The sequence below is a fragment of the Copadichromis virginalis genome, linkage group LG7 (assembly GCF_057382275.1).
Source record: "Copadichromis virginalis isolate Kocher_CV1m ecotype Utaka linkage group LG7, C_Virginalis_male_GT1.1, whole genome shotgun sequence".
Lineage (NCBI taxonomy): Eukaryota > Metazoa > Chordata > Actinopteri > Cichliformes > Cichlidae > Copadichromis > Copadichromis virginalis.
Genome location: NC_140624.1, coordinates 8,362,543 through 8,630,053, shown reverse-complemented (window position 1 = coordinate 8,630,053; position 267,511 = coordinate 8,362,543). Strand labels below are relative to the sequence as shown.

The following is a 267,511-nucleotide window of genomic DNA, read 5'->3' as shown; positions in this document are numbered from 1 at the left end:
TGTCTACATTGGAAGGAACTACTTAGTCTTCCACCTGTCATAGTCATGTGTGACGTACGTTTGTATAAATGTGTCCAGCCCCTTGTTGTGCACACTCACAACAATGGCTGAGCATAAATGGAGTCATGTGCAGACATATTTTACTTCCACAAACGGTTGAGACGTAGTTTGCAATACATGTGGCAAGAAAGGGAGGTGTTGTGGCAACACTACTAACCTCATCAAGCACTTCAGAGTAAATCATATCACAGAACATGACGAGCTTATGTTGAGGTGAACTGAAGAGGAGGAGTGGACAGGGACAGGTGCTGCAAGGGCGAGACAGACATCTCTCACGGAGTCCTTTAGTGCTGCAGGCAGGCAATGTGTTCAAATAGCGCACAACTTCAGGTTTTTTTTTATTTCTATATGATAACTGTGCATTATTAAGCGATAAGAACAAGTAATCCGATGTCCTGTAATCATTATGACCCTATAATTTGAGATACAATTACTGAAATACGTTTTTGTACAAAGTATCGGTATCGGATCAGTATTGTCGATACCACCCTGAATTTTACTTGGGATCGGAAAGGAAATCAGTGGTATCGCACATCACTACCAAAAAGCACGTACAAACTCCAAAACGCATGTATAAATTCTAAAATACCTACAAACTCCAAAGCACGTACAGACTCTAAAACACGTACAAATTCCAAACCACGTACAAACTCAAAAACACGTACAAACTCCTAAAAGCACGTACAAACGCCAAAACATCTACAAACTCAAAAGCATGTACAAATTCCAAAACACGTACAAACTCAAAAAACACGTACACACTCCAAAGTATTAGTGATGGGTTGGTCGCAAACGAAATGGCTCTTACGGTGTGTTCACACCGAACGCGATGGACGCGAACAAAACGCCCCAAACGCCCCTAATTTGACGCGTGCACATTCGCACCTCAACGCGTGTCCAAGAAAAATCCATAGTGCGTCAAAATATCATATTTTGATGCGCGTGAACCGGAAATGTGGGAGGAAGTTGTGCCAGACCGGTATCTTTGCAAGATGGCAGCTGTCGAGCTAGCGCTTGAAGAGAGAGTCTCCCTTCTCTATGTACTGTGGAGAGCAGAGCAGCGGCGTTAAAGACGTCTTCGCCATACCTGGGTCCATCAGGTCCTTCAGAGGCGTGAGCAGTTTGGTGAGTTTCACCATTTGCTCCAGGAGCTGCGCCTGGATGACGGCCGATTCCATTTCCTTTCACTCGGCCAGTTTGAGGACCTGCTTTCCCTCGTCGGTCCCAGCATCGCCCGCCTAGACACCAATTACGCTCAATCCCACCTGCAGAGCGCCTGTCCATCTGCCTGAGGTTAGTAAAAGTATCTAATACGGTAGTCCTTTATTGATACCTGTGCTAATATATGCTAAACCATCCATTTATACACTGCTAACATGGATGTGCTATGCTAACAGTGAATGCTCTCGGTGTTTACTGATAGCAAACTGTGGTACGGAGACGACTGTTTATAATATTTCTAGTGATACTCAGAAGGTCTCATCAAATCCCGATTTAATTCAATTTATGCTGTTATCAGTGTTTGCAATGATAGCATGGCTGTGGTGTCACATCAATGTATGCGCTCGGTGTTTGCTGATATCAAACTGTAGCATTAGGACCACTGAGTTAACCTTTGTAGTGATACTCACTCCTTTTTATTTAGACCTGGTTTAATTCGGGGGGTTAGGGGAATCTTACAATGTCACGTGACTGAACCGTTATACCGATTGAAAAAAAAATCAGATGAGGAGGGTATTATTGTTGTCTCAGACAGATTGCTGTGTCTGACTTTGAGTTACTGCAACGGCAGAGGGCAGCAATACTACTTGGAAGCGTGTAATCCACCAAACCAACAAAGAAGAAGATAGCGCCACTTCTAACCTTCCAGACTCAGCTCAGCAAGAGAGCGTCAAGAGCAACCGTCGCAGAACTGTCAACTTTCTATTTCATTGTAAGTGTACCATTAAACATGAAATTCAACTTTAACCATAGTTCGCATGGCCAGTTTTCTTGTTGCGTCGAAAGCATTCCTCAGTCACAGGCTTTGCCTTAAGTTGTATTTAGTTTTCTGGAAAGTTCGTGCTAATGCAGCATGTTTAAGATTTTAGCTAGCTTTACTGCGAAACACACACCAGCTTAATTGACGAGAAACAGCTAAAGACAATGCCACGTTGTGATTTTTGTGGCAAGTCCGTGAGGACACTGAAGGGTTATGTACTTCATTGCAAACTTCATCGAAATGAGCCGCGATGTACATTTAAATGTTTTGGAGCCGACTGCAGGCAGACATTTGTCCAGTATGGGGCTTTCAAGGTGCATTTTTATCGAAAGCACATTTCTCCCACTCCTGTTACCGACAAGATTACGCTTAGCACTTTTAAATGCGCAGTGGCATTGTGTGAATGTCAGTTTACAGACTTAAAAGTTCTAATAGCTCACTTGAAGGACCACATTGAGGAAGGACATGAGGTTACTTGTCCACTAAGAGGGCGCACACGTGTTTTCACAGTCAAATCATATTTTACTGCCCACGTGTCACGGAAACATAAAACCTTTGCAGATGGTCAAGTACAGGGAGGAATGGGAAAAGGAAAACACCTGTCTGGGAAAATGCACGATAACACCTTTAAAGCGCTGCACTGTGTGCCGGTGCACTTTTTCCATAGGCATGCTTCTAGTGGTGGGCACATGAAGAACATGAGGGGCGTGAAACCTCGGGGAACCCTTAACCAAGTTTTTGTCCACCAGGCCATGGCAGAAGCAGATATGGTATGTAAACACTGGTTTGTTTTTTAAACCCTCTGGTTAAGGTTAATATGGGCATGTGCAGTGAATATCAGCGCTATGTGGCCAAAAGTGTGATAATATAATTTATTTTGTGTAATAAACAACTGCAAGGATAGATGATTACAACAAATAGATCACTAATACATAAAAGTAATACATAGATTAATAATGACGATGAGTTATGATGCGTAATCATGGGAGCAAGTGGGTTTACAAACAGGAGCAGCTGATTAGCATTAGAAAAGCTGAAATAATACCTCAACTGAAGCCAATTGTACTAAATGCACTATATGTGCACTGTTACAAGAATATTTTTCATTCTATTGTTTTCTATTAATTTATATAATTTTAAGTTAAGCAGGACAGAGTTCTTTTAAAGAAAAATTTATTTATATTCTCAAAAGTTAAGCATGACAGGCTTCTGTTTAAGAAAGAGACCTGTTTTACTGTGTTAATGTTGTCATTTTAAGCTAAAAATAAATGGCTAAATGATCATTTCTTTCCCATATGGTCATATCACAAAGAATATGCATCTGCTTAAATCAAATTCAAGTCAAATGGTTAAAAAATAATTTCACACACAAAAAAAAGAGCTACAAAATTCACCACACTGGGAAGGGTGAACTGGGTTGCCACGAGGTGTCCCTTATTTATTTTTCAGGGAGTTGGCAACCCTAGTCCCAATAGAGGTTGATTCTGAATTATCCGAAGATTTTACAGATCTTTTCCTCAGAAATGTAAGTTTATTCTACTTGAAATTCCAAGGACAGTTTCTGCTACCTGCTTCTACCATTCAGACCATTGTAGAGGAAATACAAAACATACATGAATTGGGTCGGTCATATACATTGGATATCCAATCCAATTTTATTTATAAAGTACTTTAAATTACCCAGCACAGGAACAAAGTGCTGTACAGAAAATAAGTTAAAACAATAGAATAACAGAAAACAGCAAAATAAATAAATAAAACACATAAAACATAAAAATAAAACAGCCCTATATTAAAACAAAAACAAGATAAAACAGCATCGAATCACCTAAAAACAACTAAAATAAAAAGTATAAAACCAACATCTCATGTGGTCATCTCATTGTGGTCAATGGACCCTGCAGGTCCATTGACCACAATGCTCTGACTGACCTGCCTAGGTCGGCTAACACTCTCATCCAGTCCGGCAGTATTTCTGTCAACTTCGGCCTGCTTAACATCCGTTCGCTTACGAGCAAAGGACATCTCATCCAGGATCTCCTAACAGACCGTAAGTTTGACTTTTTCTGCTTGACTGAGACATGGCAACAGCCCAATGACTTTTCGCAACTCAACGACTCCACCCCCCCGGGGTTTGTTTACACCTGCCAACCTCGCGAGTCCGGTCGTGGTGGTGGCCTCGCGATAATCTATCGCGAGAACTGGAAAGTCTCGCCTCTGTCCGCCCCTACGTACAGCTCCTTTGAATCTGTTGTTTGTCAACTTTCAGGACCTACCCCAACTGTAATAGCTGTCCTCTACCGCCCCCCAAAATTTAATTCTGTTTTTATCAGTGACTTTGCCGATCTGCTGACCAATCTAGCTACTGTCTCCCCTAATATAATATTGCTGGGTGACTTTAACGTCCATGTGGATAACTGCGACCATCCTCTTACCAAGGACCTTCTATCCTGCCTTGATAGCTTCAGCCTTAAACAATACATAAACTTCCCTACCCACACTAAGGGCCACACTTTGGACCTAGTCTGCTGTTCTGGACTTACCCCCTCCATCTGTACAGCTGACGAACTGCTAATTTCGGACCATCTACTTCTCTCCTTTAATGTTCACATGACCCTCTCTGTAATTAACAATCCCCGTATTATCCCTTTCCGGAATATCAAGAATATAAATCTTGATATCCTTTCCTCTGCTCTCTCTAGCTGCTTGTCTTCTAACAACTTAGCTACTCAAGAGGACCTGGTACTTTTTTATAATCATAGCCTTAGCAGTATTTTAAATTCCCTGGCTCCACAAAAAACCAGAACTGTACTTTTTTCTCGCTCTGCACCCTGGTACACCCCTGAACTCCGACTACTGAAAGCTAAAGGCCGACAGCTTGAACGTCTCTATAAAAAAACTGGCCTTACTATTCATAAGGATATGTTTAATAACCACGTTCTGTTTTACCAGGAATGTATTAGTCAAACCAAATCTGCTTATTACTCTGCCATTGTCTGCTCAAGTGAGAACTCTACCAAGACCCTTTTCTCACTATTCAACTCTTTTAACAGGCCACCTGATTCTCTGCCTGCTCATCTCTATTCATCTAACTTCTGTGATGCTCTAATGCTATTCTTTATTGATAAAATTCATAAAATACACTTAGACCTGGACCCTAATGCTCAATGTAGCTTCTCTGTCCTAACTTCTCCCCCTTCTCACTTCCTCTCTGTTTTTCAACTTCCATCCTTAGCTGATATTGCTGATCTCATTCATAAATCAAAGCCTTCTACCTGCCAGCTTGATCCTATCCCCACTGTCCTCGTCAAAGCCTGCTTACTCCCTCTCCTTCCCCTCATATCTGCTATTATTCACTCTTCACTCACCACTGGAACTGTTCCTGCTTCCTTCAAAGTTGCTGCTATTACCCCAATTCTGAAAAAAACTGGTCTAGATCCCAACAACTTTAATAATTTTCGTCCTATCTCCAATCTACCATTTCTCTCAAAAATCCTTGAAAAAATAGTTGCTTCACAAGTCCATCTTCACCTAACTGATAATAACCTTTACGAACAGTTCCAGTCTGGCTTTCGTCCTCTACATAGCACTGAAACTGCTCTTATAAAAATAACAAACGACCTTCTTATGGCAGCTGATTCTGGTCTCCTCTCCATCCTTATTCTCCTTGATCTGAGTGCAGCTTTTGACACCATCTCTCATCCCATTCTCCTTAGCAGATTAGCTTCTATTGGTCTCTCTCACACTCCACTAGCCTGGTTTAAATCATACCTATCTGACCGCACTCAGTTCATTCAATTAAAATCCTTCACTTCTCAGCTTTCCCCTCTATCCACTGGGGTGCCCCAGGGATCTGTCCTCGGGCCCCTTCTTTTCATCATCTACCTTCTTCCACTCGGACATATTTTTCGTAAATATAATATTCAGTTCCACTGCTACGCCGATGACACCCAGCTCTATCTCTCTACCAAACCTGACTCTACTCTTCCTCCACCCTCCCTCATCCTCTGTCTAGCTGAACTTAATTCTTGGTTCTCCTCCAATTTCCTTAAACTCAACAGCAATAAATCGGAACTTCTTCTGGTTGGCACTAAACGACTGCTATCCAGAATTAACAACTTCTCTCTCACCATCAATAACTCGCTGGTCCCTATCTCTCCCTCTGTGAAAAGCTTGGGTGTCATTCTCGATAGCACATTATCCTTTAACTCACATATCAATAATATTACACGTGCAGCATATTTCCAACTCCGTAACATTAATCGCCTCCGCCCCTTCCTCACACCTCACGCCACTGCCATTCTCATCCATAATCTTGTTATCTCTAGAATTGACTACTGCAACTCATTATTATTTGGCCTTACACAAAAATCTATCAACAAGCTCCAACGTGTCCAGAACTCTGCTGCCCGTATTATTACTAGGACTTCTTCTACCCACCACATCTCCCCAATCCTGAAGCAACTTCACTGGCTCCCGGTTAAACTTCGCATCCATTTTAAAATAATTCTGTATACATTCAAGGCTATTCATTCTCTCTCTCCACCGTACCTCTCTGACTTATTACAGATGAAGCTCCCATCCCGCTGCCTCAGATCTTCATCTTCTCTTTCTCTCTCTGTTCCCTCTGCTCGTCTGATTACAATGGGAGGGAGGGCTTTTAGCTGCTCTGCCCCTCGACTTTGGAATTCCCTACCCCCGGACCTCAGAAATATTAGTTCATTCTCTCTTTTTAAGTCCACCCTCAAAACTCATCTGTTTAAAATTGCCTATCCTTAAATTTCTGTATGCTTTAACTTTTATCTTCTATTTTTATTATTGTGTATATTTCCAGTTTTTATCTGTTGTACAGTGTCCTTGGGTGCTTTGAAAGGCGCTATTTAAATAAAATGTATTATTATTGTTATTATTATTATTATTATGTGGTGTCAAAGGCCAGGGTAAAGAGGTGGGTTTTCAAGAGTGACTTAAAAACAGATAAAGAACTGGCCTGTCTAATCTCTAAAGGAAGCTCGTTCCACAGTTTTGGAGCTGCTACAGCAAAAGCACGATCTCCTCTAAGTTTACGCCCAGTCCTGGGTATCTTCAGGAGCAGCTGACCTGAGAGAGCAGGTGGGTGTATGAGGCTGTAGCAGCTCAGAGAGATAAGATGGAGCTAGGCCATGGAGAGCTTTAAAAGTAAAAAAAAGAATTTTAAAATGAATCCTAAAAGAAATGGGCAGCCAGTAAAGTGAAACTAAAACAGGGGAAATGTGCTCAAGCTTTCGAGTGCCAGTTAAAAGACAAGCTGCGGCATTTTGGACCCTCTGTAGATGACTAATATATGATGACCGTGATGACCCCAATATAAAGGGCATTACAGTAATCCAGCCGAGTGCTAACAAAGACGTGGATCACTGTCTCAAAGTGCTGCCGCGAAAGAATTGGCTTTATTTTTGCAGCTGCCTGAGGTGAAAGAAGCTAGATTTTACCACTGCCTTAATTTGATTATCAAACTTCAGATCACAGTCCACTTTGACCCCCAGGTTTGTGACAGTTGTTTTCCCTCACACTTCTGCTGTTTCAGTAGCAGCATTTTTCTTTTTGTGTCCTGACTCATGTATGTTTTTGGGTTTGTTTGATTATTTTATTTTGTTGGTTTGGAAACAAATTTGTGACCATACTTGTGGATCACAGTGACACAGTGATTAGGCATATGATTTACAAATGCCTAGTTTTAGAGCTGTAAGCTATGAACTGTGAGCAATGCAAAGTTTAATATATATATATATATATATATGTATATATATATATATATATATATATATATATATATATATATATATATATATAAACAAAACCCTAACTTCAAAGTTTGAAATATGTAAGATGTGTGAGATGTGTGAATTCTTTGAAAAACTACAAATTATCTAAAAATGCCTTAAGTGAAAATGTAATGTTGCATCTATAGAGAAGAAAAAAGAAGATACAGTTTTAGCATTGCCTGACTGTGATAAGCCTTTCTACTTATGTGTAGATAGAGGAGCAGGTTATATGAAAGCTGTGATGACACAGGCGTTTGGAGGAAAACAATGCTCATTAACATTCCTGGTGAAACTTAGACTCGTGTAAATGAGACTCTGTTGCGTCAGGCCTGCCTGCATGTGCAAGGCTGTGTAGCCGCAGCAGAGGCAGTAAAAAAGTCAGCTGCACGTATGCAGTCATATGTGCATATGAGTTGCACACAGGCCAAAATATAAATATATACACAGATAGCCAGTTTGTTCTTTCAGCAGTGCACCACTTTGCAAACATTTGGCATAACAGAGGTATGGTTACCTCTACGGGTGACCCAGTGAAAAACGGCAGCTTTTTAAAAAATCTTGCTGGAAGTGGTCACCTTGCCAAAACAATTGGCACTTTGCAAATGTGCAGCATATCAAAAAGACAATTTTATTGTCACAAAAGGAAATAATTTTGCAGATCAAGTAGCAAAACAGGCTGCACAAAAACCGGCAGAGCTATTAGTATCCGACTGCTGCCCACAAATACCACTTGATGTACTAAAAACCGAACAAAAAGCTGCAACAACCCCTGAACAAAACAAGTGGCTGAAATGTGGAGCACAACTGAAAGATGATTTAATGGTCTGTGATGGAAAACCAATATTACCAGAGTCGTTACACAGGACAGCGGCTGTAGTGACACATGAAGTAATACATGTGTCAACAGGAGGGAGATATATAGTATAGGTAAACATTACAATACACACTTTTACACTATAAGTTTGAAACTTTAATTTGTAAGAACATGCCTATTCTGTCAAAAACCCAACTCACAAGGAAACTTAAGACCTAAGAGAGGCCCGTTTTCCACACCATCCACATGGATTTTATTAAAATATGAAATTATTGTGTGAATGACGCTACATTTTAGATCAAAAGTTAGTAGAATTACAAAGGGTTTGTAGATTGTAAATGCAAAATGAGTTTGATTAGCCTGTAGAAACACAAGAGAGAGTAACAGGAAGTGTGTGTGTGACAGGACCTTTGCATGCCCATAGAAGGAGTGAGCACCCAGAGAGAAAAACAGAAGAGACAGACTCTAGCCAGATGAAGCAATGGAGGCTTTAAGAAAAGAAATGAAAATGATATTAATGGTATGGTTTAGTATGTTAATATATAGGCCACAAATAGATAAAGGTGGACTTTTCTCAACCTAGAATTTTGAGCATAGCAGCAAAACCATAGATTAACATAATTGGGGGAAAAACAAGCCAAAGTTTGGCTTAAAATTTTACAGCTTGACCTCCCACTTGTCCCGATCCTGAGAAGAAGCTCAAAGGACAGTCAATCTCCTGATGAAGACCAACAGAACATCGTGAACCTGAAGAATTAACAGCAGGCTGGTAAGAACAGTGTGACATAACTGTTTAAAGGCACTGAATGTGATATTTTGCCTGGCTGGGACTTAATCTAAAAGGAAAATACTGAAAGGAAACGGAGAAGAAGCAGATTGTGTTTGCTGGAGATTTAAGACAACAAAGGACACTTTGAGAAGGGTACAGGGGCCAGTGGGAAGGTGAAGCCCAGAGGAGTATAATTGGGTTGAAATTGAAGCCTGAACTCATGATGGTGTTTAGAGATGTCCACCAGAACACAACAAAGAGGTAAATAAAAAATAGAAAACACACATATATAAATTGTTACATGTGAAATTATTTTTGGAAAGAATCAGTAGTAAGATAGTTTGAATCAGACCTCAGTGAAAATGCAAGTGAACCAATAGATAAATCTGTTAGAGAGACAACTTTAGTAGAAAATAGGGATATTGTTTTGAACTGCTGTGCGACGCTTCTCAAGTCTCTTGCAGATTAAACCCAGGTGATAAGGTCCATGCCAAGTACTCTTAACAGCTTGCAAAATCGCTGAGAGGCCCTCTTGGATCCACCAGAGCCATTGCAAAAAAGTGGAAGTGAGTGACAGCACAACCTAAAGACACCACCACCCCGACTCTTTGGTGATCTACAGGTGAAGGGAGGGCTGATTGGGTATATCCCGCCTTCTACTTCTCGCCTGTAGTCTACTCACCAGAGTAAATCGGTGTGTCTGGTCATCATGAAGATTATTCTGTTTACCACCTTGGCCCTGCTGCTTACAGCATGGACTCTGATGCACTTAATGGATCAAGAAGCCAACTTGCATAGAAGGACATGGACATATGACAACTCACACCTGGTCGAAGTGACACAGGACCACATCCATCCCTGGATGAACAACACCTGATATAGATATATATATAATCGCACAGAAGGCAAAAATTGTTATATATGCTCACACATGCCTACTACAACAAGCTTTGCCAGTCCAGATTATCAATATTCAGGAATTGTCCTAAACCACAGCGACCCCCTGACTATTGGACTATCGTTTTGGGCTGTTTTTAAATGCATCGACCACCATCAACAACGAGCAAAATCAGGAAATTGATGCCATAAGAATGACTGTTATGCAACACCGAGTTGCCCTGGACATGATCTTGGCAGAAAAGGGCAGACTGTGTGTTTTGTTCAATACAACTTGTTGCACATATATTCCAGACAATGTGCATTCTGATAATATGACAAATGCTCTACAATTACTTAGAAATGTCCAACAGGCACAGGTAACCGATTGGGCAAATTCACAAAGTAATTGGTGGGATTGGTTTATGAGCGGCTCATGGAAAACATTGATGTTTAAGGTTTTGATGTTTTTTGGCCTAATACTTATCATGTTTTGTATCTTTACTACATGCATTATCCCCTGTGAAAGAGGAATGGTATCAAGAATGATATCCTAATCTCTCGTTGCATATGTCACTGTGCCAGACGAGGAGGAAGGAAAAGACGATGAGTATGAAACTAATGTAATGAATGATTGTGTTTGAATGATACACATTTTATGACGACCAGACCGAAAGCACTCAAAATGTAGGGTCTGTGTCTGAAACACATTGATGTATCTCTTTAATTTCAGCTACAAACAGGAGGGAATGATGAAAGATTTTTAATTTTGTTTTTATGCTTAGTTGTAGCTTTATTTAAGGAAGAAGAGGTTGTGAATTGGAGCCAACACAGGGAGAGAGGAATTGAAGCCATATGTGTAAAAGGAATGTGGTGACATCCGGTTTTAAACAGACAGACTGGCGCTCCCCCTCTCTTTCTCTCCTTTTATGGAGAATGTCTGCATTTCTATACATACAAAGTTATCTCCTGTTTCAGCTGACAAGCGAACAGTTTCTCCTTTTAAGGAAAATTATCAATTCCATACATGCCACTCCTACTTCCTTGGAAACTGTTTTGAGTATAAATAAAGAGAGCTCTGAAAGCCCTGGGCGGTCTTTCCTCTGTCTCATTCTGTCCTGCACACGTTGCTGCAGGATGGATCGGGGGATGAGGGGGGATCGTCCATGTGTGCACATGTAAAAGATATCTTGAGTCTGAGTTCCTTTGCCTTTCTCCTCACAAACTAAAAACAACCTCCAAAAACATTCAGCTTTGATATTAATGAGTTTTTTGGGTTCATTGAGAACATGGTTGTTGTTCAATAATAAAATTATTCCTCAAAAATACAACTTGCCTAATAATTCTGCACTCCCTGTATAAAGAGTAACACCATCACTAACATCAGAAATATATCAAATTATGACAAAAAATTAGAGTGGTCTTCTTTTGTTTTCAACTGTGGTATTTTCAACATGTCTAACAAAACAAATGTCATGGGGGGACCCTAAAGAAATGCTCCAAAATTACTGAAAAATTAGGAATATGAGAATAAAAAATTCCTAAACAAAACATAATGACACTGGAAAGTTGGTGTTCTACATGCGAACAGCTGCAGGAGAGAGAAACAAAACATGGCATTTTTGAGTGGGTGAAAATGATCAATTTACTAAAATATTTTCTTCACTCTATGAATTCCCCTGGTAATCACCACTTTGTGATATTTATCCATAAGCACTGCCCTCAATAAGGATAACATGCAAATTCTAGGACCACTCTTACTTACCCATTCCTTATATGCTGTCAGTACACGCAGGGTAATAATGGCATGGACACACTTCCTGTCCAAGCCTGCGGGGCAGTCAGCACACCTCACTAAGGGAATGCTACTTTCTTCTACTGCTGGTCCTGCCTTACCTGCAAGAGTGACAAGGGTAGGGATGTCGAGCATGCTACAGATCAGGACTGTAAGTTGACGTGTCAGATTTGAAGAAGGGAGCCTCTTATAATGCCTCCTCTGCATTTGGTTGTCACCTCTGTTCACTGCATTCTTATTGTGAATGATCCACGAGTTCACACCAACAATGATCATGCCATAGAAGACGCAAAGGGGCCATTTCTTGGTTTTTCTTCCACAGCCATATGAGTGCACATCTGGTCCACAGTTTCATTTAATTGATTCTAGTGATGGGATTTCCGGCTCTTTTTAGAGATCCGGCTCTTTCGGTTCGGCTCACTAAAAAGAGCCGGCTCTTTCGGCTCCGAACCGGCTCTTCAGGTTGTTTTGTTGCTTTAATTAATTTATTATTAACAATAATATAAAATTATGCACAAAAGGAATTACTAACATAAAAACAAGTGGTTTTATTTATATATGTTTATATATAAATATATGCGGTGGCCCCTAGAGACAAAACACGTACAAACTCCAAAACACATTTCTAGCATGAACTGAACTTCCAAAGCAGAGCTACTAGATCACTTAAATTACACAATTGAAAGCATGTGTGTATTGTTTGTGTATTTATACACAGGCACTCATATATATATTCAAATAATTTAAAAAAAAGTTCATTTACCTGTTATTACCACACACCAAATCCGGTCGTTGGTACTTGCTGGCTTGTGTAGCCACAAGATAACAAAGGCTCAACACTGCGCCCAGCATCCTGGAGCACTTCTGTTGTCTTTTGTACGTGTTTTGAATTTTTATGTGCTTCTGAGTTTTTATATGCTTCTGAGTTTTTACGTGCTTCGGAGTTTGTACGTGTTTTTACATGTTTTGGAGTTTGTACGTGTTTTTACGTGTTTTGGAGTTTGTACATGCTTCAGAGTTCGTGCGTGATTTGAAGTTTGTATGTGCTTTGTCTCTAGGAGCCACCGTAAATATACTTTTATTTATTCACTCCACATAAAATGTAATAAATAAATCATATAATACAAAAATCAACTATTCACATTTCAAGTTTTAACTATTTAAATTTTCAGCTTTTTCCTTTCACAAATTTAAAGTGAAAAGAACACAAAACACTGCAAACCACAACACAATTAAATATAAATTATAATATGAAAACTAAAAGAACATGCACATTCTCTGTCATATGGACCTGCATGAATAAACTTTCTCAATCCTTTATCATCTGCAACCGAAAATAGTTGTGGATGATTACTATACCTTTCTAATGTTGTTGTCCCTGCCTCTCTTTCTCTCTCTCTGGCTCTGTTCCTGTGCTACGGAGTGTAACTACCGCCCCTCCCCCCTCTGCCCAGCGTAAAGCACAAGGCTCGCGTGCAGAGTGAAGCGGAAAAAAAGTGCGAGAGAGAGGCTGAGAGAAAGAAAAAAAAAAAACCCACGTGACGGCTCGCGATAAGGAGCCGGCTCGCGTCGTTCACGTCAAAGAGCCGGCTCTAAGAGCCATTTCGTTCGCGAACAACCCATCACTAATTGATTCAACTGCAAGTATATCTGATGAATAGCCTCATCCTTGTGCTCCAGTTTTGACTGGTCCTTTTCCCTTTGAAACTTCAAGTCCTGAATTTCAAACTTGAGGTTGCTCAGTGTGAGCTTGTCCTGGTCTATCTCTTGCTGGAGGCTTTTGAGCTCTGCAGTTAGTTTCTCATATTTTTCCTTCATCACAGTGGATTCCTTCTCCTTTTATTGTTTATTTTATTTTCACTTGCTGAATACGGGACAGACTTGACTGGGGGAAAGAAAGGGAGAAAGAAAGAGGGAAAGAGAAACAGCTGAGAAGAGGGACGGGGGAAAAGGGCAAAAAACAAAAACCAACAGCATGGGCAGAAAAAAAAATGCATATATCGATCACCTGGATCACCTGTTGAGAAAGAAAAAAAGAGAACAAGCAGAAGAAAACAAGAGTAATATAATAAACAACATCACAATGATATATGGGAATATGACAGTAAATACTAAATATTAAACATTATTGTGCAGCACATAAGATCAACAGAACACAGTGTGCTTTGAGGTAGGAGCCAAAAAGGGTGTACGTGTTTTGGAGTTTGTACGTGTTTTTACGTGTTTTGGAGTTTGTACGTGCTTCAGAGTTCGTACGTGATTTGAAGTTTGTATGTGCTTTGTCTGTAGGGGTCACTGTACATATACTTTTATTTTTTCACTCCACATAAAATGTAATAAATAAATCATATAATATTCTCCTTTTAAGGAAAATTATCAATTCCATACATGCCACTCCTACTTCCTTGGAAACTGTTTTGAGTATAAATAAAGAGAGCTCTGAAAGCCCTGGGCGGTCTTTCCTCTGTCTCATTCTGTCCTGCACACGTTGCTGCAGGATGGATCGGGGGATGAGGGGGGATCGTCCATGTGTGCACATGTAAAAGATATCTTGAGTCTGAGTTCCTTTGCCTTTCTCCTCACAAACTAAAAACAACCTCCAAAAACATTCAGCTTTGATATTAATGAGTTTTTTGGGTTCATTGAGAACATGGTTGTTGTTCAATAATAAAATTATTCCTCAAAAATACAACTTGCCTAATAATTCTGCACTCCCTGTATAAAGAGTAACACCATCACTAACATCAGAAATATATCAAATTATGACAAAAAATTAGAGTGGTCTTCTTTTTTTTTCAACTGTGGTATTTTCAACATGTCTAACAAAACAAATGTCATGGGGGGACCCTAAAGAAATGCTCCAAAATTACTGAAAAATTAGGAATATGAGAATAAAAAATTCCTAAACAAAACATAATGACACTGGAAAGTTGGTGTTCTACATGCGAACAGCTGCAGGAGAGAGAAACAAAACATGGCATTTTTGAGTGGGTGAAAATGATCAATTTACTAAAATATTTTCTTCACTCTATGAATTCCCCTGGTAATCACCACTTTGTGATATTTATCCATAAGCACTGCCCTCAATAAGGATAACATGCAAATTCTAGGACCACTCTTACTTACCCATTCCTTATATGCTGTCAGTACACGCAGGGTAATAATGGCATGGACACACTTCCTGTCCAAGCCTGCAGGGCAGTCAGCACACCTCACTAAGGGAATGCTACTTTCTTCTACTGCTGGTCCTGCCTTACCTGCAAGAGTGACAAGGGTAGGGATGTCGAGCATGCTACAGATCAGGACTGTAAGTTGACGTGTCAGATTTGAAGAAGGGAGCCTCTTATAATGCCTCCGCTGCATTTGGTTGTCACCTCTGTTCACTGCATTCTTATTGTGAATGATCCACGAGTTCACACCAACAATGATCATGCCATAGAAGACGCAAAGGGGCCATTTCTTGGTTTTTCTTCCACAGCCATATGAGTGCACATCTGGTCCACAGTTTCATTTAATTGATTCTAGTGATGGGATTTCCGGCTCTTTTTAGAGATCCGGCTCTTTCGGTTCGGCTCACTAAAAAGAGCTGGCTCTTTCGGCTCCGAACCGGCTCTTCAGGTTGTTTTGTTGCTTTAATTAATTTATTATTAACAATAATATAAAATTATGCACAAAAGGAATTACTAACATAAAAACAAGTGGTTTTATTTATATATGTTTATATATAAATATATGCGGTGGCCCCTAGAGACAAAACACGTACAAACTCCAAAACACATTTCTAGCATGAACTGAACTTCCAAAGCAGAGCTACTAGATCACTTAAATTACACAATTGAAAGCATGTGTGTATTGTTTGTGTATTTATACACAGGCACTCGGATATATATTCAAATAATTTAAAAAAAAAGTTCATTTACCGGTTATTACCACACACCAAATCCGGTCGTTGGTACTTGCTGGCTTGTGTAGCCACAAGATAACAAAGGCTCAACACTGCGCCCAGCATCCTGGAGCACTTCTGTTGTCTTTTGTACGTGTTTTGAGTTTTTATGTGCTTCTGAGTTTTTATATGCTTCTGAGTTTTTACGTGCTTCGGAGTTTGTACGTGTTTTTACATGTTTTGGAGTTTGTACGTGTTTTTACGTGTTTTGGAGTTTGTACATGCTTCAGAGTTCGTGCGTGATTTGAAGTTTGTATGTGCTTTGTCTCTAGGAGCCACCGTAAATATACTTTTATTTATTCACTCCACATAAAATGTAATAAATAAATCATATAATACAAAAATCAACTATTCACATTTCAAGTTTTAACTATTTAAATTTTCAGCTTTTTCCTTTCACAAATTTAAAGTGAAAAGAACACAAAACACTGCAAACCACAACACAATTAAATATAAATTATAATATGAAAACTAAAAGAACATGCACATTCTCTGTCATATGGACCTGCATGAATAAACTTTCTCAATCCTTTATCATCTGCAACCGAAAATAGTTGTGGATGATTACTATACCTTTCTAATGTTGTTGTCCCTGCCTCTCTTTCTCTCTCTCTGGCTCTGTTCCTGTGCTACGGAGTGTAACTACCGCCCCTCCCCCCTCTGCCCAGCGTAAAGCACAAGGCTCGCGTGCAGAGTGAAGCGGAAAAAAAGTGCGAGAGAGAGGCTGAGAGAAAGAAAAAAAAAAAACCCCACGTGACGGCTCGCGATAAGGAGCCGGCTCGCGTCGTTCACGTCAAAGAGTCGGCTCTAAGAGCCATTTCGTTCGCGAACAACCCATCACTAATTGATTCAACTGCAAGTATATCTGATGAATAGCCTCATCCTTGTGCTCCAGTTTTGACTGGTCCTTTTCCCTTTGAAACTTCAAGTCCTGAATTTCAAACTTGAGGTTGCTCAGTGTGAGCTTGTCCTGGTCTATCTCTTGCTGGAGGCTTTTGAGCTCTGCAGTTAGTTTCTCATATTTTTCCTTCATCACAGTGGATTCCTTCTCCTTTTATTGTTTATTTTATTTTCACTTGCTGAATACGGGACAGACTTGACTGGGGGAAAGAAAGGGAGCAAGAAAGAGGGAAAGAGAAACAGCTGAGAAGAGGGACGGGGGAAAAGGGCAAAAAACAAAAACCAACAGCATGGGCAGAAAAAAAAATGCATATATCGATCACCTGGATCACCTGTTGAGAAAGAAAAAAAGAGAACAAGCAGAAGAAAACAAGAGTAATATAATAAACAACATCACAATGATATATGGGAATATGACAGTAAATACTAAATATTAAACATTATTGTGCAGCACATAAGATCAACAGAACACAGTGTGCTTTGAGGTAGGAGCCAAAAAGGGTGTACGTGTTTTGGAGTTTGTACGTGTTTTTACGTGTTTTGGAGTTTGTACGTGCTTCAGAGTTCGTACGTGATTTGAAGTTTGTATGTGCTTTGTCTGTAGGGGTCACTGTACATATACTTTTATTTTTTCACTCCACATAAAATGTAATAAATAAATCATATAATATTCTCCTTTTAAGGAAAATTATCAATTCCATACATGCCACTCCTACTTCCTTGGAAACTGTTTTGAGTATAAATAAAGAGAGCTCTGAAAGCCCTGGGCGGTCTTTCCTCTGTCTCATTCTGTCCTGCACACGTTGCTGCAGGATGGATCGGGGGATGAGGGGGGATCGTCCATGTGTGCACATGTAAAAGATATCTTGAGTCTGAGTTCCTTTGCCTTTCTCCTCACAAACTAAAAACAACTTCCAAAAACATTCAGCTTTGATATTAATGAGTTTTTTGGGTTCATTGAGAACATGGTTGTTGTTCAATAATAAAATTATTCCTCAAAAATACAACTTGCCTAATAATTCTGCACTCCCTGTATAAAGAGTAACACCATCACTAACATCAGAAATATATCAAATTATGACAAAAAATTAGAGTGGTCTTCTTTTGTCTTCAACTGTGGTATTTTCAACATGTCTAACAAAACAAATGTCATGGGGGGACCCTAAAGAAATGCTCCAAAATTACTGAAAAATTAGGAATATGAGAATAAAAAATTCCTAAACAAAATATAATGACACTGGAAAGTTGGTGTTCTACATGCGAACAGTTGCAGGAGAGAGAAACAAAATATCAAAGGCTCAAAGAGCGCTGACGTCAAATTCGCAGCCACGAAAGTCTATAAATAGCCCCTCTTCACCGTTGCAAACACAGTTTTACTTGGAACATTTTCAGAAACAGCGAGTTGTGTTTAGCAAACCAGAAACCTTTCAGAAAGGGACTATTTTAAAGTTAAATAATTAAGCACACGTATTTTTCTTTCGACACGTTGCATTAAGCTTTTAAAGAAATGTCACGAGAAATAGTCAATAATTCACAGTCTGACAGAGCGATTCCAGCGGAATCAATCGAACTATGTGGGTTAGTGGAGAGAGAAATATCGGAGCCTAGGGACCTTCAAATGAAAATACAAGAACTCCAGTTGGAGTTAAGCACCCTAAAGCGCAAAAAGAAATATTACAAAAAGAATTACTATCGCTTTAAAAATGAGCGTGAACAAATGAGTAGAGATGTGCATGACAGGAATGTCCACTTTAGGGAAAGCATGGTTGAGCTTGAAGAAGTGACTCAACAGTCAGATAACATCCAAGCTCTAATTGTTGCAGAGAATAAAAATTTGCAAGCAGAGGTTAGAACCTTTCGGATGATGCTCCATGAATTTCAGGAAAAGGAAGCATCTCTGCTTGAGCAGAACAGCAACATTGTTGCTGAGTTGTCTCAGATTGAAAGGGAGAGAAATGAACAGAAGAAAGAGAACGCACATCTCAAGGAAGCGTTAGTGAGACTTGAGCACCAAGTGGGAGAAGCTCACCATAAAATATCAAAAAAAGAAGAGATAATAGAAAAACAGAATAGAGAAATAGATCACAAGACTGAACAGATAGTTGAGCTGAAAAAAGAAATCTGTACTCTTCAGCGTCGGGTGAGACAGGCTCTGGATGACAAACAGTCACAGGTGGAATCTCTGGAGGCTAAATTGCAGGAACAGGTTAAAGCCGTTCAAATGATGCACTGTGACTTTCAGGAAAAGGAAGAATATCTCCTTAGACAGAACAGCAGCATTGCTGCTGAGATAAACAAATTAAAAACAGCGAACACAAATCTCAAGAAACGTTTACAAAATCTTGAGTATCAAGAAAAGACAACAGAAAGTCTGACACTGCAAATATTTTGGCTGAAAGAAAAAGTCAAAGAGCAAAATTTCAAGATTGTTCATAACGAAGATCTCATAGATGAACTTTATGAACATCTTAAAATGAAAAGAGAAATAATTAATAATCTTCAGGATGAGCTGAGAAGGGAGGAGGAAGAAGAAATATTAGCTGCTGTTCACAACATCACTGGTGAACCTCTGCAGCTGGAGAATCTTGCTCCTGAACCCGAGGAGCTTTTTTTTCCTGCCTTGGAACCACCTCCTGATGTGGTCCCGACACAGGAGAATCTTGGTCTTCAACCTGAAGAGCTTGATTGTCCTGTCTCAGAACCATCTCCTGACGTGGCTCCGACTAGTGGTTCATGGCGTCATGGTGCCAAACGCCTACTTAAAATAGGTTTAGGTGTTGCCGCAGTAGGCCTTATTATACCTGCAGCTTACTGGGGCTTTTCAATGCTTAACAGTGATTGCCTATTTAACTCTGTCTATGGCCTCCTTGAGCCATATTGCCACCTTGGTGATGGATTAGTTCCCTTTTAAAGACTAGTAATGATGGACTGCTTTTCATCCACAGTCCAGAAAACCATACGTTGTTCATGTTAGACAACGTGCGCAACATTTAGCTAACTTGTGCTCTCATTTTTCTTTTCTTTTGCCTCTCACCCCCCAACCAGTCGCGACAGATGGCTGCCCCTTCCTGAGCCTGGTTCTGTCAAAGGTTTCTTCCTGTTTAAAGGGAGTTTTTCCTTTCCACTGTGCCTAGTGCTTGCTCACAGGGGATCATTTGATTGTTGGGGTTTAATTTGTTAAAAAACATAACAAATTAGGTGAGGGGTTCACATAATAGAGAGCACAACAAAAACTACAAATTTTAAAAAAATTTGTTAGTTGCAAATCAAAATAAAGACAACAATTTCTGAAAAACATCTCTTACGGCTCTGTTTATTTGCTTAAATGAACACTTGTATTTTTTGTCATAGAAGAATATATACATTGTCTTAAATATCTAATAATTTTAAATTTAGCCCTGCACTCCATGAGATAAACTGAGATGAGATAAACTGTGGCACAGACGGCTGTCGGCCTGGCGAGGGAGAGTTCCTCTTCAACCTCCAGACGGAACCCAGTTTGTTACTTGCAGCATCGCAAAATTAGACACAGCAATTTCTTAGAGTCTGGTTTAAGTCCTGAAATGACATCTCCTTACCTGTCACGGTTCTGGGTCAGTTTGAGCCAGTATTTTGAGTTGTTATGTTTTGGTGTGTTTTTGCATTATGGATTGTTTTCTTATTCTCTTGTGGTGCTTTTGTTGGTCTCTCAATATTGCTCTCCCTGAGAACCCTGTGCAGCCCACAGCTAGGTTTAAGGTATTCCCAGGTATTAGAATACTACATATTTAAGTATAGTGACATAGGTAAGTTGATTAGGGTGACCAACCGTCCTCTTTTCCCCGGACATGTCCACTTTTCACGTTCCATCCAAAGCGTCTGGGGTGATTTTTGAGATTGATAAAAATGTCCGGGTTTTCCTATCCGGTCTTTAAGTCTGACGTCATTGCCCATGTCTGGGCCCAAACTCCGCTGCAAGTCCCTTAGTCAAATGATCACTGCAGCATTACTGAGAGTTAGAAACTGTCTAAATTCTCTCATCTGTAATAAAATGATCAGTGTGGCTGTTCTACCAGGTGTAACAATTAAGTTTAACATCCAGACATCCATGAAAACACAATTTATGATATTTAACGGAGTTAGAAGTTAGCAGGGAGTTAGCTCGCTAGCGGCCATCTAAATATAATATACCATGTTCTGACTGAGCAATTTATGAAACAAATTAAAACGTACAGCTCTGCTATCACTTCCAACATAAATGAAGACAGAAAACTAAACAGCAGCGACATTTGTAGGGCTACTGAGGTTGGGCTAGCTGGTATATAATGATGTGCTACGTTATCGCTAGCGCAACAAAGCTATATTAACATAACATAAACAGTAAAGCTGGAGGAGGAACGCTAACGAACGGAAACCTTTTTTCCCACTCGATAAAAGTTAATGTGAGGGTTCCCAATGATTAGGGGCAAATGCAATCCCATGGCAGGATGCTGTAAATGGACCAAACAGGAAAACCACTGAGATAATCCATCCACAATACGAGGTTAGTCATTAATATACTGCTGCATGGGCTGGGCTGTAGTTACATCTTAAGGGTTTAAAAACTGAGCTTTAAAATGATTAGTAGTAGCCTAATAAAAACTGAGAGAAGCCAACAGTGATCACTGACTGTTTTAGAGGCTTGTTGAGATTAAATAGAACAAGATAGAAAGCATTAAAACATGATAAAAACACATCAGCTTTATTAAATGCAGACCACTTTGGGCCCAGAAACAGGATTCATCACGTCATCACTCAAAGACTGGATAGTCCGACAGCAATTGCATTTATCTGCATCCCCTCATTTCAGTACACAGAAAAGGCAACAGCCAATGTACTAGACCACCTTGTGGCCTTGGGAATGTTGATCAGTTGAGAGAAGAGCTTCTTACATCCAGCGTAGCAGGCCAAGTACAACCCTCCAAAGTCAAAGGTTGTAATTTGTCACTATATAAAAAAAATGGAATTGAAAATTTCATCAAAGCAGTTCATTAAAGAAAACAGGAGAGCGATAGAGAGATAGAGTAAATATGAAGTTAGGTGAAATAAGATCTGGATTAGGCAGCTGGTTCAGAAATAACTCCAATAAGGAAGAAAGAAAACATTGTAAAGGTGTGCAGGCTGTTCGCTTACAGAGAGTTGCAGAGTGAAGGGGAACGTGCTGTCCCAGTTTGTCATTTCTGACATATTGTTTTTTCTAGTGTTCAATTTGGAGACCGTGCATAAACATGCACCCAGTGCAAATAGTTTTCCATGATTTATGAATAAAAACAAACTTGCTGTTTATTTGTTTGTTTTCCCTTTTTAACTGGAAAAATGGAAGTTGTTGCCCTCCTGAAGGTAACAGAACACACCAGCCCTTACACACTCTGATAAATTTTAATGCTTCTTGATTAAAATGTGTTTCAAGTATGGGAGAAACTAATGGGTATACAGTAACGGTGTGCTGAACTCACTGTCATGTTTAACCCTAGAACACTGTCACTATAAAGAGTAACACCATCACTAACATCAGAAATATATCAAATTATGACAAAAAATTAGAGTGGTCTTCTTTTGTTTTCAACTGTGGTATTTTCAACATGTCTAACAAAACAAATGTCATGGGGGGACCCTAAAGAAATGCTCCAAAGTTACTGAAAAATTAGGAATATGAGAATAAAAAATTCCTAAACAAAAAATAATGACACTGGAAAGTTGGGGTTTGACCTGCCCTTCCAGGGACATTTGAGACTTCCCTGGTGAAGGCACAGCTGTTCTACATGCGAACAGCTGCAGGAGAGAGAAACAAGAAATGGCATTTTTGAGTGGGTGAAAATGATCAATTGACTAAAATATTTTCTTCACCCTATGAATTCCCCTGGTAATCACCACTTTGTGATATTTATCCATAAGCACTGCCCTAAATAAGGATAACATGCAAATTCTAGGACCACTCTTACTTAGCCATTCCTTACATGCTGTCAGTACACGCAGGGTAATAATGGCATGGACACACTTCCTGTCCAAGCCTGCGGGGCAGTCAGCACACCTCACTAAGGGAATACTACTTTCTTCTACTGCTGGTCCTGCCTTACCTGCAAGAGTGACAAGGGTAGGGATGTCGAGGATGCTACAGATCAGGACTGTGAGTTGACGTGTCAGATTTGAAGAGGGAAGCCTCTATGGCGTTATTTTTGTGCCACTATTCTGAGCGCACGTAAAAAAAATTTGCAGGTGCAAGTGTTGCATTTTGAGGAGAAATTTATTTTGAGCGAAGAAAAGCTGAATTTGAGTGAACAAAATTCATTGCTGCGTGCAAAAAATGTATTTCAGTGTTTGCTATTATCCACACACACAATAGCAGCCCCTCTCGCTCAGTTTTTGCACTTGCGCTCGCTCGCAATGTGTCGCTCGCGCTCTCAACATTTCAGCCCGTGCGCGCTCAACTCGTTCTGTACACCGTTATATTTGTGCCACAAAACCAGCCAATCACAGACTTGGATGCAAAAAAAATCTGATTGGCTGTTTTCGTCTCCAACCAGCTCGAAATGACGAAATGCAATATCCCAGAATCCATTTCGTCCAAAACTCAAACGAGGCAGTGGCGGAGGAACACAGAGTGGCAGAGTTTGAAATATTACTCTTTGTGGGTCACAAAATAAACTTTTAAGATATTTTCATGCGAGAATGGTGCTGTGTAAACTTCTAATATCTGCTCGATTTATCAAGACATCACATATTTGCATAAGTGCTCTAACGTTTTTGGAGATGCCTGTTACCCACCAGCTGACCGAATACCTGGACTGGCCATTGGGCATTTACCCGGCATTTGCCCGGTGGGCCAATGGTGATTTTTCATTTTTATGTTAGTTTGTTTGTTTTTGTAATGGTATAAACAATGAAAGGTGGTGGATTAGCCAGCTGGTAATAATCAACTCTGGGCTGGACCAATTACAATACATCCGTATTGAGGGGAAAAGACTTCAGCGAGAATAAAAAAGACACAAAGCTGGAGTTATTCTGTGTCTTAGCTGCCTCTTCTCTCCTCATTCTCCCTCCCTCTCCTGTTGCTACTTCAATCATGAAACTGATCAATGATCAGCTGATCGTCTCTCTTGTTTGTTTATCTCCCACTTTGCGCCAGAAACAGGAAACCAGCGGATGTTGCGCTAAACAACAACAGCAGCACGTTCAAAATTGATCAGCTGTTGTTAGAATTTATTTAAAATTAAATTCTAGTATCAGCTGATGTTTGCTGGAGCCACAGCTGTAAAGCTGGAAACATGAAGGTGATACAAATCATACATATATACCAACAAAACAGTGTACATCACTGTCACAACAGCGTTTGTTTTCGTTCAAAGGCTTTATGGTTTTTCCAATAATACCTGGTGGTGTAGTCGGTGATTTTTTTGTCAGTTCAGCCTTATATATTATGTTTAACCCGAGTTCCCACCCGGTCAGCTGGTGGGTAACAGGCATCTCCGAAAACGTTGGAGCACTTATGCAAATATGTGATGTCTTGATAAATCGAGCAGATATTTGAAGTTCACACAGCTACATTCTAACATGAAAATATCTTAAAAGTTTATTTTGTGTCCCAGAAAGAGTAATATTTCAAACTCCGCCACTCTGTGTTCCTCCGCCACTGCCTCGTTTGAGCTTTGGACGAAATGGATTCTGGGATATTGCATTTCGTCCTTTCGAGCTGATTGGAGACAAAAACAGCCAATCAGATTTTTTTGCATCCAAGTCTGTGATTGGCTGGTTTTGTGGCACAAATATAACGGTGTACAGAAAGAGTTGAGCGTGCACGGGCAGAAATGTTGAGAGCGTGAGCGACACATTGCGAGCGCAAATACAAAAACTGAGCGAGAGGGGCTGCTATTGTGCGTGTGTATATGGATAATAGCAAACACGGATATACATTTTTTGCATGCAGCAATGAATTTTGTTCACTCAAATTCAGCTTTTCTTCGCTCAAAATAAATTTCTCCTCAAAATGCAACACTTGCACCTGCAAACCTTTTTTACGTGCGCTCAGAATAGTGGCACAAAAATAACGCCATAAGCCTCTGCCAATGGTTTGATAAGTGCCGGTGCCAAAGCCTGCATATAATGCCTCCTCTGCATTTGGTTGTCACCTCTGTTCACTGCATTCTTATTGTGAATGATCCACGAGTTCACACCAACAATGATCATGCCATAGAAGACGCAAAGGGGCCATTTCTTGTTTTTTCTTCCACAGCCATATGAGTGCACATCTGGTTAAAAGTATCAACACCACCTTTGCTTGGTTTTAAAATCCAATAATTTCAGGTTTTCAGTGGGTCCTATGCTTGGTTGTATGTGCATGGATGACAGGAGCAGGACAACCTTCTTTTTTGAAGCCTCATCAGGGAGGAAGGACACATGATTTTCTTTACTTTTCATCACTTGCGGGATCTCGCTTTTGTTCGCTTTTACTGTCCCCACAAGGGTCATGCCACAGTTCTATATATATTACATTGAATAAATGTAAATGCCTTGAAAGACTTGTTTTCTAAAAAAAAAAAAACCTGTGCAAAATAAAAATGTTGAACTCCAAAATAACATTTTATTTAAAGCTACTGAGGTCACAGTGATCTTGAAATACATGTAAATGTCCTTTGCAGTACATTAGGCAGGTCAGTTCCTTATCAATGAGGCCACGTATTGCTGAACAAAGATTAGTTTTTATCAGAAGTGAATAAAATGATGGATCACATCAGTGCGCGTGCTGCCTGACATGTCTGCTGTTGCTGCTGAGCAGTTTGGGGTACGCCGTCCCGAGTGAGCGCCCGTGTCTGATCACCACCAGCTCCATCTGACACTGGTCAATGTTGACTACAACTGTGGTGCTTCTCTCCGTGTTCATGAGGAAGACGGCCATCTCAAACTCGGGGCTGGTGCCGATGAAGGCGCTGCCAACGGGCTTCACCACACCGTGCCAGCTGAACTGGAGGTTGAGAACGTGGTCATCTTGATCAGGCTGTGACAAAAGCATGAATGTTTATGTTACCAGCGAAGGAAATGAATCTCTTCTGTCTGGTGAACTGTTATTCTTACCAAATCATGCTCCCTGGCTTTATATCCTTTGTAGTCCAAGTGTTGGTTTTTCTCTTGCAGGTAGAACTGGACCCAGTTGTGAAAACCAATGATTTCTGTTCCTGATTTTGTCTCGCCAACAAACACATGTTCAAATCCACTGGAGTCCAGGCTGGTGATGATCAATTTAAGAACAGAAACACACATACTTCTTACCAAAGAAATGCATATTAAATTATAGTGTTGCAGAATCTCACTTTAGCTGTGTTATTAAAGATTCTTTTTTTTGATTTCTCATTTAAACTTTGTGAAAAGAAATCCTCTAATATCTGACATCCTCCTCCATTTCCTTTCTGGCTTCTTCATGGTTGCAAACCTGAGTGTGCCCAGAGGAGAGGAGGAGATGCTGTGCTATTTCTGAAGAGAAAAGCACAGCATCTCCGCTGTTGGAGGGGTTATTGTGAGGAATTTGTCTCATGTCCCCCCGCTGAGATCACTGAAAAGCGTGGGGTTTCTTCCACCTACAAAAAGTACATCATGTCCACATTCCTGCAGTGATCCCCTTCTGGGAGACCGCTGAGGCCAGAGCGACATTCCACAGCTGCACACAGATGTTATTTTGCCTCTGTAATGTCTTGAAGTAATGTGTGCAGAGCAGCAGTGCAACAGGAAGAACATAAAACTCCTTCTAGAGTTCAGCTGCAGCCTCAAAACCATGAACTGTAGGAAACAATAGAAAGTTGTGCAATACCAAAAACAATTGTCTTGTTGCTGTGAGGAGACATTCAGACTGAAACTACCAGGTTTCTCCAACAGAATGGAGTAACTGAAGTGCTCAAATGTAAACTTTCTGCTCGACAGAGCTTGTTGTGACGCATACCTTCATGACTTTTGTCTCTAAGACGGCGTCCAAGAAGAGATCCATCTCTGTGAGCTCCTCTGTGGTGACTTGTTCCGTCACGCCAGTAGACCGCTCATAGTTGTCCAGCAGTGTCATAAAGCCTGTGAGCCCACAAATCCCATTTATTACAGTGATGACTGCAAACACGATCTGAATGTTTAAGCTCAGAGTGCTCACAACTACACACTTACTAGAGAAAGTGGTTATATTTCTCAGTTTGCTCTCATTAACGTTGGAGAAGAGCGGCTGCGAGGCTTGATCCTGCACCGTGTGGATGCCCTGACTTACAAAGCTTGCTCTACCCTAGGCAATTCAAACACAGAACACTTCTTTGTACAAACACAAGACATAGCAGTAGTGATGGGATTTCCGGCTCTTTTTAGAGATCCGGCTCTTTCGGATCGGCTCACTAAAAAGAGCCGGCTCTTTCGGCTCCGAACCGGCTCTTCAGGTTGTTTTGTTGCTTTAATTAATTTATTATTAACAATAATATAAAATTATGCACAAAAGGAATTACTAACGTAAAAACAAGTGGTTTTATTTATATATGTTTATATATAAATATATGCGGTGGCCCCTAGAGACAAAACACGTACAAACTCCAAAACACATTTCTAGCATTAACTGAACTTCCAAAGCAGAGCTACTAGATCACTTAAATTACACAATTGAAAGCATGTGTGTATTGTTTGTGTATTTATACACAGGCACTCATATATATATTCAAATAATTTAAAAAAAAGTTCATTTACCTGTTATTACCACACACCAAATCCGGTCGTTGGTACTTGCTGGCTTGTGTAGCCACAAGATAACAAAGGCTCAACACTGCGCCCAGCATCCTGGAGCACTTCTGTTGTCTTTTGTACGTGTTTTGAGTTTTTATGTGCTTCTGAGTTTTTATATGCTTCTGAGTTTTTACGTGCTTCGGAGTTTGTACGTGTTTTTACGTGTTTTGGAGTTTTTACGTGTTTTGGAGTTTGTACGTGTTTTTACGTGTTTTGGAGTTTGTACATGCTTCAGAGTTCGTACGTGATTTGAAGTTTGTATGTGCTTTGTCTCTAGGGGCCACCGTAAATATACTTTTATTTATTCACTCCACATAAAATGTAATAAATAAATCATATAATACAAAAATCAACTATTCACATTTCAAGTTTTAACTATTTAAATTTTCAGCTTTTTCCTTTCACAAATTTAAAGTGAAAAGAACACAAAACACTGCAAACCACAACACAATTAAATATAAATTATAATATGAAAACTAAAAGAACATGCATATTCTCTGTCATATGGACCTGCATGTATAAACTTTCTCAATCCTTTATCATCTGCAACCGAAAATAGTTGTGGATGATTACTATACCTTTCTAATGTTGTTGTCCCTGCCTCTCTTTCTCTCTCTCTGGCTCTGTTCCTGTGCTACTGAGTGTAACTACCGCCCCTCCCCCCTCTGCCCAGCGTAAAGCACAAGGCTCGCGTGCAGAGTGAAACGGAAAAAAAGTGCGAGAGAGAGGCTGAGAGAAAGAAAAAAAAAACCCACGTGACGGCTCGCGATAAGGAGCCGGCTCGCGTCGTTCACGTCAAAGAGTCGGCTCTAAGAGCCATTTCGTTCGCGAACGACCCATCACTACATAGCAGGCGCTAAATAAACTAGAAAAGATTTCTCACCTGAATAGAGATCGTGTAGTCTATCACAGGTGTCATGCGATTCACATCCAAACTCCACAGCTCATTGAAAATAGTGGAGAGCTCCTGGTTTACAGCTGGTCTGTTATAGAAAGTGTCAGACAGGCTATGCAAACATCTGGCAGATGCACACGCAAATAGAGGAAACATCAGCAGAGTTTGGTTTATACCACTGTACCTTGATCCATTCAGTCCACTGAGGAACACTGCAAGGAGCAGAAATCCACAGAACAACCTGCACATAACAGATGTGAAAACATATTTTATACATGGGAAAAGCAGCAAAGTTCTGACCTGTATTCAGCTGCCTGTGCAACAACGTAAACAAACAAATCTTCAGTCAGTAAATAAAAATACAAACCTCGCAGACATGACGCCAAATGAAAGTGTCCACTGTTTCAGCCTGGACTGCAGCAGAGGACTCACACACAGCCTGTCTGTCTAAAGGTCCAGCCTCCACCCAATCTTGCAGGGGCCTTTCTGAGACTGAGACCCACTTTTAACCACCAGATGGCGCCTCGTTTCAGGGCACAGCCTCTCTCTATAGTTTTGCATGAACTTTTACTAAAGAAGTGATACAGCGATGCAGCTTCAGGTGGTTTTAATTTTTATTTTTTATACAACTTAGCTTATAAACCATCACACACATGATTCAATTTCACAAAAGTCCTATCCAGAGTCTCAGTGAAAGGTTTTTCATGTATTGTTTCAGTGTAAAGGGGGATAAGAGAAGGGTAGACTCATTATTCAATGAGTAGGTAAAGTAGGCTGTGCAAATGTAAGGTGAAATGTAAATCTGGGGAAAGGCAGTGGTCTGTGACTTGAACACAAGGGGGGTGTACTGAGCTGTCAAACAGCAGAAAATGTTTTCTCAGAAATGAAAGCCTCTGTGCTTTAAAATTCACCAAGATGCTAATATTAAAAGTTAACGGCCTAGATTAAATTTAGCTTTATGGAAAAATGTAGCTGTCCTGGTTTACCTCAGAGCAGGAGCATGCATATTTGTTAACTATGTCAGCATGTCCTGTAGAGTGACCACATGTCAACAGCATTATTATAGTAGGTTACATTGTAGTGGTGTGATGTATATCACCAGTACAGAGGTGTCAGCAGGGGCCGATGGGTGCATCTCACCACTGAACACAGACTTTTGTCCAGAACTGTAGAAAGGCTGTACTGTGCATGTATGAACGTGTGGAGACATGACAGGAAGAAATGAGAGGAGAGCCAGACAGACTAGACAAAAGAAATAAATCTGAGAAAGACTGAAAAAAAGAAGCAGAAATAAAAGAGAGTTCGAGACTTCGAGTTCTCGATTACACACAGAAGACACATCTCATAAGTTTAGTGAGTGTTCTGTCATTTAGCGCCACAGCAGTTCACACATCTAAACTCAGCAGCATTCAGATTCTGTGCCACCTCACAGCGATAAACAATTAATATCAGGCCTGGATGCTGTAAAGGGTAAACTCCAGAACCGAGTGCTAAAGGGGAACAACCATTCTCCGTCTCTTTGTGACAATAGAATTGAGGCTCAATAAATAAAAGTCTTTGTGGAGGATTTAATTGTTGAACAAAACACAGAAATCCTGATTACAGAGCAGCAATTTCCTAATGTTGTAAACCTGCTCAACATTTGGCAATAAAACCCTTTCTGATTCTGAGTTGTGTAGAGCACATTTTGTCATCTCCAATTATCGGTCAACATTATCGACCAACATTAGAGAGTTCTTGCGTCCCCGACGCTTGAAAAAAATCTGACATTGTGACAGGTGTGGATTTAATTTCTTCAAAGAAAACAAACATATTTAAATTACTTTATTGATTTATTAATTGCATAAGTGTACAAAAAGGACATCTTTTCAGGGAAGGTGGAGAGCTGCAGAGGGCATTATCGCTTTGAGAAAACCAGACGTTTCCTTGCAGCACAACATTTCCCCAGAAATAACTGCAGGTTTCCATTAAAAATCCTTTTTTGGTAAAAACAATGATGAGTTCTTATATGACTGTGTTGCAGTTTCAAAACATGCAGCGAGATTCTTGCTTTATACTGTATATGCACATTTGTAAATGTATAAGTGACAGAATAATATTTAAAGACTGTTCTCATTTCTTTAGCAGGGTTCAGTTGTGTAGAAAACATAGCAGCTGTTTGAGGGTTTTTTTCTTTATAACTTCAAAATGGAAACAGTCTCAACACATCACTTCTAGTCCAACTCTTTCTTCTAGCATTGCCACAGTCAAAAGGCAATTTAAAAGTCATATATTAAATCTATATAGGCATTTTCTAGATGTTTTTTATTTTTTGCTGGTTTTCACTTCAGTTAAAACAGGAAGGTACCCGAATAGAACACAGAAATAATATCTCCAGAAACCAGCTGGCAGGCAAACAGTGGTGTTATCCTACATGTTCCCTCTGACATCAGTCGGGAGTAATGAAGACTAAGTTCAGGAGTGAAAGTGGCCTCTGGACCGAAGGCTTCAACATTTAAAAATCAACTAGAAAGACACGACGCTAATACTTTTGGCTCTTCTTTGAATGTAACACTAAAAATGAGGAAAATGTGGGAGCATTCTTGTTTTTTTGTTGAGACGTGTGTGTGCAAGTGGAGAGGGTTGGCACAGAGTTTCATTCACAGCAGGATCAGGTCTGATGCTGACAGCCTCATGCGTTGGAGTCGTCGTCGGTTACGCTGGGGTTCGGAGAATTGGAGATCTCTTTGAAGAGTTCGTCGTCTTTCAGCATGCTCTGGTAAATGAGAGAAAAGCATTAAGTTTACTATCAGAAGCCGTGGAAACAATAATCAGTGAGTAATTGTTCCTGGTTCTCACCGTCAGATTCTGAATGCCCTCAGAGAAAGCACCAATCTGTCTCACGGTTCCCTCAGAGTCCTCCATCTGTGAGCAGAAAGCAATAGAGCACAAATTTAATATGACTTTTTTTTTTTTTAAATTAAGCAAATCATTAATGAATGCTGAAGAATATGCTCACCTGTTCTAGCCGGTCGAGGTCATCTTCATAGATTTGGAGCTCGAAGCCTTTTTGGAAGCTCCGACCCTTTGGCATCTCCACGTCCATCGGACACACATACTCCTCGTTCTCTTCCTGCTTTTTCTTCCTCAGACTGCCAAAATTACCGAATGATAGTTTCTTTGGCTGGTGTGAACCAGAGAGAGAGGACAGGTAAGTACTACATACATTCGCACAGGAACGCACACATACCAACCTCTGATTTAGAAAAAACACAAAAAGGTCATCATATTTGATCAGTGAGTTTTTGAGACCTCTGCATCATCAGTGTCATTTTTCCTCCTGGAATAAATTGCACAATAAAATTTTAAGTAATATGTTGCACAAAAATGCCAGATGGAGCAAAAAGGATACGAACTAAAAATCATATGCAAACTGATATAAACTGATATCACAAGATTTAAACAAAACAAACAAAAACTTTGTTGAATTTTCTGGCAATGATTTTATGGTTACAAGGTTTTGATGCCAGTTTTAGTGACTTAAAATTCCTTTAAATTAATGTGTAGGCACATTTAATTTCCATGAGAAACTAAACTTTAATATCACTTTGTCAAATCAAATCTCTCAACTTGTTACCCATTTAAAGAGAATACACAGGAAAAAGCATTTCCAACATATTTTCCTTGTAAGTACTCTGAGAAGTAATTGTAGTACTTGTAGTAAGAGAGGACGGTCTGTCTGTGGGAACTCGTGCTTTACCTTGACCTTAGTGGTTGCAGTAAGCAAAGTGTAGTCTGGGTTTTCGAGACACTCCTGTTTGAGCTGCTGGGCCTCTGAACCAATGAGCAGGTTGAAATGTGTGGCAAGGTGGCGCCGCAGCAGAGTCTTGTTGGGGGGGATGTTCAGCAGCAAAGCCATCGTCTCCACATTGAACCGTGGCTCCAGAACCTGAGCGGGAATTTGGTGTATTAGGAGCGGACACAACCCAGGACAGCGTCTGCTCTTCCAGGGAAATTAGCAACTAACTCTCTCACCATCAGGCCCCCATGGACGCCGCTGCCTCTCAGGTTGGGAGCATATTCAGCGAGATCCACAGACCTCAGCCACTCCATCACCCTGTGGTTGGTCCACTGGGAAATCTCTGCCGGTGAAATGTTGTTCTACAGACACAAAGTACAAACCACAAGCACAGTGTGTTCACACATACTCATAGCTATGTAAAGTCAGTGGGCCGAGCAGCAGAACAGGCTGTTAAAGCGAGCACACCTCGTCTGACGGCCGGCGACGGAGGCAGTTAGGCTCATAGTTGTTGAGTCGGAGGACTTGAATAGCTCTCTTGATGCTGAGGTGATGCAGAACGCTGCCCACCTTCAGGGAAAGCAGGTCATCCTGTTGGACAAAAAAAGATATCAGTGATTTGCTCTAAGATTGACTAAACTGTGATTGTTATCCTTAAAAACACAAGACATCAGAGCTTAAAGAGGATCAGAGAGCCAGTGCTGAAATACAAATACCTGAGAGGGTGAATCTGGGATTAGAGAGGAAACTTTATTTTTATCATGCCAGGTCACTTCTGACTGATACATCAGAGCTAACTCATGCTGCACATCTTACCTGTTCCTGTGAAACATTGTTTGAAATAACAGATCAGAGCTTTCTAAGAGCAGAGCATACCAACCAATCAGTTCTCTGGGAGAATAATTAAAATAGATGCCATGAAGTTCAGTTAACACACTGTAAAGGGGGTCTTACTGCCTTTCCCAGAGCACTGAGGCGCTATTTGCTGTAAATGTTCTTTACTTAAGGCCAAGGTTATGGAAGCTCCTCAAACCTCTGAGAAAATAACTGAAAATTGAGAAACTAACTTGAAATTTGAAGTTGTTAACTTGAATTTTTGACTTACCAATGGCAAAGATTACGCTTTTTTCAACACCAGGATTAAAGAGTGAGACTAAAAATGTGCCATAAGAAGAGGGTACATTTAAGAATGAGTATTAAAGCTTACTTACCTTGAGGGAGCACCATGAGGGCCAAGTGAGAAAATGCACAAACCAAACATTTTTAGTTTGCGTCTGCACTGTTCTTTTCAGAAGTTGACTACATTTTGTATGGACATTTTTCCTTTTCAAGCTTTTAATTATTTGGCTGTTAAATGTTGTGAAACGAGCTGTTGTTTGTGAACGTAAGGAGGGTTTAGTCCGCTGTGAGGCAAAACAGAAGAGTTGGAAGAGAAATTCTCTTGGTCTTTTTTTCCATAACGTGATATGAAAAGAAATGTATGTATGCAAAGAAGTATTGTTGCTATTGACCTCTCCATCCACTGGTGTAAGTGCTCAGGGTCTATGTAAAATAAATTAGACTTCTTTAATCCTCCTAATAAAAACATATTCCTGGTTTATTAAACTTGCTTTGTAGTGAGGCTTCCATCACCACTGGAGCTCTGTGCAGTAACACTAACATGAGGTGACACTAGAGTCATCAGCCCAGCTTATCCACAGGGTCTGTGAGGGGAGTGAATGTCTCCTATCGGCACTCACCACAGTCATGTAGTGCAGCATGCGACCGTCCACTCTTCCCTCATCAAACTGGGTCTTATACTGAGGCAGGCCGATGTCATCCAGCCATCCTGAGAAGAGGCAGAGAGAATTACATCAATTATTAACTCGAGTAGAACATCAAGTAAAACATCACAAACATAAAAAACTGACCAACCGACTCATATCTTCAACTAGCAGCTGGTACTTACTTGTCACCCAGTTGTAGTCCAGCTTTCCCTTATTGTCCTCCTCCTCTGAGCCGAGGGCCTGAAGAGCCAGCTGGAGCTTCTTTCTGTGCAGCGGGTGTTTGATGCCCAGCTCCTAAACGTTCCACAAGTTTGGATTAAACATACAACATTCCCCAGTTACTACACAGGAAGTTGAGGGCAGGAATACTTTGCTTTTCTTCCAGTGTTGGTAAACTTATTAAATTCTTCTGCTTCATCGCACCCTCTCCAGGTCCAGCTGCGAGGCCTGTAGCAGCGTCTGTCCAGAGGAGATCCACGCGCGAGCCATGTTTACATAAAGACCAAGACCCTGCTCCTGCAGCCAGTCGCACACCTGATCCTTCGGCCAGCGTGCAAAGGGAGCGTCTACGTCACTACACAAGAAAAGAGAAGAGTCAACAATGAAATAGGCATGCAGACACGCCCCTGTGGACGTAGATCAGTTGTAGTACATGCACTTGTTACATCTTTATTATTCAAACAAACACTACATTCACTGTACAACACAGATTCAAAACAAGGAAACCACATTGTGACTTTCATTATTCATGCTGAATGCACTGACTCACTTGTTGACCCTTTGAAGATCACGAGACCAACCCAGTCTGGGTCCTGCTGTGGCACGCACTCCTCCTCGCTTGAACTCACCCTCTGGTAGATTGTCATCCAAGTTAAATGTGGTAGACTGGCTCCTTTTTAACCTGAACAATAAGACATTAAAGTTAAATACTTAAAAAAAGAACACTCAGAGGGAGGATGTTTACAGGTTTTCTACTCACTTCCCAAAGAGCTTTTTTATTCCTTTGGATTTTTTTCTGCTTTCTGGAGTAGTGGGGAGCGTGTGTGTGCTGTCACTGTTATTCGACCTCTGTGGCAGCCCTGCCAGATCGAGATGGTCCGTACCCTGTCGTTCTGTTTCAGCTGTGCAAACAAATGCCAGCAGATCAGCATCAGCATCATGAGGATAAGGCAGACAGAGCTGCTGCACAGGGTCAGTGCAAAGAGCCAGAATACACTGAGACAGGCACATGAGGACTCCGGAGAGGTCACTGTGAGCAAAGCGATACGCTCTCTAGAATGGCATGCATGCAGACACTGTTCACTGGCTGAGAAAAGGATTGTTACTTTGTTTTAGATTTAGTTGGAAGGTCTTTGAGAGCCGTTTAAATTATTTTATCGAATAATCTGGATCTCAGCACAGCTTTGTGCTCGGGGAAAGCTTTAAAAGAAACAAAGGAGTGTAGGCAAAAACATGCAGGAACATGGCAAAATCTACGTACACTACAGCACACTCAACATACACAGGTACAGAAGTTTGTGCAACAAAGAACAGAGACAAAGTACTGGAGCTATTAAACTAAAAAAAGATGTCAGTGAAGTGAATGGATGAGATCAGAAATTGCAGACAGAAATATTCAGCAGTTTGCTTTCTCTGGACAACTAGTGCAACTCTACCGTGACTTGTGATCTATACTGTACCTAGCATAGGCGCACTCGCACTCCTGCTGCGGTCTTCATGTGTTACAAAGAGCACAACACACAGGACAGGGTCCAACAGAAAAGAACAAGAGGCCAGAAATTATGAGTGAAATAATAATGGGATTGGGGAGATGGGATGCAGATATACAAGTGTACAACACACACACACACACACACACACACACATACACACACACACACACACAAAAAAAAATATATAAAAAGCACATAGACAGGACGAAGGACAAACACCAGCCCAGAAACACAGTTCCATAATTAAACTGGGACCACAGCCTGTGGGCTGTAAATTATGGTCTTGGTCCATAGTGTACTCCATGGGTGTGTCTTGGGGGGGAGAAAAAATGTGAAGAAACTCTCACCATGTAGTGGGTTAAAAGCTGAACAAAGTACATTTCCACTAACTCCATGATCTCAAATCATTCCGTTTGCACTCACCAAGGCTTGGACTACTGGTCGTCTTCTTGCCTCCGCGGATCTTGAAGAAACCTTTTCCAAAAGACGACCGAGCCTTTCTCGAGCCAAAGGGATCGTCCTCTACGGTGGCAGGTAAGGTGGCTGAAGGATTTATGGGTGGCTTTTCACTGATGCTACCGATCTCCTCACTTGTCTTCTGAGAGTACAAAAACATTGCTTGTATACAGATTCTGTACTTCCATATACTAAATGCCAGAAAAACTAAAATGAAAGACAATTCAAATGTGAAAGGAAAAAAATGGGTAAGGCTGGAAAAAGCAGTTTGAGGTAAATTAGTGGGGGAGAAAAAAAAAAAAAAAAAATCACAATAGACAGAATCAGTCTTCAGTTTTTAGCCAACGTCATTTCTGCCCATACCTGCTCAGTTTTGCTCCCATCCAGGTGATCCTGAGTCACAGTCTTTGTGTTCTCTTGACTGCTGAAAGCACAACGCAAATCACTTTAAACATTATACTTTACTTAGCAGTGCGAGTCTACAGGACATTATTAACCACACGTAGATACTTCCCGACACACCATCTGCAGGAAATGGACAAAACATGTGTCAGGACTACAGCAGCATCTGTCAAGTGAATGGTTTAGTCGATCCTAATATGTTATGTCTTTATACTTCTGTACTAACAAGCATGCAAACATGCATTCACAATAAAATAAATAATACTAAGGAGATGACCAATCCTTAACAATAATCACACTCCTTTCTCCTTCCTTGAATGCACAATACCATGTCTTATACTTATTAAATGCTCCATTGTGTTCATTTTGCAGTGGAGTGTGACAGGAAATTAGATGAGAACAAGCACTCAGTGACACGTCAAACACGTGGTGCAACGCCACATGGACTGCCCCGGATCATTTAAATATATACGCACATTAAACAGCATGCTTCACTGCTCTTACCACAATTTACAGTGTAAATTTACACTTTATTTATAGCGTAAATTGCAGTGAGAGCTTCCAATACTCTGAGATTTTAATGTGAAAATATGTCATTCCTGGCAAGTTACAGCATTGTAATATAAATACAAGACACATGCAGGCAGAATGAGCACCATTTCACTGTGTTTGTCAGTGAAGAATATGAAAGAGATTCCACTAGGATTGGTGGTTTTCCATGTTTGGATTTGCTGTTTGTTTGGTTCTTTGGTGTCTAGTGTTCTCCGGTTATTTGTTTTTTAATTTGTAAATTAAAAATATTGTTAAAATAAAAACAAAGTCATGTATAACACATAAAATCTTTACCTTTCTGCATCTGCCGGTTCAGATTCTGACACTCTCTCTGGATCAGACGGGCTGGGTGAAGGCGAGGGCTCTTCACTTAGTCTACTGGGGCTTTCCATCTGAGTCAGGGTCAGAAAGACAAAAGAAGATTTAAATGCAATAAAACTGTGACTTAAAAACTCTACAGAGTCCCTGAGAACAGTCTAAATCTGCATACAGAGATCTGACAAAAGATGTTATTCAACTAATTGGTTGTCCAGCTCTTCAACACTCATTTCCAAAGGAGTGAAATTAATGTGAAGTTTTTGTGAGAGTGAGTGTTTTACTGAGCACTTTAGAGTTTAATGATATGTGAAGTCGCTCCAGGGGAGGAAAAACAGTAAAAGTAAAATTAAAAATATCTCATGTTCTCTGCTATTTAAATAGTGATACCATGGGTGCCAGTTTAGCTTAGTGGGTGAACAGGCAACCGCATGCCACATGACTGAGACGCACCGACCAAGTTTGAGACCGACCCGTGGCCCTTTGCAGCATCTCCTCTCCCTCTCCACAAACCTCATCTGGGCTTTTCCCTCTCAGTTGTTCAGCATCTGTGCCTTCTTGTTTTTCTGACTCCACAGACGGAGAGCTAGCTGGGACTGTGGTGCATCCATCACCAGAACTCTCAATGTGCTCATTATCATTTGTCTTTGTTTCTGTAATGGACCAAAATATAAAATCAAATTATTTAACACATGATCCTGTTTACAAGATGTAGGAAGTAGGTCAAAAGTTTTCACACACAAGACTATACAAACAACAAGGGGAAAAGGCAAGCAACCCAGGGATAGATGAAGGGTCTGTGTGGCAGCTAAAGCTTAAAATGCATTATTTTAGCACATCATTAATGTCAGTTTTTAAATCCTGTGAATCAAATTTTATGTAAATTTGTCAAAATACTTAAATTTTTAGATTGTAAGTCTGAGTCTAACCTTTCTTTCCCTGCACGGACATCACCATGTCTTGAACTTTCTTGTACCGCAGCAGTGACTGTTTCAGTTCTTCAATTTTACGATCCTGCAAAGGAAAAGGTAAAGAAAAAGAAAAATGAGGTCAGTTTTTCCCCCCCGGAGCAGCTTTGGGTAGCTGGGATGTGATACAAGGTGAATCCTAGTTCATAGGTGTCAAACTCTGTGGGCCAAACCAAATTTGGCCCACATTTGGCCCACGAAGCCATACCAAATTACTATTAGAGCTGGCTTACTGGTATTATACAGCTAATATATATATTGTTTAGTATTAAGCTTTGCTTGTTCCATATTCAGTTTTTCAGCAAAACTTGTTTGAGTCCGTAAGAAAAGATTCATTCTTATATCTGGAGGAAGATTTTTTTTTTTTCAATAAATATTAATGTTAGCCCGCGACTTTGTTCCAGTTTTGAATTTTGGCCCACTGTGTATTTGAGTTTGACACCCCTGTCCTAGTTGGTCACATGTACCTTTTCTTCATTTGCTGCCATCAAAGACTCCACTGCCTTCTTCATCCTCTGGACTTCCACATCTAGAGAGGGAGAAAAAGATTACTGAAAGAGTTCCTGGTGTGAAGTCTGAGGGTGTTAAAATGTGAGGATATGTAAAATTTAACATACAGGATGCAACATTACAGGCTGTCAGTCCAGCAACATCACGGCCACACTGCTTTTTAGAAACCAAACGTACACACAGTGTTGGTGTGAGCGGGTGTTTCACATGTTAACCTTTGCTCAAACATTTCCACTTTTCAACACACTGATACACACTCTGTTAGCGGTCCCTTTCAGTGCTTGTGTATTTTGGCATACCTCAGCCTTTTCTACCAGTTTCCCTTCTTTCTTCACAGCCACCCTTTCACCTAGAACATTTCTGATACTTCAGAAAACAGATGGATGAACAGAACTTTTTTTGTCCTCCACTTGTTCAGTTTCCTCATTTTTCTTTTTAAGTTCACACTGCAAATTATGCTTATATCTCTCAAACTGTTATTGTTGGCAGTGAAACAAAAGGCCAAAACTTTGAAATAAATCTACTCAAGGATGACTACAAAGAAAATCCTTCTTCTGGAGTGAACCTAATAGAAAAGCTGCAGAATGACCTCAAGAAACTCATTCATACTGAAACATTTTGAGAATCTGGCTGAGCAGAAGCAGTCCTAAGGATAAACTGTCAAAAAAAACCCATGCCTGTTAAACATTACACTGGTCTGGTCTACAGCTACAAATGTTTATTCAAGGTTACTTCTACCCAAAAAAAGTTTGACTAGTTATTAAACTCGGGGCCCTCGCTTATTTTTCCTCACCTGCACTGTAAATGTTTAAAAGGTATGCTCAAGACATGAAGGTAGCTTGTGTTTTTGCTTTAGTCAATAGGATTCTTAAAATGGACACTTGTAATTTGTACTTCAATATAGAGAATCATGGAGAGTGTGTGCTGTGCATGAAAAATGAAACTGTTCTATACAGATGAATGTAGAGTATAGTATATATAACTGATGGGAAAGTGGACATTTATTAAGACAGCTGTACATGAAAGATACTGAAAAGCACAACAGCAGGACAGGTTAGCAGGGTGCGCACACACACACACACACACAGGTTGCTGGTGAAGAGAGGTAGGTGATTAACGTTGGAAGACATGAGTCAGAAGGTGGAGTAAGCAGTCTGAATGGTCACAACAAACAGTTCATTCTTCATTCCTGCTAAAAAACACAAGGCAAACTGTTCTCGTTGCTGTTGTAGCCGGGCATTAAAAATCAGTGACAAGATTCGTGCCATTAAAAAAAAAAAGTTGAGATGTGGCGCGCTGTGGTCGGGTACTAGCACTGGAACTGGTTATAATGGACAAGCAGAGTTCAGATGGCTCATGCTCGTTCATGCAAATAGGGGTGGAGGTGAGTGCAATAATAAAATCACAGACATAAAAACCCCCCTTACGTTTTTCTTTCAGCCTCTTTCTAAGAGTTTCATCTGGATGAGAGACTAAACAGGACAAGAAATTATAAAGTAAAAACTTGCTCCAAATAAACATCAGGAATGCTGATCTTCAGCGAGGCGTGTGATCTGTCTGGTTTCCCCACCTCTGTCTGTGGGCTCTGCACCGTTCAAGCCGATGGCCTTGAAGCCCGTCTCGTCCTGCAGTCTCCTCATCTCTCCGTCTTTGCCTTCCAGCTGCCGCCTCAGTATGGCTAGCTCCTCCTGTTCACCAGGGGACAACAGTGAGAAGATTTTACCACCTCCCCCACTCCCAGTCCAAACAAACCACAATACAGGGGTTCACAGAGGATGACATGGCACACAGGCTGCAGGAGGGTAACGAGTATGAGGAGGGTGATAAGCACTGATCTCTGGAAGTGTTTGGATATTATTAAATATGCAAGCCATTTCCAAAAAGAAAACACCAACATGTTTAAATGACCAAAGCAGGAGTCAAGCACAGAGATATATCTTGTACATGTTATAATAGAGTGGATTAAAAAAAAAAGGAAATGAGTGGGACAATTGTAGAGAGGGACAGGAAAGAAGAACTCTGCCAACTCAACAAAAGCCCAGAATTAAAGCATACTTGTGGTTTAAAAATTAGCATTTGCTAAAATTGGTGCCTAGTAAATGCAGACTTAAGGAAGTGGTGTTTCTGATTGCACTTGACTTAACCATGCATTATAGCAAAATGCAGTGATGCGTGGTTAAGTAAATTATTTGCAAAAATACATACATTTTTGAGCGTGAAAACAGAATCTAACCAGATTTAATCGTTTTATGCCTCAAAAATTAAAAAAGAAGAAGAAGAAGAAGAGGTGCCAAAGGGAGAGGTCAAAAAACCATAATCATACAGCAAGCACAACAGTCATCCTGGGAAAAGCCGACCTTCATCGCCTGGAGTTTGTGCTCTTTCCTCTGTTTCTCATACTGCATCTGGCCCATTTTGATTTTCAGGCTAGAAAGCTTGGCCATTAGTAACTAGCAGTAAAGAGACAAGCCACGGAAAGAAGAAGAAAACAGAAATGGGAAGGAGAGAAGATAAAAAGAGATCAAGAAATGTTGAATATCTAAATTTCCAGGAAAATGACCACTAAAGCAGATTAAAAGTAGGCGCCGCAACAAACAACAAAACCCCCAAACAACACGCAGTTACTACATGCAGTTCAAGAAGCATAAGATAGAAAACATCCAAAGCAATCATCTGGAAAATTCTAGTAAGCAGAGTCACTCCTTCACCTTTTCTAACTTCAGCATATAAAAGGGTGGTGGCAGTCTGATAGTCAGCTGGCCTTCACCTAGTTTAGTTTAGCTTTTTGTGTTCTTGGTTAACTTCTCTTTTCAAACTGTAAAACAAACAATTTTCTTGTCTGTGTTGTAACAATTAAGGGTCCATTTGATATTTGAACTTGTTTCATTTTGCAACCAAAACCTAAATTCACAGCCTTCAAACAGCCACGAGAATCTCTGAATGAGAAGGAAAAAAAATCCTAAAAAACATGAAGAAATCTCAGATGTTGTTAATGGAATTGGATTAAGAAGCAAAAGGGTGACAAACTCTTTGTGACCAGGAGAGAGGGGAAAAAAACCAAACAAAAAACAAAAACATGGTGGTTAGTAACCCCCCAGCCTCTGACTGACCACCTTCAAAGCAATTGCATCAGTTACCTGGCAGAAGGCAACTATACTCCAAATAACTGCAGTCCTTCTCAGACAATTTGGTAAAGGTTTGTCAATATGTCATCTAATTCATAACACCCCATTACACTGCAATCAATCAGAGTCACTGTTCCAGTGAGTGCAAATCATCTACGATGAGCCTTTTTGCAATAGAGGACTCAAGTCAATGGTTGCATTGTGGTTATATCCCACATAAAAAGGAAGGCTGCTGACCACCAATGTCATTTTGAAGAAGCTAAATCACCATCCTGCAGCAGTGTGGCACCATTTGTGGAGGAACTATGAAATTTCTGTTTCAAATTTATGATGTTCTGGCTGGACCCTGAATATAAATAAATTTTTTGATGTAAAATTCTGTGTACGTAGACAGCAACAGATTGGCCACATATGTCAACAGATTTGCAATTTTTGCAGATTAATCACAAACACATTGCAAGTACAAAACAATTTCAAAAAGTCAGAACTCCTATGGACAGAAAGTCCATAGGAGGTGTAGAAGTGGCAGAAGCTTTTCGCTTCAGTGGTCTCAGAATCTCCTCTCTGCTTTTCAAAGATGATGTGATTAAGCTGGCTTTATCAGATGATGGCCTCCAGCTCACACTAGAGCAGTTTGGAGCAGAGTGTGAAGCAGTGGGAATGAGAAGCAGCACTTCCAAATCTGAGGCCATTGTCCTCAGGCGGAAAAGGGTGGAATGCCCACTCCGGGTCAGGGATGAATTCCTGCCCCAAAGGGGGAGTTTAAGTATCTCGGGGTCTTGTTCACGAGGAAGGAGAGAATTGAGTGGGAGATCGACAGATAGATTGGTGCTCTGGGTGCAGTGACACGGATGCTGTGCGGGTCCATCGTGGTGAAGAGAGAGCTGAGCATGAATGTAAAGCTCTCAATTTACCTATGGTCACAAGCTTTGGGTAGTGACTGAAAGAACGAGATCGCAGATACAAGGGGCAGAAAAATTAGCTTTTACTGAGTGGCTGGCCTCTTCTTAGAGATAAGGTGAGGAGTTCAGCCATCCGGGAGACACTTAGATTAGAGCCGCTGCTCCTCCATGTTGAAAGGAGCCAGTTGAGGTGGCTTGGGCATCTTACTAGGATCTCTCTTGGGCGCCTCCTGGGTGAGCCATCCGCCACCTGGAGGAGGTCCCAGGGCAGATGCAGGACATGCTGGAGACATATCTCTCAGCTGGCCTGGCAACACCTTGGTATTTCCCTGAAAAGGCTGGAGGAGTTAGCCAGGGAGAGGGAGGTCTGGGCTTCTCTGCTTAGGCTGCTGCTCCAATAGTGTAACAGAGCCCCGGATAAACGAAAGAAAACATATAGATGGATGAATAGATTGCATTCAGTTTCCCCCCCTCCCCTTCAGATTTTACACAGCATCTGAACTTTTTAGGAATTGGGGTTGTAAATGCCAACTCAACCTCATTTCAATTTAAAACCGACACTGTATTATCACCATTTTGATCCATCAAAGCCGCTCTGCAAATGCCAACTGACTGTGACTGATTACAGTCCTCGTCCACATCTGCAAAGGAACCATTTCCAAGGCAACAAGATCCCAAGCTCATTGTATAGTTGCAAAAATTCTGGCTGTGCTGTGGTCTCAAACCACTGCTTTCCCTACTGTGACTACAGCATAATACTATACAAATAGCAGCTGAAATGGTTGCATGAATAACTTTATCCAGGTAACAAGAGATGTACAGATATTATATATTTTTTAAAGGGCATAAAAGAACAAAAGAACAGCCGTTAAGTATTGACTTTAAACAGAATGGTGGATTTTGGCTGTTTAAAAAAAAAAGAAAAAAGGGTAAAACTAGTCTTTAAGATACATAAACAGCCAGTAAAGTGCTCTGGGATGACTCACCTTAGTGGATTTAAGTTTCTTTTCATACTGTAGTTTTTCAGTCTCCAGTTCAGTCAGTCTGTACCGCAGCTCATTAATTTCAAGAATCAAATCCTGACAAAAGGGAAAAAAAAAAAAAAAAAAAAAAAGAACAGGTCACACCTTAAATACTGAAGGATAATTTTTGTCCTCTAGATAAAATTTTAACTCTAAGATTCCAAAATGAAATTTAAGTGAATAATTTTAACATCTCATTAACTGCTCCCATCTTGCAAATGTGACTTGTATCAGCACAAAGTTCTATAAAGTGACTACAAATGCATTTGAAAGCAGCAAATCAGTGCTTCCAAGCAGCAGCAGTGATAAAATGAGAGGAAGCTGCTTGTAGAAAAGAAGTGATTTATGTGCTGTGAGGCGGAACACAGACAGCAGCTTTTTGTTCCAGCGGGGTGGAAGAGATGGCCGCGCTGCTACAACAAGACCATGACGTGTTTGAAAGCTTTCCAGACATTCTGCTCAGTCTATCTGGGAAGCAGAGACCTTCCCATCTCTAGTAAACAAATGACTGACAACATCTTTATAAAAATCTTGTCTAATAAAGTAACAAAAAAAAAATCCAATTAATATTACAATAATGTGGGTATACCGTCAATGGCTAGTTTAGCAAACACTAACAACAAGAAATAAAAATGACTTTGAGACTGATAATAAGACGGGATCCTCTCTCCCCCAGGTTTAAGACAAAATAAATGAGTGTTTCATTATTGTTGAGTCTGTGTGTGTCTGTGTGCGTTAAGTGAGATAGAAAAGAAACATTCAGAAACAAAGAGGATTAGTTCACCTCACTGTCCCTAAATCCGTCATCAAAGTCAAGCCTCTCGTTTTTCATACTGTTGAGTTTCAGCTTAAGGTTGGACACTTCAGACATAAGCTCAAGCTTCTGAGTCTCCAGAGCAGTTCTACACAGAAGCTCCTGTAATAGCAAACAAACAATCTGTGTAAACAACACTGGTAGTACAGGCATTATTGTGTAAAAGTGGAGACACAAAAAAGTCATCTGCAAAACCTCAATGATTAACAGTTTTAACAAGACGCCCCTGTTACACCCACTTATAAACTTAGCACAGCAGTGCACACAGTAGATGTTTACTTGACAGGAGGGCGTGAACTCAGCTCTTCCAGTTGAGAGTCAGTACCACCCAAACACATCTGCACCATATGTCCATTTGCACCTTTCACTACTGGGGGGCTTTGGTTTGGGAATAGCCTTCCCGTCCTCAGAGTGTAAGACAAACACACAAACACACACAGACCTGTTGCAGCATCTCCTCTGTGGCGTTGAGCTTCTCCCTGTGCTCATCCAAACACAAGTCCAGATCACGAATCTTCTCCCCCTGAGCCTCAACCTGGTCTGTCAGTACACTCACCTGCATGAACACAAGGTAACACATTTTAGAAAGGACAGCAAAGCCTGATATTAAACAAACCAAGGGCCAAGTTATTAAAGAACATGATGAGCCAAAGTTATCCGTTCCACTCTTTGTACTATTATAGATTTTTAAGAGTTTTAAGTCAGAAGAGAAATCTCTCTTAGTGCGTCAGGGGTGGCGGCAGCTGTAGAATCATGCAATCAACATATACAGATACCCTGCTCCTAAAAACATTGAGGGCGAGAACTAAACAAATCTGATCACAGTTCAAGTGCAATAAAACTTTTGCATGTGGGGCACAAACACAAGCAAGCTTTGAAACCTCCAGTTAGGTTTTACAATGTTTCAGTTCCTTTCCAGATCCTGGAGAGTCCACCCGTAGCTGGATAAATTATACAAACACTGACTAATAATTACATTAGTAACCATTTGCCACCCCAGGGAAATTCATTAAAAATCAACAAACAAAAATGAATTCAATAATAAAACATTATGTGAACTATTATTCAGAAATTCACAGTTTCTTGAAGTTTTCAGAGCTGCAGCAGATTTATTGAGTTTGTTAAGGACGTCAGGCTGTGCTCCATTTTCACCTTTTAACTCTGTGTTGGTTTAAGTATTTTCTTAAGTAAAACAATATTTATCAGTAAGTGTTTTTTGTGTGTCAAACCCCTGACCTAATTTTTAGAGCTTCAAGCATTCTTTCAATGCTTGATGTTGCTAGGTTACAAAAATGATTTCTCCCCCGCCATTGTTTACAGTGTTGATAACACAAGTCCTGCCCCTTCTTGTTTTTGACTGGTCGATGAGAGGGACAAGTAACATTGATGAGCTTCACAGGAGTTTTACAGAAAATAGACGGTGGAGGAGATGGTAAAATTATGGAATTACTGCTAGGCAGGTACCTGAAGCACAAGAGACTCCTTATCACTCTCTAGTCGTGAAAGCCTCTCCTGGTAATGGTCACCTCCACCCAATGAAATGTGTCCGTTAGACTGGGGAGAGAAAAATAAATTATTAGAAGAACTCTACTGAGCCATTTGCAAGGGTATGATAATGTATTCCTACGCTTTAAAGACAAAACCTCAAGTCTTTGATGTCTACTAATGTTCTCAGCTGAAATTCAAAGTGCCTGAGCAGCTACACCACTTCACCCAGCACAAATAAAACCTTACATGGTTGAAATGGAGAGCTCACATTCAGACTGCTGTACACAGAGTGGGTTACAGCATTACATAAAAACTCTCACTGGCCTGCAGCCAGTCACTGCTCTGATTCCCAAGAAGTCTGTGCGTTTCTTGCTGCATGCACATCAACTGTGACACCAACACAGCTAATCCATCTTGGATTCCATGGGAACTCAGCAGAACAGGACAATTGTTCTGCGTTTTTTCGCTTAGCAAACAAGCCATTTGTGGACTTGGATACAAGACTGTTTGGCCACACTGTTCTGTATTAATACAGCTTTAATTTGGCACACGCAACAATCAGAATCAAACCAGCTGTGCTACAGTTTGTTTGAAGGACTTCATGCCCAGCCATCACAGGAGAAACTCCTTCCATGATTTTTTTTTATTATTAGTCCTTTATTTATCCAAGTAAAAAAATCTCATTGAGATTAAAAATCTCATTTCCAAGCGAGACCTGGCAAGATTACACAACTTGCACTGATTTCAAAAACAGAAAATGCAACACGAGCGCTACAACGGTTTACCCTGAGGCTACACTTTTCTGGATGGCAGAAGAGCAAAAAGTGGTCTGTTTGCTTCAATTTCTAAAGACCTGCTAATAAACTTTATCTCTTTCCATGAATCCAACTGATATTTCTAACATCCACAAGTAAGGGTCTTACCATGTGACCGTGGAGCCACTCAACAAGGCTGTCAGCTGTGGAGTCGGGGATCTGGCATCGTAGACTCTCCCTTTCCTCCGAGTCCATCAACTCTAGGACACTTCTTAGGTCTTCCAAAAGGTGAAGCGCTCGCAAACTACCCATAAAAGGTGACGTAGGCGACTGGCAGTCAAACAAACCATTGGAGTAGTCTATAGCTTTGGAACCTGAGACAAAAGAATCACAACAGGAATAAATATGAGGATAAAATTAGTCCAGAGACAGACTGCAGTGTCATCTTATGCTGCATGTGATGTTTGTTGACAAGCTTTAGTGAGTAAAAGTTCTCATCTGCTAGATTACAGAGGACATCAATCATTTTGTGGCTCAGGCACTAACAGTAATTGAAGAGCACAATATAATTTTCCAAAATGTTGGGATGCTGTGTAAAATGTAATCACATTATTTAAAGCCAACACTGAATACACAATTTATAAAAAATGCTGAAACGGAATAACTGTCAAAGTGTATGTTTAAAAAAAAAAAGTTATTTCATAAAGGTTGGAACAGGCATGTTTACCACTGTGTTGCATCACCTCTTTTTCTAGCAACATTTTAAGCCTTCTGATGAGGACAAAAGGCTGGCAAAGTCACAAATGTTCCATCCTTACAACAGGTTGGGCTCTCTTTGACAGATTTTCTGGACCCTCCTTATAGACCTTTGCTACTTTAATTAAAGTAGAATCTGGTTTGGCATAATCTTGCTAACATAATCAAAGATCTTAAAGACATTGTCTGGATGGCAGAATACATTACAATTAAGCTGCAGCATCAATAGCACCTTTACAGAATTGCATGTTACCCATGTCACAAGCACTAATACACCCCATCACATCAATACTGATTGATCAGACTAAAGAACTTTTTTTTTTCTCTCGACTTTTCACCAGTTCATGTCAAATGATGTCATGCCAAGTCATTTGTGTTAAATTAGTGATAACATGAATGACTTCCTGAGATTTGTTTTTATTCAGAATTTAGACAGTGACACCACCTTTTGGAAATACAGTTGTGCACACTATAGGTATCACATTTCTAAAAATTATAACACCGCACTATCTGGGCATAGACCCACTGCGGGGGGAAGGGATATGGAGAGAAATGTAATGCATATAGGTGACTGGATGAGATTTATATAGGTAAAAAATAAATAAATAAAAAAGGACCCCCCCCCCCAAAAAAAAAAAAAAGTTTAATGATGCTATCAGATTGACCTTTTTCACTTGGATTCTTTTATTGTTAAATACGTGGGGTGGGGCATTAACTTTTCCCAGCTTTTAAAAGGGGTAGAAAAAGTTTAAGAACCACTGGTTTAGAGTTACACAGACTCAAAGTGCAAAGAATAAAGGCTAGATAGAGCACAAGATATCACATGACAGCTTGAATGTCAGCTGTGCAACAAGCCATAACAAGACACCAGATAAGGGCTTATCAATGTTGACTCAACCTGGAAGACCCGCAGAGACTTTTGTTGCTTTAGGCTTTCACGAGTACTAAAAGTCATGGTAAAATATTGCGCTGATGCTTTTTAATGGGAGAGGTTTACCTGCTATAATTCCATCCATCTGCTCAAGAGCAGCAGCCAACATGTCGCTGGCATCAGACATCATCTTCAGTCACTGACAAACCTATAAAGACCAATAAAACCAGTTTAAAGGGTTAGCCCCAAAACACAGTAAATGTTTTAAAACTATTTTTTAAACTACAGTTCAGTTCACATTTCAACTTACAGGTTACAGATTTTTTTATTTTTTCAAACATGCCTGCTCATGAACATAAAAGAAACTTATTGTTATGCATTTCCAGTTCACTGTTGAACAGGATGATTTTTTTTAAATGTTACAGCTTTAACCAGGCATACATTTTTAAAAACTTGTTTAAGCCACAAAAAACAAAACGAAACAAAATAAAATTTCCTGATTAGCAGAGGCAAATCAAAATTGTGAGATACCCAGTTGGGATAATGATTACAAATTGTGACTTATGGATGGCAGCAAAGTGGCAGAAACTTAGCGCACTGTGGTGCTGGAAGATAAAAATTGTGTTTTGCTAAGAATTTTGATCTGATGTTATGCATATTTTGATATGCCAGTTGTTTCTGTCACAGCTAACCACATTCATTTTTCACAACTTAAAAAAAAAAAAATAAATGAAAATTTTTTATTTTTTTTAAACTGCAGCCAAATCACTTTTACACATGCGTTGTGTTATGAGGAGGCGGCTAAATCTGATAACACACTGCCTGCTTGGATCAAGGCCTTCTCTGGTTTTTTTAAGAAGTAATTTTGTGTATCATTAAACATTAATTCAGCTGCAATACTGTTGGGTTTCTTTGAGCCATGAGTTTCGAGTCTTTAACAGCTGGTAAAACAACATAATTCTGAGTAGGGTTTGACTGTATAAAAATAAGTCAGTTTTTGCATGGTTATATGATAGCAAGGCATCTCTGGCAGCTTAAAAAAACAAGACTAAAAACAAACAAAATCAGGTGATTTGTTGAGTTTCTTTAACTTCCTGTTGTTTAACTCTGTGCTGAAGAGTTCTCATGTATATTTTCTAAAACTAATGAATGCCACACATAATATTAAATTAAACCAATATCTAAAACACTGGTGTTCTGAATGTCCTATCAAGAGGACAGTGGGAACTTTGTTTGGATTGAAATAAAGATGCATTTTCGTGTCCCAGTCTTGGAGATTTGCCCAAATAACACAGCAGTCCCTTTCTCCTCTGATGTTCGAAAGACCCTGCTGTATATTTGTACATGTTTAAGCATGCAAATAGAGATGTTCATGTGCACACAAACATCCACTGACACCTCTTCCTTTATTCAGCTACCTTCAATCCTGGGAGTGCCCAGCACTGGGACGTTCCACCAGTTTCAGACTTTATGGAAACCACCCACAGACTGAGCACTGTTATTTAAGCATTTCTGTGGTCACAGTTTCCATTATGTGTAAAAGAAGCATGTACTAAAACACAAGACTCGACACAACACACAGCAGACTGAGAGGAGATGAGCACCCAGCATGCCACTGGTCCACAGTAAAGTGCTGGGTGGTTTCCAACAGTAAAATCCTGAGTGTGTAAAAATGCTTCTCTCAGTAACAACAGTAGCTGCTTACTACACATTTTGCAAAAGACCTGACATTTAGAAAAGGCAGGGCAGAATTCGAGCATTTTACAATGTTTCCATGGAAGGACGAGGGCTGGTATACAAATATTTCTGCACATATATCCATAAATATTTCATGCCTGTGTGTGTAGACACTCCTAAAAAGCAATTGCAACCCCTTTAGGAACCCTGCAAGGGATGACCTTTGAATGGTTGTCAGCTAAAATCTAAACTAAACTGACTAATTGATTAATTATACAAATCATGCTAGTTTATATAAGAATTTGGTTTGCTAATAAGCAGCACAAATTCAAAAGTCAATATAATTTAGAAGCTATAACTAAGAAACAGTTGCCATAATATCAGCTACAGTAGTGTGCAGGGGTACTAATGTACATTTATTTTAATTACACTCTCTTGTTAACACAATTATAACATCAGAGCCATCTTTGGATCCTTGGTTAACATCCTTGCAAGCTTTGTTTCGGCTGCTGTTCATAGCAGTGCATGGTTAAGCTGCTCAATTAACACTTTGACAAAGTTGGATTTCACTCACTTTGCTTTTGCAGGCAGAAAAGCAGTTTAGAAATTAATAAATTAGAACAGCTTTTCAATATTTTAGTCATTAAAAACAGAAAAGTAAAATCTCAGATGTTAAGAGTCTGCTGATAATGTGAATGCTGTTAGCATCATGATGTGAAACCGGAAACAATGGGACAACATCTGCCCATATCTACTGCCAGTGCCGAGTGCTCCCTTAACAGTTTCTGACGCTTGAATCCTCATCTCAGGGATATGATAACCAACAAAGGATTGAGTGGACTGATGAACATCTATCATTCAGCTGATGCCAGTTTACAAAGAGTTCTGCGAAGAGCCAATAAAAATTACCTGCAAACTGGTGGTAAAAAAATGAATAAAAAAATAAAGTTATTGTCTAATCTGACTGTTTGTGTACTGCAGCAGCTTGGCTCGCTCTTTGAGCTTGTTTTTATGAAGTTCTCTGGGCTAAAGCAAATATAGATGAAATTATTTTATTATACGGAAATGTTTACCTGGCTGCTGGTCTGCTGTTTGATTCCAGGCTCATTACAGTTTTATGGGCATGTGTGCTATTGGTGAGGTTTGTGCAACTTGAGAAAAGAAAAAGGACATCCTGCCAGCACTGCTTGAAATGCATAAACTACAAACAGATTGAGGGAAGGCTTTTATTGAGGCGATATCTCAGCATTTCACAGCAGCCAGCACAGAGTTTGGATCATGATGAGACAAAACTGGAATCCAGACCTGCAGGGCATCCCCTTCAAAAGCCTGAGTCAGCTTTTCTATCACAGCAGAAAAGCAAATATGGGTTAGCACATGGCCTTTAGCAAACATACTTCAAACAGCAGCTCAAGACCAGACATGCTGCTCTGAAACCTGCTAATAAGTGCAAACAGCCTTCTGAGCACTTCCACAGCTTCATCCTGGATGTAGGATGGACACAGCAAAAAGAATTCCTAATTACAGGGACATGCACTCTTTCCTCAAGTCCCAGGAAGCCTCCATGTTGCTTTAGTTATGTGTAAACATAAGATGGTTGTCTAGAAAGCAGCCAAGGTAACAGTCTGTCCCGTTTTTTTTTAAAGCTCTGGGACAAGTGATTGTTTTGAATTACAAAATAAGTGTTCATTAAATGTCATAATTTTCCACATTTGAAAGAGACAGGTACATATTATATATGACAAACTGTAACAAAGCCTTATAAACCTAGATTTATAAGGCACTTTTCCTTTATGATGCATGTTAAGCATCTGTCCAAGACTGCCATCAAAGGAGACATCTCAAAATTCCCAATGAGCAAGCATCGCTCTCAAACAGAGTCCCTCTGTCTGCCTGTCTATAAGCACCACTTACACCAGCCATAAGACAAAACAGAGAGCTCTATTGTTCATCATAGTGGTTTGTTTTGACTGAGCTGCATAAGCACACAAAGGCTGGGAGGGAGGGGAAAAAAAAAAAACGGCATTGCAATGCTACAGTTGACACCTGCCTGCATACTCTTTTCAGACTAAAAAGAGCCTCAAAAATAAACTGAAAGAACATGCAAAAGCAGCTTTGCCCCTTGGTGAAATCAGCCATGTAATTCACAGAGACATGCAGAGAACAATGAATACAGGAGGGAGAGTGGACCACTATAATTGCTTTTCAAATCCTGCAGCTCAGGTCCCTTTAGGCAACATAAACCTACTTCACTGGGTGCTCCCCTAAGAGCTCCAGTACTCGTGGTATAGAAAGAAAATAAAGAATATCTTAATTCCTGAGTTACACGTGACCAGCGAACTATGCTTCAGCACATGCAGCGGCAGCACACAACAAAACAGAAGCCTCTGGCTCATTTTCTTTCACAGATAGTTGCATGTGCCTGTAAAAACTGATAGCAGTCTGTACTGAGATGAATAGCTGTCATGTTAGAAAAGACTAGAAAAGACAAACCAGGCCAAAAATCACACCACAGTTTGTTTCACTTAGTCTGTTTTTATCCAAGTTACGTGGCAATTTCCGTGGACATGACAGCGTAGGCCCACATAATAACACTTTATATGTTTTGACTCATGCAGGCCTTGACTCATTCTTCACCTTTACACAGTTTTTCTATGACAAAAGCCAAACTCCTTTTCTACCACAGACAGAAAACAGTATATTTAGCACAAAATAAGGAATCAACTCACTGCTTTTAATTTAGAAATCAGAAGAGTATCTAAGATATTTATCATACACAAGAGGCAAAAGAAATTCCCAATGTTTTTCCTGAATAAAAGTGGGGTTTTATTGATGTTGCTTTACTTAGCCATAGGCAGTAAACTCCTGTGCATGCAGGGATTTGGTGTATGTGTGGACACATTTAGAGTATTCATCAGCTACCTGCAGGAATAACCTGCAGCTATTTCCAACATGGCTGAATACCTGGATGCCTGTCTTTACTTTTATACCTCCCGGCAAGAGGTTTGAAAAGGGGACAGGGAATTTTCCTCCATCTTTAGACTGGCTGGAAATAAAATCATGAAAAACCTTAATGGTATTCAAGCAATTAGTGATGTAGCAATGTAAACACAGCTTCCAAAAGGTGGAAATGTAGTTTTTAGGATAAAGTGTTTCATGTGAGAAGGGCTTCCAAGAGCGTTTCCTGCCTGCATGTATGTGCACAGTCGTGGCAGAAGTTCATTTGTGTTGGATGGAATCACACATTCTTTTCGTATTACTCACAAATGCACAACTTGTGTCTTAACTTGACTAAGAAGTCCTTCATCTTCATGCACATGCAATGAAATGCAACACTGAATAATATACATGCCATACAGAAGATTGGTTATGCTGCTGCGAACAACAGTAGGCTTGTTTTTTGGGGAATTTTCCTTAATATAAACTCCTTGCATTTCCTTTTTTGGCTGCAATGCGGTGAAGACAGGAAGATGCTGAAAAGTGACCCCTGGGAGTGTGTGAATAACAAAGAGCGAAGACCTAAACTGCTTTCAATTAGCATTAAAAAGGGGATTAAGTTAGTAAATCAATGAATTCAAGGAAAAGCACCCAAAATTACTGTTGGCAACATCTGGTTTCCAGACAAGTGTGCTGCTTTCAAGAGCTTTTTTAAAGAAACAAAAAGGCCAAACTATAACACAACAACTGATTAAGTTTTACGTCTCTTAGAGGAACTCCAGAAAGTCTACTTCACATTCGGGGGCAGTTCACGATCACTACTAAAGCTAAATCCCACTAATTCAGCACCTAGGGCAAGGCAAATGAAGCCAAATGAATGTTACTTTAGATACAGATAAAAACACAGAGGGGGAACGAGGGTAAGAGCAGCCTCAGGCGATGGAAAACAATGGCACAGTGCAGAGATTAGATATGTGGCAGGTCATAAACAGACTTCTTCCAGTTAGCTTCTGTTACATATTTAACGTAAAGCTGAAACATTAACGTTTTGTCTACAGTCGGGTATTTAGGACACTTTGCGTCATTCGTTTCTTACAGTGTTAACGAGTCAGATTTCACTAACACGAGTCAGATTTCACTAACCAGACAAAACCTAACAGCTCGGGGACCTGCTGGTTATAAAAAGTTAGAAAAGTGACCATAAAACAGTAGCTTTGTGAGCCATGCGCGCGCATCTGCGCGAGCCTCAACGGCGGCAGCTTGTTCGGACTAAACGGTAACTTTAGCAGACTACAACAATAAATCACAGCTGTAGCCTCAAGAAGGACGCGTACCCAAACTCTTCTCGAAGAATTTCAGCGCTTCCGTAGTTTCGTCTTCTCGTTTTTTCTGAGAAAAATCCACAAAAGTTGTGTTCTGAACTTCTCCGTGCCCACCAGTACGACCCTGCCGTCCGTGCACATCGCTACGCCATGATGTCGAAGTGACAGGGTCGCTGAAAAACTTTGCATGTCATGGCTGAAAAATCCCACCCCTGCTACAGGCTTGGATTGGCCTGGAATTTAAATGGGAGTCCTGGTGCGTTCACTGTAACGTGCCTAACATAGGAGCTGTGAGTTTTCTGCGGGAGATTCAGTCATCTCCGGTACGGGAAATGATTCAGAGAAACCAGAAACTGTTTGAAAAAAACAAAACAAACATTTTTATTGTCATCTTGATGTAGGAATAGTCACAACCAACAGCAGCTTTCACACACAGCGGTCCGTCGAGCTAAGTAACGCAAAAGTGAAATTCCCCATGTTTTCCTGGATCGGGGAAGAGACGTATTCCTTAAATTCTTGGAAGCCTTACTTTTGTGGCTAGTGAGCTTTAAAGAAGTACAGGCGACACCAAGTGGTGTTAAAGCGTCAGTGACGAAAAAATAAATAAATACATAAATAAAATAGAATAAAATAAAATAATAATAGCATGATTCTCCGAGCGTAAATTTTAAGAAATAGATGTGTAAAAATTACATTTTTTAAAAATCACATTGGTCATTTACTGTCCTGTAATTTCAAAAATACATGTTTAAAATGGTGGTTTTTTTCCACAGAAAACGTTTTAACACTATATATCTACTGTAAAAATAAATAAATAATGTAGTAGTAAAAAAATAGTAACTTTTCTTTAATTTTTATTAGTCTATTACCCAATTACTTTGATGTAGCATGAATACCCATTGGTGAGGCCTCATTAGTGGAGATGTCTTCTTTCTGTTTTGTTTTTGTGCATAACTTCTGTGTCTGGGCACTCCTCTGGATATTCTTACACCAGAGAAGAGCTTCTTAACTTTGATCACCACCTGCACTCATGTATATATCTATCTACTTAGCACTTTTAATTCTTATTCTTATTTTTATTTTTATATCTATTTAAGCGTTTATGACAGTATGTTTGCACTAAGCACCGCAGCAATTTCCTAATGTTGTAAACCTGCTCAACATTTGGCAATAAAACCCTTTCTGATTCTGATTCTGATAATGTTATTAGGGTCCATTACTTTGTGCAAGTTAATCTGTCCACAAGTGCAGAATTTATAATAACAGTTCTTTTTTTTCTTTTTTCACTCACATGTGTCATGTGTACATTATGGATTTACATATGTAAATTCATACTTTTTCTAAAATCTGGTATGTTTGAGTAACATTAATAACCCAGAACAGAGCAATACATAAAAACACAAACACGGCATTTCAGCTTGTGGAAGCTTGATAAAATAAGCTCCAAATGTTACAGCACTCTAAAGCAGCTACGACAAAGTTATCCAATAGATGAAGATTGAATTTAATTCATTGAATTTTTAGCCCAAACACTGGCTGGTCCAGTGTGCCTAAATAGTGAACCACTTCAAATTAACCGTGGGTTTTCCAAAGCGGTGTCCCTCTTCAGCGGCCTCCCCACCTTCACGGTGCTCGGGTCACATTCCAGCATCTCTCTGATCCAATTGTCATCCAGCGCTCCCTCTATGAACTCTTCCAGACTGATGATTGCTGCAAGGACGGGCACCGATTAGACAAACACCACTGGACTGACTGTTAATAATCTGTCTGTGAGGGTTGATACTAGTGAATGGAAAGTTTTGGGGCTAAATTTGGGGAACCACCGTCAGTAAAATATGCCTCTGTATATTATCCAGAGTATTGGTTGTCTTTAATTATATCAAAATGGAAAAGAGCAAATCATATCTTTTAGATTAACATTTTTGCCTCTTACTTATTTTGTGGGTTGAGCAATCCATTTGCATTTTGTTATTTTTAATCAGCATCAAACATGCTACAGTTTTGTCTTCAATTAGCCTTATTAGGCTTCAAGGATGTTTTTATTGTTTAAAGTTGTTACTAAAGATACTTTTAAAAACAAACCACATTTTAGTGGTGGATTTATTTATTTTTTTAAATTGGATTGTTTACCTTTTCTATAGAAACATATATAATCAACTTTGATACACATAGAAATAACATTGCAGTATGATTACACGCAAAAAGGAGGGAAAAGTCGCCACCTTTCCTCACCGTTATTGTCTTTATCTAATCTCACAAATATCCTGCTGGTGCATTCTTCAGCTGTAAGTGGGTTCGGTTTGGTTAAACCAGCAGCCACGTTCATCTTATAAACAGCCTGTCCGAACAAAGAAACGCACATCAGTCGAACTGCAACATCTGGCACATCTTCTGTTTTATATACCACGACACAGAGCCTGTACACCTGCATGATCTCCAGCATTTCCTCCTTTGTGATGGCTCCGTCTCGGTCTTTGTCATAGAGCTTGAATGACCAGCGCAGTTTCTCAACAGCTGAACCTTCAATAAGCATGCTGATGGCCATGACATACTCTCTGAAGTCAACCACCCCATCCTGAAAAAAAAAAAAAAAAAAAGCACCACACAGTTAATGTTTTGTTTCAGTTTTGTGATGCATGACTATGAAAGCATGTCCTTTCTTTTAGTTGTCTTCAATATGCCTGGAGAACTATTTCTGAAGGATATTCAAAGATTTTTGGATGTTTGCTGCCTTTTGTTCAGTTCTGTCAAGATGATCTCACAGATACGCCTTTAATTCACTGGCAGTGTGTTTGGGATCACCATCATGCTGAGAAATGAAGCTGTTGCTAATTAGTGTCTTTCCAGATGGTATTGTATGATGGATCAAAATTTGATTGTAATTTTTGCACTCTTAATTTAATCAATTTTGACAAGATCCCCACCACCACTGGCCGCCCCCTACAGAGCCTCCATTGCGTTTTAGAAAATGGCTCTACACACTCACTGTTGTACCCATCCCCTGACATGACCCCTACATTCTGACAATCATTTAAACATTTCACATTTGGATTCATCTCGCCACCAGACCTGTTTTAGCTGATTTTCAGTCCAGATCTTGTGTAATTTTCATTCCTCAGCCTTTTCTTCCTGTTTCCATTCTATATGAATGGTTTCTTCACAGACACCCTTCCACGAGACCATTTCTCTTTAACCTCCAAAGACCTGAACTCTTCCACGGCATGCGCTTTTAGTTTCTCTTTGATATTTGGGCTGATTGGGACCTGATGAATGTAAAAACAAAGAATTACCAGATTTTTTTTTTTTTTACCTAATTTTTGTTTCTAAGAAAAATGAGAGCCACATATGAGGATATTCGTTTCGATAGAACAGTAGCAGTATAATGTCCTCGTAAGTGGATATCAGGCGCTTGTAGAGCAAAATTGAGTATTTATGTCTAAATAACCCAAAATGTGATGTCCACATTTGTGGACACCAGGTCCTAGGAGGTTAAGCTTCAGCATGATAATCTAATACATGGATCAACTGAAGGCCCAGATGCATCTCTGAGCAAAACTACCACAAATTTATGCCTGTCAAAATATCTAATTTTTGGCACTTTTCATAGATTAAATGACAATAAATGCTTTGAATCTTGAATCTCTTTGAATCCAAAGATATTGGAACAAATTATGTACTCTTGAGACTGGCTCCCAGGCTTCCTACAGATACAATTTTAAATGGGCTATTCGTTAAACTTATGTGAAGACAACACTGGTTCATCCCTTGAATTAGGTGCCCTTTTATTGCCTGAATGATTCAGTGTTAAGTGAAAAAAATAATTCCTCTAAAATATTTCAGGCACAAAGAGTGAAAAAAAAGTGTGTTTTTCTATGAATACTTTTTTGGAAGACCTGGATAATTATTACTCAGGTTTACTTTAACCTCCTAGGACCTGGCGTCCACATATGTGGATATCACATTTTGGGTTGTTTTAGACCAGAATACTACATTTTGCTCTACAAGGGCCTGATATCCACTTACAGGGATATTATACTGCCACTGTTCTATTGAAATTTAAAGCCAATGTCCTCATATGTGGATCTCATTTTTCTTAGAAACAAAAATTAGGTTAAAAAAAAAAATCACATAATTCACTGTTTTTACATTCATCAGGTCCCAATCAGCCCAAATAGCAAAGAGAAATTAAAAATGCATGCCATGAAAGAGTTAAGGTCTTAGGAGGTTAAAACTTTGCAATTCTGGATTTCATGGAGGCAAAAATATAAAGAAGTGAGTGGTGACTCAATACTTTTTCAAGACTCCTGTACTGTATAGACCTACTCTATAGAGTCATGCTTACCCCATTGCTGTCGAGCGTGCGGAAAATCTGTTCTGCATACTCTGCTGACTCACTGCCCACAGTTCCATCACAGAAATGCCTTTGAAACTCGTGAAGAGCGATTAGCCCACTTGGACACTCGATAACAAACTTTCTGCCACAGATAAAAACAACAGTTTGTGTTTTAATACACCAAAGGATTTGGAAAACAAGGGGAGTTTGAGAGAGGGGTCTGATTTGAGAGAAAATGTGTCTTAAATTGAGAATCAGTGGAATTAAGGTCAACCCATCCCCAACCTGTGTGGATTACATGTGTTTGAAAGCTTATTTACAGAGTGCGGCACAAGTGCCAAGATAATTAGGCCAAATGACATCATGGCAGAGTGAAGCTGATCAGTCCACAGGAGATAATACTTTACTTTGTTGCTGATGCTGTTAGTTTTGCAGATTTGCCTGCAAAAACAACAAATTCTAATCTGGCTAAATACACTGGAAAGTCCTACAATGCTAAAATCAATAAGAGTAAAAATAAATGTATTGATCCCAAATTCAAGTACACTCTCGCGCTGATGGATGCTTATTTTAAATATGCTCAAACATTATTTAACCATGAAATTAGCACATGCGCAAGTAATTACAATGAGCGCCAGATTGCTCTAAAAACTACATTTCAGATTTTTGTAATACTCTTGTCTCTGGATGATGTCAGTGAGAGCAGATTTCCTAATGTGGTCAAAAGTTCCCATTCAGCTGCTGTTTATACCTGTTGTTTGGAGGGGCAGCCAATCAAAGCAAAGTTGGCCCAGGAGGCAAAACTGCTTGTTTCAGTCAGAGAATGAATTGAAGTCCAGGATAATAGATGTGCAAGGATTGTTTTGAACAAAAAATCTCTTTAAGTTGTTCTATAAATTTCATTCATTTTCACCCCTGTGTTGAGCAGCTGGATAAAACATGGACAGGTCACCCAGTCTAACTCAGGGCAACGCAGAGGCAATCACTCAGCTTATATTTACGCCCATGGTCAATCTGGTTTCAGGACTTCACCTAACAAGGACATCTTGGGACTGTGAGAGAAAGCTGGATTACCTAAAAAGAACCCACGCAGGAACAGGGAAACCATGCAACCTCCACACAGAAAGGCTCCACCCAGCTAGCAGGTTCAAACAAAGAACCAACTTGCTTTGAGTCTTCAGTACTAACCACTGCACCACCATGCCATGTCTGTTCCGTTCTGGGCATGAACGTAATAATCAATTTAAGGCTAAAGAAAATCTGCATCTGTTTTCAACTTCCTGTAAAAATTTAAGACAAATTCAAAAGCTTACCTGAACCATTCATACAGCTCTGTAACATATGACTTGCTTCTTCCACAAGTCCGGACAGCGGCTTGGCCCATACTGTAAAGACAAAGCAGCTCCGCACTCACCACTGACTTTACTTTGCAGAAATCCCAGCTTACGCTATGCTTTCTTAGTTGCTCCAAGCACTGCCTTATCACATCTGACAAATTACTCTGAGCTAATCTCCTCACATGAGGGGAGGTGGGGGGACAAAGAGAACAATGTAATTACTCAAGACAGTGCACATCACCAAGGGCCATGCAGACTGAAGGGTGTTTCTATCAGAGCCAAGAAATCATTTAAAAATAAATAATCAACCAAAGTTTCAGCTGAAGTTTCAGTAAACTAATATTTATTCACAACCTGGGAAGACGGCCCAGACATGTTGATAATAGCAGCAATAATCCATCAGACAACATCGTCTGGAGCCTGAATATCGAACATGACTAAACTTGTGGCAGAAACCAGTATGGACAGCGGCAGTAGCAAACTGGCAAATAGCCTGGAAAATATAACCCCAAGAGTTCAGGTCCTGCCTCTGGTGGAGCAACTGGCGCTCAAGTCTTGGCTTTCCATTTCAAATAATGCAATTGTTTTTAAAAATTAAATCAGTAAAACCAAAGCAACATGCAGCTACACACAGACACGGACATGAAATAAAACATTCCCTACCTTACAAAAACTATTTTATTCTGAACAGACAGAAGCAAAACATACACCTCTTTAAAAAGGTTCATCACTAATAAACCACATAAGCTGATGCGAGCCGATTCCTTAGTTTTCTGGGAAAGTGGCGTTCACAAGAATGCAATGACATCCACAATACACAGGATGAAAAAAAATACTGACTTTTTGCCTTTCAAAAGGACCAGTCTGCATCTATGGCACAGCTTCATAGCTCTACATGTTCGGTTACAAAGAGAGCACTGATGCAACTACGTGCAGCTCCAGTTTCATCTCTGATGTGCACAGCATGCCACGTTTCATCAAGCTTATTCAGTGATACGTTTCAGCCCTCCTTTTAAAGTCTGCAGAGGCGCCACGTCGGAGACCGTTTCCAAAAAGCAGTAGAGGTTCATTTTGTGTCCAAAGGCACTTCAGACCGGACACAAGTAAGGAGGAGTCCTCTTGAGAGTTCAGCTGCTCCATCAACCGGCTCCTTAAAAATTCAAGCATTAGATATAACAGACAATTTTCTGCATGATCCACAACAAGCTTTTCCAGCCTCGAAATACGAGTTCTTGTTGAAAAATCTTGACGTGGCCTTCAAGAAATGAGGGGGAAAAAAGTATTCCCAAGAAGCAAACAGGAACTTTTTTTTTTTTAAGACTGCACCGTTTCATTATAACGATTATGTGAAGATAACACATAGACGTGCAGCCTTTTTGACCCCGAAAGCTCAGTGGACAACACTGGTATATGTGGACAACTGGTATATCTCACACGCACGCACGCACGCACGCACACACACACACACGCACGGTATAAAAATCCATGTGCCACAAACCAAATGATTTTGCTGGATTTCAGTAGTTCATGTTTTAATTTTAAAAAAATCTCCTTAAAGTTAAAGATTTCAGTTAAAAGAATGTGTAATCACTAAACGTTTAGACATAGAGGATTTATTTTTAAGTAACTTATAACAGGGGATGTATATACTCAAGTTGTTAAATTTCTTATAAAAACAAAGAACAAAAAAAACAAAAACAAAAAAACAGCCAAATGCAATAACTTTACTTTAATGGACCTATAAAGTAAATAGCCACTCATGGCCACGCTCAGCAGTGGATCACTAACAAATAGATCGTCAAATCATGGCTATCAGAGGTTTCATTACTTTAGTAAAAAGCTAGAATGTGCAACTGAAAGCATGGCCAATCCTAAACTCTACATGAGGTAAATGGCAATGGGATCCATACTGCTCCGTGGACCATTCAAGTTCTCACAAATGTCACACCACAGCTCTGCAAATGTTCTACACTCAGGAGTCATGCACGTGGCTATTACACAAGAGGAAATAAAGGGGAGGGGGGAAAAAAAGTTTGGAATGACACTTCTGCATAGCACAATCCCTTAACAAACATATCCATTTCAACCCTGTGTGCCACATAACAAGCACATAAACATGTTCTCAGACTGTCAGTGCATAAAAAGAAGAAACGATAGAAGGTATGGCTTACCTGCACGACTATAGAGACAACAATAAGAACAAAGATTCAGAGGTGAACAAGTACTGATACTACTTGTACAGTATGCAGGGAAGTGTGTAAAATCTTAAAAGTTGATAACTCCCTGACTCGCATCAGTCTCAAACACGTACTGAGAAGATGTGAAATGGGTTCGCTCTTCAGCCATCACTACCAACCCTTAATATCAGCACTTCTAAAGTGCCCTTCTGATTTGCATGAAGTTGTACTGTAGTGCTCATAAATGACCAGCCATCAAAACTGGCAGCTCATCAACTAAAATTTTTTGAAGGTGGAACTAGTAAATTCTGAGGCTTTTTATGCAACCTATCCCTTTAAGACACATGTGGCCTGAAGACATGGTGTTTGATATCATATCGACCCCACATATAAACAGCGACATATGTTAGCATACAAGAGAAGAGGTTACTACACCGTTTGTGAGAAAAATGTTCAGATACTGACAAGAGAAAATCTCAGAGCGCCACGTCTTTAGGTGACTCTCAAAGAGAGTAGAGGTTATGGAAGTGTGGTCTGCCGCGGTAAGCTTTAAACCCACGGTTTTGGATCCTGAGGGAAGGGTTGCAAAGCTTGGCCAGTTTTTTAGGGTGTCCTCTTGCATTTTAGTCAAGCATACAGTACCTAATGAAATTACAACTTTAAAAACAAAAGAAAAAAGAAATCAATTCAGTGCAATTGTTTTTTGCGTCACCACTCCCAACCTTTGTTTAAATGTAGGTGGAGAGAAATAGAAGCAAGGATCCAGAGCCATCATGATGTACATCATATCACTCTTCTGTGCGTTCACGGCTTCTTCAACCTTTCTGAGGCTGACGGCAGATTTAAGAAAGCAGGGAGGAGAGGAACAGGGTTTCAAGGTGAGTGGGTGGGCAGCTGCAACGTTTAAGAGGCACATCCTCTTTCTGAAGAGGGAAAGCAGGTGTCCCTTAATGTCGCCGATTCTGCTCCTGTTTGAGCAGCCACCAAAAACTAGACAGCTTATGTGGAGAAGAGTAACTAATATATTAAATTTTAACAAAACAAAACAAAACAAAACAAAAAACAAAAACAGAATGCTGCTCCTTTGAGTAAGCTTCAAGCAGTTTCTGCCATCATCAAAATGAGGATCCGGGTGTTTTCCAGCGTGCCGTTTCACACTGTAATGCAGATTCTATAAGGACCAGTGCATCTCTTCAAAGTCCACAGCTTCTCCCAAGTTTGTGTCCGTCTCCAAAAGGCTCCAGATCACTGCCATAGCTGCTTCATCACTGCTGAGGCTATTCAGGCCTGGTCCAACCACGCTCTCCAAATCCAACTGGGAATTTTCTCCTGGGGTAAGGTGGAGTGAAAACAAAAAGGAAACGTTACCAGGTTGCAATAGGGAAGAAATAAATACAGCAAGTGACTCAGTTTATTATAACAAAGTTTATAGACACGATGAGTGGAAGTACCCATAAGAGTCTCTCCTCCTGAGAATGCAGCACCTTGAGGCTCACTCTCCGAGCTGGACTTTCCTGGTATTTCCATGTCTGATGTTTCTCCATTTGGGACCTGAAGACCAAAAGGGAGCACACTATAACCCTCACATCACATCTTAGACATAGTTCAGCTTCTAAAAATGTTTTATGCGAGCCAGAATAGAATAGAATAATCCTTTAATTGTCCCACAAGGGGAAATCTGGGTGTAACGGCAGCAAGAAAGACACATATACAAACAAACAGTACACAAGACACAGAACTGAAACATACACAGTTTTTACATATTTACATCAAGGACAATGGTTACCAAAAACAGAGTACTGTACCGTTATTAAATTAAATAAAATTAAATACAGATAAGAGGCAAACCCTGGTTATAGTGTGAATCGGTTGATAAAATAGTGCAAGTTACAGCGCTGATGTAAACCTCTATGTTTGTTGGGAGCAGTTTTGATTGTACAGTCTGACAGCTGCAGGGAAGAAGGACCTGTGGAAATGCTCCTTCATGCATTAAGGATGCATGAAGTTGATTGGATTGATTGGATAAACAGCCGGCATGACTCACGCTGTTGCTGATTTGATTGTGAATTTGTGGGGACTTGTCCTGTGGCAGACTGAAGGGACTGACATTACCACTGGAAGGTGATGAGTTCGTCCTAAAGGAAACCCACACAGAACAACTTAAAACAGCAGTATCCTTCATCTACAACAACACCAAGTAACCAGAGCATAGATGCCGATGCTGGACTTGTGTGTTTTTAAAGTAATTATATCCAGTACATACCTGTTGAAATCCAGCAGCTCATTGGCAATCTGGGTTCCTATGCTTCCGGCATATATCATAGTCCCAGGTGTGCTGGAAATGCCCGGTATAATAGGAGGGGACTTTTTACAGTCTGACAGGGAAAAAATAAGACAGAGCAGAAGAGTTAAATAAGTGAAGGGGGGAGGCCCCCTACAACCAAATAATGTGTTGATAGAATAATTTTATAAAGACCTTCAGAAGCCTTGGGATTGCTCGACTGTTCAGATTTATTTCCTGACCGACCTGCTCGACTGGGATCATATCTGGTCATAGGATGAGCAAAGAGAAAAATTCAAACTAACACACATATATACAGACGCACTCACAGATACATAAGCAAATGTACAAATCCACTGAACCATATACTCACGAGATGACTGTGTTAGTTGACACAATATATTCTAGTTCTTTGGTCCACGGATTTACAAAACTAAACCACTGACTTTGCAGAGTGACAAAAGAGCCGTATTTTGTTTTGAATTTGTAGCAGTTTGTCTCTATTTTTTCTTTACTCCGCAGCACTGTGGAAGAAAAACAGCAAGAGGACAAGTCAGAGAAACACTAGAAAACAGAATCTTTAGATAACACTGTAACCTAAAAGTACATCAGTGATCACAAAATACAGACATTTAACACTAGAACCGCCAACAGGGACATATTGATCCCCTTGCTTTTAAAATCAGATAACTTAAACCAGTGGTGTCCAAAATCAGGCCTCAAGGGCCAGTGTCCTGCAGGTTTTAGATGTGTCCTTGATCCATCACAGCTCATTTAAAATGGCTAAATTACCTCTTCAACATGTCTTGAACTTCTCCAGAGGCCTGGTAATGAACAAATCATCTGATTCAGGTGTGTAGACCCAGGGTGAGATCTAGAACCTGCAGGGCACCGACCCTCGAGGCCTAAAGTTGGTCAAGCCTGACTTATACTAAAACCATCAGCTAATTTCATGGCATTTTGTAAAATGGATTTATATATAGTTGCATAAAGGATTGATGCGTTCTGCATCAATGGAATGTAATACTGGGGTACAACAGGTCGGAGTGAACACATGGACAACAGAGTAAAAACTAGAGTAGAAATTCAGAGCAGAGCTGCCATGTCAAATGGGTTTCATGCTTGAGGAGATGAAGCGCTGCAGCCTGAGGTGGAGCAGTGTGGATGGTGTGCTAAACTGTCAGTTTTACTTTTACAGTAATTAATTTAATATAATGTGTTTGACCCCCCACCCCTCCCCCCATAACCATGAATTGGATAAGTGGAAGAGAATGGATGAATGGAGATATACTACTTAGTATTTGTTTGTTAATTAATTGTAATAATTTTGATTTAAAATCATTTGTAAATTTAAAAAACTTAAAATTTTACTGCAGTTTCTGCAGGATGGAGTTAAAAATAAAACAAACAAACAAACACCCACATTCCTGGCAGTTCTGTGTTAATTAGGTATCTATCTGACCTATATTAAACCTAAGAATGAAGCCATTTGTTAAACATGGAAATGGCTTTAAACATATCCAAAATAGAGGAAAAAAAAACCCATACATAAATAAAAACTGCACCTTTTCGATGTCTGTCTGCTAAATGGGGTAAGTCATCTTGATGGAAGTATTCGTAGCACGATGTCCCGAGCAATTCTTGGGGAAGATAACCTAGAATGGTCGTCGCTCTGTCAAAGAAAATTGAAATATAATTAAGAGAGATCCAAATATCCTATTACATCAACTAAGATTTCCTTTAAAATGGAAAAATTCATACAACATAAACATTTCAGACAGAGCAAGAACAGAAACATTTTTAATCTGTTAACTGAATGTTTTACCTACCACTTTTCTTATGTTGCTATAGATACACAAGCTAGTTGTTGATGAACACTATTATTTATGACATGAACTACAAATGAGGAAAGAAAAAACCAATAAGCTAACCAATTAGCTTTATAACAAATGCTAACCAGTTGTACATTAATAATGTGCGCTGGACTCTCTGGGACTTTTAAACATTAGGTCAGATTGAAAATCAATAGTTATTTTAAAAGTAAAAATCACCACAACTGCCACACTTTGACAATAAACCCCAGTTTTACCTTTGATCAACAAAGGTGAACTTGCCATCCATGGCATAGCGCGTGATGAACTCTGTGGGTTTAACTCTGACTTCTCCATTAACCTGGGGAGATGAGTGGTTGTGGACGCGTCCCACCGCCACTAGACAGCTGAAGTGGGAGCTTTCCTGCTTGTCCACTTCACCCTCCCCTTCTGCTCCCAGCTGACTGGTCGGCCAGCTGCGCATGTAGCCTGTACAGTGGACTGTGCAGTACTTCTGCGACTCTAAAAGCAGATGCAGATACAAATCAAAAGCAGAACACAATTAACATACTCATTAAAAAGCTTTTTTTGAATTTAGACCTAATAAAACCTGCTGTGTAACATCTCCACCTTTCTTTTTGGAGACATTTCCCTGGGATTCCTTCTCTTCCACTTTGATAGAAATTTTGTTATACTTCATGCGACAGAAGAATGAACGACGAGCACCCGAACACAACCGTGCTGCACCGATTGGAAGGTCAGCCTGAACCTGCAGACCGGCTAAAGACACGAGAGAAACGTTAACCGTAATCTCTTACACACAAAAACAGAGACAAGAATATTTGCTTTACTTTTAGCATCTATTAGCCGTTCACGAGGATATAATTCAGAAGCGGACAGCTGCTCCTTCACTTTTCCCATGTCCTTTGGGTGTATGTAATCAAACAGGCTCTGCCCAATCAGCTCCGCCTAGAGGAAAACAAACAGCTCATCAAACTGACCTAAGCAAGGCTCCTATGGCGTATATAAAAAAAAAGACCTAAGGCAATTACTCCTTATGATGAAACCCCCCCCAAAAAAACCCAAAACACTGATGGTTAACTGTGACCCTTGGAGCACACCAGACACTGTGTGGAGCACAGATGGCTTAAATGACAGCTTAGGACTATAGTGTTATTTTGATCATTATTTTATAGTCTATCAACAAGCACACGAATACACTCAAAAGCCACTTTGTTAAGTACAGCTGTTCAATTGGTCATTAAAAACTCATCAGCTAATCAATCAGCAGCAACTTGATGCATTTAGGTGGTCAAGAAAGCATGCTGAAGTTCAAACTGAGCATCACAATGGAAGAAAGGGTGATTTAAGAAACTGAATGTTGGAAGGTTGTTGGTGCCAGATGGGCTCACCAGAAACTGCCATTTCTATGGTTTACAAAGCTATGGTCCGAAAGAGAGAAAATATCCAGTGCCCTGAGGAGTCTATTTCTCCTGCAACATTTGGATGGTAGGATTAGAAACTGGCATAAACAACGTGAAAACATGGATCCATCCTGCCTTGTGTCAACAGCTGAGGCTGCAACTGGTGCTGTAATGGTGTGAGGGACATTTTCTTGGATACATGAGAACACTGTGTCACAAATCTCAAATCATGACAATAATTTCACTCAGTGGCCTCAACAATCACCAGATCTCAATCCAATAAGAGCACCACTGGGATGTGGTCCAACAGGGGATTGGCATCATGGATATGCAGCCAGTAAAGCTGCAAAAACTGTGTGATTATGTTGTATCAATATGGATCAAAACCTCTGAGGAATGTTTCCAGCACCTTGTTGAATCAGTGCCATATAGAATTAAGTCAGTTGTAAATGCACAAAGAGATCCATCTGAGGTACTAGCATGGTGTACCCAATGAAGTGGCTGGTGAGTGTATGGCATCTTTCCAGTAATCACTTGTCCTGCAACAGACTATTGTGCACTAACTATTAGGACCAACATAACGATAGATTTAGATGACATTTCCATTTCTATTGAGTACTACAATACATAACAAATGCTGTGCACTCAAACATCTCACTACAGAGTCACCTGATGGTTGTGGATTCAAATCTATTTACATTAGTTACAAGATAACAAAAGCCATCTGGTGTGTCCCAGGTTTTCATAACAAAAGACACTGCAGAAACAGTAACAAATGTAAAAGTTTTACCCGGCTATAATTTAATATCTTCGTGACAGACTCTGAGACAAAAACTATTTTCCCACGATCACAGCCCACTACAAACAGGAACCCATCTGCAGCCTGCACGATAAGGAAACAAAGGGGAGAAAAGGGGAGCCAAAGTGATGAAATGTTCTAGAAAAAAATAGCAAGAGTTTGTTATTTAAAAAAATATTTTTTTTTACAGTAGTAATGTAGTTTATTGGCAACATTTTAACTACTTTGTTACACTGTTGTGTGTCTGCAAAGACAGAAACTTTGAGCCATGTTCAGACTTTTCTTTATAATAAAATTACATGAATAAAAAAAAAAAAAAAAAAAAAAAAAAGATGAGAAGCTTGGCATTGTTATTTGAAAAAATAACAAAATAATAATCTGCAGCATATGTGGACTCTACAGAGTGTTGTTCTGCTTTTTAAGGAAAGGTTAAAACATCTCCAAAGGGACTTGCAGGTTACACTTCATACCAGAGAAACCGTTAGATTTGTCACTTCTGCATTTACCTTGAGAACAAGGTGTTTGAGCTCCTCATCAGGAAGGAATGACGGTTTATAGTTGGCTTCAGAAAAAGAACTTGCTGAACCTGAAAATATACAGATATTACACAAAGTTACACAAATAAAAAATAATGATAATTAAAAAGAATACCGACGACTGCCAGTTCTGCTCAGCTTCCTAGTCGATGCACCTATGGTATGAATTTGAAAATCCTTGACAACATCCTTCTTCAGTTATTGTGTTGACAATCCCCCATCAGCCTTTCACAGCTCAGGGATATAAGTAACACTCCAGCACAATGCCAATAATCTAAATAACTGGCAGTTACCACCAGTAACAACAGAGTCAGAGTAGATTAATTGAACAAATTAAAAAAAAACAAAAAAAACATTGAGTTGGTACCTTTGAGAGACTTGAGGTGCTGTACTGCCATTCGAAGCACAGTGAGTTTGTCCAGCTTACGAGACATGGGGTTACAGGTGGGGATCATGGCTGAGAGCTTGTCAATCAGATTGTTCATTTTGTCCCGTCTCCTCTTCTCAATTTGGCTATGTGGCTCCCTGCAGACACATGAATTCAGAAATAATGCCACAAAAATAGAAACAACTTTTCTGCTTTGCCTTTACAGACTTGCAGTATATTGCAAAACTTGCTGGCCTTTTAAGATTCCCATGATCTTTTAACATTTCTGGTAAAGTTTTATCAGTTAAGTCATACTCTACCTGAAGCATTTAACTTTGACATGTTGGTCCTCTCCATCTGACCTGCAAGTAAAACAAATCTGAAATGGTTTAATGCTGATTAAAAGCATACAAAAAAGGTATAAAGAGGTGTTAGCACCTGAAGAAAATCCTTTAGGACTTCAGAAAATTTCTTCTCAACAAATTCCATGAAAAGCAATACACCAGCAAGTAACATACTAAGGCCTCAGTTACACAGGCTTAGAAACCAGCCAGTGACCCCCAGGCAACCTCTGATCACTAGCAGATTGCTGCAGAGTATTTCCTCACCAGGTGGCGAGTGGCTGCTTGAGTCTGTTGGTCAGTGAAGAGTGAAAACAGTCAACTGCAAATGCTCACTACCCAACCACCCATCTGTACTGAAACTTTGAAGGCAAACTATCTCCATTTCCAGTTTGGATTTTCACACTTTCAGTACCGTATTGAGTAATGAGTAGTCAGCAAGTGTTTGCAGACAAGTCAGCGTCTTCCATGCAAAGTCCTGGTGACTGCAGCAATTTGCAAGCGATCAAAGCAATCACAAGGAGGTCCTTGGTACAGAATGGTATACCTCTTTGAGACCAATTTCTTCTAGCGACAGCCAACCACTTGCCATCCAGCTGGGGAATACACACTTTTCCCAAAGCGACCTGTGGTTACCAGAGGTCACTGACCAGGGCTCATCAACACAATTTCATAGCGACTGCCAACAAATGCTCACAACTAGTTGGGGAATGCTAATTTTCTAGGCTTGAAACTGAGGTTTAAATACTACCATCTCTAAAAAGTAGGTCTAAAGCTTCATGTAGCATTCCTCTGCATCACATTGTGTCATTTATCAGTTAAACTGTACCTGTTTTGGTCATCTTCCATATCTACATCAGGGACTGAAACACATTTTGAATCCCTAGAAAGAAAAACAGCGGTGCCTGTATTAACAACAAATATTAGTGTGGGTCTTAAGATTTAGATTTTCCTGAAGCAAGCAGTCCCATACGTACTGGTTGTCCACGCTGCCCTTGCGCTTTCGGGTTAACTCCACGCTCAGGGACATACCAGCAGCTGAGGGTGGGGTCATCAGGCTGGGCAGAGACACAGAAGTACTTTGTTCTTCCTCAACCAGCACATCATCTGAAATGCAACAGAAGTGTACCTGGTCATAAAACATGAGGAATTGATATAATTTTCCAATACAATATAAGAGACCATGCACTACTGCAACAGATTGCTCCACCTGTTTATGCTGAGCTAATATATAATAAAGATGCCAAATATATGCATATGCAATGGCGCTGGCACGGCTGGCAGCCTTAACTCAATTTCCCTCGGAATGAATAAAGTATGATCAATCAATCAATACTACCTTCTGGCTTTAAAAACAATTTTAAATACTTGATACAGAAGTTACACATACAGATACATTGTGTGATTTAATAGGGACGTAATAACTGGTTCTCAAACTGTCAGGTAGGCCCAGTGCTATGGAAGTGGGTTAGTGGACAACCAGGGGCAAAATATAAAGGCAGTTTAAAAGAATGTGTGAATGAATGATACATTACTATTGAATACAATGCAAATAACAATTCTATGTCATGTCGTAACTGAAGGATGCACTTAGCCAGGTGCCCCCACAACAATGGACAACACCACAGAAAAAGGGTTGTTCAAGTGTAGCTGCTCTAACTTGACTTGTGGTAATCTTTGTTATCTCGAACATAAGAAGTTGCATTTTTATTTGAGAGGATTTATTTTTAGAGCCACTTTTATTAAGCCAAAAGCTTGTGTTTTAGACTATGCAAAACACTCAATTGCAGCCATTTTCCCTGCTACTGATGGCTTTAAATGATGCCAGTAAAAGCAGATATTCAAAAAAAAAAAAAAGAGCCAGACCCACCCACCTGCTGTTCAAAAGTTACATTTACAAGAGGCAGAGAATCAGCAGACGGTTGTCTTTAAAGTAGAATAATGGAGCTAAAAAAACTAGCTTCAGGTGGTCACTGCATCAAATGTCTGAGAATAATTTTGAACTGTGAATCATGCAAAGCTATTCTAGTGAAGTGCAGGAATACAAATACGGAGCTGGAAATTAACACAAGCACCTTGAACATTAGCCCAAAATAACAAAAATGAAGCTTTTTAAAAAAAAAAAAAAAAAAAAGCCTCACAGTTTTCATATTACTGGATCCTATTGGTAAGGTCATCTCCCTAAAGGTGAAGTGGGTTTCCAATAATATTTGCCAGTGAACCTTCAGATGTTAATGAATCCAGCTCATTATGTTCCTACAGCTCAAAGACTTGGCCATTAACCAGCCTTCAGAGAGAAAACAGCATGCTGTTAATGCCTGATCATAGCTCCCACAGGGATGTATTTGAACTGAGGCCAACGTGTGCTAACAGAGACTTATAATGCACAAACTGCTTTAGTAGAGCTGTTCAGACACCACTAACTAATAGCTCTACATCTCTACACTGTATAATCTATTGTGGTATAACATGAGCTGCCATGACTGATGTACACATGGCCTCCGAGGCACTCAAGTTTGTACGCGTGTGAGAAATTGATACAATGGCAAGAAATAGCCAAAATGTGGCTGATATCCATGGCACCTAGTTTTAACAGTTTCACACTGTCTGTGACCCAAAGAGTTGTTAACAGATTGACTGAAGCTTAACTTTTAATCCAGCTCTCCTCATCAGATTCTGTTGGATTACAGAGAAGGCGAGTACTTGAATGGACATCAGGCCATACAAGCATCCCCCTGTCAACTCCCACAATCCCTCTCTTAAGGTCACGTGCCCATTAATTTGCTCATTCACTCAACACCTGAATGAGCATCTGCTGCACCCAACTCACCCTACACCCTGTGCTCACACAATGGCAACAACATGAGAAATGACTTGTTTCTCATTAACTTTAAGTTATACTTTCAACAATGTTGCAACAGCTGCCACTGAACATTAAATGGTGAGTGTTTTCATTTATAGAACAACAACAAAAACAGAGAAATGGGAACAGATGTGCAAGAGTGGAACATAAAGGCAAACAGTCTGATCAAAATAGGTCATAGGATACTCTGTTCCACCCTGCTCACACATACACCCAGGGTCTGCCCAGTAAGTTTGCATTCTTCAGTCATTACCAGCTCAATAGCTTAAATGATAAGGCCCAACTTCTGGTCAAACATTTATAAGGCACGCAGTTAACTGCATGATGACTGTGCAAAGGAAAGCATAGATATACATGTTCCATAGAGAAGAAACTTATAAAACAATAAGGTGATATTTATTTCAATATAGGATTATTGGATTTTGCTTTATTTGCCCAGCAGATAAAGTTTAGTTAGTAAACTGTGGCATTTTGAGCTACTCCCAATAACAGCACAGAAACTGTGAATCATACCCGAGTAACAACTTGAGATGTGTCCCTGTTTGTATCATTTTTACAGACTAGAGATGGCACGATACCACTTTTTTATGTCCGATACCGATATCATAAATTTGGATATCTGCCGATACCGATATGAATCCGATATAGTGTGTTTGTTAAACAGTAAAGCTGTTTTTTTAATATCTTGCTGCATTTTGTATAAGTTCATACTCAAGTTAAAAAACCAAAAAAAAAACCACTGAAGCTATTCTGTTATACCTGTATGTAAAAAATACACTGCACCCAAAATATTTCATAGTTCAGCAATACTGATCAATCTAATAAACTTAAACCTACTCAAGCCTTCCCATTCTGGTATTTTAAAGAGTACTTAGAAATATTAAGCAACCCAACTAATAGGGTTGCAAACTCCCAGCAAAAAAACAATAGGGAAGCACCCCCCACCTCATGATGCTTAATCGACGTAATCAACTTTAATTTGATGCAGTGTGAAAAATAAAATGCACAGAAATAAATTATTTTTCAAGAATAATTAAATAGATTCAACATCTTTTTTCAACAGAATTGCAGACTGCACAGATGGTACCTTCCCAAAGGAAAAAGTAGTATAGCTCTAGAAAGTAATATTAAATAAATTCTAACAACAGCTTATCAAGCTTAAATGTGCTGCTGTTGTTCAGCCGCTGGTTTCCTCTTTCTGGTGCAAAGTGGGCCAAAAACAAAGAAGAGAGACGGACTCGCGACAGAAAAGCCGATCAGCTGATCACTGATCAGTTTCACGATTGAAGTAGCAACAGGAGAGAGAAGAGGCAGTCACTCCATATATCGGTTGTTAAGCTTAACGCTGGAAGGCTTTACAAACATTCAGAGATGAACTTACACTCTTGATTTACTTCTCTCTGGGATCACTTCCTCGGAGATGAAATGCTGGTTTGGTAGCGAGGCTACAAATACACACAGCCGCTCTATCACGTGAGCACACTGCTCCGAGGTGCTACAGTTATGAGCCGAGTTACAGCATGTTGCAAGTTTTGTGAGGTGCTTTTTTGATATTTAATGGATCGGATTACATTTTTTATTTCTATCCGATATCTGATCCAGTAATTTACATCAGTATCGGACCGATACCGATACGTAATATCGGATCGGTCCATCTCTAATACAGACCCTGGCGACCTTATAGGATTAAATAAAAGCACCAGTCAAACAGACCTAGAGAGTGGTTGTCAGAAGCCTCCAGGGACCACTGTCAACTAGTCGGTGAATACACACTTCCCTACCAACCACTAACTCGATCACATCCAACATGGTGGACAATTCTTGATGCAGAAGATGATCTCCAATATTTGATTATTTTTAATATAAAATATTGTATGGAATTTAACATTTTCTTTTACATGTTGGTTTGATGGGTTGTCCCAAAAGACAGGAGCAGACGTAATGGCATTGTTAAAAGCTTCACCAAGATTGGTGAGTCCAGACCTGATTTTAATTCTGAAGAAACACATGGTTAAGAAAGTAAATGGTATGAGCATGTTTTCTTCAGCCAATTTATTTTACTGTTCTCAGGTCAGCGCTATATTGCACTTAATAAAAAATAAATTGCTACTCATATTCCTTCATGCCTTCTTTTATTAAGATGCTAAATGTAGACTAGTAAACGTTCTTATTTACACTTGCTTATATGCAATGCTGTGATAAAAGTATTTTCCCTATTCTTAATTTTTGTTTTTGCATATATGCCACAAACTAATTTAATGCTACATAAAAATACCCAGAGTCAAAATGCAGTTTTTAAATGATGATTTTACTTATTAAAATGGAAAAAGAGTTATCCAAACTTACCTCGCCCTGTGTAAATTGCTCCCTAAACCAAAAAACTGGTTGTGCCACCTTTGGCAGCAATAACTGCATTCAAACGACTGTGATGACTGACAATGAGACATTTGACAATCAGGAATTTTGGGCCATTCTTTCTTGCAGAACCGTTTTAATTCAGCCAGATTGTTCATGCTAGGAAAATCCTCCACACTGTTTAAAGACATGCCAAAGCATGATACGACTACTCCAAAACCTTCACTTTGCTTGTTTGAGCGATTAAGAGGCGGACTGGCAGGTTTGTTTCTGTTCACAGTCTCGCCCAGCCCCTTTTTTATTGTTGAATTGTGAACGCTGACCTTAACTGAGATGAGTGAGTTATGCAGTTCTTTAGGTGCTACTCTGGATGAGTTGTCGATTTGCTCTTGGGAGTAATTTTCGTAGGCCAGCCACTTCTGGAACGGTTCACCAATGTTCCAAATTACAAAATGAATAAACTGTTGTTGGACTCCCAAAGTCTTGCAAAACTGCTTGATGTCAGTAACTTTGCATCTCAGACATTTCTTTAGATTCCGGCATGATTTGTTGCTTTTGAGATCTTTTAGCCTACTTCACTTTGTTAGACAGGTTCTGTTCTGTTTTTTGACTTTTCTACTATGTTGAATATTAAAAATGCAATCAGCCTAAGAAATCAGGAAGTAGGCACACACTTTTTCACAGCACTTTATAAGTCCTAATGTTTCATGTTGAATGTTAGACTGGCTATAGTTGAGGCGGTAGACCAGGTCTACTAATTGGAAGGCTAGTAGCTAGATCCCTGCATAACAAAGTATCCTTGGGCAAGATACTGAACTGCAAGTGGCTCTCCAGTGCATTCACCAGAGTGTGTAGAAATGTTTCACTTATAAAGAAAAACCATAGAAATAAAGTGCTTGTATGAAAGATTGTGAATTGGTGAATGAGTCCTGTTGTGTAAAGTGCTTTGAGTGCTCAAGCTGAGTAAAAAGTGCTATATAAGAACTAGTCCATTTACATTTATAAGATTACTTTGAAGGTGTTCTTCTAATTAGACTGCCAAACAGAATTACAATTGCATGGCAGGATACTGTAAACGGACAAAGCTTCAGTCAGGAGAACAACTGAGATAACACAAGTCTGCAACCAAAAAACTGCATACGATTTTTTTGATTGTGTCTTATAGATTTTTACTCACTGAAACCAAGAAAAATATTTTAAAAACTGCATCTTGTCAGGTTTTCTTGCAAAACTCACATTTTTAGTTGAATTAAGCATACAATTTCCCTTTTTAAACTGAAAAAAAAAAAAAAAAAAAAAACAAAAAACACGTTTTCAAACCCCCCCCCCCCCCCCCCCCCCCAAAAAAAGAACAACAGCAAACAAACAAAAAACTGTACATGATGGGGGGAAATGGAGATCATTTTTGCAGACCTGTGTAATCCATCCACAATACAAGGTTAGTCATTAATATACTGCTGCATGGTCTGGGCAGTAGTTACATCGTAAGGTTTTAAAAACTGAGCTTTAAAACGTGCTTATAGTGGCAATAAAAACCAAGAGAGGTCGGCAATGATCACTGACTTTTTTTTTTCTGGGGGGGGGGGGGGACGACACACACCTTGTTCAGATTAAATATAGCAAGGTACAAAGCATTAAATCATGTTTAAAACACAACAGCCTTAATAAATGCAGATTATTAAGGTTCTATGACATCCCATTCCATTCAGTGCTCAACTGAACTGTTAAATGTAAAAATATATACAATTGTGGGATTTGTATACGCACTATAGATTATGGCACTCACAGTGACCTAGGCAATGTTGATATAAAGCTTTATCAACATTGGTCCACTTGTCCAGAAGAAGATGATAGGTAACATACAGACACACACACACACACACACACACACACACACACACAAAGCTACAATCATTATAGTATGATAATGAGTGTCAAATATTTGCAAAAGGCACATGTAAATAAATGTAACTGCTGCGTTTCAGGCCACCTTTTGCAAAGTATTTACAGTAAAAAAACAAAAACAAAAAACACATTGGCTCAATATTATTTTGTATATGTATTACTACAAAATAATATTGGTTATGGGCGACCGTGGCGACCGGAAGGTTGCCGGTTCGATCCCTGGGCTCTCTGTCCTGGTCGTTGTGTCCTTGGGCAAGACACTTTACCCTACTTGCCTACTGGTGTTGGCCAGAGGGGCCGATGGCGCGATATGGCAGCCTCGCTTCTGTCAGTCTGACCCAGGGCAGCTGTGGCTACAACTGTAGCTGCCTCCACCAGTGTATGAATGTGAGAGTGAATGAATAGTGGTATTGTAAAGCGCTTTGGGTGCCTTGAAAAGCGCTATATAAATCCAATCCATTATTATTACTACAACCTGAACACCAGTACAGTTTACATCCTAAAAGTTGTCTCAAATTGCAAATTGAGCAGTGTGAACAAAAATTTAACCTAGGCCAGTAGCAACAAGTTCAGTTTGAGCTCACTCACTCTTGCTGGATAAGGGCCCCATGGGCAGTTTTCAATTTGATATTATGCCTTTACTGGACAGTTAACTGTTTATATTGCGCATGTCATGGATTCAAAATGGCAGTAGTTATGTGGCAAGCAGTACTCAGTTACTGGGAGCTTTCAATACAGCAGAGCAGAGGAGGCTATTATCTCTTTTATTACACACACACACTTTCTACCACTATATAATCAATAGCTTTAGTTTCAGAGTATGAATCTTTGAATATGAGACCCTCACTTAATGGAAAATGAATTTGAAAGAGTGTTATTTATAGTAAAAAGGTGTCCAATTCTTAAATCATCTCGAGCACCCTTTTCTTTTATGGTTCCAGCTGCTTTACTAACTACTCATTTCCTATATACTATTCCTTACTTTACCATAACATTAAAGATTGTGTGTTTAAGTGTATTCTTTAATGCAAGATTTTTATCCCAATGAAGCATATTTGAGGGAATATAACAATAAGCAATAGCTGAAGGTGATCATGCTATTTGACCTAGATTACGCTCACATGACATGTTGCACATACATATACACACACATGTATGTATGTACATACATATACACACACATGTATGTATGTACATACATATTTATACACACATGCATGTATGTACATACATATTTATACACACATGCATGTATGTACATACATATATACATACATGTACATACATATGTATACATGTATGTACTTACATACACGTATATACATATATATATACACGTATGTATATATATATACACGTATGTATATATATATATATATATATATATATATATATATATATATATATATATATATATACATACACACACACACACACACACACACGTATGTACGTACATATATGTACATACATACATGACTTCAGTTCTTATTATCGGAATTTATAAACTACCATTTACGAATGATATTCTTTACAAATGTTGGCTTTGACTCACCAAATTACACTATATACAGTTATGTTTATTTTTATGGGCACTGGTCTTTAGTTTGTACTAAAATTAACTAACTAAAGGGTTCCGAGTATATTTTACACTGTGTAAAGAGACCGCGGAGCATTAAAATGAACTTACAGAAATGTCTGCTTCATCCAAGCTAATGTAAGACAAATGGCCGAGCTGAGTCAACGGATAGAGGCACCGACCTTAGTTGGGCCAAAATAGCAGCAAGCACTGACGCTGATTAAACACCACTTTCATCAGAAAACAGAACATAAGCGTCAGAAATATCGGCAAGAACGATCTGTCCTTGGCTATGACAGCACCTCCTCTAACAGACTCATCTTAGCCGAGTGTGTAGCCCCGGCCTCGCCTCGGTGCCGCTGCTAAGCTAACATTTACGTGGTTTAATCTTTCGAGTTAGCATTAACAGGCATTAAAACACACAATTTACATATAAAAACCCTTATCCTTAACTGATAAACACGCAAGGCGGATATTTAGCGCAATTCGCAGAGTGGTATCGCTTAACAGCGTCGTGTTGTCTTACATAAATGGCATAGCGTTAGAGGGCGAGCTTGGTCTACTGATCTACTGACCTAGTTTTTGGAATAGCGCAAAGTTACAGTCAACGAGCAACAAAAGAACTGCCGGAAAAACATCGCTTCTCTTTTCTATTTCTCCTAAATGTCAGTGCCGCGGAGACATTTGAATTTCACCCCTATTATTCAAAGTGATAATAGCTTTAACATGTTTGAATTACCTGCCGGTTCGCCTACCGCTCTGTCACCGCCGGTAGCCGTTGCATTCCTGGCCGACATGGCTGGAGCCGGAGCCGGTACGCTGGGGCCCGGGACTCCAATGCATGGATGAAGCAGTCGACTCCTACCAGATAGTGTTTGTTAGTGAAGACGCTGCGAGAGGGGGGCACAAAACGAGCAAAAATATTCTAAAACCCGCTTGTTTATCGCTAATGAAGATTTAAAAGCAGAGGGAGGGCATCGAAACGTGCACAAAGGTACTAGAGCGAAGTGCAATTAGGACATAGTAGGGAAACACGGAAGACAGAGCACAGTCTCCTCCTACCGGTTCACAACCAGAATCACCGCTGTAGCTTCACCGACCTCCCGTCAAAATGGCTGATTGGTTATCCCAATAACCATATAATAATAAAATAATAATAAAAATAATAATTAAAAGCACTTATTTATCCTGACAAATCCTGGGACAGTTAATTAGTTAAAATTCCAAGTTTAAGGGAGGGGGTTCGGAAAAGAAATCTTAATAGAAAATGAGCATAAAGAAAAGATTATTAATAAAGTGTCTGATAGAGCCCCCAAAAGAGATCAAAAGTCTCAAAGCAGCCGTGCATGCCTGTCAGAGTGACACAGAAAAACAAAAGGAACAAGTTTTTGAGACAATACTCGAGGATCCTAACAATATCAAAATCTCAAACTTTTCTCAAAGTTGGTTTTAAAGTATGTTTAGTTACCTAATTTAATGAGATAATGAGATTTAGCCATTACCCCGATAGTTCCTCTTATTAATAATACTTCATATTTATTATTACAATAATTATTATTATTGCATTCAAAGTGCTTTAAACAACATGCCACATTTACCCATTCACACAAGCACTTTCTTCTATGCTTTAAGTGCTTTCTATCTTTCTATCTAGGCATTCACACTCATATGGGTGCATCAGAGATAAATGTGGGGTTAGTATCTTGCACAAGGATACCTGGCATGCAGACTGGGATAGCCAGGGACCAACCTTCTGATTAGTGAGTGACCTGCTCTACCTCCTGCGCTACATCCACCACATCCTTTCCTTTGTCTTTACATTAGTTCAGAAAACAATTAACAAATAAAATAAAATATAACATACTTGGATCAATTGATCAATACTCTTGTTATTTATTGGACCCATTCTGGCTGTAAACATAGACCTAAGACTTTATTAGGTCTATGTATAATATGTATAATAGAAATGCATATACTATTATATATTGTACATATATTTATTAGTTTTAGATGTAGCCATTCTTGTATTTTGCTTGTTTACATTATTGTATTTGCACAACTCTGTTGCTTGTGAAGCTCGCACACAAGAATTTCACTCACATGTGCTGTACCAATGTACCTGCACATGTGATGTGACAATAAAAGTGATTTGATTTGATTATTACTCCCACATCAGGGAAATTCACTTGTTACATCAGCACATGGGACAGGAAAAGAAAGTGAATTAGAGATAAACATTGGGAAAAAAGGGAAAAAATAGTGTATAAATCGTCCAAAATACTATACTGTGTACAAATGATTACATAGATTTTTTTTTTTTATGTGTCCATAAATTGCAGTGGGAGCGATGATGCATAAACCAGTGGTTTTACAGAAAGGCAAGCAGAGACAGTTTCCGCACCCCCAATTAAATATACAAAAAAACCATTTTCCTCCACAATTTACATTAATATAGATTGGAGCAGATTATGAAATACCAGAGAATTTTGCTTCAATCGTTATCAGAAACAGCCAGCTATTATGTCAGTTATATGTCTGTAACTTAGGTTCCCTGAAGAAAAGAAACAAGGTACAACACGTATAGCATGGTATATTACACCCTATGTGTCTTGGCTGAAGATCCTTGGTGCTATATGCCAGTGAGTAAGCTTCTATAATCCAGTGAGACAGCAGGTGTTTGGACAAAGGTCTACCTCTGGTTGGATTAGCAAAGCAATCAAAGAACTGTTCACACGATGCCTGGGGCTGCATTGTGGTCGATTTTGGAGAAGAACAGGAGGTAAACAGTCACTGCTCATTTTGGTATCAATCCAATACCAAATAAATACAGGGGGGCTAGGGGCTTGGGAGAGCCAATTCAGCCACCTGCGACCTCCACACCAGCTTCTGAGACCAAGCCAGTGGGTCCCGTTTCCCCTGAAGGACATCCATTCTCTGAGCCTGCTGTGAGACCTCTGCAGCCCCAGCTAGTCACATCTCAGCCACAGGTCTGCGCACCATCAGGACCTGCTTAGCACGAGCTGGAGGTTGTCGCTCCTGCATGTCCTGCGCAGCCACTGCATAGATACAGTTGGGTGTCATCTACTTAGCAGTGAAAATGTATGCTATACCTTCTAATGATACTGTCTAAGGGAAGCAAGCAGAATTGGTCCTAGCACAGAACCCTATGGAACTGCATAATGAGACTTAATGTTTGAGGAGGACTCTCCATTTACATAAACATGTCTGGCGTGTAAGTCTACAACTCTGCTTCCGGGTAGTCTGGATATCTGGGGGTGCTCGCCCGCTGCTGTTGCGGCAACGTGGACATGCTGGAGGACATTAGTCCAGTTCCTGGGCCTTTATCTCTGGTCATGATTTTAAGAAATGACTGCTGCGTCATCTAAAGTGGGATGGATGCTGTGTCTCTTAACAAGACCAGGTTTCCTCCAGAAAGTTTCCCAATTATCTATAAAGCCCAGATCATTTTATTGGACACCACTCAGACAGCAATTTAAGGAGAATATGGGCCTAAACATGTCACCCCTGGTCAGTTTTGGGGAGGGGACCAGAGAAAACTACAGAGTATGACATTGTTTTTGGCAAAGTTACACACCGATTCAATTAATTTTAGTGACCTCTGGGTATCATTGCTGCCAATGTGAATTATTATTTTACAGAAATTATGTTTATCCTTAGCCAGCAGTTTTACATTTCCCTCTGTGTCACCTGTACTGGCCTCTGAAGACATTTCAATATGGTTGCTGGTGTCTCTAGCTTCACATTTGTCAAAACATTTAAAATCCATAAAAACAAGATTGAGGTAGAAGCTTGCTTATTATTCTTTGAAATGATGATGACATGGCAAAAGATTTCCAAGCATATTGACAGGTGATCCAGGTGTGGAGGAGTCATCAGTAAATGAGATGTCACTTCTAGGCTCAGGTGTTTCTCTCACTTAACTGTAAACCATCCTGAACCACATCCTGTCCATTGGCTTTATGTTGGTTCATGGCAAAAAACAATCCACAATTGAAATAAAATTTGAGATTAAAGACTTGGATTAGATAGTGGTGAAGTAATACAATTATGACACTCCATTGTCAATCTTCTTGTTCTTCTTGTTACTTATTGGCACTGTGCTGGCTGTAGACATAAACTTTATTACTCCCTCAGTGGGAATTCACTTGTTGGAGCAGCACAAGGGACAGGGAGAAAAGTCAATTAGAGATATATTGGAAATTAAAAAACAAAAAAACAAAAAAAATAGTTTACTGCCAAAACACTGTACTTGGTCATTCAGTGATGACCCTCCTGTTCTCTACATTGTTACCCTGAGATACAAATCCAACAATGGCTGTATCATCGAACTTTAGGTGGACTTATACATACATGGTCCAGTGTAAAGAGCGTAAAGAGGAAGGAAGAGAGCACCATCACCTGAGGACCCCCCGTGCTACATACCACCACTTCAGACACACAATTCGGAAGCCTCACATACTGTGGTCTCTTGATGATGTAGTCAATTGCTCATGCAGTAACATCAACATCAACTCCTGCTCCTTCCAGCTTGTCCCTCAGCAGTGCCAGCTGAATTTTGCTGAAGAAATTGAAAAAGTCAAAAAATACCACCTTTACAGTGCTTCCAGGATTCTGGAATCCGTACAGGAGGTAAATGAATGCATCATCCTTCCTAATTTCAGGACAGTAAGTGAACTGCAGGAGGTCCAGCTGCATGCCTGCAAGAGGTCAGATGTGACAAATGGAATTTAATCATCAGCCACTGACTAGTAGTTTGTTTCTGACAAGTAATGGACTTGTCAGATTTACAACTTTGGACTAAAATCAGTTGCAAGCTTCCGGGAATCTGCGATGTTTTTCAGTGTTGCAGGGGCAGGACTAAAAAGTTTTTTTCCCTTTTATGTGAACATAAGCATATTGGGATGTAAATTCAGCAATCCCTGAAGAAAATTACGTATAACATTGATCTCACATTCAACTCATCGGTGTAAACATATACGTTACTTTTGTCTCACGTCAGTTCCCCATTCTGGCCACTAGGTGGCAGGAATTACTTGTTTAGAAATGAAGAGAAGCCTTCATATTCAGAAATTTCTTTCTTACTTCCAAGATGAATCTACAGTATCCAGTTTAATCTGAGAGTTTAGATATTTTTACAGATATTATGTTTGGAATATTCTGTTGTAGTCACCCCATCTATTATGCATATCTTATTTCTTTATTATTATTATTTCTTTAGATTGAGTTGTAACAAAAAAAATGTAGTGAGACTAATAAAGATTATTATATCATCAATCAACCTAAAATTGCATCATAAAATGTTAATAAAAACATAAGAAATCTGAAACTAGGAGCTGCGACATTTCTAGTAAAAGGAACATTATTTGTTGAAAGAATTTCACTGGGGGCTGAGCTCTTACTCTGTGTATGCAGTAAATAAATGGCACGAGTGCCAGAATTACCCTGTTCAGTCACTTTTCAAGAGTTATGACAGACTCTCTGGGTTCAGGCCAACACCCACCAGTCTGCTGTTTAAATTTTAAAATCTCAATGTATTTGTTTTTAAAATGCTGCATATTTAATGACGGGCAAAGAAGAAAATTCACTCTCACACAGTAAGTATTTCACAGAAATGCCCATTAGTGTCCAATGGGTTAGAAATATGGTACTGTTGCTGGCACCAGCCTTGTTGCAGCAGTTCTTATTTCCTTTCCTTTCCTACTAAATTTAGGCACAAAACCGGCAGAGAACAGGATATAAAACCTGATCCTCGATGGCTCTGTCTTAGGTTTCAGCTGCTCCCACTTTACACCACACACGTCCAGTTACTCCTGTCTCTCCTCAGTGCAACATGTCAAGCTCATTCATATTTAATAGTTTGTCCACTGGCCTACTATCAGATGAACCCAAGTAGCTTCAAGGGGTGGCACAGGGAGGTGATGTTGAAGATGATGATGTGTAAAAGCGAGGGGCTGGGTTTTGAAAACCAGCTGCACCTGCCCCTCCTCATCAGGAATGGATAGGTTATGAGATGGAGAGGAGATCTAAGCAGCTCATTCAGTTCAGCTGCAGACAAAAAAGAGACCACAATGCCTAGAAACTAAAAACTGGATTCTACCCTTTCATTTGCTTCCTGCCTCTCTGGTCAGTCCTGGATGGATCTCTCAGAGATGAAACAAGTTCCAGATGCTCTGACCAAACGGTGCTTTGGTAACTGATGAATACTTTAGTATCCCATACCAAAACTCCTTCTTACCTCTGAGGGACTCCTGGTACCACTGAAAGGTGGAGCCAATCCTCAGTGCCACAAACTCAAGGAATGAGGAACAGCTTTTAGTGGATTTTTGTGTCCCTGCTCAGAACAAAGGGTACCTCTTGAGGTATCAAGACTCTATTTTGGGATAAAAGGTGAGGAGAAAACCCCCCGGAGAACAACAATGCCTTTTGGTTTAGCAGGGTTGAAGGAGCAGGTGTTTAAACCAGGGAAGGAAGAGGTGAAAAACACAGTGGGAGACTCTCTGGGAAAACTGCAAAGGTGAGTGGAGTTTGAATGGCGAGTGGTGGGAAGAAGGCATGAAGTGTCTGTGCATGCTTTATAAGCTGCAATCTGCACTGCATGCATAAAGAAACTGTGGAGACTTTGTGAAAATGCTCAAATAAGAAGAATAAAGCATCTGCAGTAAAAGGGATGCAACACTGTGAGCGAGCACATTAAGCCCGGCGTGTTCTCCCCAGATTCTGACGATAAATAAATATTTTATTCTTTTGCTTCCCAAGCAATGTTGATGATGTAATCACAGATTTTATTTTAAGATATTAATGCATATTTCATATCTGATACATATTTCACAGAGGACTCTGTGTGTCTGTGTATGATGAAGGAATCTTCATGAATAAGGAAGATTAAAGGCATTTTAGGAAAATTTAAATACATTTCCTTTAAAGTCTTTTTTTTCTTGTGTCAAAGTGACAGATATTATGAACTTGTGGAAAAGGGACATTCTTCACTTTTTAAAAAAAAGATTCTAAATTTCTAGACAATACACACAACAATACACAGAATTATCTAAGTCTGTGACAATGAGATAAACATCTGAATTAGTTTCAGTAATGTCTTAATTTAAAAAAAACAAAACAAGCAAAAAACCACAAAAGATATACATGACAGGCTCCACACAATTTTAAAAAGTGGAAGTCCATATATGGCAGTAATGTTTGGTGAATAATATAGAACATATTAATCCATATTATAAAACAGATAATAAGAATTAGTTTTAGTTGGTCATATAATTGAGCTCTACCCAAAACCACCTGCAACACCAAAATTCAGTTGTGAAATAAATGCATGGTTACAATAACGTGCTCATATAATATTTATAAGTAGAATGAGTCAGGGGGACATTTTTTGAGTACTTTCATGTTTTCCTGACAATGACTTCCTTTTGCTTTTGCAACATTTTCATTTCAGGACTTCAAATGCAATTTTGCAGTGTCGCAAACAACACATCTAATTCATTATATTTCAATATGGCAAAACTTAGAACACTTTAAAAAATGTTATTCCTTGAGATATTCCTCAGTGACTGTACACACCAGCTGTCATCACTGTAGCTCCTCAATCACAAACACAGACAGCAGTGAGGATAGATAGATTGTATCTATTTAAATTTATTAATAAATAATAGTCATTTATTATCAATGATCTCAACGGACTTCTCTAAATCTCTAAATACCCAAATGGCATATTCCTTATATTCAGTTACTCAGCAGTCTCTATTAGTGCATGTTGTAGTTCTGTTAGGTCTAAATTAATATTGTCATTGTTATTTGTGATAAATTTATATAATCCTTTAAGATTTTTTTTAATGTATCTTAGAGCATTGCGCGAGTGGTGAAATAGGCCTATAGTTTGTGAGTACATGTAGATCTCCAGCCTCATACATTCGTACAGTCTTGGTTGTTTCTCGCTGGAGGAGAACTGCACTAAATAATAAATCTTCTGCAGGCAGATGAGAGGAGGGGGCACTGAAACGGTGGATCCTGGGTGGCGGAACAAGCAGAGGGGATGCATTTGAAAAAAGCAGTTTGCTGGCTTTCTTCTCCTTTTTCCTCTGCAGGATGTGGCTTTGTTACTGATCTACTTTTGTCATCACACGAGTTACCAAGAAAGTCCACACACAAAGCCGCATTCTGTGTAATCTCGTCTCAAACAAATTAAACTTTAAAAGATTCCCATCGTGTCGAGTCCACGAGACACTAAAATTATAAGAAGAATGTGGAGATAAAGAAATATATTTTTGAAGATGATATTTTGAACACACAACTTCTGACTGATTTTTGCTCTGCAGGAAAATAGATGGCAGTAATGTGGAAGAAGAGGGGAATATTGAGCTGACAGAGGATGGGAGACCGGTGGCATCAACGCCACGCCCCGCGCCGCTGCTGGACTGCAGCTGTGGCGGCCTGCCTAAGCGTTATATCATCGCCATCCTCAGCGGCCTGGGCTTCTGCATCTCCTTCGGCATTCGATGCAATCTTGGTGTGGCCATCGTGGAGATGGTTAACAACAACACCGTCTATATAAATGGGACCCCGGTGCTTCAGGTAGAAGATCTCCGTATCTCTCCATTCCACCCCTGACAACATTGACAAAACTGCTGTTTACCAGTTTGATTCACGCCTTTATGGGCTTGTCTGTGATATTGCCAGTGTCTTGAGACACTGTTAGATCTTGCTTCAGAACTGAAGCAATAATAATTGAAAAAAATTCAAAGCACCAAACTGAAACATATCTGAAAATTGATCAAGACCGCAGAGAAACCCTTTATCTCTTGAATGGAGTACGGGTGCATTATTGTTTATGAGTTCACCACTGAATTTTAAGAAAATGATAGTGATGTGTCTTTCATAAAAAGATTAATTTATAAAACCTCCCTGTTGCATTTTCCCCTCTTTGCAGAAAGCTCAGTTTAACTGGGACCCAGAGACGGTGGGGCTGATCCACGGCTCCTTCTTCTGGGGCTACATCGTCACTCAAATCCCCGGTGGTTTCATCTCCAACAAGCTGTCCGCCAACAGGTCGAATACACTTCATGACTAGTCTCTAGTTTCACAGCAACATTGCAGTCCCTGCTTCACATCATTACTCGATTTTACACTTTTGGTCATTTTAGAGAACAAGCAGTTTCATTATACTACTTTGGAGCACTTGTGAATTAAAGAGTACCAAAAATAACTTTGGGTTGTTGACCACAGTGCATTATGGGGAAAAACTATGCTGTTTATAATGAAGATGAACTTGCTGCAGCCCTAATTGTTAAAGGTATTTATTATACCTTTATTGTGTATAGAAGAAATCCTTTTGAATGAAAAACTACTTAGACTGCTCTAAATGCTCCTTTTTAGGTTGTTTTTCTATTGTTTGGCACTCTATGATGTCAGGGACAGAGGATGTGCCTAATACAGTCCTCTCAGGTGCACTGCTGTTTATGAAGGACAGCCAATCAGAAGAAATGTGGCTTTAAGTGACGAGTAAGCGAAATAAAACAGCTTATTTAATAGACTGGATGCACTTAGGAACTGCCCCAGGCCGATAAAGTAAATACGTATTATTGTAAACAATCACAAATCATACAAAATTATGCTAGAAGAGTCCAAGAATAAAAATATAGAATTCCAAGTGAGCATAACAGGTCCCCTTTAAGACAGGATCACAAAGAAAAAATCCCAAAAATCCAGTATTTTTATTCAGGATCCTCCTCAGTCCGTGTGGATAAAGGGTTAACACTGTACGGTGTGGTGAGCGGTGTTGATGGAGCAGATAGCAGTCCTGTAATAAAAGCTTCACAGGAAAAGAGGACACGCCACTGACAGAGTTAATAATGAAAGATCCTGCCTCTGATTTCTTTCTGAAACACCAGCCGCTGGAATATTACAAGTGTCACTTACACACTGTTTTGGAAACAGAGAAGGGGGGGCGAAGGAGAAAAGAGAGGGGGAGCTATAAGCGGCACTGTGGCGATAAAGCAGAAACTTGTGGATTGAATGGGATGTCTTTATCTGAGGCAGTGAAAGACAGAGGTGCGAGATATGTCTCATTATAAAGCCGACTGAGATGCTTTGACCGCCAGTTAGTGTGGAGACATACTGCCTGCCAATATCAGGCATCTGCAGCAGCTTTGCAAACACTGGGTTGCAAGTCTTTGTTTTGTTTTTATGCTTCACAGACCTTGTGGACCTTAATTGGATCCACGGTTTTCTCTTATATATTAAAAACAGACTGTATGAAAATACAGGGTTAAAGTTTGGAAACTTGTCTGTGAAATGTATTTCTCATTTTAAACTGATTTTCCAAGCAACCTGGCTCATTCTCTGCTTCACATCTTTATTTTAAACTTATCCAAAGCTTTGCTGGTTGTATCGAAAAAGTACAATTCCTGGAAAGTGTGTTTGATTATTACGAAGATTAAGTTATCCAGACTTACTCCTTTTCACCAATGGTACAAAATGATGACATTCCAGTTTTTCTGCAGGGTGTTCGGAGCTGCCATTTTCCTGACATCACTGCTCAATATGTTCATCCCATCTGCAGCCAGAACGCACTACGGCTGCGTCATGTTTGTTCGCATCCTTCAGGGCTTAGTGGAGGTAAGAAGAGGGGGGGACCAAATGTGAGGGAAAACAATGAGTAGTTTGACATTTGTAAAAATCTGAATATTTGTTTTGTCGCAGCTTGCCTGTTTTGGTATGGGGAAAACAAAATGTACCAGATGCTTATGTGAGGTGCAGACTCTTTGCATTTTTATTCGTCAGCATTGAGGCTGAACTATCTCGCGTTGCTGGCACTAGAAGTAGGCATGTTTAAATTGGGGGGGTGCAACCATAAGCAACCACTAGCAAAATAGGGGAGCATTGGTCTAGCCATAGGCTCTAATGGGTATATCACATAGATATACGGTGCTCAGTAAAATTACATTAAATGCTGTAATTTAACATCTGGACTTTTTGGCTATGTTAGCAAAATGCACTCCAAATGACTCAGTTAGAAATGCTCCAACTGGCACCAACACAAAAATAGAATTGAGAGGTCCAGTTAAACGACTAAATGACAACTGTGAGCTTTTCATATGTGAGTGTGTGGGTAGAGTTTTCTACCTTGGGTTTATTTTCAACTGTGGAGCTTTCTGTTGTATACAGAAGAAGATTTGAGCCAATGGGGTAAAAAAAGAAAATAACTTATGACCTTTTTTTTTGCAAAAAACGTCAGAAATCTGACTTTTATCACAGTTATCGGACAAAAGTAAAAATTCTGAGAAAAAATAACCCCAAAGTATTACTTCAACGACCCTAATACTCTTGGTTTTTGCACTAACCCAAGTTAAAATCTATCATCTGTCATCTTTAGAGGAATTACACTAAGCATTTAACCAGTTTCTGGCTTTTTATTTACCGTACATATTTAAAGAAGATTATCAATGAAATGATCAAACTCACTGCAAGAAAACAGAGAATGTTACCCAAAATGTCAAACTATTGCTCTGAAGCATTTCCACCTTATCAGTCTTTGATCTTTCCCAACTCCCACACCATGTCCCTGCTAGGGTGTTACCTACCCAGCATGTCATGGGATGTGGTCCAAATGGGCGCCTCCTCTTGAACGAAGTCGACTGGCAACAACTTCATTCTGTGGTGGGTGATGCCTGTGATTCTTCTTGTGAAAATTGTCTGCGGATTCTATTTGTGCTACACGTGTCACACAATCGGCCAGCAAATGGACGTGAGAGAGCTCATTTTTTTGTTTCGCAGATCCGGTCCCCTTGTTGTGTCTGCTGAAATTAAATCACCATGTTGCACTTTAAATTGGTACCATGACAACCCATGCATCAAAACACTCTTGACATTGTCTGCAAATGAGCACAGCTCATCTGCGTAATCTGAAGGAGCTTCTCCCTCTATTCACCTAAATGAAGTGTCACCTTGCTCACTGTCCAAAAGCACTCTCACGCTCCTGGCTCTATTCAAAACAACAGCGTTCATGAATCTGTCAGATAATAGAAAATGCACTAAAACACCCTCTCTGTAATGGCAGTGTTAATGACTGATTTTGACAGCATTTATTCAATGAAACTAATGTGTTTCTTTGATGTTTTTGTTGACACATCTTCACTGTGCAGGGTAGTTTTGTTGTGTTAGAGTCATTGCAGCAACATAACAATTTAGGTTAGGCCTTGTTTAAGATTGCGTAAGGGAAAAAATGTGCAAGAAGCAACATCAAACATCATATTTGAATATCACAGCTGGAATGATAATACACTGGCAATGACATCTGACATCCATTGTTCCCAGGATCCTATGCAGGAGCAGTGATTGCCATGCCTTTAGCCGGAGTGCTCGTTCAGTACGTCGGCTGGTCTTCGGTCTTCTATGTTTATGGTAAGGCTGATGTTTGATCAATGTAAGAGTAAGTAAAAAATAAGAAATGCTTCAGAAATGCTTGAAGAAAAAGAAAGTACCTCCTCTGTCAGTTCTAAGGTTTAAGGTTTTTACACATAAAAACCCCATCATGTAGCACTACAGAAACGGTGTGTGAAAAACAAAAAACTAATCAGTGGGTAAGTAGCTGCCAGCGCTCGATTAACTGATGCTTTGGCACTGTGCTGGTCTGGAGCATTCAGGTGTGTGTTTTCACACAACGCCAAGGAGGAAAGCAATCAGCAGTGATCTGAAAGAACTGCTCACCCTTTCTAAAAGTTGTAAAAATCAGACTTTGGAGCTGCCAGATTGTTACTTTATATCGAACAGAATCTAAAATCTAAAAATCTATTAATTAATGTTAATGTATGAACATGATTCACTGCAAACTCAAATGAAAATGAGAAAGTCTTCATTATTAAATGGTTACCAATATTCATAGGTAGATTATTAGAGCAGATGAAAGGTGTGACAATAGTAATATGCTGTTAGTTAGACATTATTAGGTCTATATGAATTAAATGAATGGCTGGATAGACTGTAAATGAAATGTTGAAAGCACAACTTAATGTCACGAAAAGTGGCTTTAAACATCCTCGACTGTCACGCTGTTCTCTGGCGTTTTTATGCATTGCACAATAAGCCTTATCTGCTCTGCTTTTGAGTTTGATTGGAATGATTAGCACTCACATTAAATTCACACTTTGGCAAACGTGTTTTAATAAAAGAGCTACTCTGGTTCTGATGTGATACCATCTCATGATTTATTGATGTAAATTAACATTTTCCTGTCTGGGCTGTATGTCTCACACTTGTTTCATTTTTTAATAATGAGAAATTCTTGTGGTCCAAATGAGGTCTGGACTTGGAGTAATTAATCTGTCCTGCCCTCAAGCTACTCTTTCATACTTTACAAAGTCTTTGACTGCCAAGATAAGCTTCTCTAAGGGTACATGTGTACGAATGCGTGAATTCACCTGTTGCCACTGTTGTTTTGTGAAAAGGTGTTTTTGGGATATTATGGTACACGCTGTGGCTCCTGCTAGCTTATGGAAGTCCTGCTGACCATCCTACAATCACAGACGAAGAGAGGACGTACATAGAGTCCACCATCGGTGAAACAATGCACAAACTGAGTGTAACCGAGGTGTGTCTACTGCATCTATACTGACACACACATCCACACACAACAGAATGGCTGAACCCTATTAATTAAAGCTGAAACTCTGAATTTTGATCACATCTTGTTTGATTTAAAATCCAACGTGGTGGTGCACAGAGGAGAAACTACAAAAGCTGTATCAGTGTCCAAAAATTTAGTGAGCTGACCGTCTATATGCAGTACACACTGACTCCTTATCTCCGGTTATAGAAATTCAAAACTCCGTGGCGTCGCTTTTTCACCTCCATGCCTGTCTATGCGATCATTGTGGCCAACTTCTGCCGGAGCTGGACCTTCTACCTGCTTCTCATCAGCCAGCCAGCGTATTTTGAGGAAGTATTTGGATTCCCCATCAGCAAGGTTGGCCTTACAATAACAACCACAGTTACAGAAAATGTCCACAAAGATCCATTCAATATTTCTTAGGTTCAAAATATTCTAACCTTAATTACGTACAGGTGGGGATCCTGTCTGCTGTCCCCCACATGGTGATGACAATTGTTGTTCCTATTGGAGGACAGCTGGCTGACTACTTACGCAGCAACAAAATCATGTCTACCACTAACGTGAGGAAACTCATGAACTGTGGAGGTACATCAGTGTAAACACATCGTTTTTCTGTTAATCCCAACGATCAGATTTTGGCATTTTGTACTAAACACAAAAATAACATAGAAGAAAGTCATTTTCTGTAATGATTTACTGTTTGGTCATTCCTACATTTTTGAACCTTGTAAAGCCTGAAATATTTTTTTTTGAAAATGCCAGAAAATTCACTTTAAAGAAAAAGAAAAAGAAAAAAAGTGAATTTAAACAAATATTTAAACATATTTGTTTAAAAATAAATTTTCATACATGACTTTTAATTTGCACCATATTTGCTGGCATTTAAAAACAAAACAAAACATTGCTTAAAAATGTATTATTGTTTAGGTTTTTTTCAGGGGCAAAAAAGCCAACACGTATAAAACACGTATGGTGGTCTTGTTAAGCACTGTGAATAATATTAATATAAAATAATTATATTACAAATAAAACATTGTGCACGCTAGATCCAGGACTGATCCAACTTTTAAAATTGTTAGCCTATAACACTGCAACAATGTGAGTAAATTACTGGAAAAAAAATAGTATGAAAAATCATTTAATTACTAGTTCCTTTCATTTTGATTTAGGAAAGCAACTAACATACCCTTTAGACCACCGTATGCCGAACATGTTTCTATGTTTTCCAGTATATCTACTTGAATGGTGTCACTGGCATTCCCTCTAGCATTCCCATTTTTTCCATTAGGTCAGTAGGTTGGGAAGCTGGGGATACATTTCTTACAAAGACCTGGTGTTGTCTAGTACATAATGTGATTAATTAATAAAGAACTTTTTCTCACAGGGTTCGGTATGGAGGCTACGCTACTGTTGGTGGTCGGGTTTTCTCACACTCGAGGTGTCGCCATCTCCTTCCTTGTGTTGGCTGTAGGCTTTAGTGGATTTGCCATCTCAGGTATTTGACGTTTAGTGTTTTGCTTTTAATTTAAGACTTTGAGCTTGACTGCATAAATGATAAAGGTGCACAAAGGTGTGCAGGATGTTGCAGATCTTTATTTGTCTTGTGTTTTATATTGCTTTTTCTAGATTCTGAAAGACCTTTCAAAAAGTTATTACATCTTTACCAGCCACAGCAGGAAAGCTGGTATTGTTTTTACCTTGTGATCATATCTGTTAACAGATATGGTCAATTTCATAGCAGTAAAACAAAACAAGCATGCACGATAAACCTTAGAGATTTATGGCTGGGGTCAAAATAAAGCTCTAAAGATTTGTGTTTTTTGACCAATAATGTGAGTCTGAAGGAGGTTTAGGCACACAAAGTATTCAAATGCCGTAAAAATGAAAATTTGTGTTATAAGTATGTTTACACTGTGTGCACTGTCTTGTCAGGTTTCAATGTCAATCATCTGGATATTGCTCCTCGCTACGCCAGCATCCTGATGGGTATTTCCAATGGGGTGGGAACGCTGTCTGGAATGGTGTGCCCGCTAATTGTTGGCGCTATGACTAAACACAAGGTATTTTTCCCTCCTATAACAATATAGTTTTTGTTTTTCTTTGTCCCCTATTCTAAAATATATACACAGAACATTACAAGACGCACTGACATGTTTCTTCCCATTTCGTATATAAATGATATGAGGAATGAGTGTTTTGTGGCTCATTGAATTGCTGTATGTAATCTTGCACCTATCAAAGGATGTTAAAAATTTATGGCAATGTTAAATTTATTATACACATTGCAACTGTAGGACTTTCAGTGCCATGAGTAAGGGAGCTGATTTACAGCATTACCTCAGTGGTACATCAGTGAAATATCAGTAATTCTTCCTCTGACAGAAAATTCATTGACTCTCTTCATCTCCCTACAGACTCGTCTGGAGTGGCAGAATGTCTTTATTATTGCAGCCATGGTGCATTACTCAGGGGTCATCTTTTACGCTATCTTCGCTTCAGGAGAGGAGCAGGAATGGGCCAACCCTGAGAGCACAAGTGAGGATAAATGTGGCATTATTGATGAGGACGAGCTGGCTGAGGAGTCAGAGCTCACTTGCGAGAACATGGTGGCTCCCAAAAAGACTTACGGAACAACAGACAATTCGTCCGGTCGAAAACAGGGCTGGAAAAAGAAGAGAGGAGTTACCATGCAAGAGGAGGAGGAGCATTATGAGAACGGGGACTACCAGGAGCGGTACCAGTGAGACGGCACGAGGGACAAAGGACTTAAATTTTACAAAACTGATCTGTGTCAGAAGCAGCAGCATCATATGTACCTCAAGACACCATCCTCTTTTTTTTTCATCCTTGGTCAGCACATCCATTCAACTGTGATATATGAAGATTCATTTAAAAAGAAATTTGCAAACTGCTAAACTAAAACTTTTTAGATTTTTAAATCTCAAACCAGCTGACACAAAATGAACCATCAATAAATATCTGCTGATAAAGTGACTCTGTCATGACATGTATTATAAAGTAATAAGCTTAGTAAACCATAGAAACCACAGATCAAAACCAATGGCTCAACTAGTGCTGTGTTAAAGGAACATTAAATACACATATCAGCTTCTATCCCTCCTGCACCCTGTCCCGATCCTTTCCTTGCAAATCCATCTGTGCAAACCATGACTCAGCTTATGTAGTTTACTTTGATATGTGAAGGGTTTTGTGTCAGCTATGCAATGCGAAAAGAGGTGCACTGCCAGAATGTATCGATGGGTTTGACAGAAGATCATAGTTAATGTACCGAGTCTCACTGTTTTTGTTGCTTGTATGTATTTGCTGTTGCTGAATGACTGCACCGTGTCACCGCTTTACTCGCTCTCTTTGTCTGAAACAGTCTTAGTTCACCATCTGTTTGTGATGCACTAATATATCAGCTTCATTATTTATGAAGCTCTGAGCTCATAATGGGACAAAATAGGTGGTGAGTTCAGTTTCGTGACTTTGTTCTTCTGATGTTTTGGCATTTTGCAGTTTCTCAGTGTTTGATAAATGGAGACCCAAGTTTGTTTCTAACAATGTGCAGTAAGAATTCACTTTAATCCTAAAACTATATGGAAAATTTGCACTTGCTGTTCATCATTATTACTCCTAAAAGAGAATGAAAAACCCTGTTTTGTATAGTAAATGATTATCTTATTGTTTGAGAGAATACACGTCATTCACACACAAACAGACCTGACATGCAATAAACTACATTTCTATTCAGTGTTGAGATTACTGTATATGCAAAAATAGCATGAATTTCTTTAACATTTCATGATACTTGCATGCATTCATGCTAAACATAAAAATGTTGAACAACCTAGCCAACATACTGGTAATACAGTCTATAAGGATGATTAGCCAAGCTAGCTAAATGTTGACAGTGCATTGTATATATAAAAAGAAATGGGCATAGCTAATATGAGATCACCCATTGGCCTGTAGACAACTTTTCAAACCTTTAGCTTGGCTGTGACAAAACCAGAAGTATGTGTTTACACAAAAGGGTGGAGAGCTAAGTTAACAGTTAATGCTACCTAGCTGTAGTGGTACCTGCTAATTACTACAAGCTAACCTTTCGTACACGCTGGAAGCTGGCAGTCATTCCAGGTTCCCTAGGTAACTCTCTAATTTATTTACTATCAGGTCAATTTAATTCAGTTAAATTTAGTCCAATTTATATAGTGTCAACTCACAACAACAGACATTCCAAGGTGCTAAATATAGTAGGTAAATCAACAATATTCATCATTATGATAAGATAGTTATAAGAATGAAGGCAGTTTCAATTGCTTGCCTGGAAATGCCAGCTGTTTTTCTACCCTTAGTCACTTGATGTCATGGAAAGTCTTTCCCTTTCTCAGATAATTGCATTAAAACACAATAACACTGCAAACACAGACAAGGAATCAAATTTAGCTACTTGAATTTGCTGAAGTTTAATTTCAGATTAAATTAAAACAAAACAAAGCATACTGTCAGTATGTTTGTTTTTAATAAATCTAGGCATTTTAACATTGTTTGTTTGTTTGTTTTTTCTTTTTACTAAAACCTAAAACACTTTAAAAATGTAATGAATCACAAATTAACCAGAGAGGGACTTGAAACTAAAAATATTTTACATTTTAATCACAACACAACTGGTAGTGGCACTCGAGGGAAAGTGATGTAATCACCAAAGTCAACAGACTACTTGGAAGTGCTGATAGTAGATAATACCCAAACATATTTTCGCCTCTTTTAACTTCATGTTAACTCTATATCGTTAGGTTTAGTTCAATTTGTGTCTACCCAGCTCCTTGACTAATTATTCTTTAATTATTATCATTAGCAAAGTGTGCTGTCTCTGTATTTTGATTCTCATTTTTTGACAGAATATGCTGTTCCTTATGGTGCTCGTTTATGTCAGCTTGCTCAAATGAGACATTTTTGAGTATCCCTAAGATGGGTCTGCGTTCCATCTCACTGTAAACATCCTTTGTCTTATCTCTCCGCTTGCTTTATTTACACCCCCAAACATAATTGCTGGACAGGATGTTCATTGCCAGCATGTTAGCCTCTCTTGTACGAGCTATTCCCTCTTTTATAAGACTTAATTAATGCTATGTGTGATTTGCCTTCAAAAAGTCCAATGATTATTACCTTTCACATGGTGATAAGACATTTCAAGGACTGTGGACTTTGTTGCTGGTCAGCTGTACAGGAATCCAAAGCGCTGGTGAATATGCGGCCTGTTATGTCACGTATGACACCAAGGTGTGCCTCTGTTACATTATTGCATGCCAGCCATAATGACACAGTCCATCTGGAATAAAGAACAAAACACCATAAGGAATGACAAAGCCTAATATCTGTTGGCATATTATAAACTTTAATCATTTTAAAGTAACATTGCCCATACTTATGAGAGCTCTGAATATTACAGACATATGCAACTTATGTTTAGTGGAGTTGTTTCCAGCCATTTACAGTCATAGCTGCTGGCTCATTCTTCACATGCTCTTAAACACAGAGCAGATAGTCCACAAACAGTCAGCAGCCAATGGCAAAGGTTCTGTTTATTTCAAAGAGACTGTCTGTTGACTCAGAAGGGCCTCTTTGGATGGAGCAACAACCCATCAATGATTAAACTTGTTTTGGGGAAAACTAAGAATTATAAAGAGAAGAACATTTTCCAGTGTGCATGCTCGTCTTAGAATGTACACAGACAATAGGGCAGGTACCCTGGGGTCTGCGGAGTGCCAGAACAAACAAATCTGGTGTAGACTGGTACTGCATACTCCAATGACATGATAAAATGGGTAGAATCAGTTCAAGGACAGATAGGAGCTATTGCCACACATTTGCTTTCAGAAGCTTTCCATTATACCTCAATTTTTTTTGCACTCATGAAAATATTGTAAAGGAAAACAAACATATTGCTCAAAATCCACAGCTCTCCCCGGCTTTCATTATTACAAGTGAACTGTTAGATGATTTTAACAGACATGGCTTATACTCGGCGGGCTCCCACTCATACCAGTTTTTGTGTCATGCTAATGACTGGATATGGCTCCATGTGTGTGATGTTTGTGTATGTGGGTGGGAATTCATGCGGTAGCCTGTTGTCTTATTCAGATAAAGAGGGATTTGGCTTGGATAGGGAGGAGGGTTAATTAATAACCACCCTCCATTTCTCCCTGACCCCAACTTAGTCACACATGGTCTCAATGATGTCCAGGCACCAGCAGCTTAATGTTCATTAGAAAGTATTGATGGAGTTGTAGCTCACAGCGTGGATATTCCCCCCTCCCAAACCAAAAAAAGAAAAAGAAAAGAAAAAGTCACAGGAAGGAAAAATTCAGCAAGAAGGAACTCAACCTCAGCTGCCAAAGAGAAGGTAAGAATTGTGAGCTTGAGAACGAACATAAATCTAATTTACTGGTGACTTATTATTAAGGCTGTGGTGTGGCATTGTTTGAAGATTTGGTTGAAGTGTGGGCAGCGGGTTTCTGAATTCTTGTGGGTAGCTTTAGACTCAAGGGAAATTACACCTAGTTAATTAAAAATGTGGCTGGTGAGGTCTATAAAAGTCATGTCTCACATGGGAACATATTTTGTCCCTAGCAGCAGAAAGCCCTCTGACACATTTGAGAACTGGTATTAAGATATTGTACGCGATGCTTTCAATCTCCTCAGCTGTCCAGATTTTAATATAAGATTTAATAAGCAGTGCTGTTTGCTAACAGGTGAGGCCTCCATATATGTTCAGTGAAATCAAATTAACAGAGACAATGATCTTGTCATACTAATGACACAGTCTTACATGAATCTGTAACGGGACAGGCAATAACAGAAAGAAAGAACAGACCTCTTTCCATGACTTGGTCTTTCTGCGGCAGTCTGGTCATCTGACCTTCATCCTCCACCTCTCTGTAGGGAAGCACCGAACATCTCTTCCCAGCGTGGGAGAGACTTGTCAGGTGCAATGATGTGGAGACTCCCAAGATGATTTTTAATTCCAGCGGGGCGCAGACGTCTAAGGGACTTGCGTTGCTTCATCTCGGTTGACAAATCACTTTTTCATGCTTGTTACAGAGCTCCCCAAATTCAAAGCGTGTGACTGCTTTCCAGCCCAGTCCAACCTGTGTTTTCTGAGGCGGTGACAGACAACGCTCCTGAATGAATGAGTGGATGGGCCCCGACATCAATGTGGTGGGACCACTGCAGCTCCCACCCAACGATGAATTCTCCATCTTAGAGAGTTCCCACTTTTATGGTAAGTTTACAGAAAGACAAAATCAAAACTGAGCAAGTGACAACATTCTTTGCAATTATAATCAGTACAAGCATGGGGAAATCATCGCTGCATTTAACTTGTACTAGTGTTTAGAACAATAAAACAAGAAACCATATATAAAAGATGGTTGTAGCCACCCTGGCATCACCCATGCATGGGTCTGTGAACTATTTTGAAGCTTGAAATTGTTGCAGGTTTGATTTTAGGAGCTACAAGTGATCAAGTTTGTATGAGAGGAGGGCAGTGCTGAATTCCAGTTCTAACAGTAGAAAGATTAATTGGCAGGCTGCATTGACAGAATCATTGAGTGCAGTTCAAAGACGGGGATCCCTGCTAATTAGTGCTAAGTAACAAGAGAAATAGTAGGATATCACTCAAGCTAAGTTCTAGTAAAGACAACGTTGGAATAAATACACATTAATAGATGAGTCATGCATGCACCATAAAAACCCAGTCTTAGCCTTAACCTTCACCCTACTCTTTAGCACATTTTTAGAACAGAAGTTTCTGTACAGGTTTTTATGTACAGATGAAGGAGCCATGAGCGCAGACAGTACAAACACAACCATGAGTATCAGTGAACTGATTTAACCAAAGCGAAGCTCTCAGCCACTAGTCAGGGTTTCAGCAAGAACTGAATATTAGACCATTTGCAAAGATATAATTTATTGATGATTTATTACTAATTCACAGTGACCTGTAAACAAACAGATACGTTTAATAGTTTGAGGCTACTTTGTGGCATTTTTCTGTCACAATAGTCAGTTATCTGCCAGTGACTAAGGGTCTGTAACAACTCTGAGTGAGTGGCAGCAGAACGCCAATCTTCCACTAACAAGCTGAACAAAATTATTTTTTAAAGTAAAAAGTACACTCTGCACATCTGCTATCGCCTACTTTAGAAATCAGATCTTAATTTTGAATGAAAATATCAACTAACAATAGGTGACTCTCATCCAGCACCTGTAAAGCATTTATGGATGCTCAAATTCCTCCGAACAATTGCATGACCATCTGACCTGTCCACAAATTCAAGCTCACTGAACAGTAGCAGTCAGCTTGTACCTGTATCCACATCTGGAAATGACTTCTGATATCAGCTGGCTACTTGCAGTGTGAAGAAATGTGACTATGTGGTTAATAAGTAGCTGTGACAACCTTTGCTCTTTCTGGGATTACTCAAGCAAGTGCCAAGTTGCTACAGTAGGTACTGTACTCAGATCTTTTGGGAAAAGCACGCCGATCGAAAGGAAGAAATTGAAGATGACTGTTTTGGTTAATAAAAGGAAAGATAGACTTGAACAGAGCACAGCTGGACAGTGTGGATCAGAGAGCAAAGTTTCAAAATAATCTGTGTGTTTGGGCTCACGGAAATGGCCATGGTCCAGACTAAGTCTTCAAGAGGTCAGTGTTACATTATACTATACTGATATTCTGCTAGTATTAGGTGGTCTGATGGCTTTAAAAGCAAAATTTAACATTTCACAGTCACTTTAGTCAAGAGATGATTGCATTGTGTTGTCTTGTCAATAGTCATCCCTGATAAGTTGTATATGAAGGTTATAAAATTCATCAGTATGTAATAATGAACCAAAAGTACGATCCTGTTAACATTCTTCGACTGGATATCACTTGCAAATGTGTAATTTTGTTCGTTGTGCTGTTAAATCTAATTCTAAAGGCCACAATGTCCTCCGTGTAAGCAGGTTGTTAATCATTTATGGGTTTATAGTTTATAGTTATAAGAAAGTAGTTAAACCTTCAACTTTGTTTAACCGTCACGGTTTACAATTCTTGGAAGCAGAGTTTTGATTTTTGGATTTCTATACGACGGTTTATTTGATATTCTTTTCTTGGATTTTAGCTTGTAGCTTTATCTTGATGTATATACTTTTGTATTTTGAGCCTTCAGTTCTTCATCCGCTCCCTAACTTATTTAGTTACGTTGTTGCCTCAGTATTTTCTGTTTACTCTCCCGTGCCAGTTCCTCTGTGTCAAATTTATTTATGGTAAATGGCCTTATGTGTCTGTGTTTCTCTCCTTAGGTGTTGTTCCTACTTCCTGTTTTATTGTATTGTATTTTTTTTTTTTTTACAATAGTTGCCTCTTGTATCATGTGTCTGCTTCTACTTCCCTCTCCTGGCTGATTATCTCAATCTGTTCACGTCCCCTGATTGTCCTCCGTGTCTGTGCTTATCTTTTGTTACTGGTCCCCTCACTCGTATGCCTAGACCCCTTCGGGGGGGACGTAACACATGTAATCTGTTGGTCGTCCCGGTGTTACTGTCATGTAAGAGTCTACTAATTCTCTATGGTTGGAATTTTTTTTTACCTTGCCTTTAGTAAAGCTAGTTTAAAGGCAGGAGTCAACCGTTGCAAAGCTTTTCTTTTAATATTTTAACACTTTGACACTTTAGCTTTTCAAGGAACTTTATTATTCAAGTAACTTGTTCATATTAAAACTGCAACAACTGTACTGCGTCTCTGATTACATTTGACTAAGATGAAGCCACATGTCATTTCTCTTCTTCTCTTAGATATCCTCACAGATCAAGGCAGCCCTCTCCTGCAGGATCCTGACATCTTACCCTTCACCAGCTATCCCAGCATGCAGTATCAATTCATGGAGCCAACAGTGTCTTCCACTCCATACTATTCCACTCAGAACTACTACCCACAGTATAATGGAGACGAATGGTATTCACACACAGGGATATATGAACTGAGGAAAGGACCCCTCGAGGGCAGCTATGAGGCGGAGATGGAGGAGGGCTCCTCTGTTGTGCCGGCTGTGTGCAAGAGAAGCCGGCACCTGTCACAAGCTGGAAGGGTTAAAGGGGAGGAACTGTGTGTTGTATGTGGAGACAAGGCCTCTGGATACCACTATAATGCTCTCACTTGTGAGGGATGTAAAGGTGAGACGTAGAACAGGAAACAGCAGTGTGATCCTTAACTGTAACTGTTACTCTAAATAGCCTGTCTTCTTTACAGTGTAATGATAAGAGCAATTGGTGGAGCTGAAAGACACTAGCAATTTAGGGATTTTCTAAATGTGGTGACTTATCAAGGATGACATGGGTGGGCCTCGTGGGAAATGAAAAACTTTGATAGAATAAAAACAGGGTTGAATACAGTGGAGAATAAAGCAATAAAATCCTTTACTTTAGTGAAAGCACAGACATCCTAAAAAATAATACGTAACCAGGGTGACATCATCAGTTGGTAAATGGTAAAATGGTAAATGGCCTGTATTTGTATAGGGCTTTACTAGTCCCCAAGGACCCCAAAGCGCTTTACACATCCAGTCATCCACCCATTCACACACACATTCACACACTGGTGATGGCAAGCTACATTGTAGCCACAGCCACCCTGGGTCGCACTGACAGAGGCGTTGGTCCGCGATGTCCTGTTACAAAGGCCTAAGCAGAGCAATTTCAATGTCATGGCCTCGGTGACTCAAACCGGATGTCATGAGTAAGGGGTGGGAACTGATGGAATCTGCATACTCATATGGGAGCGACCTGGTAATGAAAAGGTTGGCTTATCCTAAAGCATATTGTGGTTGATTAATCTTCTATTGAAATTGAGACCATAAACTAATGATAAAATTACCAGCTTTTCAATACAGTCATGTTTCTTATTGTACCTGGAGGAGTTGCCCCTGCTAGCCATTAGAAAGAAGTAAAGGTACTTCTGCAGTGGCTTCACAATGCTTTAGTGCAGGGGTGTCAAACATAAGAACAGCAACACGAACAAGAATATCTCCACTTTAAAAAAATCTTTTACAATGTTTTCATCTAAGACTGACTGTGTCTAGGATGCAACTGCATAATAACGAGCTGAATGACATTTGCCCCAAATTCCAACATCATGTTATTGTGTTTAGCTGTTGACTTTAAGGGGTCTAACCATGATGACGATGTGTTTAAATCTACAGTTCAAACAAATGGAGAAGAGAAAACATGCTTTTACAATCTTGTTAATTCCAGATGTCTTCAACAGTTTGAAATGCCTGTGTAAGCGGCTCCAATGCTGGACCTGATACCTTACTCAGTTCCTGTAAAAACTGTTTTTTAAATCTGTTATCCTTTACAGCTGCTGTACACTGAGAACAAAATACCATTTATTTCGTATTTAATAACCCTTCAGGGACAGGAGGTTAACTACGCAATCATACACTGAAGGGTTTGAAGCTGATTTTAAGGTAACAAAAAACAATAAAATTAGGCAATCTTACAGTAAGAGCAAGGACTTTACAACTCTTTTTGTCCCTTTTACAAATCATTAACTTGGGGATGAACTGCTGAAGGCCACCACTCTGCTGTCACCATGTCTTTATGACGCTGTTGATTTGGTGTGGATCCTGCCAAACAACAGGGTGAAACGATATAAGTGTAATTCCACACTGTGAAGTGGGACAATGCCAGGAGTGTGGCTGCTGACCTGTCCTGCCATTTGACTGAGAATAGGCTCAGGTCTACCTGGTACTGCCACCAGATTGGGTTCCTTCTCAGCTTTCGGCTGTACAATGCACGAGCAACCTGAGCTCAGTTACTCTACTGCATGCCATTGTGCTTAATGATGTCAGAATGTCTGCTAACTGTTCCACGGTTATTCTGAGCGTGTGTGTGAGTGTGTGTGAGTGCATGTCAGTACTCCGGGTATAACTTATTAGTGTGGTGTTTGGATTAAACCCAGTTGGGTTCAATATACAACTAAATTAGAACAGTTAGTGAAGCAGTAACTCGAGTTTTTTCCGAGTATAGTAACACTATCATTTATAGAAAGCTGGAATCTGGAGCTGATCCTTTATTTACTTTCTAAGTACCAATACCACAAAAAAACAAAACAAAAGTATTCAGCATAAGCAAAAGTAATGACACACACATTATGACATTGACATTTATGTTTAAAATAACATAACTTATGTCACGACCTGATACAGAAGCTGTAACATAACTTTTATTTTTTTCATTTTTGCCAGTCAGAGTAACAAACACCACAGCATTCGTCTCTCCATTCACTTCAGTTCATCTCAGTTCAGTTGCGTTCTACTTGTATAGCGCCAAATCACTACAACAATAAAGTGCTTTAAATTGCAATACAGAGAAAACTCTGACAATCAGAAGACCTCCTCTGAGCAAGAGCTTGGTGACAGTGGGAAGGAAAATTTTCCTTTTAACAGTAAGAAACTTCCGGGAGAACCAAGCTCAGCGAGGGACAGCCATCTGACAAGACTGGTTGGGGATAAGGGGAGGGAGACAGGACAAAAGACGCACTGTGGAAGAGAGCCAGAGATTAATAACTCACACAATTTATCGATGCAGATTATGGAAGCTTTGTTTCTGCCAGTGGAAAAAAAATGCCAGTCAGAACTTGTTGGGTTAATCAAGAATCTGAGTTAGGTATGTCAAAATTCTGAACAAACTCTAAGTTATGAGATAATTACCTGAAATTTTCAGTCATGGATGATTTTTTTCTCCTGTAATTTAAACGAGCTTCCAAGATTTCTAATAGCTCTTAGTTAAAATACATTTTTTGCCTTTATCTAGCCTCTCCTTTCTTTCCGTGAGTTGCTAAATGTTCACAGTCTAAATGACACTGTAAAGGATTAAGATAACACAAAAATAACTTTAAGGAATGATAATTGTTTAATCAGCTCTTTTTTAGGCTTATGTAGTATAAAGGTAGATTCTGAACATTCAGTTCAACTGATATAGTGCAAATTTACAACATCCATCACCTCAAGGAGCTTTATATTACAATGATGATAACGATATTAAAAAAAAACCCCAACAATTACATGACGCCCTATGAGCAAGCACTTGGTGACAGTAGGAAGGAAAAACTTCCTTTTTAACAGGAAAAAAAAAGCTCTCCAGCACAACCAGGCTTAGACAGGTGCATTGATCCACCACGACCTTTCAGGGTGAGGTTGGGGGTTTAGGAACGTTGTGTCAAATTCCCTAAAAATCCAGTAATTAACTGGCAAACACTCATGTGCGCATTAAAGATCATAACATATCGGCGTCCCTTGTTGTTAATACATTTTTATTTCTACCACGTTCAGGTTTCTTCAGACGGAGCATCACCAAAAACGCTGTGTACAAATGCAAGAGTGGCGGAAACTGTGAGATGGACATGTACATGCGCCGGAAATGCCAGGAGTGCCGGCTGAGAAAGTGCAAGGAGATGGGCATGCTGGCAGAATGTGAGTATCGCTGCATTCGAGGATGCTGAAACAGGGATTATTTTTTTAAAGAGCGTTAACGTGTTCCCACAGTAACATCTACTTATTATGATTAAGAGAGACTGCTAAATATAAGTGTACATTTTCCATTCTGACATGGGCTGTTGGATTTTAATGGGGGATTACATGTCAGTACATATCACACAGTACAAACATCTGTTTATCTGTTTAAGCTGCATTAAAAAAAATAAGAACATGACACATTTGCTAAAGTGATTTTTGCCTTAAGTTGATGTTTCTCAGTTGTCTCTATAGTTTCAAATGCTGAGCTTACCTCAAACTGAAGGCAAAATCTGTAAATAGGAGCACCCACTTTTCTGAAACTGGGTATTGGAGGATTATTGGGGTCTATTATAGAGCTGTCAGCTGAAAAGAGAAGAATGAGAGGCTGGACTCCTGTTGCTCATAAATAGTACAGAGAAGATGTGATGAATAATGCAGGGTGAAAGTCATTCACGACTCTCTATCTGCTGCCTCAACAAGAGACTAGTGAGTTAGATTTTTGATCAAAATGTGAGAAGACAGATGGTTACTGAGAACGCTTCTCTTCTCAGCACTATCTTAAGTGTAAACTTATTATGCAATTGATCAGAGAAATCTAAAGTAGAGGCAGTTGCAGTGTTTTGGGGAAGGAATAAGGTAGAAAAGGAATCACATTTAGTAGAGTGCAGTTCACATTATGATGTGATGTTAAAATAGTAAACAGCAAGAGTTGCAGTAATCTGCCTGCTTGTTGCACATAGATAGTAATTAGTTTGACCAAAGCCATCATAGATGAAAATAAACATTCAGCACTGCCGCTGCATTAAAAACCTGCAAGGTATTTAACACGCAAAGTGAATCCTTCGTCGCTACTGACAGGCCTGCTGACAGAGATCCAGTGTAAATCTAAAAGGCTGCGGAAGAACACCAAGGCCTCCCCAGGACAGTCGACTGGGGATGAGACGGAGGGGCCAGAGAATGTCGACAACAAGCAGGTCACCTCCACCACCAGACTGTCAAAGGTAACCTCAACATCTGCAGATGTCCTCAGAGCTCGCTGATGCTCTCAAACAGGCACAGAAGACGTCAATGATGGGCTGTTTTTGATTTTCTCTTTAAATCCAGGAAAAAGTTGAACTCACCAAAGAGCAGCAGGCACTCATGAAACTCATCGTGGATGCTTATAACAAACATCAGATTCCTCAAGATTTTGCTAAAAAGCTGGTACGAAACAGAAATATTGATATTAAATAACCAGGCGAACAGTGCTGATAAAAACTGGCTGCTGGGAATGCAGCTAAAAAAATAAAACCTGTATGCACAGACATCAGACAAGCAGCACCAGCTTGTTGGGTGAAATAATGTTTGCATGACTACATGCCGCCGAGACTGTTTTATTCGTTTGCTTTGTGGAGTTTTTGCTGTTTGCTCCCTCTTCCCTCTGATCTGTTTTTCCCGCTGTTTTTTCCTCAAGCTACAAGAACAGTACAGCGCAGATGAAAACTTTCTTCTACTGACAGAAGTGGCAACAAGTCAAGTTCAAGTTTTGGTGGAGTTTACAAAAAGTATTCCAGGTAATTCTTTTTTCTTTTTACCAATCCTGTGGAGCACACTGCAGTGTTATCTTAAGGTCATGGACAGAGGCATGACAGATGCTGGGAGAGTACGTAAAGTAAAAACACAGTATCTTGCCTGTTGTAATGACAAGTGTTATGACTGTCATAGGGTTTCTGTCTCTGGATCACGAAGATCAGATTGCTCTGCTGAAGGGTTCAGCTGTGGAAGCCACATATCTGCGCTCAGCTCAGGTTTTCAGCAAAAAGATGCCCACTGGATACGCGCAACTTTTAGAGGAGAGGATACGGAAGAGTGGTGAGTCTACAGCAGCACCTATAAATGTGTCGGTGCAGATATTCAGCAGTTATAGCAGATGCAGGTTTTTATGTGTGCAGCTCTTGCTTCATGACCTTCAGCAGTCTTGGTCTTCTGCAGCCAAGCAGCTAAGTCTTTCAGGTCCTTGATTAATATTTGATCTGTGTCGGTTACATATGCTGACCTGTTGATCTCTGGCTGGGTATAGATTACGCATGAGCACACACCTTCACTGGCTATTGTTTCACTCCGTTCGGCGCTACATGTGCATCCATGCTTGCAGATTAAAGGAGAGGGGCTTTTCTGGGATTGATTTATTACAGCGCATGAGTTTCTTCTGCTGTTTTAATCCAAACCTATAGATTTTTGCTCACGTCCCCTGTGTTGTCCCCTTTAAAAGAAAAAATCATTTATATTAATGTGGGGTGTCATTATGTCAACCAGGTTGGACAGTTAGACAGACAGCAGCGGTGATGGCAGGCGTGTGTGCGCATCACTGGGTCCCTCAGTGCTGCTGTGGTGTGAATAGTGCCTATAAGAGATATTCACAGTAAAGGCCAGTCTGGGAGAATAAGTGGTCAAAGCTGTCTGAGGAGGCCATTGTTTCTTATCAAAACATCAGAAGTGCTATTGTCCACTTCTCTCCCTCTGAGCCCCGCTGGCATTTCTGAAAGCTCGATAATGTGCCCGAGCAGACAGGCACCCTCTGCTAGCTGAAGAGCTTTAATATCAGGAAATGCTGCCAACGTGCAAGAGCATACTAAACAAAAACTTTTAAATAATATAGAGAGTAGTTTGAAATATGTATATGAAATATGTTTATTCATATAGGCTGGAGCCTATCCCAGCTACCATAGGGCAAGAGGCGGGGCACACTGTGGACAGGTCACCAAGCTGACACAGGGCTAGGATAAGGATAAGATCTATGATTAACTGCAAATAATTGTGTCGTAATTTCTGATGGCTTCACATACTGAATACAATTCACTCATAAAAAACTCTTTCTTCGCTCTCTCCTTTGCCTCGCTTCTCTCACACCTTCATCCACCTCCTCCCCACTCTTCTCACCACAATGCAGCAGAGCACATCCACCTCATACCCTGTATATGTGATTTTGATTTAACTTTGAGAGACTCCAGTCTTTGATCATATTAGCTGTAAAAGCTTAAAACTGAATGTATTTTACATGAAAAACTTTACAGCATCTTTTAAATAAATAAAATGAATAGTATAATACAACGTTATAGATTATCCTGGTCAAAGTACAGGCTGTTACATAAAACAGGCCGTCTCTGTGCATCTTAAAACTATAAAACCTCGCCAGCTTTCAGCAGCATCGACAATCCTTTATTATCCATCAAGTTAGTGCACAGACTAACATTGTCTGCATAGAGCTGCAGATCAAAGACTTTTTATTATTAATTTGGGAAGGTCAGTTTACTGTGTTTAGAGCACTTCCAGTCAGTATAAACATGTTTATTGGCTCTTCCACAACATGAACAACAACAACAACAGAAATTGAATTACTCTAAGTAATTAAACCAAAGCTTAAGAGATGGCTTCTTACTTTGAGGACTTGTTTATTTACTATTCATTGACTTTATATATAAAACTTTCTATTTTATTAGAAAAAAATATGTTGCTTTCTTTTTCTGCAGGTATATCACAAGACTTCATTACACCCATGTTCAACTTTTACAAAAGCATCAGCGAACTCCACATGGCACAGGAGGAACAAGCTCTCCTTACTGCCGTAACCATCCTGACACCAGGTGAGCCCCCCCAAAAATAGTGTTAACGGCATTGACGGCATTGTTTCCTAAAGTAATATTTGATTCAAATTTTGATTTCTGTGAAGATGATGATCACTATCCACTCTATTCCTCTCCAGATCGGCCTTATGTCAAAGATCAGCAGGCTGTTGAGAGACTTCAGGAGCCCATGCTGGATGTGCTGAGGAAGCTGTGCGCCCTGCAGCATCCGCAGGAGCCGCAGTACTTCGCTCGTCTCCTGGGCCGTCTGACAGAGCTGAGAACGCTCAACCACTTCCACGCGGAGATGCTCACATCCTGGAGAACGGATGACCACAAATTTACCCCGCTGCTCTGTGAGATCTGGGATGTGCAGTGACGGGCCAGGACGAGAGAAGAAGGCGGTAACACAGGGGTGATAATGTGGACATTAACTTACAAGACAACATCATAGCTCAAACATACAGTCCTTTCCCAGCCTCTGTTGTGAAGCCATGACATTGGCATTAGTCATGTAGTGATTGGTTTAGAGTGCTGCTTGTGCCTTTCTCATGGATTACTCTATTATTTTTAACCATTCACAGACAAAGAGGCTCCTGTTCAAATATTGTGATTTGGCCAACCTTTTTTTTTTTTTACTGTGTATATCATGCAAAACTTTGATTAGTCAAACAAGTACAAACACTGGAAAGCCACGGTGTGCTCCTAAGAAGTGGAAGGCTTAGATTAAGTGTGATAATGGGTGAATCCTACGATCTGCCTGAATAAATATTTTCAAGAAAAAAAGGGTTTACCTGGAAATAGTTTTTATAATAGTTAGTCACAACATCTGGGATGCAGTTATTCAATAAAGAGTAAGCAAAACCAAAAAACAAACAAACATTGTCACCTTTTCTGCTTGATCATATTTGTATAATCTTTCACTTTTACATCTTCCAGAAACATTGACTTTTTATTCCTTATTTATGCCTGTAGGTAGCCACCTGGCCAAACAAAGGCGTCTCAATTAGAGGGCCGTGACTGAGGGATTTTTTTTTTTTTTTGCATGTTTTAACCAATTTTCTAATTGCCAATAAAGATTATTTAAGATAAATGTTTGGCTCTTTTTCTCTTTCTGGTGGTAATGGTGCTGTGAATTAGAAGCTTTAAGAGCTTAAGTAGAAATGGCAACATTTAGGGATTCATGTTTGGAAAGAGATTTATCAGATGTTGAGTCCCGTGTTATAATATGTTATAAAAATCCTTAATTAAATGGTAAATGGCCTGTATTTGTATAGGGCTTAATCCCTAAGGACCCAAAAGCACTATACACTACATTCAGTCATCCACACACTGGTGATGGCAAGCTACATTGTAGCCACAGCTGCCCTGGGGCACAATGACAGAGGCGAGGCTGCCGGACACTGGTGCCACCGGGCCCTCTGACCACCACCACAAGTGTCTTGGTGAAGGACACGACGATGGAAACTGTCGGAGCCGGGTCTCGAACCGGCAACCTTCCGATTACAAGACGAAATGCCAACTCTTGAGCCAATATCGCCCCGTGTCTAATCTCTAGGTTTATCTTAGGTTTATTTTCATCCACAAACCAGCATTTGTTTGATTTAGAAGAAAAAAAAAAGAACATATGTAAAACTCATTTAAGGAAATTTATTTATCATTTTCCCAAAATGCACACAAATCATTTAATCAGATCTTTCTACAAATAAAAGTTAAATAACTTTAACATGGTGCAACTCTAAGTCTACATTTTGTAGTACATAAATTCGAATAAACTTTACATCATTTACAACGTTTTTTTTGTCATGCAATGTTCACTTTTTTAAAATGAAAATTCTCAGATAGTTGTATCTGTGCACCTAAACCCAAACTGTATCACAGATTTTCTAAGAGAACATTGCACTTAGCTGTATCATAGCACCATCTGGTGGCAACAAATGTTACCTTTTGGAATAACACTGTTTAATAAAAACAAACAAAATGTTACAAAAAGAAAGAGCGAGAGGAATCTGTTAAACTATGCTGACCACAGTTTAAATATTCTACCTGACTCATTGACGTGGAGATAAACTGCAGGCTGGGAACAAAAAACAGCTACAACCTTAAGACATTTATAGGTGACCTCTGTCCTCCTGGCTGGTGGCAGGTGTTTCTGTATCTGGATAAACCATGAAGCCTGAGAACGTGGTGTACCTGCCCTGGTTGCTGTAAACAGCAAAGCGCTCATCCTGTTGACTGTACAGCCACACGCTGTCGCCCCTGCTGAGAGACAGCAACAAACTCTGACTCTGCATTTCCCTTCTCTTTGATGTGTCATCATCAAACACCATCGCCTGCACCTCACCCTTCCCGGTCATCAGCTTCACTGAAACAGCCCTACGAGGGTGTTTCCCCACAGTGAAGGCGAAGAAGTAGACCCCTGGGAAGTGGCAGGTGAAGCGGCCAGAGGTTTTGTTGAAATGGCCCCCTATGTTGACATATTCTACATCAAAGGTGATTGGTGGCTTTTCTTGTGTCCAGCTGCTGTGACCCATGAGGGTTGATGTCCGTGCTACTGAGAAGGCAGACCGCGGCTGCTCTCTCTGGCCTCTGACCTGAGGTGGACAGTTTGGGTAGGGTAGAGCAGGTGTAGACAAGTGGTTGCTGATGTAGCTGGTTGCCATGGCATCAGGATAGACCAGGTAACCTGAGAAGGTGATGTAAGGCCCAGCGTTGCTGTACAAAGCATACTGGGGGCTAGGCTGCAAGCGCAACCACACTATGTCCATTTTCTTCAAACCGATCATAAGACTTTGGCTCTGAACTTTTCTCCCTTTCTTGCGGAAGTCGTCATAAGCTATAGCCTGCACCTCCTCTCCGTTCTTCACCAGGATGACAGAAAGCATTTTTTTGGGAAATTTCCCCACAGAGAAGGAGAAATAGTAAGCCCCGGGGATGCGACAGCGGAAGTGGCCAGTGTCTGGATTGAAATCCCGTCCGATGTTGACCACGAGCCTGTTGAAGGTCACTGCCTTCTGCTTGCCTCCCACCACGCTACTGGTTTGCGTGGCAGAGAAAGCAGAGAGGAGACCTGTTGGCGCGGGAGGAGCATAAAGGGGAGAAGCTGCTCCAAAGCAGTTGATGAGGAGGAACAAACATAGCACGTAGCAGTGTGTGCTCCACTGATCTGAAAACAAGACAGAAATACCTGTGAAATTACATAATGAGATATCAGTCACTCAAAGCACAGGTACGTATATACCTGTGGTGTATATATTGTTTCTGTTGGAGGGAACCAATGAATTTCACCTTTAAGATATCATGCTAACCAAGTTATAGCTTCATATTACATATTATTATAAATTTTGGTTACATTTTAAATCCAAATCACTTTCTTTAAGTTTTCTAAGGGCTCTATGAGTGCTTCTCTAAGATACCTAGACTAAAAATCAGTGTTTAACTGAACTGCTCACAGCACATATCTATATCCATCAGGTAAAGCTTTAAAGGTCACTTAAAACCAAAAGGCTGGCAGCAAAGTGAAGTACACTTCATTTAGGCCTGGGAAGTATGGCTGCTCTCTGTTAACATAAATCTTTCTACTTGAATTAAGCCCTCGGTGTGAGCAACAGCCCCTGTAATATGGCTGGTATTGTCTGTTCTCTCTGTGCACTGACGGAAGGGCTGCATTAGGTGCTGGTTCATCTGTTCCTCTGTGCCTTGAACAATGGAAAATTTCAAATGGCTGTGGAGGTGAAGCAGAACAAAATGCTAAAAGATATGAGAGCAAAACAATTTAGGAAACGTCATTTTATAAGTGCACAGGTTGACATAAATCAGCTATTATTATTACCATATTATCATGAATATAAAAAAAATGTTTTTTACAAGCATAACTTATTAAATTTTACCGTCACACACATTTGTGAGCACAAACCTACACAGACAGAAATTTATGATCCTAAAATTTCTAATCCTTCACAAAATCTAATACTGTGTACGTACATGCATAAAAAATACATTTTAAATACTACAAGGTCAGATCTGTCTGATGATAGTTAAATATGTAACTCTGAGCACGAGCTGTCTTAACCAAATCCAAAAACTCTTGCTATCTAGTTGAAATTAAGTTTTCAAAACCTAATTTAACCATTTAAAACAATCTTGCATTTGTTGCATTATTTAAAGTAAGTACTTACATTTATATAGCAGTAACACAGAGTGTAAATACATACAAAATACATAAACTAAGTCACAGAAATACATTTATGACAAACGGCATAATAAAAAAAAGAACTCACACTCATTCAAACACAGTGCTTGCATTAAAACGTAATCTATCCATAAGAGACATAAAAACGCACCTGTGGAGCTACAATGGGGCAGAAACCGCATGGTGAAAGTTGTCGCACTGCTAATGTCCACATTATAGGCCTGACACCCAAAGGGGAAAAGCTTTTGTCCATTCGGATATGAGAGGAGGAGGAGGAGCTCCAAACCCCCTCCAATATATTCTTCTTATTCATCCATGAGACAAAAAATATCCCAAAATTCAACAGGACTCTGCAGGTTTATTGGACCTTGGAGATGTTCAGTCTAAGAAATGCGCTGAGTTGTCTAACACTGGGAAAGACAACATCAGGCACTGTGGTAACCTCTGAACAACTTCTGCTTCAGGAACAAGCACAGCTGGGAAGCACATGTAGACACACACCCAGGACACCGGGTGTTTAAGCTGCTGCCGTCTGGCAGGAGGTTCAGGCTGCTGAGGTCCCGAACAAATAGACTCAAGGACAGCTTTTACAACAGGGCAATAGCCCTGATCAATGTAAATAGCTGACCTGACTGGATACCTCCCTGGACTTTTTAGGGGGAGGTAACAATGTTTAAAACGATAACAATAATATTTATATTTATAACAAGGTGCAATAATAATTAATGTGCAATAATAACAGTGTGCAATACACATACACTTATTCTTCTTTTTTATACTAAGTTAATATACTGTGTTGTGTTGTTTGTTACGTTGTGATGTGTCATATCGTGTCGTGTTGTGTTATATGTAGTGCCGACGTAGGACAGTTTTTCCAATTTCATTGTACTACTGTACTATGTATGACTGTGCAATGACAATAAAGAGTTATCTTATCTTATCTTATCTTATCTTATGTAGAAAAAAAGGTGTTGCCAAATGACAAAAAAACAGCCATGTTGATTTTAATAGTAACTATTCTACTACAGCTTCTGCAGTGCAAAAAATACTGATGCTGCCAGTGCTACCCCTCAGCCTCCTAGTAGATGCACATGGTATACATTTGAAAATCCAGGTGACTTCCTTCTTGAGACACACACACTAATCTGCTTCTGTCCCCTCCAATATGAACATGCATGCTGACTTTTGAACTGTGGTGCTGATAACAAGGCAGTTGGTCACTGCTCACTTTATTACATGATGATTATTGTTTATGAGTTTGATAAAGTAATTTTTATTTCTCATTTTTATTAGCCCGAACTGATTTCTGGGTCAAAGTAAGATGTCAACCATCCAAAGACATGCAGCTTGTGGAGATAGGTTAATTGGATAATCCAAATTGGTGTGAAGGTGCGAGTGAATGTGAGTGCGAATGGTTCAGAATCAGAATAAATAATTTCCCCCAGGGATCAATAAAGTATTCTGATTCTGATTCTGATATATATTAACAGCTTTAATCTCTACTCCTCTTATGAAATTAAGTTGATGCTATACTATTGCACTGTATGTTAGGTGTACAAAGTAGAAAACATATGCATACAAGCGCAGTGATACTGGGTTAAATGCCATGATAACAGGGTTCTTGCTGATCGGAGCTGGCTTGGCCCTGGCTTATCGAAGAATTAAGGAAGCGGAACCGGCTGTTCAAACCCCACAAGGCTGCCCGCTGGGATTGAAATGATGGGACGAGGCGTGAGTTTCTCAAAATGGGCTCATTGAGTGCAGCACGGATAAGATCTTGGAGAATGCACGGCTGCCGTGAATACTCAGAACAAGACCTCTGAGTGAAAAACTGGATTACATCTGGAGGGGCTATCTTGAATAACACCTTTGAGCGCAAATTGGATCACATCTTGGGAAGTGCACTGCGGTCGTGAGTTCTCAGAACCTGCTCTTTGAGCAAAAAGAACGACAACATCACGGAACGTAAGTTTGGATAACATCATAGAAAGCTCGCGGCTCTCCAACGGGAGATTGAGAGACCAGTGTTGGACTGTTAGAACAGCTCTGAAATTCATATGAGTTGTTTGCACTAAAGTAAAAACCACCATCACTTCATGCGGAGACCCCTTCGGCGCCAGCTGCGGTCTCAAGGCTGGAGCTGAACAAAACACCCTGATAACGACTGTGTTTAGACTGTTCCCCCCATTCCATGCAAGGCCACCTGGGTTGGCTGGAAGACTGTTTACTTAGCCTGGCGGGGCGAAGGACACCGTCTCAGCTGAACTCTGGACACACACACACACACACACACACACACACACACACACACACACACACTGATATGCACACACTGATCCCCCCTCCCTTTCCAAACGGCTTCGATGCTTGTGCCCTACCAGGGAAGATGGCAGTCGACTGAACCAGTGCAGACATGCTGCAGGACCGGATGCGCTGTCTACACCGGCTCTCTCTTACCCTTTACCCGCCCCTGTTGCTTGTCTTGTGTTTCTATGGTGTATTGATAGTCATGTGCTTTTTGTGCTGAGGTGTTTTTTCTGTTATCAAACTGTTCTCCCACTAGGAGCTCAGTCTGAGTGGAGTTTTTTTTCTCCTCCTCTTACCTCATGTTATGTATTTTCGTTGTTTTTTTCCTATCAGCCTACCTTTCTGACATGTCTCCCCAATGTGATGTTTGTGTAAAGTTGGTCAGAAGGTTCCTTTGTAAGTGCGCATGCGCTATTAGCGTGCTGCCTGCTGTAACCCTAATTTCCTTCGGGATTAATAAAGTATTCTGATTCTGATTCTGATAAATGTTGGTGCAACATTTACTGGATGGAACTGGATGAATATCTGAACACTCTTCTTGGCAGAATTGGTAGAGTTCATTTAAATTGGTTGGTTTCCTTGAATGGACACAGCTTTTAAATGCAGCCCACAAATTTTTAAGTAGGATTAAGCTTGGGGATTTGGGATGGCCATTTGAGAAGTTTAATGTTAGTATGCGTTATCCATTCCAAAACCGCTTTTGATGTGGATATCAGATCACTGTCAAGAATCACTGAAGAATTTGAAGTTAATCCCCCCTTTTTATTATCACATCTATTTTGTGCAATGTACCAGAACTAATGACAGCGGAACAGCCTTAGGAAATGGTGCTACCACCACCATGCTAGATAGTTAGTACAGTCTCCTTCAGCTTAAAGGCATTACCTTGTGTCATTGTGGCCAAATAGCTAATTGTTTATTTTGTCTGAACATAAAACTTTTCTCTGGAAGCCATTTGGCTTGTCCATATGAGCCACTGCAGATATTGGTCAAGCTCAATTTTGGATGCATAAATATATATCACTATAAATATCACTCATGTCACATAAATCTCATAAATCTGTTTTTTCTTAGTTGAATTTTTTTTAAACTTGCCAGTAACTGTTCGCTTCTTTTTTTTTCATGTTATGCTATTAAAAATTAAACGTACAGGCCAGTCCACGTTACCCATATTTATTGTTTTCCATTAGGGCTTACCTTAAGAAGACGTTACCTTTACTTGGAATAATATTTTTTAACCATTCGAGAAACATGTTTGCATCGTGAGTGTGTTAGACAAGCAGCTGCTGTGTAAGTCACGTTCACGTCCCTCCATTCACTATCACCGTGACGCAGAGAACCCGGAAGACGTGTGTTTGCTGTCAATGCCAACGACAGAAAGAAGGCACTGAGAGCTAAAAAGCCCGCATTTAAGACAAGATGGCAGGACTGCCCCGCAGGATCATTAAGGTAAAAAGAAAAAAAATCAGGCCTCAAGCAACAGCATGCCTTTCGTAGTAACGGCAAAAATGCCACAATCACAGCCACAAACTCCTAAACGCTCTGGTGGTGCGCCCGGCGAGCAGTTTTGTGTGCTAACATTAGCATCTCGCTGGCTAACGGGTTGTTTGTTAAAGTAACTTCCGCTTCGTTTCTGCACCCACATACGCCGAGACACGGCGGGTTAAAAATACACCACCGTGCTGTAACGATGGCGGATAAAAGTCCTTACCTTTTCTAAATATACTTGTCTAAATATATTTTTCTGGTGTTCTCAAGTTGCTTGTAGTGCTGTCAGAAAGGCTGGCTAGCTAAAAATGCTAACGCCGGCTAGTTGTTTAGCATTGCTTGTATTTTAATAAAGCCCGACACTGCAAGCCTCGTGCCTTTACTGTATACTGCAATAACTTAAAATCACACACCCGTTTTATTTATTTTTTTCGTTATTTATTTTTATTTTTGGCAACCATTGGGAGTTACTGTTAATGATAACATTATGACTTGCTAATTTACTTAACGAGCTTAATGATTTGTAAAACTGTTGTTAAGTTGACATATTTAAGGCCTTTAGAGTTTCCTTTTCTGTACGCCACCCCAAATCAAAAATCCACACCTGCGTTACACTCAACCTGACGATTTTTTTTTTTGGGCGAGGGGTCCATGTTTTTAGAACGAGTGTGACTGCTTGTTGTATTTGTTATGTTACGTTTAGGGTCACCGTTCAATGATTAAAATACATTTTCACTCGTTTGCCTTCTTAGCAGGGTAATGTGTCATTTTCCCATTTTTCTGTGTTTTCCTGAGTGTGCATTTTCTCAACCAAGCTTTCCAAATGTAGTTGATTCCTCACTTTTGTTTCCTTCTAGATCTGTTGTTGCAGACACAAGCTTTTTATTAGCACACACATCAATAAAAAGGGGACTTTTTGTGGTTGACTATCCACTACACTGGACACTACACCTGGACACGTGTAGTGTCCAGGTGTGTGAGGAAGCAGGCCACAGCACAGACTTGGTGGGAAAAGGTGGAAGGGCTGGGAACAGTACTTGATGGGACGAGCCCTTGAGCCCTGAGAGCGTGTGACTGGGACTGGGAGCCCCTCTACTGTCTGTGTTTTCACTGCATGGTTTTGTCTGTGGGTTATCTGAAACATTTCAGGAATCTCATTCGCAGTTGCATGGAGGAAACGAGTGTAAAAGACGAGTGTGGTGGTTGTTGGAACATTTATTCAATTATATTTTGAATACTGTAAAGTTTGTTTTGTTGGAGTCAGTTGTGCATTTCAAACAGCAAAAGAAGAGACTATCATTTTTAAAACTGAGAAAATAACGAAACAGTTTTGTTCAACTTATTCAACAGTAAATACTTGAGTCCTGTGAAAACCAAGTTTATCCTTACTGCTTCATTGGGAATCAAGAATGCAGATAGCAGCCAGGTGCTGCTAATCAAATGCACATGATTAATTGATTGGCAGGTTTTGCCACTTTGGGGCATTTAGGCACAATCTCACAGGAGTGGGCATCCCAGCAAATTTCCCTCAAGTTCGGATTGTGCAATGCTCAAAGAAACTGCAAAAAAAAACCCAAGAGCTAAATCTCCAACTCTGCAGGCCGCTGTTGGAATTTTAAAGTTCTTTAAAACACAGTTAGAAAGAGATTGAACTAGTATGTGTTGTTTGAAAGTGTTTCCAGGAGAAAGTCTCCTCCTAAAAAGAACAAGGCAGCGCCACTTAGGTTTGCAAAGTTGCATGTAAGCCAAACCTTTAAAGATAAATCATGATAACTCAAGGAAATTGAGATGTATTTTGTGTTGAGCTTGCTAACCAGCTGCTTAAAAACGTGCCTTCGTATTATGCAATCAGATCGCAAATTTGCGTTTGCGCTTCCTGTCATATTGAGTGCTTCAGCTGTGTTTGGTTGTGTCATTTAAGTAGGGGTCACACATCACGAGCTGCTGGTATCTTATCTTTTGGAGCCTGTTTACACCTTCTGTAAGAACAGTTTTCTTGCACATTTTGCAGAGTGCTTTGTTAGGAGCTGTTAAATTGCCCCCCCCTCCCCTTTTTTTTTGACTAAGACTTGTGGGTTGGGGGATCCTTTGGACAGAGGAGACCTAAGTGAACACAACATATCAGCACAAACACCTCATGCCAAATGTCAAGCACAGTGGTGGTAGGGTGATGATTTTGCCTTGTTTTGAAGCCACAGGACTTGGGTACCTTGCTGTCATTGAGTGGACCATGCACTCCTCTGTATATCAATGTATTCTAGAGTCAAATATGAGGCCATCTGTTCAAAAGTAAAAGCTTGGTGAAAATTAGGTCATGCAACAGGCCAATGATCACAGCAGCAAATCTACAGCAGAATGTTTGAGGAAAAAACATAAAGTCAAAGTCCAGACCTTAGCCTGACTGAAATGCTGTGGTGGGATTTTAAGAGAGCTGTGGATAAGTGAAAGTCTGGAAACCCCAATGAACTGAAGCAATGTATTAAAGAAGAGTGGGCCAGAATTCCTCTAAAATAATGTGAGAGACTGATGAATGAAGTCATACAGAAAAGAACATTAAATTACTTTAAGTAATAGCTAAAGGGTCCCCCTCCAAAAAGTTGATTCTGTTCATCTGGACGTAGCGTTTTGTGGGAGAAACGTTTCGTCACTCATCCAAGTGACTTCTTCTGTCTCAGCTGACTGCAGGTTTCGCCAATCTTATAAACAGTACATTTGCATAATGACTGAAACCAGCCCACTGAAGGAACAATGGGCTGGGAGGTCAGTTCCTTAATCTTAATTATGCAAATTCTCATGGCCATTGATCAACAACCACTGACCACTGATCAAATTCCACTGATGAATGGCCATGTGCCAACCAAGGAAAACCCATTGTAAACTGTGCATTTCATTGTCACAAGAATTTGTTTTCACTTGGTGGCTTGGTGAAGCAGAAAATGCGTGAATGTTTTGATACTTATTTCTAACCTGTGGCCAAGTTTGTTTTACACTGCTGTAAATAGAACACAGATTAGAAATTTGAGCAGGACTTGATTGTTCAGTTTTATATGGAAGAAAAATGAAATAATGTGCCAGACAACATCTTTTATGCAAGTATGCATAGACTAAAGCAGTCTGACCTAACACAGAAAGTTGAACACCACTGCTGTGATAGTCATTATCTCTGATGGAGATTTAGGCTCTCTGATGTTTAAGGACCCTGATTGTGATCACCATGAAACACTTTAACTCAAGTGCATAAAACACACAGCGCCCATTATTGCACTGTTTCTCACATGTCTGGGTTTTTTGTGAAGATCTTTGGAAAGATTTCATGCTTTAAGGATATCTGTTGCCTTCAACCTTCTTTTGGATGTGTTTAGAAACTGCAGGGCTGCGTATGGTGCAACTCTGCACCCACAGTGGATAACAGGAGAGGACAGGGGGATTTATTTCTCACTGCAACAACTAAACACATCCTGATTTATGATCTATGAATATCAGCAAAACTTTTTAAAGTTTACTATTCTTTTGCTAATTAGATGCATTTATTGGTGTAGCTCTACGAGATATCACCGGAAACGCCGTTAATGACCCAGAATCAATATATCAGCTGATATGAAAAGATAAATTATTAGTGTCACTTATTCTTAAGAATATTGAAATATATATTACTATTATCGACTTCCAGTGATGTATTTTATAAACTACTTTGCACCTGTATATGAAGACTGCACATTGCCTTTATTCAGCTACAAATGCTGCAGACTGTAGAAGCACAATAAATGGACTTCCAGTCACTCTACTGGCCAGACCATGTAAGGAATGTGTAACGTCTTATTTTATGTTATATTTAGGTTTTTAGAAAATTTCCTGTTGGCACAAATCTGGAACCATATTATCTGAAACCATCATACCTGTGATTGCCCGGTATTATCAGATGTCTTTAATACAACATTCAAAAGCAGTTCCCCAAAATGACCTTTATGGACTTGGTATTCTAATTTATCTAATTCCTTCTCCTTCCTTTGTTTCCGCTTTCTTTATTTTTCCAGGAAACTCAGCGCTTGCTTGCAGAGCCTGTCCCAGGCATCAAGGCAGAGCCAGATGAAGCCAATGCCCGCTACTTTCACGTGGTCATCGCTGGACCTCAGGACTCACCTTTCGAAGGAGGCACATTTAGACTTGAACTCTTTTTACCAGAGGAATATCCCATGGCAGCTCCTAAAGTACGTTTTATGACCAAAATTTATCATCCAAACGTTGACAAGTTGGGAAGAATATGTCTTGACATTTTGAAAGGTAAGCCAGTATTGTAGCTTAAAAATCTATGAGAATATTAATCATGCCTTTCACCATCATATCAGAGACAAAGAATATATTGTCTCTTATTAAAAGTCTCTTCCTAAACAGGATCATTGGTCACTTTTCATGTGTTTTGCCTGTATGCATTTTTTTATTTGACTACACTTGTCTTTGTTTTTATTTTTTAATAGATAAATGGTCACCAGCTCTGCAGATTCGTACAGTGCTGCTCTCAATCCAGGCTTTACTAAGTGCACCCAACCCTGACGATCCCCTAGCAAATGATGTTGCAGAGAAGTGGAAGAGCAGTGAAGCTGAAGCCATAGAAACCGGTGAGAGCCATGATCTGGCGTGGTGTAAAGATAAGATTTACCTCATTATTCATGATGTTGTTAGCCAGTTTGATGCTCCTACGTTGTTATGATAATCTTGGTCCACAATCAACATTGCAGTTATGAAGAAGTTAGCAAATGCTTTTTAAAAACTATCACAGGCAAACCACCATGACTAACCAAATTTAGGTAACAGCAATCCTGATTTGATAATAAAGTTATTATAGTCTCGAAATTAAAGATTATTAAAGAGAACACTTGAAATGCTTACCATTCGTTATCAAAGAGAGTTTTATATAAGCTGTGACCTTTTTTTTTCTTTCCCCCCTCCCCACATTGCAATGTTATGACATCACAACAATGTGATTGGGCAGTTGTGATGTTGATCCTTGACTAAAATTATGGCATGATGATGATAATGCAGGAGCATTACCCATAATCGTGCCACTTCATCTCTGTATATAAACAAGTCACTTATATCACACACAATTAATATGGAATATTTTTCTTTTAAGTTATGTTTTCCTTTAAAATTGATGTATTTTTTATTTTACTTTGCAGCCAAGACATGGACCAGGCTTTATGCTGGAAACAAAAATGAAGTGTAAAGCAGCCTCTTGGAGACAGAAGTGGAAGCAAATTGTATGAACACAACTCATGTGCTGCCAAGACCACCTCCTGCTTTATTTGCATTTAAAGGACACCATCTTTTAGTGTATATACATGTCAGATTTTCTTATATATGTATACACACTAAAAGTACACACACAAAATATATATATATACTGCTGACATTTGGTGATTTAAATGCACACTAGAAATTACGAGCTGTCTTTGTCCTGACTCACTACTATTCAAATGCATGGGCAGAGGTTTTAGATCTACTCATCTAGCTTTCTTTGTCCACTGAGGGGAAAAGGTGTCTTGCATCACACGTTTTTTTTTTTTTCAGGGGGGAGGGGGCACAATTTTGGAGCAGGGGAATAAGCTGAGTTAGAGACTGGCTTAGATGTGGATAACATGATATGCTTTTTATGTTTCTTTTAACTTTGTTTTATCGTGTTGCTGTTCATTAAAAGCAGCTAACTCTACTAGCCCACTGTTTTTGTAGGCGCTCGCCTGGAGAAGGTTTAGTCCTGTGTAGGTTTGCCCAGTAGGACGCATAAACAATCATCGCTGTGCTGCTTCTTCGAGTCAATCTGGATTTGTTAAATATAAACTGAGATGACTGAGAACCAAACTGAGCCTGCCACTGTCACATTAACTTTTCCAGCCACTCTCAGTGTGGACTTGGATGTACAGTACTTTTGTGGATGGCATGAGAGTGTGTGTGGTGGGTTCAGTGGACATTGTGGACCTTTCTTTAGTTTTAGCACATACAGTATGTGTTGTTACCATATCTTGTCTTTTACATGTGAATCTTTTCTTGCTGTTAGCATACTAACTGCTCTTGCTTTTCGGCCCCTTACGTCATCAGTTTAATTCTGCAAAACTCTGTGGTTTACCTGCTCTCACTGGCATTTATTTCAAAAAGCAGTGCGGTTACATTTGAACAGTCAGTTGATGAAAGCGGGAACTGGGGTGTTGTGATTGGTGTGTGAGAAGAGATGCTGCATTGTGGAGGAGATCACACCAAAAGTACAATGAAGGCTTTGACTCTTGACTGTTGTGACTGGGCTTTGGCTGTAAAGTCTGTATTCATTTCACTTTGTGTAAATTCATTCTTTGTTAATCTGAAGGTGAAATGTTTTCCTGCTCTCAGAATGATATGAAACAGTCCAACTACAAACTTTTATGTTCTGTAAATAAATTCTGTTGATTAATAAATACCTGACTGTGATTCTTAATAGGACATGTGGTACATTGTGTCCAAGTTGGTTTGTAATTTGTACACACACAGTTACGGACAGTTCACCGTTCAAGGGGGACGGGGGTGGAGTCTAACCCTATATATCTATCATAAGGCGAAAAGCCATTACAGGGCAAACGGGGAGAGACAGATTATAGACCCAACTTCCTCTTTACATTTTAGGAAAATGGAAAAACAATGCAGTGATTTATAGAAATGTGCAAACACAAATGGAGGCAGGCATACCAGCAATGTGCTGACTAACACAAAGACAGTAACTGCTTTATATATCTGCAAAATGCAGCCTTTCATTATCTTTAGCGGCATGTTGCGTACTTCTTAGGTCAACAAAAACAATCCAGGGTGTTTTTATACTTCTTCCAATCTGTAATAAAAGGACTGGAACCATAGTAACACTTTGGGGTGTTAAATATTTATACGACAAAAAAGGTAACTGGAATCCAAGTGAAATGAAAAATTGCAAACTTAAGAGCGAGTTTTATCAGCCACCACTTTTTTGTTTTTTTTGAGCTGGTATTAGATATTTGTCACTAGAATGGCATTCATACTTACCAGATAATACTTAGTATTGGAACTGCTTTCAATGCATGATGGCAATCTTTTTTTCAGTACTCTACAGTACTGGGCAAATGTCTTGGGCCTTCTCTCATTTCTTTTTAGTTTTCTAGGAAAGTGGGAAATTTATTGGATAATGCAAACGTACATGTAAATACAGTACATAAGGCAAAAACTGAGTTTGTACAATTCTAAAAAGCTCGACTGAATATTTGATCTGACCACCTTTATTCTTCAACACAGCCTGAACTCTCTCAGGAACCTTTCTTGTATTTTCTTTAAGTAGTCTTCAGGAATAGTTCTCCAGGCTTCTTAAAGGACACGCAGAGCTTTGCTTTGAATGCTGGTTGTTTTTTGTTCTTGTCTCTGTTAAGATGATTCCACGCAGTAATGTTGAAGTCTGGCAAACCAAACCGTGACCGAAGATGTTCAATGTAGGTTTTTTTTGTCATGTATGCTTTTAATGTATTGGCAGTATGTTTTGGATCATTGTCATGGCAAAAATGAAGCTCCTGACAATCATGGCAGATCTTTCCAGATGGTATTGCATGGATAAAAATCTGCATTCACGATTCCATCATTTTGACAAGATCCTGAACACCACTAAACTGAAATGGAGCCCCAAACCATGACAGAACCTCTGTCGTGTTTTGCAGAAAGCTGTAAGCACTGTTGTACCTCTCTCATCACCACCTCTGAAGACAGTTTGAACCCAAAATTTCACATTAGGATTCATCCCTCCGTCAAACCTGTTGCCACTGCTTTACGGTCCTGTGTAATTTGGGATGCCTCAGCCTTTTCTCCCTCTTTCTCTTCCTTAAAGATTTGTTGACAGCCACCTCTCCACTAAGACCATTTCAGTGAACATTAATGGATCAACGAAAAGTCAAATTGGATCTGTCCAGTTCTATTTCAGGTCTTTGCTGGATTTTTTTTCCCTAAATCTTAAAATGCTTGAATAATGATCGCTTAGTGTTATGTGGCTCAAGAAACAAAAACATTCTTCTGAAAGTGGCCAGGTACAAGAACTGGACTGAAAAGGAGTTACATAGCAGCCAATGTCCAAAGAAAATCAGAAGGAATTGTATGCTCATCTTGCAGTTGTGGCAAAATATATTGCACAATAAGACCTTAAAATGCATTATTATTGATTTTTAAAACCATGCAGAAACCCTGCTACTCAAGTTCACTACAAGAAGATCTTAATATTAACATTTATTTGCTAGTTTAGTCCACACAAAATCAAATTCATGACGTTCTTATAGCTGTTACTGGCATTATTCAGAATTCCAGTCAGGGTTAAAAGCAGTAATTTCAAACTACAGAAAATCATGGTGCCTAAAATCTTCAGTGATTGCCACTTGCCACATGGATGTGGCTTGGATCTCTGTATTGCGAGTTGTTTCATCTGACCTGGAAAACTTCAGCTGCCACACTGTACTCCTGATTTTTAATACCTGTGTTTGCAAAACATGGTTCAGTTCTTAACTTTTCACAAACCCTTTTAATCCTTGTGTGAGTCAGTGCAACTTTGGATGTATGTTAGGCTCATTCATAATAATCAAGACTATTTGTTTAGCTTAAGCGCTTTCAAACAGAAACGGCTGCCAGTTATCATTGGTTCTGATTTGGACAGTCACTAATAATACAAACACCCCAACCTTTTTTTTTCCTCTTTTTTCTTTAAACACATTGCTTCCTCAAGTGAATACAGGTAAATAAGGACTGCCTACTTCCACTAGAGGGCACCCCAAGCTTTGAAAGTTTTACGCAAGCCTGCATTTTTTAGTTTTGTTCGTTTAAAGGGAAAATTTGACTATCTCAAGAATCAAGACGCAACAGGTAAGCGTTTTACTCACGTGCTCGTGCAATAAATAAATAAATCACAATGAATAAAATCATCTGTGTGCCATTAAGCCTTTAAAAAATAATTGACCTTTTCTGTGTTATTTGTGACATGAAATGTTTGGATCTGTTCGGTTTTCTGCATTAAAAATGAGTCAGTGCACTTATTATCGTGGGCATTAACACGCTCTTCAAGTCCATCCTGGCTGGATTTGGAGAGTTTTAACAGCAACTCCATCTCGCAGCTCAGTCACCTTTTCTCTTCCATAAAGGAGACTCGTTTCTGTTCGGCCTGTGCGTCGCAGTGATAAACACGGATGTAAGGTGGGGACTGACGGGCTTGTTGCTGCGCAGCTCTCAGGTCAGCTGGTCGCAGCTCAGCCACCACAGCGTGATGTGAGCCAGTCTGCGTGTTGACAGCGGCACTAAAGCAGCAGAGCACAACACCAGATGCAGCCTGACGCGCGCTCGGAGCGCAGGAATGAATGGACCAGCTGCATGGTTTGTCTGGAAGTGTCTGAAGAAGCCAAGCTGCGATATTGTTGGATATTACTGAAAGCACTTTAATCAGCGACTGGTTGAAGCCCGATTTCCCAACACTTCCCTGCCTCCGGAAAAAAAGGCCTCTATATGATGAAGTTTAAGCCCAACCAGACCAGGACGTACGACGTCGAAGGGTTCAAGAGGAGAGCGGCGTGTCTGTGTTTCAAAAACGAAACAGAGGACGAGGTAAGCTGTGAAGTTAAACCATTTGTAGGAGGAGAGGGCTTTTATTAACACGCTCTATTTTTGACACAGTCCCAAATTAACCGCTGTGCCTGACAGTACAGCAGCCTGCTTTATCGCGCGTCTGGCTGACTTTCAGTGTGTGGGGAGCGCGTTCACGTGGCTCGTCTTTAATTGAGGTGCTGGGCAGAGGTGAAGGTTGGAGGGGGGCAAATATTTGACCTGTTACAGGGTGTGTGGCTGCAGCTGGCACTCAACAGGAGATCATCGTTTTTCACGTTCTTGCCAAGAAGGACATCCAGATTGCTCATAAAATCGTCCCAGTTATCTCTAACGCAGAGCAGTCTCTGCATATATTTCACAGCTATGGGCCCATAAACACCTCCTGTCATAAATAAAGTAGTGCAGAGTTTGTTTTCCAACACATCAGCTGATGCGGTTTTACTAAATCTAATTTTGCTGAGATACCTGCTACTCCTGAGGCCAGTTGGTTCTACTTTTTGATTCAAATGATGACGCAACCATAAAGCAAATGTTCTCAGCCATTTTACTCACGTGAAAGAAATGTTTGTCTTTAAATTAGAGAGCTGAATATGAGGTTTTAACGTGTTACGTGTAATCAGTCGCCTATTATTTTGTCATTCGTGGAAATGTGTAAGTATACAGCACGTGTACGTAGTGATGTATGTCATATAACAAGCACAGACATTGACTGAAACACAAATTATTATTCAGTGATGCGCCAGTTTGGATAAGAAACTTTTAAGTTTGTTAATATTACCGTTGTTTTGTGCTGGGTCTAAATGTGTCTGCCTAGTGACGCAGACTAACTCTGGGCCACATGTGATATGATGAGTAGGGGGCTGAGTGGCTGTTACAGTGTGCTAAACTCCAAGTGACCCATGAGTTGCAATTTATAGAAACAAGGTACAGCCACTTGCTACTCCCTGACAGATTTCCTTTCCTGCTCCTTGTGCCTGGGCCCCTACCAGGGGCGCCTCCAGAATTTTTTCATAGGGGTAGCCGTATGGAGGTCACCAAAAATATTGGGGTGGCACACTACAGAATTTCCAGTTTTATTTTGCTGTTTTCAAATATAGGTTACTTGAAAAATATGGCTGGCAAAGAGAGAAAGAAAAGAATTATATGCCTAGTTAGTTTCCTGCTTTTATAGTTGAGATAACTGAAAATGGGTACATATAAAAACCAAACAAGAGTTGGAAATCCATAATAATCTGTTTTAAGTGACTGACTTAAAGCCCCAACCATCGCTTTAGTGAAACAGCAGAGCTGAGCAGAAGCAGCTTATCACTTATCAGAATGGAGTTGACTTTTAAATTGAAATTTGTATATACATTTTTATTGGATAGAGGTACAGTGGGGAGATGCACCAGTTATCTGTCCGGGGACATCCCCCCACCCCCACTCAGTGGCACCTGATGTATGGTTTCACAACATATTGATACGTCATATATTTATTCATTTACTTATTTTTACATGTCCACAGCTATGTAACCACACATTTCTGTGGAAAAGTCTTGATCCGTAACTGATTTCCTTATATTATATTCCACAAAGCCTGCCTTGTCTTGAGAAAAAGTTCTCCAGGCTTTCTGAAGGTCTGTCAAAGTTTTTATTTTGACCGGTTGCATCTGGTATTGATTATTGTAATCGTATCCACACAGGCTTCCCTCTAGAGTTCAGCTGGTCCAAAATACTGCTCCTCTTGTCATTACCTGAACCCTTTCCACAGAACATATCACTCCTGTCTTTCAACAGTTTCACTGGTTTCCCTTTAATCACATTAATTTTAAGTTTCTGCTTCCTACTTGAAAAGGTGCCTATAGATAAAATGTATTCTTATTATTATTTGCTGATAAATTGTTATTTTTAGACACCAATGTAAGTATTTTACAAGCAGTGAATCCTTAATTAAGGCATTTACTGAGACAAAGGTTGCCTTTTAAATTTAGCTTCTTTTGAAAGGCATTAACACATCGTTCAGCCCGTAGAGTTTGGCCGGACTGGGATCAGACTGTAAAGATGTCGGGGTTCTGCCCACTTCAAACGCTTCCTCACTTTCCCCCGATCGTGTTTGGTGCCTGTCGGGGTCATTAACCTCCTCTCCTAAGCTCTTTGTTTTGATACAGAGAGGTAACTGCTGATCTGGTGGTTTTTGGAAAGCCTGTTGTCTGTGTGCGAGTAGCTGTGTCTGTACAAGTGCCTACGTGCTTCACATGCCGTTTGTGTGAAATTGCGCATGCATGTGTACGTTGTGTGGATTTGTGTCACTGAGGCAACTTGCGGTGTTTCTACAGTCCCCTGGACCCTGCGCGGATTCGTTTAAGATGAGATGTGTCACCTGGAATACAAAACCAGTTAAAATAATTGGCCTTCCTCTTTGTGGCTTAATGTGAGTAGCCATAGAAAGTAGAAGCCATGATGTGGAGTAAACACATACATTTGATTTTAACTAAGATTTTGGCAATGCCATGGCTAAATAAATTAGCTCACTGAGCAGAGTAAATGCGTAGAGAGATGTGTCTGCTGTGGAAGAGTATGAACTTGGACATTGAAGTGACTTTTACCTTAATAACTTAGTATTTTATTCACTCATAGATATGGACAGAGTTGCACTGTTAAAAATAAATCACATGGTTTCTAGAGAGTTTGTAAATAAAGGAGCAGAGTGAGAAAGTGTTACACTCATATACACTGGGTATATATCACCCATATATATTGGGTGATAAATGACATTAAGCATTTATTACCCAAAGAGATCAGCTTTGATGATATGAAGATGTTACCATTAGGCGCTTCACAAAGTTGCTTCCATTTTGGAGCGTGAGCAGAAAGATCTTACAGAAGGGAAACCTCTGCTGTGACAGCTGTGTTTAATGTGGAAAGGGTTTATTCGACTGGCGTTTTTAACACAGGTGAGTGTTAGCCTGACTGGAGAGTGAGTTGGTTGCCCAGTGTTAAGGTTTCAGAAGGCAGTCCTACATGAACTCAATGTGGGTCAGTGATGCCGGACTGGGTTTAAGGTCAAGTAACTTCGTCATCAAAACATCAAACTGCATTGGCTGGACGGCAGTTAAAAATAGTGTGCAGCTTTAGGATATTTCTTTGGGTTAGAACGTTGATTTGTACTTCTTCAAACGCAGTGGGATTAAATATAACATTTGATGTTGGTACTACTCAAAACGCTAAAGCTGGCCGTACTGTTAATAGATTCCAGATTATGAATTATCTTTCATTAAATCCACTGACAACTAAAAACAGGCCGATACATGAATCATTACATTAGTTGTTCTCATTCGTCTATTTAAATTATGTGCCAAAGACTGTGACACGCAGAGCAGCATCATTCGCACAGCGCTCATGTTGCATTAAGTAAATGAAGTGAATGACTGGAATGATATGCGAGATGTTCGACATGCGTCTGCTGAATGACGAGCAGTTCGTTTGGCCACCGCGTCCGTGCTGACGGACGCTGAACTCGGGCATGCTGTTGCTGTGCTTTTTGCACCCCAACCTCAGTAGCAGAGGCCTGACGGAGGGCTCTCTCTCCTTGGCAGGTGCTGTTGGTGAGCAGCAGTCGCCATCCAGACCAGTGGATCGTGCCAGGAGGGGGAATGGAGCCTGATGAGGAGCCCTGTGGAGCTGCTGTCAGGGAGGTGTATGAAGAGGTGAATTGATTGTTCATTAATTAAACCCATAAAGACGTTTCTATTGTTTGCATGCATTGTTGGTTAAAGCCTAGGATCTATACAGTACTGCGCAAAGTGATGAACGACACCCCATTTCTTTGTATTTTGCAATGAAAATAGGAAATAGGTGCAGTGACTTATTGAAACGTATGTGGGAATACGTGTTTTTGTTGAAGGACATTTAAAGCTCATCTTGGATGTTGACTGCCGTTCATACCGTTCTCTGTCAAGATGATCTTACACTGCTTTAATAATGTTGAAGTCCGGGCTCTGAGGGGGCAAATCCATGACTGATGGAATTTCATTGTTTGTTTTCATATCCAGGTATGATTTTACTGCACTGGCAGTATGTTTGGGTTCATTTTCATGTCATGTATTACATGGTGAATCTACCATGTTAAACAGATTGCCACTAACTGCTGTAGATACATTTTTTAGGTGTAAAAAAGGCTGTTTTGCATTTTTCAAGCTGTGCTATCATTTTCCATAAACTAAAGAAATGCATACAAATGATTTTGTTTTTGCAAAAGGACACGAAGTGGCTAAAGATACAATTAAAAATGGGATCTTTGCTAAGTTGCCTGCTATTTGCCTTTTCTATGCTTGAATTATTCACAGGTTTGCCTTAACAAAACCAAAAACTTTCATATGAAAATTATGAGGTACAAGAAGCTGACTTAAAATGAGTAAAAAAGCAACTAATGTCCAAACAAACAAACAAAGAATCCTTTGAATAAAGCCTGGAGAACTATTGGTCAAAACCACTTTTTAGTACTTGGGAATCAAAATGTAAAGAAATGAGAGGTGGCTCCAGACTTTTCCATAATCACCTATCACGGAGACAGTGTTATTTTTCATGCAGAGCACAATATAAAAAGCAGCATTCCGAAGTTTCCTTGAGATTAGTAACCATTTTTGGCTCCATTAATACTGGAAGTGACACAAAGTTACCATAGTGTTAAAAAGTAATAAGTATAGGGAATTTTATCAGTTGTCAGCTGATAATGTTTATTGGTTTTCCAAGGAATTATCTCATTATTTAAGTGGAAGATAAATAAAAAAAATCATGACATTTCATGACTTTGAACACTGGGGGGCTAATTTCCATCTCAGTATCATATATTCTGATTGCAATGTATGCATCATGGGCTCAAAGGACAGACACATTAAACTGAAAGTGAAATCAGTAAATCTTTGTCAGAAGTGTCATCGCTGTTCACAGTACAAGTCGCTCCTGTTGTTCTACCAGCCAAAAATCCAGAACAGAAGTAGAAATATGTGGCAAGGATGCATGGATAGCCAGCTTATCATGCTGTGGTTTAAGAAAGGAGGCTGCTGGTGGCTGGCCAGATTGTTCACAGCAAAGTGAGCTGTGAGCTTCTGACATGGATAGCAGTGTGCTGACAGCTTTGAAGTATGGCAGTGACATTTAGGAAGGGGTTCCAGTTGCCCACATCCTGCGCCTCACGGAGCTGACGCAGATCAGGATAAAGGCGATTCAAAGCGGATTGAGCCTCATTTGTTAATTTTTATTTGTGCATAAATTTGTAAAGCCTTGTAGGCCGTTGTGTGCATTTTAGTGTGCTTTTTTAAAGAAGTCTGGAAGACATTACAGCAATGACCGGGATGTCTGTTATGGTTTGATACTGTAAATGATAGCTGTGTCCTAACTGTGTACTATACTTGAGCTAAGCCCCCTGTCTCGTGTTTCTGTCATTTAGACTATGTTTATGTCTACCTGGGATCATATATGACGCGAATCCAAGTGATCTCGCTGCACAGTGTGTTGAAAGGACAGTTTCACCTGAATATTTTAGATTATGACTTGTGGACAATCACTTTTAATAATGACTCTGATTTATGTGTGCAGGCTGGTGTAAAGGGAAAGCTCGGCAGACTGCTTGGGATATTCGAGGTATGTTATGAAAAATTGTAATTTGTAATCATGTCGCGATACATAGTGCTGTATAAAATCATCCTACTGCCGCACCTAGCGTTTTTGTATGTCTGTGGTCAGACAATCAACTTGTTTAGTTCATGGAGTTTCTATAAAAGAAATGGTACGGCTAATCACAGTTTTTGCCTTTTTTAATGAAGGCTTTGCACGCACTGCGTTGGTGGTTTGTCAGAAAAACATAAATTCATTTTCTCTTCATGTAAACCTTTGCAGCACAATCAAGACAGAAAGCACAGGACTTATGTCTACACCCTCGTGGTGACGGAGATGCTGGAAGACTGGGAAGACTCTGTGAACATTGGTATGCCTCTGTGTCCCTCTTTGTCTTATTATAGTATCTTATTCTAGCAGCCAAGGGGAAAAGAGTGAAAAATATTCCTGTGGTAACAAGATTTTTGAGGGGTTTTTTTGTGTTCTCCTTTTTACGGGCATCCCTCATATGCATGTTTTTTGAGATCCTGTGGTTTATTAAAAAAAACAAAAAAACAAAAGCAAGCAAAAGGTTTTAGCAACTTTTTGCATTACATGTTCTGTTTCAGGGTTGAGTTTCAGGGTTTTCAGTCTCTTAGTTCAAGATCTTGGCTTAAGATCATGCATTGGCAAGGTTTTTTTTTTTTTTTTTTTTTTTTTGTTTTTTACCAGAATCACTTGCTCACATTAAACATGCCTCAACTAAGTGCTTAGGTTACACATTTTGATTCGCATAAATGTGAAAGGGATTATAAACTCATACATAGCATTAGTCTTCAGATAATCTACTGCCTTTGAAGGTGGCACACATAAGATGACTCCATAAGCAGAATGAAGAGGAACAAAACACAACGAGGAATGTGTAACAGCTCCACTGATTCATTTGATCTAAATCAGGGATGGCAAACTCATTTTACACCGAGGGCCACATACAGCTTTGATCTGGAATGGGGCGGAAGACTGAAACCCCTACTTCCAATCCACTTAAGGAAGTTTAACTACACATTAAATCCCTCAGATGTCTTAATACTAAAAAAGAAGTGCAATTTCAAAAGTTTGTCGTTTAGAAAGAACTGAGATGAAGAAATGTTTCTGTTACTGTGGACCCATTGTAAAAAAACAAAACAGAAATTTCTATTGTAGATAAAAACAGGTACTTTTCGATTAATTATCTTTTACTTTGGTGTAATATGAATGGCATGGGAGCAGGTCTTTTTCAGTAGGAAATAAAGTAAAGCAGATAATAGTCCACAGTTGAAGCCATCCTTCACATTTTCCAAAACCATCAAGTGGGCTGGATTGAAATCCTTACCCGGCCGATTCTGGCTCCCGGGCATTAGGTTTGACACCCCTGATCTAAAATTCTTAACAGAACAATTGGACAATTGAACATGTCTGCCCATGTGTCTGTTTTATGGAAAACATGAATAACAGATTCATGAACTGAGTAGCAGTTTCCCAGATTATGTCTTTCACAATGGCTGTATTGTCTTTTTGCCTCTTCCTTCATCCTGTGTTGGCTGATTGTCAAAATAAAATGACATGCAACTGTGCTCATAACTTTCCGCAGTGCAGTTCAACACTTCATTTAGCTGTAGATTTTATTTTTATTTTTTCACAAATTCAGCCTGAATTGTAAATAAACTGGTTTAAATTGATTTATATTAGCATACCTGTTCAACTGCTCATTAATGCTCATCTAATCAACCAATCAGATGGCAGCAACCAAGTGCATTTAGGCACGTGGGCATGGTCAGGATGACCTGCTGAAGTTCAAACCGAGCATCAGAATAGGGAGCTAACGTGATTTTTTTTTTGAATGTATCGTGGTTGTTGGTGTCAGGTGGATCTGAGTATTTCAGAAGCTGCTGATCTGCTGGGATTGTTCCACACAGCCATCTCTAGACTTTACAGCTAAAAAGTGGCACTCAGCCAGTCAGCTAAGAACAGAAAAGGCTACAATTCACTCAGGTTCACCAAAAGTAGACAACATGAGATTGGAAAAACATCTGGTCTGATGAGTCTTAATTTCTGCGGGCAGCAGGGTCAAAATTTGACATGAACGCCTTGAAAGCACTGATCCATTCTACCTTGTGTCAGCAGTTCAAGCTGCTGCTGGTGGTGTAAATGTGTGGGAGCTATTTCCTCATCACGTTTACCCCTTGATACCAACTGAGCATCGTTTGAATCAATGCCACAAAGGGTTTAGGCAGTTCTGAAGACAAAGGGGGTCCAGCCTGGTACTAGCCTGGTGTGACTGATAAAGTTGCTGGTGGGTGTATGTTGTGATTACATGTAGGTCAGACATTAAGTATGCTCGAATGGAGATCTCTAATATAGCAAGCGGTTCGTTACACGTCGCCAATATCTATGTTGACTTTAAGTTAACATAGAATGTTTTTCTAAACTGTAACGCATATAAGGTGGATGTACATGTTTAGATATGTTTTCATGGATGTTTTCACTGTCTGATATTTTAAATGGAATACCCTTTCCCGGGATTGAGTAACTTGTAAACTATTTCTAACTGGACTGGAAAATGTGGTTGTGGCCGTTTACTCCCTTCACCCACAGAAGTAAGAGTTCAGCCTGTTCATAAGGGGGAGGAGTGTTTGCTGTGCCCAGCTGTTTTCCAGTTATCATCACTGACCACAGCAGCCCCCCTTACTTGTCCTCTTTTGCCCTACACGAGGGTTGCGACTGAACAGACAGGGTTTACTACTACAGGTTGAATTGACTCCCTCGCCTCCTTAAATGCTGGTAGTGGTGGCACTCTTCAGGGTGCCAACATGAAGTGAAGGCATCCTCCTCCTCATTATCACACCAGGCTCCAGTTATCACAGAGCATGGCAAATCCCTTTAGCAAAGTGCTAGAATTGAATGGGAGGAGATGAGTTTGAATAAAGTATAAATAACTTCCAGCTGTCGCTTTGCTGGACAGATCATTTTTATGGAAGATACTTTTTTTAGGGTTTAGGGCTGTCTGAAGTATGCCCATGTCCACACCGACACCCACTGGTGCCATGACATGCACAGTTTATTTTTGTGTGTGGTGAATAAAATGATCCTTTTGTCATCCTTTCATTCAGCAGTCTCACTCAGCGCTTATTCAGGCTCTCTGTGACAAATTATACAATGTTTGCTTAATGGTGGCATGCCCTTTGGAGCATTTTAAATACAATTAACACACAGTGTGGTTTGCTTTGTGGATATTAGTATCCAAAATTTGTTCAAGAAGTCTTTGCTAAGTTTAAAAATACTATTATATTTCTATGTTTGCACCTATGGACTGGGTCCAGTCTGAGTCTCCTTCATTTTCAATCTCATGCATTTTGAGCACTACCTGACCCTAATCATCTAAACACTGAGTCTTTGCAGTACGCACACTCCTTTCCTTAATCTTTGCCACAGCTAGTTCCTGCTAACTCTGCCTTGTTTGTATGTTGGATACTTTGCCCTTTCCTGTTTTCTGCCTTGTGCCTTTTTTGGATTTGTTTGTTACGCTTATTTCCTGTGTACGACCCATAGTGCTCAAATCAAGAGCTTCATTATGGGCCTTTTATCTTTTTTTTTCTTTCTGATTTGCACCTCATCTTCTCCACTGTGCAAGTTATTTTCACTGTATTGCCCTAAGAAATGTTTTAGTTGCTTAAATGCATTTGAAGGACACGGAAGAGAGGAGGTTTGTCTGAGGAGCAATTATCTAGGATTCACCGGTGTATCATTGTGTATCTTTCTCTGAAGAGTTTTTACCTGCTACCAGTTAAACTTCTGGGGTATTGATCTGGTCAGTTAAGTAAATGGATTCTTCAAAGCGCTCTATACAACATGCCACATTCACCCATACACATCCATTCTCACAAGCACTTTCTCTATACTTAGTGCTTTCTAACTACATTCACACTTCGATGGATGCATCGGAGAGCAACTTGAGGTTAGTATCTTGCCCAAGGATACTTGGCATGCAGACTTGGAGGAGCCAGGGATCGAACCACCAACCTTCCGATCAGTAGGTGCTCTACCTCCTGAGCTACAGCCACTCTGCTGCTTTGGTGTTATTGAAATTAATAACTAGAGGTAAACTAGAGGGGCAACAATGAGACAACTAACAAAACAGGAATGATCCACATTCTTTCCCTCCATTGGCTAGGGTCAGTATCACTACCGGCAGCATGCGGTGATGCCTGGACTCGGACTCTACAGAAGTTTCCCATGTAGTCCAAATCTCCTAGAGGGAGATCCCATCAGCAGGACCAGTATCTGTTCCTTTATGAACAGGATGGAGCTTTACCTGACTTCCAGCAGGTGACTGGTGTAAATACCTTTGACTAAACAATCAGAAACAGACTTCAACATTGTCTAGTGGACCCTGCGCTCACTGCCTGCCATTGTGGAGCCCAACTGGCATTTACAAGAATTGGCTGGTCCACCAGGTCTGCAGAAGCTGTGGAGAGCGTTATGCTACCTTTAACATTGTTTAACATGATTGATTTAGTGGTGGGTTAGTGAAAGTGTGGAGAGGCTTATCCATGGAGGGACACACAGAGCTCTATGGGGTAGGCAACAGCACCCTGACCATTAGATATCGGGATTATATTCATTGTCAAACCCAATGCTGGTGCAGCGGGTCAGGGTTCCTCATGGTGTAATAGTAAGAGTATGCAGGCAGTTCCTGGTGGACGAAGGAACTGATACATGTTACTGGGCCCCATGCTTGTCTGACCTAAATCCACTCGAACACTTGTGGGACATTATGTTTCGGTCCATCCGATGCTGCCAGGTTGCATCTCAGACTGTGCAGGAGCTCAGTGATGTGCTGGTCCAACTTGTGAGAAGATCCCCCTGGACACCATCTGTTGTGCACACATTATCAGGCATGCATACAAGCATGTGGGGGCCATACAAATTACGGAGTTCTATTTTGAGGTGCTGCAGTGACATTTCGGGAAAATAGACTAGCATGCTGTAGAATCTTTTCACTTTGATGTGGGGGTGTCTTGAATTGAGCCCTCTGTACGTTGATAATTTTCATTTCCATCAAACGATATGGCATGCTTTCGTTCCTAACACATTACCCAGTCCATATCAGTATAGATGTGCGGCATGATTTTTTTTTTTTTCTCTGATGTGTTTTCAGAGTGTTCTTTAATATTTTTTAAAAGTATATAGCTCACCAAGATCATAACATGATATCAACTGCCTTAAAATGACAGTTGTGAAACAAAGATGTGTCATTTTGCTAACAGCCTGTTGCCTCATCTCTCTCCTCATCTTTCTTCCTCTCCTCCTGTGATCACATTTCTGATGGGAGGGACCAAGATGCAAGGAGATGAGGAAAGGAATCGAGGATGTGCCAACTGAGAAATGAGCAGAAGGGATGGACGAGCTTATGGTTTCCTGTGACCTAATATCTGAAATGTTGTAATCATATGCTGAGAAATGTTTTGTTTCTTGTTCCTTGTTTAGATTACCTTAATCAAGACCTTATTGTGATCTTTTACGAATATTTATCAATATCATATTAGCAGTTATGCATCTATCAGGATGGACGTGTTACGGACTTAAAACAATTTCCCACACATTGTATTGAAGTGTCATTAAGCACAACACTGATTGTGTGAGCCACATGCAAACAATTCAACTTTACTTGAATCTCTTCACAGGAAGGAAGAGGAAGTGGTTCAAGGTCGATGAAGCCATAAGGGTGCTGCAGAGCCACAAGCCTGTCCATGCAGAGTACCTACACAGACTTAAGGGCACCTGTAATCCCACCTGCACTCCCATGTGTGGCCCAGCTAACGGCAATGGCCTGAGCTCCCACATGACAGATGATGACGCACCCCACTATGTTGTTTGCTCCACACACTGCTCAGACCTAGTCAGCAGATAGGAGCCATAATGGCAGAGAGCAGGTCTTCTGAGAGGAAATGAATTTTCAGCTGAACTTCTTGAGACTGATTTGAAGTGACACTGAAAAAGTTTTTCAAATGTATTTAAGACTTTTTTTAATGTATTATTTTTTTTTAAATTCCTGTAAAGCATTTCCTTTTCAACTTTAGGCAGACTGCAGTGCACTGATTATGCAATATAAAGGCCTGTTTAGTCTTAGATGTTGTATATTTGACTGGCGGCACACACTGTGTGCTGGTGATTTCCTGGAGGCGGTATGGGGAAGTGTTGGCTCCTGGAGGAAGCCTTATTCCCACAGTGACTCAGTGCCAAACAATGTGCAATGTTCGGGAATGTTTGAAAAAGAGTAGCTGCAAGTCTATGGATGGACTTTACAAACTGCTACCTTGGGAAGTTTGTAAGGAATTCTGCTAAAAGAGATGAGGTAAAGTCTGCAGCAAGCGTGGACAGCATTGTTATTACTTCCTCAGCGCACACAGTATCATCTCTAAGCACTAGTGACACTGAACAAGCCTTAAATCATGTGTGTATATATTTGAATGCTGTCAATGTGAGTGAAAACTGAGTAAATTAGAGAAAAACTTCTATATAGTGAACTGAATCAAACATGAAATGGCACATATCCTCAGAAAAACTATAATCTAGTGCATTATAGCAAATGTTTTATATAGTGTATCTGCAGAGATGCCTTAGAAGAGTCTGACAAATGCTGCACAAAGTCTCCCATTAAGTGCCTTCATAAACACAAAGTAAATGAACAGAACAAATCAAGCCTTATACATGCTGTCAAAACAACCCAGTTTTTGGAAGCTGGGCTCCATAGGACATTAAGAAAAATGTGGGTTTGCTTTTACGACAGAGGGTGCACAGTGACTGAATTTATGTTCCGCTGGGAAACATGGACCGAAAAGTATGACAGGAATTATGGTCGCCTGATTCTATTTGATGCTTTGCTTTAAACTTTAATCCAGTTTCTTCACAAGTTAATATTATTGTTTTTATTTATTGTTAGTCTTAGTGTTTGGACTATACCATTAATACCAGGCTGTAGACTACTCCCCCTGGTGGCAATGGTACAGTCCAACCACAAGCACAAAGCATAGAAATGGAAAATTAAGTATGCAAAGAAGGAAAAAAACTGAAGCAAACCCCCAAACGTGCACAGTTAAAAATCAAACTGAGAGTCGTTTATTTTTGGAGAAATAAACTGTGGATCGTGGAAATCCGTTTCTTTATGTGATTATTTTTTGATGGTGCTTGCTTCAAAGCGTTGTATTGTGCATGGAAGTCCTTTAACACCTAGGGGAAAAAAAGCTCAAATATGGTCATAATTCAACTTCCTAGGCTACCATTGGCAGGAAAGCCCATCTAACATCTTTCCTCATTGTCCATGTGTGACTGGGGTATTCTATTGTGTGCAAAATATTTAAATAAACACCGTTTAAAGATAATTACTATTGTGACAGATTTTTATTGAGTGCTGCAGAGCACGACGGCTCTTGTATGTAATCCTGAATATCACCAGGTTGTGTATCCTCCTGGTGCTGAGCCATCCTCTCCATGACCCGCCCATCCGTCGCTGCTGTTCCCTGAGTCCGGTCAGGTGTTCGCCGTTCACAGACGTAAACTTGGCATTTTGAAAACTGTCAGGATTTCTTGACGGGACAAAACACAATCGAGGCTATGCTCAGACGGATACTGCAAATGGTAAGCTATCCGGGGGACAAAGCAATCATCGGGATCGATTTTTGTTTAGGCAACTGGAGATGTTTTCCTCAGAAGACACAGGCCTGTCTATGTCTGGTTTCGTGGTGGAGACGAATGTTTTGATACAAAACGTATCGCTGATGGGCGGGTTTACGTTTAGCTAGTGAGAACTGGTAGGCTGAAAAAGTTCCTGCAGGTCGGAGTGAATACATCGAGCGCTCCTTGCGTTGGGCTGACACAGCTAACCATTAAATGCTAACTTGGATAAAACGAGCATGCTAAAGTGGACAGGAATGAAACTAGTCTGTGGATTATAATATACTTAAATTTTATACCTCTTAAGGGTTATTCCATTATGGGAGAGCTTTAAAATCTGATATATTTAGTCATTGACACAGTTTCTATTCGTACTTTCCGTTAGCTAGCTATGTTACAGGAGTAGGTAGGTTAATTCATCGTCTTCTCGTCACATGCTAACAGTGACGTTAGCTACCTACTAGTGTTGGGAAGTGTTGTCATCTGGCTCACCACAACGTAGAAACACGCGTTTTAACCAAGTAAACACAAAACTGTTCATGCTGGCAGGGTTAATTAAACTGGCTGCTTGTCTTTAAAGTTAATTGTGAGAGTAAAGAGCAGAGGTCAGCTACTTGGCTAGCTTCTTAGAAGACTACATTTACCACAAGGCATCGCTCCTCGCGTTAGTTTGTATACATTAGTTAGATCACAATACCCATTCCGTTTTTATTTAGGTCGGTACATTTTTAAAGCGCTTAGTACTGTTTTGTTCTGTGTTTTTACACATTATCTGTAGCCTTGTAATTATTAACAGCGAAGCTGCAAGGACGGGAAATTGTGAAGGCAGAAGAGGTTAAACATACCTGGAGATCGTGAACAGAGAGGTCTAGATAAGTGTCAGGGCTGATTTGAGACAGAAGCATGGCAGGAAGACTGAAAAGTCCTATTATAAGATGGTAATAAGAGACAGTGGGACTGACAAAAAGGCCAGGTTGAGTGGTTTGGAGACAAAGTTAGAGAGGAAAGGCTGATATAGTTTGGATATGTTGAATACATGCAGGGGGTTGGTGCAACAGAGGGGATAGTATGGATAGGGTAAGATGAAGGTAGATGATCCCCTATGGCAAGTCCTAAAGGGAGCAGCCAAAATAAGAAGTAGCAGCTTTGTAACCGTCACCACCTTTTGGCTATTATTATGGGTTAATAGGACTAAAGGGAGACATGCTCTGTTTAGAGAAGACAGCTCACATCTCACCCCTTTTTATATAAGAGAAGTTGCTTTTGAACCACCTTATTTACAGAGTGATTAGACACTCAGGTAATTTGATAGGTTCAAATACTTATCAGGCCACAAGATACTGATTGCAGTTCATTTTATACCTTTGCCATATCACAGTTGCAACACCACCCTTGACCTTAAAGGGATTTCAACAGGTTTTAACAGCAGTTTAAAAGATGACAAATATTGCATTTCCAGTCCATTTCAAAACAATGTACAATAATAATCCCACTGGTAATGCAGTTGCTATTATTGAAGAAGGCCTGTAGTATAATACAGTTTTGTATATTTTTAATGTATGTATATTTATTTTTGAGGCTAGTAATATTACATAACACACACACACACACACACACACACACACACACACACACACACACACACTATTTGTTGAACTAGGGTTAAAGGTTGCTCCGTAATGCAACCCAACCCTTAAGTGTTTTGTCAGCCTTTAAACAAACTTAGGTCAGTCTTTGCTGAATGCCCAACTTGCACAAACACTAATTTTGACCTCTTTCATTCATGTCACCTGCATCAATAAATCCTTTTTGTGAATGGAAAACCTGCGGAACATCTAGCTAATGTGTTTGTTTTTCAGGCCAGTGGGCTAAAGCCTTGCACATTTCATGAAGTCACAGAAAATTTGTAAACACATATGTTAAATAGTTATTGATATGCAATAACACAGGAAAGGCAGATAGTCTAGGTAAATCATTGCTGCTTTTAAAACTGAATCTGTGACCGAAGCATAGCCACACTAGCACCACAGCGTCATATATGTGAAATGCTGGAAGCACTGATAGGAACTGTACAAGGAAAGTCAGTCTTGGGGAAATTTTAAAAATATTTCCTAGCCAGATTACAAAGTGTGCTCCTGACATGACACTTAGCATTGAGATCAAATAGTTCCTGCTTGGTTAGTGGATGTTGTTTCTCACAGTCGAGGTCCTTTCTTTTCGTAACTCCAGGCAGCTTTCATGTGCCTCTTGCTAGAAAGGCCTCTGCCTTGCCTCTTTATCATGAAGCCCAGGTGCCCGATAGCTTAGTTTGGCCTTAGCAGTTAGGGCTATAATGACTCTTGGCGTTCTAAAAATCTTCCCTTGAAGAAGTGTCGAAGCTCCAGATCTGTGCCTTAACACAATCCTAGATCCAGGCTCTGTAGGGTGTTTTAGTTCCACATGGTCAGGTTATGCACTGGTAAGCACTGTTACACAGTAAGAAAATTCAGGGTTTGAATCTCCTGGTTGGCTGGGACCTTCCTATGTGGAGTTTGCATGTTCCTCCTACACTCAAAAGACATGAATGTTAGCTTGGCTGTGGAACTGATGAAGATAATTCGCTTAGAAGTGCATAGAAGAACTTACTGAATGAATGTATGGGTAAATGTGACTTTAGGTTCTTTAATATGTCAGACTTTACATAGACAGATATGTGCCTTTGCCAGAGATTATTAACTACTATAAATATTACAGATGAAGAGAAACACGAGTCATCTCAGTTATATTTTAAATCTTAAAACAAATGGTGTTGTTAATGCTTATAACAATGTGATTTCAATAGATCACAATGTTATAAGTTATGGACTTTTAATTTTGTCGCGTTGAGGTATTGAGCTTCAACATAAAAGTCTTATTTTCTGTTCACCAGACTCCCGGGAAGGGAGGGTCTCAGAATGCAGAGTCAGAGCAGCCCAGCACCGACCTTAACCACGATCAGACATCTGAGGTAATGTGGATGCACTTTGCTTTTAACTGAGAACTTCTACTTTTGTTTTTTCTTTTAGTTTTTGCTGTTTTTATGTTTTTTTTAACTGAAGCAGTTTTCATTAATGGCATACTTCTGTGTGCAGGGCTTCATCTGTCCTCAGTGCATGAAGTCTCACAACTCTGCAGAGGAGCTGTTCAAGCACTATGAGCTGTTCCATGATACCGGAGACCTCCCTGCTCACGTGGCCCCCACTAGGTGAGATTAGCGTTTCTGATCAAAGCATAGAGACTGACCTCAGTACGTTTGTGGCAGTGTTTAATTTAGTGTTTGTTTTTTTTAATCAACATGGTATTTTTTTTCTCTTTTAGGGAAGACCTCACAATGCTGCGGCAGGAGGTCCAGGACCTGCACACTTCTCTCAAGGTATAGCTGCGTTTAAACTGTACCTGTTAGCGAGCGGTGTAAATGATTCTGCAAACTTGATTTATGAGTGTGTTTTTCATGGTTAGGAGGAAAGATGGTTCTCTGGTGAGCTAAAAAAGGAGTTAGACAAAGTCCAAGGACACCTGAAGCAGGTAAATGCTTCAAGATAAAAAAAAAACATGTTTTAATGAAGAGGTGACTTTGTGAATATAAAACATGATGCTAATGCAGTGTTTCTCTCATTCGCTCACATCCGCAGAACGATGGGCAGATGAGCGCGGATGATTCAGGTAGGGGACCCTTAAAGTGCACGTGTAACTACACAGCAGATCATCAGTCGCTAATATGTCATGCTGTTTTTCAGTACTTGAAAGGAAGCTGAATGAAGCTGAGACAGAGAAGTTCAACATCAAACAGATGAAAGACCTGTTTGAGCAGAAGGCTGCCCAGCTGGCCACAGAGATAGTAGGTTAGTGTTCGGCCGGACAACTGGGAGGCCTGTGTCTGTGGGTCTGCATCATCATTTATTTATTTTCCTTTTACAAATCCATTTGACCTTATTCAGAATTTTTTCGTTTTTCAACCCAGCCTCAAGGAATGAGTATTTTCCGGGATAAATCTGATTAAATTTTTTCTTTTTTTTCTCATTTTTTCCATCACTGAATCCAACAGATTTGAAGTCCCGTTACGATGAGGAGAAAAGCCTCAGGGAGGCTGCTGACCAGAGATTAGCCAAGTTGAACGAACAACTGCAGGAAGCGAAGGAGGAGAACGAGCGACTCCAAACAGAGCTGGTACAAGAACACGCTCCAAGTGTCTTTTGTTATTTATTCTGTTCTCTCGAGTAAATGTTTTCTTTAGAGTTTGACCTCCACAGTGATTTCAGTTTGACTCTGAGCTGTGTTCCTGAAGGATCAACACAGGCCCTGTCCACACATTTGTCAAAGACATGTTGAGAAAAATGGAATCTTAAAAAACTTTTATCACCAAAAAAAGTGAACTGGCCTCAGCAATAGAGTCGTGTGGTTCAAACGTACAATTATGCTCATATTCCTGTGCCGTCTGGCCTGAACAGGTGTTAACTGTTCCAACTGGTTTATGGAAGCTTCACCCAAAAATGCAGCTAGGTCCTTTTTTTTGCGTCTCTACATCATTTCGTTGGATTTTAAATCAAACTATCAATATGTGATATAAGTGAGACTTACAGCTTTAATTTAAAGGGCTTAATGAAAAATTTGCATTACCTGTTTAGCAATGACGGCCATTTTTATTCATATTCCCCCATTTTCATAAGATCAGAACAATTGGAAAATTGATAACCAGCTTCATGGTTCTCTGATTATTCCACGACAAACTAAGCAAGTAAAGAATCTCGAGTTGATTTCAGGCATTGATCTTAGCTTTGATAGCTTTTCATTCGAACTCTCAATATCAGGTCCATAGAGATTTTGGCGCAAGTGAGGGAGGCTATAATTAGGTTTAAAAACCCAGATAAAAACATTAGAGCGAGAGTAAAACTTTTAAAAGTGACCAAATCAACAATCTGGTACATTCTTAAGAAGAAAAGAAGAAACACACTAGCCAGCTCAAAGTGCCTGAAAGACCACAGAAGATAGCTAAAGCTGATGATCGCAAATTCATTCTTAGTTTAAAAAAAAACAAAACTTGGCAACATCTAACCAAGTCAAAACATTCTCGAGGAGGTAGGAGTATCATTGTCAGAGTCTACAATCAAGTGATGCCTTCAGGAGTATAAACGCAGAATGTTTACAACAAGGTGCAAACCACTGGTTACGCTCAGGACCAGGAAGACCGGAGTAGACTGCTCTTAAAAAAATCCAAACAAATCTTCGGCCTGATGAAAACTGAATGATGGGAAGAGAAAAGTTTGGAGATGGGCGATACAGGTCACGATGTGAAGCAAACAATTGCTCTCAAACATGGTGGGCACAGTGGTATGGCATGTGCATGTATGGCTGCACTTCAGTCACATATTGACAATTTAAAATCAGCTATCCACTAATGGAACTAACAGTAAATTTAATCCTAAAACCACTGAGCTGTAGACTCTTGGATTTACTGAAGTCAGAACATGGTACTGGTGCTGTTCAAAAGCATTTTAAAGTGTGCACGCCTGGTGAATTTCACATAGCTTTTGTCTCTTGCTGGACTTGTTGTGACCCGGTCCTTTTTTCTTTTTTTTAAAACATAGTGTTTTTTTTCTCTGCCCCCTAGCTGCAGCGACCGGGCGTTGAGGATGTCGAGGTCCTGCAGAAGGAGCTGGTCCAGGTGCAAACACTGATGGACAACATGACCCGTGAGAGGGAGGAAGAGTCAGAGCGCCTCAAAAACCATTATGAGCAACTGCAGGCTAATTACACTACCTCAGAGGTTAGAACGCCGAAACACCTGTTGTGTTTGACGCTCTTGACTGTCACAGTCACATAAAAACGATTGTTTTCATTGTCTGTGTAAATATTTGAAAAAGTTTAATTTGACTTACTTTTCACAGTTCACCAAAGACAAGAAACAGTTTTGTAATAAGTTCTGAAAAAGTTCAGATGTTCTTTGGGCTTTGTGCCTAATTCAGCCTTTAATTAATGCATGGTGAATAATTCAGCCCTATTTCCTGCATTTTTCTCCCAGAAGGAGAGGACTATCTTTAGAGCTCTATCAGGCAGCCGCGGGCCCTGAACCTCTCCTTCTGCAAATGATCTTAAAGACCTACTCATATTTTTTTACACACTGAAAAAAGCAGATTTTGAGAATATTTAGAGGTCTGGGTTTTAATTATATAATAGCTGTCAGATATAGTTGACGAGGAGCGCTGTTAGGAATTTGCCAGCTGTCTCCAACTCGCTGTCGTTTTAGTATATTAAACACATGTTTGTGTGAAATATTCAGATTTTTATTCTCTCAGCTCAGCAGCTCTGTGCTGCTGCTTGCTGTTGTTTCGTGACTCACTTTTGTCCCTCTGTCTTTTTCCCTTTCTTCCTTCTGCTTCTCACACACTGCACCCCTCCGCGACACTCACAATACTCAAGATTCGTAAACTGGAGGTAAACAAGTTGGCCCCCAAATTTAGTTTCATTTCTTTGGAGCTTTGTTTCGTTTTTGTCTGAGGTTTCTTTACTTTTATTAGTCTGTGAATTTATTTTATTTACTTATTAGCTTTTGTGGAAGTGAAGCCTGTTCATTACTAGTCTGTGTTTTATTTTATGCCAGTCCTTTACAGTGCTGCGTCTGTTTCGTCAATATACATTTGTCTTTGAGAAAGAGTCTAACGTGTCCTTTTTACTGGACTGCAGATGACCATATCCCAACTGAAGGCAGAGCTGGAGAAGGGTCCTCAGGAAGCAGCCGTCTACACGCAACAGATTCATGAGTTGCAGAGCAATTTGAATAACTTGCAGCAGCAAAGTCAGGTAACACACGCTCACCACACCAGAACCAAACAGCTACAGCTGTTGTAGCTATTCTGGACGAATAAGCACAGGTGCAAACGTGTCTACTTTTACATCTGTTGCACTGCAAGAATGTGTAGGATTTACTTTTTCCCACAGTAACATTACTCAGTCTCAGCAGCTGCTGTAAACCTTCCTCTGTTGCTCAGCATCAGGTCTCATCACAATACCCTGCTGTCACCAACTGTCTTTGACAACCCAGATATGTTGGCAAAACTTACACGCGGCACTATAATTAAACCAGCGCTGCACTGCAGGGGTGAAATGCAGTCACAGGTAACAGCACTGCTGCAACGGGAACTGGGGAAACGTAGCCAGAGATTAAATTCTCAACAGCAGTCCTCCAGCCTTCTGGTAAGAAGGGGATTAGAGAAGTGGATCTCCAGCACGTTGCCACTGCCCTGTGCTTCTCCTAACAACAGGACACCTGATACAGATATTTGTCTCATGAGAATAAAAAGGGGCAAAAAAAAGGTTGAGCAGATGGTGAGAGACAGGAAGTGGGGAGCAAGAGGAGAAAAGCAAAAACACGGAGAAGGAAGGAAATGCATAAATGCAGAGTGGGGGTCAAAAATCTAACGAGGGTTCTTGGATGTCTGTGAAATCCAGATCCCCTGTCACTCTTCCTAGTTAGCGGCATGCTTCACTATTAACAACATTATTTTTCTTTGTCGCCCTGTTGCCAAGTTTGCAGCCGGAGCAAGTGCTGTGCAGCTCTGTGTTGTAAACCATCCTCTAGAAATGGCATACCTCACTTTATTCTTGACTCTTGACAGGCCACTGTTCTTTTCCATTGCTCGTAGCACATGAGGTCGTGCGGGGCGGGGTGTGTTCATGACGTGGTGCAACTCCTATCACGCTAACGGTTTTAATTTAGAAAAGACAAATGGTTCATGTTCCGCTGTGACTTAATTAGCGGCTGTAACATTATCAGTCTTTTTCAATAAGACCCTGCTCACTGCCAAGAAGTAACACAAGGCAGTCATTTTTGCTTGCTCTTGTTTTGTCATTCACAAGTTTTGTTCAATTTATGGAAAAACGTCACCACCATAAAGGCCAAATGTCTTGGCATAGATCGCATAACTGACTGATGTTGTCTTCTGTTATACTTGCAGAGCCTGTCTGAAAAGCTTGCACGCAAGGAGAAGGAGTATCAAGATCTGGAGGAGCATCTAGGGGCTGAGAAAGCTTCCAAGAAGGAAGTCCAAGAAAGCCTGAGGGAAAGGGAATTAGAAGTGCAAGAGCTGCAGGCTCGGGCCACAGGGGCTGAGGCGTCCCTGCACAAAGCCCAGATGGAGGTCTCAGAGAGGGCTGAGGAGGTGGCAAAGTTGAAGAGTGAGATTACAGAGCTAGAGGTGAAGCATGCAGAGTTAAAGGTTGAGAGGAAACAGCTGGAACAGCAGCGGGAAGAAAAGGAAAGCCAAGGTGCTCAGCAGCAGACTGAGATCAGTCAGGTGAGTCAGGCAGGCAAAGAAGTCACAAATGCTTCTGTTGTTAGAAAGAGTTGGAGAACAAAACATCAGAGGCTCTTGAAAATGTGCTTTTGCATACATTGTCTAAAACGTCTCTTCAAAACATGAAGTGCTTTTAGATGAACGTTGTTGCAAATTAGTATAAAAAAATACACTGAATATAATTTGCTACTTACATTTCAGTTACACACATAATATCGTGTCAAATATTTTGGCTGGGAGGGTGAAAAAAACAGACTTAAACCATAATATTGGTTTAAAGTGCAGCAAAAAACATGAATAAAAAAACGAACACAGTAGAGTTGATTTTCCACATCTAAATATCTGGTATTTCTTGCTCTTGGACTTTGTCATCCTTTGTTATCTACTTTACTCTTTACTATCGTCTCTGCGCTTTTCTAGCTGCATGCCAAACTGTTGGAGGCAGAGAGGCAGCTGGGTGAGGTGCAAGGTCGATTGAAAGAACAGAGGCAGCTGTCGGGGGAGAAACTCAAGGACCGCGAGCAACAAGCAGCCGACCTGCAGCTCAAACTCTCCCGTGCAGAGGAACAGGTGGGCATCTGCTGGAGCTTTAATGATTCTTGTAGGGAAATTGGGAATTGGAAAGAGCGAACATCAGAATATCTGCAGATAGAGTTTTGTGCACTGAAAAATAGTCAAATATACTTTTGATTTGTTTATTTGACTAAAATTCAGGAAGGAATCAGTGATGGACAGGACAAAATACCCCCCCAAAAAACAAAAGAAAAAAGCCCACACACAAATCTTGATGAAAGAGTTAGAAAGGTGGTGTATAATTTAGAGGATTGGTTAACAAATGGTTAACAAATTTACCTGATGTTAGGTGTATAGGCAAAAAACAGTGTGAAAGCAATAAAGTTAGTAATGATGCTCATTTGTTTTTGCCTCAGTTGAAGGAGAGTGCCAGTAAGAGCACAGACCTGCAGCACCAGCTGGAGAAAGCCAAGCAGCAGCACCAGGAGCTGCAGGCACTGCAGCAAAACACCAACGGCAAACTCCGCGAGGCGCAGGTAAGGCTCCTATGATGGAATAAGATTTTATTTACGGAAAGATTCAGCTCAAGTCAACATTTTTCCATGTGTATCACATCACAACCCCAATGAAATAAAGGATTTACAGTTTTAAAAAAATGAACGAAATATCAAAAGTCTTGTTTGTCTTGTCATTTAGAATGACCTGGAGCAGGTGTTGCGTCAAATCGGAGATAAAGACCAGAAGATACAGAACCTGGAAGCTCTGCTTCAGAAGAGTAAAGACACAGTGAGCCAGCTGGAAGCTGAGAGAGAGGACCTGTGTGCCAAAATCCAGGCCGGGGAAGGAGAGACAGCTGTCCTTAACCAGCTTAAAGAGAAAAACCATGCACTACAAGAACAAGTGGGCACACACACACACACACACACACACACACACACACACACACACACACACACTCTTCTAGATTGCCTCACCTCATGTCCTTTACTGTTGTATAGAAGGAAAAAAAACATTGCATCATATAGAAAGACCAGCATTGAGCTCTTAGTCATTCCCCGAGTTTATAACTTTTTTTCATGTGTGGGATTTAAAGGTAACGCAGTTGACAGACAAGCTCAAGAACCAATCAGAGAGCAACAAGCAAGCACAAGATAATCTACACAAGCAGGTCCAGGAGCAGAAGACTCTGCTCCGCTCGGCCCAGGACCGAGCTCATACCCTGGAGACTTCAGTCACTGAACTCACCACCCAGCTCACGGAGAGCAAGGAGAAAGTGGCCCAGTTGGATACTCAGGTAAGCCTCTGATAAACGTGTCTGACTGTAATGTGTTGATATTGATATAGGTGTGTTGCACACGTGCTGCTTAACTGATCCAAGCACACTACGTTGTGTCTTTAGTTTAAATAGTGAGAATAACAGATTGTTTTTCTGCAGCTGAAGGCAAAGACAGAGTTGTTGCTCTCTGCAGAGGCAGCTAAGGCTGCACAGAAAGCAAACCTCGAGAACAGCCTGGAGTCTGCCCAACATGCACTACAGGACAAGCAGCAGGTTAGCTTCCTCTCTGTACCACTGGTGTTAAAATTTGGCTAAAGCGCCCCACTGCTTCCTTTGTAATGTGTCATATTTCTTTCCTTTGAAGACCGAAACAGTGAAACACAGTTTTCACAGTTTCATTTGACTTTGTGCTTTTTTTTTTTGTCTGTTCCACCTCTGCTCAACTTTTTATTGCTGCTGTCCTTCACTCTGCCTTGCTGTCCCTTTTAGGAGCTGAATAAGGTTCAGAAGAACCTGGAGGATCATGGCCAAAGGCTCAAAGAGAGACAAGAGCAGTGCACACAACTAGAAAGCAGTCTGAAGGAATGCAAAGACAAGCTACTGGCCTCAGAGCAGCGGATAGAGCAGCTGGAGGGACTCGGCAAGGTCTGCGTTGAGTTCTCGGTTTAAGAGATTTATTTTTGATCTGAATGATGTAACACCTAGAAAGTGCATCCATGTATTGCTTTTATAAGTTAACGTGGTTTTTTATTCTAATAGAAATTGGAGTCACAGGTAGGGGAGATGCAGGCTGCACGGGATCAGGCGCAGCAGGAACTGCAGCAGCTGCAGAAGGAAAGTTCGGAAGTTAAAAAGAAAGCCAAGGAGCTACAACGCTCGCTGGAGACTGAGAAAGCAGGGTGAGAGATTGTGCTTTTTAGTTTTCAGAGTAACTGTATTTTACTGATTTTTCTGTGTTTTATTGAATAACCTCCTGTCTTTCCTCTGCCAAGTGCTACAAGTCTGCAGGAGGAATTAAAGAAAAAGGCAGGTACCTTGAGTGATGTCCAACAGAAGCTAGCACAATCCGAGCAGGGGATTGCTACTTTGAAGGCAAACCTGGAAAAGGTGACCCAGGAGGGAAAGTCTCAGCATGCAGAGCTGGATAAAAAAGCTCAGAGTCTGGCAGCAGAGTTACAAAAGGCCCAAGAGGGAAAAAAGGCTCAACAAAAGGAGCTTGCAGCTACTCAGGAGAGTCTCGGAAAGGCTAACAAGGCACTGAAAGAGAGTCAGAGTCAACTGGACACTGAGAGGAAGAACCATAAATCAGCTATAGAGGAGAAGGTAGGTTTGGTTAATCTGCAGCCTGTGAGAAATTCTAGGAAACAATTACTCACATGATTCCATCTCTCCCCAGGATAAGTCTAATGAAAAAGCAAGACAGGAGCTTCTGAAAAATAATGAGTCCATCACAAAGGCAATGAAGGAATCCAAAGAACAGCTGGAGCAGATGAGAGAGGTAAGCGTCTAAAAAGAAAATGCAATATCAAATGTTATAGACTTTAAAATCCAACACATAAACATCTGTTGTTTCTGAAACTGTCAGTCAGAGAAGCAGCTGAAAGTGCAGCTGACCTCATTAGAACAGCAGCACACAAAGACTCGGGAGACACTGAGGGAAAAGGAGAACGAGCTGGAAAAACTGCGGACGCAACTGAAGATGACCCAGGGATCTTTGGAAGAAGAGATTAAGAAACTGAATGGCCAAGTGACAGAGCTAAAGGAAGCTGGTGTCAAGAAAGTAAGTACTGTCTTTAAACTAAGAAAAGAGACAAGCGTTGTACATCTCCTCATTAACATTGTGGTCAGTGTTTCTATACTGAAACAAGTCATTCTCAATGAGTTGAGCTTTGTAACAGTGGACAATCCATCACAGTCTGTTACTTTAACTGTTATCTCCAGGCACAAGAAGAAAATAAGCTGAGGGCACAGGTGTCAGGGCTCGGCCAGGAGCTGACCTCCGAGAAGAGCCGGACAGCAGAGCTGCAGAAGGCCTTGGAGCAAAGCAAGGAAAACATCAGTAAGCTTCAGTCTGACGTGTACGGAAAAGACTCTGAGGTTTCTGCCCTCCGTCAGGATCTCAAGGTACATTAATGCAAGCGAGACGAGGCTGTTATAGTGCAGCTTCAGGTGATTCTCAGTCTCAGATTGAAATGTATTAAATTATACTCACGGATTTTGCAGTGAGTGATTCTAAGTGACTTTCAAACTTCTTCTGTGTGCAGGCGTCTGAGCAGAAACTGAGCGTGGCTCAGGAGGAGCTGGCTGCTAATCAAACCCATCAGTCAGGCTTAGAGTCCCAGATCCAGGACTTGAAATCAGCCCGTAGCTCGCTGGAGCAGGAGCTTGCCAAACGGGACGAGAAGCTCCAACAGAAGGAGCAAACCCTGAAGGAGTTGCAGAAGCAAAAGGTCTGGGAAACTATTAACACCTAAATGTTCACAGTTATCAATTCATTTAATCTAAACCGTGCCAACTGATTCAGGGTCAAGTTAAGGAGGAGCTGGACAAGGAGAAGAGCAATGTGGAGGAGCTGAACAAAGCAAAGAGTGTCCTGGAGAAGAACAACAGCAGGCTGACTTCAGAGTTAAAAACGCTAACAGAGAAGAGCGAGAAGGTCAGTCACGCTGCTTAACAAGCAGCAGTGTTTGTCTTAAGATTTAAGATATTAGATACTGATATATCTCATACTGATATTTCTCATGTTGGTGTGTCAGGGATGCCGCAAGGCAGCATTCTAGCCAGCAATTTGACATCATAGCTGTGAAGAGATCACAGATGACTTATTGCTTCTTTTGTCACTGAAACTTGACCAATTCGATGCCCATAACTGTGTCTTCTCAGGAGCTCGGCGAATTGCAGGAAGCCAAACAGCTGTTGATCCAGCAGAAACTTGAGCTGCAGGCTCAGGTGGAGGCAGCACAGGGTGCTCTCAAGCAGGAGCAGAAGGAGCACCAGACCACCAAGGACGGCAGGAGTGAGAGGGAGGAGCAGCTCCTAGCTCAAATCAGGGACGCTCAGGATCAGCTGGTAGGCTCCCAAATCCCAAGAAATACAGTATTAGGCGCTTCCCTTCTTATTCCTTTCTCTGACACGGTCAATTCTTCCATCAAAAGGCAGCAGAGAAGAAGAGATGGCAAGAGCAGGTGAAACGTGGGGAGGAGGCAGAAGCTAAGATGGGTTTGCAGGTGACAGCCCTGAATGAAAACGTGGCCACGTTGAAGAGGGAATGGCAGGGCAGCCAGCGGAGAGTCGGCGAACTCGAGAAACAGACGGATGAGCTGAGAGGAGAAATCGCTGTGCTGGAGGCCACCGTGCAGAACAACCAGGACGAGCGACGGGCTCTTTTGGAAAGGTGAATTGATATTACTTCTCTTTGACCTTTGACACTTTGCTTAGCAGAGATGCTATAAACCCTGAAAAGGTATGAAATATCCTTGACCGCCTTGAAAATTCACTGCTTTTAGAACCATTCACAGTATTTTATTGGTCATATATTCAGTTCCAAGAAAAAAGAAATAATACTGTATATGTTACCATCCTCAGTGCTTTATAAACTCTTTAAACTCCATAAGTTTAAATTGGCTCAATGTTTTTTTTATGCACAGCAAATCAAAAATAAGTGGGAAATTCTCTAAAAGGAAAAAAATAATGAACAAAATAAATATCAGCCAGCAGGTGCAAGTCGAAATATATCCACTTTCTATAATGTTTTTTTTTTTTAATACACCGAGAGCTTGTCTTTGTTAAATTGCCTACAGATCAGTTTCAGGGTGAAAATGCAGTTATAACAACAGAAAGATTGTTGAGCTGGACTGAATAAAACTCCACACTATGAAAAGCTGATACGCCTCATTTCCAAGTAAAATTCAGTAGCTGTCAGGAGCCAAACAACCAAGGATGTACAGGCACAGGCACACTTTCTAAAATGCAGGTTTTATTATGCCCCCAAAAAGATGCAGATAATATCCAAGAAACATAACCATGAAAATAGGCTATTTTAAGAAAAAGTGTAAATAAAAAAACAATCCTTCTCATGGCGTCACAGCAGATGGTTAATTCGATTTGGTTGGTCTCTGCACTTAAACCATTTCCACTCCCAAGCCACCCACAGGCTGGAGCAGCAGACAGGTAGCAGATCAGCTGCGTGGCTGTGGATGTGACCATCACGAGCTTCAGTCATGCCTTACAAATGAAAACATGTAATTGGGCCCATCAGGAACTGAATGCTAAACTTAGCTTATAGTAGAAAACTTTAAATGATGTTTAAAAGCGTTTTATATTCATGTGATGATGTAGTTATAAAAAACTGTCACACCTCCTAACAAATGAAATCATCTTACCCATTTAGGAAATGCATTTTGAAGCTTAAACCATTAAATAAGATGACGTCACTCTACGGTTGTGTTTCAGGTGCGTGAAGGGTGAAGGTGAGATCGAGAAGCTCCAGGCCAAAGTGGTGGAGCTAAGGAGGAAACTGGATGACACGACGGCTGCCATGCAGGAGCTCGGCAGAGAGAACCAGTCGCTTCAGGTCAGCACCAAAACTCAGAAATTCTAAAATAATGAGATGATGAAAAAGGAGGCTCTTTATCATAGCGATAAAGTTAGACGTTGTCTGATTGTGCCAGCTTCTGTTGATCCTTTTAGATCAAACAGTCACAGAGTCTGACCAGAAAGTGGGCTGAGGATCATGAAGTGCAGAACTGCATGGCCTGTGGGAAAGGCTTCACCGTCACAGTCAGGAAGGTGGGTATTATTTTTGTTTTTAACCCATAAGAGAGCACGTTTGAGTCGTTCCTTACCCTGAGCCTCTCTTCTTCTCTCTGAATGTCCAGCACCACTGCAGACATTGTGGAAACATCTTCTGTGCCGAGTGTTCGTCAAGGAACGCCCTCACTCCATCCTCTAAAAAGCCAGTACGCGTGTGTGAGACATGCTTCGAGGAGCTCCAAGGCTGATTTTCTTTTGTTTTCCCCCCTCTCATTTCTTTAACCCTACTTACCCGCCCACTCCTACCTCCCCCCATCCCTACCCTACCCTTCCCTTCATCCCTACCCTACCCTTTCTATTCCAATGGGCAGAAGAAGGCATGTCTTTGTCATTTTTAATGTGCACTATAAAGGACAGACGCTGTGCAAAGACTCCCACCTGAATGTGACCTCTGACTCTGGTGTGGAGGGTAACGAGGAAAGGATTTTTGCTGAGGAAACACCGGAGCCGTGCGATGGGTCGGGGTAGGACTGGTTGGGATTGTCTGTATCTGTTTTTGTGCCTTTGCTACTCCTGTGGACTGCCAGAGAGCGGAGACAGTGAAAATCAAAACACCTACCATTTCTTTTAAGTTCGTATCCCACTAGTAAGTTATAAGGCATACGTTGTGAAATGTTTGGCATCATATTTGTTAAGACACTGCAAAAGTGAGTATTGTAAAAGTGATGTTGTAATCTGCCCTGCAAAGGTAAATGCAGTTAACTAGTATTTGCTTTTTATCGCTACAAAGCTCTGCAGCAGGCCCATCACAAAGATATGTGAGTTCTAATTTTGTTGCAAGAAAACTCTTAAAAACTTAAGCGATCTTGCATTTTTTTATACGTCACCTCTCAAAGTGTAAAAAAAAACACGCACACACTTAGTTGCTGGCAAAACGAGGCTGTGAAACCCTGTTGGGTTCAGGATTTCAGCAATCTATAAAAAAAAAGTTGTCTGCAACACTGTGCAGTGGAAATGATTAAACATCCTTCTAGGGATTTTTAATCTTAAAAATCAGAAAAACCCTCCGTCAAAAGACTCGTGCACCAGCGTGTTTCTGTACAGACCTTCGGATCAGTTACTGCGCGTTTCCTTTGTGCGGCAGAGCGTTTGTGAGTCTGTTGGATTTAATGTATTCATGACCAAAGAATGTGTGCAGCAGGAATACAGCCGAGGTCTAAGCCCTGACTTTGTTTCATTTATCAGTATTTTTCGACGTGTCGTCATTTTTAAGTCACGGGGTTGCATATTTTTATCTTGAAAACGGCATATGTGGCAATCTGAGAGGCTTTTTTTTTTACGTGAAGTCGTGTTTTTGTTTTGTTGTGTCCTGTGCCACATTACTCTTAACGTGTTATTTTCTTCAAATCGTGGTGCTTTCTGCAGACTTAAAGGTGCCTGCATGTTAACTGTTTTTTGTTCCTTGCTGCTTGTCTCCACTCAGCAGCACTGACCTACTGGCTGGAGTTGTGTGTTTTTGTATGCGTGTTCTGCTTTCAAGCAATAACTGTGGAGGCGCGTGTGTGTGTGTGAAGTTGCTGTAACAGAGTGTGTATTTTAGTGTTAGGCCTGCTGTGTATGCTGAAATGCACTGTATGAATGTCGGCTGCTCAGAATCTCAGCTTCTCTCCGGCATGTTGCTCTTGGGGGCTTCGGTGCTGCTTTCAGGAGCAGCGGTTGCTGACGGCTCTCTGTCCAACGTGTCTGCTGCTGAGGACAATGTCAAAGTTGATTCCTGCTTTGTTTAATTTATAATTGTTGATCGCTCCTGGTAAGATCTTTTGTGCAGTTGTCAGTAGACTGGAGAAGGTCACGATGTAACAAGCAGCTTGCTTCAGACTTACTACGTTAGCTCTTATGCTTGTATGCTCATTACAAAAGAATGTCTGTCTCAGTTGCCATCTTTCAAAAACACCAGTCTTTTTGCTTCAGTGGTTTTGTTATGTCTACCTCAGATTGGCCCAGGAAAAGCACTATTTCTAAATGATAGACATCACAAATGTTGTATCTCTGCCTGCATTCGATGAGGGATTTTGTGACTGATCTATTATAGTGTACAGACCCGAAACTCTACAGAGATGATTTGCACCTTATCGTATTCTGGGCTTGTTCGTATGAGAGCTCAGCTACAAACATAGGACCACCGACTTTATACAGGCTTCGGCATTTCTATCACCGCTGTACTCAACTGCTCATTAATACTAAGGCTGTCATCTTTGTAAATGTTTGTAATGAAAGAGAAAAATAAAATCTATATAACACTCGTGGGTGTAGAAACATGATAACGGTGAAACTGTGTGGATTCATCGGCGTCTTACTCATTTTTACCAAACGGCACCACAAACGTGAAGACACTGAATTGTGGCTTGCTTTGTGTTGCTCTCACTTATCATGCATGATGACTTTACTGGCCTGTGGCTCACACGTTTCTCCATTGTTTAGTCATCATATTTGGCGGTTGTGAAAGTGTGTTTTCACGCAAACATCCTGCACATCACCGCTCGCCTTTAGCAGCGTCGACGTGACTTTGGCTCACTGAAGCTGGATGAGGGAAGTGATTTATGTTCACATGCACCAGATGATTTTTCTAATTGTCATGGCAAACGTAAAATAAAACCTGCAGTATGTTTGTATCTTACCGTGTCATGTTTTTGTCGCTTTGCAGGAATGATTCTCGAAGCCTCTAAAAGCGCTGAAGTTTGAGAAATGCACACAGCACCAACAAACAGCAAATGACTGAAAGAGCAAATCACATCTGAACCCGATGTTCATTCAGTGAACATTTCCCACTACACTGATTAATCAAGTAGTTTTTTAAATGAATTCTGGATGTTCTTCCATGCTGTCTCAAATATCGAATCCATGCTGTGATAAAATACAGAAAGTCTGAAACCACCCCTCATTTCTTTATATTTTGCTAATATAATTAATATTCTTCCTCTTCCAGGCTTTCTGGAGGTCTTTCAAAGTTTTCCTAATTTTCAGTCCTATCCTTGAACCTGACAATTCAGACAATTTTTTTTTTTGTTAAGGAACTTAAGAGTGTGCTATGAATCATTCAACCATAAAAAGGGCTGAACCAGTGTAGTATCTACAGCTAGCAGACTACTTGGAACTTGGCATATCTTGGATGCTGTGCAGTATGTCCTTAAAAAGATGAGTGGATGACAAAAGAAGAACAGATGGAAAATCCAGCAAATACTGGATCTGGCACTGGTGAAGGGTGGCTGTCAAGAAGCCATTATTAAGGAAGGCAAACAGATAGAAAATGAGTGGTAACGGGTCTTGAATCCAAATTTTCTTTTAGTTTATACGTATTGATGACAATTTGAAAGGAGCTCAGGAGAGAGGAGCGGCAGTGAAGGTCCACAGCCATCTGTAAACCACGGTGGAGGCTGCATTTCAGCCAGTGGTGTCTGAGATCTTGTCAGAATTAATCGTACATGTATTATAAATGCAGGAAAATACCATCACCACCATCTGCTATGCAATAACACCTGGAAAGCATCTAATTGGCAACGGCTTCATTTTTCAGCATGACAATGATACATACTGTCAGTGCAGTAAAACCATACCTGGATATAAAAACAAACCTGGACCTCAACATTACTAAAGCAGTGTGGGATCGTCTGCACAGAAAATGAAACAAAAGTGAGAAACATCAAAAGAAGAGCCTTGAATGTCTTTCAAGAAGCCTGGAGAACTGTTCCTGAAGGACTGTAAGAAGTTACAAAAAGCGTGCCTAAGAGATCAAGCTGCAGTGGTCATACTAAACTTTCAAGCTCTTTAGAATGCACCTATATCCTATTTTTAAAATATTAAATAATTAGGGGTGGCTGAAGACTTTTGCACAGTACTGTATGAAGCACTATAAAACATCAGAAGTGATCAATAGCTCACAGACAATTTAAAAACTGCATGAAATGATGTGTGGAACGCTAAACCCAACGTTTTACTACATGATGAGATGTTTATTTCACACTACTGTAGCAGCTGCCTTCACAGTCAAACCGTTTACAAAATCATCCTAGTGCTAGTGCAGTCATTTACAAGACATCAGGGGCACATTAACAGTAGAAACTTTTTCACATGGCTTCTAGTTCTGCTTGATGGGTCATATCTGCGAAGACTCCAGCCACAGCGAGGAGCTCTTTACTCGTGCCTGCTGAGAGTCCTGCTTCAGCAGCGCCGTCACTGCGCCCTCTATCTTTGACATCCATACTCTCTGGTGGGGAAAAAATGTTTAGAAAGAGAAATATCAGATTTACCAGTTTGATTAACTGATAATATTATAAATTGTATAGTTTATTATTTCTTTGTAATGTTTGTTGCTGTAAGCTGTCCTAAACAGCTTCACACAAGTAAGATTAAACAATACAGCAATTTATTTTTATTTTCCTATACATTGTTCATCTAAACCAAAATAACAGAAACCTTTAAAAAGATTAAATGTATAGCTATGAATTTTTTACTATAAATAAATCTGAACAGACATGCATACAAACTGAATTTAGAAATCATTTAAAATATTTTAGCTTCACTTTCAGGCCTCTGAAGAGTTCACATCTTGCAATGATGTTTTGCACAAGGCAGAAATGTTTGGATAAACTTATGACACATTGTTCTTCTGAACATAATGTGATCTATGTCCTGCATGCTCTCTTTGGAAACATTTCAGGTATTCACAGTTGAATTGATCTACCTTGACAGCCTCTGACGCAGCTTGCAGGATGAATGCACCAATACACTGTTGGTAGCGGTTCTGGTGCATTACTATGAAAGAATGAGGCAACCCCGATGCTGTCAAGAAAGTACAAATGCTTTCATTTAATAACACCAATGCACCACATGGCATGCAAACATAAACAGAGAGACGTGACCCTGAAGGATATTTTGATTCTGTTGACTGCTTTGCTACGATGTGCTACAAACATGTATTTTATAAAAAATGGGTTTAGAGCTAGAAAACTCAATTAGTTGAATCTTAAAAATTTTACTTACAGGAGGCATTAAGTTGATCGATGTTTCTAAGTTGGAGTCGATCTAGAGAGATTGGCTGGTCGAGAACCGTGAAGGTGCATCCCTCCTTCAGCATCTGATCCAGCTCCAGGTTTTTCAGAGGATTCTGCTCTGGACCTATGGACCTCTGCACAGGATGTCAGGACATATATATGAAGTTATGAGGGATATGTAGTTAAGGCATCCTTGCACTAAATATCTATCACTAGCCTAGGTTAGAGTGAGCAAAGGTTAATGAGTGACCCACCTTCTTGTTTCTCTTCATCTTTGTAATCAGCAAGAATTCATCAAAGAGGAACATATAGACGTCTATGAGCTTTGCGTTCTCTGGGAATTAACCACAGAAAGACGACGTAAAGTTTTTAGTCAATTCGAAGCAGGAAGCGTGTGAAATGTGTTGGATTTATGCCAGCTGACACACCTGTGAGGACGAGTTTCCCTTCGTGCAGCAGACTCCTGTGAGAAATCAGATTATCCAATGTGACAGCCTTCAGAAGATGTTTCAGATTCTAAAAGAAAGAAAGTCACATTAGAAAACATTTTCACCTTTTAGCGCTTTTCAGACACATCGGTCTTTCCATTAATCTGACAGCAACTCAGCATGTTGGCTTCTGAATGAGCACCCTGGCCCTCTACTAGTAACATGTACATATCACTTTAAGCATAGCACGTCTTAACTGCATACTATTGGATTAATAAATAGGTATGCGCATGATAGCGAAAGAGCAAGTCACTCGTGTCTAATTTAAGATGCATCTTTGGTATTTCAAATGCAGATGAGCTGTCTGTGTGAGGGCTACAGGTAGCTGCTGCAAACAGGTAGCACACAAAAACAAACACGTTCACATAAACAGATGACAATGGCGGAAAGAACTAAATGTTCAAAACTGTGGTCACATTTAACTACGGTTACATGCTGACACTATAAAATTTGCTACGCCCTTGTTGATGCCTGGAATCCAAAATCCATTCACTCTGATCTCATTGATTGTAAAACCTTTCCCTTGGTGCTGCACCTTACTGTGGAAATGATCTATTATTAGTTGAGTGACATGGTGACCTTTTGGAACTATCACTGGGTGTTTCAGTATTGAGGAGAATGAAGCATCTTTAAGTCTTCCTCCCACCTTAAGGAGTCCATCAGTATCAAGAAAAGTGTCCATCTGAAACAGTTTACTTTTGTGTGGAAGTGGTTTCCCGTTCTTTAGCAACCTTATCTCCTCTGCATATTCACTTGCTTGTGTGTCTCTTAGAATAACACATTGTGCATTTTGTCTTTCTTGTACTGTACTGTGGCCTGTTGTTTTGTCTCCCTTGGCACAGCGAATGAGTTGAGCTATGGCTTGGGTGGCTTTGTACCATGAGGAAAACTTTGTTAACTTGTCTGATAAACCTTTTTTCTCTGTTTTGAGCGTGTTCAGTGCCTGCACCTTCTTAACCTCTGGGTCTCCAAGCGGTATGTTCATGTCGATGTCAGCAGGTGGAGGTATTTCCTTAAATGGAAGTGGCATTTCATAATGGCCTTCAGTGTTTTTGTAAATTCCTTCCTTTAACATGTTCAGAAAGAGAATGTCATCTTGAGACACTGACTTGTTATCCTTGTCGTTATCCTTAAAGTCAGAGTCAAGGACCTTGATTACATCAGCTGGAGTCACTAGGGGAAGCTCTTTAACTGCAACTCTGTGACACACAGTAGACATGCTAGAAGAGTCACCATAAGATGATGTCGGGCCTACAATACTCCAGCCCAATGCTGTGCGAACTGCATAGGGTTCGTTCTCGCCTCCTAAGATTACCTGCTTTGGAGCTAGTGCCTTAGAGCAACTGTAGCCAATTAAAAGGCCGACTTCACATTCTAGCTGTGGAGGAATCTCGTTCCTTATTTCCTTGAGATGATTCCACCGCCTTGCCGTTTCACAGGTAGGAATGTGAGAGCGGTTAACTGGTATACATTCTTTAGTGTAAGCAGGAGGGAGTTCAATCATTTCTGAGGAGTTATAGCCTCTTACCTTGAGACCTGAGATGCGTTCGCTTGGCACAACAACATCCTTACCAAGCAGTGTAGTGAGCTTCAACCTTATTGGGGTAGCCTTAGCTTGGAGGTTATTAGACACATCTTGGTCAATGAACACGGTGTCACTTTGCGTGTCTAGGAGGGCATAAACAAGCCTTTCTGTACCTGGATGTTGCTCTGAAGAAACCCATACTGGTAGAATCATGGAGGTGCTCACGCACTGTTCACTGGCTTCTGCATTCAGAGACAGGGTGGTTGCAGCCTGTTCTGTGCTGATCTGAGTTTGTGGCTGGTTTGAGGCTGATTTATCATTGTTATAGTTGAAGTCGTGCAGACAGGTAGGATGTTTTTTCTTACACATTTCACATACAAGTCTGTAATTACAGTTCTTTGCGCTGTGTCCGGGTTTAAGACAACCATAACAGAGTTTTTTCTCCTTTATATATTTCCTTCGTTCCTCAAGCAATATTCCATTGAACTGTGGACAACTGTGAAGTTTATGTCCGTTGTTTTGACAGAACATGCATGGGGCCTTAACATTTGGACCTTTATTTTCAGTCTCAGTTATCGCCTGGGTATGGAGAACACTAGAGGTGGGCCTTTTGTCCTTTTGGCAGCCCTTACCAGTGTCTGTGGTGAAGTTTACAGAGTGGAGAGCCTGAAATGATGTAATCGGGTTGCACATGATCTCTGCTTCAGAAGACATGAACTTGGCAAAGTCCTTTAAACCTGGAAACTTCCCACTTTCTTTCATAAACTGAGTGGCCTGACGATTCCAACTTGCAGCCGCCCAGTTTGGTAACTTTTGAACGAGTTTTTGGTTCTCCTCACAATCGTTGAGAATGCTTAAGCCTTCAATGTGGGGCATGGCCTCGTGACATGTTTGAATGAAATCAGCAAATGCCCTGAATCCTGTGGAGTCATTTGTTTGGATCTTTGGCCATTTTGCCAGTCTTTCTCTGAAAGCCCTCTGTACCACAAATGGATGTCCATACCTGTGGTTGAGACGCTCCCATGCATCTCTGTATGCTTCACTGTCGTTTCTATAGAAGATGCCATCAAGCGTTTGTCGAACTGGACCTCCTATGTATTTCTTTAAGTAGTGCAGTTTGTCAGCAGGTGAGATGTTCCTTTTATCAATGAGAGCAGTAAAGGAAGCTTTCCACTCTATGAATTGTATTGGGTCACCTGTGAACGTGGAGGGCTCTGGCACTGGCAGTCTGTTCAATGCAACACTATCCAGTACTGCTTGTGCTAAGTAGAGGACATCTGTTTGTGGAAGTGAGGCAGACACTACATTGTTGTCAGGGACTTTACTGAGATTAGAAACTGTGGGGGCTTTCTGAGCAGTGTTACTATAGTCAACATCAGAGGCACTGATTTCACTCTTTATCTCAGTGTCATAGGTCCTTAGTCTAGCTCGTGCAGCCTTTAACTCCTTTTCAGCCTTCAGTTTCTCTAGCTCACGCCTTTGAGATTCGAGCTCCTTTCTTTGCCTTTCTTCTAAAAGCTGAATCTTTTCCTTTTGTTTTTCCTCCTCTAATAACACCTCATACTCTGCTTCTTTGGCTGCTAACTCTGCTGCAGCCTCTGCTCTTTTAACAGCTACTACTGACATTGCAGAGTATGACTTACTGGCAGAAGAGTTTTTACTTGAGTGCGTGACTGAGGAACTGTAAATGGACTGAGCATAGTCTGGCTCAAGAAGCTCACGGAGACGTATCTTTACCTTGTCCCTATCATAGTCATCTATGCCTGAGAGTCTTTCATGAGCAATCTTGATAATGTCTCTGGTGACTGCTTCACATGCGTCTATGAGTCGCCTTGTGCCACTCGAGGGAGTAATGTTTTCTCTAATTTCCATATACAACTTTATGACATTCTCCTTTTCATTCTCTAACATGTCCATGAGTGAAGCAATTTGATTGTTTGTTAAGTCTCCTTTTAATTGCTCTCGTGTTTTACGTACTTGTTTTTTCCATTCATCATAAACTTTGAGAAGCCGTTTTTCTTTCTTGTGGGCCTCCTCCTCCTGATACGCTTGCATTTTTTCAGTAGGCCTCCTTCGACGAACAGAGTGTGGAGGCTCCTCTTCCTCATTGGCCTTGGGATCCTCCGCAAACTCTGTCTCTTCTTCAGATGCTTCCATGCTGAGGACGGGGCAATTTAGTTGACCATCAGATCCCAGAAGACTTTGTGTGGAGCTGTGGAACTGGGACCTCGATGCTGAGCGTGGGATGGAGCTCTTCTCAGCTGGGGTCAAGCTCTTACTGTAGCATCCCCGGTTGAAACTGCTTTCGACTCAGTGTTGCACCTTAATAGCCGTTCTTTTTCCCATTCCCGTCCATTAACCATAGAGCACACCTTCTCTCTGTGCATTAAAACTCGCGCTTCTGCCATATGGTTTACGCCACTTGATTTACGGCACCTTGTCGCTCTGTGACTTTCAAAATAAAAGCATTCACTCCAACAATATAATAGCCACTCATAAGTTTACAAAACACTTTACCAAATATTAATGAGGTCATTTACAGCAACAAGTCATTTACATGTAAGACTTACACATCGCAACTCTCTACCACTGCTATCTGTGTTCACTTCAGTTCAGGTTTGTTTATATAGCACCATATCACAATAGTCCTCCTCAAGGCAATTTATGCTTTACTATATAACTTGCAATGTAAAAGCAAAGACTACAACAATTATACAGTCCCCCTATGAGCAGGCACTTGGGAAAAGCTTTCTTTTAACAAGAAGAAACCTCCGGATCAGAACCAGGCTCACTGAGGGGCAGCTTTCAAGGAACTGGTTCATGGTGAGGAGAAAGAGAAGAGAAAAAAAAATCTGACAGGACAAAACACAAATTTCGGAAGAGAATGTGTGTCACAGTGTATGACAGGAAATCTCCCAGAAGCCTGTAGCAGCAAAACTATAGCAGCAACTATAAGTTAACTTTTCAAAAAGGAATGTTTTAATCAGTTTAGAAGGTATCTGTCTTCCAAATACAAACTGGGAGGTGGTTTCACAGTAGAAGCTCTTTCCCCATACAACTGTTGGGTGGGCTGGTCCCATTAAAACAAAAGGGAAAAAAATAAGTGCATTTACACACATGCAAGTTTCTCTCCTCTGGTGTCTGAGTCTTTCTGTTTCACAGCGTGCTCTGCACCTGGATGACAGACTTATTACCTTAGTATAAGTGCTATGAAATCAAGCTATTCATTAACTGTCTTCCTTTCACTGCTCTCACTTACACCAAGTGTTTGCTGCTCTTTCTATTTCGCTCTGTATGCAAAGCCCATTCCCTTGCCACATGTACGGCAGAGAGAAAGTGAAGATAAAATAACTACAGATGAAGAGAATACAAACAGAAGTGTTAATCCACCTACAATGACAGGGAAGAAAGACTCTCTTGGAAAAAAGAAGACGAAGAAGAATAGTGCCGCTGTCATCCTCCCATTCAAATTGAAGCTAATATTTAAAGATGTGAAACTGAACTATTATCAAATGACACTGTAAAACTCTAAATACTGCTATTCATTGCTTTCAGATCTGATTTTCTGATAATTTGATCAGTTTATCTGATGATCATCAGGCACTGGAGGATAAAGTGTTGGCACATCTGTGTGACACGTTGCTCTTTCAACACAGTTCCTGAAGACACAAACACACCCAAATAGCAATATATACACAAACACAGGACAGACCTCAGGGATGAAAGCACGCTTGTCCCTCTCCCATACAGGCAGCCAAACCAGGGCATCTCTCAACTGTTTCACTTTCTGGTAGTTATCCAGCCATTTGACCTTTCCTTCTAAATCACCTGTAAACAGAGAGGACAGGAGACTGAATGTCATTAAGGACAAAAACAGGTCCTCAGACTCAAATTGGTCACTGACAACTTCATTCATGTCTGACACGTCACACAAAACTCCTGCTACATTTCCTATGCCTTTTATTTTACGTAACATATACCTATGTAAAATATGCATTTTATAATGTACCAAAGTGCATAATGATTACATTCATTTATAATGCTACACAGTGATGCCATACATGGGCGTGACCATATCGCGAGAGATTTCAGCTGTCTCTGCTTTTACAGTAAATATCCCCCACACCCACAGAGGACTTTGGTCTACACATCCTAGCTGTGATTACAATACTCATTGTCACCTACGCTTTACACAATCATAACCTTTTAAAAGGTGTGGTAAAACACACCTTTTTAATGGTTATGGGACAAGGTTTAATTAAAGATTTCTGAACCCTGAGCAGTTTCGTTTGGTACGGTTATTTGTTCAACGCGGCAACATGACATTGAGTTGAACGGCTGTAGAACATTTCCCACAGCCTGTCCTTCCAGTTATATAATAAACCGCCAAAACAGGTCTGCAAGCAGAGGCTTGCAGTGAAAAATAAATGGTCAAGGCCTCCTGGCTGATATCCAAAGCATGCAACCTGTGTGCTGACAGGCACTGATACTAGCTGGCCTGTTTATGTTGACAGACTTACGTCCACTTAAAAAGCCCTTCTATCTAGATATGTTTGTAAACCACCAGGAGGCAAACACGTCGTGCTGAAGAAACACCTGAGTCATGATCAGCTGATTAACATTACTCAGACGCCTGACTCAAAACATTCATTTTGCAAGGTGACGAGACCTGTGCAGGCGCTTTAATTTAGCAGGACTGAAACAGTAAAAGCAAATTTAGCCAAGCAGAGTCTCCTAATGAGGTCAGCCGAAATCAAAAGGAGAGCATTTTGATAACAGAAGGGAATTTTCGAATTCAGTGCTCACATATCGATTTATCCACTTGTTCTGCTATAAGTTCCAGCCCTCGGGCTTCGTCCTCCTTCTGGCATCTCTTTGCGATATTCCGCAACAGCAGCGGGTATCGAGTTAGCCTCTGCAGCGGTGCCACCAGCAGGTCACGCAGGTGAAGCCTTCGGCACTGCTTGCTCCTCTCACACCACTGAGGAGAAAAAAGGAGGGACAAAGAATGGGTACAGTGACAGAACGAGTGAGGTCAAATGTTTGAAAGGACTTGACTTTGTAGGGAAGGAGGGAGAGGATGGGCAGTGAAATGCCTGTGAGAAGAAATTATATGTAAGACCAAACACAGTGACAGTTCCAGCAAACACGCCAGCATGATGACAGGGAAAGTTACACAAGGTACAAACGGTGACATTCCTCCCATTGGCAGGCTGCTGTGACACTGAACTGATTGTTTGCTATTTGGGCACCAATGCTCCTGTGAGTCCTCTCTCACATTGGCACACAACACCTGCTGCATTGTCATGGTACACAGCGTCCTTCCCACTGTGCTGACTGGCACGCTCACACACACACACAGACACACACCAGTAAGACCTCTCCTGTACCTTCACGTAAGTCCCAAAGTCCTCTCTGGGCTTCAGACTGTCCAGATACAGAAGAGCCGTGGAGTAGTTGAGGCAATACGTCTGCAGGCAGTGGCATATGCTCTCCTGGAAAGCCTGCCAGCAGACAGTAGTGTTAGACAAACACTGGGATACAGGCTGCTGGGTCGCATCAGCTGTTAAGCTGCAGATAAACATATCGTAAAAAAGCACAAAGAGGATGCCGCATGCACACATGCATGCACAAAAATGTCCAGTGTGTGTTTGTAATGGCATACATGCGTCTAAGATTGTCCTGTGATGTTTCTGTTAAACTTTTAATAATTTTATGTAATTGTAACTAGAGTTAGGTAACCTTTTCCCTTCTCAGCGAGCTTTGAAGATGCCATATTTTCAACACGCTCTTGTCATGAGAGAAAGGAAGATGGAACAGATAATAACAAAGCACATACGTAGATTTCAAAGTACAGTTTAAATGCAAGCATGCTAAATTTGGTCAGTGAGAGCATCGTGAAAGAAAGAAAGTAAATTCAGCTGTGTATTTGTGTTCTCATAAAAAACATCTGCATTAAGGGGACACTTTCCCGGGCACTAGTTATCACACTTGATTATTGGGCTATAAGACTCTGTGGAATGTGTTTTGTCCATGTGGGCAGCTAGAAATCTAGTCCAGCTTGAAGCTGTCGATTTTAGAGCAGGAGCTTCTCTCAGTCCATGGTGATGTAAAACGCTTGTGCAGTTACCAGTTCATAGCAGGCTGGAGCCTCGGTGGTTCCTAAGTTGTTCTTGAACATCCTAAACAAATTCCTCTCATGTGGCTATGCTTAAAGGCCAGGTATGTGCCAACAAACCAAGCAATTTAAATGAACTCAAATTCCACCCTAACGAGCGATTAAATACCTGTATGTGCATTTTTAATCCCGTGTGGATTAGAGAAAATCCAAAATAAAGTCCAACTTGTGTACCCAGTTCTTGTTTTTTGAAGTCATTAAAGATATATGCTATACAATCAGCCTACCCTGGAAAATGAACAGTCCAAAGAAATCATAAAAAATTACCAAAAAATGATCAGTGTACTTAAATGTTTGACCTCAACTGTACGAGAATATTACATTTTGGCTTTTCTGCACATTATATCAAGTCCAGCTGATCCTTAATAGCTAGAAGAAAATAAGAATGCTTCCCAAATAAGAGCTTAAGGTTAATAAATTCAAACTATGCAGCTATTTTTCAAGTCTTTGAAAAAAAAAGCTGTTTATGAAAATACTTTAAGGATTATATAATAATTAATCCAGATGAGCATATCATTCATACTTTTTCTATCTATTTTGATTGTCTTATCAGCGGGCTAGTGAACACTGCTGTCACAGAGTCCAAATGTGAATCAAACTTGCCTTCCCCAGCAGATCCAGCAGGGTGGGACTGCCACCCTCAGTAATCTCCAACATGTTCTTGATAACGCGGAGGAGGCTGTTTAGGAAACCTGAGCTCACCTGGAGCAGAAAACAGTGTCAAATGTCACCACAGGGCCATGTGACATTTTTATAATATCACCGAGGTATTATGTTAAGATAATTGTTAACAAAGGTTTTTTACACCACATTATTTTTTGCTGACCATTAAATAAGCTTTAAATAAAAAGCTAGCATTTTAAAATAATACAGCTGTAACGACTCATCATTAGCCCTTTCATAGTAACTTTATGTTGATGTGACACCAAACCATGTTGTTTTAAGGATATGAAAGCAACTGTTGTTAAAAATGATTTACACAAACTCCTCATGCAAATGATTTGCATCATTTCTCACCAGGCAAAGCTCATTGAGATTCGCAAACAGCCTCCATGAGTCAATATCAGTCAGGCAGTTGGTCACCTGCAGGTTTGTGAGCGTAGCCGAAAACACCTGAGAGGCACAAATAAAGCAGAAAGAGAATAGGTTCAAGGTCTCTCTCATGCCAGCATTAAATTTCAAATCCACTGGTGGAAAGACGGGGAAAATCCAAAGAGACTTTTACACGAACTCCAAAGGCGGGAATTCAGTGAGAAGAATACAAAGAAGCAGGTGTTCAGTTGCATTTGGGTTTGGTCTATTTATTTGTGATCCTGTGTGTGTTTTTGTGATTGTGTGTATGTGTGCATTGTGAGGCTCTGTAGGGAAAGAGTCACCTCTTTGAGAACCATGAGTTGATCCATGAAGTAAACACACTCGCTGGTGAAGAGCTCCCAGATGGTCTCTTGTCTCTTGAAGCCCTGCGGGTCAGAGGAAGCACTGACCTGGGAAGACTGGTCTTGCAGGAACTCAGCCAGAGAGTAGTCCTGCTCACAGATACACAAAAAGACAAGAAGCTATAACTCAAAGTAAAGGCTGCATCCTCCACAGAAATCTCAGCAAACGTGTTTATTTTATGGCTGTAAATTTCCATCTGCCACTATTATAGATTCAGGAGTACATCAGTGTTTGTTTGTGTACATATACAGGTCGACTTGTGTAGTCACTGCCTAGAAATTCTGGTTCTTACACAGTCTGTGTCATTCAAACATTGTAGGAGCTTCCATGTAACTGTCAGCTTCTCATTTCTGAGTCATCTGGCAAACACTGAGTTGTATTTGACTTGGGAATCTGGATGGCTAAGCCTGGATCACAAAGTCAGTGAACGTACAGAACCAACACGATGATTTACAAAACAAACAGCAGCTAATAGCGCTCATTTCTTGCCTTATATCTCTGAAGCTCCAAGTTTCTCCAGTCTTGAATCTGTGCAGTTGAGAGATATTTCTCAATATCTGACACCGTGCATGTCTGCGGCTTGCCTTTACTCTGAAAGGGAAAAAAAAATTAGGCAACACATTAGGCAGATTTTTAGGGCTGTTGCACTACCCAAGAAAAAAGGGTGTGTGCCTAATTGTTGTTAATATCTGTTCACATAACAACCCAGCAGTTTCAAAACTAAATTAACAAGTTTGGCTCAAGTTCTGCATTTCAAGTGTTGACCAATTACAAAAAGCTGTGTGGGCCAAAAGGGATAAGAGGAAACACACTAATCTGCTTTGGGAAGTGGGTCAGAGAACAATGTCCAAGCCAATTGCTCACTCCTAAAACAAAGTACATCAAAACAAATTACAAGCATGCCACTGGCACCAGTCACACACATCGATGACTAGCAGAAATACAAATGCACTTACCGTACTACGCCTCGAAAAAGGCCACTTTGACTTCTTGGTATCTGTAAAAGTTGTGACAGTGAAAAGAAGCGTGAGCATTTTAAGTTATACGCACATGACAGTGCCAATCACAGCTTGCTGAAAATGTCAAAAAAATCTTTTGTTTTTTGTAAAGTGACCACCACAAGTTCTGTCCTTTTGCTTTTTTTAAATTCTAGAAATACAAATAATGCTCCCTTTACGACACAACAACACTAGACTGATGTCTACTCATAACTCTATATAGCACTTTCTACAGATTATCTCTAGTCTGTCTGTTTTATAGGTGTGTAGATAAAGTTATAAACCACACTTTTAGTAAAGATGTAATAATAAAATAAGATGTAACTTACAATAATCTTGACTTTGAATAAATTTAATGCTATAAAACCATTACCTTCATTATAAAAAAGTAATTATAATCATTAATGAACTTAGTTTGAGGTTTGAAATTCAGCTAAAAAAACAAACTTTTATTAAAGTACTAAATTAAACATTTAGTCAAAGTAGCTTTCAAGTATTTCAATAATCAATAATGGTGGGGAAAAAACATTTTGCAGTATTTTTGTAGTATTTTTACTTGCATCTAAACAGGAATACCAAATAAATATAATTTAGTCATAAATTTAAATAGTCTGAGAATACTATAAACAGGAAGGCTCATCTCATGCACCATCATCTGACATAACGTTAGCCGAGCAAACTTAATTGATATCAAAGTGATTAGCAGATTGACTCTGCATTAGGGTAACATTTATGGGAGGTTTTATTGATGGTGTTGGTATGCTTAGCAACCTCATTTTGCAGCCAAAAAACATAAGTGAAGTGAGATAACTTTATCTTTGTGTTACTGGATAAAACAGGTACGGATGTAATTAGCAGATACTCAGGATATCGCATGCCTAAAAATTGCGATGATATTGTATGGTGGCGTGCCTGGTGAGTCCCACGTCTAAAAATAAAAAGTTCATGGAAATTCATAAAGTAAACTGAAAAAAAAAATCTAGCTGTTGTGCACACATTTGAGTCGATCACCATAACAACAAGAAAGGACACGATACAACCAAGCAGGAAGCAGGAAGTTCATTTTGCTGTGAAGCATTACAACAATAGACATATTGACTCAATAACAGACCCATACTAGTTCATGAGCAAGCATCACCTAAACAGAGGGCAGACTGCAATCTGCTGGGACTGACAGAGGTACCTGCGAAGTTTGAGTCATTTAGTAAGTCAGCTGCTCCATTGGACACGAAAAGATCTCCTGGAGAAACATCCAAGCCGGGCAAACTCACGACGACGGAGCTCCGTCTCCTCTGATAAAGCCTGAGGACACAAAAGCGGACAGGTGGACAATTTAAGATGGAAAAAAATCCAAATACGCAAACAAAGAAAAGACAAAACAACCAAAAAAACCAAAAACGAGTTCTTCATACTAAGAAGAAAAGCTCATCAGACATCAGAAATGTACAGTTCAATGATTATTACTCCATTGTAAGTGTATTATATTCTAAAAGAATGGAAATCATACAAGCAACAGGAAATTACAGAATTCCTATTTGTGGTTTTACATTGTTGGGATACCACTGAAACACCATCCGCATTGTGCAGCAACCCGGCGATTAACATAGGATAAGTGTTATGTGTCTGGTTATCCGTGGATAGATGCTTGTTAATGGATCGCCCTATTTGTGTGGAAGGAGGCAAGCTGTCAGTGTGTGCCAGTTATAATCCGCTTGGTCTGCTTTTCATAGCTAGTAACTGAGGCATGGCTGTGGCTGGAAAAACACAGGCCTGCCTCTCAGCCTCAGGCAGGGCTTAAACGGCCACTGTTCTCAAGTGTTTTGACTTATCCTCTGCTGCTGCTGCACTTCTGGGATTATTGCTGAAAGCAAAAATGGACGTTCACATGTTGAAATTAAAAATTAAAAGCCCAGTGATAAATCTTCATAAGCAATGGAAGCTGACCCTGGAATATGCAGGCTAAATATCCAGAAAGGGCACGGCCATGGAAATGTTTTCATTTGTTGTAAAAGCCCAAAAGGAGGAACTTGATTGGTGACAGCATGACATTAAACCGTCCCAATGCTAAATAGACAACTGCAGTCGTTAAACATGACTGCATACAGCCATAAAAAAGGACACAAGGTTCTGCTAAAGCTAAGGCTCACTTTGAACACGCTGACACTGATCGACAAGCGGTCAGTGACCCACGTCAACACTCTGCGGTTTGGCTTTTAAATATTTTAGTGCCTTTGACTTCAAAAAGGAGAATTTAAGCAGGAATCAGTAGTGATGAAAGTAACAGATTAAGGGCAGATAACAGCAACACACAATGTGGCTAAAAACCATAAGGAAGTGTGACTGACAGATGAGGGCTAATGCCCCTGTTTAGATTGACAATACAATACAGTGGAGCAGAAGTAAAAGCAAGGGGAAGAAAATGCAGGAACAATTTATGTAAAACTTCTTCATTAGATTGAAGGAGGAAGTGTTCTTCCCCTCACGGTGCAACACATCCCCTCACACAGGACCTGCATTCTTGCTGCTGTGGCTGCACAGTTGCAAAAGTACCCTACGAGACTAATTCGAGTGCACATGTAGGCCACATAGCTGCAGGGCCAACTCATACACTTGGAGGATAAGTCAGTCTACAACTGAGCGGGGGTAACCTGGTACGTTTTTCCTCTAGGACACTTTTGTTCAACTGTGAAAGCACCAACTGTTCTTCGCTCTCACTGGATGGGCCGTTTTCTTCCTGGTAAACTGATACGACACCCACGTCCAGATCAATGTAAAGATGCTGAACAGAGAGACAGATAACAGTCGGCAGTAGCACCTGAGGGGACATGTGGCACGAAAGGTACGATTACCTCTTCATACCAGGCCAGTGTCGCCTTGCAGTTCATTCCACAGCATCCTCACAATGACATCCTGTTGGTTTGTGGCAGCTCAGAAAGCTTTCTCTTTGTCCGCCTCTCTGCTACAGAGAGCACTTGTAAAAATGGCCGCTTTGTTCATGCATAACAAGAGAAATAATGATGCTCCCAAACAAGACTGTCCCAACCAAGGCTCGCAAAGGCCCGGTCACTGTAAGAGGCACAGTGCCAGGGTGTAATTACAGGGACAATAGCTGCCTAATTATCCGGTGAGGGGAAGAGCCTGGACGCCTATTAGGAGGGGTGTGGGCGGCAGTAAGGGAAAACAGCCTTAATGAGCCCATACATAACCACAGGACTCTCAAAACTTAACCCACCAAGCTTATGAAGCATTAACAAAGACACGAGTGACAATGAGTGCACAACAGGGATCCTCAAAGCAAAGGTCCAATCATCCTCGCTTGCTCTCAAGCACCAAGAGAGCACACAACTCAGAGGCACTCTGACATGTTGTAGCTCGGATTTTGGGTTGTTTTTGTGAGCAGGTGAAACAGAAGGACAAAAATAAAAAAAGAAACCATATGTGACAGCTGTATCCGTTCCAGGAAGAGTTTTACGATAGGGTAACACAGACAACATGCAAAACAGTCCAAGGTACACTTACCTATCATGGCAGGATTCCTTCTCCTGTAAGAAAAAAGAACTTTGTTAGTGACCTCATCTTTCCAAATCAGCAGTTATACTACACGCCACATCGACACTGTCTCGCTCCACAGTCAGGACCAAGCAGAGGGTTCACAGACCTCCTGCCGCTAACAACACCACTATATCACTTTCAAAGACATTCAAATTTGAATCTGTATTTTAAGTGGTCGCTTGCATTCAAAAGCCTCTGATATTGGAGGAGAATGCCGGTGCTCTATTGAGGATCGGCTCACTTGAATACCGTGAGCTGATGAATAGATCTCCCCATTATCTTTTTCCATCGCTCACTGACCCCTCCATTATTAGGTGACTGCTGACTGCGGTGAATAGGGGCCCGAGGAGAGCACTTCCCAGGGCTCTCCAGGCAGTGGGCTTGGTCAGAGCTGTCAGTGCATGTAACTGCTGATTCATTTGCTGTCAAAAGCTTGCATTGTGAGTGACCACTGCGGGAGGCAAGGCCAATTGAGGGAATGAAGGTTTTCCTCAAGGAAGGAATGTGCAACCATTTAATTTTTAGACTTTGCCAAAAAAGAAAAAAAAATCTGCAGTAGATTACAGGAAATTTATGTGTGGTGATGGGGAAGAGGTTGGTGTGAAGGTTATGAAAAATCGTCTTTTTCCTGAGTAAATATGCAAACACTAAATTTACAAATACGTGGTAAAAGCTCACCTGAACTTCATCCTCAGGAAATCCATTGTCTTTAATAAGAAAAGGATGAGCACTGTGACATTCTTGTTCCACAGAAGTGATACTGTTGTCAAAAGTCTTTGATCTATGCGATCTGCTTCGCTGTTGGCCTGAGGATGACACTGGCTGATGATCGGCCTCCCCGTCAGAGAGTGGGCTCGCTGCAAGAGGTGAATCTACTCGGTGTCCTGGTGACAGGGGACTTATGGGGGATCCCGTGCTTGCAGATGATTGCTCTTCCTGAGTGCTCCCCATCCTGTGAGGCTCTCTAAAATCTATCTGAGGACGTCGGGTGCTCCTCATCCTCCTCAAGGTGGGAGATGTGGAGATACGTCCAGGAGCCTGGCGGTCAAACTGAAAGAAAGGTGGAGCCGAGTTGTCTGGGTTTACCAAAGACAAATGTCTCATTTTGGAGTGTGTCCGTTTGAGATCTATGTGCATTATGACTGGGTTACTGGTCTGGCTCTCTTTGTGCTCAAAAGATGGCGAGTCCGTTTGCGTCTCAGCATCCGCCACACCTGTTGTGACAACTTCATTTTCAGCCCATTCGATGTAGCTCCAGTCCAGCTTCTTTTCGTTGTCCGTGTCCTTATCCTGCAGAATAACATGCTGTAGAGAAGACATTGCAACCTCAAAGGCATTGTAGGGCTGCATAGATCAGGAAATGTGTAATCTTATAGTCTGATTTTTTTTCTCCTTCCACTCGAGCTCAGATGATAATCCTACATTCCAGTCACCGTTCACATCGCTTTACTTCTCCTGATTCTGCTGGGAAAAGATGAGAGTTAGCCATCAGAAAAAAGCAAATGAAACCAGGCACAAGCCTATATCCAAAAAATGAGTTTTAAAAGGTCAGCTGGCACTAAAGAAGCCCTGAAAATACATCGTGTGTTTATATAGTTTACGATACAGATGGAGTAGCTCACATATCCAACAGCAGAGTCACAGCACAGTGTGGCAATAGAGGTCTTGGCAATGTGGCGCTAAAGAGGCCATGCACCTTGCACTACCTCTACTGACTCAGGTTACCATCTGCTCCTGCTTTTGCATATTGATGTAGCCTTTTCTCCTTTTTACTATTTCGTTGTCCTAATGTACTACAACACTGCCTTTCACTGTTTACTCAAAGCCGAAAGAGCAGTTAACTCGGCACATCCACGAGCGGACAAAGGTTAAGGGAATAAAGACAAAAAAAGTATCGATTTAACCACATCAACGATTTGTCTTAATAATAAATAAACGCGTTAAAGTGAAGAGAGAGACTGCACATGCGCCGAAAGAGGGAAAAAATTAACAAGCCTAGTTTACTTTCATCCTCCGGTGCCTCGCGACCACTCGGACCGACAGCTCGCGGTGAAGGCTGACCGAGGGGAGTCCTGCTGGATGTCTGGATACAAGGCCGAATATTAAGTTATTTCTTATTTGTTCCTCCAGAGTGGAGCTCCTACTGCTGGTCCGTGTAGAGAGAAGTGAAGGAAGGAGTGGAGCGTTTCATTGTTCAGAGCTGTGAAAGGTGCGACTGCTCTGCTCTGCTCTGCTCTCTCTCTCTCTCTCCAGCCCAGTATGTCACACACAAGTTACACGAAGCCACCCGGTCAGTGTTTGCCTCACTAGTACACCTCATGTTAAATTATTGCCACCTACCTCTGTAACATGCGCAGTTCATTCAGATGCCTCAACTTTTTGGTAAGTGTAAGGATATAGACCACAACTGTGGATGTATTATTGTGAGCAAGTATCAGAAATTAATATCATATTAATTTCCATTAGAGACACTAGTTTTAGGTCTATGTATATTTAAAATAGTGTAATATTTAAAATATAATTTAGTTTGTTTTTTTCTGATGCTACATTTTTTAAAACCACTGCTTTTGATAAAAAAAAGTCCAGGATTTTTTTCCCCAGTCGGTGGAATAAAAATTTGTCAGCATAAAGTGCTGCTCCCAATTATGTTTATTCAGTTTAGGCTGTTAGCCTGTCACTGTCTGTGTGCCAGCATCAAATTAAGGAAAGCCTAACATTATGCAACCCACTCATTTCTTCTAGTTTCAGAAATAATCTTCATAATTTTTTTGTGTTATTACCATTATTATTTTAGTTATTAGTTAGCTTTGTATTGCACTGAATCACCATGAGGAACCAGTTATTGAAACCAGTATGAAACAGCAGTCGGTGGTGTTTATGTTTAACACAGAGAAAGTGGAACAGCTGAATCACCTGTTGGTTCAATGAAGTGAACACTACGGGGCGATGTAGGGTGAATCATCTGAGCTGCATGAGCGACGTTTCCGGAGGAACTCTTTAAGATTGGGTCTTGCGCGCCCCCTGGTGTAAAAGAATGGGTAGTACATGAAACCGCCACAACTTTTCTTCCTCGTGAGCTCCTGCCACTCTTCCACTGCAGCTGATTTCCTGCTGCTGATTTAACTTTCCCAATAAAATGGGCAAATGACACTTTCATTTTAAGCCATTTCACATTCATGTGCCATAATGATCGTACATTCAGTATTGATTAAATTTAATTTAACACTATGGTCATAATAATTTTAGTCATTGTAAGAAGTTACTCTCAATAAAATAAAAGCACGGATTATTTCTAACTCTAACTCTAGGACAGCTGGATGGATCGAGTGTAATGTATCCTTTTTGAGTTGTGAATGACATAATTGTGTATGTTATTACGTTATTAGTACTGATACATAACTATGTTTTAACAGCACCATGGTGGTTTAGTTCAGTGGTTCTTAACCAAATGTAAATAGTTATGGCATAAGAAAGGGTGAACAAAAAGGAACAACAAGCACAAGTTTATATGATTCTTTAAAATATATGTCTTTTTTTGGTTAAATATTTTGTAATTTTACATTTTTATCCTCAAAGTTTGGAGGAGAAACATCTAATTAATGGAACTGCTAACAAGTAAAAAGACACAAGCCAGAAAGTTTTTATTATTTTTTTTAAATTTGGGAACAACTGCTTTAAAGGTGTACTTTACCCCATAATTACATGCCTATATCTTCTCTCATCTACAGTGCAGTTGATCCATCTAAATCAGTTTAGTGACAGTTGGGTTGTTTTAGAGAGAACAGCTGCAGAAATGTCTGAAATCTTCTGAATGTGATCTTTTAGATGGCTCTGACCTTGTGAAGCTCGCAGTCACAAGGAAGAAACAAATGAGCAAGTTTCATACCAGGTTCTCAAAATATCTGCAGAGCTTTTTTTCCTTTCTTCTGTTTTAGTGAACATAAAAGCTCAATTAGGATAAACTATTATTATAATTTTTTTTACCATCTGTCACTCTGGATGGTTTTTCTGCTGACTGATACCAGTGTAGCTCGATAGAAAAAAAATAGCTCACAGTAGCATTTTTTGGAGTAGCTGGGTCGTAATTTCTACTCCCCCACTCGTTTTATAAATGCAGTTTTTGCTGCTTTTAGTTGTTGTTTTTTGTGTTATTACCATCACCAAAAGTTATACGTAACCACAATTTTGTTGTACATGTACAATGACAATAAAGGACATTGTCGTTTGGCTTTTATAAGCTCATTTGAAAAAAAAAAATGTGTAAAAACAAGAAGCTGCTGAAGATGCGAGTCTTTATGAGTGAAGGAGCAGATACTTCAACACAAATGAGTCAAACTGTGAAGTTTTGTGAAATCACACAAAAATTGTATAGGTTACAAAAGAGTGCAGTACCATGTTTGTCCATTACAGTGCTGAGCAGTCAGAAGTTTGCACTGTGTTGAGACCAATATGAATATTTACACGGAAATGAATAGTTTTGATCAAGATAACAGAGATGACGGGTAGATCCGACAGTCTGATAGTTTGTGATTTATAATGAGGGATCTTTGTCCAGCTGCACAAACATACTCATGGCTTGTGCCCAGTTTATAATTTTAATATATTTGAATTACTTTCCCCCGTGTCTGCTATGATACATGTTTACAGGTGTCTTTCCTTGTAAAACGCCATTTAATGACTTGTGTTTTCAGTGCGCCTGCTCTGAGCAAAAACCAAAAAACTTGTCATTGAACGGAATTTGCTCACAGCCGTGACAGCGGCAGTCTCCTCCCCCCGAAGAGTGGATGTGAAGACTGCGGGTCTCTCTGACATACAGGAAGAAGTTGATTAAGTGCAAAAACACAGCGCTTTTCTCAAACTCGCCTGCTTGTTTTTCCTCTTGCGCTTTCACCTTACTCGATCGACTTTGCCGAGCGGCAGATCTGGAAGAATGACGGCGAATCTGATGGCTGATGCCAAACTGGAGGCGCTGTAACGTGTGGATTTGTTCATAAATGGAAAAGCAAGAACGAGTGTGAAACATATCTTCGGTGAAAATGCCAGAGCACAGATCCAGTTTTCTTCACATTGGAGACATTGTGTCTCTGTACGCGGAAGGCTCGGTGAATGGCTTCATCAGTACTTTGGGGTACGTTCCTCCTTTCTATCTCAATTTCTAATCACTCAAGAGTCCATGGCTTAACCCTCCCGTATGCACGCTTAAAAACTGCTTTCACTTTACATCAGGCATGAACTTCTTCAAATGTATGTTTTATGCAAATCCAACAAGTGAAAACCTAAAGTGCGACCTGCGGTCAAGGCCCATCGGCGCGTAAACTGCTCCTTCTCAGGAAATTCTTCACGTTTACGCAAATCTAACAGGAATGCAAACCAGCGTGTTGCCCAGGTACGCTTCGCGAGAGGCTGCGAGCGGATTCTTGTTACTGTGGTCACCAACATATGGTTCAGGGGCCCAGAGAGAGGCACGAGGAGGTGTCAGGGTGACCAGATTGAGGGAAGAGTAGTTGTTCATTCATTTGACGTTAAGATAAGAAATGTCCAATGACCCTGAATGCCACTCCTCCTGTTAAATAGACCACGTCTAACAAAATAAATTGACACCGAGTGAAGCTCTAGGCTACCTCTTATTTGGATGATGTTCAAATATTTATAGTGTTCACTTAAATAAAGGACTAGACTCTTCCTGTTTAGGTGAAGGAATGAGTGTGCTCTATATGTTGCACATGCTTTGAAGTCATCTCTTTGCAGTCCATGTACAGATTGAAAACGAATCTGGTGGATTGCAAGATAAACATGAGAGGGTGCAAGGTGAATGTGGGGGCTAAAAAGAAGAAAAACGTTCTAAAGTCATATTAGATATTTAAAACCTTTTCACTGATTCCCGTTTGCTCTTGTCATTTATTGTTAATTTATTGGTGTTTATTGTGTCATTATAATGATATTCAGGATAATTTTTTTTAAATGAGGAAACCATTGGTTTTGACTCCTTCCTATGTTGTAGCACTTGCACTCAGTAGATTACTTATCAGTTTTACTTGGTGAAAATAAAACAGCTTTTCTTTGGAAAGCAGTGCAGAAAAAGAAGAAGCTGCACACACAGTTTGTTTGGTTGTCGCCCCTCATGAGCTGAGAGCTTCAGTGCAAGGTGAAATGCCTCGGTGGTTCCGGGTTACACTCTGGCCTCTGAGCCTGCTGAACGAGTGTGGAAACACTGATTGGCCCTGAGGAATGGCTCTGCCCCACCCATGTTCTCTCCTTTTCCCCAACTCTTGTTCTCTCTCCTTTGTCCTGCTTTAAGTCATTCCTGCCAACAGGTACCTCACATCAGATGCTCAAATAATCTGTAGAGTTTTGGAGCAAATAGAAGCCGAACTGTGTGTAACCCTTGAATGCAATGCTGTTTCCTGACTTATCTGCTGGTGTGAACTAAGCTGGGATATTTTACTTTTAAATGAAAAGCTCCCATAACTGTTAAGGCGTGTGGTAATGCAAATCGAAGTGACGGCACCCTACATGGTACACAGAGGCTGTAAGTTTCAAAAAAGCAAAAGTGCACAGCAACGATTGTTCACGCCTGCTATTGTTGCAAAGGGAAAATAATTAAATTCTTATCAGCCTTTCTTAGAGACTTAGAGACTTAGAGCTTTATATTGTCATTGTGCAGTTTCTTGCACAGCGAAATTGGGTAGCTGAACCACCAAGGTGCTTTCAATAGCTCACGTAGTTTGACTGGTGCCCTGAGAATTTTATCAAGGACGCTGCTGTGCCAGAGCTCACTCAGGCCCAAAGAGAAGCAGCAAGTAAAGCAAAGAGCCTTCAAGATCCTCCCAGAGCTGCAACCCCTGTCAATGCAATTAAACCTGATCTACCCAACCGTGTCCATGTTTGCATAAAATAACATCAAATCTGTTAGTTCCACACCTGTCATTGCAAATTCTCAAAAGCTGGCTAACCTCCAAGTGACATCACCAACCTGACCTTTTAAGTCTTGCAGTTTAACTGGCAGATTTCCCATATTTTAATGTGTCGTAACAATCAGTCCAGTTTGTTGCAACTAACAGTAGAAACTGATGCATAGATGCAACACCAAAAAACCCAAACATTTTCACATTCATACCTTTTTACCAAAAGTGAATTCATTGGAAGAGTCTGTTTAATCAGTATGTGTGTGACTCATTTAGAGTACCGTGGTATCAGCAAGTTGAAACATGCATTCGTGTTGAAATTGTTCACATGCATCCACTTTTCTTGCAGATGAGTCATTGTTCTGTTTCCCGTCGCTGTTCTTTAAAACATTTAACAGCAGTTACATAGACTTGCTGCTTTGCATTACATGCTCTCTATTTCGTTTTTTTGTCTGTGTTATTTTCTCAGTCGACTAAACATAGGCAATAGCTATAATTAGCTCCCCTGTGTCCAGCCTGCTAGATTTATCTTTGGTTCATGTTTAACTTGGTTACAGAGTGTCAGGCACTGTCAGAGTCTTTCTGTTTGTACTAACGCCCAGCTCTCTGCGGCCCTCCTTATTTATGAGCTTTCCCAGAGAGCCCTTCTCTTTAGCCAGTTAGCCTTGTGATAATTCTTCCTGTTGGGCTCTATTGTTTCTCATTTAGATGTAACTTGTTGAACAGTGTTGAAGGAAGCAATACACAGCCTGTAGATTGACTGATTGACTGCCGTGACTTAAAAAGGGAAATGGCTCAGCTCTCTTTAGCAAAGCTGCCAGCTTTGTATGAATTGGAGGAATTGTGCATTGCATTATGTTTCTCCCCACCGGACAGAATGAATGGATGCACTTGTGCAACTCAAAATGTGGTGCAGAGGAGATAAATGGAATGGGATGATTATGGAGTCTTTAGAAATTCATTAGCTGGTGTCATTGCCTGCAGAAAAAATGCTAGCATTTCTCTTCGGGGAAAGTGAAAGCTGTATGCATGCTACAAATACTGCAAAAAAACCATCTTTGGTAGTGTGATAATTTCCCTTACAGGCTTACTTTACATGAATTCTTCTTGCCTCAAAAGGGCCTTTTTCTCCACATGTCTCAGTTTTGCTTCTGCAGAATGTTCTGGTGCCTTTGCCCAGCAAGAAATGGAATTTCACTTTATAGTTTTAAGGCACTATATATAAAAACAAACAATGGGCAGGATACGGATTTAGATAAAGTAACTAGTTCAGTAGTTTGGTAAGATCAAATATCAGAGTCTTCTTCCTTATGTACACAACAAGAGGCAAAGAAATTCACAGCTGGAACTTAAAGTTGCATTTTAGTCATAAAAGAAAAACCTGTAACTCCACAATCACTGAAATGTTATAAGCCTTCATTATTTAATGATGCTCTTTTTCTGTCGCTGCTTGCTTTTTTCCCACCGATTCAATAATGGGCTCTTAGCCATTAAGGTTTTTACAAGCACCTTCAGCCTCAGCTCTCTCTGTGCTGGCTGCTAACAAAGGTTGCCCAAGTTTTGCAGTTTAAAGACGATGTGTGCAGAAGGACACTTTTAATAAAAGGGATCACTGCTTTTGCCTGCCAAAGATCTGCTTCTGGACCAATTTAAACCAGTTTAGGACACCATAGTACATAATGAATACACTTCATGGCATCAGATAACTTTAAATGGCTGTTGATGAATGTGCATTCTTATAATTGTTCTTTCCTTAATACTTTTTTTTCAATCTGAACTGGGTTCTGTTTCCTTAGTTATCAGCCATCATCAACTTCATAGCTTTAACTCTGTGCTCGTCAGATGTGTCAGAAAGGCGAGTTTTGCTGACCTGCTGTGTCCCTTAACCCTTTCAGTGAAACGTGTCTAGTGTGTGGCAAATAAAAGGCGAGGATATGGGGGAACAAGACAGTTAACTGGATGACACCTATTGAAAGCCCCCTCATCCACTCTGAACAGAAACCACATGGTTTCCCCAGGTGGAGGTGGCTCAGTGTGCACTTTATGAGCTACAAAAGACTTCACAGAGAGGCCTGATCTTCCGTGACCAATTCAGTGTGCAGTCTCACAGCTTTATTTTAAATTATCCTGACACTATTTATTTTACAGTTTTAATCGGACCCATGTAAAAGTCATAGAAACTTTGACGTCAGTTTATTCTAGTTCTTTTATCTCAGCACAACACCACATTACCTATGTTGGTCAGGAAAGCAGAGATCAAAGCACTGCCAACGTGGATGAACCCCACCCAGAAACACATCCAGATACTGGGACTGCCTTGGATTAAATGGATGTGATGGAGAAGAGAGACAGTAAAGCTTTTCTTCCCATGGAGTGCTATAAACTGTCTATTCGAATCATGGTATTATTTGTAGTTTGAGATTCTGCCTTATGTATTTGCATGTGAGTGTGATATACCTTATAGTATATCACACTCACAATAATAGAGTGGTTTACTGCTTATTAAAATGCTCTCAAAGGAGTTTAAGTCCGTAATAACACACCTATAGTAATCATGTTGATGCAATTTCATGTTTGTCCTTCTCTGCAGGCTTGTCGATGATAGGTGTGTTGTCCAGCCTGAAGCTGGAGACCTGAACAACCCACCCAAAAAGTTCAGAGGTGTGTAGGATTTTACTGGTCACACTGGTTTCTGGTCATACACACACACATGGGCGGGCACACACGTGAACTTGGACTTTTCTGAGACTGCATTATGGGTTACAAATAAGCTTTGATGTGTTGAAATGACTTCAAGGCTTCAAGCTCTACATGTAGACGCTAGAGTGTCATTTTATCTGGCTCAGGTGAGTCCTGTGAGCCTCACTGCTTTTTCTTTTTTTCTCTTCTGCAGATTGCCTCTTCAAGGTATGTCCCATGAACAGATACTCGGCCCAGAAACAGTTCTGGAAGGCAAAACAAGGGAAACAAGGAAACAACAACACACAAGGAGAACTCTTTAAAAAGTTACAGGTATGAGGATTTTTAATTTTATGAGCATTTCAAAGCCTTAAAAGTTCTACAGAACTTTTTAACTTGTATGCAGTTGTTTTCTTTCTGCTTGTAATGGGGCTATTAGCAGAGAACAGACAGAAGAAACATGGCCACAGATGTAATGATATGATTACAAAACCTGACCAGAGTGTGACCTAGGATGTCCTTGTACCAAGTGCGCTTATAAACCCTGTTGTTCTTGAACATGGAGTTTGCTGTGGACAGACTGTTTGTAGCAGAAAACACTAATTGGGTTTATAGTGGACAGGCCGCCCCTCCCAGTCACAGCCCTCTAGGTCACACTGTTGTTGCCCATGTAAGCAATGAAGTCCCTCAGCAGGGGTACTTTCAAGAACTCAAACCAGGGACGCCGAGAAGACCGGGTACTCTGAACCGCCGTTGGGCACATGAGCTCAAATGACAATCGGGAAGCAATTATGCATGAATTTATGCCTAATTACAGTTTAAATCAGGGATGCACCAATCCAGTTTTTCCATCTAGTACAGATATCTGGACTCCGAGTGTTAAATTATTAAGCTTTATTTGTCAACGTGAGGATAAGACGCAATGTGTTATGAGTAAGCCAACATCATTATTGAGTTTAACATCACTTTGCTAATTTAACTGTAAAATACAATTTTTCTTTAGACCTCAGCGTGAGAGCCTCTACTGTGTTTTGCTGTCAGTTGAACTATTTTCTTTCCGTTGCTCTCTGATTCACCGCGGGGGTCTCCTCTGCTTGACCAGTGACACACGAAGCAGAGCAGAGAGGTTAAGAGAGCATACTTCAGTTTATTATGACCATCCAGCATATTTTTTTAAAAATGGTAGCGTAGGGTTGGTCGTTGATCTTGTGTGGACAACCTTTCCGTTTGTAAACAAAATGTGGAATGAGGAAGGATGTGTATGTAATACCTTTTTAACAATCGTCTGCTTCGTTACGCAGCATGCAGCAGAACTGGAGCAGAAGCAGAACGATTCAGAGAACAAGAAACTTCTTGGAGAAGTTGTCAAGTACAGCAGTGTTATCCAGGTAGAGATAATCTCTTAAACTATGGTGTTACACTCTGTTGTGTGCTGAGCCTACCTTTTGTTTTATTGTTTACCCAGCTTCTGTTACTGTCATCTAACCCCTGACACCTCAGGCAGGTTTCTAAAAAACAATGCTGGTATTTGATTTCACTCATTGCTGAACTCTTGCCTGCATGGTTGGATTGGGAAACCACACATTTAACTGCTGTTGTGAAAGGTACCGGCCATTGTTCCCTTACCTTAGTTAACTCGCCTTATGGATAAGCAATTTGTCTGTATTGACTCAAAGCACGGGCTAATTTAGAACCTCGTTTGTTCAGTGAATTCAGGAAATGTCTCCAAATGAAGTCAAATTAAATAACATAGTGGAGTAGCTCGTGTATCCTACAAATGAGCGGATGGCTCATTCAGTCCAGTCCTTGTACCTGAGCATTTTCAGAGGAATGTTTTTGCTTATTGTTAACACACACAGACCTATGAAGGCACCTTGTTACTTGCAGGCTCTCAAAAACACATCATTTGTCCACTTTTCTTTAGTTGAATCTAATATCAGCGTGGTGTGCAGGGTGGAGGACAAAAAGACGAGATGGCAGACCTAAAGCAGCACTGTTCTCTGAAGCATCATCAGAAATTGCACCTGCAGTATACACATTTTGCCAGATGATTATTCAGATTATAACTTAGATTTGTTGAGCAAAAATGTTAAATATTTCATGGTTTTAGCATTTTCTGGGTTTTTCTTTCTTCTGAATCATATGAATAATTTTTACATACATTTTTTATGTTGTGTTTATGTTGTTTTAGTCACCTGCTGGTTGAACATAAGAAGCATTTTCTCTGTGTAACTATGATGCAAACCTTGAGACCATTTCACTGCATATCCCTGCCTACGTTTACTTGGGAACATTTTCAAAGCAGGACTTTTTTCTTCACACTCATTCCCCCCCCCCCCTAACAATGATAGATAAATGGTCTGAATACATCCTCCTCCACTGCTCTCCCAGTGTCTAAACTGCCTAATTTTTCTGTCTCAGCTCCTGCACATAAAGAGTAATAAGTACCTGACGGTGAATAAGCGACTCCCTGCTTTGCTTGAGAAGAATGCCATGCGGGTTTCTTTGGACCCGGCTGGAAATGAGGGCTCCTGGTTCTATATTCAGCCCTTCTGGAAGCTCCGCAGCGAAGGAGACAATGTAGGTTTCTGTCTCCTTGGCATCAGCTCTTTGTAGACATGAAGTACTGTACAAAACCTTGACATTCCCTCTGTCTAGACTGTCAGTTCATTGTTTGTCCTGTTCAAGTAACATTTCTGATTTTGTCCTTCTCCTTTGGCTTTAGCATCCTATGGTTAAAGGTATTGCTTCTGATTGTGCATGATGTGTGTACATGTGTTAGGTCTGACACAAAATACTGTGGAAAAGCATGGATGCAACACCATTTCGAATGCACGTAGACTGTCAGGTTGAGGTTAAAAATCTAGTCAGCTGGTTTGCTTTTTATCTGCTGTTTGCCACTGCTGAAATATTGTCAAATACTCCAGAACAGCACAGGCCACCTGTTTCTGATACCACAGCGTGCTTGTGTGTGGATGCTTAAGAGGAGAAACAGTTGACCGTGTAGAGTCTGTTACAGCTTTCTATTTTATGGACTAGAAAGCATGTGTTAAGTAAGCAAAGGGAAGTGCACTTTTAAGTCCTCGTGTCTTTTGAATGCTGCATTCACATCCTCTGGCCAATAAATCTGTTTGCTGTGAACGGCTCGACCACTCTCTCAAGTGAAGCCCAGCCTGTTTTGCTGCTGCACCCTTGACCAGAAAAAAAAATGGGGATGTTTGAAAAACCCTTTGCATGGATGCATTCTTACTTTCCTGTTAAGCTATTGGAAAACTGCAAGAAATTAACAAAACAGGGTCTCTTTTTGTAATTTGACTGTTCTATTGGTTTCAAGGTGGTGGTTGGAGACAAAGTGGTGCTGATGCCAGTGAACGCCGGACAGCCGCTTCACGCCAGTAACATTGAGCTTTTGGATAACCTTGGCTGCAAAGAGGTGAGACTAGTGCACTTGGATTGTTTTTCATCAGCACCGGGGTATTAAAAGGAGGATGTCACATTATTACTATATCATCATAGTGATTTCGGCAGATGACTCTTATTTATCCGATTGTCTTCTACTTGTGTGCATGCCCTAGGTCAATGCTGTTAACTGCAACACCAGCTGGAAAGTCACCTTGTTCATGAAGTTTAGTGACTACAGGGACGATGTCCTAAAAGGAGTATGCTTTTTTTTTTCTCCCCCGTCTCCTCCCCTCTTTCTTTATATTCTTGTTAGCCATTATTTTTAATGGAACCACATTCATTATATGCGTCTTAAAATGTGTAACATGCAGTTTTCTGCTATGTAGCACTCATGTTTTTGTTTGCTGTCCTCTGTCAGGGAGACGTTGTGAGGTTGTTTCATGCTGAGCAGGAGAAGTTTCTAACCTGTGACGAGTACAAGGATCATCAGTACGTTTTTCTCAGGACCACACTGCGGCAGTCTGCCACCTCTGCTACCAGCTCCAAGGCTCTGTGGGAGATTGAGGTAAAGCATAGAACAGACTGAAGATGTGACCGTAGTATGTTTGGTGAATTCAGCCCCGGGGTAACTTGGCGTTCAGGGGGCAGTTTCTCCTTCTAAGTAACTGCCAGGCACGGCTTTAACAGAGTAAAATCCTGACTTGTAAACTGTGCTCAGCACAATTTGGATAAGCAGATATTAAAATTGCCATGAAAAAAGATCATTCAATCATGACTTTATGACATTATTTCCCCTTTATGTAAGACATGTGCTCGTCTTTAGTTCTGTATAAACCCGTCTGTTGTGCTGCATGTTCCTCTTTATCAGCTTGCAGTTAGTTGAAGTTCCTGTTGTCCCTCTGTTTGTGCCAGGATGTACTTCTCTTACTGTATCAGTGTCTGACATGTTGTTACAACAGTCTGCGGAAAACAAAATATTCTTGTGTTCTTGCCAGTGTGTAAGAGATGACGCTGACTCATTCTGATACTGCGGTGCAAAATGATGTTGGCGTACCAAAAGCTTTAAAATCAAGGCATTTATGCCAGTGTGACTTTTAGTTCATAATCTTCCAGGTCATGTAACCGCACGGTGTTACATTCAGCGAATTAATCTCAATGCTTTTACACCAGCTGTCTTTTTTTTTTTTTTTTTTTTTTTTTAAATGTGCAGATATATGTCTAAATATATGTGCAGTACTCTAATTCACATACAAGCTGTGAGCAAGATAATTAAAGCTCCTCTCAACTGCTGGACACTGAAATACATTCTTTGGAGTGATACTGTTGAAAACATGCTAATCTCTGATAAAAAAAAAACCTAAAGCTTCTTATTTTGTGTCCTTATGTCAGGTTGTGCACTATGACCCCTGTCGGAGCGGAGCTGGACAGTGGAACAGTCTCTTCCGCTTCAAACACCTGGCGACTGGAAATTACCTGGCAGCTGAGGTTTTTTTTTATGTTACCTGCTTTTAAAAATCAGCTGACATTAATAATCATATGGTGTTTATTGTTCAAGCTGAGTGCACCTGCTTTTCAGTTTTGAGTGAGCACAGCTGAAGAGGATTTTAGATGATGTGCTGTAGGTGGCAGTGTTCCCATTGTTATGCCCACTATCACCCGTGCGTTGCTGTTGAATAGATTGTTTTAGGTGTTGATGATGATAATGACTCTGTCATCAGAGCTTTCTAGATCTGAGGCCACTGACGGGTCATCGTCTCTCTGCAGGTAAACCCTGAATTCATACCCAAAACTGTGGAGACCAAAGGAGATGTGAATCAGGTAAACAAGCTGATTTACATGTATTATCACACCCCCTTGACATCAGACTGTGGCTTACTTTAATTTTGCTTGTATATTCTTAATACTAAGGCACTGTCAGTATTAATGAATTTTAGAGCACGTTTAATTCTTGTTCTTTTTTCTAAATTCAACTGAAATAAGACGAGTTAATTAACACGAGAGAAACTTCAAACTGTGTTTTTAAGGTAAATGCGTTGCAACTTCAAACTTCTCTGTCTCCCCATTATTTGGTTATGCAATACCACCAGCTCCTTTCTCTCTTTCTCTCTCGCACACACACAAACTCTGCCAAACTCCAAATCTATATCTAGACATTTCTTTCAGCTCTTAGCGAGCTTGCACATTTGTATTCTGGCAATGCAAGGAGCATGCACACCAACTCTCTCAGTCTCGCACACTTTCTCATGCACATGCTGAATTTCAGACACACGGGGGGCTCCTTACATAACGTCTGGGTGTGTGGGGGTGCCCTGCGAGAGGGGATGGAGGGGAGGCAGACGTGCTGTCTGCTCTGCTCCACTCGGCTATGCTAAGCTGGTGGGGTGAGTCACTAGCAGAGCGGAGGGGGAGGTGGAGGAGGGGAGGAGGAGAGTGGGAGGATGGAGAAGCTGAGGCATGGAGGCAGCTCCGGGGAGCTTCCCATTGACATGCAGAGAACAGTGGGAGAAATTAACCCTCACCATTATCTGCAGTATCTGCGCTCTTTAGGAGCCTAAGTACTGCAGTGTCTGACACAACACACGGAGAAGTCCCGGCTCTTTGTGTTTTCGGTGTAATTTGTACTCAATTAATCAACATTAGGTCTTATTTAGGTGTATGCATGGAAAAACACAACAACTTGACACTAGGTATGTCAGTGCAGAGCCAATACTTACAATTTTATTTCAGCGTGGCTGAATATTTACTGTGCAGCCGGATGTACTGGATCTTTTTTCCATTGGGTATGCGAGTACAATTTGAATTATTGCCTTGGGATGTTGGTAGATTTGCTAGATTGCACATGAGGAGAACAACAAAAAGTTTTTTACTGCCTTCAGTGCTAAACTGTTTATCAGATCAATCAAAAGTTTTTACATGGGTGGAAAAATTGTAGAGTCAACGAAACGCTTGAATCAAACTTTCTGTTTAATCTTGTAATCCGAAGTTTTTTTGAGTGCAGCTACAGAAAAGAAGATTTTTTTTATTGAAATAATCTGAATTACTGTCATTGATTTGTTTTTTCTCATCGCTATTTTCACAAAACCAGACTACCTTTTTTGCACTCGCACTTTAGGTTTTCGTTTAATTTAGGTTCCCAGTGAACTATGTTTGCAGAGGACGTGAGCTGCAGTCGGAGTATGTAGCAGGTGGAGGAATGCACTGGCGAGAAGAGGAATGAAACACATGGGTGTGAATGAGATGGGGGGAGATAAGGGAATGATAAAGATTTGAGGAGTGGAAGTAGTGAAGGTGGATTAGTTTAAATTCCTGAAATTACAGCGAACAAGAGAGGTGAAGAAGAGGGTGCGGAGGAGGGTGAAAAGGTGGAAATAAGTGTACAGGGAGATTTGTGACAGAAGGATAGTGAAAGGGAAGGTTTTCAACATATAGTGAGACCTGCTATGATGTATGACTTAGAGATGTGACACTAACAAAAAAACAGGAGGCTGAGCATGAGGTAGTAGACTTAAAAATGCTAAGATTTTTTCCTTTGGTGATGAACGGGAGTAAGAGGATTAGAAATTAGTATTTTGGAGGGGCGGGTCTGGTTACAGAGGTGACGCTGAGATGAATATGGAGCTGCCAGGCAAGAGGAAAAGAGGAGGTTCATGGATGTAGTGAAGCAAGACATGCAAAGGGTTGGTGTAACAGAGGAGGATGCTAGAGATGTTGTGATATGGAGGCAAATGATCCACTGTGGCGACCCCTAAAAAAGGAGCAACTGAAAGAAGTAGTAGTTAAAGATAATGACTTTGAATGGTAGTGAAGTGTAGAAAAAATAGGAAAGTGCAGGAAAGCAGGATAAAAATAACATTGTGATTTGATGCATGCTCAATCATCCAGGTAGGTAAATCTCCAAAAGTTGATTCAGTTCATCCGGACGTAGCGTTTTGTGGGAGAAACGTTTCGTCACTCATCCAAGTGACTTCTTCAGATTAAGGAACTGACCTCCCAGCCCATTGTTCCTTCAGTGGGCTGGTTTCAGTCATTGTGCAAATGTACTGTTTATAAGATTTGGGGAAACCTGCAGTCAGCTGAGACTGAAGAAGTCACTTGGATGAGTGACGAAACGTTTCTCCCACAAAACGCTACGTCCAGATGAACAAAATCAACTTTTGGAGAACATCGTGATTTACATACATGAAGTCACTCAATACACTTGAGAGTTACCAGTCCGATCCAGAGCCTGTTAGCCTGTTAATTACTTTGTGTATAATGTCATAAAAAAACAGTTTTTCTTTCCTGTGCAACTCCACTGTATGTATGCAATATTACATGCTGTATTTAAAAGCAATCATGAGTAGCTGGAACTAGCATTAACCCAAAAAACAAGCAAACCAAAAAAACTTGAACAATTTGAGTCACTAAAAGTTTAAAACTTTTCAGTCAATTTTCTTTTGACTTTTAGACGTTTGAGCAACAAAAATAAGCATTTTGATGCAATGGTTCAGGAGGATAATTTGCACAATAACCCCGTTAACCTGTGTATTAATGAGTTGCACTCTGTACGACTTTCTTCAATTGACCCATTTGCGTAGCCGAGCTCTGCAGAGAGATTCTTTTTTTTCTCAAGTTAAACCAGCATCGACTCTGCGCTTGCTGTGCTGTGTTGAGTCTGATAGTTGAAACAGACTCTGACTGACGAGTAACTTGCCTGTGCCATATAAGCTTTTAAACTGCACACACAAATGTTTACTTCCTTTGTTTTTGTGGGTGTGTATGTGCGTGTGTACGCTTCAGAATGAGACCGATATTGTGTACTCGAAGAAGAAGAATCAAGCAGCAGAAAGGATTGCTTTCACCTTGGTTTCTGTTCCTCATGGGAATGACATTTCATCTCTGTTTGAGCTGGATGCCACCACTCTGCAGCGTGCCGACTGTCTCGTGCCCAGGTCAGTTATTCCCACGCGAGGCAACGCTAAAGAAAATAGGTCACAGCTTTAACTTCCACAGGAGGCTCACAGTAGCTCATGTCAGAAAATCTTCCATTTCTAATTCTAACTTCTGACCCTTTTTCTTGAGATTACTTAAATTTTGTTGTTAGTAATAATTATAGTGACTCATGGGGGATGGAGTAAAACAGCGTTATTAAAGGTTATTCCAGTTCACAATAAGTGGAACACATTCTAGGTTAATGTCTGTAAATTGTAAAAAAAAAAAAATCAATCACAAACCATTGGAGTAAAAGTTGGAATAGCTGTTAAAAAACAGAAATTTTAGCTTTGTAATGGGAATTTGTGACTTTCAGTATCCCAAAGTCTTGCTGCTGCTAAAAATAACAATTTAAGAATGGATGTAGGTTAATTGAATTTACTGGATGGATCACTTTTAATTATTTTACCGCAGATAAATAATTAACTGACATTCATGCTGTGAATAAATTGTCCTTCCTCAGAAACTCCTATGTAAGACTTAGACACCTGTGCACCAACACCTGGGTGACCAGCACCAACGTCCCCATTGATGCAGATGAGGAGCGTCCAGTTATGCTCAAGGTCTGAATATGGCCACACTCACACACTCGCACTAACCCTGGATAGATTACTTAACATATTTTTTTTGGCTGTCACAATAGATTGGCACCTGTTCTACTAAAGAGGACAAAGAAGCATTCGCCATTGTGTCTGTTCCCCTATCAGAGGTCAGAGACTTGGACTTTGCTAATGATGCAAACAAAGTCTTGGAGTCCACTGTGAAGAAGTGTTTCAACGCCAGTATTACTCAAAATGAGAGGAGGTATAGAAAAGCAAGCACCGCGACACACGTAACACCAGATGATGTGCGTACTTCATGTTCTGATGTAATATTTCATTCGTGCATATTTCAGGTTTGTGACTAAGCTTTTGGAGGACCTGGTTTACTTTGTGTGTGTGGTGCCCAACAACGGAGAGGACGTTCTGTCTGTGGTCACATCCACGCCCAACCGGGAGCGGCAGAAACTCATGCGAGAACAAAACATCCTTGCCCAGGTCAGGAATATGTAAACACAGGTGCTGATTGGTACTAAGTATTAAAAAAGGCCCCGGTGCAAAAGTCTACTGCAACGAATGATACAGCTAAATTACAATAAAAACATTTTGTGTTCCGTTCTTTATCAGTGCATTGTGGTTTTTGCTTGTCTAGATATTTGGCATCCTGAAGGCTTCATTTACAGATAGTGGCGACGGGCCAATGCTAAGGTTGGAGGAACTGGGAGACCAGCGCTATGCTCACTACAAGTATATGTTCAGCCTGTGCTACAGGATCCTACGCCACTCCCAACAGGACTATCGCAAGAACCAGGTATGTTGTCATGCTGTATATAAGTTGCTGTTTTTGGGTTTGATCAGCTAACCAGTGCGGGGAAAATAATAAAATAATAAAATCATGTAGCAACAAAGTCTTTGGCACTTTGTTGATTTATTTATTTTTATTTTTTTTTCAGGCCAGGAAAGTTGTCCCTGGCCTCCATACAAGCTGATATTGAGTTTTCATTGAGTTGTCATCAGGGTCATTAACAGTGTCAATAAGATGTGAGGTAGCTAAGGATAGAGGTGGCTTTTGACTGAAACCAGTATAGATTCTGCCAGATGGTCTGAAAAAATCTATTGGGGACCCCAACTGATGTGTTAATGGTCGCAATCGAAGTAGTAGGTCTCAAAAAAAAAAAATAATACATGGCAACATTCAGTCAACAATTGTGCTATGATGATCAAAACAGCAAAATGTATGAAAACATTCCCTTCTTTAATTTTATTGCAAATCCAGTTTTTTATTTATTATTATTTATTTTAATAAAACAAAAGTCCTTTGGTGAGTCTCACCCACACACATATATATACACACACACTTTTATTTCACCACGTTCTGCATTACGAGTGCTGATAAACGCATGTTTGTTTCCTCATGCAGGAATATATAGCCAAAAAATTCACAATCATGCAGTCTCAGATCGGGTATGAGATTCTGGCTGAAGACACGATCACTGCACTGGTGCACAACAACCGCAAGCTGCTGGAAAAACACATTACAGCCAGAGAGATTGAGACCTTTGTCAACCTGCTGAGGCGCAACAGAGAACCCAGGTCAGTCAAGCAGACCTCCCAAATATTAGACAACCCCAGGGAACAATTACATGGAGGGAAAAAATGCTGGAAAAGTGTTAAATTAGTTCAAATCTTTCTTCCAGCTGCTGCTTACTTACTTGATATCTTTTATTTCTTCTATTTTTATATATACTGGTTAATCTTAAATGTAAATATATATTTGAACAAACCTCGGCATTTCATGTCTGCTCTGCTTTGCACAGATTTCTGGACTATTTGTCTGATCTTTGTGTGTCCAACAAGACGGCCATCCCCATCACACAAGAGCTTATCTGTAAATTCATGCTGAATCCTTCCAATGCAGATATCCTCATCCAGACCAAGTGAGTCACACCTGGTGATTGTTATATTTTAAAATGTCCCGAACCATTAAAAAAAAATAAAAAAATTCCAATATGTGATGCCTTTGCACAGCGTGCGAGACTGCCGTTTCCTCCAGAGCATCTACCTCTTGTGAAATGTATATTTTCAGCAGCAGCAGCTCTACGTCAGTGTGTAAAGTGAGCAGTTTTTCTAGCTACTACTTAATGTCTCACTCGCTCCTTTATCCTTCCAAGACTAATCTCAAACATAGAGTCCAGCAACCTGGAGTCCTCTCTGATACAAGAAGAGGGGGAGGAGGAGGAGGTTTGGCTCTATTGGATCGACAGCAACAAGGAGCCTCATGGCAAATCCATCCGCCACATGGCCCAGGATGCTAAGGCCAGCCACAAGTGTGATGCCGAGATCATTACCTACTACAGGTCTCTTTAACATTCAGTTCCACAAATGCGTGCACAGAAACCATTTTCCCCTTTTTCTGACAATTTCTTCTTCTACTCCACAGATACCAGTTAAACCTGTTTGCTAAAATGTGTCTGGACCGACAGTACCTAGCCATCAACCAGATCTCCAGTCAGCTATCTGTGGATCTGCTCCTGCGGTGCATGTATGACGACTGCCTGCCCTACAACCTCAGAGCCTCCTTTTGCCGCCTCATGTTGCATATGCATGTGGATCGTGACCCACAGGAGTCCGTGGTTCCTGTGCGCTATGCCCGCCTCTGGACCGAGATCCCCTCCAAGATCAACATTAATGAGTGAGCATCTACGTGTTGGGTTATATGTGTTTACAAGTACAATTTGTGAGTGACTACATGTAGATTTTAATGGCTTCAACAGGTTTGAGTATGAGTCAACTGACAGCTCAACGGAGGAAATGAAGAAGAAGTTTGCTCCAACTATGGAGTTTGTGGAAGAATATCTTAAGGATGTGCTAAACCAGGCTCATCCTTTTGAGGAAAAAGCTAAGAATGAACTCACATTGGAGGTAGGATAAACAAAACTTCAGATATAACTTTGGCATGTTTTTTTTTTTCATTTACTGGTTTTATTGGGTTGTTTTAATGATGGATCATGTTTGATTTCTCTTTCAGGTGGTGAACCTGGCTCGAAATCTGGTTTACTTTGGTTTTTATAGCTTTAGTGAGTTGCTGCGCCTCACGCGCACTCTGCTGTCCATCTTGGATTTTGTCCAGTACCCGGCCAGCCCCTTGAACAAGCTCAGCAAAGGCCCAGAGGCTGGCGGTTAGTGCAGTTATGTGTTTAAATTACTGTATGTGTGTCTTTGAATTTTTTTTTTTAATCTAAATTTAAAAAATGCAGAGAACAGAGGAAATGACAGATCTGCTCATGCAATGCAGATAGAATTTAAACAAAAATTAAAACTTTTAAGATTGGTGAACAGACTGGTAGATACAAATGGTGTTGAGGTTTAATGACATGAAAACACTAACTATATATTAACTTTTCTTCAGCTGGAGAAACATCTGGGTCATCTACGATGCTGTGAAAAAGTTTTTGCCCCTTTCCTTTTTTCATAGGTTTTCAGAATATCTGTCACCCCTTATATTTTAAACAACTTGTAAAATCAAACAAAGATAACCAGTTTAAATAGAAAATGCAGTTTTTAAATTATGATTTTAATTAACTGAGGGGAGAAAAAGATATCCAAACCCACCTGCCCTGTGTGAAAAAGCAATTGCCACCTAAGCCTAATAACTGGTTTTGCCACTCTTTGCAACAAGAGCTGCAATCAAGTGTTTGCGATACCTGCCAAAAAAAAAAGGGGTTTATCACAGTTAATTCATGATTCATGATTTGTCATTAATGTGACTATATGTGAAAAAGTAATTCATTTATTATTCATTACTTTTTCACATGGGGCAGGTAGGTTTGGATAGCTTAAAGTTTTATGATGTGAAATGTGACAAATATGCTGAAAACACTAAGAAATCAAGAAGAGGCAAATACTTTTTCATAGCTGTGTAGCATTTTGTTTCTCTTGACTTTCCTAGCTTTTAATGAACGTAATCTAACTTCAATTGACTTGACACACACAAACACATAATGAGACATGTATAAATCTTATTTTCTTTAGGCAACAATGTCCTGCGAACGATCCACGGTGTTGGTGAAATGATGACTCAGATGGTGATGAGTCGAGGTGTGCCACACATCCTCCCTGACTCTCCTCCTTCTCTACGCTATGGGAAGGTGCTCTTCCTGCCTGAAAATGAGGATTTGATGGTGATGGACACAAAACTAAAGATCATCGAGATCCTGCAAGTCAGTGGCACTTCTATATGTTCTGCTTACCATCACTGCTGCATTTTCTTTTTCCAGTGCTTGACACTTTTTTTGTGAACTTTGTTTTTTTCTGACAGTTCATCTTGAGTGTGAGGTTGGATTACAGGATCACATACTTACTGTCGATCTACAAGAAAGCGTTTGGGGACAGGGCCTTAACTGACAGCTCGATGTCTTTGGCCGATGTGCCTCCAATAACACGTGAGACTTTCCTCTCTTACCGTGCAAATGCAGAAAAGTTATTTATTACATTATCCTGTGTTAATTACTGCAGTCTGCTCACGTCACTTTTTCTTTCATTTTATTTTTGTCTTCAGCTTGTGAACCTGACATAGATGAGATTGTACAAAAAGCAGAGAGCATGTTTGTAGAAAGGTAGGTGAACATGTGCCTATTTATTGACTCCGCATGATTTGTTAGGGCATTTATGCCTTTATTAGATTGACAGTAGAGACAGACAGGAAATGTATGCCAGTGTTTTTTAATATGCTTTCAAACATTCAGATAAAGCAAATTAAAATTTAAATATGCACAGCTCTGACTTCAGCTCTGAGTGGAGCGCGGTGGAGCTGGACGGTGAGGATGGCCGGACATTTTTGAGGGTTCTGATCTATCTCATCATGCAAGATTACCCCCCACTGGTATCTGGGTCTCTGCAGCTCCTCTTTAAACACTTCAGTCAGAGATCTGAGGTGCTGGAGGCCTTCAAACAGGTAACAACAAAGCAGTTGCACTTTCTGAGTTAAGCGATTATTTTTTTCAGTACTGGTTGATGTAATCAGTTTGGAGGAGGAGTGTTCTCTAAAGAGCCAACAGCTCTAAAATGCATCACTAAGAGATTCCTCAGATGAAAAAAAAACTGCCTCAGAGCCAGTTTGACTCCAAAGTGGTACACAGAGACTTATTAGAAGATAGAAATTTCTTTTGGTTATACATATTTTAGGAATATCCCTGACTGACTCTTCATTGTGCGCGTGTGTGTCTTAGGTGCAGCTGCTCGTGTCAGAGCAGGATGTAGAGAACTACAAGCAGATCAAGTCGGATCTGGACCAGCTGCGTCTGACCGTTGAGAAGTCAGAGCTGTGGGTGGAGAAGAGTGTAGTCTACACCGGTGAAGAACTTGCTGCCAAGATGGCCAAAGAGCCAAACACTGAGGTGCTGTGCTCGTATTTAAAAGTAAAGCATCTAGAAGCAACATCTAAAAGTAACGTTTTAGAATTGGATATGACATTTTCAGCTCTCTCAGAAATTACTGTTTGTGTTAAATGGGCCATCAGTAATTCTTCTGCACTGTAAATGGTTTCGATGATTGTTGTTTTTTCTTCACAGCTAATGAAAAAGTCCAACTGTTCTGTTAGCTTAATTAGTAAAAAATGTCTGACTTCACAGGGAACTGCATTTAGGCACTTGTGTGTGACAAATTTTTATTTTTACTGTTATTTTTAGAGCATCTCCGTGAGTGCTGGAAGTCTTTGAACACACTTTAATAACTCACTGAGATGGGATAAGATTGTTTCATATTAAAAACAGACCTGTTTTAAAGTGGACATTGAGCACAACTGTTTTCACATGTCTCATGTCTCTCTCAGGAGGCTGTTCTGAGCCCAGTGCAGGATGGGGAAAGTAAACCTCAGATTGACGGTAACAAGGCAAACAACTATAAAATAGTAAAAGAGGTGCGCTGCACATCCTTATCTCAAGTGTGTTCCTGTAAAATGTCTGTTGGGCTCTTGTGCATCTGAGAAAAAAATTTGTGGGTCTCATCTATAGATCCTGCTGCGGCTCAGTAAGCTGTGTTACGGCAACAAGAAGAGTCGCGTGCAGCAGCAGAGGCTGCTGAAGAACATGGGAGCTCATACAGTGGTGCTGGACCTGCTGCAGATCCCTTATGAGAAGGTAAGCCGTGTACACAACAGCCAGTTCAATGATTTTCTGCTTCACTCTGTGTGCAACATAGTTACTGGATGTCTTCCTGATTCTCTAATCATCTTTTATTTCCCCGGTGCCATGTTCTCACAGAGTGATGACAAGATGAATGACATCATGACCCTGGCACATACATTTCTCCAAAACTTTTGCAAAGGAAACCATCAGAATCAAGTTCTCCTACATAAACAGCTGAACCTCTTCCTCACTCCAGGGGTGTGTAGACATGACTATGCTCCACTTTTTCTCATGCTGGCATACCTTTGGGTGCCCTCTTTCTAGTAGTGCGACAGCCGTATGGTTTCTTTTGATGAATGATTCAGTGTGCCGTTTAAGTGAACGTTATCATCTTCACAACTTCTGCTTTTCTCCAGCTGCTGGAAGCTGAGACGATGCGCCACATCTTTATGAACAACTACCAGCTGTGCAATGAGATCAGTGAGCGGGTGGTCCATCATTTTGTCCACTGCATCGAAACGCACGGAAGACATGTTCAGTACCTCAAGTTTTTGCAAACCATTGTGAAGGCTGATACAAAATATGTAAAGAAATGTCAGGACAAAGTCATGACAGAGGTTTGTTTTTATTGTTTGTTTTTTGTGTGAAAAATGGGAAAAAATAATCTTATGAACAGGAAACACTCATGTGGAAGTTCTCCAAATCAGTTATCATGTATTTTTCTTAATAACTGCAGCCACTCATCTAACTGGTTATTTAAATTTAACATGTGACAGATTGTTATTACTAATCATAACATTTCATGTTTGGTTTTCACTGAACTTGAGAAGATGAGAATACTTGCGCACTACACAAAGAATCAATTATAAATTGAAAGGCTTTTTTTGATGCTTACTTTTAAATGAATGCCGGTGTGCGAGACTCTTCCTTAAACCTTTCTTCTTCTTGGGTTCTCTGTTTGCGTTTCCAGCTGGTGAACGCTGGTGAGGACGTGCTGGTGTTCTACAACGACCGCTCGTCTTTCCAGGTGTTGTTGCAAATGATGGGCTCTGAGCGGGAGCGGGCCGATGAGTATGGAGCTCTGGCGTATCATAACACACTCGTGGAGCTGCTGGCTGCCTGTACCGAGGGAAAGAACGTCTACACTGAGCTGAAATGCAATTCCCTGCTGCCGCTGGATGACATTGTTAAAGTTGTCACTGATGTGAATTGCATACCAGAGGTAGTGACCAGATAGTTTTACGACACAATAAGAATACACATTGAGGTGTAGGGTAAAGATAAATAATATCGCCATCCTTCTGTAAAGACATTTTTGGTTATGTTTCAGTGCTGTGTGCCTTCAAAAACTAATTGGACATTGCTTTTTCTAATTTCTCGCCCTAAGGTCAAAACTGCTTATGTGAACTTTGTGAATCACTGCTATGTGGACACAGAGGTCGAAATGAAGGAGATCTACACCTCCTCCCATATCTGGAAGCTCTTTGATAATTTCCTGGTGGACATGGCCAGTGTAAGTCAGGTTCATTCACCTCTTTTTCTTTCCTTATGAGCCTGTGTATGTGTCAAGACTATTAAATAAGAAATGATAATAGACATATTCCTCTTCATGATTTTTGTAATTTAGGTGTGCAACACTACAACGGAGCGTAGCCATGCAGATCTAGCCCTGGAGAAGTATGTGACGGAGACGGTGATGGCCATTGTCAAGGGTTTCTTCAGCTCTCAGTTCTCTGTTAATCACTCTAACCTACAGGTATCTCTTCACCCCTGACAAGCATACAAATGTCATGGATTTGGATAACTTTATGGTGAACATATTTAATAAAGATTGAGTTTTTTTTTTTTTTTAGCAGTAATGCAGTAATGACCTCAGAGACATTCAATTTTCAAGTCATGCCATCTGATTGTTCCTCTGTATTTCTCTGTGGTTATGCCTTTTTAAGTTAAAGCATCCTGCTAGTTCTTCTTCTTCTTTTATTTAACATGTAGACAAACCAGTCTATCTTCATCAAGCTCCTCCAGTCAGCCTTCCGGATTTACAACTGCACATGGCTCAGCTCAGCTCAGAAGGCTAATATTGAGAGTTGTATCAAAACACTGTCCGATGTGGGTGAGTGATGCAACTTTGCTCTTCAGCCTCGATAGGAGATGGTTTCATTACTTCACATTCACTGTATATTTAAAAAGTTTTAATCCATATCTTACAGTGCATATGCTGATCTGAATTTTTACCAATATTTATTGCTGTAATGTTGCTTTTCAATTGTCCTTTATTTTACTTATTATATGACATAATCGTGTGCAGCACAGTTCCATTGTCCTTTGCTGGATCAGCCAAAGTTAGGCTTTGGTTGCATTTGAGGTTGAAACATATTTGAAAAAGAGATCTTTCACAACACCTCCACGCAGTCCTATAAAAACTAAGTACACCCTGTGACTCAGTAGCTTGAGGAACCGCTTTTAGCAGCTATACCTTGAAGTAACTAGTTTCTGTATGACTTTAACAATCTCTGACATCATTGTGGAAGAATTTTGCCCCGTTCTTTTTTTTTTTTTTTTTTTTTTTTTACAGTGTTGCTTCACTCCATTGACGTTTGCAAGCAGTACTTGGTGTGTGCTTAGTTTTCCATAGGGCTGCATAGAGTCCTGTGAAAGCCTCCCTTTTCGCATGACTGTAAAGTTAAGCTCACAATGACATCTCCTACATGTTCTACGTGTTCTTCCTTCAGCTAAGGCACGGTCCATAGCCATCCCTGTTGATCTGGACAGCCAGGTCAACACTTTGTCTCTCAAGTTCCATAGTAATATGGTGCAGCGGGCAGCTAAAGATTGGAGGATCTCTGCACGTACACGACCTCGCAAGGAGCCACTGGGTGGGCCTGACTATAAGAACATCATAGAGAAGCTGCAGGTGAACCTTTATTCTAACACTGGGAGTCTATGATAATGTGCAACATGCTCAAGAAGGAATATTAGGCAAATGAACATTTTGATCTAACGACTGTGCTAAGCTGTTAGAATTTATCCTCTGGGTATATAGAAAGTTTCAATAGTCACAGTAGTGGCCTGACAAACTGACATTGCCATCCCTTGAAATTACGTAATGTATGAACATGCATGCTCATCAGCACTACAGTCTCTGCTGCAGCATTTTTAATGCATCTGTTGTGTTGTGCAGGGGGTTGTGTCCCATCTGGAGGAGCAGTTCAGTCCAAAGGTTCAGGCAGAGTTTTCTGTGCTGGTGGATGTTCTGCACAGCCCAGAACTGCTGTTTCCAGAGCCTGCTCGTTTACGCTGTGAGGGTGGAGCTTTTATGTCCAAGTAAGCAGCTCTCTATAAACTGTCCTTAGAACAAAGACAGCCTGCAGGCCACATTTTAAAGTGTTTGTCTGACCATTGGGAAAACTAGCAGCATGACTAAGTTAGTATTTGGAGTTATTTGCAGTTTTTGACAATGTTTTTTTCACCTTTTTATCGGCTGTGTAGATGCTGGAAAAGTCAAAAAAGAATAAACTTGCAAAACACACTTTAAATGATAAATGAACATCATTGCATAGAGCCACATTCAGCTTTAAATGAAGTGAATGAGAGCATGGTAGCAAAAAAGTCAGTATTTGTGGCAGTGGCCTGCATGAATTGACAAATACATTTTGTAAAAAATACTCAGACACATCATCAAACCTCTGAGGGTGCTCTCACTATTTCTTCTCTATGACACCCTCTGGGAACAGAGAGGGAGATTTCACCTGCGGTGATCATTAAAGCGTGGCCTTGTTTTGTGAGCAAGCGAGTGCATTAACCAGAAACCAAAATGACGCAGCAACTCTTATCGCTCTTCCAGACTAATCAAACACACCAAGAAGCTGATGGACAAAGAGGATAAATTGTGTCTGAAGATCCTGAAGACGCTCAGAGAGATGCTTGAAAAGAAGGAAAGCTTTGAGCAATCTGTGAGTACATGACACTTTAGGTGACTTTAACAAGTTCACCAAGTGAATGGTTTTAGGATGTCACATTCACCTTTGCATACAAGTTACATTACGTGAGTGAGAACATCCAAAAGTTTGCTTTGGATTTATCCTCAACTTCATGTGTTGGCAATGCTGTGCTCCTATAGCAGTGCAGCGTAGTGCTTGTTTTCTCTCAGGTCTGTCAGCCCAGAGCCCAGACTCCCCTTCATCAGTATGCTGTGGGCCTTTCTGTGTTACATAAGGCAGGGAGGCACTTGAGGACACACTCACACTGAGAGGGAGAAAAGGAAGGAGGAAGTAAAGGAAGGAGGAGGAGGAGGTGGTGGTGGGGGAACGCACTGAACAAACAAATCAATACTGCAGCGAGTTGGGGGTACAGGAGCCCCTGTCCTGCTGCACCTCCCTCTCAGCCAGAGGCCCGGGAAGTGAATGACTAGAGTTGGTAGGATGACACGCAAATTTGTGTAGAGGAGACTCAAAGAGGTGGCTACGTGTGCGAGAGCGCGCATGTTTGTTCACATTGACAGGGGTGGAAGGTGAGGGCCAAAGTACAAAAACATCAAGCCTGTAATTACTTCTTGCTCCAGCTGTGTGGCGAGAGAAGGTGCCAGTCTGAAGTTCACACAGGATGCACCGTTCCTGTAAAAGACCTTTTATCAGTTCGCACAAAAACATGACATGGCCCGTTTTAATCGTCCACTGCTTTGCTCAGTTTGCAGCTCCATTTGTCTTGTTTTAAAGAAAAGTGGTAGGAAAGCACGTTTGCATGTTTCATGCATGCATGTGATTATTATTAGTCCACTTAAGGCACAGCTTATTAAAGCAGAACAAATGTATGTTCTTTTACCTTCTATTTCAGTATAATGGTATTACTAATACTGTCAGGACTACGTTGCTCAATATAGTACACGGCAACTTGTTTGACTTCCAGCTGCTTGAGGAGTCAGAGTTTTGCTTTTCCTTTTTGTGTTTGTATTGTGTGTCAGTCAGCCAAGCTATGTGGGTTTTTTTTGTTTTTGTTTTTTTGGAGCGCTTTTTTTATTTTTTTTTATTTGAAAGGCAAATGATTCAACAGTTGTGTGGAACAAGATAAGAGGAATTCAAAGTGGAAAAACAGTCACTTTTTTTTAAAAGCGGCTTGGAGAAGCCAGACAGTGCGGTAACGATATGTGAAATGTCAGTTTGTGTAGGTGTGCATGAGTGTGCTCGAGCATGTATTTGCGGCCTCTCTTTGTCATATCCGCGTAGCCCTGAGTGTGGAGCTGCAGCCTTACTGCACGAGAGAGAGAGAAAAACGATTGATGGAAATAATGAGAGAGAGAGAGAGGCAGGCAGGCAAGCAGACAGACAAAAACAGAAGGAGAGAGACAGAGTGACAGCAAAGGCAGTAGAGGTTGGTGGCTCCCCTGGGGTGCAATGAGTGGGTGGAGGAGAGTGAGTGAAAGAGATGGAGGGAGAGTCATTGAGGGAGCGAGGGAAGCAGCCATGTGAGGAGCCATGTGAGTGAAAGAGAAAAAAAAGTGGGCAGCGGCTGCAGGGATAGGGATTGGAGAGAAGCAGAGTCTGCTCAGTCCATGAGGAGACAGGGCAGGGGGTGCGCTTACGTAACAGCCTGCAGTGGCTGAGCCAGCGTCACGTGTACCACCACGTTCTCCCTCCCTCCCTGCTTACTCTCACTCTCCTGTCCGCTTGCTGCCGCTGTCTTCCTCCTTTGCTCCCTCTACGCTTTATCTTAGTCTGTGGCAGTCTGTCTGCCCGCCTGAGTATTATAATATTATTTTTTTTGTCTCGCTCACACCTGCTCCCACCCAGGCCCTGCTCAGGTGTTTGCCTTGATCAGAGAGGGCAAGATCTGCAGTAACTGCACAGAGATGTGTTGGCTCTGGCTGCTGCATGTCACTTGTTTTGGCTGTCAGTAAAAGGCCACTTTAAATGTTTGTGCTCTCACTTGCCCTCAGGAAGTCTGTGTTGTATTGTTCGGGGTAAAAAGTTTAGTGATTTATTTAGCTTTCTTTCCTTTTCTAAGGTGGATATCAGTCAGGACTACTTATAAAAATAAACAAATAAATAAATAGAAAACCTAATGATCTGCGCTTTTCTTTCCTTTAATGAAGTGAAGCAATTCTCCAAAACTGCTGAGCACTGTAGATTTTAATGGCACACATTTGATGCCATCCAGTATTTACAACGCAAGGAAACGCTCATGTGTTTTTTAATAGTTTTTTTTCGCCAACAATGGGAGGCTGTTGAAAGAGAAGGATGTAAACGCCTTCGGCTACACAGAGAATACTTCATAATAGGATCAGCTGGTTGCTGGTTTCAGGGATTTGTTAGCAATAAGATATTTTTTTAAATCCTTGCAGTTACAAATGTTAGCAGCCTGTGATTAAACTTTTACTAGCCTGTATTTAAGATATTTTTTAAATTGATATAGACGTATGCATAAGTATGTAAACAAGTGACATAGGAATAAAAAACCAGCTAATTATATAATCTAAACCACTCTCACGTGGTTTCTTTTTCCTCTCTCTATCACACTCATCTGTCATTCACACGATGTCTGTCTGTCTCTCATTCTGTCTTGCTTGCCAAGTTTCACACCACCTGCCCAAGGCAAAGCAGATTTACAGATTACCACCCTCTCGATGCTAAGCGCATCACACACAAACGCACACGTAGATGCAAGGACTCAGACTCACACACACTCCCAGGCATGCAGTGTCATGCTGGCTTGCCCTGCGTGAGCTCATACTGCAGGCCTTTTCTTGTTTGTCTGTCTGATGGGAATCATGATGGACCATGCCTTCAGGTTTTCTAGGTGGAGAGGGTCAGGCAGGCAGAGAGCTGCGTGAGCTCATGGGTACATTGTAAAGGTTGACCTTTGGCTGGACTCTGGCTGAGACAGCATGCTGAGTTGAGTCAGAAAGTTGGAGATTGCAGAGGTCTAACCAAAATAGTTTTGATTTGTGAAGTTTAACTTATCTAATACAAAAAAAGTGTTTATTTTGCTGCGTGAACTTGTGCTGAGGAGGTTCTACTCAGTTCCTCTTGCCCTTGCTTCCCTCGATCCATCAGCCAGGTGTCTGTTAGGGGAGCATTATGCTTTGGTTTCCATGGCGATGAGGGATTAGGACACGTTGTTTTGTCTAGTCTGGCCGTGACTGGGCGCTGGAGGTCTGTGTACACCATGTAGAGATGCCTCCAGAACTGGAGCACGATGCCTGCTGAACTCTTTTAGTTCCAAGCAGAGAGAGACAGAGAGAAAGTTTCACTTGTACTACAAGAAGATATCCTTCTAGAATCTAAAACACTGAATTATACTTATTTGAACTTAGAAATAATCTTCCTGTGGGTTGAGCAAAAATATTTCAGTTGCTCCAGTTGTTCTTATAAAACCTTGAACATGGGTGGATAATTATTTTTAACCCTGTGTAGCTTTATAAAATCTGCAAGTTGAAGATGCTTGAAACTAGACCATCACGTTCATTTGTCGGACTCCTTTCTTGTTTAGTTCTGGCTGAAAAATTACTTTTAAATCACTGATTTACCTTGACACGAGCAACATAACAAATGTATTATGTGTGCAATGAGATTATTTACCTTTGAGATTTTCTAAAAAGAGATTGTCTTTATTTTTAGCATGCAGGAATTTTGAGGTTTTGAGTTACCTACGTATGGTATCTAAGTGTTTCTATGAATCTCAGTGGTTTTCAGTGTAAACAGAGTTTCACAAGTTCATAGTGTGTTGTTAGGTCACTTGTAGTCTGAGAGGCACATGACAAGAAAAGAGCCGGAATGACATGAATTTGAAATTGTGTTTGCGTTTATTGCTCATAGCTGGTGGACAACACGACACAAACCATCCAGTGATGATATAATACTCAAGACAAACAAGAGTCTGGTGAAGAACACTGTGTGTTTCAGTTAGCGTTCAGTATCTGCTTCAGTTTTTGATTCATTTCTTATGTCATGGTATCTCACATGTGCTCACACCTCTGTTAAAGCCTTTTATTACAGGGTGGACAAAAAAATGCTTTATTAACCATTTATCCTTAGAAGGATCTGAGCACCTGAACCGTATTTGATTGGAATAAATGCAATATTCCTTACTCTGTCTCTCAAAAATAAACGTCAGCGTCTCAAGGGTGTGTCATCAGTAACCAGCAGCTTAGAATAAGGGAAAAGTTTGATCCGCTGCAATTGATAGACTCAAAGTCCGTGGATCACAAAAATCAGATGGCCCCATGCTCTCTGAGAACCATGAGTGATTCTGCCAAATGTAATCTTATTTTTATGCTGATGTAATTTTTCAGAAGCCTCATGGCTGAAACATAAGCTCTCAAAAATTATTATGTTTTCCCCATGCTTGCCTTTTTATGTCGACTAAATTGCCCGAGTTCCAGTGAGGCAGGCAAAACAGATGAGCCTTGTTTGCCAGTCAGCTTATCTTCAGCATCATAGTCTCCTTAATAAACTCAATCAGTACATAATGATATTAGTGAATAACACATAACACGTCCACCGTAAACCCGCTGGTTAAAAGTCAGGCCTTCCCTAAAGCAGACCTGTTACTGAATGCTTGTTTACTTGTTTATGCTTGTATTTCCCTGAATCGTTCTCACCAATTGCTCTCACATGTGGGCTTAATTTGTTTTGCTGATGTGCTTGTTTGTTGGGTAAAAGCATTTCATGCGCTGTGGAACTGCAGCTTGAAATCATAAATGGCACCACTTGATGTGCGTGTGTCTTCCAGGATTCCAGATACCATTTGTAACCTCTTGGCCTTGCACGCAGCGCTCCACAGCTACTTCTGAACATGTCATATTCAGCAGCAGGTAAAAGAGATGGGATGAAATGCAAATATGCAGACATGGTTCACCCTAATGGACTTGACTAATGGCAAGAGTTTTAGGTAATCCTGAGCTCATCCAGCCACAATTTCACCAAAGAATGATGAACCCAGTGATCTCAGTTATGGGTGGCAGTTGCACACCACCCTATGTTCCCTCGTGTTTTGTTTTTCATCTGCGCTCCTGTTGTGTTTGTGGTAGAATAGCAGAAAAATGTGAAATAATGAAATACATTTTAATTTATTTTCTTTTTAAAAAAGAATAAATATCTTGGAGAAAACACTTTATAAAACATATTGATATGGATTTTATTATGACAGGTTCCCACTTTAAGCTTTTCATTTCTCCTTCAGCTCCAAGCTCGCCTTAGAGACAACAGAAATTTTTATTAGATTGCATGCAGCGCGTGCTTTTAAACTGTACATGATAAGATCGAATTTCCCTTTGAGTTTTTGTATAACAGAAGGTAGATTTTCAGTTTGACACTGTACTGATCAGTGTATTGACTGAAGTAACATAAGCTTTGTGATGGTGAAGTTGTTGGTCTCTCACAGCCTGTGGGGAAACTGTGCTATGCCACTGTGTGCTTGAGTCATTCTGTTCATAAAAGACCGACTCGGATTCCTCTGTGGAGGAAAAAAGTAAGACTGTTAGTCTTCCACCCCTCTCATCTCAACCTTGTTTGGGGAACATTGTCCTCCTGCACTGCCTGACACGCTGCTGCAGTTGACCTTATCAGAGCTCAGCAGCTCTAACTTCTCCATCCAGGCAGTGTATGTCCTGGTTTACAGCTGCTACTGCCCTCTGATGCCTGCATGAGTTTTCAGACCACCTAAAGAAGCACAGAACAGGCGGTGTCTTTTTATCCATGCTTCTCACCGGAGTTACAGGAATCTGTAGACAGCAGAGCTGCGAGAGGTGGTGGGGGGGAGTGAAGCTGGAGGTGGGGATCGGCAGCTCATCCTCAGCTTGGACACCAGAGCCGCAGTGTGGCGTGCCGGTGCACATTTTAAAACACCACGACTGTCTGCTCATTGCTAGGTTTTGTTTGTTCCTCTCCTCCTCCTCCTGCCACCCTCCTCTTACTTTTGTCAGTTCTCTCTCTCTCTCTCTCTCTCTCTCTCTCTCTCTCTCTCTCTCTCTCTCTCTCTCTCTCTCTTGCTCCCCCCCCCTCTCTCTCTTGGCTCTTACATCACCTGACTAGAGTTTTTCTTGTCAATGCAGCAACAAGCAGATGAGTCAGGCAGGGCTGACTCTTCTCTACTGCCATCCTGCTTCCTCTATCCTCTCCTTTCTCTCTGCAGACCTAGCAGTGTGCTGGCTGCAGTGTGTGCCAGCACACTGCATCACCCAGAAGGGAGACAAAAAAATCCCCCCAAAAACCTGTCACCACCCCCACCTTTCAACTTCTCCCTACAAGAGGGAAAAGGGGAAAGTCAAACATGTTTAGTTTGCAAGGGAGCATGCAGTGGGATGCATTGCCTTATAGAGTGTAGTGCTGAGGTTGGAGATGCACTGGGATTGTGTCTGTGTAGTGGTGTGTGGAAATGAGAGACACTGACTCAATGGATCCTCACCTTCAGTTCAAGAAGTGTGTGCGTGCACGTGTGTGTGTACGTGCGTGTGTGTGTCTATGTGGGTGTGTGTCTGTGTTTCTGTGAGACATCTCAGCCAGACAGTGCAGGCAGACAAGTGTCTCTGCTGACTGCAGATGAGATAGAGTGTTTACTGACACAGGGAGCATCAGCTACACGTGCTCATCCACATCTTTGCTCTTCGGTACACTTAGTTTGAGGATGCTTAGCTGAACTGTATCTGGCCAGCCTCTGTGATGAGACATAGAGGTACCTCGTTTGCCTGATGCCTTGATATTGTATAATTAGACCTTTTCTTTTTTAAGGTTGCAGTTTGGAGCTTTTTTTTTAAAAAAAAAAGAAAAAAAGAAATCCCATTATTTCTGCTTGATAATTCAGTTTCATTTTGGATGAACCACACTACATTTGACACATCCAAATGCACCCAAAATTTTATAAGAAGCAACTACTTACAACTTACAATGGCAGCTACACAAATGAGTCATATACATCTGAATACTAATTAGCTGTATGTGTCAGCTTTAAAGGAGGTGTGACAATCACAGCAGGGAAACTTGCAAAGGAACAAAGAGACCAGACAATTGCTGAACTGCTGGTGCGTCAGTCACAAACTGCAAAATTCTGAAATGTATAATAAAGGAAATGCATTTATTTTCATGCAAGTATTAGGATAAATGGAATGGGAAAAATTTCCATTAAATGTCTATAGGGTTGTAGGTCAGGTGAGGTGAGGTGACTTGTCTAACCAACAATGCCAGTCAGTGAATAAATCAATCCTTCTTTGTATAGGACCTTTCATGAAGGTTGACGCAGTTCAAAGTGCTTCATAGATGATTCAACATAAAAGCTACATAAAAAGAATTAAAAGTACCAAATATAAAACAAGATTTACAATATAAGTAAACTAAAAGGACAGTTAAAGAAAGAAATTGGTTGTTACTAATCGTTCAGAGCACGCACCAAATATTCACATTATTGAAGCAGGAGTCAGAACTTTTACTGAAACTTTGAATTAATTAATGTTAACACCTAATGAACAATTTCAGCTTTTAGTTATTTTATAGCCTAAAGGTTGCATAATTACAGCCTAAAAATGATCACATATATTCAAAACTATTAGGTAATGCAAATATCTCATCAGCCAGTCATGTGGCAGCGACCTGATGGCAACCTGCCCGATGTTCAATCTTACGTCCTTCTGACTTTCCTTCTGAGTCTTTGGAAGTCTTTGCACTTCCACTGGATCTCTGGACTACAAACTCTCTCTCTACTTTTAAATTGTGTCTTAAAACCCATCCATTCAGAATTGCATATTCTTCACCATGACTCCGTCTTAGTCTATTTTTATCTTACTTAGCTTTTATACTTACATACTTTATCTTATGTTTTTATTTTGTTGTACTAATGTAAGGTGACCTTGAGGATCCTCAACAGGCGCCTATAAATAAAATGTATTATCATTATTATTATAAACGGAGCATCAGAATGGAGAGAAATGGCGATATAGGTGACTTTTTCTGCACAACCACCCAGAGCGATTACAGAGACTGTTCTGCTGATGCCAGAGCTCAGAGGAGAATGGTCAGACTGCTTCAAGTTGATAGGAAGGCAACAAATACTGATTCATTACAATCAAGTAGGGCTGTGCGATTATTGTCAAAATTAACTGACAAAAAACTGACAGAGCAAAAAAAAAATTTCTCTTTCACTTAAACATAACACTGTTTTTGCATCCAAGTTGCGCTACATTCCTGTTCATTTACAAATCTTTGCATCAAAAGAAAATGTATCCTCGTTTGCGTAAATTCGGTGCATCGCTTGGAAGAAAACTAAATTTGTTGGACCTGCATGAGTGATGTAGCATAGTAATTTACTGTTGTGAGATCTATCTCTTTTTCTCCTGCAACATTTTGCAAGTTTTTCCATCTTGAAAACCCCCCAAATGCATTCCTGAAGCTTTCAATAGTAAAAATGTTTAGTGAACGCTTTGTGTTAGTGATTTCAGTACATCTTTGTTAGCAAAGTGGTGTGCCATACAGCCTCACTTTTATGAATGTCTGTGTTGATGTTGAGCAATTCAGGTTAGCAACCATTGCATTGCTTCTCTTGTCCTTCATGCATTAATTATACTAATTATTTGGTGGTAAGTTTTCAGGCCGCTGGTTATGTTAGTTGTGTTGCTTTGTGGCACAGAAACAACTCTACAACACTCTTTGTATATAATCTCTTCTTGGTCAATGTCACTAACCCTAAATCCGCTTTGCTAAGCTCTTCACCTTCTACTGTGTCAGTCATTCGATTTTTTTAATATATCTGTCTTTTTACATTGTGTTATTGGTCTAGACTAGTCCAGGAAGCTTCAGGCTTCGTAATGCAGTGAACAGTTGTGATTGGATGTGGTTCAGCGCTGATTTAGTCAGGTGGGGGAGTGCCTCATTTTGTTTTTGCTTTGCGTTCGATTTAAATAACACATTTTCAAGACTGTCTGTGTTTAAATGTGGGAAGCCAAAATTGTGTCCCTACAACCAACCTATACACAACGCAAAACACATCAAGCACATCGAAGCAGTTGGGCTACAGCCACAGAAGACCACACTGGGTGCCACTCCTGTCAGCTAAAAACAGGAAACTGAGGCTACAATTTGCACAGGTTAACTAAAATCTGACGATAGAAGATTGGCTAAACATTGTATGCTTGGCATAAACAACATGAAAGCATGGGTCCATCTTGCCTCGTATCAGCAGTTAAGGCTTGTGGTGGTGGTCTAGTAGTATAGGATATTTTCTTTGCACACTCTAGGCTCTAGGAACAATTTGTTTAACACCACAGCCTACCCGAGTACTATTTCTAGCCATGTCTATCCCTTAATGACCACAGTGCACCAATCTTCGGATGGCTTCTCACAGCAGAATAATGTGGCATGCCACAGAGCTCGGATCATCTCAGACTGGTTTCTTGAACATGACAATTAGTTCACTGTACACAAATAGTCTCCAAAGTCACCGGATCTCAATCACATGGAGCACCTTTGGGACTAGGAGGAACAGGAGAGTTGCATCATGATGACAATGTTTCCAGCACCCTGCTGAATCTATAGCATGAAAAATTTGGAGTTCTGATGGCAAAAGGGGGGTCTAACCTGGCACAAGCAGAGTGTAACACATCAAGTGTATTCAGTTGTTATTTTGACAGGCACCTGCCTTTCTGCTAGCCTGCTAACACGTTTCCATGGAAACCATACATGGCTGCTTACAGCCCATTAATTTTAACTCCACCCCTTACCCATCTCTTCTTGAAGTCTTTTGATCAATACCAGTGGTAAGGTGTCATGAAACAAGGCCTTGATGCGTTGTTGGATTACCATAGAAACAGGTGCTGACCACATGTAGTGTTCATACATACTTTATCTTCCCTTTATATTTCCTTCTTTTCATCCATCCATCGCTCTCCCTGTTGTTCTTTAAAAATAGGTGGTGAAATGTACAATGCAAGTCATCCACCTGCCAATCACACACTTTGATTACACAACCACTGAAGGGCGATTGTCGCCGTGAATCTTTTAATCTCATTTCTGCTCATCTGCGTCAAATGTCGCAGATACAGAGAGATGTTTATTCGAAAGAAAATAAATGCAGTTATTAAATAAATGAGCTGCTAGAGGCAAGCTGGTGTTGTGCAATGCATTACTTTATACATATGCATCAGTAATCCTTGCACGCAAATGACCACATTCTGTATAACCTTTTTCCACTTGTCCTCACTTGCATGCTTATGTGCACACGGGGTGTGTGTGTGTGTGTGTGTGTGTGTGTGTGTGTGTGTGTGTGTGTGTGTGTGTGTGTGTGTGTAAGAAAGAAGCACAGTGTGGTCCTATTTTGCACAATAAGAGAGGGAAAACTAGCCTCATCCCAAAAAGTTTGGGGTAAGATCAGCGGTTCATCATGTCAGTTTAAAAATTGAACTGTTTGGAGACTTTCATTGCCGACTAATATTAACTAAAAATAAAAGTAACATCTGTCATCATTTATGGTTGCTTTTCTCCAAACACACCCTGGCTGCTATCTCGGAATCTCTCATAAATGCTCAGATAGGATCAAGATATTGGACAACATTATAACCGTCATGCTCTCTCAAGCTCCAATTTCTTTGTTGATAAGAGCATTGTCATACTGCAAACCACTGCTTCCATCAAGGCAGAAATGTGTCATGGGATGATGGCGATGATTCCTATTAGGTGAAATGAGATGAAATCTGCTCAGCCCTCTGAGAGATGATTGGATGGATTTCATGCCAATGAATGCACCTTACCACAAATGTTCCCTTCTTAAGATTTGTCCTTCATTTTGATCATTTTTATAGTTATTCCTCTTTCCCTTTCTGTAAAGGGGAAAAAAAGCTTTATCAAAATCTATTAAATATGTGTGAATTTCCTAGTTTAAAGCTCATACTCAGTCAGACTTTTAAATGGATTTAACATTATGATTTCTGTCTCCACAGGGAAACGACTTGAGAAAGATTCTCCTCACACGCTACTTTGGAAATCAAAAGCTCCTCTCCAAGTCAGAGCTCGGGAGTGGAAACAGCTCATCTGGTGGCTTTGTCAAGCAGTCACCTGGAGGTACCGAGAACCCCAAATAAACTGAGTAGATGCTGCAATAACTACTCACAGCCGAGGAAACAACAGGAACTAAAATGACAGTGCTCTGTTTCTTAGGCAGTATGCTGTTTGACAATTGTTGGCAGACATAAGAGGTTTATAATGCATCCCACAAATATTCGGTCCAGGCAGGTGTGGAATATAGTAGATGAGCATAACAAATAATCAAACATTTGTAAAGTTTTTCCTGTTCAATTTCTCAAAAAGAGATTATTTCTATCTACAATTATTTATATATGGTATGTGCATGCATGGAAAGCCAGAGGCAGGGAGAGCAGCAGCACAAAAATAACCAGGCAACATACATGAGACTAACTCAGAAAGAGCATGAGAAGCAGAAGCTAGAATTTAAATTTCTACATCATTGCAGGAGGTTCTCCCATGGTAGACGCTGACAAGCCAGCCACCACTGTTTCGGATATTCAGTGTCTTTTGGACAATGTTGGGGCAACAGAGATGGTAATTGAACTCATCGTCAACACCAAGAATGATCGACTGTTTAAGGAGAGCATCGAGCTGGGCATTGCCCTTCTCAGGGGTGGAAACACACAGATACAGGTTGGCTTCACAGATACACGAATCCTGTACTTCTCCTCCACATGTTTTAGAAGTATACTCATGGCCATTTTTGCTCCCAACTAGAACTCATTCTACAGCCAACTGAACAAGCAGAAAAAGTCCGAGAGGTTCTTCAAGGTTTTCTACGACCGCATGCGTTTGGCCCAGCAGGAGATTCGAGCCACCGTGTCAGTCAACATGTTTGAAGTCACCTGCAAAAGAAGGGACGATGACAGTGATGTCAGTAGTATCAGGGTTAAAAAAGGTACCGTTCGGTGATGGTGTATTTTTAATTTTTTTCACATTATTGACTTATTAGAGCAAAAACACCACATAATGTCCAGATAACGTTTGTGAGCTCAAAATGCAGCTAACCACTGTGTCAAAATGTCAAAGGGAGGCTGAAAGTAAGTAAGCAAAGTTCATTAGAAGTGAATCACCTCTGTTATAATGTCAGAGGTACCTAGCGATGAGGATTTAAAAGTGCAATACTGAGTCATGAGGCTCACGTCCTCAGCACATCCAGGCATTTCCATAGAAAGAGCGAATTAAAAAGCCACAGACTGGAAAAAAGTAATGCTTTTACAGTGTTTGAGGTCTACAAGTTTAGTTTAGTTTAAAACAGTTGTAGTGGATAAATCCACAATGATTTTTGTAGCTCTGCTGACTTCTGTTGAAACTGTTGTTCCCAGTTTAAGCAGTCACATGTCTGAAGCATGTGACAGCCCACATTGCAATCCTATCAAAAGGCCATTGTATCAAGTTTGAGTGTTTTTATGCTACAGAAACCCACTAAATTGTTGCCTGCTTGTCAGTGAACGTCTGTAAATAAATAAATATATATATATACACACATATCAATTTCTCTTGAATACAATTGCCGCACTTATGAATGGAAGCAATTTGCTCCTGCCCTGCAGTTAAACAGTGAATCGTGTTGTGTGTCTGTTTGTGTGTGTGTGTGTGTGGTTTTTTTTTTTTCAATAAATCCTTTCTTTGTAGGGAAAGATTCTGGGCTTCACATGAGGGACGACATGCGAGGGCAGCTAAAAGAAGCCTCCTCAGTGACCTCAAAGGCCTTCTCAGCCTTCAGAAAAGAGCTGGACCCTGACCTTGAAGGCCTCGGCCAAAACAGTGAGATAATCGGTACTGAGGAGGCATCGGAAGACACTCAGATGAGCCCGGCTGTATCTATCATGAAACCAATCCTGCGTTACCTACAGCTGCTCTGTGAGAACCACAATTCAAAGCTGCAGGTACTGATGCTCTGTGAACTTTGCCCTTCTAAGTCCAGTCATTAAAATGACCGCTGATTGATTTTTTTTTTTCCTGCTCTGAATCCAGAACTTTCTGCGCAGTCAGAACAACAAGACTAACTACAATCTGGTGTGTGAGACTCTTCAGTTCTTGGACTGCATTTGTGGGAGCACCACTGGAGGCCTAGGGCTGCTGGGACTTTATATAAATGAGTATAATGTGGATCTGATTCTCCAAACGTTGGAAACCATTACAGAGTATTGCCAGGGGCCCTGCCATGAAAACCAGGTAGGAGGAGGGTGGCTGGTTAGTTGAGAGAAAATGCTCGATTTATTGGATAGTCAAGTTGTCAACATATTTATTTAATAGAGCCTAATACTGTGAATATATTTGAAAAATTGTTCATCTTTTCCTAAATGTGAAGCATCATACAGTATCGTTAAACCTGTAGCGAAAAGCTTTTCTTATTTCATGTGTTCAAGTCCAGTCAAGTTGAGAATACAGGAAACAGGAAATTTCTGGTTTCGAACCAGCTGAGCAGCTGGGGCCTTTCTGTATGGAGTTTGGATGTTACGCCTGTGTCTGTGTTGGTTTCTAATTAGAAGGAGGAGGAAATCTGGTGATTCTAAATCTACTGTTGGTGTGAATATGAGCATAAATGTCTGTCTACAGTGGACCTGGTCACTTTGTGATCACACCGCTGTTTTAATCATGAGCTGTGGTGTAGTAAGCCGTCTTAAACTATCTTTTATTTGGATTTACCTGTAAAGCACAGACACTTTCTTCTGATGAATTATATTAATGATTTTCTTTTTGTAATGTAGCCAACACTGACTACAGCATGTCCATTTTTTTTCTTTTCCAGAGCTGTATAGCTAAACATGAGTCAAATGGTATTGATATTATTATAGCACTGATTGTCAACGCCATCAACCCCCTGGGTAAGGATCGCCTGGACCTGGTGCTGCAACTCAAGGTGAGCAGTAGTTGTATGAGAGGTCTGGGAGGCAACACATTTCCATTACCCTATTATATACTTGCATTGCTGCATAGTATTAATTAAATATAGATAACAATTGTGCAATGATGAAAAAGGCAATGGGGCAAATAAAGCCCATGTTTACTGGCTGTCTGACTGCAGATGTCTTTAGTAGTACAACCCTTTAGTCGAATCACAGCACTCTGAAAAAACTGCATCTGACCAGTATTGTTGGTTTTTTTCCTTTCAATTATTCAGCTTTGTGTAACTGATCAAAATATAAAAGCTGATTATTTTGAAACGTGTATCATAGAACAATGCCTCCAAGCTCCTGCTAGCTATCATGGAGAGCTGCCATGACAGTGAGAACGCAGAGAAGATTCTCTACAAGATGAGACCCACTGAATTGGTGAGTGTGGTCATGCATGCACACAAACTACACCTGACGTGTGGTGCAAAAACGGTGACTTCTAAAACACTTTTGCTTCAGGTGGATGTCATGAAGGACGCCTACAAACAGGGTTTGCAGAGTGAAGACGACGATGACGGCATGGGAGACGAGATCAAACCTAAAGATGTCGGACACAACATTTACATCCTGGCCCACCAGGTAAAAGAAAAGATTAAACTTGAGTTAGTCTAAAGTGGTCAGACAAACAGAGGAAATGCAGTGATGCTTTAGTCTAATGACCACTGGGCCAGTGCAGTGCAGGAGTGCCAAGTGATGGAGGAGTGCTTCTCTGAATGAACTGCTCTGACAGTTTTCTGAAATGAGTTTTTGTGTTGTGACATTGGCTCTACTGACAGATAGGCTTTAGGCGTTTTCACTGAGGCAGGTAGTCGCTGCACAACTAAATACACATGGTTTGCTTTGTCCAGGGATCAGGAACGAGGGAATGAGGAAGGAGTACTGTACCCCTGAGAAATTTGTTTTTGTTCTAAATGTGTGTGTCCATCTGACGTGTCTCAGTCTTTGTCTACGCTGTTTGTAAGTTGTTGAGAGCAAGCCAAGTCTTGTGGGTTTTCACTTCTGTCTCTTTAGAGCAAAGTGTCAGACAGGATATTTTGGTCTACAGAGCAGACGAGTTTCATCATGACAAGGAAGTGTGCATGTTTGTTTTTTTTGTTAGTTTTTTTTATTTTTTATGTTTGACTTTTAAAAAAATAACCTTTCAGCTTAAAACAGGAATGCACAAATGTGTGCATCAGCTTTGAAATATATTTTCTGATTGTCTAAATAAACAAATTAAATTGATAATATAAAATAAACAATAGATAGAATGCACAAACTAAATGGTTCTCTACATTTCTCCATAAATTTCTCTACAATTGCCTATTTTAAAGGAGTAAAATAGATGTTTAAAATATAATAAATTAAAAAGAAAACCTCAGCAAGTATTCAGAACTCCACAAACCATGTTAAATTTTCCTCACCTAAAAAGAGAAGCAGAAAAAAATAAGGAAATCTAATTTGTTGACTGAACCTAGATTTCTAGTTGACCTCAGTGTACACAAAACAAGTAAACAACACAGGAAAGGAAAAAGGCCAGAACCTGTTTCTTACTCATCTATTAATTCTTGTGCCACAGGTGTCCTTTTCAATGTCTTTTTATCAGCAAGGATACATAAAAACTACCTCTGCAGAGTGTGGGGAAAGAAAGAAACTGTTGCTGGTTTCTGGTTGGGATCTGGATCACTTTAAAACTGTGAAATAATTCAATTCCTTTAATGGGAGATGGCAGCTTTAGCTCTATTAGAAAAAACAAGGCCATAAAGCTTGAATTTGAACGGTATATAGACATTACTTACAGATGTTGTGGGCTCATCATGGGTATGAATTTCACAACAATTTAGGGCTTTTTCCAGGGTGGAATCATTGTATACTTTACATCTTTAATTGCTTTAGAAAACAAGAATCAGGTGCACAAGATTGCATTTATTTTGGACTTTCAAAAATATATAAACAGTGATCAAATATATGTATTAAACATCTCTTAATAAGTTGCATCTCGACCACACACACACCTTTTGATAGTGATCAACAATTTTGTGGCATAATTCTGCTTAGATATTTGGTCACTCTTCTTGGCAGAATTTATTTAAATTGGTTGTCACACACCTGGGTTTTAGACCTGCTCCAAAATCCTCCGATAGAGGTGAGTTCATGGAGTTGGGAAGGCCATTCCAGAAGCTTAATGTTAGCCTGGTCTATCCATCCCAAAACCAGTTTTGATGTGTGTTTGGGATCATTGCTCTGATGGAAAACCCAATTTTGCCAAATTTTCAACCATTTAGATGTTAATTTAATGTGAGGTGAAAGAACTTTCTTCATTATTCCATCCACTTTGTGCGGTGTACCAGTACTACAGCAAAACTTCCCAGAGCACAATGCTACCACCACCATGCTTGGCAGTTGAGTGTTCTTAGTGTGAAAGCCTCACCTTTACTCCGCGAAACATACCTCTTGTCATCATGGCACTACCTTTGTCTGCGCTGACCATAAAACTTTTCTCCAGAAGGAATATTTCTTGTCCATATGGGCTATTTCAAATTTCAGTCAAGGTTAAAGCAGCACCCAGTTCTTGTTTTCCAAAGTCACAGTCATGTCTTGTAAAATCCATAAAAATGACCATGACATTAACGCTCATGAGGAGATTTTGTAAACCATATTTGTTTAGTTTTGGTTCATTACTGGTTACAGTATCATCCAGTGTAGTGCAGCAAAATCATATCTTCATATTAATCATATTTCTTCATTCCTAGTTGGCCAGGCACAACAAAATCTTGCAGCAGAGCCTCACCCCTGGGTCAGGGTTAGGTCTGGGGTCAGGCATGGACCACGATAAGGAAAAGGATGATGCCCTCCGTTACTATGCGAAGCACACAGCTCAGATAGAGGTAACCCGCATCATCAATTTATCATTTATCCTAAAATCTCTTAAATCGTTCGTCAAACTATAAAACTGTAAGCCAAACCTTTAATCTTTGTTATCAGATTGTGCGTAATGACCGCAGCATGGAGCAGATAGTGTTTCCAGTTCCTAACATCTGTGAGTACCTAACTGAGGAGTCAAAGATGCGTGTGTTCACCACCACTGAGAGAGATGACCAAGGCAGCAAGGTTAATGACTTCTTCCACCAGTTTGACAACCTCTACAATGAGATGAGGTGGCAGAAGAAGATCCGCAGTAAGTCTTCCTTACATTCGGCATCCAGTTCTTGGAAAATAATAATGATTGTGGTGGCGGTGGTGGCAGCAGGAACAGGCTTCAGGACGACAAATCACGATTCCCATCCAGCAAGTCTGGTTATGTTATTTTCACAGTAAACTGAAGGGCCTGCAGTGATGTGGTGTGTGCTGAATTCGTGTGCCTGTACTTATGCTCCCTGTTGTGTTTGCACAGAAAATAAGGCTCTGTTCTGGTTCTCACGTCACATCTCTCTTTGGGGGAGCATCTCCTTCTACCTGGCCCTCCTGCTCAACATTGCTGTGGCTGTATTCTACCCTTTTGGTGATGATGAAGATGAGGGTAAGAATTTCTGCATATTTCTCAAATTGTAATTTGTAATTTCAAGCCATTTTTTTAAACCTTTTGCTAAGCAAACCAATGTTTTAAGGCAGTGGTCTTCAAATGGCTCCTACTGGACATGGATTAACTATTTAATCTGCAATACATCTGCCAATATCAAAGTAGAGATGAACTTACCATATGAGGCAGACAGAATTATTGTGTGCATTGTGTAAAATTTGTATAGAGCATAGTATGGACAGCTCCTGGTGCTGAAATAACATCTCATAAATGTACTAGAGAAAATGTATGTGGAGAATAAAAGTCCTTAATATCAGCTAAATTATGCCGTATCTCTTTAATTCAAATGCAGACACACTCATTAGTATTATCCAACTAAAATAATGAGGGAGTCAAGCATGCAAAAAAAAAAGAGGCGTACACACAGAGAGTTAAAGAGACTAGTGGCTATGTGATGAAAAGAAAGAAAGAAATGTGGTAAATTTTAAAGCAACTGTTGGCAAAGGGGCCATTTATTTAAACTAATTTCAGTTTTGAGATGGGCAAATGAGGTGAATACAGCATGAGACATGTGACATGAGGAAAACCTGTGCAACCACTGCCTGGAGTGTCAACCACCAACCATCAGCTACAACGCAATGAGCAACAGGCAGATCTTTTTAAAAAAATTATCTATTTACAGCTGTTTTATCAAGCAGTTTTAATAATTTTAAAAACCTATGGAAGAACACTTTGTATGTAACAATTTTCAAGTAAAGTAAGTTTATAACAATTCTCTTTTTTTGGAATGTTAATTATTAATGATTATTGCTTTCTTTTTATGACTGAAAATGTGCGTTCTGTGACACGTGATGCTGCATTTATTTAAACACCTTGGTCACTCAGTCTCATGAATGCTGGTGATTTATCTAACATACAGTATCTAATTGGATAAGAAGCAGTAGGCGTGTACAAAATGTGCTTAAAGGAAATCCTTCACACGTCATCATGATATCGTTTTGAGGTGGGACAACTTGGACTTTAATCGTTTTTATCGGTATGTTGATACGACTTCATGTCATTGCCCTCAGCCTGGCGTCAGCCTGAGACCTAATTAATCAGATGAAGTTAAATCACCCAATAATCATCCTATTTTACTCTTTAAAATTCATTTCTTTACGTGCAATGTTAGATTACCTGATTTTAGGTTTTGCGAAATGTTACTAGAACTTGCTGTATTTGCTGGTTTGCCTTGGTGTGATTTGTTGAAATGTAAACCTACTGTACACGTGGTTCCTGTGGCGTACAGAAGTGTTAAAGATGGCTTTCTGATAAATACTTCCTCAATGAATTGTCAGCACTTTGCAGTTTCCAAAAGACCCATGAGCATCACTCTGCTGATTTACTCAGTGAGCTGAAGAAGAGTTGGTTGTTTTGACTGATGCTGTCCCCATGGATGGTTGTTTGACATTTTAAAGTGTTTCCTTTGACTGTTTGCTAAGTTAAGCTTTTAGCTCAGATAAATAATTCATTAGAGGGATGTTGTGCTTTAAAGCATTGATGTTTTGTGCCTTGTTCGATTGTTTATTCTTCCACACAGGCACATTATCCCCATTCTGGAATATCTTACTGTGGGTGGCATTGGGAGTCTTCACCGCACTGCTTCCCGTCTTACCTAAACCAATAGGCATCGGGTTCTTCCTGGTCTCCCTTATTCTGCGTGCTATCTACACAATGGGCCTCGGCCCTGCGCTGCTTTTGCTCGGTGCTGTCAATGTAAGTGAACAAAGGCTTGTTTTTGAAGAATGTGTCTGTTCTTGCCTCTTCACACGTACGAGTTTTTTTTGTTTTTATTCCATTTTCAGCTTTTCAACAAGTTGGTGTTTCTTGTAAGTTTTGTGGGGAACCAGGGGACGTTCACTCGAGGCTACAAAGCAGTCGTGATGGACATGCTCTTTATCTACCATTTGTGGTATGCCATCATCTGCGTCCTGGGCCTCTTTGTTCATGAGTTCTTCTACAGCTTTTTGGTAAGAGAGCTCGTTTGATTTGTGACAGTGTTCTCCGAATGTTTGCTGATGGCTCACAGATAACGATCTCCTTTTGCAGCTTTTCGACCTGGTGATTCGAGAGGAGACGCTGCTCAATGTGATAAAGAGTGTGACGAGAAATGGCCGCTCCATTTTTTTGACAGCGGTTCTGGCCGTTTTTCTCGTTTACTTTTTCTCCATCATCGGCTTCCTCTTCCTCAAAGACGACTTCCGCATGGAGGTGGACCGCCTTCCTTCACCAGGTCAGAAACTTTAACTTTTAAAGTACACTAAGTCATTACTGTGGTCTTCTCCCTGTCGTAAATTCCTTGGGCTTTAAGATATCCTTTGATATTGCCATTTGAAAATAATGCTTCAAAAATGCTGCTTATGTTTATCACCAGTCTAGTGTGATATTTAAAACAAACTACACCAAATAGTGACAGTTTCACTTCCACTTTTATGAGGAAAGCAGAAAAAACACTGAGTGAGACATGGGTGATGTTCAACATCTTCAGATGTAACTGCAAGAAATGTGATGCAATAGAAATCAGTTGCAAGAATGCCACATCTATTTTAGTCATAGTACTTATACCTGACCTTTCCAATGAATGTGTCATACTTAAAAACCTTTAAAAATGCACTGATGGCTCCAGTTTGGCAATGTTTAAACAATTAAATAAATAATAATTTCTACAATGTAAAAAAAGATCAAATCTTCTAGTAGTATGTGCAGTAATTGCATATCTGGTGATATGTATTATCTCTCTTAACTTCATTTCAAGTCTATACTGTGTAAGGAGGAAAAGGAAAGTTTTGTTATCTTTCGTGAAAGTTATCCTTAGTTGAACTGAAACAAGTTTGCTCTTCTTTTTTAATCTTTTCCAGCCATGAACATCTGTGATTTGTTAGTGAGCTGTGTTTTCGTTTTCTGAATTTGTGTAAATCATAGAACGGAATGTACAAAGTTGTTCACATTTTGGAGTTGCTGGATGCTAGTTGATCCAGCGAGTTCATTTTTTCCCTTCACTTTTGATCTGATCTATAATTTCTTAATTACAATGATCAAATCAGCATTTTCTTGTGTATAATCTCCCCATAGAAATTGTCGACCATCTAGAGTAAGCCATATATATATATATATATATATATTTATATACCCAGACACATGTTTTGAAAACACTGTGGAGAGTGTGGGTAGTGTTAATGAGCTCCAGCACCCACGGTCAGGAAGACATCCTGCTAGCACATGTGCACCTGTTGCATAACCTGGTGGCCGCGCCATCCTGTGTTTTACTGAATAGAGCACAGCAGACACAGCCGAGCAGTGGTGGGTTATGTAACCAGCTGGGCTCACGCCTCTCTGTATGTTAGCTGAAGGCTGAGTGGAGATATGACGTGAGGGAGCTTCATCAAAACTGGGGAGCACCCTTTACACTCTTCTGCCAACTTAGAGCTGTGACCCCTGCACCCCCCCCCCCCCCCCCCCCCCCGTGCTCCCCTGTCCCGCCAAGTTGTCGTCTTCTTCTCCTTCCTAAACCTCCTGTCACCTGCCCTCAGTTCTCCAGACTATCATTGTAAAAAGCTCTTTTGGTGACACTCTGGTCCAGATGCACAGTTCTTTCTTCTGCCTGTCTGCCCAAGCAGATCACGCTCAGGCGGTGCGGCTCCTCTGCTGCTCGGGGCTTTGCCGATGTGCAAATGATTTGCTCAGGTTTTTTCAGCAACACTTCACCGCCCACCCAGCAGCTGCTGCCTCAGTTTACATAATGTCTGACTATATCTTTCTTGCTGATTTCTACCAGCGCTGATGAGAATTAGCGGGAAGAAGGTTTAATGCAGGAGCATAATTTAATCGTCACCTTTCATATGGAAATTTTTAGTGCTGTTGTCACTGACGCAAACTTCCCATGTTTTTGTTGTTCTTGTAGGAAAAAGGGATTTATTGAGCAACAGCGAGGTTGCAGGCTCATGTTTGAATGAGAGATGCCCTGCTTCTACACCCACATCTGTTCCTGGTAGGTTTTGGGGTAAAATTAAACTGAATATGTCCTACCCATGGTGGAAGTCACGGAGTGGATAAGTTTTAAGATTTTGTGTTTTGACTGGGGTGGTGGGCGTGTATGTGACCTTTCCAGCAGTAATCACTTCCTGAAAGGTTACTAACACACATACTGAGACATAAGCACGTACGCATGCACACACACTGAGTTTGTGCACACAAAGAAACTTGATGAGGCAGGGCGGGTGACTCCTACTCCTGTTTGTTCTCCTTCGTCTCCACGGATCACCTGCGCCATAAGGGCACACACGTGATCTCAGCCACATCCTTCACCTCTTCTTTCTCCTCAGCAGTCATGCTGTGCGTGGCTTTATTCATTTACAGTAGGAGTTGGAGGTGTTTTATTATCAGTCACTTTTATCTGAATTAGGTCAAATTGTTTTTGAATGTTGTTTTCATTTCATGAACTAAAATCTTCTTCAACTCTTCTAGCTCAGTTTAATAAAATTAAGACTAATATAAAAATAAATATTCTCACTGTGAGATTAATAAAAACAATTTATCAAATGAGCAGAATGTAATGATGGAAAAGGGAAGCACCTTTTAAGAAGAACTTTTAAAGAACAACAGTATTGCGTGTCAGTCCAATCTTGTGTAATTTCATACCAGATGTAACACAAATTTAAAGGTGCACATTTATCCCATTAGACACCAAAGGTCCTCTTGATAAAATCTCCCTTTTTATAGGTTTTCTATCTCTCTCTCTCTCTCTCTCTCCATTTCTTCCATCACATGTTTTTCTCTGTGTTTTCGTCTTGTTAGGTGAAGATGATGGGACCGAGCGGGTGTGCGACACTCTGCTCATGTGTATAATCACTGTATTGAACCAGGGCCTGCGTAATGGAGGTGGTGTGGGAGATATTCTCAGGAGACCCTCCAAAGAGGTAGGACAAGCCGAAAACGAATACAGGGAATACAGAAAATGGCATTTTCTCATTGTGTGTTCTGTCTGAAGAAAAACCTGAAATAAAATTCTGCGTTTCTTCCATATTTCCAGGAGCCACTATTTGCAGCTCGAGTGGTTTACGACCTTCTGTTTTTCTTTGTTGTCATCATCATCGTTCTCAACCTCATCTTTGGTGTTATCATTGACACCTTTGCAGACCTGAGGAGTGAGAAACAGGGGAAGGAAGAAATCCTCAAAACCAGTTGTTTCATCTGTGGTGTGTACAGACAGCTTCGTGGTATAGCTAGCATGCCTATGATAGACAAAATGGTCTAAGGTAGAATTCATAACAGAGCTAATGTGTATAATCTTGCAGGGTTGGAAAGAGACAAATTTGATAACAAAACGGTGTCCTTTGAGGAGCATATCAAGTCTGAACACAACATGTGGCACTACCTTTACTTCATGGTTCTGGTGAGAGTGAAGGATCCAACCGAGTACACTGGTCCTGAGAGCTACGTAAACAAAATGATTGCAGTAAGTAGGCCAAATATATACACACTATACACACAGGAAATGGTTACAGTGTATCTTTGTAATGCAGATTTATGTTCTTTAAATGTGACCCATTATGCTCATTTACGCATCCATATTTTTATTCTCAGAATCTACTAAAACAGTTATTATTCTTATTTATATTATGCTGGGCTTTGGTGCAGTGTGTCAGTTCACCCACTATATAAAACAAACTTTTTAAGTGGGCTTAAAAAGCTTGACTGAAAGCTTCTCGTAAAAAGAAGATTTGAGCAGCAAGCGGTTGGGGCTGCCGTGCTCACAGCCGGCGCTCTGTGTCTGAGATGACGATGCTAAGCGGACACACTCTGATCTTTTACAGTGACGAGTAGAAAAAATAGAGCCGCTCAGAGGGATCATTTCTACTCGTCCTCATATGCTAACCTTATCTGAAACTTTGGCCAGCTTTAATATGAACACGCACAATTAATTACACTTTGCTAGTACTGTGTTGGACCCTCTATTGCCTTCATAACTGCCTTGATTCTTATTGCATAAATTCAAAAGGATGCTGGAGCCATTGCTTAGAGATTTTGGTCCATATTGACATGATAGCACCACACATTTACTGCGGATTTGTTGGCCGTACATTCATGATGAGGATCTGCCATTACACCACATCCCAGATGTGCTCTATTGGTTTGAAATCTGGTGACTGTGGAGGCTGTCTGAGTACAGTGTCATGTGCAAGAAACCAGTTTGAGATGATTTAAGCTTTAACATGTCGAGTTATCCTGCTGGAAGCGGCTGTCAGAAGGTGGGCAGACTGTGCTCATAAAGGTATGGTCATGGTTAATAACAACTGTACTCGGTTAGGCTTTGGTGTTTAGGGTTACATTAGTGTTTAAACCATTCTTAGTTGGTACTAAAGGGTTCAAAGTGTGCCAAGAAAACATCCTCACACCATTACACCACCACCGGAAGCCTGAATGGATGATATAAGGCAGGATGGATCCATGTTTTTTTTTCTGTGTGTGAGTGTGAGCAGATTTCTCTAAAATACTCAGACCAATCTGTATGGCACCAATAACCATGCCATGCTCAGTCACTTATATCAGCTTTCTTCCTCTTTCTGATATTCAGTTTGAACGTGTTGTCTTGAACACATCTACATGCTTGAATGTATTGAATTGCTGCCATGTGATTGGCTGCTTGTTAATCAGCCATTTTTCGGATGTACCTAACAAAGTGGCCACTTAGTGTATATGCGCACACACACAATAAGTCAAAGCGTAATAGATCCACTTTAACAGGTACATCTCACAAGTTGTTGTCTGATCAAAATAGCTTAACTCTCTTTATACAGATCACGTTTAAGAGACATACAGCAGTGTAAAGATTTAGGAATTTGAGACTGCACATTTTTAAGGTGGTACATAAACACACCCAAGCCTCCTTATTATTCCAGGAACATATGGACAAACAAACACATTCATTTCACCCCCTAATTCATATTTTGTTGGCAAGCTGCACCAAGCAGATGAGCATACAGATGTCTTCGTGTTAGAGCCTTAAAGATGCACAGCCTCTTTAGTTAGCAGACTTGCACAGTGTGCTATAGAAGCGTGATCCTCTACAGCAGACGAGTGATCAAAAAATGAGACTGAGCCCCTAGGACTGTGCCAGGCATCCCAATTTATTCTCCTTTCCCCTCGCTGCTGGAGAGAGATGGGGTTCTATACTCAGGTAGTCCTCACCATACTGAGCTCCTAACCTGCAGGGACACAGTGTGGTTAAATAGTAATTAAACCCAGTCCAGGTCTATTATCATCAATGTACCAACTTGCCGCACTGACACACAGACAAGAAGTTGAAGGATGTAAGGGCAACTAAAGGTGTTGCTGTTAGGTTAATGGATTCAAATGAAGCCTTGGAGCACAATGGCACATTTTGTGATTAACATTCAGCCGTGATGGGCATAAGAATGGTGGCATTATAATGAACAATTTGCATAACAAACAGGTGATAGACGTTGAATTAATATGCATCAGCAGGTCTTCCAACAGGTCGGTTCTCTGATGCCAGGCCAAGGTATTGCTGGGTGATGATGCAATGATGAGTCAGGAATTTACAAACCCAGTTTAAAAAAAAAAAAAAAAAAAAAAAGTGAGGACATTGTGTAAATTCTACTTAAAAACAAAATCTCAGAAACCCTTAATTTATTGTCAACAGAAAATGGAAAACATATCAAATGTTTAGGCTAAGAAAATGCACCATTTGAAGAAACACGAGCCAATTTTGAATTTGCACGCACACAGCAACCTTTTTCTTTTAACAAGAGCGTGTGAAGATTTAGGAACTGAGGAGACTGGGTGCTGGAATTTTCGGAGAGGAACGCTGTCCCATTCCTGTCTGATACTGGATTCTAACGGCTCAACAGTCCTGGGCCGTCTGTCGTATTTCTCTTTTCATGACACACCAAATGTTTTCAAGGCAGGCAGGCCAGCCCAGCACCTGGCTCTTCTACTATGAAGCCATGCTGTTTCAATGGCTACAGTATGTTTTCTTGCTGAAATATGCAAAAATATGTAAGGCTTTTTCTGACAACAACATCATCTGCATCTGTTCCTCTTAAATCTGTATGCTGTATGCCTTTCAGTATTGATGGTGCCTTTGCAGATGTGCAAGCTGACAATTCCATAGGTACTAATGCACCCCCGTACCATCAGATGGTCCTGCTCTCTTTAAAAAGAATTTCAAATATCGATCTGTCCGATCACAGAACACAGTTTTCCACTTTACGTCAGACGATTTTAAATGAGCTTTGGCCCAGACAAGGCAACAGAATTTCTGGATCATGTTTGCATTTGGCTTCTTCTTTTTTCTTTAACCTGCATTTGTGGATGACACCATGAACTAAAGCATTTCTGAGGCTGTACAGTGATTTCCTTGACAGTTTAGGCCTGTTTTCAGTGCACTGACACCAGAGGGCCTAAAGATCACAGGAATCCAGACGTTTACACAGAGATTATGAAAAAACCTTTGATTGTAGGTCATGAGATGTTCAAAATCTTTACAATTTTACATTCAGGAACATTATTCTGAAACTGTTCCACAGTTTTTAGATGTAGTTTTTTGCACATTGGTGCAATCTTTACCGATCTTTACTTCTGAGAAGTTCAGCTGCATGTTGTTCCACCCCTTTCTACTTAGTACCACTTTCTATTCCAGCATCTTGTTGCCTCTATCCGAACTTTGAGACATGTTGCTGCCATAAAATTCAGAATGAGATAATATTAATATTATTGTGAATAAATTGATTTGTAAAGAATCACCTTTTTTTTTTTTTTTTTAAATGAACTTCTAACTTCTTTTGGGTTTTACATATTAACACCTCTTAAGTGTTGCAGAACCCACACAGTCACATGCGCACGCACGTGGACAACTAAACAAACAGCCTGTTGCGTACAGTTTGTTTGTGCAGCGCTTGTATGCTTTACTGCAATCTTTCATATAAAATCCTACCACCATGTCAGAATAAATATAAAGAGGTTGTGCTGTACTCAGAGTGCAGGTGGTGCAGGTTTCACCTAAGTGCAGGTTGCACAGGGAACTGAAAGCAGAGTTTTACATTTTTAAAATCTCCAGAAATAGTTTTTCTGTCTGATGCATTCAGCTTCTGACATTCATTAAGTTTAAGTTTGGTATATGTTTAGGGTATTAGTTGTTTGCTTACTTTACCTTAACTTCAGCTTTTTAACTAGTCTTATTTTGGATTTATTTTTTTGAACAGAAGATACACAAGTTGTGTGAGCATATACCAGACAGTAAGGATCTAATTAAAAAATGCAATAAACTGCTCTGCTAGGGCATAATGGGACTCATGTTTCAGACTGTACTGCCTTGATTAGGATTCCTGTTTTGTTTTGTTTTTTCGTTGTTGCTTTTTTGTTTTTTAAACAAGTCTGTCTCTTTGCTGCCCCGTCATCTTAAAATGTTGTATTAAATTGCTCCACTTGCTCACACATAGCAACTTAGTCTTGATAAGAGAAAGCGTCGGTGTTTTGACGTAAGCTGTAAAAGAGCAGCTGAATTGGAGAGAAGTGCTAGTCCATGATGCAGATGTCTGCAGCAGCTTGCACCGTTTGTGTTCTCCACATCCCAACACAGAGTTGTGCTTGATGTGATGTTCAGGTAGAAATACTGCTGGTGCCAGTTTACTAATTGGATCTTTTTGTTTTTTAACTCTATTCTCCGCTACTTCACTACAGTTTTAGGGTAACACTGGCAGCAGCTGCTGTATGAACTAAACTGCCCTCCCAGTGATGGAACAGAGCTGTAACCTGATGACCTCAAACACACATGCATGCAGGCACACACAAGCAGCTCCTGACTAATGATTTCATCTGGTAGGATAAAGTGATGTGGTGCAAAGCCAAAAAAAAAGAAGAAGAAAAAAAGTAGGATCTTGTTACACTGTGACTGTTCTGACGGTGTTGTGCATGTGGATGTGAGTCAGTGTGCGGGTGTTTGTGTGTAAAATTATGACAGCGACTACAGGCCCAGCAAGTACTGCAGCAGCCACAGCGTTACATAACCCATCTCAAGTGGCCTGCTAATAGCTCAGCCCTGCCTGGCACGTGCTCCCCTGTCCCTTTCTTTTTTTTCTCTCTCTCTGTCTCCCTCTCTCTCACACACACACGTACACACACGTACACATGTACACAGTCACTGTCACATCATGAACCCTTTATTTCTGATATAACACACATGCAACGCATTGCCTTTAATAAAAGAAGCAAACGAAGGGCCGGCATTTGTGATGTAAACTGAGGACAGAGGTTAGAATTTGCTTAATGAGATGAAAGTACTGCTGTGGTTTTTTGTTAAATGTCCCAGTCAAGAACGTGTGTGTGTGTGTGTGTGTGTGTGTGTGTGTGTGTCAGTGATATGTGTATGCTTGTCTGGTGCACTGTTGTGTGCTGTGTCATTGTATACTTTGACACTCTTCTGTGGCTGCTGATCACAAGGACGTGTTGTGCAGCTACGTCATTCAGGCTGAACTCCATTATTTTAACCTCACTGAGCTTGACTAACCTCAAAGTCAAGCGTGTAGGGTAGAGGATCCATGGAGTTGTGACACATAATACAAAAAACATATTTCATAGCACTTTAATAATTATGTGCTGCATACTTAACTGATAATTAAAGTAAAGCAAGTAAAATCATTACTGCACAGATACTTTAAGTTAAAAATAAATCTTGAGAAAGATGCTTTTAGCTAACCAGCGACTCTCAACTACTAATTTTACCCAGTAGGCTGCACTGTTTTAATGAATATGTCCTTTTATTGTACTGTATGTATATAAATGTCTGTTTCCATGCTTACAGCATGTCTAATACCTTCAGATATGTCAGGAAGTTTAATGAATCCTGTAGAATTACATGGATAGCATTATTGTTCATGATTAAAACCTATGCTTTAAGCCTGGGTTTTTAAAAAGAAAACAACAACAACAACAACAACACAGTGGTTGGAACCTGGAGCGTTGATGATATTTGATTATACATTGTTTGTCTTTGGTGACATCTAAGGTTGTTCCCACACTTTTATATCAGTACCCTGACTTTTCTGGAGTATATTACAGATTGTATGTACAGTATGTACCCGTACGGGATGAAATAAACGCACACTGGTCTGGTGACGGCAGCAGAGTGAGAAGCACATGAATGTCTGTAAATTCACGCTCAGTTATGTGTTTAAATTGATCATGAAGCGACACTAAAGCCTGACTCATTGAGACAGTGCAGCATAGCCCACAGTGGATTACTGTACAGTCTAATAAAGAGCAACAAAACATTGGTGGGATGTTTAACTTTAACTCTTTAATTAAACAATGCTTCAGGCAACATGAGGGACTTCACATACAAAATGATATTATGTTCACATTTTTGAGGGTTTTTTTTAATCCAGCTGTTAAGAGTGAGCTTTAGATAGTCCTCAGATGTTGGAGCTTTGTCTCTGAGCTCTCACAGCCTTTGCTGTGTGTTTTTTTTTTTTTTTTTTTTTTTTTTTTTTCCTTTTTTAATTTTATGTCCCCTGTGATGCCAGAAGCCTAAATCAGAAAAGATCTTCAGTCAAGCTCTTATAGAATGACTTAATTCATACTTTACAGCACTGAGTAGTGAACAGACTGTTCTGGTTAAAAGAAAAAACAGGAATAGAAAACAAAGAACAGTAAAGGAGTGAAAGGACCTTTTTATTTACAGAGTGATCTGACTCAGATATCTGCAAAATGGCCAATGGAGCAAACTGTAACCTGACAACTTAAACTGACCTGCTAACAATGATTCAGATAAGTGATGTTACTTAAAGTGGCTGTTGCCTCTCATTTAAAATAAAAGCTGACATTCTGCGAAGAGGGTCTGCTTATGTGATAGCACAACTAAATGGCTCCTAATCATAAATCTACTTCAGTGAAAGAGACTCAACCTTGTTTTAAACCCAGTTTTAGTAATATGTGTACTTGATCATATTTCTCCACTTCCATTCTTCACCAGGCCCCTTTTTCCTCTGTTTCTAACCCTCAGATGAGGCGTTTTGATTTTATATAATAACACCAGTTAAATGTGATAATTTTAATACTTCATGTTGGCGTCAGCTAAAGCCTAGCAAAATGCTAAAAATGCAAAGTTTATAACATCACTGGCCACTTCATTAGGTACAATTGTTCTGATCTGTATAATGTAAGTTAAGCTATTTCCTTTAGAAAACGGCTTGTTTGATGCATCTCTTAAAGTGGATATATTATGCTTTTACTTACTGTGTGTGTGTGTGTGTGTGTGTGTGTGTGTGTGTGTGTGTGTGTGTGTGTGTGTGTGTGTGTACACACTCAGTGGCCACTTTGTTAGCTACACCTTTTCAGCTGCTTGCTAAATATCCAGTGAGCAATTAGACATGCAGACATGGCCAAGACAACCTGCTGAAGTTCAAACTGAGCATCAGAATGAGGAAGAAAGGTGATTTTAGTGACTTTGAACATGGAATTATTTTTGGTGCCAAACAGGCTGGTCTGAGTATTTCACAAAATAATCATCTATTGGGATTTTCCCACCAAACCATCTGTAAAGTAATATGCTAAGATTGTTTGTTCTTTAGTTGAAAATGCCTTATTATTGCCAGAGATTAGAGGAGAATGGTAGACTGCTTTGAGCTGATATGAAGGTAGCAGTAACTCAAATAACCCATCAACAAACCAAGGTATGCAGAAGAGCATCTCTGAGCCTGAACCTTGAAGCAGAAAGGCTACGACAGCTGAAGACCACACCGGGTGCCACGCCTGTCAGAATTGGAAAAGAAAATTGGGGCCAAAGTTCACAAAAGCTTTGGTTTCTTCATCATGAAAATTAGTCTGCTGCACCTGGATGGCTTTCACAGTTGCCAGATCTGAATCCAATAGAACACCTTTTGGGATGTGGTAAAATTCTCATCGTGGATGAGTGGCCAACAAATCTGCACCAACTGTGTGATGCTGTGATACCAATATGCTAGCAAGGTAAAACTAATAGTCTCTGGTGAGTGCATGTGCATGCTAAACTGAAATTACTTTGAAGGTTCACTTATGATTTGGGTAACGAAGTAACTAAGAGTTTCTCATGTATTCCCAGTGCTATTATTATGATTTCAGTCTATATAGTAGAAATTTGTATTTTGTATACAACTGTCAAATTCACAACAGTTTTTCAGTGTTTGAATGTTAAAAATCTGACACTGCGAGCATATATAAAACTGATATGAACAGTTTCTGAGAGTTTCCATTTGTATTGTTGATGAGGAATGGACAAAGCAGTAAACTCACGATACGAATGTTTCACCTAGCAGAGTGGTTAAACCGATCACATGAGGAAATGCAAACAAATAACCGACACGCTCCGCATCCCTGTCCACCCTCAGACGGCATGCCCTCTTCTTTGTCCTCAGCGTCTCGCACTCTGATCGGTCTTTCTATCCCTGCGGTTTATTCTTATATAAGAGAAGGTGGGAGAATACCTCACTCCTCCTACCAGACTTAACGTGGTGCCAGTCAAATCCCACTCTCAGCACCTTTTAAGTAATTTTTATCAGAAGAACTGGCTAAAGAATATTACATAAGATAAGCCGATGGCAGTCTGTCGCTGTGAAACCTATCTCACTTTCAGCGTTGCACAAGAGCCACGCGTGTTGTAAAACACACACGCTCGCTCACACCTTTCTGTGTACATATCCATGCAGTAGCAAATGAACAGCACACACACCCACACAGAGACAAACACAGTCACGCTTTACATAATTCTATAGGTTTGCATGCGCCTTGTTTTCTTATACCGTTGCTGCAGAGTGTTTGCTCTGCTGCTGCTGCGCTGTTAGAAAAACAGAAAATAAACATCCGCGTTTTGCATGTGACCACACGCGCGCGCGAGCGCATAAGTAACACTATACTCCCAGTTGTGTTCTTGATAGACGACAGTGACTCATCTCCTGTGTGCATCAACAGTGTGCTTATGGAGTGGGTGAGAATTGAAATGCCAGTTACTGTTCATTTAGTGTATTATTGCTATCTGCTGTATCCAAGAGACAGCAATGGTGCTTAAAAAAATTTACACTGTCAGGTGCAAAACGGAGAGCAGCTTCCATTCTGATGAAATGATTAATATTAAACCTCCATGCCTGTCTTCACTTACCACTACCTCTGTGTTTACTCTCCTCCTGCAGTCTGGCTTCAGCACTGTAATGCTCCTGACGTGTCTATGCAAATCTTGCATGTGTGCCAACATACTGTTGCTTCCATCTTTCTGACCTATTGAGTCAGCTTTATTTCAGGCGTTTATTCTTTTCACCTTTCTCTCAGTTTCTCATACATACCATCTCTCTCCCCCTTTCCTCCAGGAGAAGAACTTGGACTGGTTCCCTCGTATGAGAGCCATGTCTCTGGTGAGCAGCGAGGGAGACAACGAGCAAAATGAGATGCGGTCTCTGCAGGAGAAACTGGAGAACACTGCCAATCTGGTGGCTCAGCTCTCAGGCCAGCTGGCTGAGCTCAAAGAACAGGTAGAATGCTACTTCAGGCATTTTTCATGCTCTTGTGGAAAAGGTCTCTTCTGAGCATTGTGCTCTTTGTAACTGCTTAATAGCACAAAGTAAAACTGCGTCTTGTTCGGTAGCTGACTGCCACGCATGTGCTGTGAAGTCCACATCACATGACTCCTCGTAACACCAACAGGGGAGGAGGTCACATAAAAGACATAGCTTTAGCAGAGTCCCTATGCTCTCAGTTTATTCATGCAGATGGATTCTGCTACTGAACGCAGCACGACAGGTGACTATCACGTCAGCAGTCGACACGACTGAGAGCCGCCAGTGAGCCTCTGGCTGTTTGGATGACTAGCACCGCTGCTGCAGTGTGACTGATCACTCTCATCACCTGCCTCCTCTGCATGTGATTCCAGTCACAGGCCTGTCCTTGTTCCTCTTCTGCCTAATGTGTGAAAACAGCTCCTTATGGGGCAGAATAACACTTCACTAAAAAAAACAAAAACAACAAAAAAAGAGAACAGCTACTGTCGACCTCTGCAAGCAGTAAAGTTGGTAACATCTCGCTGTGCGCTGGGATCTCTCCTGTAACCCCCAGTAACAGCTCAATATGTCTTTTATTACAGCACGGTTGAACAAAGATGGCAAGGCATTATCTTTGAATCTGTTTTGCGTCAGCTGCAGGCGGACCTATTCTAATCTAAGTTTGCCGGTTCTATTCTGACTAATAAGGAATCATAGGGTTAGCATGAATACTACTCCACCTATATGGTAAACAGAAAGTGTAGTTTACGCCACAGGAGGTGAGTGTGTTTATGGAGGGTTAGGTGAGGCCCAACCACAGCTCTGCAGTCACAAGGGAGGTCTGCAGGTCTCACACCAGATATGAACTCAAGACTGTTTCTCATTGGGAGGAAAGTTCTCCTGCAGCTCCTCCTTCATTACAACCTTTTGCTGACCTCTGCACACTATCACAGCTGAGACTCTGTGTAGGTTTATGTGTGTCGCTACTTAGCAGTGTGGCTTTCTGCACAGCCTGCTTTTTTTTCGCCCCCTTTATTTTGCATATACAGTTTACGGCTCACAGAACCCATGGACCCCATTTGTGACGTCAACACTGGAAACCACTGTAAATGTGAACCAGCATTTCTGATTCATTTACACACACGCACTTACTCTTATACATCCACTGTGCAGGTCACAGTTCTGCACACTCCCACACATGACTGTGTCCTCTAATGAAGTTTCCAAGGGACATTTTAGTTTCCAGTCATAACGGCAGTGTTGAACAAGGTTATTTTCATGCAGCCGTGCAGAAGATTACATCTCAGGCGATTTAAAATTGATAGAAGAATGTTGTAGAATAACTGTGCAACTTCTGAAATGACAAATTCAATGATTTTTGTCTAAACTAAAACAGTTTGTTCACTCTTGGAGGAGAAATCTACATGTACTGCAAGTTTATTCATATATATATATATATATATATATATATATATATATAACTGTACTACTACATTAATGGCAAGAAACCAAGTTTCTGTGTGTGCTACATACAGAATATACAAACCTTACAGCTTTTGTTTTCCTCCCCTTCTCCTCAACAGATGACAGAACAGAGGAAGAACAAACAGAGGCTCGGATTCCTGGGTCCTCCTCAGCCCAATCATCACATTCCAACTCACTGAGCGCTGCTATTGGCTCACTATAAAGCCAGAGAGAAACGCAGACACATGAACTGCAGCCTTGAGAACAACACTTGTACTCAAATGTACACCTACAATTACTGATGTCAAAATTTGCAAGGGACCAGCAAGTGTTGATGCTTAATTTTAGACATAGTGCCTTTTCTGTGACACAAAGTGACACAAACACGGCCTTATTTGGAGACAGTGTGCCTTTTGTGCCCACTCAGCCATAAGGGCCCTTGTGTACAGAAAAACTGGTCTGTCAATGATTGACCAGGCACAGCACACACCTTCCAATGTAGTGATAGCGTGCCAGACAGAAGCTGAGGGAAATGTTAAGGTAGGTTAATGGTTAAGTGCTGTCAGGCCTGTGGACAGCTGTCTTGGCCTCTGCTCCACCACTGTCATAGTGTTGATCAGCCAGCCCCACAGAGGTCAATGATTGGCTCGCAGGCTTCCAGAGGAAGAGTGTGCACACTAAGATCAAGAATTTTACCGTTTTAGATTTTTGTTGGTATTTATGAGAAAATTGTTGGTTCATAACTGGACGAGTATTTTTGCATTTTGGGAAAAAAAAGACTCATGCTGCCTTACTCGTTAACTTTTATAAATGGAACATTGCGATTGCTGAAAGTGCACTTTTTAAAATAAAAAAAAAAGGGTAAAAACCTTTAACTGCAAACAGTAACAGGTTGGTTTGAGGTATTATTATTATTATTATTATTATTATTATTATTTGAATGCTTTGTTCTGTTTAAATACGCATTCACCGCACCACTTCAGTTGCCTTTTACAGATTTCTATGTCATATATATATAAATGTGAATAAACTTATTTCCTGTGCAAAACTTTCTTGATGGTCTTAAATCATATATTGATACATCTTGACTGAAGATGGTAAGCTCACAGTTTTTTGTTACGTTATGAACATCCTTGTGTTTATAGAGATGTAAGCTAATACTGTAATTTACTGTATCTGCTCTAACATCCATCTCCTACTGTTTTATAAAGTGTCTTTTAGTGTAATAACTCACTGTGAGCCCCTGTACACCAGTCTTAACTTACTTGTGCTCGTCCATGAGGGGGATGCAAGATGTCACGTCTTCTTTTAGATGAGCTAATATTTCGGCTCAGTTTCATGACTGTTATGACAAATTTACTTCTTCCAGCTTTGCTACACCCCTTGTATTTAAAGGGGACTAATTATGTACATTTCAAGCCCAGTATTTTTATTCTTGTGCTGTACTTGAGTAGCTATGCGTGATTCAAATTACAAAATAATCTTTATTAATTTTGCTTATATCTAAGTATAGTGCGGCCTCGTGGTTCATCGTCTGTCTGTAACAAGCTGTTTTACTTGCTTTGCCTTTAAGTTAACTTTCCACTGACTGTCTGCGCCTGGTAAAGATGTTGTCTACATTAAATGAGCCTTTGACTATGTATAATATAAGTATCCATGAATAAATATGATGGAAAATGGCAAAAAAAAAAAAAGAAAAAAGCATAAGGCCTCCTTTCATTCAATACAGAATCATCATCAGATTTTTATCAAGTAGTTTATTAAGTCTGCAGCTCTTCATGTGTGAGATGAATGGCTGCCTGACCTTGTAAAGTTTGCAACCATTTCCCTGAATAGTGGATTTAAGTGTCTATAGTTTCAAAATGTGCAATAGCTGAATTAAATGGGTGAGCGGTGTTGAATCTGTACGCTTAGCTGTCTAGCAATCAGAGATACCAAATGTTTAATTAGATAGCCTTGTCATTTCAATCCGTCATATCGGTTAATGAATAGTTTCAAATAATCACATCCATCTAATTAGATTTATTTAAGTTTAATTCAGTACTTAAAAAATAGTTTTTAAACTACAAAAATAAAAGATTGTACAGGATTTCTAGAGCAGTAATTAACTATCAGTGAACGTGTGGTGGGAAAGCAAAATAGGTGCAATTATTCATTAATTGCACCTATTTTAACAAATTAAGCTGTAACACCTCAGCTTGGATATGTAAAAATAGTTAAAAGTAATTTGGAAAATGTTGGTGTAAAAACTAACCCCGCCAAAAGCTAAACGGTGATGGTTTTAAGAAGAAAAATATTAACGGCATTAATGAACTGAAGCATTAGCTACATTGAGCTTTGTTTCCACACATGGAAATCCCCACTGGTAATTCCACAGTCATCACTTGAGGAGGTGGTGAACTCAAACCCGTCTCTGCGTCTGTCTGTGCGTCTGTATGAAATTTGAAATGATTAACAAGTCTCAGAAAGTAAACTGGTCTCTTATCCTGTCTTGCCATTTACCCTCTGCAGAGAAGCCCATCCTTCTTGGCTTCAGTTCAGTGTTTACGCTGGCAGGCCTGCATTTGCTCCTGCTGCCTGTGACAGCCATTAAAATTAGTTCACGCAGTGCCATAATGGCGAGCAGCTGTCACTGCGCAGACAAGAAGGGTTAAGTGCAGCTTCACTGGAATGTGTTGCACTCAGAAATGGAAAGGAGGGAGAGGCTAATATCAGGACCATCACTGCTGTCTGGCAAAACTCTTGATGCTATATTGTAACACCACCGCTTCACCTTGCATCACTTCCTAAATTTGATCAGCTAATATTTATGCTGTGACCCTGGAGAGAAACCATTTAACTTTGATGTCCATTTACTATTAATGGCTAATAGCCTAGACTCTACAGTCTGCTTAACTTCATCCTTGGTGATTACCAAAGCCCTTTTAATGCACATGAGAAGTGTTTTGTTTACTTTATGAACACAACCTCAGACACATTTGGATCATCTTCAAGTCACATGCTTAGCTTTTGTGTATTCACTAGAGCAAGTAGGAAAACACCCAGATCAGTAAATATAAGGCAACATCTGAGACACCTCTGTGCCTGGAAGGCATTTTGACACCAATGCACAGAATTAATCAAGCCATATTTAGCTGGATATAAAGAGCATCTGCATGTAAAATCAAAAACACTTGATGTTGTTCAGTCTATTTTAGAGATGCAGAGTGCATCGTTTTCCTTCGTGTCAATACACATATTGATCTTCTGTCTTCTGCAGTTTTCTCTAAAGACTCTCAGCAGCATCAGTGGCCACCAGAGTCAGATATCAGACGATGCTTTTTTGTTGTTGTTTTGCCTGGAAAGACAAACTGACCACACAGAAAGCTGTTACCTTCCAAAGAGGTGGGTGGAAGGTCCCTCATCACACTCATTTTTATAAATAACCATGGCCTCATGACGACTGGCATGTGACTTCCTTTGTATGGCAGTGAAGTTGAGTTGTTTCTGGTCACATGATGCATTGACATCATATCACAGAAAACAAGCACATGGAGAATATTGTTTGCCATCACACACACACGCACACACACACACACACACACACACACACACACACACAGAGTTGTGTATCGTGCAATATGTGTGAATAAATCATTAAACAGAATGAATAAATCATTCCTACAATAAATGACACACTGAGTTAATATTTTTTAAGTTGTGCCATAGTCTTTGAGGAAAGCCACATGTGAGCAGTCACATGTAAATTATGATCACTACATATTTTGTTAACGAACAACAAGTTTCAGTGCCTGCTTTTACGTTTTACATTATCATGATAGGCTGCCCTTCTGCCTGGATATGCTGTGGCTTGTGAATGGATGTATAGATTGGCGTAACTTGCAGGTAGCATAGGTAAAGCTTACTCTACTCTGTTTTCAGCAATAATAATACATGTTTTAATGTAAAGACCAAGTAATTATTCTGAATGCAATGTTCAGTCTTCATTTGATATCTATATACACTCATTAGACACTATTGGGCTCAGTGTGCAAGTACTAGATTAGACCCCTTTTGCCTTGAGAATTACCTTAAATATTCATGGCATAGCTTCAACAAAGTGCTAGGAACATGACTCAGAGTTATTGGTCCATATTGACATGATAGCGTTACACAGCTGCAGATTTGTCAACTGTACATCCCAAAGGTGCTCTATTGGATTAAGATCTAGTGACTGTGGAAGCCATTTGAGTACAGTGAATTCATTGTCATGTTCAAGAAACCAGTTTGAGATGACAATATGGTGACATGGTGCATTATCTTGCTAGAAGCAGCCATTAACAGATGGGTACACTGTGGTCATAATGGGATGGACATAGGCAGCAACAATACTCAGGAAAGCTGCAGCATTTTAATGATGCTCAGCTGGTACTAAGTGAATCAAAGTGTGCCAAAAAATGTCCCCCACACCATTACACCAACACCTGTGGAACTGCTGCCATGTGATTGGCTGATTAAACCTTTGTGTTAATAGGCAGCTCAACACTTTACCTAAAGTGCCTGGTACCTGTGTATGTAATTACAAAAAAAGGGAAACTGCAACTGCATACAGCTGACAAAAAGGTTTCTATTTGTGCCCAAATATGTTAAGACAGTCTTGAAAGAGTAACTACTGGCATTTTTTTATCCACATGAAATTAATTCATAAAATTTAAGATTTCAGTTAATTAACCTTTTATCACTGACAAAACAATGTAGGGTGTATTTGATTCAGCACTAGTTACACTCTTCCTCTGGGCATACATTTCATTCATATGGAAACTGACTCATGCTTACGTTTCCTGCTTAGCATGTTGAGATTGCAGGTAAATATTGCTAGAGTAGTAATAAATAACACAGAAACGTATTTCATTTAAAAATAAAAACCACCATTTATTTTTTTTCCCGCTTCCTAACACAGCTCAAACACTGTGAAATGATTCACCATAGGTCACTTCAGTCCAGCTGCCAGTCTGAGTCCCCCCTTTCCTCACCCCGTCTCACCCCTCCTCTCTTTGTGGCTGCAGCAGTTCCACTCCTACAGGCTGTTTGACTCATGCTGGCTGCTGGCCACCTTCCACCACAGCCCAGTTCATTCTGAAACCAGTCTTATGAAGTGTAGCCTGCTCAGGTTATGCTACTGCACTCAGAACTGTGTGGCGTTTACTTGTACCAGCTGAAAAGGACTTTGATAACGTTTTTTTTGTCAGGGGAGTGAAGTCTGTATTTAGCGAGCTGCATATGTTTAGTGGCAAAATTAATAAACTAAATGATTTTCATCAAAAAAACCCTGAAAACGAACCTCAAAATGCACATAATACAAAACAAGGCTTTAATAAAAGGGGATTTTATGCAGTAACAGTAACAATAAATAAAGCATTCATTTTAAGGTTTAAGATTCATCTTACTAATATTTGCTAATGTGTGAACAATCCTTTTTTAATTTTTGAGGCAGTTTCATTCTGTAATTGAGAATCATCGCACAAGAACTCGATGTGTTTTAGGTGTCGTGGTTATGAAATTTCTGTGAATGAGATGAAAACATAACTAACAAAAATATGAAACACAATAAGCTGCTTTTGACTTTACAACTTCTTTTCAAGGACTAAAAATTGGAAACTGGAAGTAGAACTTTACTTATATAAAATACAAAAAGCTGTTACAAAGCTGATACAACTTCCAGCATAAATACATTGAGCTGCTGCCACGTGATTGGCTGACAGAGAACAAGCCAAGGCACACAAAAAGACAAATATTCCAGTCCGCCAGAGTTAAGTCAACCTCCCTCTTGAGCTGACTGACCAGAGGCACCTCGTGAGCTTTGCCATCTTCAATTAAACTTTCTGCCACTGCTGGGTTGAGGGAGAGCCAATCTGAAGACCAGCAAAGAAGACCTGATAGCGGTGCTTCCACATGATGAAGGCACCAACGGCACAGATGAGCGCTTGGGCCAGATTGAGGAAGATCTGGATCAGGAAGTAAAGTGTGAGTGTACCGGTGATCACCTCGCAGTCACTGACTCCCTCGTAAGTGAAGGTGCGAGCTAGTAGATCTTCTTCATCGAGTATGCAGACGCAGGCTTCTACATCTTGCTCACAGATGAAGCTGCTGGTTTGCTCGTAATGGTGGGCAGCAAACGCCATGACCAGCACAGAGATGACCAGGCCAATCATGCACAGGACAAAATACAGGAGCTGTAGGGGCAGAAAGCTAGCGTGAGACCAGACACTATGAAAGCTTTCATCAGAAAACATTTTCTATCTTTTATTCAATATGTTTTTATATTCTAATCCGGCTCCCACTTTAGCCTGTTGTCTCATGATTACCCCACAGTGCCAAAACTGTAGCTTAGAAACAGACGTGCTGGCTCAGTGCCTATGGCAAATTAAGTTCAAAGAGATTACCCAGAATACTCTGACCCTAAGAGTACTGGTCCAGCTCTTAGCACGAAGGGGAGATATCACATATATTCCAGTGACCTGCAGCTACAGCCACCTCCAACCTTTAGTGGATGTCCTGTGTGAGAATACTTGCAGAGAGCATCTAAAAATACAGTTTCAAAATGTGACAGAGGCTTTGTGCTGTTTATGCAACTGCACGATTGCAATAACACTAAACCTTCATCTTAATCCACCGCTTATATAAAAGGAGCCCTCATTCGCTGGTGTATTTTGCTTTCAGTTACATGCTGCTTATAGAGTTATGCAAGTGATGAGTGGTGCTTGATTTGAAACTGCATTTATGTTAATTTTGGAACAGCTGTGAGATGGAGAGTATGGATGATTACAGGGGAGATGCATGTAAAGCAAGTGCATCAACAAGCACTCTGCTGAACAGTGTGGGCTTCACTAAACAGGTGATCGGAAAGCCCAAAGTTGAAAGTAAGGATGCTGTTGTCGTCGTCGTTGTTAAGAGTCTATGTGCTGTCCACTTTTACAGAGCACTTCAAAACTCATAGTCACGAGTGTTTTTACACAGTTAATGAGAAATAAAGTGGTCATATGAGTCCCTATCTAACAACACAGTTAACACTTAATGTGAGAACGGCTCCCTCTCCCTTTGCTCTCTCTTTGAACCAAGGGCAACTGGAATTAATAAACAAGCTCACTGCAAGGCCACAGATTCTTCAGAAAGAGAGACAGTGTAGTCGCGTATTCACTGACAAAGTAAATTAACAAGTTAAAACACATTTGTTTTGGTTTGAGGGCTGTTTGAAGGCCAGACAAGGAGGTTTTTTCTTCTACATAGAACTTTTGGCTAATACTGTGCTGTGAAAAAATATTTGCCCATTTCCTGATCTCTTTTTTTATGTAACTGTCACACTTACATGTTTCAGATAATCAAGCAGATTTTAATATCAGACAAAGATAACCCGAGTAAACAAAAACAAAGATTTTAAATGATTGCTTATCTTATTAAAGGAAAAAAAGCTATCCAAACCTACCTGATGCTGTTTGAAAAAGTAATTGCCCCCATTGTAAAATCTTGAATTAACTATGATTAATGAATTATGTTCACCAGCCCCACCCAGGCCTGATTACAACAGACCTTTGAATCAATTAAGAAGCACAAACAGAACCTGACTAAGCTAAAAGATATCAAAAAACACATGATCAAAAGAAACAGCTGAGAAACAAAGTCATTGACTCTGGAAAGGGTTACAAAACCATTTCCCAGGCTTTGGGAGTCCAGTGAACCACAATGAGAGCCATTATCATCCGAGACCAACACAACTTTTCCAGAAGGCCAAAAAAGAACCCAAGACCTGCAGGCCTCACGTGTCTCAGTTAAAGTCAGTGTTCATGATTCAACACTAAGAAAGAGACTGGGCAAAAATGGCATCCATGGGAGAGTTCAAGCTGACCAAAAAGAACACAAGGACTCGTCTCACATTTGCCAAAAAACATGTTAATGATCCCCAAGACCTTTGGGAAAATATTCTGTGGACTGGCGAGACAAAAGTTGAACTTTCTGGAAGGTTTATGTCACGATACATCAGGCATAAAACTAGCACAGCAATTCAGAAAAAGAACATCATGACCAATGGTGGGTTAATGGTCTGGGGCTATTTGCTGCTTTATGAACTGAGTAACTTGCTGTAATTGATGGAATCAAAAAAAATTCTCTTCAGCAGAAATTTTTAAATGTTCATCAATTTGTGCTCTGAAGCTCGAGAACGCTTGAGTTGGGCAGCAGGACGATGACCCAAAACACAACAGCAAGTCCACCTCTGAATGTCTCAAAAGAAAAAAGGAAGGTTTTGAAGTGTCCTAGTCAAAGTCTGGACTCAAATCCAATTGAGACTATTCATGAATGAAAACCTTTCAAGGTGGCTGAATTAAAACAATTCTACAAAGAAGAGTGGACCAAAATTCCTCCACAGCAATGTGAAAGACTCATTGTATCAAGAGGCCAAACACTTTTTCACAGCACTATACTTTGCTGCTATGCAAGACAAATGGATAAATGAACAATTCAGTCAAATTTCAACAAGTTCAATACTGTCTCATTTAGGGATCGGCTAATATCACTAGTTTGTGAACTTAAAAATGCAAATGATCAGAATCTGTGTCTTTCTGGTGACTGAGGTACATCGATGACATTTAAAGCTACACAAAATAGACATGCTAGCATTGTTTTGTTTTTTTAACAAGCCTTTCTGCAAATTAGCAGCATTTTCTAATACAAAATACTGCTGAAGTATGCTGTCTTTACATCATTTACATATTTGAACCTGGTATGCACAGAAGACCCAGACATAAAAAAAAGGATGCCCCTTCCCAGGAAACAATGATCGGCTGATTTTAATTGCTTTGAAATTCCAGCTGCATACATTGTGTGGCTAATTAAGCTGTACAATCAAGTCGCATTAATGAAAGCACTCCTCCGCTCACACGGATTCCTGCAGAGCACTTTTAAACAGGAATGCTGTTAAATGCTTTTCTCTCTATGCTTCTGACAGTTGCAGTTCCCTGAGACCAGCTTTGTACTTTAACAGGGAGTAAAATAATGTTTTCTGCAGAGGTTTTCTGTCTGAACACTAAGCCTGGTCATACTTTTGACTGATTCTACAAATCGTGGGACAATTTCAGACACTTGTTTTCGCATTAATAAGCAAATGTTTTAAGTCACCAGGCTTTCGCTAAGCTCACCTTGACAATGAATTGCTTCGATGTTCTCTCATCAGGGACATAGGTGATACAGTACAGGACAAAGCCCAGGATGGAAACTAAACACAGCTGAAACATAACAGAAAAAAAGGGTTTAGCATTATTTGGATAGACTCAGTCATCAAGGCATTAAAAACATCTACATGATTTGTGACAACATGATTTTTAAGCGCCACAAAGATCCATTTCATCCATATATATAGCATATATGAATGACTTGTAGATCATACATTTACATACAGTTTAGACCATGAATAAGAAAAAGAAATACTTTCCCCCAGGTTTTCAGAAGTGTTTCCTGGTATTACATGATTCAGCAGTAAGCTGCCATCTGATTACTTTACTCTGTCTTTCCCTTTCACTCCCCTCCTCTCTCTTTCTTGCACACAAACACACTCACACTCTATCTCTGTGTCTTCAGTGCAATTGGAGTCTTGTGACTAACGTGAGGCATCTTATTTAAATGTTTTTCTCAGGTTCTTAAGCACTCAGGATTCTCTGGAAAGTTCTTGATGACCTCAATGTTTTTCACTTGGCTGAATCTCGTGAGGATCTAACTCGGGATGTTGATGTCCAGGGATGTTTTCGAAGGCAGATGGCATCTGTGATAGGCTGGGGTAGAGCCCAGACACAAAAAACACGTTTCCTGAAGTCTTAGCCCAAACTATAATAATAAGTAAATTTGCCTTCCCCCCTTTTTTATTACACATTTCACAAGGAAAGATGAACACTTTGTGCCTCATTGGTTATACAAGTTAAAGTGCGTGCATTTGTAACACTTCAACTTACAGTTTATCCACTTTTTACGTGTTACTCTTAACAAAGTTCACCTTTGTGAGCTGAAACCTCAAAGCTTTACAGTTTAACTGATGCTCCCAGTCAGTTACACTTCAACATTAACAAACTTTCAGTGCTTTCGTGACCTTTTTGTTAATTTCTCTTGAAATTCCACTTCTCGTCTTAACCTAAATGAAACACGCAACTTATCTTTCATTTGTTGTTTGCATCGTAAAAGTTTACTTTTGTGTGAAACTATATGTGATGTGTGCGTGTATATGTGGGGGAGACTGGATGGCAAGGATGCAGAGGTACTCAAAAAGATGTACATCATATTTGCAAATAATAATGAGGTCTTCTGACACTGTGTGGGTGTTCGTGGGTTAGTTTGGAATGCGGCATGCTGTTATTGGATGACTCATCTCATCTGTCCAGATGTTTAAGATTTCTTGGACATGCAGTGTGAACAACAGAAGGTGCAAGCTGATGCATGTGACTGAGAAATAATGGAAATGCAGGTGTATGCATTCAGGTGAATATGACAGATGGAGATTTGTTACCACATGACAATATTAGTGATTTCCCATGGCTACGGTGCCTGTCTGGCAGAGACAGCCTGGTGGGGGCCGGTGTTGACATACAGTGTGCTAAAGATGTACAACACAGGTGTGTTGCTGAGGCTCATGCAGAAGTATCAGAAACCGGAAGTTCCATGCAAACAAATGAGTGTAGCGGATGATGATAGAGCATAAAGTATGCAGCTTACAATGATCCCAGCCCAGTGTGGAGTCTCCCTGGCCAAAAGTGAGGGACTGATAGCCAACATAAGGAAGGCCACGGCTGTGACAGCCACCCCCAACAGCAGCTGGAGCAGAGCGATGAGCAGAGGGAAACGACAGACTCTGCACTTATGGCCATCTTCTGGTGTTGGGCTCTCTTCTCTCTTCTTCTTGCCCTCCTTCTTGTCTGAGGAATCTTTCTGTGTCTGTCTCATTTCTCTTTCTGCCTTCACTTTCTTTTCCTGTGTCTCTACACGACTTTTACTCTTTGGGGTGTATGAGCCCGCCTGCGGTCTCCCTCCCTTCCCTTCCCCTCCCTGCCCTCTCTCACCATAAACACAGCTATGGCTGCTATTTGGAATCAGAGAAGGCTCTGAACTAATATGGAAAACATTTGGACTGGAATCCTAACGCGGCTCCAGTGCCACATATAGAGCAGGCAGCATACTGAGGAGGGAAGGAAGAGGAGGGATGGGAGGCAGGAAGACACAAAGGGGGATTCCAACTTACGACAATAAGATGATTTATCGTGTACTCACATTAAAAACAAAAAAGGGAAAGTACAGAGAGGGATCAGCAGGTATGAGTTAATGAACAGCCAGCACAGAGGAGGTGACACTTCATTAAAGAGCCAAGTGACTGTTTCATTCTTTGTCAGCAGTTACACAAGACAACCATATGCCGCCAGCCAGAACGTGTCACATGACTTACAGGAACGAGTAATGTGATCACAAGGCATGTGAGGGCATTACAGTGGCGCAGATTTTAGTGTTTTTGGATCATTTTAACGTTCGCAAGGGAGGAGCAGGTGTCAGTAACAGATGAACTTTATGTGGTTAAACTATAAATATGCAGTAACACATTTATATATAAAAGGTTTTTATTTCTTTTTATCCTCACGCTTCACGTGTTTATCGCGGTCAATACAGAGAACTAACGGGCTTACGAGAAACCGAGGTGTTTGAAGGGGACTGTGATCACTCATCATTTTCAGCACGTCGGACTAACAAGTCACAAAACTTTATCCCGAGACTAATAAAAGAACTGCGACGCACGTGTTTCAGCACACAGCTGGGCCGGTGCCATGGTTACTGACAACGCAGCTTTGGGGAATTGATGTACAACTAAGGTTGTCCTGTCGCACAACAACGTACATAGAGGGTGCAGGGTGCATGAAAACGCATGAGCGCACACATTTTGTGGACTTTAAAAAGCTCACACCCCCATGTTTACGCTCCGTGTTTACGCCACAATAACCTGTCTGCTGTTCAGGCTCGGTCACGTTACGTGACCGGTTCTTGTTTTTATCTCGCGGAGGCTTCTTTCCCGAAGTGCGACTATTCGTGATCAGTTTAGAAGTCTGTGTCTCGCTCCGGCAGCTCAGCGCTTGCACAGCAAACACGAGCTGTGAAGTTTTGTAGCCCATAAAACTAGATGCAAAACCGCTGCATCTGAGGATCATTATTCTACCTCGCTCCACGCGCCTGCGTCTGCTCCTTTGCATTTTGCGCACGAATCACGTTTCAGCAGCCTGGTCAAAATGGCCTGGACTTAGTCGCCATAGAAGCAGCGTCGATAGCTGCAATATTACAGACAAGGTCTAATTACCGGACTTTGTGCTGGTGCAGCCTACACGTGAGTCGGAAGCTGTTCCCAACCGGAGGCGCGCGTGCGCTCTAACCACAGAGCCGACGGCTTTGCAAAGTGGCAGCTCAGGGAACTATAGACATCAGTCTGACGCGCAGCTCCACTGGAGGACACGCACTGTGCATTATCTGCCTCAGCCGTCCACGCGTGGGTCGTTGGAATAACAAACATTCCCAAAAGAAGCTCAGAAGAAGCAAAGAACCAGCAGAGGAGAGATGGATGAACGAATACCGCATTTACAGGACAGACAGTTCATGGAGCACGCGGATTTCTTGGGGTGAGTATCGCTTTTGGCAAACTCTGTCAAAGTATGCCTAATAAACTGTCATGATGACCTGGTGAATAATCTGACACTTTCCCCGTGTCCGTAGGGTGGATTACCCCTCACTCTACATGTGTAAATCCAAAAGAGGAATAAAGCGAGAGGATGGTGGGAAGGTGCGCGCGTTGTTTTTTAAAAAAAAAAAAATATTATTCTAATATGTAGCTTGTTTTCACAGTTGTTCCTTAAAAATACCACAAATGATATGAAACACACTGTAACTAGTGTTATAGTGTTACTAGCGTGTTCCTGTTCTGATTAATTAAACACTCGTATTTTGTCAGCAGGACGCATACAAGTTACCACACCGGTTGATAGAGAAGAAGCGGAGAGACAGAATCAACGAATGTATAGGGCAGCTGAAGGATTTGTTACCCGAACATCTCAAGCTGTCGGTGAGATCACGAAATCATGAAAAGTTTTATACGTGCTCAGGACATGGCTTTACATGACAGAGACCTCGTAAACAGCCAAACACAACCTCTGATTTTCTCCACAGACGCTCGGGCACTTGGAGAAGGCAGTCGTCCTGGAGTTAACGCTGAAACACTTAAACGCGCTGACTGCTGTCACTGAGCAGCAGCACCAGAAGATTATTGCTTTGCAGAATGGTAAGATGAACGAACTCAATATACATAAAGTTTTGTAAAGAAACTGCACTTCTTGACAATAATTAAATGGATATGGGTTTTTATCATTTAACTGACCGGATTTGGGGAAACTTTATTAATCTCCTTTTTAAAATAGCAGAACGAGCAGAATTGAAGAAAGAGGAGCTAGAGTAGACTCAGCTTGGATGCTTTATTGTGTATTTCAAGATTCTTCCTATTAATACCGCATCTGTTCACTTTGTCTGAGTCGCTAGCCTCGTCTCGTCACTAGTTATGATGAGCATCTTACAGAATAATGATCTGTTACTCTTCAAACTCCTTGCTTCGCAGGAGACCGGTCGATGAAATCTTCCATTCACACTGATCTGGATGCGTTCCACTCCGGATTCCAGGCCTGTGCCAAAGAGGTCCTGCAATACCTGAGTCAGTTTGAGAACTGGACAGCACGGGAGCAGAGGTGCGCGCAGCTGATCAACCACCTTCACAAGGTGCTGGCGCAGTTCCAGCCCGGCGCGCAGCCACTACAACACCAGCTGCCCGCCGGGGACGCACAGGATGGTCAGAAATCTGACAGCCAAGCCAACTGTGTCCCCGTCATCCAGAGGACCCAGGGTGGAGAGCTCAACGAGAATGACACAGACACGGACAGTGGATACGGGGGCGAGGCAGAAAAGAGCGATGGCAAAGATAAAGAATGTGAGCGCAATAAGGCGCAGGGACCAAAGGCAGTGAAAATCAAGCAAGAGTTCGGAGATGAGCGGGCTGCCAAAAAACCAAAGATGAGCTGGCCTGTGAACGGGGCAGGGGGCGCAGACCTCACCAGGCCCGACGTGGCGTTTATGAACTCTCTGATGGGAATAAGCAGTGTGGGACAGCAGACACCGATTTGCATGCCTTTCTACTTCATTAACCCCTCAGCCGCTGCTTCTTACATGCCTTTTTTCGACAAGAACAACATTGAAAAGTACATGTACCCTGCGGCGGCCGCCCTTGCTTCCCCTTTCCCTTGGCTATATCCCGCTCACGCCTCAGCGGCGGCGGCGGCGGCCGCTGCTGCCGCGTTCCCCGGCCTGTCTGCGCACTTTGGAGCCGCTTCTCAGTCCAAGGACTCACCCTCTCTAGACACCGACGGGTCACTCGAGGCTGACGAGGGCTCACCTGAGGAGCGCGAGGAGAGTCCCGCTAGTGACGACGGAGAGGGTGACGTAGGCGACACGTCCCACGAGAGCAAGAGTAGCTCACACGACCAGTTTTCTGGGTGTCAGAGGAGCTAATTAGTCCGTGTTACCTCTCTGCGCATTCTCGAGGAGTTTATGTATCTTCATTTTTTTTAAATAATTAGGCTAGTTTTAAACGGGGTTTCACAGGAGAGTTGCTCGTGTACAATATCTTGGCGAAAGAGAGGACAGTTGTGACGGCGCGTGCCTTTTGCACTTATGCTAGATTAAACAATCTGAATGATTATCGACAATGATTGACACTACACGGCCGTGTTGTGCTGGAGTTAGTTTTTTTATCCTCTTTGATAAACTATTTTGACATGGCAGCATTGGTGCCAAAACTTTGAGTACTGCAGCAGTGCGCAATATTCCAGTCAATGAGTCTCTTTGGATGTATGAAGTTGCAACTGACCTCTGCCAAGATTATTAATAACTTGGCTGACTCTGACTGTAAATATTATTACCTGAAAGATTCATTACCATGTAAATGTGTACTAAATGGGGCCTATAAAATGGGTGGTCCTGGAAGTGCATCTATCCCCAACTTTGCATGGGTAAGCTGGGAGGCACATTACTGTACCTCCTGAGAACTGAAACGCATCCCCCTTTCAGAACATACACAGACAGCATCTCCATCATACACAACACATATAAAAGTCTCATGTTTTAATAAAACATTTGTAATACATTCACGGGAGAGGTGTTATGCATAAATTCCTTCATTTCACTCCCACTAAAGTTACTCTGGTTTCCGTTGCTTTCTGTATCCTTGTGGCAAAAAAAGAAATAAAAAGAAGAAAGAAACAGATGTAATAAAACCATTAATGGAGAGACAAAGCCTTCATTCATAAGGATTTGCTTGACCAGCATATTGTACATCCCCTGACTGAAGCATTTCTGCACAGAGATGCAGTGACCTTCTGTACCTCCAGGAAACATTGTAGGATAGCACCTTAAAGATCTTTGATATTGAATGTACCTGTATTTTCCCAGCTGTTAAAGTTTGTATGTAGAATGGCATTGCTCTTTGAGTTACTCTTTTAAGTGCACTTTTTCTGCTTTTACCCACTCCACCCTGAAAAGTCACCTCATCATTAAAGTAAATCATTATAGTTCTCTTTGAACCTTTCTATTGTGTTGTCTTGAAATTTAAAAAAAAAAAAAGATTTTGTTCCATCAATGAAAAGAGATATTGGATATTTTGTGATGATTCCATGCAGTAAAGTGGGAGTTAACCAAGTTGCCAGATTTTACAAAAAACTGATTTCTAGCTCTTTCAGGGGTTAAAATCACAATCAAGTTTGAAAACCCTGAACCCAACTACACATCAGGTCATCATCTGGGATACTGTGCTATCATCATGTAAAACCATAGTTTTTTTTTTAGTTTTTTTTTTTAAATGGTCTAAAACTGGGAAAGAAAGTCTGGTCATTTTAAGAACTTTATCCTGGCCTCTTTTTTATAAATAATTCCCACTAAGTATAGTGCTGTTCTGCTTTTTCAGATTTCTCATTGTATTTCGCCTACATGACATTGCTTTTGTAGTTTTCCTCAGCTGGGTTTTTGCCTCAGATCTGTTATCAGCTGTTCTATAAAGTGGCATGTGTGTTTGTAAATAGGTTTTTGTGAATATATCAAGAAGTATACATGTCTTTGTCAATGTTGTAGAAGTCTATGGATTTTTTTTTAAAGACTTAACTGAGCAACTGTTGCACATTTCGTTAATGCTTTACACATATGCTGTTCTAAATTATTGCTGATGAGTTGTAAAATAAATATCAAAATCTGAACATTGCAGATTACTTATTATTCTACACCAGTTTTTCATGTCTTCACAGTCTTACGTGCAATAAAATCCAGCTTCGGTCATTGTCTATTAATAAGCAACAAGTACATACACGTGTAACATAGGTCACGAGAAACAATACAAAATATTGGACAGCATTAGTATAATGGGATTAATGAATAATAAAAATATTAGAAGTTCAATGGGTGGAATGTAATGCTACACATCAGCTGACAGGTCACAGCAGAGGAATGTACAGTAAGCCAAGGCTTTAAACAAAAGTCATGTGATAAAAGGGGTGATGAAGTGAGATTATAGTCTGTCTGTACAGGCTGAAGAAAAACAGGGGGCCCTCATTCCAACCTGTCAAAAGCTTTAAACAAGGTTAAAACCCGTCTTTGTTGTTGCCGTTAATTGGCTTGTCGCAATATCATTTTAATATTAACATGGCATTCCAGTTTCTCACCTTTTTTTTTTTTTTTTGAAGCAATCTTGGTAACGGTATAAACAAGTTCATTATACATGTTCCATCATTGTTGATGGAATAAGACCCACAACAACAACAAAATTCAAAAAAAGTCATTATTATGGTACAAAAAAGAAAAACCCTTGAAAGTTTAGATTGTTTTTGGTGAAATGAAGTTTCACCAAAAACATACTTTTTCTAAACAGCTCATTTTCATATTCTAACATTATTCTTTTTCCTCACTGCATTCTTTTGCATGTAAACATACCCAACTCCTGAGCATTTCCCACCATGTTTGCCTCAATTACAAAGTAAATGTCTCCCCCTACTGGTGAAAAGCGGAAACACTATACAACGTAGTACATAATCTTTTTCATTTACACCCATGGGCTGTTTTTAACACTTACATCAAGCACCAGCGACACATTTAATTTTGTCAGATGGTTTATTGAACCATGCAATCCATGTCATATCAGCAACCTGTTACAGCCATACATCTGTCAACACTTTGCAGTATATTAAGGCAGAGAAGAAGAAGAAAAAACAACAACAAAAAACAGGTTATGTACAGTCGACATCTTACGCTTTTCTAGAAGATATGCAGCTGTAAACAACGACCGTAACTATGAGACAGTACTGATCCAACCTACAGTATAAATGTGCTGCATGACAAGTAATAAATCTAAACTAATGTTTACTTCATTTTACAGCACTACTGTTATGGTGACAATAATACACCAAGGGGAAAAAAAGCATGAAAACTAATGTACTTTCCTTCCACAGGGACACAAAAAAACAAAACAAACAAAAAAACAACAACTATAGAAAAAAAAATACTATATACTCTTTGCTGCTGTGCCGTTTTAGCTTCTCTCACTAATATCTACTCACATTTGGTCTAAACTGGCTCATTCCTTAAATGGCCCCACTAAAGATTTACTGTACATTATTTGAATACACCCACTGTGGAATTGATATAAGGCACTTTGATGTAATTAGCAGCTGGACTACAACCCAAGGAGTTCACACGTTTGTGTTCGCGTGCACACACACACACACACACACACACACACACACACTTTACTACTTAATAAGGGCTTCATACCTTGGCTATTTTGATGCGCATAGTTACAAACAAACTCTAATAGACACACTAGCTTAGCTGGAACTATCCACCCTATTACTACATGCCTCCATTTTCAGATATAACTAACAGATTAAATGGAGTGTGGTTGCTGTGCACATTCATATATGGACAACATAATCATGCATCAAGACCTGCCTATCTTTGGCCACATGATAATCAAGAAAAACAAGCATAACACATTTGGCAAAAATATAGTGTGAGGACACAAAATGAAGAAAAAAAACAAACAAAAAACAAAAATCAGTGTAAAAGGATTAATAACACCATTTCAGTGTGCAGATATTACTGCAGGAATGAGGAACAGCATTGGTATGACGGTAAATGCACCGCTTGGTAATAAAATATACTAATCCACTAAATAAAGATGAAAAGTAAGAAAACATATTTACAATAAGCCATCATTTTGGTGCATACAGAATGCAACATTCTACAGTAAGGAAAGCATTTGTGCATAGTTTTAATTTGAACAAAGATCGCAGGAATAGATTCTGATATGCAAAATGATGGATTGTTCACAATTTTACTCTAAGTAGATCCTTCACTTATTTAAGAATCAGCTGATTTTAAAGACACAAGGTTCATAGGTTCACATACCCAAAATTCCAAAGGCAATAGTTTTGATTCACCATGCTATGCAGAAAACAATAAACATCATTCAGCAGGTACTGAAGTGAGAGTACATCAGGTGGATATGTTTATAACAAAAAGCCAGATGTTTACATGGTAATTTATTGGTTCTGTTATCATTTTTTTTTCATGCCATAGCTGCTAACCATTTCTCATTCCTACCAAGTGCTCCATGCCTTTTAGTCAAAGATTACATCTTCAAAGTAAAGGTTGCCTTAATTGAGAAAAAAAACAAAAACAGTGCATAGTAGTGTGCTACGGAGGCATTCTGTACTAAAATATCAACTTACAAAACTGTTCTGGGGTGAAACTGGCTGTTGGCACGGGGGCAAGATGTGTTGCTTCCACAGCAGAACCGTCTCACACATAGATCCCTTCTGGGTTCAGACCAGAGCTGAGAGGACTGTGAAGGGCCCGGAGATGATTGGGCATTGGGTGGGTTGACACAGGGCGCTTTAACGAGCCAGACAGGGGCACTAAATCTAACAACAAATATAAAAACATCACCAAAATGAGAAACAATAATTATCAAGAGCATTTCAAAATTTTAATAATAAAAGCATTGGACTGTGGCAAGCGGCATCAAAGACTAACATTTAGCTTTTTTTTTTTTAATTGAAAACTTGATTTATGATCAACTAATGCCCCAAAGCTTATGAATAAATGCAAATTTTAATGGTGAGATTTCCAAATGACAACCATTAGTTAAAAACATACACATGCTGATGATGTAATGCAGTGTAATTTTGCTAAACGGGCACCAGGGGGCAGGATTGGGCCATGCAAAGAATCAGCCAGTGCAGTTAATTTTAATGGCCAGGAACTAAACCTTTGTTGATTTACACTCTGCACTGAAGGTTACAAGAAGATCATCATCAACCCTCCATTATTACTTTTCATAATGAGAAACTATTACCATGAAGTGCATCTAAGAGATCCAATGGTGTAAACAGTTCAATTCAATTAGCACAAATCCAATGTGGCATACATTATTACACCATCAGTATAACCAAACTATATAACCAGCTTCACTATATGCACAGTAAATGGAATTCATTCAGATGAATGACTTCATTTAAATAAAGCGATTCAATATTCAGTATTAATAAACGGAAATCCAGGTTTTTATTTACTTAAAAATAAATGCTCAGTTTTTAAGGAGGTGTGAATGTGGAGTACCAAAATCATTCCTATGCATGAGAATAAAGGCTTAATTATTATCATATTTATGCCTTTGCATTTATACATTTGGTTCTGAGGTTGTTTTTTTAATGTTTTTACAAAGGCTGAATTGCAAAACTTAAGAGTTATATCCAACTGTGGGTTGGTATCGTAAAGTTTTTAACAACTAGCTGGATGATGGTTCATTTCCTTTGTTGCATTACTTTCTCACTGAGTGCTCTTAATTTATGTGTCAGCTGTCTGACGGTTTCTTGTAGGATGAGATAGCTTTGGTCCAATGACCCACCACAGAAACCTCTGAAGATGTGAAGGAGTCAAGAATAAATAAACGTAGCAAACAACTGATACTAGGTCTCCCTTTATCCAGACTGATGTGAAGATTAAAACTGCCACTGAAGGGGGTAATAAACTAGGTCTGAGCCCTTTACCTACCACAGTTTTCAGCAGGATAATCTCTCTCTCTTTCTCTCACGCAAACATACACTTAAGCTTTTATCCTACATAATAAAGAACTCTCACTCTTGCTCCCTATGAACATACATGGGCATACTGAGCTCCCTAGCAACCTTGCCTTGAGCCTTTGCCTTCCCAGTTTAACGAGTCAGTTGATGGGACAAGGTGAGGGAGAGCCATCGAGATACTTTTTTCTACCTACCAGTAATCTAATTTGAATCCCTAAAACCAAGTCTCGGCCCTCAGCAGTTAGTCTCTACCTGCTGGTCCAAGGTGAATACAATCCCTACAGTTTACAATGAGATTAAGCTCAAAGAAAACAAACACTTAAACACACAGCAGAGTCATTTTCACTCAGCATGCTGTTAAGACACGAGGCAGCAGAATAATGAGCACCTTGATGGAACAGACTGACTGTATTAATGCACAGGCAAACTCAATCTCAGCTTTCTTACTTCATTAAAAGAAAAAAAAAAAAAAAAAAAAAAGATCACATGTTAAGCATGTGAAAAACCACCAAAGGCACGCTGCAATTTGACATACCATTAGCTCAAAGAAACCACTGTTACAGACTCCACACTTTGGCTAAAAAAAAAAAGCATCCATATTGCAATACGGAGTTGTAGTTACATATTTTACTCCAAAGAAAACTTCCCAGAAGACCCGAAACAGCTACTTATTCAATGTTTGGAAGAAAATTTCAATACCTATACCGGGGCTGTTGTGGGTACTTCCTTCCTCAGCAGGTTCAGCTGGCAGTACAGTGACCTTGGTGCCAGTCTGCTTGATGAACTGCTGCAGGTTAACCTGCCTCAGCTCCTTGGTCAGCTGCTCCAGGTCATGCTGCATGTCCTTCAATAAAAAAACGCAGCAGTGGGAGAAATTATTTTTCAGAAGACCGCAAAGCATTACCAGCAGCTTCAGACAGCTTCTTTTTCCATGAAAAGTTCAGACAAATGCTCAAAATGTTTGACTAATTAAAAAAAAAAAAAAAAAAAAAAAAAAAAAACACACACAACAAAAAAACCATCACATAGAACAACAGCACTTGTTTGTTATCTGTGGTTTGTTATCAGTGTTTCCTATTGATTCTAAATTGAGTGAGTAATACTCAGCACTCCTCTATCACTGTTCCTCACAGCTTAGAGGAACAGTGCTAAAGAAGAGCTTGCTGATAGAGTTGTGTTATAATTACATCATTCTGCAGCAGTGTTTTCATAGAAAGTTTGCACACTGCATTCAAATCAGTCACCTGCAATTTCTTGCTACTCTGTCCAAGCGACCTGTCCACAGCTTTGCAACTGCTCTCCAGCTGGACAGCCTGTCTTTCTTGGGCCTTCAATTCTGATTTGATCCTAAGGACCTGAGCCCGAGCCTCAGCCTCACTGACCCACTGGGTCTCCTGCCGCTCTCTCTGCAGTTTCTCTTCTTCCAGGCCTGCCTCTACACCCTGAAGGTGGAAGAAAAAGAAAGAAACTAAACTACTCAGGAAAAGGAAGGAAGAAAAGATGACTAGAAAGTCTGTAAAACCTTTGAAACAATGATAAAAACGTATTTTCTGCCCACAAATCCAATCTAACAAAAAAAGCTCCCACATACAACACACCTGCACCATTGCCAGTTTCTCCTCAATCTCCAGTTCACAGCTCTGCAGACGCCCACGAAGCTCCTGCAGCCTTTCCTCCAGCTGTCTCTCACTTTCAAGCTCAATTTGTAGCTCAGTGGCCCAAAACTCCTCTTCCTCCATCTCCACCTCATTCTTCCTCAGGTACTTCTCCAACCTCAGGATCTCCTCTATTAACCCTCCACCTACACCTGGGTTCCCAGCGCACCCTTCACCTCGCCCCCCTCGTCCTTCAGCCCAGACTTGAAGTTCAGCTTCATAGGCCTCAAGCTTTTTTTCCAACACGTTGAGAGTCTCTCTCTGCAGACCGACCAGCCTGACAAGATCTTCCATGCGGCAGGCCCAAAGGCTGGGGGACGTGGTCCCGATAGTGGGTCCAGCATGGTGAAGACCTCCTCCATTTCCTAGAAGAAGCCTTCGTTTGGCTTCGGCTTCACCAATCCGGCCTCCGCTCAGTATCTCCCTAAGGCTTCTGGGTGCACCAGTGAATGTAAGAGACTTGCGGCGGGGTTCACGGCGGCGAAGGGAGCGATCATTGGGATGACGAAGCTTTGCAAGCGGAGGGAGGCTTTGTCGATGCAAACCGCGTTCTGGCCCCCTGAGAGGGGGCCCTTCTGAGGGGGGTCTTTCAGTCAGTGAAGGGCCTGTGCGGTGCAGGATCAGCTGGACATCACCAGCATACTGGCCCCAAGTGTTCAGGGAAGCCACGGGGCTTTCGTGAGGGGCTAAGTGACGCTCAGTGTCGCGCCATTTTTCTACAAGAGTGTATCTTCCAGTGCGACCTGAAAACAACACAGTATAGCACATTTACATTTACGTGACAACTGCTGCTAGAAAAAAAATCTCTAAAACAAAGTCATAGAAATGCAGTTGTGATGTGATCAACATACACCAAACATTAACTAAGAAAACTTGGGTCCTAATATTCAACTGGATGTTGAGACGACAAAGTCTGAAAGATGTGCGTCTAGCATTCAAACTCCAGAGATCCCATTCTGATCAGGTATCTGTGGGAAATGCTGGAAAAACTACCTTATGAACCTAAAGACCTGCCACCAGCAAACCAGTGCCAAGAGTCCCACTTTCACACCATATTCTGGCAGGACAAGGGAGACCTACAAATATTATGCAAGTGGTTTTAATTGATTGGTGTTTACAATCTTTCCAACCTTTAAACCATTAGCACACACAGATTAGAATGATGACCTCATTGGAATGATTTTTCTGGCTGCATTAACAATAACAGTTAACAATTTCACCCAGCTTATTTACATGGTTTCTGAAACACCTTATAGTGGTTTTTATAACTGCAGCAAGAGCATTGAGTCTCACACTATAGAGTACAGTCTGAACATACTGTAAAAATACTGTCTGGAATACAGAACATTCAGCCTAAACAGGATGCGAGCTGCACAGATCTGCATTGTTGGGGTGTTATTAAGCGATTTCAGCTCAATGAGTAATTCTTTCACAGTACATTTCATTCAATGATTATAACAAAGAAACTGCTTTCTGCTGTTTAGGGAAAACGTAGACACAACACTTAGTAGTAGAGTGCAGACAGAAAAGGTTTAAGTACCAGATCAATACTGATGTCTGATCACTTAACATGGCGTTAAAAAGCAAAGGAGGGGGCTCAGAAGTGCTGCTTTCTCAGTTTGGCAGGAGACTGAGGGATGAGTCAGACTTTCCTTCCTCCCCCTCCTCCTACCCTGGGCTTTGTGGAGAGTGATGTCAATACAGTATGCTCAAGTGCCCCTATTCTTGCAGGAACCATATGGAAAGAGAGAGTAGGGTGTTGAGATTTAAGGAAGTACCAATGAAGCCTATGACCCACTACATCTCTGCAGGGACTTAGCATGTAGGCAGGAGAGTCTGTTTTTTCACTTCATTAGGACTTACTTGGCATTTAGGGGATTTAAACCAAGATTAAAGCTTTGTGGGTTGGCTAACGCATAAAAATACACTTGATGAAAGTTAATGTCTGTTCAGTGTTTGTGGTATTAAAAAAATATTTGTAAACTATTCAACCATTGGGCCAACATGTATAAGAAAAAGAATTTATTAATATTAGCCAATTATCAGTGTCTTTTTACAGCAGGTGTAACCTTTCATGTTTTCATGATGACATTTGTGTGCAGAAATCAGTTACTTACTGATGCATGACAATACTAATACATTCACACTACTTGAATCATTTTGAATGAACTTCTTTAGGTGTGCTTATTGTAGCTTTCATAAAATAGGGATTATTTACCTATGGCCTGTGCCAGAGCAATCACCACTTCCTGGCAGGTGGTTGCCTCAGTGACCCCACAGACAACCCTCTGGACTCCATCCACCCATACCTTGAGCTCCATGCTGGGTCAGAAGCAAGGGGGCCGGGTGCTGCGTGCTGGCCCCAACATTACTGAAGGTGGCAATGGCAGGGCAGCGGAAGCCCCTCTGATTAATTCGCTGTGGAGAGAACAAGGGGAAACAGGAAGTCTTTAGTCTGCATGTACTCAAGGCCAAAGGTGTATACTTCCTACTTGTTAACAAGAACCCAGTTGAGAAGGGAAAAATAATAATGTGGAGGTAGAGTGGCGCTATTTTCGCAGTAGGTTAAGGTAAGAAATAATCCAGTGAGAGTGACTCAAAGAGACTGGCATGCCAGGGCCAGCTGGCCATAACGCTGTTGTTTTGTTCTTCTCTATGAATAGGTACATGTCTGTTGGGGGTGCAGGAAGAGAGTGCCAGGAGACATTCCCAAGGCCAGTTCCTGCTTTTGTACAGCTGCGACGAAAGAAAGATTAACTCAGTTAGCAGGGTGGACAGAAACAGAGAAGGAATGTAAATGTAATTTAAAACAAAGGAAAGAAAGAATTACAACACAGGGGAGTAGAGATTCGTTTTGGATGCGTGCTCACGGTTCTGTAAAATGGCCGTGGCATGTATATCGTATTGACAGAATCCCTTATTCTCCACTGTGGAACAATACAGCAAAATACAAGAAAAGATGTATCCTCGTGAAGTTTGTTTAATATTAACATTGACTGATTTATACCAACAGCTATGTGGCTATGCCTATGAAAGCTGGTTACTTACACAAAAATGTAAATAACCAGTGACAAAACACCACACAAGAAACAAGAATCTACATGGAGGCATCTGTCGACATGCACTTCAAGGACAGCAACCGAATGAATGCATACTTTCTCTGCAGACCTGTATCACTCTCCATGAATCTAACCTTCAATGCACCTACACTACTGTGTCAAAAGGTTCTTTTGTTCACCCCCCGCCCCGCCGTTAAACCTCCTGTACGCCCCACATATCCCCTGTCCACAACCACAAAGTCACCATCGCCAATAGTTTTTCTAAATATGGTCAAGACGTTGTGCAGTGCTACAAGGTATGGTATGCAAGAATAGAGAAACAGAAGTAGACTTTTTAATAATATTTACTGTTTTAAAAGATGGTCCTCAAAGCCTATCAGAAATTTAAGTTGATATTTTTAAAATGATTGTTTTTAGAAATTTAAAAACAGCCAAAGTGTTGGATTAAAAAAAAATTTAAAAAAATCTTTTAATCCTCCAATTTTCATAATACTGACTGAAGAATTTTCTACCTATCTGCAATACAAAAAGCAGAAAAGCAAAAACCCTAGGTAGTTTCATTGCAGTGTGTGTTATGTATGTATGTGCACTAGTGTCATCTAGTTTCAGTGCTATTATCCTTCTTTTAAAACAGAACCTAAATGGCATTACATGCTTGAAGGACGTAGAGGAACATGAATAACGGCCAACACATGCAGACGCTTAGATTTTTCTGCCATCACCCAAAAGACCTTTTTCCAGGGGGGCGTAGAAACAGTAACAGGCACTGATTAGGTCTTGATGCAAAGCAGTCATAGTGGAGCAGCCAGAGGTGATCAGCCATTCTGATTGGAAGAAAAAAAAAGAAAAAAAAACTATAGCAACACTTCCAGACTAATGGCATCTGGCTGAAAAGGATTTTAAAAAGACCACTGCATGGAACACTTTGTATTTCACTGGCATTAGAAATATCTGCTGGCTGATTCAGGGCTTCTTCTTTGCAAAAGCTCTATAAGACTCAGAGGGGAATTTACAAATGTCACTCGGTTTAGTCCAGGCTTGCAACATTTGTATTCATTACCATTAACCCAGAAAACCCAACTGATGATACAGGCACAGCGGTGCGAGGCAGAGTGCCATCCTGAGCCCTGCAAGCTCCATTCCTCTGGCCAGTCAAAGCCACAGCCTGGGGAGATGCCCGCCTGCTGATTTGGGCAGCTTGTGTTTTGCCAGAGAAGCATTTCACAAGACAGAGAAACACTCGAATTTCTGCAAATTCTGCTTAAGCCCATTTGAGCCATGATCAGCTGCATAAAAAAAACAACAACCCCAAATGACTTTAGTGACCGCTCACATTTGTTTCGGTCTGGTATTGGTTAAGTAGTCTTCTTTGAGTAGTGAGGTGTACGAGCAGAAATGAGCAGCCTGCCTGGCCGGCTGCTGATGACACTTCTCCAGACCTACAGGAGCACACCAAGCTGGCAGGGAAAAGGCTTCTACTGGCTGCTGCTGTAAACAAGCTACCATATGCTCCTGTGGGTGTTTCAGCACAACCAACACATTTCAGTAACATACAGTATACAGAAATACTGTAGGAGTTTCAATGTTAGAGCTTAAATACGGAACTGCGTCTTGGATTTACAGTCTGTCAGCCATCGCGATCTGGCAGGTGTATTGTGCATTTTATCAGTATGCTGAACAAGGAGACATCAAAGCCAGTGTGCTTCACCAAGGAAAAGGCCTGTAAAGCAGCAAAAACAAAACACAAGACTATGAAATAAAATTGTTCTTATAAAATTCCAGTTCCTGTCTATATTTGCTAACCATTGTTCAACAAGGTGGTAAACAATGCTACTAGCAGAGGTTCAGGCATTCAGGCATTATTGGAATTCGTATTCAGCATCTTTATTAATAAAGATTTATAGCAGAAGCCTTCTGAGATTTAAAACTCCCCCACACTGCTGTTAACTAAATACAATAGGATCCTTCTTACAGACTGGAGCAACAAAAGTCTTCTCTAAACCTTCCAGCCTATTACTTACCAAACTTTAATTCAAATTGCACACCCTGCAGGGAAGCATGTAATTAGTAGCAATTTATACTCTGCTGTAATTGGTAACAGACCTGTTGTGAAATAGATCACTGTGAGCAGCCAGAGACAGATGATGGTTTTATCGTGGAGGCGACTGGGTTGGAACAAACAGGAGTAATCTACTGCTTCCCTTTTAGTCAAGCGCTACAACTACATAAACAAGTATAATCCCTGGCCTTAAATCACTTGTGTGAGGCAAAAGTTTTTAATTAATGTAAGACACGCTGACATCATGGAATAATTGTGGCTAAAAGTTATCCATCTTGCACTGATGACCAGATAAAGAAGTTCCTGTTCACAGATATGCCAGCCTAGAGTGTGTACAATGTCCTGTGCAACTGTAAACATCACAGAGCATGGTAAGGACCAGAGAAAAGCCTTGATCCTGGAGAGTGAAAACTGATAACATACAGGGTATGCATTCCTGGGCTGTGAGAATCCAATAGGCCATGACTAAGAGATAAGAAAGCTATGGGGTCCTTTGCATAGTGATACTGGTGGCTATGGAAAGTACAACAGTAGGTAATGGCACCTAAATAACATGAACCTACAATAATAATAATTACAAGGTCAGAAAAATTGCGTTTGCAAGGCTCAAACTGAGGATTCCCAATTGATGGTTGTTGTCCATTTATTGCACCTATACTAAATCCGCTGAAAACGTAGCAGAAGATAATGGATTGCATTCAACATACTTATTACATGTGAAGCTTTTTAAATGTGTGTGCCTTAAGTAAATGCCCCAAGATACCAAAGTAACCCCAAAAATAAGGACAAAAATGTTTCCAGCACTTCCTCAGAATTTGTGTTTTCGCTCTGAAGATAGGAGAGTTTGGGATTAAACCCCCATCCAGTTAGGCTACACCCAGCACCCACAGCTCTTGGGATGTCTCCAGTGGCCCCTTGCCCTGGAGCTACTCCTCTCTCTTTTTTTCTGTCTGGTTGATATTAAACTATTAAGCGCTGAAGCAACCTCCCCCATTTGGGAGGTCAGTGCTGGCAGAATCTGGAACATCTGGACAGCACGTTCAGCTAGCAATAATGCCGCCTTTGTTCCCTTGCCATATTCTCTGCTCACTAGCCAGCTTTAAAGAGCCAGAGGGCCAAGCAGCAGGCTCCTGCAGCAGGGCAGCACAGCGGCGGCTCAGCGGGGCAACCAGAGGCCTTTGGCCAATTTCTTTTACATGTTACTGTGGTTTGCAAAGCTGCAGCTGTGAGTCAAACTGTTGCGTATGCGTTTATAGAACTCAAATGGTTTTTACAGGAGCAACTGAAGTGGCAGCCACGAAAAAAAATGTGCCAATTATATATATATTTTTCCAGTCTGTAGGTGGTTGTTTTCAGCCTGGTCTTCATGGTTCTTTACAGAATGCAGAAAAGACCACCAAATGACTCGATTCCGCTACAAAACCCAAGTAATGCTCCAAGGCTGCAGAGAATAAGACATTGTGCAAGTGCAACAACTCTACAGGTTGGTTCTGCTGCACTTGGTGTGTGTGTGTCAAAGTGGTTAAAGCACTGGAGCTTTAGACACAATAAACCAAGTGGCTCTATATGCAGATTATTAAATTATTAAACATGCATACATACTTTTGAGACCATACGAGCTTGACATATTTGCAGAAGAAGCTGCAGCTTACCCGATATTGTGGAAAAACCCGGGGCAAGCCAACACAACACGGGCAAACATAGACTTTGAGCACGTCACATGATTGTAACTGACAATATTTCTAAAATTCACATGAAAGAACGCAAGGAGCATTGTGAGCTGAAACACCTCAAAAACAAGCACCTTCTAGCTGCTTGTGTAGCTCGAGCTGTAGTGGGTGTTGAGTGGGAGGAAGCCCGAGAAATGGCGATAGTGGGCTGTAGTGGGTCCTGAGCAGTCTAACTAAATTCTACTACAGAAATGTTTCCGTTATCTCCGCCTTACACGCAACTACAGCGGACTCAGCTGCGGCGCAATCTGCGAATAATCAACGTTGCGTAACGGTCTTACCTTTGCTGGATTAAAGTTAGTCCTTCCTGTCCGGACCGAAGTTTAGAGGGAAAACACAGGTAGAGGAGAGAATTCCGCAAAATTCGTCCTCCTTTTTCAGCATTGCCCAGTAAATCACTACCAACGAACTGCGACAAAGTCACGTTTCGAAAACAGAAAAAAAACAGAGGCTTAGGAAACCCACCGAAAACAGATGAACTGTCGCTTCAATCCGCGGTCCGAAAGTTTGTGTCAGTCCTCTCTAGGCACACAGTCTTTTGCGGTCTCACCAATAAGCTGCGGAAAAAGCCCCTCTCCCCCGTTTCATTACTCCTGCTGGAGTCGCATTGGAACTGGGACGCACCGCAAGGCATTGTGGACTGTTTTAAAGCTGCAATACACTGTGAGGGGGAGGATGACTTCCAGCCAACTTTTACAGATCCGCAGACTTTTTAAAAGAAGAAGAAAGATACCATGCAGGGTTTTCTTACATAAGGAAATACTGGGATAAGGGGGGATGTCGCGTAGGCTGTGACTGAAAATCTGCCCGTGAGAGAGCGAAAAAGCTTTGAACTACAGTTAGACTGCACCAAAAGAGTGAAAATAGACATTTAAACACCATCGTGTTTTACTTCCAGTTCTGTTGAGACACCATAAAGGCAAGCTCACATAAAGAGCTGATAAATCATCATTGTATCATCTAACTGAAAAAAAAGTCAAATTGGTGCTCTGAACACTTTTATTTTCAAAAAACATCATTTACACTGTCAAATATTCATATTAGAAATCACGTGAATGAATTTGTAGGCTGCATTTACATTCCCTCAGTTTCTTGCAAATACACAGCATGTAGATGCATTCAAACTGATGCAAATGATGAAGATGAGCCTACAGCAGTGAGACCGCGTATAAACGGAGGCTTAGTGCCCTCTTGTGACAAAACAGACTTTCCTCTTAAATTCTTAAGGACAGAGAAGTGGTGCAATCAGTGGTTTAAGTGCTCTTAACCAACACGTCTGGTGAGGTTTACATTACTTCATCAGAGGTTTGGTATAAATGTATACATTTTTATTTTACTGATGTGCATAATCGCTTTTGTAATAACCAATTTGATCTTTGCCAAATTGCTTTCAAAACTAAAGCACAGTGGACTGTGTCAGCAAGTATAATGTCTGATATACACTGAACAAAAATATAAACGCAACACTTTTGTTTTTGCTCCCATTCCCCATGGGATGGACGTAGAGACCTAAAATTCATTCCAGATACACAATATAACCATCCCTCCCAAACACTGGTCACAAATCAGTCCAAATGTGTGGTAGTGGGCACATCTGCTATATTGAGATAATCCATCCCACCTCACAGGTGTGCCACATCAGGATGCTGATCTGACATCATGAGTAGTGCACAGGTGTACCTCAGACTGCCCACAACAAAAGGCCACCCTGGAATGTGCAGTTTTGTCTCACAGCAAAATGCCACAGATGCCACAAGCAATGAGGGAGCGTGCAACTGGCATGCTGACAGCAGGAATGTCAACCAGATCTGTCGCCTGTGCATTGAATGTTCATTTCTCAACCATAAGCCGTCTCCACAGGCGTTTCAGAGAATATGGCGGCACATCCAACGGCCTCACAACCGCAGACCTCGTGTAACCACGCCAGCCCAGGACCTCCACATCCAGCAGGTTCACCTCCAAGATCGTCTGAGACCAGCCACCCAGACAGCTGCTGGAACAATTGGTTTGCACAACCAAACAATTTCTGCACAAACTGTCAGAAACCGTCTCAGGGACGCTCAACTGCATGCCCGTCGTTCTCATCGGGGTCTTGACCTGACTCCAGCTCGTCGCCGTAACAGACTTGTGTGGGCAAATGCTC

The 267,511-nt window shown here is 40.5% G+C and overlaps 16 protein-coding genes across 30 annotated transcripts; 8 read left to right on the top strand and 8 right to left on the bottom strand.

Annotated features, from left to right (window-relative positions):
- The first annotated feature begins 18,287 nt into the window (after positions 1-18,287).
- LOC146704389 (uncharacterized) lies at positions 18,288-20,338 on the top strand. Its single transcript, XM_085461510.1, has one exon. The coding sequence runs from the start codon at positions 18,450-18,452 to the stop codon at positions 19,851-19,853; it is 1,404 nt and encodes a 467-aa protein (XP_085317636.1). The 5' UTR covers positions 18,288-18,449; the 3' UTR covers positions 19,854-20,338.
- A 5,180-nt stretch (positions 20,339-25,518) lies between these two features.
- On the bottom strand, positions 25,519-29,049 carry endouc (endonuclease, polyU-specific C). The gene is given in 7 exon segments (XM_085461509.1): positions 25,519-25,952; positions 26,030-26,180; positions 26,809-27,010; positions 27,101-27,212; positions 28,581-28,680; positions 28,777-28,833; positions 28,960-29,049. Coding segments are annotated over 7 exon segments (897 nt in total). The 5' UTR covers positions 28,971-29,049; the 3' UTR covers positions 25,519-25,688.
- Positions 29,050-30,401: 1,352 nt separating this feature from the next.
- Positions 30,402-54,945, bottom strand: ppfibp1b (PPFIA binding protein 1b). Of its 10 annotated transcripts, none has more exons than XM_085461497.1 (28): positions 54,733-54,945; positions 48,911-48,992; positions 47,326-47,531; positions 46,379-46,468; positions 45,357-45,470; positions 44,885-45,016; positions 44,065-44,157; positions 41,409-41,501; positions 40,622-40,739; positions 40,479-40,523; positions 39,009-39,070; positions 38,503-38,587; positions 38,027-38,226; positions 37,553-37,650; positions 36,668-36,728; positions 36,272-36,446; positions 35,816-35,848; positions 35,116-35,257; positions 34,906-35,037; positions 34,560-34,710; positions 34,319-34,430; positions 34,110-34,198; positions 32,839-32,961; positions 32,607-32,732; positions 32,332-32,520; positions 31,591-31,755; positions 31,431-31,496; positions 30,402-31,347 (listed from the first exon to the last, which is right to left on the bottom strand). In XM_085461497.1, exons 2-28 carry the CDS (start codon positions 48,972-48,974, stop codon positions 31,264-31,266), a joined length of 3,048 nt encoding a protein of 1,015 aa, XP_085317623.1. In that variant the 5' UTR covers positions 48,975-48,992; positions 54,733-54,945; the 3' UTR covers positions 30,402-31,263. The 10 variants fall into 10 exon arrangements, with proteins under 10 accessions (XP_085317623.1, XP_085317625.1, XP_085317627.1 ...); XM_085461499.1 differs by having other exon boundaries at positions 38,087-38,226; XM_085461501.1 differs by having other exon boundaries at positions 36,272-36,443; positions 38,087-38,226.
- A 648-nt stretch (positions 54,946-55,593) lies between these two features.
- Positions 55,594-60,565, bottom strand: LOC146704386 (guanylyl cyclase inhibitory protein). The gene is made up of 4 exons (XM_085465122.1): positions 60,367-60,565; positions 59,063-59,195; positions 56,953-57,295; positions 55,594-56,430 (listed from the first exon to the last, which is right to left on the bottom strand). The coding sequence occupies exons 1-4, from the start codon at positions 60,435-60,437 to the stop codon at positions 56,288-56,290; spliced, it is 690 nt and encodes a 229-aa protein (XP_085321248.1). The 5' UTR covers positions 60,438-60,565; the 3' UTR covers positions 55,594-56,287.
- Positions 60,566-60,711: 146 nt separating this feature from the next.
- Positions 60,712-79,887, bottom strand: bmal2 (basic helix-loop-helix ARNT like 2). Of its 2 annotated transcripts, XM_085461495.1 has the most exons (17): positions 79,568-79,887; positions 71,104-71,233; positions 70,956-71,009; positions 70,106-70,147; positions 69,786-69,943; positions 69,389-69,468; positions 68,874-68,966; positions 67,511-67,628; positions 67,290-67,439; positions 66,938-67,181; positions 66,414-66,520; positions 65,222-65,372; positions 65,044-65,114; positions 64,831-64,942; positions 64,612-64,702; positions 64,019-64,118; positions 60,712-63,896 (listed from the first exon to the last, which is right to left on the bottom strand). In XM_085461495.1, the coding sequence occupies exons 1-17, from the start codon at positions 79,623-79,625 to the stop codon at positions 63,739-63,741; spliced, it is 1,917 nt and encodes a 638-aa protein (XP_085317621.1). In that variant the 5' UTR covers positions 79,626-79,887; the 3' UTR covers positions 60,712-63,738. The 2 variants fall into 2 exon arrangements, with proteins under 2 accessions (XP_085317621.1, XP_085317622.1); XM_085461496.1 differs by lacking the exon at positions 68,874-68,966 and having other exon boundaries at positions 79,568-79,886.
- Positions 79,888-85,206: 5,319 nt separating this feature from the next.
- slc17a8 (solute carrier family 17 member 8) lies at positions 85,207-96,352 on the top strand. The gene is made up of 12 exons (XM_085461494.1): positions 85,207-85,363; positions 87,177-87,432; positions 87,788-87,906; positions 89,361-89,475; positions 90,429-90,516; positions 91,174-91,260; positions 92,304-92,446; positions 92,672-92,821; positions 92,920-93,052; positions 93,852-93,962; positions 94,400-94,527; positions 94,882-96,352. The coding sequence occupies exons 1-12, from the start codon at positions 85,266-85,268 to the stop codon at positions 95,209-95,211; spliced, it is 1,758 nt and encodes a 585-aa protein (XP_085317620.1). The 5' UTR covers positions 85,207-85,265; the 3' UTR covers positions 95,212-96,352.
- Positions 96,353-98,660: 2,308 nt separating this feature from the next.
- Positions 98,661-110,727, top strand: nr1h4 (nuclear receptor subfamily 1, group H, member 4). Of its 2 annotated transcripts, XM_085461492.1 has the most exons (10): positions 98,661-98,876; positions 99,575-99,755; positions 102,314-102,691; positions 105,850-105,990; positions 106,891-107,033; positions 107,137-107,235; positions 107,486-107,585; positions 107,737-107,883; positions 109,542-109,655; positions 109,775-110,727. In XM_085461492.1, exons 2-10 carry the CDS (start codon positions 99,659-99,661, stop codon positions 110,011-110,013), a joined length of 1,458 nt encoding a protein of 485 aa, XP_085317618.1. In that variant the 5' UTR covers positions 98,661-98,876; positions 99,575-99,658; the 3' UTR covers positions 110,014-110,727. The 2 variants fall into 2 exon arrangements, with proteins under 2 accessions (XP_085317618.1, XP_085317619.1); XM_085461493.1 differs by lacking the exons at positions 98,661-98,876; positions 99,575-99,755 and adding an exon at positions 100,988-101,180.
- A 768-nt stretch (positions 110,728-111,495) lies between these two features.
- On the bottom strand, positions 111,496-114,008 carry c1qtnf13 (C1q and TNF related 13). The gene is made up of 2 exons (XM_085465207.1): positions 113,978-114,008; positions 111,496-112,800 (listed from the first exon to the last, which is right to left on the bottom strand). The coding sequence occupies exons 1-2, from the start codon at positions 114,006-114,008 to the stop codon at positions 111,746-111,748; spliced, it is 1,086 nt and encodes a 361-aa protein (XP_085321333.1). The 3' UTR covers positions 111,496-111,745.
- Positions 114,009-117,376: 3,368 nt separating this feature from the next.
- ube2na (ubiquitin-conjugating enzyme E2Na) lies at positions 117,377-124,089 on the top strand. The gene is made up of 4 exons (XM_085461491.1): positions 117,377-117,582; positions 121,656-121,902; positions 122,097-122,237; positions 122,799-124,089. The coding sequence occupies exons 1-4, from the start codon at positions 117,553-117,555 to the stop codon at positions 122,843-122,845; spliced, it is 465 nt and encodes a 154-aa protein (XP_085317617.1). The 5' UTR covers positions 117,377-117,552; the 3' UTR covers positions 122,846-124,089.
- Positions 124,090-126,822: 2,733 nt separating this feature from the next.
- On the top strand, positions 126,823-138,822 carry nudt4a (nudix (nucleoside diphosphate linked moiety X)-type motif 4a). The gene is made up of 5 exons (XM_085461490.1): positions 126,823-127,236; positions 130,812-130,922; positions 132,814-132,858; positions 133,114-133,201; positions 138,534-138,822. The coding sequence occupies exons 1-5, from the start codon at positions 127,138-127,140 to the stop codon at positions 138,758-138,760; spliced, it is 570 nt and encodes a 189-aa protein (XP_085317616.1). The 5' UTR covers positions 126,823-127,137; the 3' UTR covers positions 138,761-138,822.
- A 1,528-nt stretch (positions 138,823-140,350) lies between these two features.
- eea1 (early endosome antigen 1) lies at positions 140,351-158,045 on the top strand. Of its 2 annotated transcripts, XM_085461487.1 has the most exons (30): positions 140,351-140,487; positions 143,432-143,509; positions 143,634-143,746; positions 143,860-143,914; positions 144,001-144,066; positions 144,174-144,204; positions 144,279-144,383; positions 144,587-144,708; positions 146,150-146,305; positions 146,959-146,973; positions 147,223-147,339; positions 148,494-148,832; positions 149,253-149,402; positions 149,762-149,881; positions 150,042-150,245; positions 150,439-150,639; positions 150,781-150,894; positions 151,111-151,266; positions 151,381-151,520; positions 151,614-151,944; positions 152,018-152,119; positions 152,207-152,401; positions 152,563-152,745; positions 152,886-153,071; positions 153,146-153,277; positions 153,505-153,690; positions 153,777-154,015; positions 155,074-155,194; positions 155,311-155,409; positions 155,499-158,045. In XM_085461487.1, exons 1-30 carry the CDS (start codon positions 140,464-140,466, stop codon positions 155,619-155,621), a joined length of 4,203 nt encoding a protein of 1,400 aa, XP_085317613.1. In that variant the 5' UTR covers positions 140,351-140,463; the 3' UTR covers positions 155,622-158,045. The 2 variants fall into 2 exon arrangements, with proteins under 2 accessions (XP_085317613.1, XP_085317614.1); XM_085461488.1 differs by lacking the exon at positions 146,959-146,973.
- A 1,314-nt stretch (positions 158,046-159,359) lies between these two features.
- On the bottom strand, positions 159,360-176,883 carry plekhg7 (pleckstrin homology domain containing, family G (with RhoGef domain) member 7). Of its 2 annotated transcripts, none has more exons than XM_085461486.1 (17): positions 176,607-176,883; positions 175,281-176,066; positions 174,570-174,592; positions 172,234-172,352; positions 171,009-171,049; positions 170,542-170,643; positions 169,992-170,141; positions 169,633-169,728; positions 169,219-169,317; positions 167,828-167,941; positions 167,244-167,418; positions 166,150-166,265; positions 160,853-160,940; positions 160,679-160,758; positions 160,414-160,558; positions 160,115-160,212; positions 159,360-159,637 (listed from the first exon to the last, which is right to left on the bottom strand). In XM_085461486.1, exons 2-17 carry the CDS (start codon positions 175,950-175,952, stop codon positions 159,527-159,529), a joined length of 2,229 nt encoding a protein of 742 aa, XP_085317612.1. In that variant the 5' UTR covers positions 175,953-176,066; positions 176,607-176,883; the 3' UTR covers positions 159,360-159,526. The 2 variants fall into 2 exon arrangements, with proteins under 2 accessions (XP_085317612.1, XP_085317611.1); XM_085461485.1 differs by having other exon boundaries at positions 175,281-176,063.
- A 2,487-nt stretch (positions 176,884-179,370) lies between these two features.
- itpr2 (inositol 1,4,5-trisphosphate receptor, type 2) lies at positions 179,371-237,703 on the top strand. The gene is made up of 57 exons (XM_085461484.1): positions 179,371-179,730; positions 184,098-184,168; positions 184,401-184,519; positions 185,488-185,574; positions 186,608-186,766; positions 187,521-187,619; positions 187,762-187,845; positions 188,007-188,153; positions 188,978-189,073; positions 189,353-189,406; positions 192,368-192,519; positions 193,023-193,122; positions 193,203-193,363; positions 193,455-193,596; positions 193,751-193,909; positions 194,519-194,691; positions 194,916-195,035; positions 195,270-195,455; positions 195,539-195,790; positions 195,873-196,020; positions 196,127-196,277; positions 197,131-197,318; positions 197,417-197,540; positions 197,657-197,714; positions 197,875-198,052; positions 198,327-198,494; positions 198,929-199,015; positions 199,110-199,235; positions 199,359-199,481; positions 199,640-199,840; positions 200,194-200,445; positions 200,611-200,736; positions 200,851-200,979; positions 201,216-201,336; positions 201,956-202,137; positions 202,405-202,547; positions 203,068-203,176; positions 214,141-214,261; positions 214,671-214,858; positions 214,943-215,123; positions 215,861-216,114; positions 216,203-216,403; positions 216,981-217,091; positions 217,408-217,503; positions 217,585-217,704; positions 219,858-219,992; positions 220,090-220,282; positions 220,499-220,624; positions 222,204-222,379; positions 222,469-222,633; positions 222,713-222,896; positions 224,565-224,651; positions 225,458-225,579; positions 225,693-225,858; positions 225,958-226,118; positions 235,021-235,182; positions 236,772-237,703. The coding sequence occupies exons 1-57, from the start codon at positions 179,639-179,641 to the stop codon at positions 236,850-236,852; spliced, it is 8,097 nt and encodes a 2,698-aa protein (XP_085317610.1). The 5' UTR covers positions 179,371-179,638; the 3' UTR covers positions 236,853-237,703.
- A 3,834-nt stretch (positions 237,704-241,537) lies between these two features.
- sspn (sarcospan (Kras oncogene-associated gene)) lies at positions 241,538-247,710 on the bottom strand. The gene is made up of 3 exons (XM_085461483.1): positions 247,384-247,710; positions 245,823-245,909; positions 241,538-242,864 (listed from the first exon to the last, which is right to left on the bottom strand). The coding sequence occupies exons 1-3, from the start codon at positions 247,609-247,611 to the stop codon at positions 242,505-242,507; spliced, it is 675 nt and encodes a 224-aa protein (XP_085317609.1). The 5' UTR covers positions 247,612-247,710; the 3' UTR covers positions 241,538-242,504.
- A 539-nt stretch (positions 247,711-248,249) lies between these two features.
- On the top strand, positions 248,250-252,986 carry bhlhe41 (basic helix-loop-helix family, member e41). The gene is made up of 5 exons (XM_085461482.1): positions 248,250-249,320; positions 249,415-249,481; positions 249,653-249,760; positions 249,865-249,976; positions 250,307-252,986. The coding sequence occupies exons 1-5, from the start codon at positions 249,259-249,261 to the stop codon at positions 251,248-251,250; spliced, it is 1,293 nt and encodes a 430-aa protein (XP_085317608.1). The 5' UTR covers positions 248,250-249,258; the 3' UTR covers positions 251,251-252,986.
- Positions 252,987-253,874: 888 nt separating this feature from the next.
- On the bottom strand, positions 253,875-265,985 carry rassf8a (Ras association domain family member 8a). Of its 2 annotated transcripts, none has more exons than XM_085461479.1 (6): positions 265,650-265,985; positions 260,739-260,938; positions 258,464-259,263; positions 258,110-258,307; positions 257,565-257,709; positions 253,875-255,704 (listed from the first exon to the last, which is right to left on the bottom strand). In XM_085461479.1, the coding sequence occupies exons 2-6, from the start codon at positions 260,839-260,841 to the stop codon at positions 255,583-255,585; spliced, it is 1,368 nt and encodes a 455-aa protein (XP_085317605.1). In that variant the 5' UTR covers positions 260,842-260,938; positions 265,650-265,985; the 3' UTR covers positions 253,875-255,582. The 2 variants fall into 2 exon arrangements, with proteins under 2 accessions (XP_085317605.1, XP_085317606.1); XM_085461480.1 differs by having other exon boundaries at positions 265,834-265,985.
- Positions 265,986-267,511: the final 1,526 nt, after the last annotated feature.

Excerpts from the sequence above, each read along its gene's own strand:
- LOC146704389 (XM_085461510.1), top strand. The coding sequence starts at position 18,450 with ATGTCACGAGAAATAGTCAATAATTCACAGTCTGACAGAGCGATTCCA.
- ppfibp1b (XM_085461497.1), bottom strand. The coding sequence starts at position 48,974 with ATGATGTCTGATGCCAGCGACATGTTGGCTGCTGCTCTTGAGCAGATG. Across the intron at positions 44,158-44,884 it reads ACGGATTTAGGGACAGTGAG|GATTTGATTCTTGAAATTAA; the intron begins GTGAACTAATCC and ends CCCTTTTGTCAG. Across the intron at positions 31,756-32,331 it reads CTGCAACCACTAAGGTCAAG|CCAAAGAAACTATCATTCGG; the intron begins GTAAAGCACGAG and ends GGTTCACACCAG.
- LOC146704386 (XM_085465122.1), bottom strand. The coding sequence starts at position 60,437 with ATGGGCCAAGCCGCTGTCCGGACTTGTGGAAGAAGCAAGTCATATGTT. Across the intron at positions 59,196-60,366 it reads GAGCTGTATGAATGGTTCAG|AAAGTTTGTTATCGAGTGTC; the intron begins GTAAGCTTTTGA and ends TATCTGTGGCAG. Across the intron at positions 57,296-59,062 it reads GCACGCTCGACAGCAATGGG|GATGGGGTGGTTGACTTCAG; the intron begins GTAAGCATGACT and ends TTTTTTTTTCAG.
- bmal2 (XM_085461495.1), bottom strand. The coding sequence starts at position 79,625 with ATGTCGGCCAGGAATGCAACGGCTACCGGCGGTGACAGAGCGGTAGGC. Across the intron at positions 67,182-67,289 it reads AAATGTCTCCAAAAAGAAAG|AGTCGCAGAAGTACTGCACA; the intron begins GTGGAGATGTTA and ends ATCTGCTTTTAG. Across the intron at positions 64,703-64,830 it reads GAGCTGCTGGATTTCAACAG|GACGAACTCATCACCTTCCA; the intron begins GTATGTACTGGA and ends GGTTTCCTTTAG.
- slc17a8 (XM_085461494.1), top strand. The coding sequence starts at position 85,266 with ATGCCTTTTGGTTTAGCAGGGTTGAAGGAGCAGGTGTTTAAACCAGGG. Across the intron at positions 90,517-91,173 it reads GGCAACAACTTCATTCTGTG|GATCCTATGCAGGAGCAGTG; the intron begins GTGGGTGATGCC and ends CATTGTTCCCAG. Across the intron at positions 94,528-94,881 it reads GCGCTATGACTAAACACAAG|ACTCGTCTGGAGTGGCAGAA; the intron begins GTATTTTTCCCT and ends ATCTCCCTACAG.
- nr1h4 (XM_085461492.1), top strand. The coding sequence starts at position 99,659 with ATGAATGAGTGGATGGGCCCCGACATCAATGTGGTGGGACCACTGCAG. Across the intron at positions 99,756-102,313 it reads AGAGAGTTCCCACTTTTATG|ATATCCTCACAGATCAAGGC; the intron begins GTAAGTTTACAG and ends TTCTTCTCTTAG. Across the intron at positions 102,692-105,849 it reads CACTTGTGAGGGATGTAAAG|GTTTCTTCAGACGGAGCATC; the intron begins GTGAGACGTAGA and ends TACCACGTTCAG.
- c1qtnf13 (XM_085465207.1), bottom strand. The coding sequence starts at position 114,008 with ATGCGGTTTCTGCCCCATTGTAGCTCCACAG. Across the intron at positions 112,801-113,977 it reads GCCCCATTGTAGCTCCACAG|ATCAGTGGAGCACACACTGC; the intron begins GTGCGTTTTTAT and ends TCTTGTTTTCAG.
- ube2na (XM_085461491.1), top strand. The coding sequence starts at position 117,553 with ATGGCAGGACTGCCCCGCAGGATCATTAAG. Across the intron at positions 121,903-122,096 it reads ATGTCTTGACATTTTGAAAG|ATAAATGGTCACCAGCTCTG; the intron begins GTAAGCCAGTAT and ends ATTTTTTAATAG. Across the intron at positions 122,238-122,798 it reads AGCTGAAGCCATAGAAACCG|CCAAGACATGGACCAGGCTT; the intron begins GTGAGAGCCATG and ends TTTACTTTGCAG.
- nudt4a (XM_085461490.1), top strand. The coding sequence starts at position 127,138 with ATGATGAAGTTTAAGCCCAACCAGACCAGGACGTACGACGTCGAAGGG. Across the intron at positions 130,923-132,813 it reads TCAGGGAGGTGTATGAAGAG|GCTGGTGTAAAGGGAAAGCT; the intron begins GTGAATTGATTG and ends TTATGTGTGCAG. Across the intron at positions 133,202-138,533 it reads GGAAGACTCTGTGAACATTG|GAAGGAAGAGGAAGTGGTTC; the intron begins GTATGCCTCTGT and ends ATCTCTTCACAG.
- eea1 (XM_085461487.1), top strand. The coding sequence starts at position 140,464 with ATGCTCAGACGGATACTGCAAATG. Across the intron at positions 149,403-149,761 it reads TCTCCCGTGCAGAGGAACAG|TTGAAGGAGAGTGCCAGTAA; the intron begins GTGGGCATCTGC and ends TTTTTGCCTCAG. Across the intron at positions 153,691-153,776 it reads GGGACGCTCAGGATCAGCTG|GCAGCAGAGAAGAAGAGATG; the intron begins GTAGGCTCCCAA and ends TTCCATCAAAAG.
- plekhg7 (XM_085461486.1), bottom strand. The coding sequence starts at position 175,952 with ATGCAGCCCTACAATGCCTTTGAGGTTGCAATGTCTTCTCTACAGCAT. Across the intron at positions 170,142-170,541 it reads TGGAGCTTCAGAGATATAAG|GACTACTCTCTGGCTGAGTT; the intron begins GCAAGAAATGAG and ends ATCTGTGAGCAG. Across the intron at positions 169,318-169,632 it reads ATCTCAATGAGCTTTGCCTG|GTGAGCTCAGGTTTCCTAAA; the intron begins GTGAGAAATGAT and ends TTTCTGCTCCAG.
- itpr2 (XM_085461484.1), top strand. The coding sequence starts at position 179,639 with ATGCCAGAGCACAGATCCAGTTTTCTTCACATTGGAGACATTGTGTCT. Across the intron at positions 195,791-195,872 it reads TCCAAGATCAACATTAATGA|GTTTGAGTATGAGTCAACTG; the intron begins GTGAGCATCTAC and ends TGGCTTCAACAG. Across the intron at positions 200,980-201,215 it reads TTAATCACTCTAACCTACAG|ACAAACCAGTCTATCTTCAT; the intron begins GTATCTCTTCAC and ends TTTAACATGTAG.
- sspn (XM_085461483.1), bottom strand. The coding sequence starts at position 247,611 with ATGAGACAGACACAGAAAGATTCCTCAGACAAGAAGGAGGGCAAGAAG. Across the intron at positions 245,910-247,383 it reads CACACTGGGCTGGGATCATT|CTGTGTTTAGTTTCCATCCT; the intron begins GTAAGCTGCATA and ends GTTATGTTTCAG. Across the intron at positions 242,865-245,822 it reads CGAAGCAATTCATTGTCAAG|CTCCTGTATTTTGTCCTGTG; the intron begins GTGAGCTTAGCG and ends CTGCCCCTACAG.
- bhlhe41 (XM_085461482.1), top strand. The coding sequence starts at position 249,259 with ATGGATGAACGAATACCGCATTTACAGGACAGACAGTTCATGGAGCAC. Across the intron at positions 249,321-249,414 it reads GAGCACGCGGATTTCTTGGG|GGTGGATTACCCCTCACTCT; the intron begins GTGAGTATCGCT and ends CCGTGTCCGTAG. Across the intron at positions 249,977-250,306 it reads GATTATTGCTTTGCAGAATG|GAGACCGGTCGATGAAATCT; the intron begins GTAAGATGAACG and ends CTTGCTTCGCAG.
- rassf8a (XM_085461479.1), bottom strand. The coding sequence starts at position 260,841 with ATGGAGCTCAAGGTATGGGTGGATGGAGTCCAGAGGGTTGTCTGTGGG. Across the intron at positions 259,264-260,738 it reads TGCTCTGGCACAGGCCATAG|GTCGCACTGGAAGATACACT; the intron begins GTAAATAATCCC and ends TGTTGTTTTCAG. Across the intron at positions 258,308-258,463 it reads AGAAACTGGCAATGGTGCAG|GGTGTAGAGGCAGGCCTGGA; the intron begins GTGTGTTGTATG and ends TTCCACCTTCAG.